Raw genomic sequence first — 288,358 nt, forward strand, 5'->3', positions numbered from 1 at the left:
ATGTTTATCTGCTTTCTGGGTACGGCTTTTGTTTTTTTGTCTTATAATGTCAAAGTCATTAGCCTCTGAAAGATTCATCATCCATGCTGCGAATCTTGTTTAAGGGAACCATTGTCTGGACAGACCCTGTGACTCCACTAGAGGGATAACCTTATCAAGATGCAAATAATGTTGATTTTCCCCCTCAATAGTCCCCTTTTTAAATGAACCTGGACAGTCCCGGAGAGTGTGTTAACACCTCTACAGGGATAATGAGTTTCGATCTCTACAAGCCCCCTAGTTTCATGTGAAATGTTGCAGCCATCTTTTCATTCAGCAAAAGTCAATTTTAAAAGAGCAAAATAAAATAAAGTTTGGTGTAAAGTTTAATTTGTGTCCTTGGCATGTCATTTTAAATAAAACAATGCATAATATTCTTTTTAAAAAAACGTCAATTCACCCTTTCTTCCAATGTTAACAGATCCTTTAAAACATTTTAGGATCCCAATCTGGATCCATATCTTTACCAAAAACTAATAAGTTTTTCCTTACCCCACATCAGATCTGTGTACCAGGTTTCACGGAAATCTGTCCATTCGGTTTTCAGATAGATTGTTTACAAGCTAACAAACAGGGGCAGAAACATTACCTCCACCTTAGAATAGATAAAGTTTGAGATTCAAGAAGCTTACTAATTGAACAAAGCTACAAGATTCCATGGGTTTGGAACAAACAAAATAAATATAAAACAATTTATAGTATCTAGCGTATACTGTTGGTTTAGCTCAGTTGGCTAGACAGCTGGTTAGTGATGCAGAGCGACGCCAGCATCGTGGGTTCAAATCAGACTGAGGTTATTCATGAAGGCTCACCTTCCCAACCTTGCCCCTTGCCTGAGGTGTGGTGATCCTCAGGTTAAATTGCCACCACCTATGGTCATCTGGGACTTTGGTGTCTTTACTTTACTCTAACATTTAGAATAAGTATGAGGTACATGTGAATTAACAGGTAAATTGTGGTTGAACACACCACACTACGGAATAAAGGACAGATTTGTCCAAACCCAATTCAATGGATTTTTATCCAGACCGTTATCACATTGTGAGCCAACCAATTTCACTTTACCTTTCTCACGAGTTACCAATCTCCACCTTTGAAGATCTCACCTTGGAATTCTCTCTGAAGGTTGCTCTCACTCAGAAAACTTTCACCATGACCCACTTAAGGGCCTTAATTGGAGCAAAGTGGGCATCTTGTTCAAGACCTTGCCAGCCCCAGTATTAAATTTCTGCGAGTTTGCTGCAGGTGGGAAACTAGAGGGAATCCTGTTCCTTCAATTTCATGCTCCCCACCCCATCACCACAAAAACCTGGGGAGGAGCATGGTGCTGAAATTTAGGCCCTAGGCTCAGGCATCTTCATGCACTTCCTCTTGGGTGGCATGGTAGCACAGTGGTTAGCACTGCTGCCTCACAGCGCCAGGGACCTAGGTTCGATTCCTGGTTTGGGTCACTGTCTGTGTGGAGTTTGCACGTTCTCCCCGTGTCTGCATGGGTTTCCTCCGGGTGCTCCGGTTTCCTCCCACAGTCTGAAAAACATGCTGGTTAGGTGCATTAACCTGAACAGGTGTCAGAGCGTGGCGACGAGGAGAGTTTCACAGTAACATCATTGCAATATTAATGTAAGTCTTACTTGTGACTAATAAATAAACTTAAAATTCTTTTGTCCGTTACTGTAGGGATTGGTGAGCTAGAGAATTACTGCCCAATGAGATTTTGGGGCAGAATTCCCGCCTGAAGCTAATTGACGCGCATTCGGATGGTGGGAAGGCAGAACCCGCTATCTGAAAAATTCAGTCCCAGGAAGTATAAGCCCAGTTCGCTCATTATCGGCTAACTCTCTTTTCCAGAACCTTCTCCGTATTTTCGCCAAAGCAATTATATCCATCCTTGGATCTGAAGACCAAACAGCACACAATGAAGTAGGATGATGGAGTAGGATGAGTGACTGGATAATATTAATGCTGTAACATCTCCAGTACGGAAAGCTTAGGACCCAGTCATTTCTGGATTTTAGAATTTTCTGGATTTTAAAATGATGTAAAAATGTCGAACCACAAGTCTATGAACTGGAAATGACATAGATATAAATATTAACCTGAAACTAAAACAGTGATATAATATTTTAAAGCAGGAATTAAACTTGTTTTACTGATCTAAATCCTGTATCTACTATGTTACTTCTCCCAAAGTACTGGGTTAAAATGATGACATCAAGGGAAGCATTAAAGTATTAAAACCAAGGATAGTTAATAAGTTGCTTGAAGACACAAAGACCAATACTAACTGGGAACGGAAAAAGGGAGGAGAAGGGGAGGAGGTCACAAAGTGAGCAGCAATCTCTCCTCTACTGACCTTAGGTGTGTAAGGGCTGGATGATTATAACTATTGAGCTTTGTCAGCATCTTGAAATGGTTGTGAAGTGGCAGCTTGCCAACAGACATTTATTTAGTGGTAAAGTGGAAACAACCCTTCCCTTCTCAGGATTAAGAGCAGTTGGAGCCCATTTATCCTGATCTATATATTTGAAGAACTTGATTCAGATAGGTTAACATTGGAAACATTTGTGGGTATGTCAGATGGACAATTTTAACCCATTTTCATTTGGGATAATAAAGTTAAAGATCATATCTGCTATTTTTGTGGGGTAATAAAAAAATTCTGGGACACTGAGTTTACGCCTTCTTGATTTAGTTGCAGCATCCGAACAGTTGAGTGGCGAGTCCATGGGTTGCTTGGGTCGACTCAAATTCCAGCCAACTGGTATTTCCAAATTGGAGAGGTTACTATATATCATATTCTGCTTTTGAGAGAGATGTGTTCACTAAATCTCTGATCTATGCTAACATAGAACAATAAAATGCAAATACTGAAAATATAAATTAAAAACAGAAAATACTGAAAGTACACAACAGAGTATCAGTATTTATAAAGAGAAAAGACAAATTTGACCTTTAGTTGTGTCCCTTTATCAGCATGGAACTGGAGTATACGTCACGTCACATAAACCCATTGCTTCCAATTTCCCAAGGGTTGCATAAAACATTGAAAGGCTTATTCCAGTTGATGAAAGAAATTCAAGTTGTGGTTGGCCTAAGTCACATGGTGCTCTGAAATGACTTATAAAGGCACAATCTGTTCGGAGCATTCCACTTGGAAGCAAAATCCAGTCTAATTCTTTCTGACCACTCTGCAGGCATCTGATATACAGCACAACAACCTATAGGGTATTACCAAGAATCATTGGCAGTTTTTAGGTTCACTGGAATTCCCTTCTTGTGGTTGCAACAAAACATTCAAATTTCAGAATTCTGTTCTCCAGCCTTAGAAGAGATGGCTTTGAGAGAAATCAATGGTTTCTGGAACTATTGTCAAAGACCATTAACATTTCACCCTACCCATTTGAGCCTCCATCAAAAGCTGCCAATTAGGTAAATATATCATTGCCCTGACTGTAGAATTTACATTAACCTGGCCTGTGTATGTTTATCCATTCCATCTTCATATCATTGCTTGATACATTGTACATTGCATTGTTTCTCTTGTACAATTTCCATGAACAATTTCTGTAGTATATATCGGAATGTTCGAAATATGTAGATCCTACTGGATGTCATTTCACTAGGAGCCTAAATGTAACTACATGTGTGACTTGGTGTTGTGAACAAGAGGGGGAACCGCTGCCACTGTTATTGCTGTTACAGCAGCGATCCTATTGGAGAGAAAAAGCTGCAGTTAATGACCAAAGCCAATGTTTAGACTTCTGACATTTTAGTACCAGACAAATAGCTCAATAATTTTATTCAGATCTGTTACCATCTCAGTTTGGTTTCTTTTTTGCTGCTGCTTGTTCCATTTCCATTTCCATTTCCGCACTATTTCCATTCCACAGAGCTTCCCAATGTCAATAAAGATACCCAAAGCTATCAATTATCTCCTGATCACACTAACCGCTCATTGACCTCAACACCAACATCACAACACTCCAACCATACCAGCACCTTCTCTCAACTTAGGCTGAGAGACAGAGATAGATCAGGATCAATTAGGATAGATCAGGTTTTATATACCATCAACAAATGGTACATAAAAGGCCAACCACCAATACAGCTTTTGAAATGAAATATTGCAATTTGAAATAAATAAAACATACTTACAGGTATGAGTTGCTGTTATAGAAAAAAAAGCCATTTGCAATGTGATCAGCACATCTCAGCTACCTAGCATGGTCAGTTATTTTCCATAATTTCTTAGAATATGAGAATATAAAAAAGGAGGGAATGTGTATATGATCTCTCATGCTTGCTCTGCCATTCAATAAGGTCAAGGCTGATCTTCTATCTCAACTTCACCATCCTATGCTATCTCCATATCCCTCGATTCTTTTCCTCTCCATGTGCACATTTTAATTCTCATATTTCAGCTACATATTCTAATGTTAACCTTCATCGCAAAGGAAGACAAATGGGAAGATATTCTAACTCAGTTGTACAGAGCCTCTAGTCAGAGGGAAAGATGCTCTGTTAGAGAGTTGGTGCAGACTTGATGGGCCAAGTAGCCTCCTTCTACACTGTAGGGATTCTATAATAGGACAGGGACAGAGAAATAATTTCCTCTGGTGGTGAAATCCAGAACAAGGAGGCACAATCTTAAAATTAAAGCTAGACCTATTCACATAAAGGATAGTAGAAATCTAAAATGCTCTTGCCAAAATGCTATGGATACTGGGTCAATTGAAATTTTCAAGATTGAGATCAACAGAAATCAAGACAGCATTTGACCCACTGTGACACCAAGGAGCCCCAGCAAGATTAAATGAATGGGAATCAGGTGGAAAACTCCACTGGTTGGAGTCATGCCTAGCATAAAGGAAGATGGTTGCGGTTGTTGAAGGCAACCAAGCCTCTGGAGTTTGGTAGGATAGTGTCCTAAGCCTAACCATCTTCGGTTGCTTCATCAATAATCTTTCCTCCATCTTATGTTCAAAGTGGAAATTTCTTATCAGTGTAAGTTGCTTATGCATTTTCAGTACCATATGAAACTCCTGAGCTACTGAAGGTATCTTGCATGCAGCAAGACATGGACAACATTCATGCTTATGTGGATAAATGGCAAGTAACATTCATGTCACACAAGTACCAGGCAATGAACATTTCCAGCAAGTGAGAATCTCAATCTACCCATTCCCCTTGATTTTCAACGGCATTACCATGGCTGAATTCCCCACCATCAATATCAGGAGAGTTACTATTAACCAGAAACCTAACTGGACCAGGCATTTAAAAATTATGGCTACAAGAGTAGGTCAGAGGCTGGAAATTTTGAAGTGGGTAACTCACCTCCTGATTCCCCAGATGCTGTCTCCCATCTACATGTTATAAATCAGGAGACGATGGAATACTTTCCATTTTCATTATTGTCTGCGGCTCCAACAACACTCAAGAAGCTCAACATGATCCAGAACAAAACAGCCTGCTTGATCAGCACCCAAACCACAATCTTAAACGTTCATTCCCCCCAACTAGTGCATTTTAACTGCATTGTGCACCACCCACAAGATATACTTCAGCAACTTGCCAAGTGCACTTCAACAGAATCTTCCAAACCCATGACCTTTGCCATCTGGAAGGACAAGGGCAGCAAATGCAAGGAAACGTCATGACCTGCAATTTCCCCTCCAAGCCACACACTATTCTGATTTAGTTATATTGCCGTTCCTTCACTGTTGCTTGGTTAGAAACCTGGATCTCTCTTTCTAACAACAGTGTGGCTGTTTGTACACCATATTGACTGCTGCAGTTTAAAAAGATAGCTTACTACCACCTTCTCAAAGGCAATTAAAGGTGGCCAGGAAATGCTGGCCTTGTTAGTGACGTTCTCATCCTAATACAAATAAACAAATAAAACAAGCAGATTTTTGTTAGGGTAAGGGTATCATGTGGTAGAGGGTAGGTAAATAGTGTTCAGGTATAGATTAGCCATGATCTAATTGAATGGCAGAACAGGCTTGAGTTGTTAAATGATCCTGCTCCTCTATTTGTATATTGCATGAATATTTAGGAGGTTATAATAATGTAGAACCACAGTATCCCTACAGTGCAGAAGGGGGCTATCCGGCCATTGATTCTGCACAGACTCTCCAAAAGAGAATCTTACCCAGGCCTACCCTCCATCCTATCCCCATAACCCTGCGCATTTATCAGGGCTAAACCCCCTAACATACACATCATGGGACAATGAGGGGCAATTTAGCATGGCCAATCCACCTAACCTACATGTCTTTGGAGTGTGGGAGGAAATCAGAGCACCTGGGGGAAACCCATGCAGACACAGGGAGAACCTACAAAATCTGTACAGTCATCCAAGACTAGAATCGAATCCAGGTCCCTGGCATCGAGGCAATAGTGTTAATTACTATGCCTCCCCACAGAGACTCCACAATTTAAGTTGTTTCCTGCCTGGGTTGTAGAAATTGATTGGCATTGCAGGAATGTAAATCCCCTCAATTGAAAGGTACTCAATGTTTAATGTACAATTAATGTGCAAATGTAGGAATTTCTTGAAACTCTCAGAGGGGTTGAGGGTGAACTGCCTTTTTGCAAGGCTAATGGCAAAGTGGCTGGCACCAAAAATGCTGATTCACAATTTGTTGTGCATCTCTTCCTTACCACAAGTTGCTGGATGATTTGCATTTATTTAATGATGTGCACATTAAACTCCCTATTATTTTGGCAGCAAAATCTCGGCCAATGGTTGTGTAGTTGAGTTTGTAAAGATGTAAAGAATGTTTGTAAAGATGTAAAAGAATTGTAAAAACTGCCAGAGGAAATAAAAATGTGTGGTCCCTTTAAAAACTGGTTTTATGTTCAGTGCTTGGAAGTTAACAATGGAGGTGCTTACGGGGTACACAGATTGCAACATTTGTAAACCAGGACCAAACATCAGGGTTGCTTTGGTAACAGGCTTTGCATGCTTTTGCTTTTTAACAGCCTATCAGTTTAAAGAAGACACTCTGCCATTAGGAACTTATCAAATTTGAATTTACTGTTGTTGACAACATCAGACCAATCCTGGTATAGAAAATGGATAGGTCATCAGAGATATAAAAATAGGAACTCAACTGCCTAGTTCAGTTCAGTTCAGTTCAGCTGAGTTGAACTGAAAAGCTGCCACCTCTCAACACGTGAAGAGGGCAAGAGCGGCTCACTGCCAGCTAAAGAAAAAAATTCTCCATCTATCTACCAGAATTGTACCAAATCAGAAAGAGTTTACTGACAGTGACATCGACAGAAGAACTCCAAAGTTTTTTTCCAAAGCCACAAAACTTGTTTATATATATTTTTTGAGAGTGACTAAGTTAGTATTATTGTTTTTTGGTAATGAATGGTCCTTGTATTTATTTGAACAGCGTTCCAGACGAACTTTACTTTAATCCATATGTTACCTGTTCCTGATTGGTTCAATAAATCACTTGTTAATTATTCACTTAAAGTGAATCAAGCCTTTATTTTAATAAACCTCTAAATGTTAATGTAGAACAATTAACACCTTCCCAAACACTTTAACAGATTATAAAGTGAGGTAAAGGGGATTAACCTCTGCATCATAACACCAATATAATAATATTTCTAAGTTGCAATAACTAAACATGCCCACATAGAATGTGAAAATTAACAACACTAACTAGCATTGAGTCTACAGGCTATTTCAATTGATTATATTTTATTATGAGATTTGTTTTTAAATGTTTGTACTGCAGAAATTCTGATGCTTAACTCCTGAGTTGTCAATGTCTGAAAATATGGTGTGATGTTTATGATTAGAAGTCACATTAATTATAAATCAATATGTATATAGACATATTTATTTTGAAAAGATAACATATAACAAAAAATAGCTTGAGTTTGTAATCATTGAGTTGTAGTCAGTAAGTTTGCACTCAATGATGTAAGATGGTTAGACCTTAGTGAGAGGATTTTATTCAATTCTTTGTGCCATACTTCAGATAGAATGTCAAGGCCTTGGAGGTGAATAAAGAGATTTCCCAGAATGGTACCAGGGATGAGGAAATTCAATTATGAGAATCATAGAATCCTACAGTGCAGAAAGAGGCCATTCGGCCCATCGAGTCTGCACCAACCACAATCCCACCCAGGCCCTATCCACATATCTACCCACCAACCCCTCTAACTTATGTATCCCGGGACACTAAGGGGCAATTTAGAATGGCCAATCAACCTAGCCTGCACATCTTTGGACTGTGGGAGGAAACCGGAGCACCTGGAGGAAACCCACGCAGACACAGGGAGAATGTGCAAACTCCACACAGACAGCGACCCGAGCCGGGATACGAACCCAGGTCCCTGGAGCTGTGAAGCAGCAGCGCTAACCACTGTGCTACCGTGCCACCCAAGAATTGGGGATTGTTTTCCTTCCAGCAAGGAAGGTTAAGGGAAGATTTAATAGAGGTGTTCAAAATTATGAAGGGGTTTGAAAGAATAGTTAGGGAGAAACTGTTCCCATAGCAGAAGGGTTAGTTACCAGAAATTTAAGATCGTCAAAAAGCCAGGGGCAGGTGATTAGCAATATTTTTACTCAGTGAGTTGTGAATATCTGAAAAGGAAATGGAAACAGATTCAACAATAACTTTGAAAAGGGATGTGTTGTAGGGAAAAATCCCTTGTACCAGTGCATTCAAGGAGGTCGAGTCACAAGGCAAGGTTCAAAGCGTTTTTCTTTATTGTACAATTACTGGGATCCCAGGGAGACCCCCGTAGCCAGCTTAGAAACAGTGGCTTGGCCACGTTGATCTCAGCAGTTACACATTTGCTCTGGATATTTATAGGAATCCAAATTCGAGCGGGAACATTTGCTCATACATTTTTACAATATGTAAAAAGTGTCCTATCTGGTCAGGAAGTTCCCTGGGAGACTTTGTCAATTTGCATCGGTATGGTGTGTGTCCGTGTTAATGGAACTGTCTGTTCTTGCCCCGGTGTTTTAATGTGTTTCCCATTATCCTCTCGATGTGTCCCCTTATCTAAATCGACCTCTGATGTTTTGTGTCTGTATTCTATGCTTGCGAGATTAGGTGTTAATGCCATTTTGTCCTGCTGTGTGTAGGGGGATTTAATTTAATCTTTTATTCTTTTTATCCCAGTTTATTAAGTTTCTTTGCCTGCCTTGGCCATTTTATTCCCATAATATTTTATTTAGAGTACAGTTATGCCATATATCCCACTGCCAGGTCTTGACTCGCAGATATCCCGATCTTCTGGCCAAGGGCCGTGTTAAAATGCAACTTCGTGCTGTTTCTGGGCAGAATAAGGATCTTCCATCAAACTTGAATTAAAGGTTTCTCAGCTGTGCAGAGGGGGATTTAAACGAATGTCCATTCGGGTGTTCCCCTCTGCATTGTGGGCACGTTATGAATGGTGCCAATCAGTCCAATAAATGAATATGTTTAATGAGGTGAATATTGGTGAGATAATAAAAATATGGCTTTGGAAAATGGCCTACTTCAGATGTGTACAAATATTTAAATTCATGAGTTTACAGAGAAAGAGCACGGGAGATTGAGAAAATTGACTAATTAGATATCTCTTTCAAAGAGCTGCCAGACCCGGTTAAATGGTCTCCTGTGTTGAACAATTCAATGATCCTACAATATCAATGTGGGAAAGTCTGGGAGTAATACGAGGTGAATTTCTCCTGTGGCACTCTCAATTGTACACCATAATTTCCGCAGAAGATTCATGGGAACGCCATATAAATGACAAGAATATCTTGTCAGTTTATTCAGGGTAACTTAGTGGAAGAGTTGTGCACACATTTTCTCAAGTTTTCGAAGCTATTCTGCCTAGGTTATGGTAGACAAACATCAGAATTCCCATGAAAACCCATCAGTATCCACAATTTTTTCTACCAATGATCAAGAGAAGCTCGAGGAAGTTCAATCCGTCTAATGGAGTTTTGCCAACTTGAAGACTGACATGTCAACAGATATTAGACTAAAAGGAGTGCCATAACAATTATAGTAGCAAATTATACATGTAGTTGATTCAAACCTTTCTGACACTGACAAATTATCGACGCAAGCACACTTTTAGAGGGGGATTCTTTTCATGAAACTAGCAGGGTTGGGTTGCAGTTAGAATCTGTGATTTAATGGAAATTGCGATGTGTCTCACTAGTTATTTTATCTTGTATACAACTTGACTTTTAATATAGAGATATCGTGCTGGTTCCTTGCATAAGTGTTTCACTAACACATAGTTGCCGCAATTGATTGCAAAGTATAACTATGTCTAATTTGTCTTTTTAGTAGATTATAATCAATGTGCGGGTGGGATGGAGCAGGGAACTGGCATTGGTGTGTGGTGCTGGGGAGGCAGTGAGTTGGCTGTGTGGTGCTGGGGAGGCAGCGAGTTGGCTGTGTGGTGCTGGGGAGGCAGCGAGTTGGCTGTGTGGTGCTGGGGAGGCATCGAGTTGGCTGTGTGGTGCTGGGGAGGCAGTGAGTTGGCTGTGTGGTGCTGGGGAGGCAGTGAGTTGGCTGTGTGGTGCTGGGGAGGCAGTGAGTTGGCTGTGTGGTGCTGGGGAGGCAGTGAGTTGGCTGTGTGGTGCTGGGGAGGCAGTGTGTTGGCTGTGTGGTGCTGGGGAGCTGTCTTTATATGCCCTGTTTGTGAACAGAATTCCCACTCATCTGAAGAAGGGGCTTGGGGCTCCAAAAGCTTGTGTGGCTTTTGCTACCAAATAAACCTGTTGGACTTTAACCTGGTGTTGTTAAACTTCTTACTGGTGCTGGGGAGGCAGTGAGTTGGCAGTGTGGTGCTGGAGAGGCAGTGTGGTGGTTGTGTGGTGCTGGGGAGGCTGTGTTGCTGGGGAGGCTGTGTGGTGCTGGGGAGGCAGTGTGTTGGCTGTGTGGTGCTGGGGAGGCAGTGTGTTGGTTGTGTGGTGCTGGGGAGGCAGTGTGTTGGCTGTGTGGTGCTGGGGAGGCAGTGTGTTGTTGCTGCCTGTAGCCTCTAGGTGTCTCTGGCTGTGTGCTTCCCCTCCCCCCTCTGCAGAGCCGCTGCGATTGTCCGCTCCGGAGCCGCTCTCTGCGCCTGACGCCATATTGCCTTCCTCCTGCACCGTGCTGAGATGCGAGTGAAGCGCGGCCGTTGCCGCCGCTCGTGACTCCTCGCCGAGCCTCAGCTGCGCTGCCTTGACTCCCGCCAGCGCTGACGATCCTTCCCATCCGAAAGAGGAGTGAAGGCGCGGAGCCATGGAGGCCGTCAAAGCCTTTAATAACGAGGTCTGTGTGAGCCGCGGCTGTTTTTTTTTGGGGGGGGTGGATTTCTGAGCGACGCAGGCGGTTGGTAGCGGGGCCTCCGGAGACTAACGGGCGGGGAGAGGGAGGCTCGGGCACTAACAGGCCTCTCGAGCGTCTCACCACCGGATTAAAATTAGAAATTAAAACATGCCCGGAAACCGGGGCCTGCAGTCAGGGTCAATGCGGCCGCCCCGGCGGCGATCCCGAGTAACCGCCCCCAGGAGGAGTTACTCAACCTGGAGGTGAAATGTGCGTGTTTGAGGGGATAAGAGCCTCTCTGCCCACCCCCGGGTAACGGAAATTCCGCCAAGCCCTGGGCCTGCTCAGTAAATAAACGGCAGCCGGTCCCCGGAGTGGGGTGGGAGGATGAGTATTATCCGGCTGCCGGCTCTGGGTGACCTCTCCCGGAGGCGCTGCTGCTGCCGCCTCCTCCACAGGGCCTCCTCTGCGCATTTGTGCTGAGTGCGGCCCTGGGCCCCGCTCTCTAATTTGACGCCTGTCCAGGGGGACTGGAGCCTGCCCGGAGAATGCGTTTCCTGCGCCGTTGAAGCGACATTAATGCTGCAGAGAGCCATGGAGCCAAGTTTTCGACTTGTCTTCAGAACGCATTTTCGTTTCTTTGCCATCTTTATTCGAAGCCGGTGTTTTATATCAATAAAAAAACCAAATCAATTAGTTTTAATCCAAGAGACAATATTGGACACATCACCAATGCTACTCATGAGTTTCATAAACTGAAGAAGATAAAAATGGGTCTGAAACAGTTCTCTGTTAACTGTAAATATAAATTTACTTTAAAGGGAAGATCCTATAATATACTGTACATTTGCCAATGTATTAGTCAAATTAAACATACATTTGCGGCAACATTTAGAAGTATTTTGTATGCACTTCGAGTCAGGGATAAAATAACTACTATGTTGAAGATATTTCAAAATTTCGTAACAGGAAATCTAACCTTATCTAACATTTTCCTCCCTAAATCAAGGAAATTGCTTCTCTCACAAGCCATATCGATTATGATCAACTAGGACCAAGCTTGCCCATGTGGGCATCCTCATGGTCTGGAAGGACATTTGAGTTGCTATCTCGTGGAGTTTGGAAAAAGAAAAACTGGTGGAGTGTGCTGCATGAATAGACAACCTTAGTGAGCCACTTTAAAGGGAGGAAGTGAATTTTGCACTGCTACCTAGCTTGTAGGGTAGCAGGCATGAACATATTTAGGAATCGCTAAATGTTATTCTAGGCAAGGATGGGAGGCTTGTAAAGATTTTGGTGATCTGTGCCAAAAACTATTGAATTAACTTGGAATTGCCTTTCTGAGGATGGTGAACACGATTCTGTTTCATTCTCCTTGCATGCTCTCAGTTTTGATTTGTATCTATAGACAAGAGAATTCTAGTGAGCACGCAGTTTGAGAAAACTAATTGATAGTGACTCTTAAATTGGTAACTTTGGGGCTTGCAGAAAATCAGGAAGGGGCAAGCTGGATTCTGCTCTCCTCATCAGTGTGCAGGAATTGTGGCTTTTTCAAAATTGCAGATTATCTGTGTTCAATTTTCATATAGGTTTTGGGCCTAGTGCTTACTGTTAGTCACATAGAAGTTGAAAACTGTGGAATTTATCTGTAATATAAGGCCATAAGATGTAGGAGCCGAGGTAGGCCATTTGGCCCATTCAGTCTGCTTCCTTCAAGAGATCTGATATCCTCAGATCCACTTTTCCACCTTATCCTCATAACCTTTGATTTCCTTGCCGATTAAAAATCTTATCTCAGCCTTTAATATACTTGAAGACCCAGCATCCACATCTCTCTGCGGTTAAAGAATTCCACATTCACTATCCTCAGAGAGAACAAATTCCTCCTCTTCTGTCTTAAATGGGTAACTCCTTACTCTGAGATCATGCCCTCTGGTCCCAGATTCTCCCACAAGAGGAAACATCCTCTCGGCATCTGTCCTGTCAAGCCCCCTGAGAATCCTATATGTCTCAATAAGGTCACACCTCATTCTTCTAAACTCCAACCTACCTAACTTCTCAGGAGAAAATCCCTCCATACCCAGGACCAAGCTAGAGAAGCTTCTCTGGACTGACTCCAATGCCAGTACATCTTTCCTTCGATAAGGGAACCAAAATTGTTCAGAGTATTCCAAATATGGTCTAAGTGGTGCCTAGTTTGGTTTTAGCAAGATGTCCCTATTTTTATATATCATTTCCTTTGAAAGAAAGGCCAGCATTGCATTTGCTGTCCCAATTACCTGCTGAACTTGTATTCTAGTTTTTGTGAACTATGCAGGAGGACCCCCAAATTCTTCAGTTCTGCAGTTTTCTCCAATATTTCTCCATTTAAATAATATTCAACTCCTTTATTCTTCCTACCAAAGTCCGTAACTTCACATTTTCCGACATTATATTCCATCTGTCACACAGCTAACCTGTCTGTATCCCTTGTAGACTCTGTATCATCCTCACCACTTGCCTTCCCACCTATTTTGTGTCACCTGCAAACTTTGGCAATAGTACGTTCACTTCCCTCATCCAAGTCTGCACGGATCCCTGTGGCATGTCACAAGTTGCAGGTTGCCATCCTGAAAATGCACATCTTATTTCAGCTCTGTCTTCTGTTAACCAACCAATTCTCTATCCATGCTAACAAACCTCCTCCAAAAACTTGGACTCTTTTAAGTAGCAATTTGTGTGGTACCTTATTAAACATTTTTTTGAAATCCAAGTATATTAATACATTTACTGGCTCCCCTTTATCAATCCTCTTGTAAGATGAGGCCATTGAATCTGTAGAATTCTGTCAGGCATGATTTTTCTTCATGAAGCCATTATGACTCAGCTTGATTATATTATGCATTTCTAAATGCTCTGCTATAACATCCTTTATAAGTACTCTTAACATTTTCCCACTGACATAAGTTAAGCTAACTGGTCTATAGTTACTTGATTTTTGTCTCCCTCCTTTTTTGAATAAAGGTGGTACATTGGAAGTTTTACAATGTTGTTGGAATTTCCAGAATTAAGAATTCTTGGAAGATTACTACCAGTATCCATTATGCATCCATTATCTCTAGCTACTTCCTTTTAATATTCTAGGATTCAACCCATCAAGCCCAGGATAATTATTGGCCTTCCTTTTTATATATTTAAAGAAGGTATATGGTGTAACCGCAAAGATGTTGAAGGGATGGATAAAACATTTGATAGCATCATTTAATCCATCGATAAAGCAAAATATTGCGAATGCTGGAGTTTGAAACAAAAACACAAAATGCTGGAAAATCTCAGAATTCCGACTTGAAACGTTGGCTCTATTCTCTCTCCACAGATGCTGTCAGACCTGCTGAGATTTTCCAGCATTTTTTGTTTTTGTTTCATTTAATCCATCACTCTACATAAGATACAAGGCAGTGGTATTCACTATCACCTATTCCATGTGATTTTGTCATTGACAGTGGGCATAAAATTGGGCAGTGCACCTGTAAAAATATGAGGCTTTGCCAGTGGCATTAGGCTTCAAAGTTCCACCAGAATGTCTGTACAGACATTTCTGAAAGCATTGCCAGACTTTTGGCAGATACTATACTGCCGCAGATGTGTGGTTTGTCGCATTCTACATGCAACCTTGACTATTGGGCTAACTGGTAGGATATGAAAGACTTGCATTCCATCATCTTTAACAACCATAGCTCCCCCAAAATGATTTACAGCCAAAGAAACGTTGTTAATGTGTAGGCACTGTTGTAATGTAGGAAACACTGCAGCTAATTTACTTTCAGCAAGCTCCCACAAATAGCAATGTGATAACCAGATAATCAATCACTTTTTGTGATGTTTTTGAGGGAGAAACATTGACCAGAACATTGAAGATATAGCTTACCTATCTTTGAAATAGTGCCATGGGATATTTTGCACCTACCTAAGCAGGCAGGTGGAGCCTCAGTGTAACCTTTTGTCCAAAAGCTGAGACCTCTGATAGTGCAGCACTACACGGGAGTAATTTTTGTGCTCAAGCCCAGGAGTGAACAAAAATGCTATCAGCTGAAATGGTGGGGCTTTTTCTTTTGTGATGTTTTCTGGATGCTGTAGGAGGGGACTGATTGGTGGATTCTGAGTACATCTTTTCCAACTGTTGATTGGAAGCCTGATGGATGCCAATTAGTTCTTAGGGACAGCACTGAGATGGGCACTTTTTTGCTTTTCTTATCTTTCCAATATGCTGGTATAGTCGCAATGTAGGTTTCATTTTGAGGCATATACTAATTGTCCAAACATTTCTTTATGATGTAGAAATCTTTGGAGAACCTTTTGTATCTTAGTCCCTTCCAGAATTGTTTTAAATAGTTGCCAATGTGTAAGCATGCTATGTGGCATTTAAACTAATGTCTGGATTGTCAAACACTGACAATATAAGCTGATCTTTATAGATCCGGTACAATGAAGGAACGAAAATGTCATAGAATCCCTCCAGTGCAGAACGAGGCCGTTCGGCCCATCGAGTCTACACCGACCACAATCCCACACATTTACCCTGCTAACCCCCCTGATACTAGAGGCAATTTAGCATGGCTAATTCACCTAACCTGCACATCTTTAGACTGTGGGAGGAAACCGGAGCACCTGGAGGAAACCCACGCAGACACTGGGAGAATGTGCAAACTCCACACAGACAGTGACCGAAGGCCAGAATTGAACCCAGATCTCTGGCGCTGTGAGGCAGCAGTGCTAACCACTGTGCCACCTTGCTGCCATGTCCATGTATAACTGATGAGGAAATGCTACTTGGAATGCCATCTGCTGGAAGTTATTGCCTGGCCAAGTCTGAGGACACCGGCCAATGCATCCAGATCTCAATGTCTGACATGATCGGTTTGCAGAATAGCAAGCGACCTCTGCTGAAGCTGTGATGGAAATTTTGTTTAAGAGGGTGCAATGTGTTCCCATGTGACCAGACAAAACGTATAAATGTATTTTAATGTTTCATGGTTATCTGAGTTGCTCAAAAGTGATACTCCAAACTCCAGCTATTTGCTGTTCACCGAATTATTATGTACTTATTTGTCTATCAAAGCTAATAACAATCCTCTTTGGGGCTAAGGTGGATCCAAAATGATACATGTGGCAATGGGATCTCTGTGGCGAGCTTTGTTATCTCAACACCTGAACCAGGCAGATCTAGCAGACCTCAGGGCACTGTTAACTGTTACTAGGGTCAGCTGACTAATAAAACATGGAGAAGTACACCCTCCACTGGGGCAGGGACTCCTCCAACCCTCTAGCATCTGTCCTTTTGAGGAGAAGGTCTCTCCTGCTTTGCACAAAATGCACTTTCACTCCTGCCTCTGTCAGGCATCTGACTTGATAAAAGTTCTTTACAGACAGTTGTGGGCTGAAGAAAGCACTTACTATGTGTGCAACTACAACACCAGTTTATGGTGTAATGACATAGCCAGTTATTTAATTTGGGATGCAAATTTTGTAGTAGTACATCGCATCTGCCCCTTTGGCATTACAGCTAATGGAATCCGCAATCTTTAATGCAGAGGTGAGAGTCATCAACTGTACCACAGCTGACAAGTGGTCTAAAAGATTAATATGAAACTTGTGTCTATTTCTACAGGAAAGGAAATCTAAGTGTTTGTTGCTTATGTTTGTCTGACTGTTTAATTTCACTTACCACAAGAAGTGAAACTGGATGGCATTTCAAATAAACTGATCACGTTCTGTACAAATCGTGCTCTCGGGTATTACATGAAATCTGCCATGTGGTGTGGTATGAACAGGATAAGAATCATTGCAAATTTTATATTTTAACGATTGGTAAAACATGTTTAAAATGAACACAATAGAATGTAGAAGAAACCAGAAATATTAATCAGAAACATAATAATAGTGATGAGTGGAAATTTCCTGTGATCTCCAGTGCCAAGTTTCACTGAGAACATTGAATCATGAAATGTTACAGCATTCTGTAATAGGTCATTTGGATGTTTTTCTTAATATTTTCAGTTTAGATAATTATTTGGAAAACTAGGTCCATACAGCATCTACAATTACCCTTAAGGGCAGTTAGGGATAGGCAGTGAATGCTGGCTTAGACAGTGCAGCCTACAACTTTTGAATGAATGGGAGAATGGGAAAATTGAACATGTTGTGTGCCTTGCCTTGATCAAGGTGGTTACATTGCTCATATATTGGTCCATACTAACTCTTGGAACCGGTATGAGACTGATTTGGGTTAACTTTGATTTTTCCCTTTCTTAGGAAGTGACTTCAAGTATTGCCTGTTTTGACGTTGGGAACATAGGTTGAATGACCTGTCACTATTCCTTTCAAGCCTGCCCTATCACTTAATTAGGTCACAGCTGAGTTGCATATCTGCTATGATACTCTTGCATAACAAAAATCTAATCAATCTCAGTTTTGAAAATTTCAGTTGACCTAGCCTCAACAAGTAAGGGGGGATGCGTGTGTGCGTGGCTATTCCAGAATTTCACTTCTACTGATAAGTGGTTTCTGATATCATCCTGAACAACCTGGCACTAATCATAAGGTTATATTTTTCCAAATTCAAAATTGTTCCCCTATCTATTCCTTTGATCATAAGCATCTCAATTAGATCAGCCCTTAATTTGCTATATTCCAAGCAATCCAGGTTTATGCAACCTCCTAATACTACGATTCTATGCTGTACTCCTCCAAGGCTGACATATCCTGTTTGGGGTGTGGTGCCCATTGCTGAATGTGGTGCTCCAAATGGTGTCTAACCTGAGCTGGGGGTCGGTTTAACTCAGTTGGCTGGACAATGGTTAGTGATGCCAACAGATGGGTTTAAATCCCGTACTAGCCGAGGTTATTCATGAAGGCCCACCTTCTCAACACTGTCCTTAGCCTCAGATGTGGTCATCCCCAGGTTAAATCACCATCAGTCAGTTCTCCCCCTCAAAAGGGAGAGCAACCTATGGTCCTCTGGGACTATGGCGACTTTACCTTTAATCTGAGCTCCATACAGCTATAACTAAGCTTCTCCTTTCAATTTGAGACCTCTTGAGATGAGGCCAACATTCCATGATCTTTTCAATTATTTGTTCCAGTCCAACTTTTACCTGTACTTGTATATGCCTGAATCTCTTTGCTCAACCCAGCTTCTTGCCACTCAGAAAATATTCCGATTTATCTTTCTTGGGTCCAGAGTGGGTGACCTCACATTTTCCTATGTTGGGCAAAATGTTGGTGGATAGAATTCACTAATCTATCAATAAGCTATCCCGTTGCATTTTTCTATGCTATTTATAGTGCCACCTGGCTTATTGCTGCCAGAAAAATTAGATATATTCCTCCTTCCAAGTCATTAAATATAGAGAAAAGCTGAGGCCCCAGAACAGATTCTTTGGGGGAACCAGTAGTCACATCCTACTAATTTGAATACCTACCCATTATTCCTACTCTCTGCCTTCTATCCCTTAACCAATTCCTGATCCAAGCCAGTAGGATGGCTTCTTTTCCAAATGCTCCCATGTTTATTATCAGTCTCTTGAATATAACCATACCCCATGCTTTCTGGAAATCCATATAAATAAAATCCACAGACCCTGCCTATCGTGTTTGTGACCTTGACTAGGTTTGTTAGATGTGAATTAACCGTTACAAATTCATGTTGCTCCTTTCTGATGAGTTTATACTTGTTCAGTCACACTGTCTCTAATATAGTAACTTCTCCACATCTGACTAACAGGCCTCTTATTTCTTAGTTTATTTATTCTATCTTCCTTAACCAATAGAGTGAATTTTGTGAATTCAAGGGGGAAATTTTTGAATTGAGAAAGAATTTTCTCACCTTCCTCATTTAAAAACTGAGGTGGAAACCTTCAGGCCCAGGAAATTTGCTTTACCTTTAAATCTCATTAGTTTCTCCACTACCTTGTTTTTTTTCTCCTTGTATTTAATTGAATTAGTTCCTCCCTTTAATTTGCGTCTAGTTTGCCTTCTATCTCTGATAGTTTATCCTCGTCTTCTATTGTGGAGACTGATACAAAGTTACTGTTTTTATTAAGTCTGCCATTTCCTTATTTTCAATTACAATATTACCTGCACCTCCCATTAATGGGGCCACATCATCCTTAACTATTCGCTATCTTTCAGTACGTTTATAAAAACCTTTAGTGTTGTCCTTGATATACTTTGCAAGCTTTTATTCTTATTCCTTTTTTGCATCCCTTGCCATTCGTTTAGTATTCCTTTGCTGCCTTTACTTCTCCCAATCCATGGGATCTCTATTCTTTGCTTTTGTGTAAGCTCTTTCTTTTATTTTTATACTTTTAATTGTATACTATCTCTCACTTCCCTCATTGAGCAAGATTGTTTTACGTAGAAACTCGAAGCAGGAGTAGGCCATTCCTCCCTTCGGGCCTGCTCCACCATTCATTTTGATCGTGGTTGATCATTGTATTCAATATCCTGATTTCCCCCCTCCCCCTGTCCTTCACCCCCCCCATAGGCATAAGAAGTCTTGCTCATTTGGGATATGTGCGTTGAGGTACATTAGGTATGCAACCTAGTGATTATGCATCTTCCACTGAAATGCATCTTTGCTAGTTGCCCCTTGCTCATTGCCTTAACTACCCCTTGGTAACAGATTCCACATTTTTTTACCATTTTTTTGTGTAAATAAGTTTCTCCTGCATTCCCAATTGGTATTGTTGGTAACTATCTTAAATTGTGGTTTTTAGTTTTTAAACTCCTCACAAGTAAAATCTTTTCTCTATCAAATAATTTCATGGTCTTTAAGATCTCTATCAGGTCATGTCCCCTTCGCTTTTTTCTAGAGAAAAGAGACCAAGCCTCTTCAACCTTTCCTGTAAGTATGCAGTCTTAGTTCTGCTCTCATCCATCTGAATCTTATGTGTATCTTCTCTTCTCCAATGTGTATCCTTTTATAAATGGAGACCAGATCTGTGCATGCGTGGTCTAACAAAGATTCAATATAAGTTTAACCTCACTTCTCTATTTATCCATTCATAGAAGCATAGAATCCTTAGAGAGCAGAAGGAGGCTATTTGGTCCATCGAACCTGCACTGACAACAATCTCACCAATGCCCCGTCCCTGTAACCCCATGTACTTACCCCGCTAATCCCCTGACACTTAAGGGGCAATTAAGCATGGCTAATCAGCCTAACCCGCACATCTTTAGAGTGTGGGAGGAAACCAGAACACTAGGTGGAAACCCACGCAGACACAGGGAGAATGCAAACTCCACACAACCCAAAGCCAGAATTGAACCTGGGTCCCTGGGACTGAGGCAGCAGTGCTAACCACTGTGCTGCCCATTCTATCCTTCTAGACGTGAACCTCAGTGCTTGATTTACTTTTCTAAACTGCCTGAAAGCAGGTGTGAATGCATACCCCTTTGCTCTTATACCCCATTTAGAAACTATGTGGCCTGTTAATTCTTCAGAACAAAGTATATCACCTCTCGTATTGAAATTCATTTGGCAATCCTATGTCCGTTCTTGAAATTTATTAACGTCATCTTATATTTTGTTGCACTCTTAGTCTGTTAACTGCAAGCCCAGATTGGTGTCCAGTTCCTCAGTCCACACCATTTGATGTAAATTCTGAGCAATAGTGGTTCTAGTACTGATCTCTTTAGAACACCACTTGATACCTTTTGCCAGTCTGCATAGCTATATTTAACCCCTTACTCTTGTTTTCTGTTTTTGTAGCCTGGTTGGAATCCATTCTGCAACTGCCCCTTAACTCCAAGTATTCTGACCTTAGTCATGAGTCTGCTAAAGATCTACTATTATCTTATCGAAGGCCATTTGAAAATCTAAATATGTCGCAGCTACTATGTTATCTTTGTCTAATGTTTCTTGAAAAAAATTCAATAAGGTCGATGGCCTTTTCTTTTGAAAGCGTGTTGCCTACTCCCTTCTGTTTTCAGTTTCTAGATGTTTTTCAGTGACATTTGAGGAAAGGTTCTATTATCTTTTTTGCCTTCAGTGTTAAGCTATAGACTTGTAGTTTCATTAACTTAATCTATTTCCCTTTTAACTATAGGGATCACATTATCTGTCCACCAGTCTACTGAAAAAATTATTTTCTAATTAAATTTTTAATATATATGTGTGTGTATATATATATATATATATATTATAATATATATAGTTCCTCTGATTCCCTAACTTTTAATATGCATGGACATGTTCTTGTATTCTACCACAACACAAAAGCAAAATACTGCTGATGCTGAAAATCTGAATAAAATAGAAATTACTGTGGGCATCTGTGGAGAGAGAAATCGAGGTAACATTTCAGGTTGATGACCTTTCATTCTACCAAATAACTCCTGGTGATTTGTAGCTTTAGTAGTTGATACTGGTGCTACTGAGTCTATTGTGTTGAATTCCTTCCTCATCCCTTCATAATCCACTGTATTTAAATCTTGTTTTGTGACCCACCTTTCTCGCTCAGAAACCTAATAAGAAATTCTATTATATGGTCACTTAGCTACTTAACTAACTGTTTCCTTATTTCTCGATTATCAACTAATTTGGCCTGTTTTGTTTGTTCTAGAACATATTATTCTCAAACTTTCCAAAATACAATCATGCAATTCACTGTTTTGGGGACTTGAGCTGTTTTAATTCCTCCAATCTATGTGAAAGTTAGTTTAGTTATCATGGGAGTGTTCTTGGAGCAAACCTTTATGATCTCCAAACTTGTGCATCCCATTATTTTATCATTAACTGCTGGTCTGGGAATGACCCCCTTGCAAAATTCTGCAGTCTTTTCTATCCCTGTATTCTATCCAGAGTTTCATAGAATCATAGAAACCCTACAGTGCAGAAAGAGGCCATTTGGCCCATCGAGTCTGCACCGACCACAATCCCACCCAGGCCCGAACCCCATATCCCTATATCTTTACCCGCTAATCCCTCTAACCTACGCATCTCAGGACACTAAGGGGCAATTTTAGCACGGCCAATCAACCTAACCCGCACATCTTTGGACTGTGGGAGAAAACCGGAGCACCCGGAGGAAACATTCTCACTCTTGTTGACAATTCTCCCTTTCTAATCTTGCATAACTGTCCCATGTCAATATTGTTACTACTACAGTTGTAGTTTCCCTGACCTTTTTAAGGAAGTTATGCAGTCTGAGGTGTAACATTCAGAGATAGGGATTAGAACTTGGGAGTAGGAGAAGGCCATTCGGCCCTTTGAGCTTCCTTCGCCATTTGATAAGACCATGGCTGATATGATTGTGATAGAACCTAAATGTGTTGCAGGTTGCTTTTTCAGTCATTCCAGATTAATGATCAATGTAGAAATTAACTGCTCAATGCTTGACAAACGCTTGCAGTTAGAGAGGAAGTCTTCAGTCCTATTCAATGTATAATCTGAAATTACATGTTTGAATGTAGCAGTGTAAATGAGAATTCATTGAAGTGTAACCATTATTGTATTTCAAAGTAGGTAATGTTAAGAAAGGAAAAGACTTGTATTTCTATATCACTGAAACATATTGACATACTTTGAAATATTGTGACTGTTTATGTAGGCAAGTGTGACAATTGTTTTATGTTCAGTTAATTTGTCTTTAGTTGTGGTTGATGAGAAAGGAATTCTAGCCAGGGCACAAACTGTTCTGAGTCGGACCATAGGGTGTCTCTAAATGACCACAGGACAGGTGATTCCTTGATTTCCTGTCTAATTTGAAAGATGACCCTTTCATCAATGCAGCTTTCCCTCATCTCGACACTGGAATGTCGACCCAGGTTATGTATTTGTGGTTGGAGTGTTGGTTTAGATTATGCATTCAAATCCTCCATAAAGCTACAAGTTTCTGATTCAAGTCAGGTTGTGACCAACAGAGTCTTGAATTGAACTAGACTGAATATGCTGGGACAGAGAATAGGAAGAAAGCCATTTAGCCCAGTCCCTCAAGCTTGTTTTGTCATTCGTTAAAATCAAAGCTGATCTGCAATATAACTGTATATCCAAATTTGCCCATAACTTTTCACATCTTTGGTTAACAAAAATTGATCAATTTTGGACTTGGTGTTGCATCAGTTGTGGTTTGTGGAGGAGAGTCTCAAACTTCTAACATCAGGTATTAGGAATATTACTTCTAAGTTGAAAATATCCATTGGAATACATGGAGAAATCTTAGCTAAGTATGCTATGAAATCTGTTCAAGTAGATAAATTGTATTTAATTCAAACTAGGATTGGGGTTGAGGTGGCCATGTCCTTTTTCGACAGATGCAATTCGCATGCTCATGCAGACTGGGGAGAAACAATTACTAGTGGTTAGAATGAGTAAGGAAATGCAGACTTTAGATGTTTTTTTGGAAACAAACCTTCAACTACTTAATTTTTCCTAACTCAGGCATGCACACGTCAGATTGTGCTTGTATGTCAAGGAGCCATTGTGCCAAAGATTGAGGCTACTTGGCCCATCGGGTCTGTGCTGACTCTAGAGCAATCCAGTCAGTTCCATTCCATTTCTCTAAACCTGTAGCCATGAACATTTATTCCTTCAAGTGCCCATCCAATTTCCTTTTAAATTCATTGATCATCTCCACATCTGCCATCATTGTAAAGATTGAATTTCAGATCATTACCACTTACTGTGTTAAGTTTTCCCTCACAACCTCTTTGCATCTCTTGCTGAAAACCGTAAATCTGTCTCTCCTGGTGCTTGTACAATTAGCTAATGGGAGCAGTTTTTATGTGCCTGTCCTTTCTAAACCTGTCATAATCTTGTACACCTCTGTCAAATCTCCTTTGCTCCAAGGAGAACAATCCCAGCCTCCAACCTAATCTTGTAGCTAAAATCCCTCACCCTGGAATAAGTCTGTTAAATCTCCTATGTCTCTTTCAAGGACTGTCACATCCTTCCTAAAGTATGGTAACCTGAATTGGACACGATACTCTAGCTGTGACTTAACCTGAGCTTTGAAAATGTTCAGCATAGCTTCCCTGATTTTGTACTCTGGGTCTAAAACCAAAATTCCTTTGTTCTTGCATGTGCTGCACAATTTTGCCATTTAATCTGTATTGCCCCTCTGTCTTACTTTTGCCAAAATTCAGCACCTCTCACTTCTCTGTATCAGATCCATCTGCTACTTGTTTGCCTACTATCTTAGCCAGTCAGTGTTCTCTGGCAGTTGATTGGTGTCATCATTGGTGTTTGCCACTTCTCCAAGTTTGGTATCATGGGAAATTTTGAAATTTTACTGTGTCTTCCAATATCCTAGTCATTTATCCATATCAAAGAATCACTGATCTTTGTTGAACATCACTGTCTTCCATCCTTGAGTTTGGAAAAATAACCATTTACCACAACTCATTTTCTATCCTAAAGCCGCCTTTTAATCCAAGCTGACATTGACCCTCCTATTTTCCTCCTATTTCATTGCACGTCCGTTTTCTTATGGGGGCAGGGTGGGGGGCACATGTGATTTGCAGCTAAGTCTGGTGTAGAGACTGGTAATCATAGAATCATACAGTGCCGAAGAGGCCCTTCGAGTCTACACCAACACATTAGAAACACCTGCACTCCCACTTAATCCCATCTGCCAGCACTTGGCCAATAGCCCTGAATGTGCCAAGTGCTCATCCAGGTACTTTTTGAAGGATGAGCCAACCTGCCTCCACCACCCTCCCAGGCAGCACATTCCAGACCGTCACCACCCTCAGGGTAAAAACGTTTTTACTCACATCCCTCCTAAACCTCAGGCCCCTTACCTTCAACCTATGTCCCCTCGTGACTGACCCTTCAACTAAGGGGAACAGCTGCTCGTTTCCTCACTGCCAATGTCCCTCATAATCTTGTACGTCTCAATCAGGTCGTCCTTCAGTCTTTTCTCTCCAACAAAAACAATCCAAGCCTACTTGCTATCAGGACATAACTCCTTTAACAATGGTTTAATAAAGAATAAAGAAAATTACAGCACAGGAACAGGCCCTTCGGCCCTCCAAGCCTTCAGCGACCATGCTGCCCGACTTGACTAAAACCCCCTACCCTTCCGGGGACCATATCCCTCTATTCCCATCCTATTCATGTACTTATCAAGACGCCCCTTAAAAGTCACTACTGTATCCGATTCCACTACCACCCCCGGCAACGTGTTTGAGGCACCCACTACTCTCTGTGTAAAAAATCTGCCTCGTACATCTCAACAGTAAGGGGGTCGGACAGGCGTTTTTGCGGAGGCAGACGGGAGTCTCGGATGGTGGTCTGCCTCCCTGGTGCCGGGATCCGGGATGTCTCTGGTCGCGTCCCAGAAATCCTGAGGGGGGAGGGAGAGGAGCCAGAGGTCGTGGTACGTATTGGTACTGCTGACATAGGGAGGAAGAGGGAAGGGGTCATGAAAAGTGAATGTAGGGAGTTAAGTAGACAGTTGAGAAGGGGGAATGCAAAGGGTCGTAATCCCGGGATTGCTGCCTGTGCCACAGGAAAGTGAGAGAAGGAATGGAGTGAGGTGGAGGATGAAGGCGTGGCTGAGGGACTGGAGCGGGGGGCAGGGATTCAGGTTCCTGGATCATTGGGACCTCTTTAGGGACAGGTGTGACCTGTACAAAAAAGATGGGTGGCACTTGAATCCCAGGGGGACCAATATCCTGGCAGGAAGGTTGGCTAAGGCTACTGGGGAGACTTTAAACTAGAGAGGTTGGGGGGAGGGAATCGAAATGAGGTGATTGAGAGCGAGGAGGGTGGCCCGCAAATAGAGAAGGATTGTAGACAGGGTAAGAGGGAAATTAGATGGGTGATGGAGAAGGGGAGAGCTCAGACCAAAGGTTTGAGATGTGTCTATTTTAACGCCAGGAGTGTAGTGAATCAAGTGGATGAGCTTAGAGTGTGGATCGATGCTTGGAAGTGTGATGTGGTGGCCATTACGGAGACTTGGGGACAGGGACAGGATTGGATACTTCAGTTGTCGGGCTTCAGATGTTTCAGAAAGGACAGAGAGGGAGGCAAAAGACGGGGGGGGAGTGGCACTGCTGATCAGGGATAGTGTCACAGCTGTAGAGGAAGTGGACACTGTGGAGGGATTGTCTACGGAGTCTCTGTGGGTGGAAGTTCGGAGCGGGAAGGGGTCGATAACTTTGCTAGGTGTTTTCTATAGGCCGCCCAACAGTAACAGGGATGTTGAGGAGCAGATAGGGAAACAGATCCTGGAGAGATGTAGTAATAACAGGGTTGTCGTAATGGGAGACTTTAATTTCCCAAACATTGATTGGAATATCCCTAGGGTAAGGGGGTTGGATGGGGAGGAGTTTGTTAGTTGTGTTCAGGAAGGTTTCCTGACACAGCATGTGGATAAGCCTACAAGAGGAGAGGCTGTACTCGATCTGGTACTGACTAATGAGCCTGGACAGGTGTCGGATCTCTCAGTGGGAGAGCATCTTGGGGATAGTGATCATAACTCTATCTCCTTTACGCTAGCATTGGAAAGAGATAGGATCAGGCAAGCTAGGAAAGTGTTTATCTGGAGTAAGGGGAAATATGAAGCCATCAGGCGGGAGATTAGAGGCGTTGATTGGAAGGAGGTATTCTCGAGGAAAAGTACCGAAGTAAGGTGGCAGATTTTCAAGGAATGTTTGTCTAGAGTTCTGAATGACAACGTTCCGATGAGACAGGAAGGTTTTGGTAGGTTACGGGAACCGTGGTGCACGAAAGCTGTGCTGAACCTAGTCAAAAAGAAAAGGAAAGCATACAAAAGGTTCAGAGAGCTAGGCGATGGTAGGGATCTAGATGAGTATGCGGTTTGTAGGAAGGGACTTGAGAAGGAAATTAGGAGAGCCAGAAGGGGTCACGAGAAGGACTTGGCAGGTAAGATTAAGGAGAACCCTAAGGTGTTCTATAAATATGTAAAGAGTAAAAGGATGAGATGTGAAGGTATAGGACCTATAAAATGTGACGGTGAGAAAGTCTGTACAGAACCGGAAGAAATAGCAGAGGTGCTGAACAAATACTTTACCTCGGTCTTCACGGTGGAAAAAGACCTACAGGATTGCGGCGGACTGAAAAGATTGAGTTTGTGGACATTAAGAAAGAGGATGTGTTGGAAATTTTGAATAGCATCAGGATAGATAAGTCGCCGGGACCAGATGGGATGTATCCCAGGTTACTGTGGGAGGCGAGGGAAGAGATTGCAGAGCCTCTGGCGATGATCTTTGCGTCGTCGATGGAGACGGGAGAGGTTCCAGAGGATTGCGGATGTGGTTCCTATATTCAAGAAAGGGAATAGGGATAGCCCAGGAAACTACCGACCGGTGAGTCTAACCTCTTGTTGGTAAGTTGATGGAGAAGATCCTGAGGGACAGGATTTATGAACATTTAGAGAGGTTTAATATGCTCAAAAGTAGTCAGCACGGCTTTGTCAAAGGCAAATCGTGCCTTGCGAGCCTGGTGGAGTTCTTTGAAAATGTGACTAAACACATTGACGAAGGAAAAGCGGTAGATGTGGTTTACATGGACTTCAGCAAGGCGTTCGATAAGGTCCCCCATGCAAGGCTTCTCAAGAAAGTGAGAGGACATGGGATCCAAGGGGCTGTTGCCTTGTGGATCCAGAACTGGCTTGCCTGCAGAAGGCAGAGAGTGGTAGTAGATGGGTCTTTTTCTGAATGGAGGTTGGTCACCAGTGGAGTGCCCCAGGGATCTGTTCTGGGACCCTTGCTGTTTGTCATTTTCATAAATGACCTGGATGTGGAAGTGGAGGGATGGGTTGGCAAGTTTGCCGGCGACATGAAGGTTAATGGTGTTGTGGAAAGTTTGGAGGGATGTCAGAAGCTGCAGAGTGACATAGATAGGATGCAAGACTGGGCGGAGAAGTGGCAGATGGACTTCAACCCGGATAAATGTGTAGTGGTCCATTTTGGCAGGTCAAATGGGATGAAGGAGTATAATATCAGGGGTAAGACTCTCAGCAGTGTAGAGGATCAGAAGGACCTTGGGGTCCGGGTCCATAGGACTCTTGAATCGGCCTCGCAGGTGGAGGAGGTGGCTAAGAAGGCGTATGGTGTGCTGGCCTTCATCAATCGAGGGATTAAGTTTAGGAGTCGAGGGATAATGATGCAGCTTTATAAGACCCTTGTCAGACCACACCTGGAGTACTGTGCCCAGTTCTGGCCGCCTCATTACAGAAAGGATGTGAAAGCCATAGAAAGGGTGCAGAGGAGATTTACAAGGATGTTGCCTGGATTGGGTGGCATGCCTTGTGAGGATAGGTTGGGGGAGCTCGGTCTTTTCTCCTTGGAGAGACGAAGGATGAGAGGTGACCTGATAGAGGTTTACAAGATGTTGAGAGGTATAGATCGGGTGGATTCTCAGAGGCTTTTTCCCAGGGCTGAAATGGTTGCTACGAGAGGACACAGGTTTAAGGTGCTGGGGAATAGGTAGAGGAGATGTCAGGGGTAAGTTTTTCACTCCGAGGGTGGTGGGTGAGTGGAATCGGCTGCCGTCAGTGGTGATGGAGGCAAACTCGATAGGGTCTTTTAAGAGACTTCTGGATGAGTACATGGGACTTAATAGGATTGAGGGTTATAGGTAAGTCTATTTATAAGCCCGAGGTAGGTAGGGACATGACTGGCGCAACTTGTGGGCCGAATGGCTTGTTTGTGCTGTAGTTTTTCTATGTTCTATCTCCTTTAAACCTTGCCCCTCACACCTTAAACCTATGCTCCCTACTAATTGATTCTTCCACGCTGGGAAAAAGCTTCTGACTATCCACTCTGTCCATACCTCTCATAATCTTGTAGACTTCTATCAGGTCTCTCCTCAACCTCCGTCGCTCCAGTGAGAACAAACCAAGTTTCTCCAACCTCTCCTCATTGCTAATGCCCTCCATACCAGGCAACACCCTGGTAAATCTTTTCTGTACCCTCTCCAAAGCCTCCACATCCTTCTGGCAGTGTGGCGACCAGAATTGACCACTATATTCCAAGTGCGGCCTAACTAAGGTTCTATAAAGCTGCAACATGACTTGCCAATTTTTAAACTCAATACTCCGGGCGATGAAGGCAAGCATGCCATATGCCTTCTTGACTACCTTCTCCACCTGCATTGCCACTTTCAGTGACCTGTGTACCTGTACACCCAGATCCCTTTGCCTATCAATACTCCTAAGGGTTCTGCCATTTACTGTATATTTCCTATCTGTATTAGACTTTCCAAAATGCATTACCTCACATTTGTCCGGATTAAACTCCATCTGCCATCTCTCCGCCCAAGTCTCCAACGGATCTATATCCTGCTGTATCCTCTGATGGTCCTCATCGCTATCTGCGATAAAGAGTTGCTTTGATTTGGAACAGTGTTTCTTGAAATGTTTAGCTGGCAATTAAAGAACTTGTAAGGATGGTTATTTCAAGAAAAACCTACATGATAAGCCTTCTGTCCCTTGTGTAATTAGAAGACAATTTATATTGTCTGCTCATGCACTCTGCTAAAGAGGCAACCTTAAGTAAACTTCTACATCTTAAATATAGCTCCAGGTTTATTTTAAACAGGCATTTGATACATCTTGCGGTTTAAATGTTTGTTATATCAGAAAATGTAGACTAGCTCAGCTAAACCATTTCTAGTATGCAAATAATATAGATTTAATGCTGTTCACTTTAGTTAGTAAGAAGTTTAACAACACCAGGTTAAAGTCCAACAGGTTTATTTGGTAGCAAAAGCCACGCAAACTTTCGGAGCCTTAAGCCCCTTCTTCAGGTGAGTAGGAATTCTGTTCACAAACAGGGCATATAGACACAAACTCAATTTACATGAATATTCATGTAAATTGAGTTTGTGTCTTTATATGCCCTGTTTGTGAACAGAATTCCCACTCACCTGAAGAAGGGGCTTAAGGCTCCGAAAGTTTGCGTGGCTTTTGCTACCAAATAAACCTGTTGGACTTTAACCTGGTGTTGTTAAACTTCTTACTGTGTTTACCCCAGTCCAACGCCGGCATCTCCACATCACTTTAATTAGATCAGATTTGTCATATTTGATTTGAATAGCTTCAACCTGTACACAGCAATATCTGGACACCAATCAGGTTTGTGCCAATAATGGCAAGTAATGTTTGTTCATGACTGCATTTATGTGACTCATTTATAACGAGAGAAAGTTTAACTACCTCCTCACAATTTCCAATGGCATTACCATTGCTGACACTCTCAACATCCTAATTTTTTGCCATTAACCAAAAATGCAATTGGACCAGCTGCACAAATGCAGTAGCTTGAGTCTTTGGTATTTTGCTAATCTTATTGGGGTGGTGGGGGAAGGTGGGGTCCAGTATAAGTATCATTATATTTAAGAGTGGAGTTCAGAAATGAGAGGAATAAGACCAGGGAAATGCAAGGCAGATTAGGATGTGTTTGGAGTGCATGTGTGTAAATGCAGAGTATAGTAAATATGGTTAGTAAGCTGCAGGCTTAAATTATCACAAGTGTTTATGATATAATGGAATCCTGGCACAGCCAAAGGGAAAATTGGAACATAATATTTGTAGCTATAAAGATTTCAAGAAATATATGGAAGTGAAAAATGAGGGAATGGTAGTATTGATTAGATGTACTGTTACCGTATGGAAGAAGAGGGGGGTGGTCGAGGGGTGTTTTTCTGACTGGAAGACTGTGTCCAGTGGGGCCCTGTGGGGATCAGTGTTGGGGTCCTTGCTGTTTGTGATTTATATGAATGATTTAGACTTGAATATAGGAGGGTTGATCAATAAGTTCGCAAAAATTGGGGGGTGGTAAATAGCCTTAGATTACAGGAGCATATAGATGGGCTGATCAGTGGCAAATAGAATTCAATCTGGATAAATGTGGGATGATGTGCGGGCAGGACAAATAAGGCAAAGGAATACACGATGAATGGCAGGATCCTGGGAAGCACTGAGGATCAGAGAGACTTTAGTGTGCATGTACACTGGTCCCTTAAGGTAGCAGGACAGTTGGATAAAGTGGTTAAGAAGACATAGGGTATAATTGCCTTCGCAGACGCATTGTGTTTAAGAGCTGGAGTCAGCACAGAGAGAGTACTGCGTGCAATGCTGAAATTCACATTGTAGGAGGGATGTGATAGTATTGGAAAGGGTGCAGAGGAGATTTACCAGGATGTTGCCTGGGCTGGAGAGTTTTAATTATGAAGAGAGATTTGATAGACTGGGATTGTTTTTCTTGGAGCAGAGGCGAATGAGTGAGGGTGTGGGGCATGATTGAGATGTGTAAGAAATGAAAGTCAAATATAGAGTAGACTGGAAGAAACCTTTCCCCTTGGAGGGATCAATGACTCGGGAGCATAGATTTAGGGTAAGGGGCAGGAGGTTTAGAGGGGATGTGAGGAAAAACTTTTTCATCCAAAGGGTGGTGGGAGTCTGGAACTCACTGCCTGAAAGAATTGTTGTAAGCCAGATCAGAGACTCCAAGATGTTTTATGGAGTCAGCCGAGATCATACGTTTTGCATTTTGAATTTGGCATGGGTAAGCATAAGATATTTCACTCCAGGTATGATTCAGGTGACACACCAGGGAGATTTTATCAAACAGTGTTTATTTAAGAATACAGTTAATGTATAAATACAATTAACAATAATTTTTACCAATTACAAACAAGAAAAAAATCATGATATTGTATAAACTTTAACAGCTAAGTATAATATACCAACCGAACATCCCTACAACCATACACACCGTTCTAGGCTTAGAAAGCAAGTATGCCACATGATGCTGGATTTTGCAGATTTTCAACCCCTGCTTTGAATCAGTCCTTTGGATAGAGAATTGAAACTCTGACTTCCCAGTCCAAACAGCTAACAAACTAAAACTAGCCCTTGCATTTTCCCCGTGGAAACAAAATTGTTCCAGGATACCACTTGCCCTGTCAATCATTATTCCCCAACAATTCAAAAGAGGGTCATTAAACTCCAGGGCACTGCATTAGGCCCAGATTAAAAATAAACAAGATGTCCATTATATTACTTCAACATGAATAAAAAATGCTGCTTCACAGTTCGGTACGAAACATAATTAAAATACATTTCTTAAAGGCACAGTATCGTCACAGATTGGTGGAGGCAAAGATCCTCATAAATTGAAGAAGTATTTAGATGTGCACTTGGAATGCCAAGGCATGCAGGGCTATGGGCCAAGTGCAGGATAATGGGATGAGAATAGTTTGGTGGTTTGTCTTTGACTGGCGCAGATGTGATGGGCTGAAGGGCCCTTTTCTGTGCTGTATACCTATATGATTCTATTACCTGAAATATTAATTTTGTTTCTCTCTCCATTGATGGTGCCTAATTTGCTAAGTATTTGCAGCATTTACTGTTATTTCAGATTGTCCTGAGGCTCTTAAAATTCATAGAATCTGTACAGTCCAGAAGGAGGCCATTCAGCCCATTGAGTCTGCATCGATCACAATCCCACCCAGGCCCTATTCCTATAACCCCTGCTAGTCTCCTGACACTAGGGTCAATTTAGCATGGCCAATCAACCTAATGCGCACATCTTTGGACCGTGGGAGGAAACCGGAGTACCCGAAGAAAATCCACGCAGGTTGGGAAGAATGTACAAACTCCACACAGACAGTGACCCGAGGCCGGAATTGAACCTGGGTCCCTGACGCTGAGAGGCAGCAGTGCTAACCACTGTGCCAATGTGTCGCCCCACAAAATTGCACAGCTTTAATTTAGCAACAAAATACTTTAATACATTATCATGCTGTATAGTAATCCTGTCCTTGCAAAAGAATGAAGTAGATAGTCCTAGGAAAATAATGGCTTAATAATTATACTGCTATTAATGCGTAAATCACTCGGGATGAAGACGTATCTTGGGACTTGCAAATCAACGGTGCTTCCCAAATAATTGACATTATTTTGCCATTTACATGGGCAAACAATGTCTTGACCTTACCCTTAATTATTATTTTTAAGAATTTTTTGGATTTTCACATTAATTGACCAAAAAATGTGCTACTGAAACCCAGAAAACACACAGGAATATGGCAAATGCAGAAGTGAAATTTAAAAGGAAATTAGCAAGGCCAAGAGGCCATGACAAATTATTGGAAAGTGGGCAGGGTTCTCGATGAATGTTTTATCTGTGTCCACAAAATAGGGGTATGAAGTAGATATTGTAGTTGAATGTGAAGTATCAAGTGGAATAAACAGTGAGAAGAAATATTATGGTGTTTAGCATGTTTGACATAAATCATCAAGCCCAGAGGCAATGTATTCCAAACTTTTAAGGAAAGTAAAGGAAAAGAAATAGAAAAAGCTCTGAGCATAATTTTCCAATCTTCTTTGGGTACAGACATGGGACTTGAGGACTGCTCACTTGTTTAAAAAGGACTGGAAGGGATAGTCTAAATAGTTGCAGGCTTGTCAGCCTAACTTTGGTGATGGGTAAATTATTGAGAAGAAATTGAGATAAATTGTTGTTTAGACAGATTCAGGACATCAGTTAATGAGGATGACATGTCTGAGTCATGATTAAACTTTTTGAAGAAGGTAACAGGGAGGGTTGATGAGGGGAATGTGTATGATGTAGTCTGCATGGATTTTATCAAGGCTTTTGACAAGGTCCCACAGGTCACAATGGTCAGAAAATTAAATGTGCGTGGGCATATATCAGTGAATTAGACTTGAATGCAAGGGGCAAAATTAAGAAATTTTCAGATGATCCAAAAAATAGTCTTATGGTTGATAGTGAGGAAGAAAGCTGTAGACTACAGGAAGAGCTTTGTGGATAGCTTGTTTCTAGCATTGGATATCCCACAGCTTAAAAATATTCATGCAGAGAGGGAATGGCTGACTGCCAGAAGGATAAGCAGGGCCAGGCAGGCCAGGTGGAGATCCCGTGAGTGCATCTTGTTCTTCAACCATTATTGAGAGTTTCTATAGGGTGCACAGGCAGAGTCAAGTCCATGGTACCATGAGTGGCTCAGTTGCACAGGGTAGGAAGGAAGAAGAGTGGATTGCACTGGTGGTAGGGGATTCGATAGTGGGAGGGGCAGGTGCTTTTGCAGCTGCTGATGTGACTCCAGGGTGGTATGTTGCCGCCTTGGTGGCAGGGATGTCATTCAGCAGTTGCAGGATCTTCTGAAGGAGGAGAATGAATGGTCAGGAGTCATATTGGCACCAATGATATAGGCTGAAATAAGGATGAGGCCCTGAAGGCAATGTTTAGATAACTAGGAGAGAAATTGAAAAGATGGACCTCAAATATAGTATTTTATTTTCAGTGCCCTGTGCTTGTAAGTACATCAGTAGGAAGATAGAATGATGATATGTGGCTATAGGGAGGGCTTTAGATGTCTGAAATAATGCGACCTGTACAAGCTGGATGTGTTGTACCTCAATAGGGTTGGGATTAAAATCCTTGCAGGGGTTTTGCTCGTGCAAAGAAAAGAGATGGGAGCCTGGGAGTAGATTCAGAAGAGAAAGGAGAAGCATTGGAAATGGAAGAGAATTAGCAGGTCTAGAAAAAGACAAGAAGGGATTTTGGCAATAGTAAATAGTATATACTTGAGTGCACAAAGTCTGAAGAATAAGACAGATGAGCCGAGAGCACAGTAAGAAGATGATGTAATTATTGCTGAAACATGGCTGAAGGAAGGAATTGAATGACAGCTCAACTTTCCTGGCTAGAGTTTTCAGAGAGATGGATAAAATATAAGGGTCACAATTTTGATTAAAGAAACAATTAAAACTCTGAGGAAGGATGAGATATTAGAAAGATTATCAAATTAGGCCATATGGGTTGAATTACAATAGGTAATCACACTACTGAGAATGTACTATACAGCTCCAAATATAGGGAGATAGAAGAGCAAATATTAGACAAATTTCTGAAGTACTGAAATTTTGAAAGAACCTATAAGAGTACGTGTGGTTAAGTTAAAAATTAAAGTAGGAAAGCAAAGAGAGGGCATGATAAAATCCAAGATTTTTTGATAAATACGTAGTGGACCTATGGAGGAACATAAAGGTAACTGCAGGGAGATAGAGAATGTTGGTATGATTCTTATTGAAAATGCATCTCTCAAACGATACAGGTATCAGGATAAAATGTATCCTAAGCTGTTGAGGGAAGAAAGAGAAGAAATACCAGCAGCTCTGACACTTGAGGTCCCTGGCAAAATGGCAAATTGAATCCAATACTGGTTTTGAGGGAAGAAACAGAAGGTTGATGGGTCTTTTTGTGGCTGGAAAGCTGTCTCCATTGGGGTTGGGGTAAATCCATTGGGGTTCCACAGGTCTCAGTGCTTAGAATCATAGAATCCCTACAATACAGAAGGAGGCCATTCGGTCCATTGAGCTTACACTGACAACAATACCATGCAGGCCCTATCCCCATAACCCCATGTACTTACCCTGCAAATCCCCCTGACACTAAGGGGCAATTTAGCCAAGCCGATCAAGATAACCCACTCATCTTTGGACTGTGGGCAGAAACTGGAACACCCAGAGGAAACCCACGCAGACATGGGGAGAATGTATGAACTCCGCACAGACAGTGACCCGAGGCCGGAATTGAACTTGTGTTCCTGGTGCTGTGCGTCAGCAGTGCTAACCACTGTGGTTTTTTGTGTATATATTAATTATTTGGACTTGAATATCGGGGGGCATGATTAAGAGCTGGAACGTTATGCTGGGATTGTATAAAAACTTAAAAGCAAAATACTATGGATGTTGGAAATCTGAAATAAAAGCAAAATGCTGGATATGTTCAGCAGGTCTGGCAGCATCTGTGGCATGTGAAAGAGGTAATGTATTAAATGCATAAGATTCTTTAGAGCTCAAATAAGGGAGAAATGTGATGGATTTTATACTTTTTAAAAGGGGGTAGAGCAGGTGTAGCAAAATAACTGTCACAAAAGTGTTTTACAAACTTCGCTTCCAGATTATCAGGGCGGCACGGTGGCACAGTGGTTAGCACTGCTGCCTCACAGTGCTAGGGACCCAGGTTCAATTCCGGCCTCAGGCCACTGTCTATGTGGAGTTTGCACGTTCTCCCCGTGTCTGTGTGGGTTTCCTCCGAGTGATCCGGTTTCCTCCCACAGTCCAAAGATGTGTGGGTTAGGTTAATTGGCCATGCTAAACTGACCGTAGTGTCAGGGGGATTAGCAGGGTAACTATGAGGGGTAGTGGGAGTAGGGCCTTGGTGGAATTGTGGTCAGTGCAGACTCGATGGGCCAAATGGCCTCCTTCTGTGCTGTGGGGATTCTGTGATGACCTTTGCCAATTTGATTTGTCCAGTCCTTTTGAAGATTAAAGTCCCCAATGATTGTTACATTGCTTTTGTTGCAAGCTTTATTATTTCTTGCTTAATGCTCTGTCCAATGCTATCATTTATGATGTGGCTTATAAATTACTCCGACCAGTGTTTTCTGACCCCTGTTACTCCCAAAGGCCAGCCATGCAAATTTTACTCTCGATTTTCTGAGTCAAATATTTTGCTACCTAATCTTGGCTAATTGGTGCTTTGTTAGATTGAAGTGGTGTATTTAAAATATTTGGTAGGAGCATGATGGGTTTTCAAATTCACTTCTTGAAAGGGAGATGAGGCAGGAACCCTCGGAGCATTTTAAAAACCACATGGATAGTCACTTGAGGTACAATGACCTACAGGGAGGGTGACTTTGCAAGTGCTAGAAAGTAGAATTGAGAGTAGACTGGATAGCTATTATTAAGCTTGCATGGATAAGATGGGCTGAATGGCTGCCTTCTGTGCTGTAAATGTTTCTTTGTTCCAATTATTTAATTGCATAAATACCTTCCAACAATATAACAATTATTGCATTGCTAATCAGTCTTTGGCCCAGAAATAGAGCAATTTGGACGGTTGAGTCTCATTCCAGTATTCATGGATTTAAAAAATGTCCTTCACTTTTTTCTCTTGATCTATTCTTGCGTTCCCTCTATTAATTTGTCTTTCTGTGCCATACCTGAATGGTACGGCACCTTCCCTTGTCCTTGTTTTTTTTAATCGATCACTAAATCTCATTGTCCTGTTGTTCACTCATGGCACACAACTCTTGTTGCCAGCTCATACTTCAAGAAAGCTACAATGTTAATGTTTCAAGCCAAAGAAAAGGTTTTTAACAAAATTGCAAACATTGTGAGATGCTCCACTCCAGCAAAATTTTGCCCATGTATTTTTTCCCCATCTTTATATTCCATCTATCTTCACATGTGCCATTGAACAGATATACTAATAGATAACCATACAGTTGCTTATGCTTGTTCTATCAAACCCCTTTATAATCTTAAATACCATTGTCAGCTCACTCCTCAGTTTTATTTTCTAGAGAAAAAGAGTTCCAGCCTGTTTAATGTTCCTAATAGGGCATAATGTTGCAGTTCTTATGAATCTAGGTATAAACTCTTAATTTTGACACCATCCTTGTGAATCCTTTTTTTGTACCTTTGCCAGAGCTCTCGATAACCTTTTCCTAATTTAGAGACAAGGACTATGCACACTATTCGAAGTGTGTTGTAACCAATATTCTCTACAAGTTTCATAAACTTGTCAGCTTTACAATTCTATCATTCTAGGAATAAACCACAGTGTTGTCTTTTTGTGATCTTCTACTCCCCATTATTTTTATTTTCTAAGGAGCATGTGGTTTCCTTATTTGTACTACCAGCACTTCACACTTGTTTTGTTGCAATCTTGCTCCTTATTGACCATTCTCCTATATGATATCTGCAAATTTTGATGTAGGATTTTCAATTCAAATTATCTCTGTGAATCATGACCAGTGATATCGGTACCTATTATCGTGGAACAACATTTCTTCTTCTGTTGCCAGGCACTATCTCCTGCTCTTGCTTTTCTACTCTGTGAAAGGGGCAAGTGCCTTTGACAGCAATTCCCAAACTCATGATTTATACCACCTAAAATACAGGGGCAAGGAGCAAAATGGAACTCCCTCACTTCTCTATGTTGTGTTTGAATTGCATACAATTCAGGACGGTATGTATGTCATTCCTTCATTATCACTGCCTCAAAATCCTGGAAGTCCACTGTGGGAGTACCTTCCAACACATGATTGCAATGAGGTTCAGTACCATCTTCTCCAGGACAACTAATGGCGGGCAATAAATGTTGGCATTGCCAGCAACAGCTAAAACTGAGTGAGAATTCCTGTTTTCAATTGGTTACTTGAATCTCATTCCACAAAACATAATCTACCAGAAAATTCAATCATCTCTGAATTTTTTGATTCACTAAGCAGATTTTGCAAAAAAGGAGACACTGCCACAATATTTCCTGCCTAACTAAACTGAAGCTATTTGTTTCAACAAAAAAGGTTTCACAATAGCATCTTGGATCCAAGCTTAATGTTCTCTCACATCAAGTTCGTGGGCATACTAGAACAGATGTAAAACTGACTCAAAGTCAATGAGCAACAGCATGGGATATTTATAAACAAATTAATACAACAGATCCTGGTCAGCTTACTCGCTGTAAGTGGTAATGTTAATTATTTGTGTGTTGGATAACCATACTTTCCAACGTTGGAAAATTTTGGCTTCACAGCCCAAACATAGACCCACTATTGAACATTTTCATAATATTACAGCCTCATTACTCCTGGTGGTACTGTCCACCTGTCTGCTTATCAAGTAAAGTCATTGCCTCGTCTGGGAAACTAGAAATATTTCATAGCACCAATTACAAAATGTGATATGGAATTCAGGTATTGTGGTTAAATCCGGTTGACTGATTTCCAGGGTAAGGACTAAATTTATTTTAATTGTTCTGCGTAGCACTGAAAGTTATTAGATGCAATAGTTTGAATTACAGGCAGTTGAATCAAGTATTGTGACTTCTCAAGGAATATCAGCTAATTGTTTAATAAATTGTTAATTTAATAAGTGTCTCAGTTTGCACTTATGGAAGTTCAATACTACCTAACAAAGCCAGTTGGTATTAGCATTTTCTGATAATGCATTAATGTTTGATCTTAATTCTTGGAATTTAGAGGTTTGTTTGCTACTATTGGGATCAGTACACATCCTTGAAAGAAATGGATAAGGATCTCACTTTACTCATCATGGAGGTGTTCCTAATTTAAGAGCCTTCTCCTAAATATTGTACTGTGGTTATCAGAATGTCACAAATACAAAATTGATAAATTTCAAACTGAAGAAATCTGTAGGATTTTAGGAAATGCATTTTCAAAAGAGCTTGAAGTACTTGATAAAGGAACAAATGTTAAAATCTTCCATCATCTGAGACAAAAATGGCCCCTTTCATAAGAAATATAAACAATGGAAACACTCCAAGCCAATTTAAGACCCAGCTTTTCAATTGTAGCACATTCTGAAATTTTACGATGACAACTTAACCTTAAAGCTAACCATTTAAATTGCAATCATTTAATTCCTAAAATAGAAATGTCAGTTGCCACTTTTTTTATCTAAGTAAATAATTAAGAGACAAATCAGATGAAGGGAAAAGTTACTCTCGTGGCTGGTGTAGTTCAATCCATTTGTTTCCTTTAATTTTGTAAATTATACTGTAGGTAAATGAGTAGAAGATTTCCTTTGGCATTATGTACAAATGCACTGTGTGGGATTGTATCAAACCACATTGTCCAGGAAGGCAGTAGTTTCAACTCTCAAACTGAGCTGAACCAGGTGGTTTAGCCAAGTTAGCAGCTGTCATGTTTCTATTTGCCTTAATGCATCCGGTCCAAAAAGGAGAAAAATCAGTCTGTATTCTCTTTCGTGCTTGCCAAAAGTGATACCTGCTGGAGAGTATGCATGTGTGAGCAGATTGAGTTCAACTGTCATGCACCTTCAAATAGCTTGTCTCTACTGTTTATGTCCATGTATAAAAGATGACTGCTTGAAGTGAAGTGATGATTGGGTTCAAGCAGCTATGGAATCATAGCTGAATTTTTGGGAGATGAAGAAAGATAAATGGATGGAAATAACATTTAATGAATTATTATGTATTTTGAATGTAGCCATGATCTTGTTCCAGTATGCATTTAGTAATCTGGCTTTCTTTTTGCCTTTCCTGTATTATCTATTTCCTTGCTCAAGATAAGATTATTCTAAAAAGTTCACTTCAATGAAATGTTGCCATCTAGCTATCCAAACTTTGTTTTTAACATTTCTGTGGGGAATGTCAGCTTTTGACCAAGCAGAGAATTGGGATTTGGAGCTGACTTGGACTGTCTTTATTATATGGAGCATTGTATTGGAACTACCACAGGAAAGGTGACCAAACCATAGCTTAAAGGGAAATTAGAGATAGTATTAGATCCAGGAAGAGGCAGGCAAATTGGCCAGAAAAAAACAGCAGGCCTGAGGATTAGGAGCTTTATAGACTTCAGTAAAGGAGAACAAAGGAATTGATTAAGAGGGGGAAAATAGAGTATGAGAGTAAGCTTGTGGAGAACATGAAAACTGACTATAAAAGCTTTTGTGGATGTGAAGAGAAAAAGATTTTTTGAGAGTCAGAAACAGGGTAATTTATAATGGTGAACAAAGAAAGGCTGACCAACTAAATACATACTTTGGTTCTGTCTTCACAAAGCAGGACACAAATAACATAGCAGAAATGTTGGGGAACATGATTTAGTGAAAGGGAGGAGCTGAAGGAAATCACTATTAGTAGGGAAATGGTGTTGGGGAAATTGGGATTGAAGCTGAAAAATTCCAAGCTTGATTGATAATCCACATCCCAGAACACTTAATGAAGTGGCCCTAGAAACAGTGAATGCATTGGTGGTCATCTTTCAAGATTCTATGGACTCTGGAACAGCTCCTATGGATTGGAGGGCAGCTAATGTAACCCCACTATTTAAAAAGGGAGGTAGAGAGAAAACAGAGAATTAGAGACCAGTCACACTCACGTCGTTAGAGGGGGAACATTATAAAATATTTAATTATAAAATATTTAATAACACAGCACTTGGAAAACAGTGGCAGGATTGAATGAGGCAGCATAGATTTACAAAAGGAAAATTGTGCTTGACAAATTTATGGGAATTCTTCGAGGATGTAACTAGTAGAGTTGATGAGGGGGAGCCAGTTAATGTGGTTTATTTGGACTTTCAGAAAACTTGCAACAAAGCTCCACGTAAGAGATTAGTGTGTAAAATTAAAGCGCGTGGGATAGGAGATAGTGTACTGAGATGGATTAAAAACGGGTTGGCAGACAAACAAAGTAGGAGTAAATGGATCTTTTTCCAAATGGCAGGCAGTGGTGACTAGTGGGGTATTGCAGAGATCAATACTGGGATCCTAGCTATTCACAGTATAAATGATATAGATGAGGGAACAAAATGTAATATCTCCAAATTTGCAGATGAGACAAAGCTGGGTGGATGGTTGAACTGAAGAGGATGCAAAGATGCTTCAGTGTGATTTGGACACGTTAAGAGTGGGCAAATGCATGGCAGATTTGGTATAATGTGAATAAATGTGAGGTTATTTACTCTGGTAGCAAAAACAGGAAGGCAGATTATTATCTGAATGACTCCAACAAAACTTGAATGACCTTTCACCAATTGTGAAAAGCAAGCATGCAGGTGCAGTAGGCGGTGAAGGAGGCAAATGGTATCTTGGCCTCCTTAATGTGAGAATTGGAGTACAGGAGTAGGAACCTCTTGTTGCAGATATACAGGGTCTTGGTGAGACCAGACCTGGAATACTGTGTGCAGTTTTGGTCTCCTTATCTGAGGAAGGATCATCTTATTATCGAGGGAGTGCAACAAAGCATTACCAGACTAATTACTGCGATGGCGGGATTGATGTTTTGAGATAATTTGAGTCAGTTAGGGATTATATTTGCTGGAGTTGAGAAGAATGAGGGGGAATCTCATAGAAACCCATAGCTGCAGGAAGGATGTTCCTGATGGTGGGGGAGTCCAGAACCAGGGGTCACAGTCCGAGGATACAGGGTAGACCATTTAGAAGCCATAGAATCCCTACAGTACAGAAGGAGGCCATTTTGCTCATCAAGTCTGTGCCGAATCTCAGAAAGAGGGTCTTACTCAGGCCAAGCCCTGCTGCAACCCCATGCGTTTACTATGGCTAATTCTGCTAACCTGTGTACCTTTGGACTGTGGGAAGAAACCGGAGCACCTGGAGGGAACTCGCGTAGATGGGGAGAATGTGCAAACTCCACACACAATCACTCCAGGCTATAATTGAACCTGGGTCCCTGATGCTGAGAGGCAGCAAAGCTAACTACTGTGTAACTGAGATGAGAAGAAATTTCTTCATCCAGAGAGTAGTGAGCCTGTGGAATTCTCTACCAGAGAAAGCAGTAGAGGCCAAAACATTGTTTTCAAGAAGGAATTAGATATAGTTCTTGGGGCTAAAGGGATCAAAGTATATGGAGGGAAAGTAGGAACAGGTTACTGAGTTGATAAGTCACATTCACAATGAATGGCGAAGCAGGCTCAAAGAGCCAAATGGCTTATTCCTGCTATTTTCTATGTTTCTATGTAAGTTGTGCAATCCGCTGCTCTGATCGGATCTATAAAATTTTGCAACAACTAATTTCAGTACAATTAAACTTTTAAAGTTCTGTATATCACTACTCCTGCGGATGGATTTTGATTAACTTGCCTTTCCATTATTTAGTTATATCTTTAAAGGTAAAGCTGTGACAAAGGGTCACTTAGACTCAATGTTAGCGCTATTCTCTCCACAGATACTGTCAGATCTGTTGAGATTTCCCAGCATTTTCTGTTTTTGTTTCAAATTGCAGCATCTGCAGTAGTTTGTTTTTATCTTGAAAGGTGGAATCTCCTGTCCTTTGACTATGAGCATGAATCAGATGTAGGCAACTACTGAGCTTGGCCCTCAATAGGGCATCCATCTGCTGTCAGGAAGATCCCTGTGCACTGCTATAGTAGACCCAGCTAGATTTCTTCCCAGCATGCATGTTCCTTACTACAGTGGTTCAAGAAGACAGCTTCCCAGCACCTCCTGGAGGGCAATAGATTCTGGCCTAGCCAATGACACCCACATTCTGTGAAAGAATAAAAGCATATATTCAGGAGAAATACTGAAGTAGGAATTATTTTCTTGAAAATAATGAATATTCCTGAAGCTGTACTGCCATTTCAAAGGGGAACGGTATAGAAAAGAGAGAGGCACACAATGAGAAGAGGAAGCATAAGGTGTTGAGAGCATGAGAGACCAGATGAATTAGGAGCAAGTGTAGGCCAATCAGCCTTATGGGTCTGCTGTGCCAATTATGGTTGGAAAGATGGGATGAGAGGGAGTGCTTTAAATTTCTCGGTAGTTGAGAATGGTATTGAGTAAGATGAGACTTGTATAATGAAAGCTGCATAAGTTGCACCTCAACAGGTTCAGGGCCAACCTTCTTGTGGGTTGGTTTGTTCGTGATATTGGGGAGGATTTAGACTACCATGGTAGGGGTTTGGGACCAGGATGTAGTATTTGAAAGAAAAAACAAGGTGGACAAAAGATTATAGCTGATTCGATTGTAGCTTCAACTCCATATTCTGCCTACTCTGATAACCTTGGGCAAAGGTTTGATAGAGAATGTAGAACGAAAGAACAAGGAGAACAAACAAAAAACTGGGCTTTGGAGGAGGGATGAATGGAATGCCATGGTCTTTGCTGTTTTATAAATCTGGGTTTGTATTATTATATTATAATTATATGATTGCAATGCAGTCAACATATTTATTTTTCACATGTACACAAACCCCTCCCTGCCCCCCCCTTTCCAAAGGTTGGACATTCATTCCTCCCCTTAAGTACTGTGTCATCTGTTACCTTTACTGTTAACATGTCATTTGTTGATTGCATTCTTGTGTCAATTATTTTGTCTCTTCCATTGCCAGCAAGCAGTCCTCAATTTTTGTAATTGGATCTTAAGAAATGCAAGCTTTGCAACGAATTCAGGTAACTATCTGGATTTCTGAGCTGCAATGAGGGAAAGTACTCCTTCCTAACAGTCTAGGGAAAGAAATTAGGCTCAGAAGAATACAAACACTTGGATTCCAACATTTAAACAGAATAAATGTTACTAATATTTCACATTTAAGAGGCACATAGAATGAATGCTAAGTGCAAAAACTGAAATTTGGACAAGTACATCTTTGCTTTTACAGTATGGGACAGATTTAACTCTAAAAGTTCTTTTAAATAGGAAGATAGCTCATATAGTTTAGCTTTTCATTCTAATATCCACCATAGAGAAGATGCTTGCAGAAATCCTAAGAGGTGTATTTTATGATCACAGTAAATAAACCAGGCCACTGGAAATGCACATCTTTCTATAGAAATAGAAAGAACTCCACAACAAACTTGATTGAGGCTTTGAAGAAGTTACTAGGTTAGTGGATGAAGGTAATCTGGCCGACATTGCTTTTCTGAAAATTCATGTAAAGAGTGATAAGATACCTCTCACTAGATTAATTCACAAGATGGAACCTACTGGTGGGAATGTGAGTGGGAATTGACTCCAATTCCACATACAAAAAGATGTAGTCAACGATTGTGGATCAGTTGCGAAGCACATTACTAGTGATGTTGCCCAGGAATCGGGTTAAGCCTAGTGCTGTTCACTATCTCGGTATTCTGGACAGTGATGCCTTGGATATACTTAGTAAGTTTGCAGATGACACAAAAATGTGTGCAAGGGTTAAGAAAGTAGAGTATCATCTTTTGCAAAAGGAATTGGATATGTTATGCAATACGCAGAAATGCTTTGTCATGTATGTAGGTAAGTAGGACCAACACAATACATTTGTCATTTATGGAAAATGATACTATAATCCGGTGAGAAGGAAAATGATCCTGATGATATTTTGTACAAATCGATGAAAGTTCACAACCATCGATATGTGCTTTAGCCAAAACAAACTGTGTATTAAATTGTGTTAATAGAACGTTTCAGTACAAATCAAATATAATCATTTTGTTGTTAAGTCGCATTTGTGGTACTCTGACTAGCTTTGGTCCCTTTACATGGCATAATGTCCTTGAAAAACCCTCAGATGAGAGTTATGAAAATTATTCCTGGCTTTGTTCCTCATGCAGGCTTAAAGATCCGGATGTATTTACTTTAGAACAGCATAGACTTAATGAGTGACCTGATAGAGGCATCTGAAATAATGAAACCACTGGCAAAATTTTAGGGAACTAAGAAACAACTAGCAAGCAAGACCACCAAGATCATAAACTGTGAATTACTCCCAGTGCCACACAGCAGCCTATAGAATTAGGATAGTGCGGGTGATTACATAGTTGAAACGATGAGGCGAGAGGGAGTACTTTAAATTTCTGAGACGTTGGGAATGGTATTGAGCAGGGTGGGACTTGTATAATAAAAGCTGCATAGGTTACACCTCAACGGGGGTCAGGACCAACCTCCCTGTGGTATTGGGGAGGGTTTAAGTCACTGTGGCAGGAGGTTGGGACCAAGATGTAACATTCGAAAAAGAAAACAAGGTGGAAAAAAGATTGGGAGAGTGCTCGTGTTAGAAATAGTAAGGCATTATGTGGTGTCAGAGTAATAAGGAATGCAATGAGGTCAAAATTAGCTTTACAGAGCTTAGTAAATGAGGTTGGTTTGCTGCAGGGCACAGATGTCAGTACAACAGAAGAGTTACAGACAAAAGGAATGAAGATGAAGGCAGTTTTAGCAGATCTGGCAGATAACTAGATTGTAGCAGTAATAATAGATAAACCCAGGAATGCCCTGGGAACTGAAGATTTAGTATATCCTAAAAGAGAGGGTCATAAAGAATGGAAAGGTCCTAGTAAGGTGTGGTGGAAAGACAGTAGTTCTCCAGTATGGTAACCAGACTATTAAGGTCCTTTTGTCACATTTAATTGGGATTGATTACAAACATTCAATGTGAGGAAGTAATAGAAGATAATGAGGCATCCAGCTGTCATATGTTAACAGTTATGAGGAATAGAATACAGTACATAAGGGACTGGTTAACGATGGGTGGAATGCTAACGACACATAGAACACGGCTGTCGTATCCAAAGGACAACTTGCTAGAGTCTGTACTTGGGTAATGTACATACCAGAAGGTCGAATGAATGGACAGATGCTATGATTCTAGTGAGGGCAGGGAAAGTTATTGGCAAGTTCAAACATTGGCTAAATCTCAAAGATAATGGACAAGAGGTAACTATTATGGACTGGGAAAATCAGGTGAAATAGCAGAAGACAAAAAGCAGTGTGAGTCCTTAGAGTGGATCTCTTCCACTTTCCCACCCGCTCCTCAGATCCACTGATTCCTGAGACCCCAAAAATCTGTCTATCCCAGCCTCAAATGGTGGAGCATCCATAATCCACTGGGGTAAACCTATTAAAAGATCAACAGTTGGAGCATTTCACATGTAGAAAAATGTTATGTAATACATTTTTGGCAATAATAAACAAGGAAATAAACCCTATGATAAAGTTTTGATCATTAAAAATATTGATGTAAACAGATGTATCAAAAAATTACAAACAAAATATTTTGTTCCACATTGAGTGACAAGTGTATTCAAAAGCTAGGAAGAAATGTTGAATTTCTTGGTTAGCCCACAGCTGTGTGCAGCTTTTCTCAGCCCCATGTAGGAGGGATATAAAAGTTAAGTTTAGATTCACTGCTAATATGTTGCACAATCTGTTAATAAACTTAGCTGAATCTCATTTGGGATTGAACTTTCACTCAACAGAGTGCATCAGTTATTAAGATAAATCTTATTTTTAAAGAAAACTTTACTTTGCTGCTAGAAATGTCAAAATGAAGTCAAACATTGTAATATTTGAACTTTTTAAAAGCAGTTGTTTACCATGCATTTCTGAAGAACTTCACGGAATAGTACTTGTGAAGTACAATAAATATCAGTTTCCAATTCCCTTCATTACATGTTTAAATTTATTTTATTTACCATCATACCTACTGATTAAACAAATACAGCCTTCCCCTGCTTTTATTTCTTTGTTTCACCTTCCATTTGTAAATTTGGCAGTCAACATTGGTACATAAAGATTTTCTAAGACTTTGTGCTACTTAATCACTTGCCCAGTGCACATGTTGAATATAGAGTCAGTCTAAAGGAGATTGGTAGAAATACTAAAGTTTGATGCAAGTCTTGCTTTGAAAATTATATCAGGAAAATGGGAGTTGTTTCCAAAGTTGATGCATGTTACTCCTGCAACTCTCTTTTATGTGCTCTAATGAAACTTTTCCTTCCAAGATTTGTAAGATTTGAAAATTTTCAACAAATACGGTTTTGAATCAGAATTATGAGTAGTAAATGGAAGTGAAATAAAATTAAACTTCTGTTAAATAGATTATCAACATTTAAATATAATTACATGTAATATACTTTAAAATCTAATTTCATTGACTTCTGTAAAGAAATTCAGAGGCAAAAAATGGAATGTAACTTCCACCTCACATGAAAAGTAGTATTGTTTGTTTTGCATATTACATTTTTTTTGCTTGAAGTTAACTTGTAAAATGCTTCACACGGGAGTGGTGGAATGTTGGCTCATAGCCTAGTCCTGTCATTGCAAGGGAACTTCATCCGGTAGCATCCTTGCATATATCTGCAGCTGGTGACACTGGGATTGGCAGTGGCCTGAGACTAGATGTTATGTTGTTATTATTTGTAAAGAGCTAGGAATTAATTGTTATATATCCTGCACTACAGTCATGGACTGAATAACAATGCATCAATCTTATCAGTCGGCAGCCACTTGGAGAGCAGCAAGAAGTACATTTTTGAAACTCCCGTGCCTACGGTGTGATTATTTCTAACTTGTGGAAACCAAAAGACATAGCACTAGGCCACTTGCATATGCAAAGTGGACATTTTTAATGAGTGAAGAATATTTTAAAAAATATATTGTTTGGTGGTGTTGGAAGGGGATATGCAGCAAAAAGTTAATAGTGATGTTAGAATTTATTCTGAAGAAATTATACAATTAATTTATGGAGTGTTTTCGCTGTAATTTGCATTGAACATACTTAAATGTGAGGAAATACAAAAATAATATTTGATAACCATATAGTTCAATAGCACAGAAATTCATTGGTTGCACTTGCTTTATTACGAAATACTTCATCAGACTTCGGTAACAGGCTCCATGCATTGGCAGGGCAGCACGGTAGCACAGTGGTTAGCACTGCTGCTTCACAGCTCCAGGGTCCCGGGTTCGATTCCCAGCTCGGGTCACTGTCTGTGTGGAGTTTGCACATTCTCCTCGTGTCTGCGTGGGTTTCCTCCGGGTGCTCCGGTTTCCTCCCACAGTCCAAAGATGTGCGGGTTAGGTTGATTGGCCAGGTTTAAAAAATTGCCCCATAGAGTCCTGGGATGCGTAGGTTAGAGGGATTAGTGGGTAAAATATGTGGGGGTAGGGCCTGGGTGGGATTGTGGTCGGTGCAGACTCGATGGGCCGAATGGCCTCCTTCTGCACTGTAGGGTTTCTATGATTCTTCTATGATTCACTAGGCTTGGTTATATCACAAATCCTGTTTATTCAGTTCCATGTGATCTACCGCGTCTTCAGTTTACAATCGCTATAACCTAATATGGGGCACTACAGCATCTGTCATAATTTTTTGTCGTTTCTAACTTTTTTTTATAGTACAACAGTTTTTATTTATAATGTGCCTTTAACATAATGAAACAATCTAAGGTGCTTACAAAACAACGTATGACACCAAGTCACAGGATATTAAATCAAATGATCAAATGCTTGTTTAAAGCAGTTGGTTTTAAGGGGTGTCTTAAAGGAGGAAGGTGAGGTAGAGAAGTGTAGGGAGGGTATTCCAGAGTTTGTCAACTGAAGGCATGTCCACCAATGGTGGAGTAAAAAAAATTGAGGATACATAAGAGGCTAAGCGCAGATATCTTGAAGGGCTGTGGGACTAGAGGAGATTATAGAGGGCATGGAGGGTTCTGAAAGCAAGAATTTAAAATTAAGACATTGCTTGACTGGGAGCCAGTATAGTTTAGGGATGATAGGAGAATGAGACTTGCTGCGAGTTAAGATGTGGGCAGCAAAGGTTTGGATGACCTCCAGTTTGCGGAGGGTAGAATATAGGAGACCAGTCAGAGTGCATTGCAATAGTCAACTCTCGAGCTAACAAAGGTATGAATGACAGTTTCAGCAACAGATGAATTGAGACGGGTGAAGTTGAGCAATTTTATAGAAATGGAAATAGACACAAATATGGAGTCAGAATTTCCTTTCAGGATCAAATTTGACAGCTGGATTTTGAACAGACTGGCTTAATCTCAGACTTAAATAATAAAAGCAAAGTACTGTAGATACTGTAAACCTGAAACAAAAACAAAGTGCTGGAAAAACCCAGTAGGTCTGGCAGCATCTGTGGACAGGGAAACAAAGTTAACGTTTCGAGTCCTGATGACTCTTCAGAGCCTTGAGCTCTGATAAAGAGCAGCATAAAGATGAGATATAGAAGGATAGATTCCTGGGGGATACCAGAGGCAATGATGCAGGAGCAGGAAGTGAAGCCATTGCAAATGATTCTCTGGCTATGATGGATAAAAAAAGGAATCAGATTAGAGCAGTTGGAATACAGTGGAGAGGCATTCAAGGAGGACAGTGTGGTCAAAGGCTTAGATGGATCGAGAAGGATGAGGGGGAAAAGTCTTTATAACAGTCATACAGAATGCCATTGTGACTTTTATGAATACTGTGGTAGAGATTCAAACATTGAATCTCAGAAAAGATGGGAATAGATTTGGAAGACAGCAGCTTGTTCAACATCTTTGGAGAGGAAGGGAATTTGGAGAAGGGATGGTAGTTTCAAGGACAGTGGATTATAGGTTGGTTTTGTGGGGAGAGAGGTATGATAACAGACCGACAACACCTGAAGAGAGTACAGTTCATAATGGCTAATGTGGGCTATGCAGGGAAGTTGCTAGGTCAATGGGTTATTTACACACCATTCGAGGATCCTCAAATGTATTGGTTTCAAATGTATGCGGACCGTGAAGTAAATTGTAAAAGACGGGAATAACAGTGTATTTAAGTTTATGTGGTGAAGAATGTACGTGTTTCTCAATTCTCACAATCTGTTGTCATTTTCTTTTAGTTGTACTCATTAAATGAGTATAAACCACCTATCTCCAGGGCTAAAATGAACCAGGTGACAAAGGCGGCTATCAAGTCTATTAAGGTAAATTTTAAAAATGATTTTTGCTTTAAAACATATGTAATCTTTGATGGAAATGTTACTGAATTCTATATCGCAACATAATTTGATCACATCTTCTGTTTAGTTAATGGTTAACTATAGTCGTGGCTTTAACTGCCACAATAAATGTAAAGTTTTCTGACTTCACGAAGTCACCAGTAGCGACTTGCATTCCAGCATATTCAACTTTCCAGTGTCTAAATTTGTCCTTCTGGACTTGTGTTTCTTCAGACCTGTGAAGTCCAGAATGATTTTGTGGGCTGCATATGTTCTGAGAGTTCATGAATTGGACTTGTGAAGTCAAGGAAGCCTGGTCATATTTATAGTTTAATTTCTTCTTTACTGTTTTGTCCTTTTTGCATTCTGTGTACCTGGAGGTTTGGAAAGAATTGTACTTACTTTGGGTCTGGAGATTTGGAAAGAATAACTTATTGTGCTCTGCTTTTTCAGTATAGGATTTATCTATTAGTAATCCCAGCCTAAGATGTGCAAATTAATGGAAATTGTGATTTAGACTTTATATTTGGCTCACAAGGCTTATGAAATACATCTATGGGACTGATCATGGCAGAAAACCTTGTTGCTATGGTTTTAGACAGTCTGTTGCCAAATTTCAAATATGCATGATGCATTCTAAACAGCTGATATCTGCAGACAATGTTCTGACAACCCAGAAATTCTAATCCTGCAGAGCCATTGGTGTACTTGTAAAAAGATACTTTCAGATTGTCAGGTTTGAACCTATTATAATTCTGATATAATTTGTTTTGGAGCCTTAATTCTAATATATTGATGGGGAATTGTTTTGGTTCCAAGTTTTAGATCTGACAGTAAAATGTATTAGACAGCTTTACAGTGATGCAATAGTGGTTGTCAATTTTCTTTCTTCTTTGAGGACTGATGGGGCTACATGGTCATTTTTTTAAGCTTATATAGCCCCCACTTAAACCACATGAGAACTAACACTTCTGTATTGCTCTGGTATTGCATTAATTGTTTGGGTGGCTAAAACATCAGGATCAATGCATTCATAAGAACATAAGAAATAGGAGCAGGAGTAGGCCACCTAGCCCCTCGAGCCTGCCCCGCCATTCAGTAAGATCATGGCTGATCTGAAGTGGATCAGTTCCACTTACGCGCCTGATCCCTATAACCCCTAATTCCCTTACCGATCAGGAATCCATCTATCCGTGATTTAAACATATTCAACGAGGTAGCCTCCACCACTTCAGTGGGCAGAGAATTCCAGAGATTCACCACCCTCTGAGAGAAGAAGTTCCTCCTCAACTCTGTCCTAAACTGACCCCCCTTTATTTTGAGGCTGTGCCCTCTAGTTCTAGTTTCCTTTCTAAGTGGAAAGAATCTCTCCACCTCTACCCTATCCAGCCCCTTCATTATCTTATAGGTCTCTATAAGAAGCCTTCTAAATTCCAACCAGTACAAACCCAATCTGCTCAGTCTCTCCTCATAATCAACACCCCTCATCTCTGGTATCAACCCGGTGAACCTTCTCTGCACGCCCTCCAAGGCCAATATATCCTTCCGCAAATAAGGGGACCAATACTGCACACAGTATTCCAGCTGCGGCCTCACCAATGCCCTGTACAGATGCAGCAAGACATCTCTGCTTTTATATTCTATCCCCCTTGCGATATAGGCCAACATCCCATTCTCCTTCACAAAGAGCATTGCATTCTAAAAAGTTCCAACGATATTTGAAATATTCTTCCCATTGTACATTTCTCTTCACCTCTGTGCTCTAGTGATAACTTGGATAGGGAATTATTTCTTTTCAAATGTGTTATTTTATATTGGAAAATTAGGAAGGAAGTTAATGGAGCGACATACTCATTTTGTTTCACAACGAATTTTAGTGGAAGGTTTTTTGAGACAGTTGGAGAGTGATTTTATCAAAGAACTTTTGACCCTTAAAGATTGCACTCTGAGTAAAGAGAATAGAAACATTGGGGTTCAACTAGTTTAAAATTCCAGGAAGTTTCTTGAAGACCTTGAATTTCTCAATTTTCTAAAGGAAAAATGTTAAAACTTGTAATATAACCACAGTATTCAGCAGTACAATCAAGATAATGATTGTAAACTTCAAGATGTATTCAGATGGTTAAGTAATTCAGAAAAAATACATTTCTCAGTAATTATATTGTTATATTATACAGTAATTATATTAATGTAAGTCTTTTAATTTTTTCCTCTTAAATTTGGTTAGGTATGATGTAAAGTTTGAGTGTTAAAGCCATTGTGTAGATGAAGCTTGTGGGTCAAAATGATGCTTAGTTTGTAGTAAAGCATTTGTGCAAAAGGGCTGATCTAATTATTCCATGAGGGTCCAGCGCATTTTCTTGGCCTGGGCTTCCATGGTGGGCCACATTTGTGGAGGCCTGCAGCCCTCACTTCTAAATGTACTGATAGTGGTGTTATGTCCGGTCCTTCTCAGTTGTGGGCAGGAATGCCTAGTTTCGGGTCCCTGACTCTTCCTGTTTTGCATCATTGACTTTGTTAAGTGGGTATACTGAGGTTTCAGCCCTTGCAAGGTTGACCAGAAAATGCAAGGAACTACTGCCATAACTGGGTTATTTATGGTCAGCATGTAGCAGAAGAATGGAGAGAATTTGCAATGAAACTTATCCTATCTGATATTGTCTTATTGGATAGGCACATGGAGCACACCAGGATGATAGGGAGTGGGATAGCTTGATCTTGGTTTCAGATAAAGCTCGGCACAACATCGTGGGCCGAAGGGCCTGTTCTGTGCTGTACTGTTCTATGTTCTATGATAATTTATTTGTTAGATTAAGTGTTTCACTTAATTGTAATTGAGAAAAAAAACACCAGAATTGCAAGAAGAGGGAAAAGTAAAACAAAAATTACTGGAGACATTTAATCAGATCTGGGTCTGAGTTTCGTTATGACGTGTGAATAAAATCTGCTTTTATTTAAAAGCAAAAAAAAATGATGTAAAGTAGCAGCTGAAGTTATCGATACAGTTATTGCTTCTTTAAATTCAAATGTTATACATGTTATAACTATTGGCTATAATCTTGCAACAGCATTGATTGCAATTACTGAAGATAAACATTTGGTAAACTTTGGGCAAGAGGAAATGAGAGAAAGGAAACCGTAATCATGGTGTTTGGATGACATTCATAAGCACTATTTCTTTATCAGTTCTTTTATCAATTTTGCTCTTGGGACATGATCAAGTAAGATCATGTAAACATTACTGCTACTTATCATGAACCTGCCACCCCTGCTGCAAAGTATTCATGGTGACATGCCTTATGAAAATGTCAAGCTATGTCTAACTTTCAATCCAGTAACTATATTGTGTTTCAGCAACTTCAGGATAGGATGGTGTATACCTTAGTGCAATAATGAAACAGCTAACGTCTAAATATTATTATAGCAATTTGCTGCTCATCTGAGAAGCATTATTGTTACACAATCCTTGAGGAAAAATTGAATAATTCCTTATGTTGGGGCTTTGTGTTTGGAAAAGGGACAGCTTGGAGATGACCAGGTAGAGGTCTTTAAAATCTTGAATGAATTAAGAACATAAGAAACAGGAGCAGGAGTAGGCCATCTAGCCCCTCGAGCCCCTTCATTATCTTATAGGTCTCTATAAGATTCCCCCCTCAGCCTTCTAAATTCCAACGAATACAAACCCAATCTGCTCAGTCTCTCCTCATAATCAACACCCATCATCTCTTGTATCAACCTGGTGAACCTTCTCTGCACTCCCTCCAAGGCCAATATATCCTTCCGCAAATAAGGGGACCAATACTGCACACAGTATTCCAGCTGCGGCCTCACCAATGCCCTGTACAGATGCAGCAAGACATCTCTGCTTTTATATTCTATCCCCCTTGCGATATAGGCCAACATCCCATTTGCCTTCTTGATCACCTGTTGCACCTTCAGACTGGGTTTTTGCGTCTCATGCACAAGGACCCCCAGGTCCCTCTGCACAGCAGCATATTGTAATTTCTTTCCATTTAGATAATCCAATTATTGCACATGATCGATGTGGACAGAATGTTTCCATTTGTCCAATAGTGTCCTTATCTGAGGAAGGATGTCCTTGCTATTGAGAGAGTGCAGTGAACGTTTACCAGGCAGATTCCTGGGATGGCAGGTGTGTCATATGAGGAATGACTTAAGATTATCTTCACTGGAGTTTAGAAGCGTGAGAAGAGATTTCAGAGAAATTTATAAAATTCTAACAGGGTTGGATGGGGTAGATTCAGAAAGCATGTTCCCAATGGTGTGCGAGTCCAGAATAAGGGGTCATAGTTTGAGGATAAGGGATAAACCTTTTAGAACTGAGCTGAGGAGAAATCCCTTCATCCAAAGGGTGGTGAATGTGTGGAATTCATTACCACAGAATATTTAGTTGAAGCCAAAATATTGTCTGATTTCAAGAAATTAGACACAGCTCTTGGGGCTAAAGAGACCAAGGGATATGGGGGAAGGGGGATCAGGATATTGAATTTGATGATCAGCCATGATCAAAATGAATGACGGAGCAGGCTGGATGGGCTGAATGACCTACTCCTAGTTTTTAATCCAAAACGAGGAACCATGTTGCTCAGTAATAAATTGTTATAAAGGGGAGGTTAATCCCCTCTCTGCGAACTAATACTTAACCACTCAAAGAGGAGTACCTTGCTTTATAATCTGTTTAAAAATGTGAGAAATAGTACGATCTGCTCTTCAACTTTTAGTGGTTAAATCAAAGTAACTATCTAAGACTCTGTAGAATCAACAAGTAACACTTTATTTGTCAAACTAACAGTGAACAGGTTAACTAAACTATTAACACACCGAATAAAATACCACTCTAATAGAATGCTATTTAGGTCAATACAATTCCCACTTATTAACAAAAAATAGAATTTTTTTAGTCACTCTCAAAATACAACCATGTTTTATCTTCGGGAATCTTCTGTCTTCACTATTGAGATGAGGTTTTCTTTTAAGACATAAATGTGGCTGTTAGGCTGGTAGATGGCAGCTACTGTGTCAGAGAGCAGTTGCTGGCTGTATTCTCTCATGCTGAGAGCAGTCTCTTATACCCCTGATGACATACCAACATCTCCACATTAGGATTGATTCTCAGGTTACCAAAATATCAAATTCAAATCTGATAGGCTGCTGTCATTCAAATGTCTAATTTAAATTGATTGGTTAAAATTCAAAAACAGCCTGTTGCCTTGTGTCTGGCCTCTCGATACAATTTTCACTCTATGCTCTCTGTGTACTTACATTTGCACCTGCATCTCTTTTTTTTAAAACTCGTAAGGGCAAAAAAAATCCCACCTTTTTAACAGACAATTTTACAAACGCCAACTTCGCAACAAAATCTAATAGTGAAATAAGGAGAAATTTGTTTTGTCAGAGCGGTTTAAAAGTGGAACTTGCTACCAACACTTGCTAATTTTTTAAATAGCATGCAGAGGCAGTTTTGTTTAAGGTGCATGGCCCCTTTTAATTTCTTTTACACAACCATGCACATGTGGTAATTTTAAGGGGCTTGTGCGCAGCCTGTGCGGGAATGTTCGAATTTCTGTGGGACCATGCAGCATAGAGGGAACATTGCATACTACCACAGGAAGTAGTTGAGGCAAAAACATGGATGCTTTCAGAAGAAAATTAGATAACTACATGAGGGAAGGGAATAAAAAGATAAGGTGAGATGAGGCATCTGTAATGGAAGGAAACCTATTTGGATTATAAACTCCAGCACAAATTATTTGGGCCAAGTGGCATGTTTCTTGCTGTAGGTTCTATGTAATTCTAAAGCCACAAAAATGACCAGTAGTGTTTAGGATTTAAAACAAAAAGTAGATATCATATTGTAAGAATAAGGAAGTCATGATAAATTTGTACCGGGCAGTGGTTAATACCACAGTTGTAAGTACTGTGTGAAACTTTGGGTATCCCATTATAGAAAACAGCATACAGCATAAATTCACCAAAAAGATAGCAAGGATAGGAAACTGTAGTTATGGAGAGAGATTTGAGATGCTCGGACTATTTGAAGGAACAGAGGTTTAGTTCATTTTTAAAATTAAGAAATGTTTAACTTGAGTGAATAAAGAAAGACCATCGCCTTTGATAGGGGAAAGGTTAGGATGAATTTATTTTCCCAGAAGATTGATGAAGTGTGAGTTGATTTGTAATAGGGGGTGGTTGAGGCAAGCCATTGTAAATTTTAAAGGAAATTTGATAGCTACTTAAACCAGAGATGCATGTAAGTCTCAGAAGATGGATTTTTTTTGGATTGGTCTAGCAAAGAGCTGAAATGATGCATTGAGCGACTCCTTATGTACTATCCATTTGAGATCTTTGTGTTCCAATTTATTTTAAAAATGGTTAGCCTAGAGCAACATAATTCATAGGGGCTGCTGATGCTCTATATAAGAATCCAAATTACAGTTGTATCCATTTATTTACAACTTGTTTGATTGTCTCCTGAAGGCTAAAGCTGGTAGGTTCCCCCTCCTGCTGCTAAGTATTTACAAAAAAGGGCTGTGTGAAAAAGCTGGACAACAGTAAAAAGAAATGGAATGTTTGAATTCTGTGCACTGGAAAGGGACGTATGGAGTTGATTTCTGATCACTACCAAGTATTCATTTCAGTGCTTCACACTTCCTCAGTTCTTTTGTGCTGTAAATATATTTTTACTTTTTAAAATGACATTCTGTATTCACCTTATTATGTACAAAATGTCAGCACATCTGGGTTATTATGCACCAGAACAGGTTAAAATTACTTCTTCCCCTTCTATATAAAATAAACAAGATTGTTCCAAGTGGTTGGAGTTGAGTTTGTCAGTAGTAATCTTTGAAGTGCAAAGAATTTGCGGTTTAACACTTTTTGTCTGGTATTGTGCATTGTATAGTGAACCCGCCTATACCAGTCTCAGGCAGCGCATTGTGGAACTTGTGAAAAAGCTTTTTCTCCTATGGCTTTTGTTTCTTTTGCCAATTACTTCATATCTGTGCCCTCTTGTTCTTTATCTTTTCATGAGTAAGAACAATTTATCCCTATCTGCTCTGCCCAGGCCCCTCATGATTTTGAATTTCTTGGTCAAATCTCCTCTCAACCTTCTTTCTCCAAAGAAAATGTATAGTGTGTTTCCAAGCTGTTGGTTGGGTGACTAACCTTGATATTGGCGCAAAGCACAATTGAACAAATTTTTCAACATGGTGAGTAAGGTATTGTCAAAAATCTTTATTGGTTCAAGGTCTGTTCCAGCTTTCTGAATTGAGAATTTTATAAGAAGAAAAATCATATTAAAAAATATATTCATCATGGAGAAATTTGACTTTCCAGAAATATAAAATAAACTTTTCAGAACCAGTGAAGAACTTCAGTTATGAAGCTAGATTGGAGAAGTTTTCTTTGAAGAAAAGAAGGTTGAGAGGAGATTTGACCAAGAAATTCAAAGTCATGAGGGGCCTGGACAGAGCAGATAGGGATAAATTGTTCTTACTCATGAAAAGATCAAGAAGAGGGCACAGATATGAAGTAATTGGCAAAAGAAACAAAAGCCATAGGAGAAAAAACTTTTTCACAAGTTCCACAATGCGCTGCCTGAGACTGGTATAGGCGGGTTCAATCGAAGCATTCAAAAGGGAATTAAAATGTTATTTGAAAAGGAAGAATGCCCAGGGTTACCGAGCGAATGATACTTGGAATTGCTCATTCGGAGAGCTTGTGCAGACATGGTGGACTGAATGGCTACCTCCCGCACTGTAACAATTTTGAGAGTATTTAGCAGTAATTATGAAGTTTATAATCCGATTCAACAAAGTGCAACATTTCAAAAGAATTTTTACAGTGAGACTAATAGTGTATAAGTGGAAGATCTTGAAAATTCAACTGATTTCTGGAGGTTGTATTTTTGCACGGGGGGGGGGTGGCATGGGGGAATGGGTGTTGCTGCCCCAAATATGCACCCTTGCATGAAGCATAAAATCACTGATAGCAACTTCTGTGTGCTGTTAGTTTCACTAGACTTTTTACAGCAAATGCTGGCAGCTTTACAGTCATTACAAAATCCGAACCAATAAAGTTAAAAATGATCAGAACTGCAGAAATTAGTTGCACAGAAAAATCTAAGTCACTAAAGAGTAGTAGAAACTGTAAGTTAATAGTCAAATATATGGTAGACACTTCCTGTTAACAAACCCTTACATCCTACGCCATTATCTTACTATATAAAGCACGTTAAGATGTCAACTTGCCTATAACACCACTAGGTGGCATTCTAATAAGTGTTGCTGCTAAATATTAACTGACGTTTTAATTCATTCTCTGGGCGTTAACGTTACTGTCATGGCTGGCATTTACTGCATTTGATTGAGAATGTAGTGATGGGCCACCTTCCTGAAGTTGATGTGAAGGTGACCCAGTAATAATAAATAGATGGTGAAATGTAGTTGTAATTACCTTTCAAATGCTACTACTGTACAGTCTTGTCATCCCCAACAAAATCATCAAAAATCCTTCTTTCATTCACCTGTTCCAAGATATGGATTTGAACAATATAAATTTAAATAATGACAAATTATTACCAATTTCATGATTGGGTTATTAAACTGTCTTTCAATTTTCCATTAAAGTTTTTATTTAAAATCCTTAGATACAACAGTATCATGTAGAAAATATAATTGAGAATCAAGAAGAATAAATAAGCCTGGGGGGTAGTGGTGTTGAAAGATTCATTGGAGAAGTGAAGAGGGATTATGTGAGAGACTGGCAATATAAGGGGGAATCCCAAAGTCATCTTCTATAGGCATATAAGTAGTAAAAGGGTGGCAAAAGGAGGAGTAGGACCGATTCGGGACCTAAAAGGGAATTTATGCATGGAGGCAGGTGGCATACCTGAGGTTTTAAATTAATACTTTGCATCCCTCTTTACCCAGGAGATAGATGCTACCCAGGACATGGTGACAGGCGAGGAAATTCTATCCCTAGAAGGGTTCAAAATTGATAAGGAGGGATTACTGAATAGATGGCACTGAAAGTTGGCACTGGGATTGGATGAGATGCTTCCAAGGATATCAACGGAAGTGGAATGGAATTTGCAGGATTGGTGCCATAATCTTCCAGTCTTCTCTCAACTCATGAGGTGCCAGAGAACTGGAGAATTGCAAATGTTACTCCCTTGTTCAAAAATAGTTGTAAGGATAGCCACAGCAATTACAGGCTAGTCAATTTGACATCAGTAATGGGCAAACTTCTAGAAACATTTATTCAAAAACAAGGTGGGTTGATTAGGAAGTGCCAGCACTGCTTTCTAAAGGGGAAATTGTGTTTAACGAAATTGCTGGCATTTTCTGAGGAGGTAACAGAAAGGATCAATGCGGGTAATTCAGTTGATGTTATGTATATGGACTTTCAGAAGGCATTTGACACAGTGCCACACAACAAACTTGAGAAAAATTATAGCTCATGGAATAAAAGGGACAGTAGCAATGTGGATACAAAATTGGCTGAATAATAGGAAGCAGACAATAATGGTCAGTAGGTATTTTTTGGGCTGGAGGAAGGTTTGTAGTGGTGTTCTGCAGGTATTGGGACCCTTGCTTTTCCAGATAAATGTTAATGATCGAGATCTTGGTGTGCAAGAGACAATTTCAAAGTTTGCAGATAATCCACAACTTGTAAACTGTGAAGAGCCATGTAGAAATTCAAATGGGTATGGACAAGTTGGTGGAGATGACATGTAGGTGGCAGATGTAGGTGAAGTTCAATGCAGAGAAGTAAGAGGTGATACATTTGGTAGGAAGAACATGGAGAAGCAATATAAAATAAGGGGTATAATTCTTACAGGCGTGTAGGAACAGAGAGACCTGGGTGTATATGTGCACAGATCATTAAAGGTGATAGGACAGGTGGAGAGAGCAATTAATAAAGCATATAGTATTGCAGGCTTTTTAATTGGGGCATAGAGTACCAGAGCAAAAAGGTAATGCTGAACTTATATAAGACACTAGTTAGACTTCAGCTGGAATTTTGTGTGCAGTTTTGGATATAACACTATGGGAAGGATGTGAATGTATTGGGAAGAGTGCAGAAGAAGTTTACAAGAGTGGTTCCAGGAATGAGAAACTTGAATTATACGGATTGATTGGAGAGGTTGGGACTGTTTTCCTTGGAGAAAAGAAGGCTAAGGGAGATTTGATAGAGATGTTCAAAATCAGGAGGGGGCTGGACTGAGTAGATGTAGATAGAGTAGCAATTATTCCCATTCATAAATGGATTTGAGGATATAGGCTTAAAGTGAATTACAGAAGAAACAAAAGCTGTGCGGGACCTAGTCGCGAAGAAAAGGAAAGCGTACAAAAGGTTCAGAGAGCTTGGCGAAGATAGGGATCTTGATGAGTATACGGTTTGTAGGAAGGAGCTAAAGAAGGAAATTAGGAGAGCCAGAAGGGGTCACGAGAAGGCCTTGGCAGGTAGGATTAAGGAGAACCCTAAGGCGTTTTATAAATATGTGAAAAGTAAAAGGATGAGACGTGAAGGAATAGGGCCTATAAAAGGTGAAGGCAGGAAAGTCTGTACGGAACCAGTAGAAATGGCAGAGGTGCTCAATGAGTATTTTGCCTTGGTTTTCACAGAGGAAAAGGACCTGGGTGGATGTGCTGCGGGCTTGCGGTGGACTGACAAGATTGAGTATGTGGACTTTAATAAAGAAGTTGTGCTGGAATCTTTGAATGGCATCAAGATAGATAAGTCGCCGGGTCCGGATGGGATGTACCCCAGGTTACTGTGGGAGGCGAGGGAAGAGATTGCAGAGCCTCTGGCAATGATCTTTGCGTTGTCGATGGAGACGGGAGAGGTGCTGGAGGATTGCGGATGTGGTTCGTATTTTCAAGAAGGGGAATAGGGATAGCCCAGGAAATTACCAACCGGTGAGTCTAATCTCAGTGGTTGCTAAACTGATGGAGAAAATCCTGAGGGACAGGATTTATGAGCATTTAGAGAGGTTTAGTATGCTCAAGAATACTCAGCACGGCTTTGTCAAAGGCAGATCGTGCCTTACGAGCCTGGTGGAGTTCTTCGAAAATGTGACTAAACACATTGACGAAGAGAAAGTGGTAGATGTGGTTTATATGGATTTTAGCAAGGCATTCGATAAGGGACCCCATGCAAGGCTTCTAGAAAAAGTGAGAGGGCATGGGATCCAAGGTGCTGCTGCCCTGTGGATCCAGAACTGGCTTGCCCAAAGGAGGCAGAGAGTGGGTATAGATGGGTCTTTTTCTAAATGGAGGTCGGTCCCCAGTGGTGTGCCCCAGGGATCTGTTCTGGGACCCTTGCTGTTTGTCATTTTCATAAATGACCTGGATGAGGAAGTGGAGGGATGGGTTGGTAGGTTTGCCGACGACACAAAGGTTGGTGGGGTTGTGGATAGTCTGGAGGGATGTCAGAGGTTACAGAGGGACATAGGATGCAAGACTGGGCGGAGAAGTGGCAGATGGACTTCAACCCAGATAAATGCGTAGTGGTCCATTTTGGCAGGTCAAATGGGATGAAGGAGTACAATATAAAGGGAAAGACTCTTAGTACTGTGGAGGATCAGAAGGACCTTGGGGTCCGGGTCCATAGGAGTCTAAAATCGGCCCGCAGGTGGAGGAGGTGGTTAAGAAGGCGTATGGTGTGCTGGCCTTTACCAATCGAGGGATTGAGTTTACGAGTCCGGGGATAATGGTGCAGCTATGTAAGACCCTCGTCAGACCCCACTTGGAGTACTGTGTTCAGTTCTGGTCGCCTCATTACAGGAAGGATGTGGAAAAGATTGAAAGGGTGCAGAGGAGATTTACAAGGATGTTGCCTGGATTGAGTGGCATGAGGGAGCTCGGTCTTTTCTCCTTGGAGAGACGTAGGATGAGAGGAGACCTAATAGAGGTATATAAGATGTTGAGAGGCATAGATCGGGTGGACTCTCAGAGGCTTTGTCCCAGGGTGGAAATGGCTGCTATGAGAGAACACAGGTTTAAGGTGCTGGGGGGTAGGTACAGGGGAAATGTTAGGGGGAAGTTTTTCACACAGAGGGTGGTGGGCGAGTGGATGCGGCTGCAGTCAGTGGTGGTGGAGGCCAACTCAATAGGGTCTTTTAAGAGACTCCTGGATGAGTACATGGGACTTAATAGGATGGAGGGTTATAGGTAGGCCTAGAAGGTAGGGATATGTTCGGCACAACTTGTGGGGCCGAAGGGCCTGTTTGTGCTGTAGTTTTTCTATGTTTCTATGATGTGAGAAAAATCTTTTTCACACAACGAGTGGTTTGGGTCTGGAATACACTGCCTGGAAATGTGGTGGAGGCAGGTTCAATCAAGGCATTCAAAAGGGCATGGATAGAAACAATGCAGCGATGTGTGCATCTTTGGACTGTGGGAGGAGCACCCTAGTTACACTAAAGACACAGAGCACTATAGGGGTGGTTAGCTCACCAACCATATCCCTAATGCCATGTTTTTTTGGAGTGGACATTGAAAGTCTCTGTACACAAAATAGAAACAGAGGTATGCTGTCCATCCAAAATATCTTTAATACATATCCCCAGCCTGACAGACCAGATGAAGCTATAATCCTGTTATTAAACTTGGATTTTAACAACAAAAGATTCCCTGTGTGTTACATGTTTTTTTTTCATTTTTTGTTTCTCAGGATGTGGTCATTGTTGGCTAGGCCATTATATGTTGTCCATCCCTAATCCCTGAGCCACTGCCTTGAACTGATTTGGTCCCATGTGGTGTAGTTACACCCATGGCGCTGTTAGGGAGGGAGTTCCAAGATTTTGACCCAGCGACAGTGACGAAATGGCCATATAGTTCCAAGTCAGGATGGTGTATAGCTCGGAGAGGAACTTGCAGATAGTGGTGTTTCCATGCAGCTGCTCCCCTTGACCTTCCAGGTGGTAGAGGTCATGAGGTGTTATTGAAGGAGCCTTGGTGATTTACTGCAGTGCAATTTGTAGATGGTACTGCTGCCACTGTTCATTGGGATTGAAGATGGTGAATGTTTCAGATGGTCGATGGGGTGCCAATCAAGTGGACTGTTTTGTCCTGGTTAGTATTGACCTTCTTGAATGTTAGAGCTGCAATCATCCAGACAAGTGGAAAATATTCCATCACACTCCTGCCTTGTACATTACAAACATATGAGCATACGAATTAGGAACTTGAGTAGACCACTTGGCCCTTTGAGGCTTCTCTATCATTCAGTAAGATCATGGCTGATCAGATTGTAAACTCAACTCCACATTTCCACCTATCCTGATAACTTTTCACCCTCTTAGTTATCAAGAACCTATCCTCCTTCAAACTATTCAAAGACTCTGCTTTAAAAATATTCAAAGCCTTTTCTTTCACTACCTTTTGAGGAAGAGTGTCCCAAAGATACTCAACCCTCTAGAAAAAAAATCCTCCTTGTCTCTATCCTGAACGGAAAGCCCCTTTTTTTTTTTAAACAGTGGCCCCGAGTACTTGATTCTTCTACAAGAGGAAACAATCCTATCCACAATCACCTTATTAAGACCTCTCAGCATCTTATACTTCGATCAAGTCGCCTTTTACTACTCTAAACTCCAGCGCATTTGCATCCTTTCTTACATAAGAAGACCAATACTGTACACTACTCCAGATGTGGTCTCACCAATGCCCTGTATAACTGAAGCATAACCTCCCTACTTTTGTATTCAATTCCCCTCACAATAAATGATATTCTATTAGCTTTCCTAATTACTTACTGTATCTGCATACTAGACTTTTATGATTCATGCAGTAGGATACCCAGATCCCCCTGCATTTTAGAGCTCTGCTATCTCACCTTTTAGTTAGCTTTTTATTTTCCTGACAAAATAGTCAGTTTCACACTTTGCCATGTTCTAGTCCATTTGCCGAGTCTTTAGCTACTCAACCTATCTATTCTTATCTATATCTTACTGATCTACCTATCTTTGCATTGTTAGCAAATTTAGCAACCATACCTTTGGTTCCTTAGTCTCAGTCATTTATATAAATTGCAAAATGTTGAGGCCCCAGCACTCATCCCTATGGTACACTATTTGTTGTGTCTTGCCAACCAGAAAAGGCCCATTTATGCCTACCCTATGTTTCCTGTTAGCTAGACAATCTTGTAACCATGCATCGTGAGCTTTATTTGGTAGATGGTGGACAGGCTTTGAGGAGTCAGGGGGTGAATTACTCGCTGCATAATTTCCACACTCTGACTTGCTCTTACAGTCACAGTACTTAAATGACTGGTCCAGTTAAGTTAAATGATCTATGTGCTATTCAGACTCTCAGAGAAACAAAATTAGAAGAATTCCTCAATAATTGTCCCTCCATTAAAGTTAGAACCACAACACAAAGCTTTAATTTCCTAGACAGCACAGTATTTAAATTGGCACAAAAAAACAACAGGGATAAGAATAACAGACACATGTTTGAAAATCATCACCCAAAACACACTTCTGCGGAAGTTGCAGATTTTTAGTTTTTATTTGATGTGTACAGCTGGAAGATTTTAACCAGGCAGTCATACTTTTTACTGCAGCAGGGCAGATGAGACGTAAAAACATTTTTGAGAGAGCTAATCAACTCACCATTGCAAAGTAGGTTAACACTAAGACCACTATAAATTACAACATATTGTGCAATGACCCAACAAATAAATAGTGATTAAGAATCATTTTGAAAAGTTATATGGGGATGTCAGTTCACAGCCAACATGACATTTTTTAAAATGTGTTTATTGAAAATGTTCTTATATTTTACATAGCAAACAAACACAGATATAGATCCACACAGTGCTCGTGTACACATTCCAACGCGACTGGGCTCAGGGGTTCCCCGTGGCCAATATGACATTTTTAAAAGAGATTTTTAAAGCTTTTAAGTTGTAAAACCCTAAAAGATTTATTAAGAGCACAGTGAAGACACAAGCTACTCCACTCACTCAGCAGCCTCATTTGCCGACCCCCAAATACTCTCTCCTGCCCATTTTGTTGAGCGCCACCAGCTCTCCCTCCGGTGCTCAGGCTTGTGGGCCCTACTCACTTTCCCACTGCATTTGTTGGTTGTAGGCTTACAAGTGAACCCAAGAGCAACAAAACAGGGGAAAGAAACAGCCTGTAATTGGAAGAGTAGCTCCTCACATTTCCTGTCACTTATACATTGGGGGCAATAATTATTTTACTTGTCACTTGCGTTATTGATTTTTTTGCAGGTTTTATCAATCTTTTTGAGGGTGATTTCCCCACCCTTTCCCCTAATGTATTTTGTAGCCTGCATCAGAAGTAGCTTTAGATTCTATAAATGTTGGGATGTCAATGGAGAGAAAAAATATTTGTTTTCTGAATAGACCAAGAGCAAATGAAGGTGAAGTATGAGAGGTTACAAATAAATGAGCAGGGTCCTCATAATGTAATTTCTTTCAAAATAAGAAACTAAGTTGAAAGTTATCTGAAAAATTCAAATTAACGTGAATATTTTGTTGCTATTCTTGCAAGATAGGCAGATAGAGAAGATGAGAGAGAGAGTGATATATAAAGGTTCCCAAACAAGAACCCACAAAACATGACATCAAACAGAATAGGACTGCCAGTTGTGGATTCTCCACACCGGGTTTGTTTCATGTCCCCCGCTTCCTTTCACTATTGATGAACAGTACAAATTTACCAGTGAGGTAAAGCTAATTTTCCATCATTAATTGGTTCAATTTTCACTGCTTTAGCTCTGCTAAATCCTACATTTTGAATCCACAGTGATGCTAGAAAAAAGTAACCATTTTCCCAGGACCAGAACCTTTCATTACACCAAAAAAGCTCAGGAATGGTCCCAAATACATCTGAATTGCACCCTACCTCTGCTGTACTGCTAAATATCAGATATCCTCCTTTATCTGGTGCATCCTGATTGCCACCTTGCTGTTTAAGAAGGGAGGGAGGCAGCAGATGGGAAATTATGGGCTGGTTCGGTCATTGACAAGATTTTCGGGTCCATTATTAAAGATGAGATCATGGAGTACTTGGAAGTGCATGATAAAATAGTCTTTGTCAAGGGGAGGTCATGTCTGACAAATCTGTTAGAGTTCTTTGAGGAGATAACAAGGAAGTTAGATAAAGGAGAACCAGTGGACGTAATTTATTTAGATTTCCAGAAGGCCTTTGACAAAGTGCTGTATAGGAGATTGTTAAATAAGTTAAGAGCCCATGGTGTTACGGGTAAGATCCTGGCATGGATAGAGGATTGGCTGACTGGCAGAAAACAGAGAGTGGGGATAAAGGGGTCTTTTTCAGAATGGCAGCCGGTGACTAGTGGTGTGCCTCAGGGGTTGGTGCTGGAACCACAACTTTTCACAATATACATTAACGATTTGGAAGAAGGAACTGAAGGCACTGTTGGTAAGTTTGCAGATGATACAAAGATATGTAGAGGGACAGGTAGTATTGAGGAAGCAGGGGGGCTGCAGAAGGACTTGGACAGGCTTGGAGAGTGGGCAAAGAAATGGCAGATGGAATACAATGTGGAAAAGTGTGAGATTATGCACTTTGGAAGGAGGAATGGAGGCATAGACTATTTTCTAAATGGGGAAATGCTTTGGAAAAAAGCACAAAGGGACTTGGGAGTCCTTGTTCAAGATTCTCTTAAGGTTAATGTGCAGGTTAGTCGGCAATGAGGAAGGCAAATGCAGTGTTAGCATTCATGTCGAGAGGGCTAGAATACAAGAGCAAGGATGTACTTTTGAGGTTGTATAAGACTCTGGTCAGAGTATTATGAGCAGTTTTGGGTCCCGTATCTAAGGAAGGATGTGCTAGCCTTTGAAAGGGTCCAGAGGAGGTTCACAAGAATGATCCCTGGAATGAAGAGCTTGTCGTATGAGGAACGGTTGAGGACTCTGGGTCTGTACTCATTGGAGTTTAGAAGGATGAGGGGGGATCTTATTGAAACTTACAGGATACTGCGAGGCCTGGATAGAGTGGATGTAGAGAGGATGTTTCCACTATTAAGAAAAACTAGAACCAGAGGGCACAACCTCAGGCTAAAGGGACAGCTTAAAGAGATGAGGAGGAATTTCTTCAGCCAGAGAGTGGTGAATCTGTGGAACTCTTTGCCACAGAAGGCTGTAGAGGCCGGTCATTGAGTGTCTTTAGGACAGAGATAGATAGGTTCTTGATTATTAAGGGGATCAGGGGTTATGGAGAAAAGGCAGGAGAATGGGGATGAGAAAAATATCAGCCATGATTGAATGGCAGAGCAGACTCGATGGGCCAAGTGGCCAAATTCTGCTCCAGTGTCTTATGGTCTCATGGCTTATTACCAGCCTTAAAATTTTAAGGAATAATAACTAAGTATTGATGTGTGTGTAAATTAATGGCCTAGATCCGCAGTCTCGGATGGTCATATCCAGGAGAAAGCCTAGAAGATGCATTGAAGGACCCCTCAGAAGGCCTCATGTGCTGTCTACACAGGAATGGCTTCAGATGTTCCAATTTCCGTTAAGCAATTCCCCTGTATGCGGAACCCTTGAAACCCCTGATTTAATGTTAGAAACTTTTGGATGGTTCTGACTCACTCAGTAGAATAATTGCCCAGGAAAACTTAGAAGGATTAAAACCAGGCCTACCTCCTGGGTATTGCTTCCTGTACTTTCAAGAAGTGGGTCGGCACAGTGGTTGGCACTGCTGCCTCACAGCGCCAGAGACCCGGGTTCAATTACGGCCTTGGGTCACTGTCTATGTGGAACCCCACTGTCTGTGTGGGGTTCCTCCCACAGTCCAAAGATGTGTGGGTTAGATTGATTGGCAATGCTAAATTGACCCTAGTGTCAAGGGGATTAGAAGGGTAAATATGTGGGGTTACAGGATCAGGGACTGGGTGGGATTGTGGTTGGTGCAGACTTGATGGGCCGAATGGCCTCCTTCTACAGTAAAGGGATTCTACGATTTTAAGTCTCATGGTATATCATGCCTGATTCCGAAATTATAGCTTATTTTTACCTTGCAGCTTCTAGCTTCACCAAGGTAGATAGCACATTGGTTATAGCATCATCTGTGTCACCATAGTATTTTAGCTTGACTGGACCCAAAGAACAGTAGAGCACAGGAACCAGGCCCTTTGGCCCTCCAAGCCTGCGCTGATCACGTTGTCCTATCTAGACCAACCGCTTATATCCCTCTATTCCTCATTTGTTCATATGTCTATCAAGATAAGTTTTAAATGTGGCTAACGTAACTGCCTCAAGCACCTCACATGGCAGTGCATTCCAGGCCCCTACCACCCTCTGTGTTAAAAAAAAAACTCCCCCTCTGCTATCGCCAGCCTAGTTGCAACATATGTTGTTTGAGGTCTTGTTGACGGTCTTTGGACCTGCCAACTAATTGTTGACCTGCTTTGTTGCCTAGATAACTCTGAAACCTGAACCCAAATGTCTGGTCAGAGGCATACACACACCCCACCAAAATGGGAAAAAACATGCACGCGCACACACACTGTTCCCTTTAATATCATGAAAACTTTGATCAAATTACCCCATAACTATCTAAATTCGAGGGAATACACCACTGGCTTGTGTAATCTCTTAAAATTTAACCCTTGGAGTCTAAGTATTATGGTTGTTAATCTACATTGCACTTCCCCCAAAGTTGATGTATCCTTCTGAATGTGTGGAGCCAAGAACGCTTCCAGTGTGGTTTACCCAGGGCTTTGCATAGCTGCAGGATGATTTCTACCCATTATATTCTAGCCCTCTAGTTGTAAAGACTGGTATTCTGTTAGCCTTTTTGATTTTCTTTTTGTACTTGTCCGTGACATTTTAGTGATCTGTGTACCTACCCCTCCTTTCGCCACTCTGTCTCTTTGGAACTCCACTGTTTATAGCTCTTTTTCTGTTAGAAAATAGCTTGTTCTACCTTTTTTAGGTCCACAGTGAATGAACTCACTTTGCCTACCTCAAAATCCATTTCTCACAGTTTTGCCCCATTAATCTATCAATATCTGTTTAAAATTTTATGCCGTGAGTTACACTTATCTTTTCGTTATCGATAAGTTTGTGTATCTGGCTTTCTGTCTTCTTCTATGGCGCCTTGAACAGAATGAAATATTTCTAAAGCACTTTACAGGAGCATTACAAAACAAATTTGATACTGAGCCATATAGGGAGATACTTGGTCAGATGACCAAAAAATGGTTAAAGGGGTAGGTTTTAAGGAGGACCTTAAAGGAAGAAAGCGTTGTGGAGAAAGTATTCCAAAACTTGGGGCCTAGGTAGTTGAAGGCACAGCGATACTGACAAAAAAATTATAATTGGGGATGTACAAGAAGCCTGAATTAAAGGAGTGCAGATATCTTAGAGGATTGGAGAAGATTACAGAGATGGAGTGGGGTAAAATCATGGAGGTATATGAAAACAAAGATGCAGATTTTAAAATCAAGATGATGCCTCTTGATAGGAAGCACAGGGTAATATGGGAGTGGGACTTATTAAGTAATGGAGGGAAATGTGGGAATGCAACCATGAGTGCATTGGAATAGTCCAGTCTAGAGGTGATGAAGGCATGGCTGAGGCTTTCAGCAGCAGGTGAACTGAGACAGAAGTGAAGGTGAGCAATCTTCACAGAGTTGGAAATAAGTAGTTTCCATGATGATGCTCATATCTTGGAAGTTTATCTCTAGATCAAATATGGTGTCAAGGTTGTGAACAGTCACAAAAGGGAGAGGGATGGAGTCTGTAGCCAAGAAAAGGAGTTTGTATTGGGGACCAAAAGCAATGGCGCAAGTCTTCCCAATATTTGGTTTGTTCTTCCAGTACTAATTATGTTAGATAATTTATCTTGGCTCTTAATAAATTTGATGATTTGTTAAGGTCCCAACATTGATCTTTGCAAGACACTACAATCCACATCTTGCCAATTCAATTACTTGCCCATTTCCCCTACTCCATTTGCTGCTGCTGTACCAATTTCCTAACCAGATGAATAAATTGATTCTTTAGGATTTAACTATCAGCCACTTATGAGGGACTTTTCTGGAAGATTATACAAGTAAAATTCATAGGCCTTTTCCACTATTTTAATTACCTCTTCAAAAAAATCAGTTTTGTTCGTCAGCCATGAGATGTATCCAGTTATCCTATCCTTAATTAGACTTCTCCATCATTGGATTTCTTAACAGTAGGCAGACCAAGTTTACCACTGCACATCACAACTATGCTCTATCTCTGAACAATGCCTTGGGGGAGCTGAAGTTTCAAAAACATCTTATCTTCTGATCTACATATGTTCCTGAGTGACAGTTTAACTGATAAAATGCTGGAATGTTAGTGATTTCAGTTGTATGGTCAGAAATGTTGAGTAGCTGTGAACCAGTGACTTAATGTTGTTCATAAGTTCATTTTTAATTTGTGTTAAATTACAAATTCAGTTGTGTGTGTCCATTACAGAAAACGTATTAAAACTATGAAAGGGAGGCATGAAAAATCTACTTGAAAATCCGCCAGCGTTGTAAGAGATTATAGCTCTGAAAATGGGCTTATGAAATTGGGACTCTAGATACAAGGTTTGGGGGATCTATTGATGGTGGCGTAGTGGGAATGTCATTGGACTAATGGTGGATATGAAATTCAGTTAATGAATCTGGAATTGAAGACCAGTTTCAGTAATTGTAACCATGAAATTCATTGATTGTCATAAAACCCATTTGGTTCGCTAGTGTACTTTAGGTAAGGAAAACTGCATGTGACTCCAGACCTGAAATGGCCTAGCAAGCCACTCGGTTTAAGTGCAATTAGGGATGGATAACAAATCCACCCACATCGCATGAAAGAATAAAACAAATAAAGATCTACAAAATTTTGGAGATTTGGAAAGATTGTTTCCACTTGTTGGCAAACCATTAACAAACTTGTCTAAACTCAGGCTTATGACTAGATGAACAAAGATGATAAAAATGTATCCATACATTTGAACAAAGATTACACGCACGTATATATTGTATTTGAAAGGGAATTAGATAATTATTTGAAGACAAAAAGGATACTGGGAAAGGGCAGGCAAATTAGATTAGATAACTCCATCCCGAGTGCAACTCCCAAGCAGCATACGAGGTAAAAGGTTGCTTTTGTCATTGTCATTCAGTTAATTCCTTGAGGACAGAGAAGATCATCTCACAAGGCGAATGTCCATTTTGCATTCCTAATACATTCCAGCATTAGGTAATCTATTGTGGCGCCATGTATAAATGTTCTGCAGGTGCATTTTCTAAGTTCTTGTATATCTCACCTCATGACCTAGCTTGACTTCTAATAGTGACATAATTTCAATGTGTAACTTCAGATTTTTGTTCCATTATTACTTGTTTTGAAGTTATTTTCAAGTTTTTCAAAATTTCTTTGCTGAAGCTAGTTAGTTATATGGTTGATGTTTACTTCAGTCACTGTCTTCTCAGTTGGGATTACCTGATGTCTTGAAAAATGTAATTCTAGATTGTCACTTGATGCTATTTGTTACTGAACATCTTCAGTATTAACCCCTAGCCATATCTTAAGACTTTTAAACAATCTTATGCAATGAAGTCTGTGAGAAATCCCTGGGCTTTAGTTAACAATGACATATCTGATATATGTAAAAATGGTACATATCATGGGGGATTTTAATCTACATGTCGATTGGTCAAACCAGGTTGGTCAAGGCACCCTTGAAGAGGAGTTCATAGTATGTATCCGCAATAGTTTCTTCAAACAATATGTAATGGAACCTATGAGGGAGCAAGCTATCCTAGATTTGAATCATAGAATCATAGAACCCTACGGCACGGTAGCACAGTGGTTAGCACTGCTGCTTCACAGCTCCAGGGTCCCGGGTTCGATTCCCGGCTCGGGTCACTGTCTGTGTGGAGTTTGCACATTCTCCTCGTGTCTGCGTGGGTTTCCTCCGGGTGCTCCGGTTTCCTCCCACAGTCCAAAGATGTGCGGGTTAGGTTGATTGGCCAGGTTAAAAAATTGCCCCTTAGAGTCCTGGGATGTGTAGGTTAGAGGGATTAGCGGGTAAAATATGTGGGGGTGGGGCCTGGGTGGGATTGTGGTCGGTGCAGACTCGATGGGCCGAATGGCCTCCTTCTGCACTGTAGGGTTTCTATGATTTCTATGATTTCTACAGTGCAGAAAGAGGCCATTCGGCCCATCAAGTCTGCACCGGCCACAATCCCACCCAAGCCCTACCCCAATAGCCCTACATATTTTACCCACTAATCCCTCTAACCTACGCATCTCAGGACACTAAGGGGCAATTTTAGCATGGCCAATCAACCTAACCCGCCCATCTTTGGACTGGGAGGAAACCGGAGCACCCGGAGGAAACCCACGCAGACACGGGGAGAATGTGCAAACTCCACACAGACAGTGACCCGAGCCGGGAATCGAACCCAGGTCCTTGGAGCTGTGAAGCAGCAGTGCTAACCACTGTGTTACCGTGCCACCTGTTTAATGAGACAGGAATAATTAATGATCTCACAGTTAGGGATCCTCTAGGAAGGAGTGATCACAGTATAGTTGAATTTAAAATACAGGTGGAGGGCGAGAAGATAAAATTCAATACCAGTGTCTTGTGTTTGAACAAAGGAGACTACAATCGGATGAGGGAGGAGTTGGCTAAGGTAGACTGGGAGCAAAACCTTTTATAGTGGGGCAATTGAGGAACAGTGGAGGACTTTCAAAGCGATTTATCACAGTGCTCAGCGAAAGTATATACCAGTGATAAGGAAGGACTGTAGAAAAAGGGATAATCAGCCATGGATATCTAAGGAAATAAAGGAGGCTATCAAATTGAAAGAAAATGCATACAAAGTGGCAAAGATTAGTGGGAAACTGGATTGGGAAATCTTTTAAAGATCAACAGAAAGCCATGAAAAAAGGAAGAAAGAAAATTAAGATAGATCGTGAGAGTAAACAAGTTCAGAATATAAACTCAGCAAAAGTTTCTACAAATATATAAAACGAAAGAGTGGTTAAGGTAAACATTGGTCCTTTAGAGGATGAGAAGAGGGATTTAATAACAGGAAATGAGGAAATGGCAGACGCATTGAACAGCTATTTTGTGTCGGTCTTCACAGTGGAAGACACAAATAACATGCCAAACATTGATGACAAGAAGGCTATGGCAGATGAGGACCGAGAAATGATCATTATCACTAAATAAGTAGGTTTCGCAAGCTAATGGGGCTAAAAGTGGCCCTGATGTAATGCATCCCAGGGTACTGAAAGAGATGGCCTTCCTAATTACCTGCTGCACCTGCAAACCAACTTTTTGCAATTCATGCACAAAGACACCCAGGTCCCTCAGCAGAGCAGCATTTAATTTTTTACTATTTAAATAATAGTCCATTTTGCTGTTATTCCTACCAAAATGATGTGGAGATGCCGGTGGTGGACTGGGATGGGCACAGTAAGAAGTCTCACACCACCAGATTAAAGTCCCAACAGGTTTATTTGGAATCTTGAACTTTTGGAGCGCTGCTGCTTTATCACCTTACCCTACCAAAATGGATGACCTCACATTTACCAACATTGTACTCCATCTGCCAGACTCTTGCCCACTCAAACTATCTATATTCTTTTGTGTCCTCTGCACACTTTGCTCTACCACTCATCTTAGTGTCATCTGTGAACTTTGGCACACTACACTTGGCCCCCAACTTCAAATTATCTATATAAATTGTAAACAATTGTGGTCCCAACACTGATTCTTGAGGCACTCCACTAGCCACATTGTTTCGGCCTCATGATATACAGGAATTTGAATCTAATCCACATTCTGAAAGTCAGCATAGAGTAAGAAGTTAAGCTCTTGTGCACTGCAAAATAAGTATTGTAGTATAAACTAAACCCTAAGCACTGGAACATCTTCCTTGAACCTCTTTGCCTCTCTGCCAATCCTCCTTCAAGACACTTCTTAAAACCAGCAGTTTTGAGCAAGCTTTTGATCATTTAAGCATCTTATGTGGCTCAGATTCTGTCTGATTACAATCATGTGAAGTACCTTGGGATGTTTTACTTTGTAAAAGGCATTTTATAAATACAAGTTTTTAATAAATGCCATTGATATTTATTTCATTACGTGCACGGTGGCACAGTAGTTAGCACTGCTGCCTCACAGCGCCAGGTCCCAGGTTCAATTCCGTACTTGGGTCACTGTCTGTGCAGAGTTTGCACATTCTCCCTGTGTCTCCGTGGGTTTCCTCCGGGTGCTCCGGTTTCCTCCCACAGTCCAAAGATGTGCTGGTTAGGTTGATTGGCCATGTTAAATTGACCCTAGTGTCAGGGGGGTTAGCAGAGTAAATGCATAACGGGAATAGGGCTTGGGTGAGGTTGTGGTCGGTACAGACTCAATGGGCCGAAGTGCCTCCTTCTGTATTGTAGGGATTCTATTACTTCTGACATTGATTCAGGAATTAATGTGTGTTGGTTTGCATGTTTGTAAAGGGATTTAGGAAAAAATAATTTGCCAAGTTTGGGAGCATGATAGACTTGTAATTATTTGGAAATAAAATAGGTGGTAGCCATTTTGTTTAAAAGCAGTTATATCTGATTATTTTTGACTTTAAATTATATTTTTAAAACAGTGTTGGAATTGATGAAATAGTTGTGTTGACCATGCCCAGCTCTTCAGTTGCTTCAGCTTCAAAATCGCTGGCTGAGCCAGCTGGTTCCCAAGGGAGTATCGTCAGCAGCTGCCAGGAATTTCCTTACGACAGATGTCTGAGAGACTGCGATTTTCTATCTTACTGAATTTGATTTGTCGATCTGTTTCTATCCTTCTTTATAGAATAGAACAGCACAGTTCGACCCATTGAGCCTGCTTAGCTCAAACAATCAAGTTAATCCCACTCTCTAGGTCATTCCCAATATCCCTGTAATTTTTTCCCTAATTTCAGCACTTAATTCACCTTTGCTAGTTGTTAGTTTAGTTTAATTATTAGTGTCACAGGTAGTAGGCTTACATTAACACTGCAATGAAGTTACTGTGAAAATCCTCTAGTTGCCACACTCCGGCACCTGTTCGGGTACACTGAGGGAGAAATTTAGCATGGCCAATGCACCTAACCAGCACGTCTTTCGGACTGTGGGAAGAAACCGGAGCACCCAGAGGAAACCCACGCAGACACAGGGAGAATGTGCAGACTCCGCACAGACAGTGACCCAAGCCGGGAATCGAACCCAGGTCCCTGGACCTGCGAAGCAACAGTGCTAACCACTGTGCTATGTTATTGAATATGTTTCCACTGTTCTTTGTTTCAGCCCTAATCAGGTTCCCTTACTACTTTTTCCAGTATGTTGATTAGTGGTTTCTGCTATCGCCCTAAACTGTAAAATTCAATCAACTTTATTTGCAATTTCCACCCTTACCTTAATGGGAGTAATCTTTAGCTCTCACCTTCCCTCCTTGTTATTTGTCTCCATTTCTATTATCAACTAACATCCAGTATTAAGATATTGACCCCCATGGCTACCTTCGTTAGACTTCCTTTCATCCCAGTTCCTGTAAGGAATCTTCGAATCTCCCAATACCTCTGTCTCTATTGTATTTGTTCTGATAGTGCCACCTTTTATGTTAGTGATTTTGATCTGTCCTTTTCCTAAACTGAGGATTCCCAACAACCCCTTCCTCCCCACCAAAACTGTGTTTAACATTGCTCTCTACTATGACCGTTCCAGTTCATGTACTTCTGCTTTCACCTCTTCACAACCTCCCAGAGCCACAGTAGGGTTCCCCCTTGTCCTCACCTCTCACCCCACCAGCCTCCCTATTCATCAGATCACCCTTTGCCATTTCCATCTCATACTGTGATGCTACCACCAAATGCACCTTTTCCTTCCCCTCCCTTTTGGCATTCTGAAGGGACTGTTCCCTCTACTCGCTCTAACATCCTGTCCTCTCCACAGAACCTTCCTTTGTCGGAGCATGAAAAGCAATATCTGCTGTTTTCCCTTCTCTCTTCCCACAACCAAAGGCCCCAGACATACTCTTCAGGTGAAACAATGATTCACTTTTACCTCTGTCACTTTAGTATACTGTATTTGTTGCTTATGATTGGGCCTCCTCTATATTGGGGAGATCAAATGCAGATTTGGTGATGCACTACCAGTTGGTAAGTGTGATTGAACTTCCAGTCATTTGCAATTTTAATTTTCCATACCACTTCCACTCTGACCTCACTGTCCTCATCATTTTGCACAGTTCCAATGAAACTCATCATAAACTCGAGGAAAACACCTTATCTTTTGATTACCCACTTTTACAGCCTTTTCAATTTCAGATTGTAACCTTTACCACTATTTTTTGATTTTATTATTTGTTGATTGACATTGGTGATGTTTCTGTCTTTTCTATTTACAATTCTATACCCGCCTTTTATGTCTTCACTTGTCTCAATGCCATCTCACTTTGCCTTGTACTATCATGCCTCATGTCACTTGTTCTCTCTTTCCTTTGATCTATTATAGACCTCCCCTTTAGCTTTTTTTCCCTTCTGTCTCTGTATTTAAAGCCTGCTACATCTCTAATTTTTTCCCTGTCCTGATGAAGTTAATCAGCCTGAAGGATTAACTGTTTATCTTTCCACAGATGTCATATCACAGACCTGCTGAGTATTTCCAGCATAATTTCCAGGTCTTTGTTCTCTGTCTTTATAAAAAGTCCAGGATCTCTCATAATTTATTAACTTGTTTGTTAACTTGTCTTGCTGCCTTCATAAATATAATAATTTCTCTTTTACATTGCAGTTTTACAAGCACGTGGTACAGAGTGTGGAAAAGTTTATTCAAAGGGTAAGAACTTGTATTAAGTTCATGATTGATGTATAAAACCTCAGTGCTTAATTGGATGCTTGGGTATATATCTGTATATGTAACTCATTTTATAATAGGTGAAACTCTGATACTATAATATATCTTGATTGGTTGTTGAGGCAATGTACTGACTGACTTAAGAGTTCTTGGATCCACTTTCCGTCTTTTTTTGTCCTGCTTGTTCAGTAATATCCTTTTTTAAACCATATCACCTATCAGTGTTCCGAGCCCCTCATTGAAGTGGGTGGGCTCTTTCGCACATTTCAGACATTTGTTATTTCAGATTGCTGAGTATATTCAGTTTTGGACATTATGCAGAAATCTCACAAGGCTCACATTTGGTGTACCAACTGTATCAGCATGATGTACCTGGACTTGACTCTTGCTTCATCTGGTTTATATCATTTAATCAATAAAGCTTGGGGGGCCCAGAGAATTTACTTCTTTTTTTGGAGCTTGGGATTATAATTCGCAAAAACAGTTTGATTAATATTTGCTCTCTTTTAGATAAAATGGATATCATGTTAGCAAATATGATATATCAAAGTAAAGTGGAGGCTATATGTGGAAAATAATCTACATATTGCACCACTTAACCTGATCAAAACATGAATTTATCCTGTTATTGTTTGATATGCTTAGTTTCTTTTCTCTCAAAACTTCTTTCCCTTCTGACTTTGAATTCTCATCAGCTGATTATTTTGTCTCTAAGCTCCCACAACAGCTTTGTATTCCTTCCCCTCAGTATATTTCTCATTACCAGATGCCCATTTATCTCACTCCCCGTGTTAATTTTTTCTCTGTGGTCCAAATGCTTGTTCTTCTCTTGAACCTATTGGTGATTAGGTCTCAGATGCCAGGCACAGGGTGTGTGTAGTGCTCCTGCTGCAATGGACTGGTTTATGGACCTTGGTTAAGAACACTGAGAGATCATACACTAGGTTCAAGCATCACTGCTGTTTGGCCGTGTCATTTGTGAATATATGAAATTGATAGGTAGGGAAAGACCATTGGTCCATCAAGCTTGCCCTGCATTCATGATTGCTGTATCACCATGACTAATGAAGTCCTGTGCTCTCCTGGAGAGGCAAAAAAAAAGACCAATGAGGGAAATATTCACCAGAAATTTGAGCAATCTGAACCGTTTGAAGGCTGAGCTGTAGACACTGCGTCAGCAAAGGAGAAAAGTTATCTGGGCACTTGGTTCCAGGAGGCAGTGAACATTGCTTAGGTTATGGCCCTCTGATTTGATCTCTGGTAAGGAACAGGAAGATGTGACACTGAATCAGGTAGTGATCAAGAAAGTAAAATTGGAGGGACCTCGCCCTTTGCAATTGTCCAGTAGGTTTGGTTTGAGGTTTTTGCAGCTTGTGGAACAAAAGTGGATAAGTGAACAAAAGTGGGGGTTGCAAGGTGGATAAACAAACTTACCATGGTACAGGAAGCCATTCAAGTGGAGTGAGTTAATAGAAATACAGTGGTGTTAGGGGGATTGGCACAGATGTTACACTGTTTCAAATCTGAATAAGTCTATGAAAACAGAGTTGGCTAAAGAGAACTGGGAAACTAGGTTAAAAGGTAGAACAGTAGAGCTGCAGTGGCAAACCTTTAAGGAGACATTTAATAACAACACACGTTTGTCACAGCAAGAAAGGAAGACTCTGAGATGGTTGCATCATCTGTGGCTGAAAAGAGAGTTGAGGATTGTATTTTTTTTCATTCATTCGTGGGACATGGGTGTTACTGGCCAGCATTAATTGACCATCCCTAGTTGCCCGAGGGCAGTTGAGAGTCAACCACATTGTTGAGGCAGTGGAGTCGCATGTAGGCCAGACCAGGTAAGGACGGCAGATTTCCTCCCCTAAAGGACATTAGTGAACCAGATAGGTTTTTACAACAATTGGCAAAGGTCATCAGTAGATTCAAAATCAGTAGATTCTTAATTCCAGAATTTTTTATTGAATTCAAATTCAGATTGTAACCTTTACCACTATTTATCCTGCTGTGGCGGGATTCGAACCCAGGATCCTAAAACATTAGCTGAGTTTCTAGATTAATAGTCTAGCGATAATTCTACTAGGCCACTGCCCCCTCATCCGTTGAAATCAACACTAAACAAAACTGCAAAGGTTAGTGGTGGGTCAGAAGATTGATCAGATTTTAAGAATCAGCAAAGAATGACTAAAGATGTAATTAAGAGGCAGAAAGCTAGCTAATACTGGAAAACAGATAAGAATTTCTACAAGTAATTAAATAGAGGAATAGTAACTAAAATTCATGTTAGTCCTCTAGAGAGAGTGTCATGGGGAATTAATAATGGAAAAACAGGAAATGGCAGAGGCATTGTACAGGTATTTTGTGTCTATCCTCACTATAGAGGCTTGGAAAACTGGAAAAATCGAAAGGTGAATTGGAGGGAAGAACTTAAAACATTATCACCATCATTAAGGAAAGGGTGTTGGGAAAACAATTAGACTAAAAGGCTGACAAGTCTTGTAGACCAGTGAGTTTTACCTCGGTAGTGGGGAAAATTCTCGAATCCATTATCAAGGACTTTATAGCGGAGCATTTAGAAAGCAATGGCAGGATCAGACAGACGTGGAGATGCCGGCGTTGGACTGGGGTGAACACAGTAAGAGTTTTAACAACACCAGGTTAAAGTCCAACAGGTTTATTTGGTAGCAAATACCATTAGCTTTCGGAGCGCTGCTCCTTCGTCAGATGGAGTGGAAATCTGCTCTCTGTTTGAGAGCAGATTTCCACTCCATCTGACGAAGGAGCAGCGCTCCGAAAGCTAATGGTATTTGCTACCAAATAAACCTGTTGGACTTTAACCTGGTGTTGTTAAAACTCTTACTGGATCAGACAGAGTCAGCATGGATTTATGAAGAGGAAATCATGCTTGACAAAACTGTTGGAATTCTTTGAAGATGTAACTAGTAGAGTTGACGAGGGGGAGCTAGTCGATGTGATATATTTGGACTTTCAGAAAGCGTTTAACAAAGTCCTGCATAAAGAGATTATCATTCAAGATTAAAGCGCATGGGATTGGGGAAGTCTATTGAGATGGATAGAAAACTGGTTGGCAGAGAGGAAACAAAGAGTAGGAATTAATGGGTGCTTTTCAAATTGGCAGGCAGTAACTAGTGGGGTGCCACAGGGATCAGTGCTGGACCCCAACTATTCACAATATATATTAGTGATTTGGATGAGGGAACTAAATGTAACATCTCAAAGTTGGCAGATGAAACCAAGTTCAGTGGGAGGGTGAATTGTGATGAGGGTGCAGAGATCCTTCAGAATGATCTGGACAGGTTGGTTGAGTGGGCAAATCAATGGCAGATGCAGTATAATTTGGATAAATGTGAGGTTATTCACTTGGGAAGCAAAAAAGAGAAGGCAGATTACTACCTGAATGACTGTAAATTGGTAGAGGGGAGTGTGCAGCGGGACTTGGTGTCCTTATGCACCAGTCACTGAAGGTAAGTATGCAGGTGCAGCAGGCGGTAAAGAAAGCAAATGGCATATTGGCCTTCATTGCGAGAGGTTTTGAGTACAGGAGCAGGGGTGTGTTGCTGCAATTATACAGAGCCTTGGTGAAGCCACACCGAGAGTATTGTGTGCAGATTTGGTCTCCTTTTCTGAGGAAGAATGTTCTTGCTTTCGAGGGAGCACAGGCTGATTCCGGGGATAGCGGGACTTGTGTATGAAGAGCGATTGACTAGGTTAGGATTGTTTTCGCTGATGAATGAGGGGGGGGATCTCATAGAGACTTATAAAATTATAACAGGACTAGGTAGATGCAGGGAGGATATTCCCAATGGTGGTGGAGTCCAAAACCAGGGATCACAGTCTAAGGATTCAGGGTAGACCATTTAGGACAGAGGTGAGGAGACATTTCTTCACCCAACGAGTGGTAAGCCTGTGGAATTCATTACCACAGGAAGTAGTTGATGCCAAAACATTGAGTGTATTCGAGAGGCGGCTGGATATAGCACTTGGGGTGAATGGGATCAAAGGTTATGGGGAGAAATCAGGATTAGGCTATTGAGTTGGATGATCAGCCATAATTGTAATGAATGACGGAGCAGGCTCGAAGGGCTAAATGGTCTCCTCCTGCTCCTATCTTCTATGTTTCTATGCAAGTCCCCAGGTGCTTACATCCTTGATCTTTTTTTTAGAAAGTTGCTGTGATAGTCGATGCATTAGTTGTAATCTTCCAAAATTCCTTAGATTCTGGAAGGGTCCCAGTGGATTGTAAAATAACTAATGCAATGCTGTTATTCAAGAAAGAAGGGAGATGGACACAGGGAAATTAGGCCAGTTAGTCAGAGGGAAATTGCTAGAATCCATGATTGAAATGAGAAAAATTCTTGGTATAATCAAGATTTCACCTTGGTCTTGACCACTTACACCTTGGTATATGCTTGGGCTATTTTCGGCTATTGATGCGATAGATGTCAACATATAAGTCTATCTTTAAGCCTCAAAAAATACCCACAAAAGGACTTGTATGCCATCTCTAAACGTGGAACACTGGTGTGGATGGCCACCATTTTGAAATGTCATCAGCATCCAACAGAGTAGTTGTGCCTTAAACTCCCATGGACCTTCGCAACATACCCCATATCACCTGCATGATCTCTTGCACCCAGTTATACAGTACCAGTAAGCAAAACATGCATTTGTGGGATGAAAAATTGAGGCTGGTTACCCATGTGTATGGCATATTGTGGCTACAAAGCAGGGGTCGAATTTTGTGCCAAGTATATGCAAAAACATGGTTTTTGGAGCAAGAAAAATGGAGTTGTCTTGTACGTCAGGTCGATTTATACATTGAGATTTATGGTAAATCTATGGTCCATGCAATCCAATGAAAAAACCCAGATTTTGCTGTGAAAGTAATTGCAAGTTTAATGCACACGCCACAAGTTACTGGATGGTTTGCGCTATCCCATTCAAGAAATGGTTGTATCCACATTTAATTGCCAACTATAAACCCACTGCTGAAAGTTTGAGTGAGTATGGAACAACACTGGAAGGATCTTTTAATGACTCTGTTTCTGGTCCTGTAATATCACTTAACCTCTTGGGGCCCAAAAAAGGAACACTTGAAATAGTAGACACTCATTTCCATTTCCCCCTCGATCGTTTCTCTTTTCTCAATCTTCAAATCTCATTGGTTCAAGAATAGGTGTGGGCAATTTAGACCCTCAGACTTGTTCTGCTATTCAACGAGATTATGGCTGAACTGCAACAAGCCTGCTGCATATTATATTTTGCTAACAATTATTGAACTCAGTTTTAAAATGTACAGCTTATCTAACATTAATAGCCGTTTGCATAACAATGTTCCAATCCTCTCCCACCCTTTGCTTGAGAGCGTTTCCTAATTACAATCCTGAAATGTCTGGCTCTAATTTTCCCATTGCATTTCAGTTCTAAACTCCCCAATTAGCAGAAATAGTCTCTGCCAATCAATCCTATTTGTTTCTGTTAATGTCTTGAAAGTTTCTGTCAAATAACTGCCTACATTTCCAAATTCCAGGGAAAACAGCCTAATTTGTGTAATCCCTCCTAATTTATCATTTGAATTCAAGTTTTCATAGAAATCATAGAAACCGTACAGTGCAGAAAGAGGCCATTCGGCCCATCGAGTCTGCACCGACCACAATCCCACCCAGGCCCTACCCCCATATCCCTACATATTTTACCCACTAATCCTTCTAACCGACGCATCTCAGGACACTAAGGGGCAATTTTTTAGCATGGCCAATCAACCTAACCCGCACATCTTTGGACTGTGGGAGGAAACCGGAGCACCCGGAGGAAACCCACGCAGACACGGGGAGAATGTGCAAACTCCACACAGTTCTGGTTTATTCTGGTTAATCTACTAATCCTTCCAACACCATGATATGCTTCTGAAATTGTGGTGCCCAGAATTGCTCACAGTCCTTAAGGTGTGGTTTGTAAAGATCAGCATTCCATTAGCCTTTCTAATTATTTTCTGAACCTGTTCAAGTCATTTTAATGATTTTATACTTGGTTCCGAGTCACTTTGGATCTCCATTGTTTCTAGCTTTCACCATTTAGAAATTACCCTGTTTTATCCTGTTTAGGTCTGAAGTGGATGACCTCACAGACGCCTACTTTGAAATCTTATTTGTGCAGTTTTGCCCATTCATTTACTCTGCCCCTGCAGTTTTATACTTCCATCTACATTGCAAACAATGCTGAATTTTTGCGTCATGTGCAAACTTGAACATGTGGCTTTCTGTCATTAATAGAGTAAATGGTTGAAACCCTGATACTGATTGTTGTGGAACAGTGAGCCACATCCTGTCAATTAGAGTACTGTAAATCATGGTGCTTGACCTGAGTGTAAGCCCAATTTTCAATAACAACACGCATGTTTAGCTCAATACTTTATAATTCAACACCCTTGTTTTTCATAAATGCATAGGAACATAAGAATTAGGAGCAAAAGTAGGCAAATTCAGCCCTTCGAGCCTGCTCCGCCATTCAATCAGATCATGGCTGATCTCTCCCTGGTCTCAAATCCACCTCCCCACCTGTTCCCCATATCCCTCTTTCCTGTTTTTTATTACAAATTTACTATCGCCCTCTTGAAACTATTCAATGCTTCAGACTCCACCATGCTATGTGGCAGTGAGTTCCATGAATTCACCACCCTCTGCGAGAAGCAGTACCTCCTCATCTCAGTTTTAAATCTACCGCCTTGCAGTCTCTTCCTGTGACCTTTTGTTCTAATAGAATCATAGGATCCGTACAGTGCAGAAAGAGGCCATTTGGCTCATCGAGCCTGCACCGAAAGCATTTGCTCCCAGGCCTTATCGCTGTAACCCCATGTATTTACCCTGCTAATCTCCCTGACATTAAGGGGCAATTGAGTAGGGCCAATCAACCTAACCCATATATCTTTGGCCTGTGGGAGGAAACCAAAGCACCCAGAGGAAACCCCCACAGACACAGGGCGAGCGTGCAAACTCTACAGTGATCTGAGGCTGGAATTGAACCCAAGTCCCTGACACTGAGGGGAAGCAATGCTGCCTACTGTGCCACCATGCTGCCCATGTTCAGGGCTATTTTTAGGTCACAAATAAGTTTATAGGGTTCTGGATGCCCAATAAGTGTGCACATCAATTGAAGCAGGTGTTGCCAAGAAGGCGCACGGGAGTTTAAGACATGCCCACAAAGATCAGACTGCGCATGATGATAAACAAACAGAAATGGGCCCTCCTGCAAAAAGAGTGACTTGCCAAGTTGGTTTCAAGCTAAAAGTCATAACATCTGGCTAACTCATCAAATAACTATGCTGGCGCAAGAGAATTTGATGTCGGTGGAAAAACTGGTACATGAAAGGAAGAAGTAATACACCCTGAAGAAGATGCCCAAGATCAAATACACCATGAGAGTAGGGACCAACCATTGGTCTGATCTTCAGAAATAGGTATCTGGGTGGGTCCTTGAATTGTCAGAATGGTTCCATTGTCCCCAGGAATGCAATTCATATATATTGCAATTAAGTAGCGCAAATAGAATCCCGAGTCCAACAAAGATTTCAACACAGCAGCTCGTTCGTGTAGCAGCTTTATGGAAGAAAAGTGGCCAGTGGTTGCAGCTGAAGACCAAGATCGCTCGGAGACTACCAAAAAACCTTGGTGCCAAAATGACCAGCTTCCAGCAATCGGACAGTGGCAAAAGCACAAGTACTTATGTCAACCTGGTAGCATGGATGAAATGCCATCAATTTTGATATGTCCAGCATCAGCACAGTGGTGTGGAAAAGGTTCAGAATCAGTTATTTCAAGAGAAGACAAGATTCACGGTCATACCAGCTTGCATGGCTGACCGGACAAAATTAAATTTTCAAATGCAAAACTAGGCTCATAATGAAGTTCCTTGCAGGGTTTTTGTGCATGTCCATTACACAGTTGGGTGGATGAGGATGGAGTGAAGTTGTGGATCAATAATGTGTGGAACCAATGTCCTAGTGGCCTGCGCCTGCAACTTATTAATGTAGAACATGTTCAGATCCCATATAACTGATGAGATCAAGAGGCGTCTGCAAAGAAGTAACACCAAAATGTAGTTATACCAGGGTGTCGTAACATCCTTAGTTCAACTTTTGGATGTGGGCAAGCCACTTGAAGATGATGTTTGTGCCAACTGAAATGGGTGAGAGATTGATGGAGAGAAATCCTTCAGAAAGAATGGAAATGTGTATGCTGCCCTGCTTGATGTTTCATGTGATTTCTTATCAAATTGTGGGATGTTTTTAATGCACAAACTGTTATCAGATTATTCAAAAAATGTGAAATATCAAATTCAATGACTGGAAATTGAAGAGAATTCATTGCGGAGGAATGATTATGAAATTAAAATACCACATCTGACCCAGAGTGGTATCCTTACAATGATGCCATATACCCAAAATGACTTGGGATGAATTTGACAAACTGTGTGTGGGATGCTAAAGACAATGAATTATATATGGTTTTCAAAATGCTATGATTGTGGTTCAAACTATTCTTATAGAATTATTCTATTAAATGAAAAGTGATACATGATTTAATTTAAATTACTGGTTTTATGTTTTTATCCCATATTTCAAAATATCGAGACTAGCGACATAACACCTTGCAGTTCTGTTTTTGGAATGAGTTTTAGAAGTTGATTTGTGTGCTGTGATTTGTGTTATCTACCCATTAGCTCTGTCCTCCCACTCGATCAATTTCCGAACATGTCAATAATTTATATTTTGTTTTTACTTTAATTGTTTGCAACTCTGTAATGAATTATGGTTATTTGTTTGATTTTATATTGTCATTGCAATTTGGTTCTTGGTGCCATGATGATTTCTCAAGAACCAAACAAACCAATTTATCTTCAATTCCATATGCCTCACCTTCGCTAACAGTCTTTTCAGAGACACTTTATTAAATGCATTCTGGAAGTTCATTTAAATTACACCCTTGTCCACTACTTTAGTCATCTCTTTCAAAAATTTGATCGGATTCGTCAGGCATGACCTTTCCTTTATTAATTTGTGTTGGGTCACTTTGATTAACTGAAAATTTTCAAGGTGTTTAGTTCCACAACACCTAATTTGGAGATGCTAGCAATTTCCTGATGACAGAAGTTAGGCGAACTGATCTATAAATTCTCTGGCCTCCCTCTCTCACCTTAAGCAGCTGAATGGAATACACAGTCCAATTTAAAGAAATGATTCCCTTTTCGGATGCCATAACTATAACCTTCCAATGTAAAAACAGAAAACGCTGGGAAAACTCAACAGGTCAGGCATCATCCATGAAGAGAGAAACTGAGCCAATGCCCCAAACCCATCTAACTTTTATAATCTTCCAATGTTCTCATCTACTTTAGAAACTTTGGGTTGGAAATCACCCCATCCATGGGATTTGTTGCTCTTTGGTGCCATTAATTTTGCTTACTTATATTAATTTTATTGAGTCGCTGTTTCTGATTCAGGTAGTGAACTGTTTCTCCTCTGAGAATATGGATGAAAAGTGATGATTCAGCATTTTCACCCTTTCCTAATTTTCATTGGCAACATCCCTGTTATTAGTTTTCAAGGGGACCAAATAGCTTCTGATAACCCTCTTTCTTTCCTCATAACTGTCAAAGCTTTTGGTGTTGATTTGATCTCGTGCAATGTTTTTATTCTTCCATGAGTTTGTGCATGTCAATTGTTGCCTGTCCTAATTGCCCTTGAGAAGGTGCTAGTGAGCTGCTTTCTGAAGTCCATGTAGGTGCAAGTACACCCACAATGCTGTTAGGAAGGGAGTTCCAACATTTTGATCTAGTGACAATGAAGAAACAGTCTGAAGTTAGGATGGTATGTGGCTTGGAGGGGAACTTGCAGTTGGTGTTCCCGTGCATCTTCTGCCCTTGGTCTGCCAGGTGATAGAAATCGGATGTTTTAAGGTGCTGTCGAAGGAGGCTTGCAGGTTACTACATTGCATCTTTTCGATGGTTCATGATACTGCTGGTGTGCGTTAGTGGTGGGGTGAATATTTTCTAAGGTGATGGATGGGGTTGTGATACAGTGGGCTACTTTGTTCTGGGCGGTGTTGAACTTCATATCCAATCAAGTTGGGAGTATTCCATCATGTTCCTAATTTGTGCCTTGTAGATGGTGGACAGGCTTTGGGGAGGCAGGAGGTGAGTTCCTCACCAAGAATTCCTAGCCTCTTACCTTCTCTTGTAGCCCCAGTAATTCAGAATCCATTTTTTAATGTTTCTTATCTGTTTTGTCATCTTTTGCCACTGTTTGTACCTTTCTCAGTTGCCAGGATCTGTGCTTTTTTTTCATTTTTGTATGCTTTCTCTTAGTTTTACTTTGCCTATTACCTCTTTAGTTATCCATAGCTGCCTTTTTTAGCAGGTAGAACTCTTGCCCTTTTGTGGTCTAAACTGGTTCTGTATCACATTATTTGTTTGAACATTTTCCACTGATTATCTGTTATTTCACCCATGAATAGATCATTCCGGTTTACTATCTCGGTCTTATCCCTTTGAAGTCCACCTTGACTAAATCTAGAACGTTGGTTCCTGCTTTCTCTCTTTCCAGCAGTACATTGAAGTCTTTTCATTTTATGCTCATTATTAGATAAATGTTTGCGCACAATTCTGCTGTTGGCTAAATCTGGCTCATTGCTAAGTCTAATATGGTATGTCCCCTTTTGGTTCTAAGCATAGTGTTGCAAAAAATTATTCTAGGTGCACAAATTGACTGTCTTTCTGATATTTGCGAGTCTGCATATCCCAATCTAAATAAAAGTGAAAATGCCCAATTAAAACCATGCTGCCTGTGCCATGTTGCAAGGTGTAGCCGTGCCCTTATGGATTGCACTTTTTGCAACTTGCACATCAAACACACTTCTCTGCATGTATGTACGTGTTAGGGTGTATTCATGCAAGTGAGCATGAATTTTAAAAATGCATCTGTCTACGAAACTATACATGCTTGCATCTATGAGCATCGTGTTTGTTTAAATACAAATTTATTGGACGCAAACTCTTCTATCCAGTACATATTGTGGGTATGCATTTGTGATATGTGTTTATCTTATGAATTTTGAAGTACTTTAAAGTATCTGTATGTGTTGTTTTACAGTAGAATCTAACGATAGTGCTGCAAGCCTTTGCTGAATAGGATATCTGAACATTTTTATTTTAATTTTCTAATTAGTATGATGTTCTGTTTAATACTGTGGCAATTTGTCATATTTTCTTGATTGTTGTGTGATCACAAGTAATCAGTTTCTGAATGAAGCAACATAAAATGCACAATACGCAATGATTTTGTGAATCTGACCATTGCATTTCTTTATACTCATATCTGGGCAGGAATTCTCTAGCCGTTCACGCAAACGGGATTCTCCGATCCCACCAGCAGTGCACCACCTTCCACGGGTTTTGGGGCAGCATGGGGTGACATCATTGGGAAATCCCATTGACAGCGGCAGGGCCACAGAATCCCGATGCTAGTGAACAGCATGTCGCCTCCCACCGCCGGGAAATACACGGCTGGGAGGCTGGAGAATGTCGCCTCATATTTCTGAATTAGCAACAAATTAGACCAATGTAGGCAGAACATATGTTCAATCAGCAAGTAGCAAAAATAAATGAAAATCAGCCATCATGAAGTCAGAAGAGCTATGACAAATGCAAATTGGTCTTGCAAGAGGAGACAAACCGAGGAGAAGGTCAATATACCAAATGAGAGAGGTTTGAGCAGTGCGTGCTAGCGACCTATGCCCGTAAAGTGTTAATTCAGTTAAGTTCTTTTAAACATACTTTTTGGGTGGTGGCATACATAGTGTAGGCTAAAAGAGAGGGGTTTTACAAATGCAAAGAATGGTTTTGAACACATTTGATTGGAAGATGAACAGGAAATACTTACAGAAAGAGTAGTGAGAGCTGCAAAAAAAAATCAAAACTGCTGTGAGAAATGTCAATAACACTAAAGTGTGTCACAATATGTTAAAGGAAAGAGGGTTGCTAAAATAAGGTGTGCACTTTAAAGTCAGACATTGGAGATACTGTCATTCAATTTCAGTTCCTGCATAGGCTGGTGGAATGTGCAAATATGTGGCACATGAAATGTAATGCAGCAAAGTGTAAAATGATACATTTTGTGAAGGTGGGCAATATAAATTAATGGATGTAATTCTAAAGGCAGTTCACATTATTGAAGGTGACGGGCAGGTTGAGAAAGCAAATGAAAAGGTTTATGGGATCCTGCACTTTATAATAGAGGCATTGCGTATATAAGCAAGGAAGTTATGGTGAACCTTGATAAAGCACTTATTTAGCCTCAAATGGAGTATTCATCCCAAGTCTGGGCACCACGCTTTAGGAAGGATGTGAAGATGTTCGGGCAGATGCAGTGAAGATTTAGAAGAATGGTTCTGGGGATGGGAGATTTCACTTAGATTGGAGAAGTTAGTGCTGTTCTCCTTAGAGAAGAGAAGGTTGAGGGGGATATTGAGGTGTTTAAGATCAAGGGGTGTGGACAGTGTAGAGAGGTAGAAACTGTTCCCCATTGGCAGAAGGGTCACAAATCAAAGGGCATCAGTTTAAGGAGAGAACCAATGGCAACATGAGGAAACATTTTTACACAGCAAGAGGTAATATCTGTATTGAACTGCCTGAGTGTGTGATAGAGACAAATCAACTGTGGCTTTCAAAAATGTATTTGATAATTAGCTAAACAGAAAAAGGCTACAGGGAAAAGATGGAGTAGGACTAGCTGAGTTTCCCTTGCTGGCTCAGCCATTTTGGGCTGAATGGCTGCTGCCAGTGCTGTAACATTTATTGTTGAATGGCAAACTTGCTTTAACACTTGCATTTTATCAGCCTTCATTGAAGCAGGTGAGGATAAAGTATCTGAAATATGATTAAAATTAATAAATCAAGGGGAGGTGTTTACTAGAGTTGAATGCAATGCTTGAATATATTTAAACATAACACTAGTAGACCTTTGACTGAGGGGTTACGCCTTCCCCATCACTTTCCTCATCATATTTCTCAACTTTTCCTTTCCACCATTTTAAATTGATCTCTTTGCAGTTCCAGATTCTGAAGTTCAAATGTTCTCTCTTTCTTTTTCCTCTGCCATTACGAGTCTCTCCTTTTGTTCTACCATTGCCACTCTCTCTCTTTCCTTTCCTTCTAATTCAAGCTGTCTCATTTCTATGTCCTGTTGCAACTTTTTCATTTGTAATTGAATTTTAGCCAATTCCAATGACTGTGACTGTGTCACTGGCAAATTTAACAGTTGCACTACTGCTGAAATTATCTTGTTCTTCCTTGCCCTTTCAGGTAAAGGCAACTGCAGTTTTGTTTTAAGCACCCATTGTAAACCAATCCGAGTGACCTCTTCCACACCCAGGAAATTTTTAGCCACTGAAAGAGCCACTTTCATAAGGCACTCCCTATTTAAGCTAACCGAATGCAACACCTGAAAGAAAGCATCAGTTCCTCACACCCACTGTTTTTAATTTCAAGAATTCCAAGCCAAACAAGGAATTATACTTATTAATTCTGGCAGGTTTGGGTCCCGGACCAGAATCCCAAGTTACATCAGGAAGCCAGACGAGACCCCAATAATTTTTTCTTAAATGTGAGGGTAAGATATTTCCAAGAATGATTAAATTTTATTTAATGACATAGTTTAAATATAACTCCAACAAATGAAACAGCTGAACTATTAACAGTTAAACAATATTTAAAAATGGAAGGAAGCAACTTTACTTTCTAGCTTAATGCTATTCCAGTTCCATATAAGCCCCACTCATGCATAGATCAAAACCACTTTCAAAAAAAGTTAGCAAACTCGGGCATACTTGCTTTAAATTGTGTTAACAGTCTTGAAGCTTTCAGAAAGAGATTTTGTGGAGAGTGAGTGAATCCTCAGGGACAGCCTGCACATGCCTGTTACTTTAGCAGACCTGCAACTCCTTAGTTTTTGTCCTGCTACAGACCTAGCTCCTCCCATCACCACCATGCCAGCACTTGATGACTCTTTCAGACAACCTAATCAAAAACCCCAGGGGAAATCTCCATCTATGAACAAAATTCCATTAGCTCTCCGAAGTAAACTACATGGCTAAGATAGTTATCTTCTCTCCCAGCATTTGAGCTGCATTCCTTGCAGGCATATTGACTGCCTGTAGAATAAAGCTGATTTTTAAAAACGTTCTCCTTAAACATAAAACAATTCTTCATGAATTGCGCTACTATCATCACAATGATAGTAGCTTGTATATCCTTGACAATGCAATGTTATGGACTGATCTGATTCAATTGTTTAAGATGAAGGAATTGGTGGAATGGTGAAAACTATCGCCTCTGGTTGGAGAGGGCAGGCAGGCACCTTACAATTAGAATTGGTGCTTTCAGGATTGATGTCAGGAAGCACTTCACACACAATGTGGTTGGTGGAACTCTAAGTTGATTGAAATTGTTAAATAGAAATTGATAAAGTTCTGTTAGGGTATTATGGGTTAAAAATAGGAGCAGGAGTAGGCATAGTTTCTTAAGCCAGCTCTGCCATTCTGTAGGATTGTAGCTAACTTTCCACCTCAGCTGAATTTTCTCACCCAGTCCTCGAATTTTTTGGTTTCCTTAGATTGTAAGAATCTGTCAATCTCAGTCTTCAATATATTCAACAACTCAGCTTCTACAGCCCTTTGCAATGAAGTATTCCAAAGATTCACAGTCCTTAGCAAAGGAATTTCTCCTCATCCCATTCCTAAATGGCTGACCTCTTATCCTAAAACTGTGCCCCAAGTTCTAGACTGTAGCCAGAGAAAGAAGTTTCTCAGCATTTATCCAATTGAGATGTCCTACAATGTTGTGTTTCAATGAGATTATACCTCTATCTTTCAAATGCCAGAGAATATAGTCCCCTTTTTAGGACAACCTTCCCATCCCAGGAATCACTCTTCATTGCACCACCTAAGGAAAGTGTGTCCTTCATTGGGTACTCGAATCAAAACTTTACTCGAGGTGTGGCCTCATTAGACCTCTGTGCAATTGCAACCAGCCTTCCTCCATATTCCAACTTCATTACAGTATAGGCCAACATAGTATTTACCTTCCTCATTATTTCCTGTGCTTGCATGTTAACATGAGTTTTGTGTACATGAACATAAATTTTTCTGATCACCAAGAATTAATAGTTTCTCACCATTTAAAATATATTTTGCATTTATGTTCTTCCTAACGATAAGCATAGAATCTACAGTGCAGATGGAGGCCATTTGGCCCATTGAGCCTGCACTGACAACAATCCCACCCAAGTCCTGTTCTATCCCCGTAATCCCACATATTTACCCTCCTAATCCCCCTGCCATTAAGGGACAATTTATCATGGCCATATATTTGAACTGTGGGAGGAAACCGGAGCACCCAGAGGAAACCCACGCAGACACGGAGATAATGTGCAAAGTCCACACACACACTCACCCGAGACCAGCATTGAACCCAGGTCCCTAGTGTGTGAGGCAGCAGTGCTAACCAGTGTGCCACCGTGCCGCAACCTCAAATTTCCCCTGTGTTATACTCCATATGCCTCCATATATCCCTTCGTAGACTTCTTGTCTTCGCCTCCCTCACAATTTACTTTCCTACCTAACTTTGCATTATCAGGAAACTTGGGTACCATTGCACTTGATCACTTCATATACTTTTTTTAAATGTAAATATCTGAGGTCTCTGTAGTGCTGTTTGTGGCTGTTAACCTGAAAGTAATTATTTATTTGCACTGTTTTCTGTCTTTTAACCAATCCTCCATTCATGCTAATGTATTACCCCAACCCCATGAGTCCTAATCTTGTCCATTAATATTTCCTATGACACCTTTTGTAAATCTAAATATACTGCACCCACAGGTTCCCCTTTATCTATCTTACTAGTTACATGTTCAAAAAAACTAACAAATTTGTCTAATCATGTTCTTTTCTAAGTTCCCTGTTACCACCTCAATGGATTCTAGACAACATTTTTCCAAAGACTTTCTGAGCACGCCAACCATAATATTGAGCATAAAAACAGAAAGCGTTTGAAAAACTCAGCAGGCCTGGCAGTATCTATCGAGAGAGAAACAGAATTAACACTGAGTTCAATGACTCATCTTTGGAACAATATTGAACACTTTGAAGCCCATTTTATTCATGTACCCTCACCTCCGGTGACAAGTGAAAGGAACCCACGAGCTCCTTTGTCACAAGTGAGACTGTTCACTCATCTGCTACTGCCTTACCTTTCACTAGCCCACCAGAAACAACTTTCTCTAAAGTACCCCCTTACTCAAGCCTTGAACTTGTGATTTTCCCTAGATTCTCTCCAGTGTCCCCATAAACCTTCTCCAAGGTCATCTTGTCTAAGAGACCCATTTCCTGCTCCTTCAACTCTATTCGCATTGAACCGCTGACCACCCAACTTCCCTTCCTGGTCCGCATATTACATAGAAACAGGAGCAGCAATAGACCACGTGGCCCCTCGAGTCTGCTCCACCATTCAATAAGACCATGGCTGATTTGTTTGAGTTTTAAGTTTTATAGTCCTATCTATCCCCAATAACCTTTTATTCCCTTGCCTAACAAGAATCTATCCTTTTGTTCCCTTGCCTAACAAGAATCTATCTACTTCTGCCGTAGATACTCAATGTCCTTTCCTCCATCACCTTCTGAGGCAGAGTTCCAAAGTCTCACAATCCTCAGAAAAAAGTTTCTTCTCTCTGAGCTAAAAGGATGGCCCTTAAGTTTAAAACAGTGCCCCCTCGTTCTGAACTCACCCTCAAGAGGAAGCATCCTTTCTACATCCACCTTGTCAAGACCATTCAGGATCTTCTGTTAGCTGATAATGTTTTTCTTAATTCTTGGGTACTATGTCTCTACTTTTAAATTTGCAGTCATCATTGCTCACCTCAAAAAAAATAATTGGTACCACCATCCGTGCAAATTAGCCCACCATCTCCAGTGTCCCTTTGATGCAGTTAATCATACTGTCATCTTCCAATGCCACGCCACTTGTCCAGCTGAAAAGGACTACATGCATCTGATTCCATTCTTATCTAACATTTTCTTCCTGCTCCTGTAGTTTACATTGTGACATGAACTAAAAACAGTGTTAGTTCTCACATGTACACTGATGACTCCCAAGTCTACCATCTCCCCTTTCAGCTTTTCCACTAAATTGTCAGTTTACTTTTCTGACATTCAATACTGGATGAGTAGGCATTGGGAAAACTAAAACCATTGTCTTCAGTCCCCAGCAGTTTTCTGACTGCTGATTTCAACCCCCTCCCTGGCTATTGTCTGGAGCAGAACCAATCCTGCCACAATCTTGTTTGCAATTCTGATGTCATATTTGATCCCAAAATGAGATTACAACACACTGAATCATCACTACCGACTACCTGTTTTCACCTCCATAATATCATCCAAATCGGTCTCTGCCTCAGGTCATCTTCCGTCGAAACTCTCATGCATGTCTTTATCACTTCCATGCATTCCTAGTTAACCTTCTAAATTCTACCCTCTGTAAACCTGAAGTCACCCAAAGCTCTACTGCCCAGTGCCCTTGGTTGCACCAAATACCATTCACTCATCGTCCCAGTGTGCACCAGTCTATATTGGCTCCCTATCAGTCGATGCCTCAATTTTTTCAAACTCCTCCATGGTGTGTCTCTCTCTCTCTCTCTAATCTCCTTGAAACTCGCACCCCTCCAAAATATAAACCCTCATTTAGCTCCAAACTCTGAGCATCCCATTTTAATTGCTCCATGTTGGTGGCCATACATTTAGCTGCCTAGGCCCTAAACCATGGAATTCCCTCCCTAAACCTCTTCATCTCGCTCCTCCTTTCAGATGGTAAATAAAACCTGCAGTCAAGCTTTTGACCGCCTGACCTTCGTGCTATGCTTCACAGCATGCCTCTGAAGACCTCTGGGACTTTTAATGTTTAAGGCACTTTAAAAATGCATGTTTTTTGTTGAAAAGTGAGACCGATGAATTGAATTGACAGCCAGCAATAACAAAAAATGTATGCCAATCAAATTCTACCCCCCTCTCAAAAAAATCATCCTTTAGGCTATCAACAGGGACCATATACTAACTCTTGCGAATAAAGTTTATAATGCTGAAAAGTTACAAGCAAATTATTAGTTTTTGTTTAAGTTTAAGGTTTTCTGTTTTAGAAATTTAAAAATGTCCTTGTTTCAATCTGAGCCTCCAAATTTTTACAGGTGTTAAGCTGTATCTGTTTATCTGAAGCAACCCCAGCTGGCAGACTGTAGTTCACAATCTGTTGCATTGCATACAGTTTTAGATATTTTAATGATTCACAGCAAGTTTAGAGCATTTCATTATTGCCTTTGCTGCCCCATCAAATAGAAAATTACAGAGTACAGAAGTTTTCTGTCAAACAATGCAAAGACAACTTTTTCTTGTGGATCTATCAGGAAGCATTGTAAAAGCACCATGCACATACACAGCTATAGAAAAATTTGAAGTCGGGAATCATGTGGACAGGTTTTTTAATATTTGTATTTGTCGATCTCCCAAGGTGTGCCAGGTGGGGGAGTCAAGACCTCGAGCAGCATTTAGTAGATGAATTGATTGGAGGTTGAGGGATAATTAGATCAGAGCATGCTAATTAAACTCTTGTCTTCTGTTTAGTCATAATTTGCATTTTTAATTTTGACAGTAAAAAGATGCAGAATAGGAGTTTCTCTGCAATACAACTGAGGAAATGGGAGAGAAAAGGCGGAAGTACTACAATGTTTGGGTTAAAGTTATACTTAAAAGATGCATGGATATGTGCAATTTTCATTTGAATATTCATACAAGAATTTACAGTGGTGTGATTGGCAGAAGTATATGCAGAAGTAAGATTTGTAATACTGTAAAGATATGGTATTGTATGTACTGTAAATTGTTACAGAAGTTGCATCTTTTTGTTATGTTGATCTGAATGATAGTTTGAATTCTGGACATAGTCGGTAGTACCTGGAAGTCCTGAATGATCAAATGTGGAGTAATATGGTTACATTTAAAATGTTCCTCACTGAATACTACTGCAACATTGTTTAAGAAGGGAAAGGGATGAATAAAAATAGATGTGGGCTTTGCGCACTGGAACCTTTAGCCAGAAACTGCTCCTCTGTTAGTTGTTAGTGCAAATACATACCTTTCAGGAAGCAATCGAAAATGGAGAGACCTCTTTCAATGTTGAGGTGCATTTTGTCCTCTTGAAACAGTGTATTTTGCAACACCCTGTGAGCTGAAGAACACTGTACATTACGTATACTTGAAGAAAGTTGAATCAGAAAAGTATAGCTTTTTTCTATTTTCAATGTTTGAAAATGACTGTCGCAGGCAGAAATAAGTCAAATGTCACATTTTTAAGCTTGAATATGCAATTTAGTCCTAACAATTTGTTAAAATAGATCTCAGCAAAAACCCCTGAGAAAGGGCTGAAATGGAAAGTACAATTTTCACCAGTCAGATTGCTCATTGTTTTGACTGTCTTATTAGTAGTCTGGAGGAGTAATATGGAAAGCATTAACTCTGTTTCTCTCCCCACAGATGCTGCCAGACCTGCTGAGTTTTTCCAGTATTTTTTGTTTTTATTTCAGATTTCAGCATTTTGCTTTGGTTTAGCCCTATAAATAATTTATTTATATTTATTGAAAGAATCACAGCAATATTTTAAAGAGAATAATTCTTCCCAGCGCTCCTAGCTATTATTAGTCCCTGCAACGACGAAGTCATATTTTCTTAATCTGCTACTTCTGATCATTTTAACACAGATTATTTGGTTAATATTGTGTTCCTGTTTGTGAGAGTTTGCTATCCACAAATTGGTTGCCACATTTCTGATATTACAATAGTGACTGCCCTTCAAAAGTGCATCATTGTAAAATGTTTTGGGATATTCTGAGATCATGGAAGATTGTTACATATAAAATCTCTTTTTTAGCAAACCTAAAAAATGTAAGATTTTCCCTAAAATTATTAGATAATTGTTCCACATTCTTATTGCTTCTGCAGACCATTGTGTCTTGAAGGCCTGTCATTCACATTGTTTTCGAGCTTGCAACTTTATTTTTCTTTACGTCTAAACATTGATGAGCAGCCATGGCGTTTAAAGCTATGCAGAATCTTAATGACTTTGATACACTGTGTCTCTATTTTTCACACTTAGTCGTAGTTCACTTAGTTAGCCACAGCTCATCTGCTGCTGAAATTCTGGTTCATGTCTTTGGTACCTCTTGCTTGAATATTCCAATGTATTCCTGGCTGGTCTCCCATATCCTACCCTCCGTAAACTTGAGATTATCCAAAACTCTGCAACCCATTTTTAAACTCTCAGCAGGCCTCGTTCACCGTCATCCGTGTGTGCACTGACCAACAGTGGCCTCCGGCCAAGCAACACCTTGATTTTAAAATGATCGTTCTTGTTTCCAAATCCCTCCATGCATGGTGCCCCTACCTCAATCTCTGAAATCTCCTCCAGACTCATAACCCTCCAAGATAAAAGCATTCAAGAGGCGAATGGATTGTTATCTGGAAAGGAAGAATTTAAAGGGCTACAAGGAGAAAGCAAGGGAGTGAGACAATGGATATCTGGCACAGGCAATGCTGTAACAATTCTATGATTCTCCCTGATTCTGACTTCTTGAGCTCCCCTACGTTTAGTCGCTCTACCGTTGTGGTTGCGCCTTCAGTTGCCTCAGCATAAACTTTCAAGTAAACACTCTACATCTCTCTGCCTCTACCCCATATTTGTCCCTCAAGGCGCTCCATAAAACCCACTAACCTAATAGCTCCTTGTGTGATTTGGTGTGTATATTTCATATTTTAATGCTCCTGTTAAAATGCGCCTTCTGTTTTTATGTTAAAGGTGCTATATAGTGCAAGTTGTTATAGCTTGGCCTCTGTTATCCCAAGTCTGTTTCATTTTCAGTTTAAATTTGAGCTCTATCAATTATTATTGTATAAAATGTAAATGCAAGAAATAAATGCAAACATGAATTGTGAGGACCGGGCTTCAAAAGGAGATGAAAAGAAAAATAAAGGGGGGAAGCAAGAGAAAATCAATTAATAGATGCTGAGCATTATAACTGAAAATGTGTACTGCATATTTTTGGGAAAAAAACTTATAATGATAAACCCTGGACTGTCACATGAGCAGTGCCATGGAAAATCTATATATGTAGGATAAATTAATTCAATGCAGTCATTACAGTCAAATTTAAAAATGGTTCTATACTTTACAAACAAGGAAACATTTACCAAATCTGTTTTTCCTTTGTTCAGATGCCCAAAATTTAACATTTTTATCCACATTAAGCACACTGAGATGTCACTGTTTTACTGCACTAGCTTTTCTGTTATGCTGCAATCTACTGTTATTTGACTATCACTGAGATGCAAATTGGTGTACGGCAATGGTAATTCTTTCAACAAATCTTCCAATCACTGTTGATTTTTTTGAGATGGGAGTGTAGCATTTTTTAAAAACAGTTACTACTGCAGGAGCTTTGTAGACACTAAAAATAAATTGTTACCTGGAAATAATACCAAATCAGTACGGTATAACTTTATTGCGGGGAAAAATTCCATACAAAAGAATAAAATAACGTGATTAGCAGCAGTATGTGGCATATTTTTGGCCTTCAATGCAGAAAACTGAAACACTTTTTAAAAAAAAATATTTTCCAATTTATTTACATTTCTATTCATTTGCTATTAATGTGTTAGTATTTTTTAAATAATAGTCTTTGGTTAGTAATACCTTTTCCTCTTTTTAAAAAATTTCCAGCCAAGAGGACAGAGAGGTGGTTTGCTCTGAAGGGTCTTCAACTTTTAAGCTGCTTCTGGGAATCTATGCTGTAATTTACTTTGATTTTTTCCCCTCCGTGTAGGAAGGTACTAGACTTCAGTTAGCACCTAATTTAGGTGGCACAAACAAAATTGATAGCACCCCATGTGGGGAGGTGGCTTAATCGCACGTCATTCCATTCCTGACATTTTCCTGGTGTACAGATCAGTGTTGCAGATAACTATAAAATTCCAAAGTAAATTGGACATCACCTTATTAAAGTGCTTCATTTGTATTTAAATATATATTTGCAGTGTAAACCAGAATACAAAGTCCCAGGGCTGTATGTTATCGACTCAATTGTGCGTCAGTCTCGCCATCAGTTTGGTCCAGAAAAGGATGTGTTTGCGCCCAGATTTTGCAAGAACATCAATACAACTTTCCAAAACTTGTACAAATGTCCTGCTGATGATAAGGTATGTGATTTTCTTTCAGTCTGTATAATGTATGCTGATTTAGTACACAGTAATAAAATAATTTTATTCTTTTTAAGTGTTTGAGTTTAATGAATCCAGCCCAGCTTGTACTATTTTTGTAATTAAACCACACCGACTGATCCATTTATTTATCAAATATAGCCCAGCTAAAGCTAGGATAATTTAGAATTTGAATCTTAAGTTAATCAATCTTTAATTTGCTTAGCAAATTTTAATTTAAAATTTACTAGTCTTCAAGTGGGCTTCTGCTTAGACAGTACCAACGTGGGGAAAAGTAAATTCCAAAAAGAGGAGAACTAGCAGTGACAAATACTGGACCTCAGACCCAATGATCATAGCATGGTATTGATAATGGTGCTGGTGTCTGTAGGAAAATTTGCAACAATTTAAAAGTGGAACTACCTCTTTTTAAAAACAATCAGAGAAAATAACATTTTATTGCAATGAACATAAAACGTATAACTACACATGGGTGTTTTTTCATTTGGCTCAATGATCCACTGAAAGAGAGTTCCGAGAATTGCATTAAACAGAACAACTCAATAATTGATGGTGCATGTGGTCTAAAATCCATTACAATTTGCATCACTGCATGCATAGTAATTTAGTTAAAATATGACACATTTCCTTTAGGATAGAGGCTAATATTTACACATTTTAATTTAGAAAAAATAGCACTACACAGCAATGTTTGCGTAAAGCACGTACCTTTGCTTTATGTGCATGTTACTTTAATAACAGTAGGAAACACAACTATATGGATGGAAACCAATGGAATCTGGCAGCAGTCAACAAAATGACTTGCACTTGGAACCCTGATTGGCCTCATGGGGCCTCTGGGCAGCAAGTTGCCCACCACTGCTATAAATAATCTTGAGACTGATTCCTCAGTCTTTGCATAAACGCATCCCCAAAATCACATGAAATCTGAAGGATCACAGGACTTGAACACAAATTGTCCATCCAGCTATAGTGCCAATTGGAGAATAACATGTTGGCTGGATGTAAGAGTGTGTAGAGGAGCTGACATAATCAGTGATCACTGTAGGGTAATAGCAAAGTTCAAGATCAAGCTGAAGAGGCAGAATTAATCAATGACATTGAGGAGATTTGATTTCAGCAATCTGGATGACAGAATTACTTTCAGAAACACGTTTGATATACTGGCTGACTGCATGCCTGGAACAGTAGATTGGTGGGAGAAACTGAAGGAGCAATGAAAGCAGCAGGGGAAGCGCTACTAGGATACAGAAAGTCTTTGAAGGAAGTTTGGAGACACATGCAATCTTAAAGCAGAAAGGAAGGTACTTATCAGAAAAGACAGAAAAGTGAAACAGGAAACACTGTCTTCCTTGAAGGCTATGTAAATAAAAACAGGTGAAGAGGATCAACAAACAAATACAAGAGGCAGAAGATGCTGCTGCCTGCAGTAACATCTTTACTTTGGAAAACTTATAACTGCCATTTTCTGGTAGTCCAAAACACTGCAGTTGTGAATAACATTTGACAATATGGAAGCACAAGCATGAACTTGCATCTTGACATTTTATAACTGGATGCAACATGCTGCCAAAATGACGATGTCTTATATTGTGTAAACATGTATGCAATTATGTTAGATATTTAGTAAAAAATAGTTTCTTCGATATTGGATAAACCTAATATTTGTATTTTTTAGAATCAAATCTAGGCTCTTCCTAATCTGTGATTTTATTACTGCATTTTATCCATGTAACCATTGGATAAATCAATTTCCCAGGACCACCTTTAGTATTATTTCCAATAGTGACTCTGGGAATAAGGAACACAGTTAGTTTACTAACCACAAAATGATTAATTTTCTCTTAAGCCTCTTCTGCTTTTCTCCTCTAAAACAAAACAAAATATTGCAGAAATTGGAATGAAACCAAAAAATGCTGGAAATACTCAGCAGATCAGGCAACGTCTGTGAAGAATGAAATATTTGACGTTTCCAGTTGATGACCTTTCATTTCTTTTATTGAGATCTGATGAAAAGTAATTGACCTAAAATGTTAACTCTGCCTCTTTCTCTACAGATGCTGTCTTTCTACTCTAATCCCATCTACATGTTCGCTCTATCATTTTATATGGTTTATTTTTAAATACATTTTCAATTCCATTTTAAATGTCCTCAATAACCACTTGTGGTGAAATTCCATGTTCTAATAATCCTTCGGAGAAAAGTTCTAACTTTCCTCCATGTTGTTCTTGTGATAATTCTCCATCTATATCCGTTGTTCCTGATTGAACAGCAGTTAAAACAAATCTTTCATTGCCCCGACGAAGCTTTGCATAATTTTGAAATTGCTATTAGATTTTTCCCTTTAACCTCTGTTCCCATAAAAGAACTCTGCAGTTTTCAAAAGTGCAATCATAGCAAATTAGTGCTTTCATCAGTAAATGAGGGCTGACAACAGGTGGAGTAGAAGATTGCAGAGTGCTTCTTGTAGGTTATTTAAGTTTGCAGTCTGAAGCCCACTGTAAGCACCTGCAGTTTGAATCCTCAGCCATGGGTCCTTTGGCTCAGGATTTTTGTATGCAGGATATATTCCTGAGCAAAGTCTTGAGGCTCCCAAATAAGTTCATCTTTTGAGTCAAATCTAATGTCAGTTCTTTTCCTTTCCTGATTTCAGCCACTCTATTGGAGCATGAAAACTTGAACAGATATCCCAAATGAGGGAGACAAACAAAGATATATGAAGTAAATAAACTATTTAAATAAAATTCTTGAACCGGGCCTGATCAAGCTAATATGCACACTTCCACTGACAAGTTATAATACCTAGTTACTCAAGACTAGTTAATGCTCATAATTTTCTTTATCATACTTTATCCTTTTCACAAATTGTGCAAGAAGGGAGTACAGTCTTCTAGTCTGCTCCTTTAAACATTGAAAATGGAATCTTGAGAGCAATGTTTCGGATTTTTGCATTTCCTCTTACTCATGCCAAGCATGCCCTTCTGTGCAATGCCTGCATTACTTCCATGCTGGGAATCTAGAGTCCATAGAATCAAAGAGTAACACCTTGGATGTTGAGGGAGTGTGTTAAAATTTGGAACTTGGGTGTCCGATCCAGTAGCCTGGCACTTTGCATAGATCACATTCAGCCAAAGTTAGCTGGGCACATTGTGGTAAAAATTAATATACATTTTGTTCATTTTTCTTAGTGTACAACAGTTGCAGTGAATACCAATTTCTAGGTGTGAGGTCCTAAACTCTCGAATGTCGTGTCAATTTTGTCAAAAACATAGATCTTCATTCTACTTGGGTCTACCTGCCGACAGCCTGAAATCTACATTGAATCAAAGACCAGATCAGCCCTATGCCTCTTTCTGGGCCATTTCATAACATATGTGAAAAGTTTTGTCTGCTAGTTCCAGTTAGTTTTTTCAGTCATAAGCAGTATCTAAAAGGGTGGCTTGAGGCCATTTAAAATGTGTTAGGGAAAGATTTACCACTTCCCCTTCTGTGGAGCTTGGAGGAGCAAGAGGGTTCATAACATAAGAAATAGGAGCAGGAGTAGGCCATCTCGCCCCTCGAGCCTGCCCCGCCATACAATAAGATCATGGCTGATCTGATAGTGGTTTAGTTCCACTTACCCGCCCGCTCCCCATAACCCTTAATTCCCTTATTGATCAGAAATCTATCTACCTGTGACTTAAACATATTTGATGAGGTAGCCTCCACTGCTTCAATGGGCAGAGAATTCCAGAGATTCACTACCCTCTGAGAGAAGAAGTTCCTCCTCAACTCTGTTCGAAACTGACTCCCCCTTATGTTGAGGCTGTGTCCTCTAGTTCTTGTTTCCTTTCTAAGTGGAAAGAATCTCTCTGCCTCTACCCTGTCTAGCCCCTTCATTATCTTGTATGTCTCTATAAGATCTCCCCTCAGCCTTCTAAACTCCAACGAGTACAGGCCCAATCTACTCAATCTCTCCTCATAAGCTAACCCCCTCATCTCCGGTATCAACCTGGTGAACCTTCTCTGTACTCCCTCCAAGGCCAATACATCCTTTCGCAAATAAGGGGACCAAAATTGCACACACTACTCTCGTTGCGGCCTCACCAGTACCTTGTACAATTGCAGCAAGAACTCCCTGCTTTTATACTCCATCCCCTTCGCGATAAAGGCCAACATTCCATTTGCCTTTTTGATTACCTGCTGCACCTGCAAACTGAGTTTTTGCAATTCATGCACAAGGACCCCCAGGTCCCTCTGCACAGTAGCATATTGTAATTTTTCACCATTTAAATAATAGTCCATTTTACTATTATTCCTTCCAAAGTGGATAACCTCACACTTGTCAACGTTATACTCCATCTGCCAGATCCTCACCCACTCACTTAGCCTATCCAAATCTCTCTGCAGACTTTCCGCATCCTCCACGCAATTCGCTTTCCCACTCATCTTTGTGTCATCCGCAAACTTTGTTACCCTACACTCAGTCCCCTCCTCCAGATCGTCTATGTATATGGTAAAGAGGCCCCAGCACCGATCCCTGTGGCACGCCACTAGTCACCAACTGCCAACCAGAAAAGCAGTTCCATTGCACTACTGGGGGCCACTGTCCGCCTGTACTCGGTCCTCGTCTATCTCACTCCTTCATGTATTGGAGCTTGTGATGTAAAGTAAGGACATGCTTTTCTGCTGCTGCAGCAGCATATTTTCAGGATACTGTTATCCTGGGCTGTTTCAGATTGAGATGCCAGTCTAGAATGGCAGGACACTGGGTATGTATGGTCCTGACCATACAGCCCACAAAGAGAGAATTATAGACTCACTGCATGGAAGAGGCCAAAGTGTCCATGATGCTGCTCTGAAAGAGTAATTTAGCTATTTCCACCCCTGTCCCTTCCCTGTGGTCCTACAAATATTTCCTTCTGTTTTCTTTCTGCTTTGGAAGCTACAACTAAATCTCTCTCCATCACAGGCTTGGGCAATGCATTCTAGATCCCAACCACTCACTACGTTAAAAAAAAGCTATTCTTCATGTCACCTTTGGTACTTTTACCAATACCATTACCAAATTAATGTCCTATGATTCTTGAACTTTCAGCTAATGGGAACAGTTTCTTTCTATATACTCTGTCTGTCTGGCTGGGGGATATCTAGAACCACGGGATCCTGTCTCAGAATAAGAGGTAGGCCATTTGGGACTAAGATGAGGAGGAATTACTTCGCTGAGGGTGGTAAATCTTTGGAACTATACTTTGGCGGGCTGTGGAAGCTCAATTTAAGTATGTACAAGATAGAGATTGATAGATTTCTGGATATTAAAAATATCAAGGGATATAGGGATAGTGTGAAGAAATGACATTGTGGTAGATCAACCATGATCTAGTTAAATGGCGGAGCAGGCTTGAGAAGCCGAATACCCTCCTCCTACTCTTATTTCCTTTGTTCCTATGTTTTTAGCCTGAAATGGAACTATATCATTATATCACCCTCATCAACCGTTTCTGCTTCCTCATCAAAAAATTCAATTAAATGCGAGTTGTCGGGGGGTCATATGATGCAAGCGCGAAAATAGCTATTTCCATGATCTCTGATGCTACTCATCCTTTCATTTATTGAGCACACGCAGCCCATACTTACCTAATCCTTGAGTGAGAACTCCATATATCCTTGAAGATTTCTGGCGAAACATTGATGACCAAATTCCAAGGAATATTAAGAGAATCATCGATAAAAGAGAGTAGTCATATGTAACTGCGGTGGAGCCGACTCCTCAATATGGCGATTTAATCTGCAAACAGACTCTCGTTTCGGCACTCGAAGGCATTACAACTGATGACTGTTAATATTATTAGTCATTGATGAGAAACTTGGCTCATTAGTGCAGAATATCAGTGCTCATGCTATGGAATTACAGAAAGGCTTGATGAAGCAAAGGAGAAAATTCTTACTGCCGAAAATGCAACTTCCTTGGTAGAGGCCTGCTTACAATCCTTGGAAAAGTGGCTACATGGTATGTCACAATTTTTGAATGATCTGGAGAACTGAAGCCGGAGGAAAAATGTCTGGGTTTTGGTTTACCAGAAAGATCTGAGGATAAGCTCCCAGTTAAATTCTTTGAGGGCCGGCTACCACGTTTTCTTAATCTGGATACGAAAGCTGAGCATATTAAGTTGGAAAGGGCACATCGTGCATATTCTGTTTCTGAGGCCTCGGGGCAGTCAGTGATCCTGGCCCATAATAATGCGTTTTCGTAACTTCAGAGATCGCCAAAGAGTATTGAAGGCAGATGTAACGGGGCCTTGCTCTATAATGGAGTGAGGGTCTCTTCCTTCCAAAATTTCTCGGCAGTGATTCAACAGAGGCACAAGTGGTGTTTCAATGAAGTTAGAAAATACTGAAGGCTATCAAAGTGAAATATGCCCTATTGCAACTTGCTACATTGAGGGTGGTATTCGACAAGTCTAGAAAGACTTTTGACAATCCTGCTAAGGCCGTGCCTTTGTGAACTCCATGGAAGGCATTAATTTGTCGTAATAATCTGTAGTTTACTGTAACTTCTGGATTCCCCTTGTCATTATAATTCCCTCCTGATTCTTTGTTCATTATATTGACGGGTGATCTAACAATTGGAACACTATAATGAGTTGTTTTTATCCTTAAGAATACCAGGAACTTCCACTTGTCTATAATGGAAAACAACTCTCAGCGCGCTCTTTCTAGTTAAGGAGTGCGCTGTGCAGGTTGCATGGCACTATGGCTGTGAGATAATTATACATCTTTTCTTTTTCTTGTTTGTACATTTATAAATGTGGCTAGTCTCCTTTGATCTAATCATAAATACTTGATTTGATTTCATTGTCACATGTACTGGGATACAGTGAAAAGTATTTTTTCTTACGCTATACAGGCAAAACGTAGTACATAAAGGGAAAAGGATAGGGTGCAGAATATAGTGCTGCAGCTACAGGTGAGGTGAAGAGAAAGATCAGCATAATGTATGATAGGACCGTTAGGGACAGCAGGGAAGAAGCTGTTCTTGAGTCTGTTGGTATGTATTTTCAGACTTTTGTACCTTTTTCCCAAGGGAAGAAGGTGGAAGGGAGTCGGTCCGGGCTGCATGGAATCCTTTATTATCCTAGCTGCTGTCCCGAGGCAGCAGGTAATGTAGACTGAGCTAATGGATGGGAGGCTGGTTTGTGTAATGGACTGGGCTATGTTCATAACCCTTTGTAGCTTTTTGCAGTCTTGGCCAGAGCAAACTGATGCAACCGGACAGGATGCTTTCTAAAGTGCATCTGTAAAAATTGGCAAGTGTCATAGTGGACTCCCTGAATTTCTTTAACCTTCTGAGAAAGTAGAGGCGTTGGTGAGCTTTCTTAACAATAGTATTGACGTGAAGGGTCCAGGACAGATTGTTAGTGAGCTGAACTCCGAGGAACTTGAAGCTGTCATCTTTATCACCGTTTATGTAGATGGGCGTGTCCTCCACTACGTTTCCTGAAGTCAATGACCAGCTCCTTCATTTTACTGACATTAAGGGAGAGATTATTGTTGTTGCACCAGTTCCAGATTCTCTACCTCTTTTCCTGTACTCCATCTCATCGTTGTTTGAGATTTGGCCCACTATAGTGGTGTCAGCAGCAAACTTGAAAATGGAGTTGGAGTGGAATTTGGCCACACAGTCATAAGTGTATAAAGAGTATCGTAAGGGACTGGACTGAGGAACAGCCTAGTGGGGTTCCGCTATTGAGGATAATTGTGGAGGAGGTGTCATTGCCTATCCTTACTTCTGCACCCTATCCTTTTCCTTTTCCCCTATGTACTTCATGAGCAGTATGTTTTGCCTGTATAGTGTGCAAGAAACAATACTTTCCACTGTATCCCAGTACATATGACAAAATAGAATCAAACATTGCAGCCTATGGGTTAGGAAGTTGAGGATCCAGTTTCAGAGGGAGGAGAAGAGCCCCAGGCCACGGAGTTTAGAGATGGGTTGTGTTAGAATTATATGAGTAGTGCCACTGCTGGGAGGTGTGTGAGTGGCTTAAGTCTTAATGGGAGAAATTAGAATGCAGGTAGGGCATTCAGCACATGTCCTTCTTGTGGTATATCATGCTTCCTCTTTTGAGGGGGAAATTCCTTGATATAATGATGGAAAGTTTGTAGGTATAGCCCTACAGGTCCTTATATTTAGTGAGGAGTACCCCTTAGAAATGATGACTTAACATTTCTTTATTTTGGGGTTAAAGAATCATTGGTTCCTGCAAAGGTACAGACAAGTCTTCTGTCCAAGAAAAAGTCTTTATAATGCAATGGCACCTCGGATATAGTTGGAGACGGGGAGGTATGTTTTAGTGCATGCCCGAGCAGGGTGTGCAAATCTCTGGCAGGTAATTTTTATTTTTGCTTTGTGTTCATATCCTATATTCTCTTTGGCTGAATAAGAAATGGCAGTAGCTACTTTGGAATGTGCAGGGAATACACCATCCTATTGACCAAAGATTTTGCCTTTCCTTAAAAAGGAAAAAGTTGACGTGGCTTAATTGCAGGAAACTCATTTAGATGATGGGGAGCACCTAAAACTGTGTGCTTCCTTGTTATCTTTTGAGCAACTATGTCAACAATTTGATATGAGATTTGATATCCCAGGATACTCATTTTTCAGATATCTACAACTCGAGACTTTATCTTTAAGAAGACATCTCTGCACCTTGATGCAGGTGGGAAAAGTCCTGATAGCCACGGAACTTGAGCAATTAATCTGCAAGTTTTAAGACACTTTATGTCCTAGATCCTCTGCGAGTATACTCGAGACTCTGCCGTCTTGGGGGGAAAGACGTCACAGTGAATATTAATGAGGAAACTTGGGACACTATAAGGGAAAGCGTCAATAGAATCTCGGTCTGTAATAGAACTAAGCGGCTTAATATATTACGCTGTCTGCCTATTATACCAAGCATAAGACACCAGATTGACCTTACCATATACTTGCTGTGCTGAAAGTGCAAAATAGTCAGGGGAGACTACACTCAGTGTTTGGTCCTGTATCAAGATTAAATCCTACTGGCCTGGTATACTTGAAGAGCTTGAGAAGAAATTTGATACGGCCTTAGAATTTGCTCCTTTGTTTTCAATTCTGAGGCTTCCAGTTAGAAAGATAATTGATGGTAATGAAAAAAGGCTGCATAATATCCTTCATTTGCAGCACAGAAGAATATCTTCTACTCCTGGATGAGTGATAAATATTCTTCAGTTCAGAATTGGCATAAAATTATCAGAGAATATATCCCAATACAATCCCAAACCTTTACACTCCAATCCAAATTGGATGCGTTTCGAAAAGTATACGATCCCTAATATATAGGTTCCGTGATGTCTGACTTGCTTTTACAAGGTTTTCCATTAGCTATGTGGCACTGTCTTTATCATCCTGTGCGTGAGGATATGCACTATTTTGCCATGTTTCCATGTCTTTATTCTCTTTCTTCCTCCCATCTCACTTGTCCTTTAAATCTTTTTGTATAAATGGAAGTGCCAGCTATAATGAACAAGCTGAACCAACTATGTTGGCGCCCTCTGTCGTTTTCTGTATTCATATTTGGAGAACATGATGTGGAGATGCTGGTGTTAGACTGGGGTGGACAAGATGAGAGGTCACACGACATCAGGTTATAGTCCAAAAGGTTTATTTGAAATCACAAGCTTTGGGAGTGCTGCTCCTTTATCAGGTGAAGCAGTGCTCTGGAAGCTTGTGATTTCAAATAAACCTGTTGGAATATAACCTGGTGTTGAGTGACCTCATATATGGAGAAATTATGCTGTACGGTACCAGTTTTGAGGGTATGTTGTGTTACTTGTAAAACTGGAAAAAAATCTTAAAATGTTTTTTAAAAACATGATTTGTCTTTTGGGGTATTTACTTGAATGCATATAGAACATTCTGGATATAGCAATGTGTAGAGACCTTATCTTGTGACAAGTTCTCACATTTGTCTAGAATGGTTTAAATGCTATTGCAAAACATTCTTGATCTGACAGGTCAGAGAAAATCTTAATAGGAAAAAGGTAAACCTTGGTAAGAACAGAGATTACCAGGTTCCGTTCAGATTTCAGTTCATTTTTTTAAGGACTTTTGTTCATATTTAAGTACTGACTAATGGCAGATTTGTGTGTTTTACAGAGCAAAGTGGTACGGGTACTGAACTTGTGGCAGAAGAATGGAGTGTTCAAAAGTGAGATCATACAGCCACTTCTAGACTTGGCAGCAGGGATTCCACCACCTTCTGTCACCCCTGCTGTTGCCAGTACTGCAGCAACTGTGAGCAGTAACACACCAGGTAATTGTCTTGCAACTGTAGTTTAACAGAATATGTACAAAAATAATTTTGTTTGAATTGTATATGCATCAGAATACGCTTGCTATAACTTTTTTCATTGATCTGTGACTATGCAAACTTGTCAGGATGACTGAAAAGTGTATGTATTTGTGGTATAATCGATCCCTTGCAATTTCCTGTGCCTTCAAGAGATAAAGCGATCATACAGAACAGACAATAAGAAAACATGGTTCACAGTGATACCTCTGGGAAAAATGTGACTGGAAAAATTCCCTCTTTGGTTTGTTGTAAACGCTACTGCCTGGCAACCATATCAGCAATAACATGGAGTAGTCACAACCAACCTTTCGCATTTAAAAAAAAAAATCCCGCAAGAAATTGGGGCAGGAGGAGACCATATGGCCTGTTAAGTCTGTTCCACCATTCAGTGCAATCATGGCTGACCTTGGGCTTCAGTTGTACAATCCTGCCTGATCCTTTGAATCCCTGAGAGACTGAAACTCTGTCTATTTGAGCCTGGAGCATCCACAACTCTTGAGATGTAGAAAGTTTCAAAGGTTCACCATTCTTTGAGTGGAGCAATTATTCCTCATCTCTGTCCTAAATGATTGGCCCCTTTTCCTGAGACTGTGCCCCATGTCATTGGTTCCTCGGCATCTACCACTATTAAGCCCCCCCTCAAACTTTTGTAGGTTTCAATGATATCACCTTCGTTCTTTCGAAACTCGGGAAATATAAGCCCAGCTTATTCACAAACTCCCATCATAGGATAACCCCCTCATACCCTTTTAATGAATCTTTGCTGCACTGCTTCCAGTGCAAGTATACATTTTCTTCAATGTGGAGATCAAAATTGCATGCAATATTGCCGATGTGATCTCACCAAAACCTTATGTAATTGTAGCAAGACTTTGTTATTCCTGTACTCCATGGTTAGTAAGTTTGTAGATGACACCAAGATTGGTGGCACAGTGGACAGTGAAGAAGGTTATCTAGGATTGCAATGGGATCTTGATCAATTGGGCCAGTGGGCTGACGAATGGCAGATGGAATGTAATTTAGGTAAATGCAAGGTGATGCACTTTGGTCCTTCGAACCAGGGCAGGACTTACTCAGTTAATGGTAGGGCATTGGGGAGAGTTATAGAACAAAGAGATCTAGGGGTACAGGATCATAGCCCCTTGAAAGTGGAGTCACAGGTGGACAGAGTGGCGAAGAAGGCATTCGGCATGCTTGGTTTCATTGGTCAGAACATTGAATACAGGAGTTGGGACGTCTTGTTGAAGTTGTACAAGACATTGGTAAGGCCACACTTGGAATACTGTGTACAGTTCTGGTCACTATTATAGAAAGGATATTATTAAACTAGAAAGAGTGCAGAAAGATTTACTAGGATGCTACCGAGACTTGGTGGTTTGAGTTATAAGGAGAGGCTGGATAGACTGGCTTGTTTTTCGCTGGAGCGTAGGAGGCTGAGGGGTGATCTTATAGAGGTGAGGAAAATAATGAGGGGCATAGATCAGCTAGACAATCAATATCTTTTCCCAAAGGCAGGGGAATCTAAAACTAGAGGGCATAGGTTTAGGGTGAGAGGGGAGAGATACAAAAGGGTCCAGAGAGGCAATCTTTTCACACAGAAGGTGGTGAGTGTCCGGAACAAGCTGCCAGAGGTGGGTACAATTTTGTCTTTTAAAAAGTTTAGACAGTTACATGGGTAAGATGGGTATAGAGGGATATGGGCCAAATGCGGGCAATTGAGACTAGCTTCGGGGCTTAAAAAAAGGGGTGGCATGGACAAGTTGCTGTAAACCTCTATGACTCCAATCCCCTTGCAATAAAGATCAACATTTGCCAATCAATATCTTGCTGTACCGGCATGCTAATTTCTGTGTTCCTTGTAAAAGCACATCCAAGACTCTGAACATCAACACTAACTTATTTCTATTCTTATGACTGAGGTGGACTTCATACCTCCCCACACTATGTGCAAGATTCTCCATCTTGTCCGTGGTCATGCAGCTGCCAACGAGAATGGAGAATTTGACATTCAGTCAAAACTCCATTCACTGCAGCGGCAGCGGAAAATCCCAGCTATGGACAAGTAGGAGGTTTTCAGCATATATCTATCCATCATCTTATTGCCCTCTAACCTAACATGTTTATTTCGCTTTTCAACCTTTGTGTCCTCTCCACGGGCCACCTTTCACCTAGTTTGGTTTCATCAGCAAACTTTGATAACATAAGGTGTAGGATGAAAAGTAGACCATTTGGCCTATTAAGTCTGCTCCGCCATTCAGTGAGATCATGATCCTCAACTCCACTTTCTGCCACCGTATCCCCATAACCCTTGATTTCCTTACTGATCTAAAAAAATCTTTCTATCTCAGCCTTGAACGTGTTTAACAACCCAGCCTCGTCAGCCTTCTGTGGTTTTAAAAAAAAATTCCACCAATTCACTGCCCTCTGAGAGAAGCAATTTCTCCTCATCTCTGTCTTAGATGGGTGACCCCTTACTTGGAGATTAAGCCCTCTGGTCCTGGACTCTCCCAGAAGGGGAAACAACTTCTCAGCATCTACCTTGTCAAGCCCCCTGAGAATCCTGTATGTCACAATAAGGTCACCTTTCAATCTTCTAAACTCCAGTGAATACAGGCTGAACCTCAACCTCTCCTCATTAGAAAATCCCTTCATAACCAGGATCAACTTAGTGAACCTTCTTTCAATCGACTCCAATGCCAGTATATCTTTCCTTAGATAAAGGGACCAAAACTGTTCACAGTATTCCAGGTGTGGTCATGTATAGTTTTATACTTAATTGAAATAAAGGTCAACATTCCATTTGCCTTCCCCATTACCTGTTGAACTTGCATGATAGCTTTTTGTGATTTATACATGAGGACAACCCCCCGCGCTCCCCCCCCCCAATCTCTCTGCTGCAGTTTTCTCCATTTTTAAATAACATTCAGTTCCCTTATTCTTCCAACCAAAGTGCATCACTTCTCATTTTCCTACATTATATTCCATCTGCCAAGTTTTTGGTATGTACTTATCCTGTTTATATTCTTCTGTCAACCGTGTCATCCTCACTGCTTGCCTTCCCACCTTTTTTGTGTCATATGCAAACTTGGCCACTGTATATTCACTTCCCTCGTCCAAGTCATTAACATACATTGTAAATAATTGTAGCCCTGGAACTGATCCCTGTGGCATACCACTAGTTACAGGTTGTCATCCTGAAAATGCCCTCTTATCCCAACTCTCTTGTCTTCTATTAATTAGCCAATCCTGTATCCAGGCTAATAAAGTACACGCAACACTCTTAGCTTATTAAGTAACCTTTTGTGCAGTGTCTTATCACATGCTTTTTGGAAATACCAAGTTTGTTGCCTCTACTGGTTTCCCTTTATCTATCCTGCTCATTACCATCTCGAAGAATTTAATTTGTCAGGCATGATTTTCCCTTTGTGAAGCTATGCTGACTCTGCTCCATTACATTATATAGTTCTAAATGCTCTGCTATTGCATCCTTTATAATGATCTCTACCATTTTCCCAGTGACCGATGTTAAACTAACTGGCCTATGGTTAGTTAACTTTTTTTTGTTTACCTCCTTTTTTGAATAAAGGCATTGGCAATTTTCCATTCCTCTGGGACTTTTCTAGAATTTACTACAGTGCATCCGCATTCTCTCTGGCTACTTTCTTTAATATCCTAGCATGCAACCCATCAGGTCTTCCCATTAGTTTCCTAGTACTTAGTGATAGTTATTGTATTTATTCCCCCACCCTTGTCCATTGATTATTTAGTATGCTTTCTACTGTTTTCTACCGTGAAGACAGATGCAAAGCATTTATTAATTCCTCTATCATTTCCTATTTCCTCATTATTACTAGTCTTATTCTCTAAAGGACCTATGTGCACTTTGGTCTATCCCTTCCTTTTTTAAATTTAAAGAAGCTCTTAATATCTGTTTTAATATTGCTTACTAATTTATCCTCATGGTTTATCTTCTCCCTCTTTATTTTTTTGTTATCTTTTGTTGCTTTTTAAAACTTTCCCAATCCTCCAGCTTACCGCTGATCTTTGCCGCATTGAATGTTTTTCCTTTCAGTTTTATCACTATCCTAACTTCCTTCGTTTAACATGGTTGATTTATTCCTTTCCTAGAATCCTTCTTCCTCACTGGGATATATCTCTGTTGTGAGTCATGTACTATTTTCATCAACGTCTGCCATTACTGATCAACTTCATTTCTGCTAAACTCTTTTCCCAGTCCACTCCAGCCAACTCTGCCCTCATTTCTTTGTAATTACCCTTATTAAAGCTTAACACAGTTGTTTCTGACCCATGTTTCTCACTCTCACACTGAATACTAAATTCTACCATGCCAAGGTCACTGTTTCCTTGGGGATCTTTTACTCTGGAATTGGTTATTAAACCTGCCTTATCACATAATGCCTGATCCGAAATACTCTAATCCCTGATTGAATCCACAACATATTGTTCCAGGAAACTATCCCAAATACACTATGAACTTTTCCTCATGGCTCCCTCTGCCAATGAGGAATTTAAAGTCAGTAAGAAGGCTCACAACACCAGGTTAAAGTCCAACAGGTTTATTTGGTAGCAAAAGCCACTAGTTTTCGGAGCGCTCGCTGCTCCTTTGTCAGGTCCACAATTTAAAGTCACCCATGATTAATGTACTGCCTTTTTTACATGCCTTCATTATTTCCTGATTTATTCTCCGTCCTACCATATAGCTACTGTTAAAGAGTCTATACACTACTCCAATAAGCGCCGCCTTCCCCTTATTATTTTTAGCTCCACCCATATGGATTCCACATCTTCTGATCAAGGATCATTTCTTGCTATTGTACTTATTCCATCTCGTATTAACAAAGCTACCCCACCGCCCTCTCCTTCCTGCCCGTCCTTATGAAAAGTTACCCCCGAATATTTAGTTCTTGGCTTTGATCTCCTTGTGTCCACATCTTCATAATGGTGATGAGATCATACCCATTAACCTTGATTTGTGCCATTAATTCATTTATTTTGTGCCGAATCCTATGTGCATTTAAGTAAAGAGCTATTAATTTTACCTTTTTGCCACTTTTTTCCCCCTTTGACCCTATTTGCTGATTTAAAAAAAAAATGTTGTACACTCTGTCCCTTCCTGTCACACTCTGGGTATCATTACCTAAAGAGCTACTTTGCAATGCTGCCATATCCTTCTGCTTTGTAAGCCTACGTATCCCCTCCTCAGAACCACCACTGCCCCTCACCCCCCTCATTTAGTTTAAAGCCCTTTCATCTTTCCTAGTTATTGGGTTTGCAAGAACATTCTCTCTCCAAATCATTAATATAGATTGTAAATAACTGAGGCACAAGCACTGGGACATTCCACTATTCATTGCTTACTTATATAAAAAGTCCTGTTAATGCCTATTCTCTGCTTTTTATCCATTAATTGACCCATGCTAATATAATGCCTCCAACTCCATGAGTCCTTACCTCTCTTATTAACCTTTTCAACTCCTTCCAGGATAAACTTTTTCTTGTGAAGAAAGGTTGAACAGTTGGCATCTATTACCACCATTTGAGCTTAGAAGAATGAGAGGTGATCTCATTAAAGTATATAAAATCCTAAAGGAATTTGATGGGGCAAATACTAGGAGGATAGTAGAGATTAGAACTAGAGGAATCAGTTGAAGAATAAGAGGTCTTCCATTTGAAATGGGAAGAATTATTTTTCTCTCAAAGGGCCATGAATTACCTTCACCTGTAAGTAACGGAGACTGGGTCATTGAATTTATTCAAGATAGAGTTAGACAGATTTTTGACAGACAAGGGAGCATCCGTTTATAAGGGCCAACGGGAAAAGGAAGTTAGAACATAGAACAGTACAGCACAGAACAGGCCCTTCGGCCCACGATGTTGTGCCGAGCTTTATCTGAAACCAAGATCAAGCTATCCCACTCCCTATCATCCTGGTGTGCTCCATGTGCCTATCCAATAACCGCTTAAATGTTTCTAAAGTGTCTGACTCCACTATCACTGCAGGCAGTCCATTCCACACCCCAACCACTCTCTGCGTAAAGAACCTACCTCTGATATCCGTCCTGTATCTCCCACCACGAACCCTATAGTTATGCCCCCTTGTAATAGCTCCATCCACCCGAGGAAATAGTCTTTGAACGTTCACTCTATCTATCCCCTTCATCATTTTATACACCTCTATCAAGTCTCCCCTCAGCCGCCTCCGCTCCAGAGAGAATAGCCCTAGCTCCCTCAACCTTTCCTCATATGACCTACCCTCCAAACCAGGCAGCATCCTGGTAAATCTCCTCTGCACTCCTTCCAGCGCTTCCACATCCTTCCTATAGTGAGGTGACCAGAACTGCACACAATATTCCAAATGTGGTCTCACCAAGGTCCTGTACAGTTGCAGCATAACCCCACGGCTCTTAAACTCCAACCCCCTGTTAATAAAGGCTAACACACTACAGGCCTTCTTCACAGCTCTATCCACTTGAGTGGCAACCTTTAGAGATCTGTGGATATGGACCCCAAGATCTCTCTGTTCCTCCACAGTCTTCAGAACCCTACCTTTGACCCTGTAATCCACATTTAAATTTGTCCTACCAAAATGAATCACCTCACATTTATACCAAAATGAATCACCTCACATTTATACCAAAATGAATCACCTCACACAAGTTGAGAGCAAAACCAGATCAGCCATGATCTTAAATGGCAGAGCAGCCTTGAAAAGCTGAATGACCTGCTCCTAAGTCTTATGTTCCTATGTGTGGCACTTTATCAAATACCTTTTGGCAATCCAGCTATACAACATCTACTAATTCCCCTTTATCCACCCAACTAGTTACATCCTCAAAGAAATCTGTTTAATTAGGATTTCCATTTAATAGTAAATCATACCATGTTTTTCTAAGTGTGTTGTTAAGACTTCCTTAATAATAGATTTGAACATTTTCCCAACAACTGATGTTAGGCTATCCGGCCTGCAGTTCTCTGTTTTCTCTCTCCCTCCTTTTTTGAAAGTGCTGTAACATTTGCCAATTTCCAATCTGCTGGAACTGTTCTGAGTCTAAAGAATTTTTGAAAATCCTAGGTAGTGCATCCGTTGTCTCTGCGGCTAGGTCTTTTGGAATTCTAGGATGTCAGCTATCAGGTCCTAGGGTAACATAATTTTCTCCAATTTTTTTTCTGCTGTTAATCATTTCCTTCATTTTCATACTATTTGACCAAAAGAGAGTTTGCTCTCTCTTTCTTGTATAAAACGTGTGTTTTCTACTGTGAAGATAGACAAAACATTTATTCAATGTCTCTACATTTCGTCATTCCCCATAATTTTTCCTGCCCCTGCTTCTAAGAGACCAATGTTTACTTTAGCTACACCTTTTTATATATTTGCTAAAGCTCTTACAATCTGTTTTTATATTCTTGGCTAGTTTACTGGGATTCTGTTTGTTCCTTTTCAGTCAGCGTTTTGGTGGCTCAGTTATTATGTTACTTTTGTTACAAGCTCCAATAATTCCTTGTTCAATAATCTGCCCATTTGTACAACTATTATTATGGGGCCTTTAAAATACCCCCACAACTCTCCCCATAGTCTGGTTTAACTGGAGCCTATCCAATAGAATAATTTTCTGTTTCCTGGCTATTTATGCCAGTGTCCCATGAATAAAAACCCCTCCTTCCCAAACTACTCTTGGAGCCACTCATTTAATTCTCTAATCTGTATGACCCTCTGCCAGTTGTCATGTGTCTCAGGTAACAATCCAGCGATGATTACCATCAATGTTCTATGTTTTAAATTTGACCCTAACTCTTCAAATTTTCTTGGATGGAAATAGGAGTGGTGTTCTGCTGCTATGTTGTTGGTTCTCATGTGGCTTGTAACAACTGAATCCTTTCTTCTCCTACACCCAAGTTCCTTTCCAGCCGCAAGGAGATGCCCTTGACACTGGCACCTGGCAGGTGAAACAGTGTTTGGAGCTCCCGGTCACAGCTGCAGAGAGCAGTACCTAAACTCCATTTTACATTGTCTCCGATCACTACTACATTCCTGTTCGCACTTCCCACTTAAATGACAGCCTTCACCATGGTCAGTCTGCTCATCCAGCTTGTAGTCCTTGTAAGCACTTTGTACTTGCTGGACAAAGTCAGGGGCTGAGGTTCCTCCATCACTACATTCTGATTCTCTATACAAGCCTGACTCTCAAACAGACCCACCTGTTTCTGACCATTGACATTAACCTAAGGGATATTTACTGCCTCCTGGAACAAAATAGCTGGGTGATTTTTCCCCTCCCTGATGTCCACAACTCAGACTCTAGCTCTGCAACTCCAGGCTAAAATTGTACAAGTTGCAGACACTTATTGTACTTGTGGTTTAGTTGTCCAGGATTGCAGTGCATTCCAAATATTCCCACGTGTTGCAGTCATGACATACCATCAGCCCTGCCATTTCCGCCCAACCTTTATTTATTTAATTAGTCGATTAGTTAAAATCTACAAGAGCTAAAGTAATAGAAAGTTGCACTCTCCTAGCTAGGAGTTAAAGGAAGAAAATTCACAAACTGCTGGAGGCTGAGCAAAAAGTAGAAAAAGGTGCACCTCTAACCCCCTTGCATCGAATTCCCAACTATACACTCTGACTCCATCTCACTCCAGAATATGCATCTCTATGCATCATCATACTCCTTACTCCCCTCAAAGATGTGTTTAGATCATGATTAGAATACCAGTTATTTGATCATGGCTGCATTGACCCGCAGCCAGATTTTACAAGCATTTCCTGGTTGGTAATTTACTCACCAAGCAGAAATTAAAACTATGACCTCTGGCTCTGTTTATTTAAGAGTAGTTAATTGCCTGGTAGTACAGAACTTGGAATATTGTTGAAAAGAGAAACATGTAGCCAAAGCTTTTTGTCTTGCACTCATCAGAACAATGATAATTAATGCTATTGGACAAAAGGGTGCTGATTGGTTGGCAAGTCAACTATGATTGGCCAAGGCGCTGCCATGGAGAAAGCAACAGGGAACCACAGGCTCTCCAATTTGCTGGATAATTCAGTGCAAAGCTTGAAGATGTTCCTTTTGTTTGCAGAGACTGGGTACCTGCATACCAATATATGTCACTTTCTAGCAAATGTAAATGAGGAATAGTAGACGTCAAAATAGATGTAGGGTTCCATGTACACAGGTCAATAAAATGTTGTTGTCAAGTACAAAAATAATTATGAAGGCAGTTGGAATGTTAGCTTTTGTAACTAAATGCCTAGCGTACAAACCAGGAGGAGGTTTTGCTGCAGCGTTACACAGCCTTTTTTAGACTATAATTGGAGTACTGAATTTAGTTCTGCGCACTACATTTTAGGAAGGTACCTTGGCCTGGGAAGAAGTGCTACACAGATTCACCAAGTGTTATCAAACTCCAAGAGTTAGATGATTAAAGATATTACATAAACTCACCTTGTATGCCTGGAATATAGAAGGCTTGAGGGGTAATTGATTTAGGTTTTTTAGAATTTTGAAAGGAATTGATCAGGTAAATAGAAACTTTTTCTGCTGAATCTGGAGTCTAGGACAACATCACATAACCATAAAATCAGAGCCAGGGCATTCAGGAGAGAAGTTATGAAATGTCTTCATGCAAAGGACAGGAATGAGAAATTTGCACCAATTTGCAGAACTCCGACTTTTCAAGTATGGAATTTTACCTTGGAAATGATTTCCCAATCTCTGTCTTTCCATAATTGTTGGTGAGCTCGACCTCAATCTCGTGTTTTCAACCAGGTTTCAACCAGGTTGTCTCTTGGACACAATCCGTGAACTCTTGTCTGGGGAGCCCTGTTGCAGTTTGCGTCCAGAAATGAACCCCAGCCGATGTCAGTAAACTTTGTGCAGACTGTTTTTGGTTGCCGTCACTTATCCCATCGGCAAGAAATGCTCTACTGCTGGCTGCTTGATGGACTGTAGGTTTCATAGGCGGTTGGGGTGAGGGAACAGCAGAATTCCGTCTCTGCAGGATTCAACGGGCCTGAGGTGGGGAGTGGTGTGATGAGGGAGCAGCACGGCCCAAGCCTAATGCAGAGGTCATTTATTTTATCTGGAAAATTTGCAAGCTAGCTGCAGGGGATGAACATGATGATGTCAAAATTGGAAATGCCCAAAGCTGGTGAGGTGCTGTGCATTATTTAATAATTTATTAAGTCATAAGTGAGATATTTAAACTTGCGCATTGGGAGGGGACATGTGAAGGTTGATGGCTTCAGACCTCCAGCAAAATGAATTACAGAATTATTTGCTGCATTAAAAAAGCTAACAGTTTTTAAAATGTGGAGATGCCGGCATGACTCACCTGATGAAGGAGCAGTGCTCCGAAAGCTCGTGATTCCAACTAAACCTGTTGGACTTTAACCTGGTGTTGGAATATTTTTAAGGCAAAGATAGATAGATTTTTGAACAGTAAGGGAATTAAGAGTTATGGTGAGCGGGTGGGTAAGTGGAGTTGAGTCCACAAAGAGATCAGCCATGATCTTATTGAATGGCGAGTAGGCTCGAGGGGCCAGATGGCCTACTCCTGCTCCTAATTCTTATGAAATCTATGCACTGGCTTAATATCGGGCCTCCTCCAGATCCCTCACCTTCTCTGTTCCGCCATTGGCGGGTGTGCCTTCACCTGCCTCAGGCTCTGGAACATTCCCTCCCTCAACTCTCTGTGCGTCGCCGCCCCCCCCCCAAAATCCCCGTATCCTTCAAGGCACAGGTTTTATAAACTTGTGTCTTTGACCAAGCCTCTAATCTGCTGGTCTATTATGTCTCCAAACGGATGATTGTCAGATAATGTTTGATAATGCAGCTCTGAAATACATTGGGATGATTGACTCGAAGGCTAAAAAGATATCTGTTGCTCGCCTGAGGCAATCAAGCAGGCTGATGTTGTTATTAAACGTAGCAACTAGATTCGAGCCTGCTCCGCCATTATCATGGAACCCGGGTTCGATTCCCAGTTTGGATCACTGTCTCTGTGGAGTCTGCACATTCTCCCCATGTCTGCGTGGGTTTCCTCCGGGTGCTCCAGTTTTCTCCCACACTCCAAAGATGTGTGGGTTAGGTGGATTTGCCATGCTAAATTGCCCCTTACTGTCCCAGGATTTATAGGTTAGAGGGATTAGCGGGGTAATTATGTGGGGTTATGGGGATAGGGCCTGGAGTGGGATTGTTGTTGGTGCAGACTCGATGGGCCGATTGGCCTCTTTCTGCACTGTAGGGATTCTAAGATAGTTTTTTTTTATTTAATGAGATGTCCTATTATAATTAGTTTTAAGATGCATAATGTTTCCACACTTAACCATTACAAAGACAAAAAATTCTCAACACAGCCCTGTTTAAATTAATTAGTATTCTAAAAATAAGTTGACAACTTTTCCTTGCTGCTAAGTCAGATTTTTTTTGTTTGTAATATGAATTCTTCTTTGAATCAAGTGCGACTGAGTTCTTGCAAAGTAAGATAAAGCTGTACAACATACTACCCTAGAGGCATAAGGGGACTTGAGTGTCAGCTGATTATGGTGACTCGGTGCTGGTTTTCAATCACGGTGGTCTGGCCATAAATGGGCTGTGGGGCTCCAGAGTGGCTCAGTGTTCCTGTATGGTCATTGGAAGGGCCAAGCTGATGAGTGCGTTGGGGGAGGGGATTGGGAAGAGGGGCATTTGGGAGGAGCGGGGGGCTGGAAATTGGGTTGAGAAACCATTGAGTGATTGGGAAGGGGGTGAAGTTTTGGGAAGAGTGATGTGTGTCTGTTTAAGGGGAGTGGGAAAGGACGAGGAGCTGATTATCATGTGTGTATGATGGATGGAGCAGAGAGAGAGGCTTCATTGAGTATTCTGTCATCAAGGAATATGGCCGAAGCTACATAATTATGTAAAGTTTTTACAAAATAATAGTTGGCACAGTAGTTAGCACTGCTGCCTCACGGCGCCAGGGACCCAGGTTTGATTCTCGGCTTAGGTTACTTTCTGTGTGGAGTCTGCACGTTCTCCCCATGTCTGCGTCAGTTTCCTCTGGATGCTCCGATTTCCTCCCACAGTCCGAAAGACGTGCTGGTCTAACGCCTGTCTAACTGCCAAGTCCCCTATTACTACTGCTTGCTTGCTCTACAGCAGAACCAGGTATGGTGCCACAGGTCTGGTGCATTGGCCATGCTAAATTCTCCCTCAGAGTACCTGAAAGCACCAGAGTGTGGCGACTAGGGGATTTTCACGGTAACTTAATTGCTGTGTTAATGTAAGCCTCCTTGTGACACTAATAAATAAAATTAAACTTAATATATCATGTATGAAAATCTGTGGTCATTTGTAATACAGTAAGAGTTTTAACAACACCAGGTTAAAGTCCAACAGGTTTATTTGGTAGCAAATGGCATTAGCTTTCGGAGCGCTGCTCCTTCGTCAGATGGAGTGGAAATCTGCTCTCAAACAGGACACAGAGACACAAAATCAAGTTACAGAATACTGATTAGAATGCGAATCTCTACAGCCAACCAGGTCTTAAAGATACAGACAATGTGAGTGGAGGGAGCATTAAGCACAGGTTAAAGAGCACAGGTATTGTCTCCAGACAGGACAGCCAGTGAGATTCTGCAAGTCCAGGAGGCAAGCTGTGGGGGTTACTGATAGTGTGACATAAAGCCAACATCCCGGTTTAGGCCGTCCTCATGTGTGCGGAACTTGGCTATCAGTTTCTGCTCAGCGACTCTGCGCTGTTGTGTGTCGTGAAAGCCGCCTTGGAGAACGCTTGCCCGAAGATCAGAGGCTGAAAGCCCGTGACCGCTGAAGTCCTCCCCCACAGGAAGAGAACAGTCTTGCCTGGTGATTGTCGAGCGGTGTTCATTCGTCCATTGTCGTAGCGTCTGCATGGTTTCCCCAATGTACCATGCCTCGGGACAACCGCACAACCTCAAACAGACCATTGTCCGCAGCAAACCACCCAGCCTTCAGGAGAACAGTGACCACTACACCACACAACCCTGCCACAGCAACCTCTGCAAGACATGCCGGATCATCGACACGGATGCCATCATCTCACGTGAGAATACCATCTACCAGGTACACGGTACCTACTCTTGCAACTCGTCCAACGTTATCTACCTGATACGCTGTAGGAAAGGATGTCCCGAGGCATGGTACATTGGGGAAACCATGCAGACGCTACGACAACGGATGAATGAACACCGCTCGACAATCACCAGGCAAGACTGTTCTCTTCCTGTGGGGGAACACTTCAGCGGTCACGGGCATTCAGCCTCTGATCTTCGGGTAAGTGTTCTCCAAGGCGGACTTCATGACACGACAGCGCAGAGTTGCTGAGCAGAAACTGATAGCCAAGTTCCGCATACATGAGGACAGCCTAAACCGGGATGTTGGCTTTATGTCATCCTATCAGTAACCCCCACAGCTTGCCTCCTGGACTTGCAGAATCTCACTGGCTGTCCTGCCTGGAGACAATACCTGTGCTCTTTAACCTGTGCTTAATGCTCCCTCCACTCACATTGTCTGTATCTTTAAGACCTGGTTGGCTGTAGAGATTCGCATTCTAATTAGTATTCTGTAACTTGATTTTGTGTCTCTGTGTCCTGTTTGAGAGCAGATTTCCACTCCATCTGACGAAGGAGCAGTGCTCTGAAAGCTAATGGCATTTGCTACCAAATAAACCTGTTGGACTTTAACCTGGTGTTGTTAAAACTCTTACTGTGTTTACCTCAGTCCAACGCTGGCATCTCCACATCATTTGTAATATGCAGACTTTATTAATTTAGTTAACATTACTATGCTGCTTTATTGCTGATTTGTTTTTGCTGGCGATGAGGGTCACATTTTCAAAAGTTTTACTATGCATTCATTGCCATCAATGGCATGGCCAGCATTTGTTGCCCATTCTTAATTGCCCTGAAGAAGATGGTGGTGAGTTAAAATGGGGTCACATTATGAAAATAATTTACAAAGCACTGCTATAATGCATTGCTTTGCATGTACGTAATGTTCTGTTCTGTTCTGGGTTGTGTTCTGTTGTTAGTATGAACTTCATCTTATATTACATAATACTAACTGCATTAAATTCTGGAATGCTGAGGTCACCGAAATGTTGTGATACAAATATGTTGGTCCACAGTCTTGGCGGTAATAGAAGGTTATCAAAGAGAAGACGAATGTCTATTAATTCCACTTCTTTGAAGCCAACCAGAAGCATTTGCATTCATTACAGGTCATAAAATATGCTACAATTGCTTGAATCCACATCTCAAACCATTTTCAGACCTTTGTCTTCAGCCTTTAATTTTTAGGCCATTTTGTTTTCGACTACTCTGATCTCTGAAGTGGTAATAGAACTTTATCCCACAAAAAGTAATAGATGGTAGTTTAATTAGTAATTTTAAATCTGAGTACGATAGATATCATGCTAACTAATGACATTAAGGATATGGAGCCAAGGCAGGTATATGGTGTTAGAACACAGATTAGCCATGATCTAATCAATTAGCAGAATAAGCTCAAGAGAATAAATATCTTTCTCCCATTCCTATGACTCTACACTTCATGAAGTATGTACTTGGGGGCAATATGCTTGAGGTGTATAAGATAATGACGGAGTAGGTTGTGTTTATGTTGATACTTTGTTCCAAATACTTAGCATAGGGACCAGGAGTCACAATTTTAACTTATCTAAGGCCAGATCTATTTCAGGAAGTAATCCTTTTACCAGAAAATCATGGCCCGTAGAGCTAGCTACTGGCTTGTGTGCTGGGCAACTATTTGCTTAATTCCTTCAAGTGCAAGCTGGAACTGTTTCTGATTGGGGTAGAGATCCCTTCAAAATATAGTTACATCATAGAATCAATGGGGCTAGAGTAATTTCCTGGACTAGTTTCAAGTTATGGGATGGTGGGGGAGCGGGGGCAAAGAGAGAAATGTCCCAGACTTTTCACCCCTCAATTGTCCTGATTTTTGAATTAGCCTTTCCCTGCATATCACGTGGTTTTAGCTGGGGTGGAGAGTGTGCATCTCATGATGGTATCACCATTGAGTGGAATAGGCTAGATCAACCAGGGAATCCTTTCCTGTAAATTAATGCTCAGATGTTGGTAAACAGTTCACTTGTTTTCCCATTTGCTGAATTCCCAAATGGCAAATCTGTGGAACAGGCACTAGAAAGATAGTCAAAGCAGCAAGTGTTGCTTCATTCATATCAAAATTAGATAGTTATTTTGGAAAATAACATTTTAGAATGCAGTTTATTAGTAACCTGAGACATGACCAATGATGAGCTTAGAATGTTTGAAAAAAACAGGTGACTTTTGAGCCTATAATTCTCAAAGCTTTTCACAATTGGTGTATGTTCCTCTTGCTACATCTGGAGCCTTTGTGTACACTAATTAACAGAGATCATTTGCCATGATTAGTCCTCAGCAGCATCATTGTTGTAGTATTTGGCTACCAGAATGGCATCGGACTAAGGTTAACGTTAGACCTTACATTGTCCAGCAATTCCTGTGTTCCTTTAAGTTGAGCAGGATGAAAGTCTGAGTGTATACTCTCATGACATACCTATAACAAAAATAACTTAATTTCACCACCTAAACTATTAGCGCTAGTGGCGTATAGCTATGATCATTGCAGTATTGCAGACATAAAACAACTTTTCTCGTGATTATTCACAGAATTTTATATTTTTACTATGCTTTTGGTCATCCTTCTGTATTTTTATCCACTGCTTGCCATCTGCTTCACCTTTGTAAAGCACCTCAGAAGTTGTATATGTAAAAGACACATAATTAAACATGTTGATATGTATTTAAAACATTACAAAGTAGCCTTGGGGCCAGTGCTGAGTGAACAGGTAGCATTGGGCTGGATTCAATGCAGCACTGAGGGCTCTGCAGCCCCCAGCTAAAACATATGTGGGAGAGCCTCCCCCATTGTGAATGTCTGTCTTGCAGGCATTAAACAACCAATTTGCCATTCATTAAGTGATTTGAAGAGGAACTTGCAATCCTCAGCAACAGGAAGTCATGTGCAGAGAGCTGCTAGCACCCCCACTCGAGCTGCCTCCAACTCTTGCAGGGAGAGCTGCTGGATGGGATATTTGGCATGCAACTTAGCAGCGGTGATATGAATCACTTCAGTGGCCACCAATTATTAATCATTTAAGGATCTCAATCTGCCCACCTGACATGCCCCTCTCTCTGCTGGTAAAACTATGGTTGGGGACTGGTGAGTAGGCAACACCCACTGGATTTTACATGAACTGCCCTTCCGTTTAAACCTGCTGGTGGGGGCAATTATAACTGGGAATGCACAAGAGGCCAGAATTAAAGGTGCACAGATTTCTTAGAATGGGAGGAGATTAAAGAAATACCGAGGAGCAAGGCATTTGAAAACTGAGATGAGAATTTTAAAATCAAGACATTAACTTGACAGGGGACCACCGTAGATCATCCAAAAAAGGGATGGCAGGAGAGTTGGAGTCGGTGCAAGTTAAGACATTGGCAGCAGAGTGTTGGATGACCACAGGTTTATGGAGGATATAAGATAGGAGACATCCATGGAGTATGTTGGAATAGTTGAGTTGATAGATGACAAAGGCGTGGCTGAAGGTTTCAGCAGAACTTGAGCTGAGACCGGGGCACTGAATTTTACAGCATTGAAGTAGGTAACTGGGGCTTTGTTTCTGTGCCTGTTCTCTAAAAGAGTAATCTTTTCCCCCTGTCAATTTCCCATTTTTCCTTCAAAATAATTTATCCATTTCTCTTTAAGCTTTTATTTTCTATTGTTATTGCATCTTATTCTACTAAAGAATATTTTGTTTAACTCCTTCCACCGTTCTTCATTGATGATTTTGCTAAACTCTTTTGGATGAGAAATTAAGCAGAGACCTGGATTGCCTGTTTTGGTGGAAGTGAAAGATCACATGGCTCTACTCCGCTTACTGAACAAAGAACAGGAGAGGTCTTCTAGTGCTGTGACCAACATTTATCCATCGGCCAACGTCACCAAAAACAAGTTAACAGATCATTTGTTTCATTGCTGTTTATGGGGTGTTGTTGCATGCAAATTGGTTCCCTCATTTGTGTGCAAAACAGTAGTGACTATATTTCAAAAGTAATAAGTTGGTTGTGAAGTGTTTTTGGATATCTTTTTATTGACTTGTTGGATACAAAGTTCTTTGGTCACGATCTGCTTCATTCTCGAGTTAAAGAATTATATATAAATTTTGACATTTTAAAAAAACGACCTGTTGTTATAAAGCCATGCTTTGTGGCAAAAATTACTTTCTGTACTTGCTGGAAACCACTGAGTTTTCAAAAACTGAAAAAGCATTCCAATAACTTGGAAATGGCAGTTTCCAATAGGGCTGAACGTTTGCGTAGCTGTACCTCACAAATTTGAAAGTATTAAAATGGAATCAAACTGCCTAGAAAATTGCCTTGGAGTGTGAATGGGGCATCTCCTAACCTTTGATAGGCAACCCAGGAAGTGAATGGGCCATATCACAAGATTGAAATTGGGTTTGTTTATCAACCATAACCCATGAATAAGATTAAATACATTTAGTACACGGCAAAAATTTCATAACTTTTAAAAATGCTTAATCATTTATATATTAGTAGAACTATCATCAACTTCAAATGGTAAAAACAAAATAAATATTTATGTTTTGGACGTACAGGGAGCACGCAGTTCTCACCATCAATGTTGTGTGCAATCATCATTTCACTTGTCCTTGCTTCACATGCATATCACTTCAGTTATATCAGTAGGAATAAACATATGCGGATAGAAATCAGTGGAATGTGGTAGCCCTCTGCATGGGCAACGGTCAACAAAATGTCTTGTGGGTTGCGCGCACAACCCTGAAGGAATGCATGTGGCCCCTGGGCAGTTTGCCTACTATTACCCTAACCCATTCACAAAGCATCCAGATAATCACCTGAGTACTCAACTTGGTGGGGACCAAACATTAGATGTAATCACCTCAGACAGTGAGCTCTGGCTGAGAAAGGAATTTATCCAGCTACAACCTAATCGTGTAAACCATTGACCTGGAATCCAGTAACCATGGCCATTTCGATAACTGATCAGTTTGTGAGAGAGGAACATGTGGCAAGCCAACTGACCACTTTTTGTGTTTAAGAAACTGCTTTTCACTAGGACGCAGAACAGAAGCAATAGAAATGCTGAAGAAGCAGGTCCCCTGAGTAGACCTCACTTGCTTTTGTGCTTTCCACCCAGACTCCATGTTTTTACACTTCTTGCTATTCAGTCTTCCACATGCTGCAGGCAGTACTTTAAGAACCAACCCAGCAGCTGTTGACTCCATAAGGAACGGTTATAAGTTATCCGTCAACATATTTAAATTGTTTCAATGACAAAACTGGAGAGATCATCAAGCTCAACCTGAAACCATCAGTCTACAAGACCAATAGTTTTTAAACTCTTTTTAGACTCCTAAAAGTTCTGCTTATTCTGTCCCCTCATTCTGTAAATTGGTGAAGACAGGATTAAATACAACATAATACTATTTTCTTTTTTTTAAAACTTTAATGTAGAATTGCTGATTATAGGCAAGCAATAGGTATACTCCCTTCCTTAACATGACACCTTGAATGTGGACTAGTGCTCACAATTCCCTGTACTAATTTTTGACATAATTGAAAGAAACCTGTATCTCTCTCTCTTATGATCACCGTACACAATTAAACACTGACTTAATTGGCAAGCATATCCCTTTTTAAAAAAAATCTATTGCAGTCAAATAGAGTGGGAAAAGCTAGAAGCCATTTTACTCCTCCTGACCTGATTGTAATGCCTGTAGAGTAAATGTTATAGAGTCATAGAGGTTTACAGCATGGAAACAGGCCCTTCGGCCCAACTTGTCCATGCCGCACTTTTTTTTTTAAACCCCGAAGCTAGTCCCAATTGCCCGCATTTGGCCCATATTCCCTCTATATCCATTTTACCCATGTAACTGTCTAAATGCTTCTTAAAAGACAAACATGTACCCACCTCTGGCAGCTTGTTCCAGACACTCACCACCCTCTGTGTGAAAAAATTGTCCCTCTAGACCCTTTTGTATCTCCCCCCTCTCACTATAAACCTATGCCCTCTAGTTTTAGACTCCCCTATCTTTGGGAAAAGATATTGACTATCTAGCTGATCCGTGCCCCTCACTATTTTCTAGACCTCTATAAGATCACCCCTAAGTCTTTTGCGCTCTAGAGGAAAAAAAGTCCAGGTCTATCCAGCCTCTTCTTATAACTCAATCCATCAAGTCCCGGTAGCATCCTAGTAAATCTTTTTTGCACTCTTTCTAGTTTAATAGTATCCTTTCTATAATAGGGTGACCAGAACTCTACACAATATTCCAAGTGTGGCCGTACCAATGTATTGTACAACTTCAACAAGACGTCCCAACCCCTGTAATCAATGTCCTGACCAATGAAACCAAGCATACTGAATGCCTTCTTCACCACTGTTCACCTGTGACTCCACTTTCAAGGAGCTATGAACATGTACCCTAGACCTCTTTGTTCTGTAACTCTCCCCAATGCCCCACCATTAACTGAGTAAGTCTTGCCCTGGTTCGATGGACCAAAATGTATCACCTCGCATTTATCTAAATTAAACTCCATCTGCCATTCGTCACAGTGCTGAAATGCATATTTCGCTTCTGAAATGCATATTTCTCTTCTGAAATGGAAGATATGGCATTTGGTGCACAGTGGAAGGATCTTTATTTTGCATTTGTTCCCTTAGCTGATACTTGGTGCTGCAAGTAATGGAAATATTCTATGCCCTAGTACCAAGTATAATTCTCACCTTAAGCACAATTTAAAAATAACAGTTTAGAACTAATTTCTGTTATATGGTGACTAATGTGTGTAATAATGTTCTGGGTTTGAGACCAAAGAGTGAATCTTTCAAAATTCAGTTGTTTTTTAGTCAGACAAAAGATCTTAACACTTTTTAAATGTGGCACTGGTTTTCAAAGGCTCTCTTTATATAGTAGTTCAATGAATTAAAAAACTGTATTTATCTATAAAGCTAAAGACATTAATTTTCTATAAAGCGCTTTGTTGTATCCTGAGAAGGCGCTATGTTTTTCACTTTCCATGATGTATGTAAATAAGTGAGGGTTTTTTTTGCTCTTGTCTGTGTTACAGGTTAGCACTGCTGCCTCACAGCGCCAGGGACCTGGGTTCAATTCCAGCCTGGGGTGACTGTGTGGAGTTTGCACGTTTTCCCCACGCCTGCATGGGTTTCCAAAGATGTGCAAGTTAGGTTGATTGACCATGCTAAATTGCCCCTTAGTGTCAGGGTAACAATACGTGGGGTATGGGGATAGGACCTGGGCGGGATTGTTGCTGGTGCAGGCTCAATGGGCCAAATGGCCTCCTCCTGCACTGTAGGGATTCTATGATTAATATCATTAATAACTCTAAGTATACATGTAGAATTTCTCTCATTAATAACATATTTGAGAAAATCAGCTTGAACTGAAAAGGTGATTATTTGAACTAGACTTGCGGGATAATATACTACTACTCTGCTTTCTGTGTCTCAGATAATTTTGTATTTGTGCTGCTAAACCTATTTTGTCTCATGGGCTAACAAGTCTGTTTTATGTGGTACTTTGTCAAATGGCTTTTTATGGTCAATACATGCAACATTTAATCTGGCCCATCCTTTTACTACCCATTTATTATTTGTATATTTATAAAGCACTTTTTAAAAATCTTATCTTACCAACTAATCTATTCTCGTGCATTCTTTTATTTTCTTCTTATCCTCCCTATTTTCATTTTCAGTCCTACAATATACTTTACTATGCATGTTTCCAATTATATCAAGTATAGAATTATGCGTGGTAAATCAATGTTAGTGCACTGTGTATTGCTTTTCCTTGCGTCCTCTAAGCAAAACCCCCAATTTTTCCCAAATATGGCTGATTCAGTGGATTCTGATGGTTTGCACATTTATCGTCTTCAACCCACTAAATGTGAATTTACTTGAACAAGTACAAATTGGTTGACCACAGCTCTCGGAGAATGAATTAAGGGATTCTTTGGCATCTGAGTGGAGATGGGGCTGCCTTGTCTCCGGGGGGTGCTGGTGACTGGTAGCAAGTTGCCGAGAGGAAAGCTCAGTGTACATGCTGAGGTACGTATTGCACATGCGCAAAATTTGGTGATCGAGAATACAGGACAAGCATCTCAAACACTGGACAGTCACAGGACATCTGGGATAGTTGGCCACCTTAAAGTAATGTAAAAAGTACAAAAAGAATAAATAGATATTTTTACAATGGAAACAATGGTGGCACAGCAGTTAGCACTGCTGTCTCACAGTGCCAGGGACCCGGGTTCAATTCCGGCCTCGGGTGACTCTCTGTGGAGTTTGCACGTTCTCCCTGTGTCTCCGTGGGTTTCCTCTGGATGCTCCGGTTTTCTCCCAAGATGTGCACGTTAGGCAGATCGACCATGCTAAATTGCCCCTTAGTGTCCCAAGATGTGTGGGTTAGGGGGATTAGCAGGGTAAATACGTGGGGTTGCAGGGATGGGACCTGGGTGGGATTGTTGACGGTGCAGACTTGATGGGGCAAATGGCCTCCTTCTGCACTGTATGATTCTATTCTATGAAAAAGGGGGCAGGTCAGACATGTTGATAGGAAATCACTAAAGCCAGAGTGAGACACAAATGACTTTGCATGCATGTGTAAGACATGTGCAGATAAGAGGGAGAAAGAAAGCATGGAAGACAAGGCTAGGAGACGATTGAATTTGTCCTGTCTTGGACAATTTATTTGCTCTCTTACTGCCCATAATCAGTTTTGTTTATATGAAAAGAGATATGTCTTCTTACTCTTGGAGTGTGTATCCCAAATAAGTAATTCAGCAGCAGCTTTTGTTAGTTTTAAACAAAGAAGGTTATTCCTATATATTCCAAATTAATGCAAGGGCATACGTTGATTTCATACAAAGCATACCGTTCATAGAGAAGGAAATGAGAGAGTGCAGAATGTAGTATTACAGTCATAGCTAGGGTGTAGAGAAAGATCAACTTAATGCAAGGTAGGTCCATTCAAAAGCCTGATGGCAGCAGGGAAGAAGCTGTTCTTGAGTCGGTTGGTACGTGACATTAGACTTTTGTATCTTTTTCCCGGCGGAAGAAGGTGGAAGAGAGAATGTCCGGGTGCATGGGGTCCTCAATTATGATGGCTGCTTTGCCGAGGCAGTGGGAAGTGTAGACAGAGTCAATGGATGGGAAGTTGGTTTCTGTGATGGATTGGGCTACATTCATGACTTTTTGTCATTTCTTGTGATCTTGGGCAGAGCAGGAGCCACACAGGCCGTGATAGAACCAGAAAGAATGCTTTCTGTGGTGCATCTGTAAAGGTTGGTGAGAGTCGTAGCTGACATGCCAAATTTCCTTAGTCTTCTGAGAAGGTAGAGGCGTTGGTGGGCTTTCTTAACTATAGTGTTGGCATGGGGGGATCAGGACAGGTTGTTGGTGATCTGGACATCTAAAAACTTGAAGCTCTCAACTCTTTCTACTTCATCCCCGTTGATGCAGACAGGGGCATGTTCTCCTCTGTTTCCTGAAGATGACAATCTCCTTCATTTTGTTGACATTGAGGGAGAGATTATTGTTGCTGCACCAGTTCACCAGATTCTCTATCTCATTCCTGTACTCTGTCTCGTCATTGTTTGAGATCTGTCCCACTACGGTGGTGTCATCATCAAACTTGAAAATCGAATTGGAGGGGAATTTGGCCACACAGTCATAGGTGTATAAGGAGTATAGTAGGGGGCTGAGAACACAGCCTTGTGGGGCACTGGTGTTGAGGATGATTGTGGAGGAGGTGTTGTTGCCTATCCTTACTGATTGTGGTCTGAGAGTTAGGAAGTTCCGGTTCCAGTCGCAAAGGGAGGAGCCGAGGCTCAGGCCATGGAGTTTGGAAATGTATTTCGTGGGAATAATGCTGTTGAAGGCTGAGCTGTAGTCAATAAATAGGAGTCTGACATAGGTGTCTTTGTTATCTAGGTGTTCCAGGGTTAAGTGCAGGGCCAGGGAGATGGCGTCTGCTGTGGACCTGTTGTGGCGGTAGGCAAACTGTATTGGATCCAGGTAGTCCAGGAGGCTGGAATTGATTCATGCCTTTCGAAGCACTTCATGATGATGGATGTCAGAGCCACCGGACGATAGTCATTGAGGCACGCTGCTTTAGTTTTTCTTAGGTACCAGGATGAAGGTGGTTGTCTTAAAGCAGATAGGGACCTCAGATTGTTGTAAAGAGAGGTTGAAGATTTCTGCGATTACCCCCGCCAGCTAATCCACGCAGGACCTGAGTGCTCACCCTGGTATCCTATCTGGGTCGTCGCTTTCCATGGGTTGACCTTCAAGAAAGCTGCTCTGACATCTGCAATGGTGACCCCAGATACTGGTTCATCCAGGGTGGAGGGCATGCTCTCGCTGACCTCTTGCTCAAAACGGGCATAGAATGCATTGAGCTCATCAGGGAGGGGTGCATTGGAGCCAGCGATTTTACATGCCTCCATCTTGTAGCCTGTTATAGAAGAATGAAGTCATAGAGTCATAGAATAGAGTCATAGAGTCAAGTTATGTCTTGCAGACCTTGCCATAGTCGGCGGGGGTCTGTGTGGCTAGCCTGGAACTCTAGCTTGGTCCGGTACTGTCTTTTGGCATCTTTGATGGATCTCCTTAGACCGTATTTGGCTTTCTTATAAAGGTCAGGGTCGCCTGACTTGAACGCCTCAGACCTGCACTTCAGCAAGCAGTGGACCTCCCTGTTCATCCATGGTTTCCGGTTGGGGAATATGTGGATTTGCTTCTTTGGCTCGCAATCTTCTACACACTTACTAATGAAGTCAGTTACTGTAGTGGCGTACTCGTTCAGGCTGGTCGCAAAGTTTTCGTGTACCTACAAGTCCACTGACTCAAAGCAGTCCCATAGGGGATTATCCGATTCCTCAGACCAACATTGCATGACTTTCCTTGATGGATTGTTCCACTTCAGTTTTTGCTTGTAAGCCGGGAGCAGGAATACAGCCTTATGGTCTGATTTGCTAAAGTGTGAGCGGGCGATAGTGCGGTAGGCATGTTTGATATTTGTGTAGCAGTGGTCTAGGATGTTTGGGCCTCTGGTGGAACAGGAGACGTGTTGATGGTAACTTGGCAGTACACTCTTGAGCGTGGCCTGATTGAAGTCCCCGGCCACGATGAACAAGGCCTCGGGATGTTTCGTCTCAAGGCTATTCGTAGTTGTGTATATTTCATCCAGTGCCACTGATAGGCACCAGACACGAGAAACCTTTTGGTGTTTTTCAATAATTTCCTTAGTTCAGGCATATTGACACCAAACTATATTAATCACCAACTATCTGTCTGAAATTGGCTTAGTCAGCAAAGACCCAAAATGTTTGAGTGTCATAACAGCGTCCGAATGGGAGTCCTCCACGCCGGTCTTTTCAGTGAACTTGGCAGTGCAATCTTCTGACGCTCTGTCAATTTCTTTGACATCTCAGAGCTTTGTGCCAGTAAGGGGCAGGGGAAGCTTAAGTACGTTGGTGAAGCTGGCCTCAGCGTTCAGGCATCATTGCGCAGGATGTCCCTATCTCCTTGCGAACCGGAAGACTTCCTCCAACCCAAGATGGCACTGCCCGGCCTTCCCCCAACCACCCATGCATTTCAGTGGCCTTTGTTTTCCCTCTGCCCCCAGCCTGGCTCCCACCATTGCAGAGCAGAGAGCAGTAGTGATTCTCACTAGCGTGACCTCTCACTGGTGAGCGGGGAAGCGGCCATGCTGAACCTTGTAAGTGGATGTTAATGTAGTCAATTTCAAAGGGCACAAAAGGGGCTGGGAGGATAGCAATCCATTTGGCCCCTCAAGCTATCTTTCCAGCTCACTACGCTGATCGACCAGTGCGGTAAGATCACGTCCAGTATCTTTCTAATTTGAATGTCTGTATATTGCAACACATGGTGAATTTGCCTGAACCCTTAGTTTTCAAAAGAAAAATTGGCTGTATTGATATTCTTGGCAAAGTATGCTGAGATGTTCCCTTGTGAAATTATAAATCTGAACATACTAAATGTCCAAGATCAAATTCACAATTCTTACTCAGTTGTTTTGAAATAACTGCTACTTTGCAATAGATACCTACTCAGTGTAACCCCAGAGTAAACATAGAAAAGATGTTTCCACATGACAGGAAATCCAAAACTATAAGTGACTATAACTATAAGATAGTCACAAATCCAATATGAAATTCAGGAGAAACTTTAGTCATAGAATGATGAGAATGTGGAATTCAGTACTGCATGAAGTGGAGGTAAGTAGCATAATTGCAGTTATCAGGAAGTTAGATAGCTGGAAAGGAATATAAGATCCAGTACAGAAATCACTAAAAGCTAGTAAACAGGTACATTTTTTTATAAAAGCTAAGGAAATGTTGGCCTTTATCTCAGGACTGAAATACAAAGAAGTGAAGTTATGTTACAATTACATAATGTTTTGGTTACGCCTCATTTAGAATACGGTGTTCCGTTCTGGGCACCACACCCAACAAATATGTATCGGCCTTGGAGAGTGTGCAGCACATATTGATCAGAATGAATGCAGCACTTTCATATTATGAGGATTATATACAGTACAGTGTCCCATAGCATTATTTAAAGAATAGCAGGGAAATTTGCTCAGTGCCGAGTCCAACATCTATGCCTCAACCAACTACTAATGATGGTGATCTAGTCTTTATTGTAGTTGGTGGCACCTTGCATGTTGACTTTAGCATTCAGCAAACATTCTTTGATGCAAAAGAAATACAGTTTCTTTCTTGCTCGTTTGCATTAATGTTTTATGAAGTATCCAAATTCGGTTTGGATTAATGATCAGTGTGACCATTAAGCGGTATGCTTATCAAGCCTGCAGAAGTCAGCAATATTTAAAGTTTGATTGGGTTTACTCTAAGTCACACATAAAGTTTCTATTTTGAGTTCTTGTAAAATCCTATCCAGTTTAATTTGGTAAAATATTAGATAATCATTGATATAGTTCCATTGTCAGGAAAGGAAAATTTGACTTGAGCAATGTATACACAGCACTGTGGATGTTCCTACAAAACATGGATTGTGGCAATTCAAGAATGCAGCACAGCACCACCACCTTGAGGGCAATTAGGGATGGGTAATAAATGCTGGCCTAGCCAGTAATGCCCACATCTCATGAGCGAATCTAAGATACAGAAGATAGCGTGAGAGGCCAAACGGATTGCTATCCTTTGTTGGTAGCCTAATACACAAGGTAGGTGTGTGTTAACTGGCACCTAACCTGGTTAATGTGTGATTTCTCTGTCATCCTATGCTTTATTAGGTCCTTTGCCTGTATAATAGGATGTTTTGAAATTGTCAATACAAATGTTTCTACCTTTTCACAAATTTGCCTCCTACTTTGAAACGGTTTGAGGGTATATTACTTCCATAAAATCTAAATCAATTAAGTTAAGAAATGCCATCCCCTACTTCAAAATCAGAATTCTAGCCTTCTGGAACTCAAACGGCACCTTCAGTATATTTCAGGCAAAACTATATTGCCAAAGTATGCTGATTATACATTTTTGAGTTAGCAGATGGTTCATTGAATGCAGGGAATCAGTTTCTGCAATTCATGAAAAGATAAGGATTTTTAAATTTGATCAGAAATAGTAAGTATTCTATCTACAATAACAATTTATATAGTTGTAAATGTTTTATTTTCCAGGGACTCCAGCCACGCCTGCAACACCAGCTAATGTAATGCAAAATTTACCTGATGCATGGGCCTCCATCTCTCAGCTGTCAAATACAGACACAATTGCTGCTGTTGCACAGCTCCTCCAGAGTCCCCAGGGTCAGCAGGTATGATAGTATTTTTCAATTTTGCATTTACCTGAATTGATGATTGTTGATAAGAATTGCAAATCTTTTGATATGTTTCATTTACTTATATTTGGAGTCTGCTTCTTTCAGTGATTCACTTTACTTCTATGTCCCTAATGCTTGTACTAGTACAAATGTCTGTGGGTATTTAGGTGGGTGGGGGCTAAGTCACGGAGGTGTTACGACTGCACCTATTTATACTCCCAATACTGAAACTACTGGGTATGTTTGGAAATTTGGCCAGGCGGAAGGATCCAAGCAACATATTATACTGAATTTGCTGTTATTAATTGTAGTCTATTTCGATAAACAGTTTATGCTGTTACTGCTTGGAGAGAAGATTTTAATGCGTATTTTATTAAGATGGCTAAAATTCAAATAAAGTAAATGTTTAAATTATTACACTTTTGAATCTAACCTTGATTAACTGTTTGAAAATGAAAAACAGGTTACTGCAGGCATTAGAAATCTTTGATTTGATTTATTATTGTCACATATATTGGGATACAGTGAAAAGTATTGTTTCTTGCGTGCTACATAGACAAAACACACCGTTCATAAAGTACATAGGGGAGAAGAAAAGGAGAGGGTGCAGAATATAGTGTAAGTGTCATAGCTAGGGTGTAGAGAAAGATCAGCTTAATATATGGTAGGTCCATTCAGAAGCCTGACAGCAGCAGAGGAGAAGCTGTACTGGAGTCGGCTGGTACATGATCTCAGACTTTTGTTACTTTTTCCCGATGGAAGAAGGTGGAAGAGAGAATGTCCGGGGTGCGTGGGTTCTTGATTATGCTGGCTGCTTTTCCGAGGCAGTGGGAAGTGTAGACAGAGTCAGTGGATGGGAGGCTGGTTTGTGTGATGGACTGGGCATCGTTCTCAGCCCTTTGTAATTTCTTGCAGTCTTGGTCAGAACAGGAGCCATACCAAGCTGTGATACATCCAGAAAGGATGCTTTCTATAGTGCATCTGTAAAAATCGGTGAGAGTCATAGTGAATGTGCTGAATTTCCTTAGCCTCCTGAGAAAGGAGGCATTGGTGGGCTTTCTTAACTATAGCGTCAGCGTGGAAGGACCAGGACAGGTTGTTGGTGATTTGGATACCTAGTAACCTGAAGCTCTCGACTATTTCCACTTCTTCACCATTGATGTAGACAGGGGCATGTCCCCCACTTTGCTTCCTGCAGCAAAAGCTGAAAATGCAGATATCTGGCACTATCTGTGTAAGCCAACACATTGTGTGCATATTCTTCTTCAAAATACCGTGTCTCGGAATTTTTTTAAATTTTCACCCTTTCAATGCACTGAAAAAACAAAATATTGTGACTATTACCACATTTGCTATTTTTTTGTTTGCTGAGGGCTCATTGGGTGTGATTATTGTGTAGTTGGAAAATTGTGTTTATACTCCGTATATTGTAAAAATGCAAAGTCTAATCATTGCAAATAAAAATTATGAAGGGTCCAAAATTATGGTTTTTCAAAGCTTTCTGCAATGTGGTGTGTTAACATAATAGGACTTGATTATTTATTTTCCATACACATTGTCCCTTACTTGAGACATATACAGATGTCCTGCTCCCAGATCTCTCCAATGTTGCTTAATAAGGAGTTGTTAGTGCGCAAAATTAGTGACTTTTCCTTCAATAATACAGCTCTTGCTCTAGGAAGAATATCTACACATTAACCAACTAAGATACAGGAATTCACAGTATGGAAAGCACTTGCTTGTGTTTGACTAATCTATTTAATAGCGTATTAGTTCAAATAGGCGCTACTGTCTTATCCTATTCATTTAGTTTAAATCTATGCCATGAAACTGAAATTTTAATATGTCCCACATTTGATGGATTTTATGGCAAAAACTTGCCCTCAATTTATTTGACTTTATTCCCACTATCATATACATATGTGCAGATGTTACAGAAGATAAATTATTTGTAGTGTGAATTCTATCCTATATGCAAGCAATTGCATTGTCATTTCTGCTTTGTCTCTAGCTCCAGCAGTTGGTTCAGAGTCTTCAGATGCAGCAGCAAAAACCTCAGCCTTCTCTGCTTCAGGCTCTTGATGCTGGGCTTGTGGTCCAACTACAGGCCCTGACAGCTCAGCTGACAGCAGCTGCAACAGCGAATACTCTCAATCCACTGGACCAGCGACTCAATTTTAATAAGGTACTCTGATGGATGCAATCATATTGGAAAGATAATGTAATAGAGTGCAAGATACAATGACTCTGTGATCATTGGACTACTGAAATAACGCTACATTTAAAAATGTCCAGTAAGTGAATTAAGTATAAACTGAAGCACTGTGATATTTCAGTGTTACCATAATAGTGGGTTTAATGCTATTGTTACTTTGGCCATCATCTACACTGCTTGCTGACCTACGTAATCACTCCAGCATTCAATTCTAAATCTTTCCCCATTTCACCAATCAATGTCCTGCTGAAGCAGGAGCAAAATGATCTACGATATAGATATGCAAAGCACTAGAAGTAGCAATGAAAGTTAATAAAACAATTGCAAATCACTGGGGTTAATTCCTTGAGGGAAGTAATTAAAGAGCAAGAGATGTTATGTAAAACTTGAACAGAATCTAGGTTGGACCACACTTGGATACTGTGAGTAGTTCTCATCTCTATGTTATATGAAGATTATTTACATTGCTTGGTGAGATTCCTGGCATTTTTCTTGAATTGGCCCTGCAGTCAAGAACATGTTTCTGGATAGGCGAAAACTGTACTGCTACTCTGGAAAGGAGTTCTTCAGCTACTGAGAGGAGGCAACTGAGGAAGATGCTTGCAGTGATATTTCCAATGGCAGACAGCAGAGAGACATCTCTGTTATTTCAATGATTGGACTTGTCTCCTTTGTTGAATAGAGTTCCATCACAGCATTCCTAAGATTCTCCCCACCTTTTATTTGTCCTCCCAGATGAGGGATATAAGGTTGTGCATCTCCGCAATGGTTCACAATTTGAGCAGAGATTCCATCTGCTCCAACAGCCTTGTTACTTTTGAGCTGATGAATGGATTTTTCAGCTTAGCTCCAGACTGGGTTAATGCCAAGATTGAAACAAGTGGGACGTTGAAGAATGGAGTTGAGGATGACAGAGTCTTAGTTGAAGATATTCTTCAAATTAAACCACATATGTCATTGGTGTCTGCGAGTTATTGGGTCTCCCTCTTCCTTTCTGTCCACCATTTGTTCTTTGTGGGTTTTATATTGTATCATTGCCTTCAGATATCTGTGGAATGTTGTATTTCTCTTGTGGTGTGAAGAAGTTTCCAGTCTGCAAAAGGTTTGCACCTACCCACAAATTCCTGTATCTATTGGTTATTTTCAGCAAATTATTCACAATGTTTTTAGTTGGAGACCGAAAGATCTCTTTGCAAGTGGTTATTATGGTGGGCTTGGGTCAACCAGGCACTATGGGAACACACCTGATGGCTGGAGGTTGAGGTTGGCAGAAAGGCGCTGACTGAAAAGGGCTGCCTTGGTGGGAACTTTGAGGTTCTTGGTGTTCATTTATTTGAGGCAATACTTCTTGTTGCCTCCACTGTTTGGGGACCCGGCTGATAGAGATGGTAGATCAGATAAGGTATTGATTGGTCCAGCAGTTGTAGGTACCTGCCATGGTGCAGGTGATGTGGATATTTCTGTGGTTCCTTGTTCAACCAATGATGTACATGAGTAAATGCCTGTGTTTGGACTGTGGATGTTCCCATGTGGCCTTGTGCTTGTCACTGGCAGAATAGGGTGTTGTTTATGACAAAGCCAACATGCCCAGCTAATCATTCAAAATGAGCTCCACTGGGCAAGGAGTGTCGCTTGTACGCCTGACATCGGACTCCTAAAGCAGCTGTTCTACTCAGACTCCCAGGAGAATAGTGGAAAAGCTTTGGGGATGTCCTCAAAACATCCTGAAGAGATCAAACATCCCTGCCAACTCGTGGGAGTCCAGGGCTTGTGATGGATCAAAATGGTGATGATTTACTTGGGAAGGCACTGAACATATTGAAGGATTATATCGGGAACACGAAGGCAAAGTTGAGGTTTTCAGAGTGCATGCAAATCTCCAAACACCTCATCTGCCTGATTATTCAAGCACCGGGAGGAAGTGTTAGGTTTTTTAGGGAATATAAAGACTGACAAATCCCCAGGACCTGATGGAATCTATCCAAGGCTGCTCAGGGAGACGAGAGATGAAATCGCTGGGCCTCTGATGCAAATCTTTGTCTCGTCACTGGACACAGGTGAGGTCTCAGAGGATTGGAGGATAGCTAATGTGGTCCCGTTATTTAAGAAGGGTAGGAAGGATAACCCAGGAAATTATAGGCCGGTGAGCTTGACGTCCGTGGTCGGGAAGTTGTTGGAGAGGATTCTTAGAGATAGGATGTATGCGCATTTAGAAAGGAATAAACTCATTAACGATAGTCAGCATGGTTTTGTGAGAGGGAGGTCCTGCCTCACAAACTGGTGGAGTTTTTTGAAGAAGTGACTAGAATGGTTGACGAGGGAAGGGCCGTGGATGTCGTCTATATGGACTTTAGTAAAGCGTTTGACAAAGTCCCTCATGGAAGGTTGGTGCAAAAGGTTGGATCTCATGGGATAAAGGGGGAGGTGGCTAGATGGGTGGAGAACTGGCTTGGTCACAGAAGACAGAGGGTGGCAGTGGAAGGGTCTTTTTCCGGCTGGATGCCTGTGACTAGTGGTGTTCCGCAGGGCTCTGTATTGGGACCTCTGCTGTTTGTGATTTATATAAACGATCTGGAAGAAGGTGTAACTGGGGTGATCAGTAAGTTTGCGGACGACACGAAAATGGCTGGACTTGCAGATAGTGAGGAACATTGTCAGAGGCTACAGAAGAATATAGATGGGCTGGAAATTTGGGCAAAGAAATGGCAGATGGAGTTCAATCCAGATAAATGCGAAGTGATGCATTTTGGTAGAACTAACGTCGGGGGGAGCTATACGATAAATGGCAGAACCATAAAGGGTGTAGATACACAGAGGGACCTGGGTGTGCAAGTCCACAGATCCTTGAAGGTGACGTCACAGGTGGAGAAGGTAGTGAATAAGGCATATGGCATGCTTGCCTTTATAGGACGGGGCATAGAGTATAAAAGTTGGGGTCTGATGTTGCAGTTGTATAGAACGTTGGTTCGGCCGCATTTGGAATACTGCGCCCAGTTCTGGTCGCCACACTACCGGAAGGACGTGGAGGCTTTAGAGAGAGTGCAGAGGAGGTTTACCAGGATGTTGCCTGGTATGGAAGGGCTTAGTTATGAGGAGAGATTGGGTAAACTGGGGTTGTTCTCACTGGAAAGACGGAGGATGAGGGGTGACCTAATAGAGGTGTATAAAATTATGAAAGGCATAGATAGGGTGAACGGTGGGAAGCTTTTTCCCAGGTCGGTGGTGACGTTCACGAGGGGTCATAGGTTCAAGGTGAGGGGGGGGGTGGTGCGGGGGGAGGTTTAACACGGATATCAGAAGGACGTATTTTACACAGAGGGTGGTGGGGGCCTGGAATGCGCTGCCGGGCAAGGTGGTGGAGGCAGACACACTGGGAACGTTTAAGACTTATCTAGATAGCCACATAAACGGAGTAGGAATGGAGGGATACAAAAGAATGGTCTAGTTGGGACCAGGGAGCGGCGCGGGCCTGCTCCTGTGCTGTTTTGTTCTTTGTTCACCACCTGCCTCACATTTGGCAGAGTCTGCAAATTGCACAGTAGACTTATCAACCATCAAAATCCATCAAACTGGAATGGAAGCAAATTGTTCTCCATCCGAAGAGACTGCCTAAGAAGAAGAAAAAGATTGTATAATTTGCTGGGGAAGGTGCAAAACAAAATACACAAGAATGGTATCAGAACAGTGAGTTTACACCTATTAGGAAAGCTTGGACAAGTAAAGGGTCCTTTTCTAGAAAAGAGAAGTGAGGAATAACTTGATAGATGTCTTCAAGATAATGAAATGGTATGATAGGGTCGAAGTGGAAAATATGTCTGTGGGTGAAACAAAACCTAGGGACGTAAATATACAAGATAGTGACTCATGGATCAACTGAATTTAGAACAAAGAAAAAAGAAAATTACAGCACAGGAACAGGCCCTTCGGCCCTCCAAGCCTGCACCGACCATGCTGCCCGACTCAACTAAAACCCCCTACCCTTCCGGGGACCATATCCCTCTATTCCCATCCTATCCATGTATTTGTCAAGACGCCCCTTAAAAGTCACTATCGTATCTGCTTCCATTACCTCCTCCGATAGTGAGTTCCAGGCACCTACCACCCTCTGTTTTAAAAAAGACTTGCCTCGTATATCTCCTTTAAATCTTGCCCCTCGCACCTTAAACCTATGCCCCCTAGGAATTGACTCTTCCACCCTGGAAAAAAGCTTCTGATTACCCACTCTGTCCATGCCCCTCATAATCTTGTAGACTACTGTCAGGTTGCCCCTCAACCTCCGTCGTTCCAGTGAAAACAAACCAGGTTTCTCCAACTTCTCATAGTTAATGCCCTCCATACCAGGAAACATCTGGTAAATTTTTCTGTACCCTCTCCGAAGCTTCCACATCCTTCTGGTAATGTGGTGACCAGAATTGAACACTATATTCCATATGCGGCCCAACTAAGGTTTTATAAAGCTGCAACATGATTTGCCAATTTTTAAACAGTGCCCCAGCCGATGAAGGCAAGCATGCCGTATGCCTTCTTGACTACCTTTTCCACCCGCGTTGACACTTTCAGTGATGTGTACCTGTACACCCAGATCCCTCTGCCTATCAATACTCTTAAGTGTTCTGCCATTTACTGTATATTTCCCATTTGTATTAAATCTTTCAAAATGCATGACCTCTCATTTGTCCGGATTAAACTCCATCTGCCATCTCTCCGCCCAAGTCTCCAACTGATCTATATCCTGCTGTATCCTCTGATGGTCTTCAGCACTATCCACAATTCCACCAACCTTTGTGTCGTCCGCAAACTTACTAATCAATCCAGTTACATTTTCCTCCAAATCATTTGTATATATTACAAACAGCAAAGGTCCCAGCACTGATTCCTGAGCAATGCCACTTGCCCCGTTCCTCCATTCAGGAACAAACCCTTCCACTGATACCCTCTGTCTTCTATGACCTGGCCAGTTCTGTATCCGTCTTGCCAGCTCACCTCTGATCCCGTGCAACTTCAGCCTCTGTACCAGTCTGCCATGAGGGACCTTGTCAAAGGCCCTGTAGACAACATCCACTGCCCTACCCTCATTAATCATGTTCATTCCTTCCTCAAAATTCGATCAAGTCAGTGAGACACGACCTCCCCTTCACAAAACCATGTTGCCTCTCGCTAATACGTCCACTTATTTCCAAGTCGGAGTAAATCCTGTCTCGAAGAATCCTCTCTGATAATTTTCCTACCACTGACGTAAGGCTCACTGCCCTGTAATTACCTGGATTATCCTTGCTACCTTGTTAAACAGAGGAACAACATTGGCTATTCTCCAATCTTCTGGGACCTCCCTGTAGCCAGTGAGGATACAAAGATTTCTCTCAAGGCCCCAGCAATTTCCTCCCTTGCCTCTCTCAGTATTCTGGGGTATATCCCATCAGGCCCTGGGGACTTGTCTACTTTAATGTTTCTCAAGAACCCCAATACCGCCTCCTTTTTGATCTCAACATGACCCAAACTCACTACACACCCTTGTCCAGACTCATCATCCACAAGTCCTTCTGTGTGGTGAATACTGATGCAAAGTACTCATTTAGTACCTCGCCCATTTCCTCTGGCTCCACACATCGATTCCCGCCCCTGTCCTTGAGTGGGCCAACCTTCTCCCTGGCTACCCCCTTGCTCTTTATATATGTATAAAAAGCCTTGGGATTTTCCTTAATCCTGCTGGCCAGTGACTTTTCGTGACCCCTTTTAACTCTCCTTAACTCCTTGCTTAAGTCTCTTTCTACTTTCCTTGTGTGTTCCCAGCCTCCTAGCCTTGACAGATGCTTCCTTTTTCTCTTTGACTTGGCTCACAATATCTCTCGTTATCCAAGATTCCTGAAACTTGCCATACTTATCCTTCATCCTTACAGGAATGTGCCGGTCCTGAATTCCTATCAACTTGCACTTGAAAAGCCTCCCATGCCAGATGTTGGATTGCCCTCAAACATCTGTCCCCAATCTACATTCTTCAGTTCCTGCCTAATATTGTTGTAATTAGCCTTCCCCCAATTTAGCATCTTCACTTGAGGGCTACACTTATCTTTATCCATCAGTACCTTAAAGCTTACTGAATTGTGGTCACTGTTCCCGAACTGCTCCCCTACTGAAACATCGCCCACCTGGCCAGGCTTATTCCCCAATACCAGGTCCAGTACGGCCCCTTCCGTGATTGGACTATCTCTATATATATATATATATAATTGTTTCAAGAAGCCCTTCTGGATGCTCCTTACAAACTCTGCCCCATCCATGCCCCTAGCACTAAGTGAGTCCCTGTTAATATAGGGGAAGTTAAAACCTTCCACTACAACAACCCTGTTACTTTTGCACCTTGCCAAAATCTGCCTACATATTTGTTCTTCTATCTCCCACTGGCTATTGGGAGGCCTATAGTAAACCCACAACATTGTGGCTACACCCTTCCTATTCCTGAGCTCTACCCATAGTTCCGTGCTGTATGAGCCCTCTGATGTGTCCTCCCGCAATACAGCGGTGATATTCTCCTTAACCAGTAGTGCAACTCCCCCACCCCTTTTACATCTCCCTCTATCTCTCCTGAAACATCTGCATCCTGGAATGTTAAGCTACCAATCCTGTCTTTCCCTTAACCAAGTTCCTGTAATGGCAACAACATCATAGTTGGAGACTTCTTCACACACAGTGGTTTGAATGCAGAGCTCACTCGTAAGAAGTAGCTGAGATAACCAGCATAGATGCAAATGAAAGGAAGCTAGATAAATGCATACGGAAGAGTGAAATAAAAGAGTACATTGATAGAGTTGGATGAAGAAAAGTGGAAGAAAGCTTAAGTTATCATAAAGACCTCCATGGACCTGTTGTGACTCTAACAATGGTAAACTTCTCTTTTTCCTCCTTGACCTGTCTACAGCCTTTGACACAGTTCTCCACTACCATCTAATTGTATCCAGAATATAATTTGCAATGGTTTCTCTCTCTGCACCTACACTGTTACTCTGGTGTCCCACAAGGATCTGTCATTGGCCTCCTCCTATTTCTCATCTCCATGAGAAATGTCGTTCGTGACATCATCTGAAAGTATAGTGTTAGTTGGCACATATAAGCTGAAGGCACCAGCTCTAGTTCACCACTGCCTTTTCTCAGCTTCTCCTCTGTTGCTCAATTTTCTGACATTCGGTACTGGCTGAGGAGAAATTTCTTCCTATTCAGGAAGAATGTTGGCATTGTTTTTGGTCCCTGCTGCAAATGTCTAGCTTTGTTCCCCAGCTATCAACTCAATCTTCCTCTCTCCCTGGGAAGAGGTGTGCATCCAAGAGATCTCAGGGTTGCTGTGAGCATGGCTATATTCAAGAAGGGTGACCAGTCCTATTGCGGTAATTTTAGAATTTCTATTTCAGATTGCCAGCATCCACAATATGTCGCTTTTGCATTAGTAACATTTAAGTGCTCAATTTCTACTAGTGGAAAGTGCTGTGGTGAAAAGACACCATCACGATATTGTCTGCCACAGGAAAGATCATTGCAAGGATTCTCTTCAGTTGCCTCCTCCCATTAACCAAGGAACTCTTTTCCAAAGTGTGATTTTCACCCATCCGGAGGCACCACAGATATGATCTTCAACATGCGATAAATCCAATAAAAATGCAAAGAACAGCTTGGACCACCATGCCTTCAATATAATTTGAAATGAACAAGTTAAAGTTTATTTATTAGTCACAAGTAGGCTTACATTAACACTGCAATGAAGTTACTGTGAAAATCCTCGCGGTTGATGAGCAGAAATGACCCCTTTTTAGTTCATGTCAATGGGTCAGGTTGCTTTTCCTGTCTTTGTCAGCCACTTAGGTTTGTTTTGTGGAAGCTTAACTGCTACGTGTAAAGTTTCAACCCACATTCCCAATAATTAACTCAGCTCAAGTTACTGGTGCTAACCAACCTATCCACCAGTATTGAAAATCTGTCTTTTCAAATCTCCAAACCCACAAAGTTCCAGGAAGGAAATTAACAATAATCACAAATAAGGCTTATTGGCTTGCTCCTGCTGAAAAACAATTAATTAAATGTGCAAGTCATCTGAAAGCTACACATTGTTCAGCCCACCATTGTATTATTATTGAGGCAGACAATATTGTCATGGTAATAAAATAAAAGCAAAATATTTGGATGTTAGAAATCTGAAAAACAGGAAATGCCGGATAAACTCAGCAGGTCTGATAGACAAACTCAGTTAACATTTCAAATCCTATGATCATGCTGCAGAAATGAAGATGAATAGAAATGTGATGAATTATATAGTTGGAGAGGGGAATGGTACTTTCCTCCACGATACCCCTGTCAGGAATTGAACACTGTATTCACTGGCAGGAATTGAGCATTGCGAATCTGAAATAAAAACAGAAAATGCTCAGTGGATCTGTGGAGAGGGGAAGTAAGTTAGGCCCAGATTTTCGCCATGAAAGACAGGGTCGTCTTCGTGGCAGAAGTCTTGGCATTGACTGAATTCTCTAAGTCTCACCCCCAAACCCAGCATTTCCCATCTTCACAGGTGTGGGACTAGAGTTGGGCCAGGGTTCATGTCTGCAGGAATCGTGGAGCCAGCTGGCCACTTAAATCACCAGCTGCGTCCGCTGACTTGCTATTTTTCAACCCGAGCTGCATGAATCCTAGACTAATCATAATGCAGACATAACCAGGGAATAGGAAGTCTGAATTAGGTTCATTCCTTGAATAGCCAAAGTACCCATTTGGAGAGGTAAGGTACCCTTTTCAGTAGGGTCCGATGACACCTTTGGGAGAGGCACAACACCCTTTTGGATTGTTAGAATTAAACATGATCATGCACTTTTTAACGCACAAACTCATTGTCAAGGACCTGTTGAAGTGGCCCAGCCGCTATCAAAGGATATTAGATGAATTGGCATTGATGGCGTTATGGACAAATGATGTAGTGTGGGAGGTATGGGTTGGCATGGTATGTAGGTAGTAGTCATGATGTGGAGATGCCGGCGTTGGACTGGGGTAAACACAGTAAGAAGTTTAACAACACCAGGTTAAAGTCCAACAGGTTTATTTGGTAGCAAAAGCCACACAAGCTTTCGGAGCTCTAAGCCCCTTCTTCAGGTGAGTGGGGTCACCTGAAGGAAGGGGCTTAGAGCTCCGAAAGCTTGTGTGGCTTTTGCTACCAAATAAACCTGTTGGACTTTAACCTGGTGTTGTTAAACTTCTTACTATGTAGGTAGTAGGGCATGGTTGGCTTTGGAGGCAAGGTATGAGATGCCATGGGGGATGGATGGGGGCCTAGGTTGGCGTAGATGAGACACGAGTGTGTGTGGGTAATGATGGAGAGGGTTGGAGGAGTGTTTTTTTTAGTTATTTAAACACACTGCTAGGGCACAGAGGCAGGCCTGGCATCCAGCCCATCTCTGCACCGAGCAGTCTCTGCATTTATTCCATGGTTGCACATCAAGACTCAGCCTGCCCTTCCCGACCAAAACTTCCAACAGTTGGTGGAAATATTTTAATGAGCTTTTCATAATATCGACTAATGTGGTGACTGGAGAGGAAGCTAGACTGTCAACGTAGTGGTAAAAGGGTCAAGGGTGCAGGAGGTGGGTCTCGTGGACAAATATGAGCTCAGAAAGGGCATGAGGGGAGCTTGGAGAGAAACCAGAGAAAGATACAAGTTCAGGATGAGGGCAGGAGAAGCTTGCGGAAGTTTGGCACAGTAGAATGGAGGACAGGGCAGAGGCAACTGATCACATGGTCTTGATTTTAATGAAATCAATCAGCACCTCATTTGTTGGAGGTGAGGGCAGAGGGGATCAGGTAAAGGGATATTTGCAGTAGAGAAAAGAAGCTGGACGTTATCTTTCCAGGCTGATCTTAAATATGAATAGTTTTGGTAAGTGGGAGCTGGACCTATTGTGGTTTATGTGGTCCAGTCAGGCCTGGCAATGGATAGCTAAACCAAACCAATTGTCAGCCGTATCCTTTCAAGTCTGTGCCCCTTGGACCTGAGGGGGAAGAGATGAGGGCTGTACAGATTGGGCTGGTTAGGGTGAAAAAGTAAAGGTTTTATTGAGGACTAAGGCATCATAGGTAGAGGTGAGAGTGCAGTTCAGCACATTAGTGAATGTTGAAATACTGTGGTGAATGAGGATCACAGACTAGACAGTTAAAATTTTGAAAGTGAAATTGTAACTGAATTAGGTCATAGTTTTTTTTCCAAGGGTGGATACAGAAGGAAGTGTTGGAGGATGGAAGGGAGATCTGGTTGTGATACAAGGAAGCAATCCGAGGTGGCCTTCTTTGTGATTGATATGATGGAACTAGCAAGACCACGCAAGGTGAAGCAGGTGTGGTTAGCACTGATCCTTCACAGGGACCTGGGTTCAATTCCGGCCTTGGGTCACTGTCTTGTACAGAGTTTGCACATTCTCCCCATGTCTGTGTGAGTGTCCTCTGGGTGCTCTGGTCTCCTCCCACAGTCCAAAGATGTACAGGTTAGGTGGATCGGCCATGCTAAATTGCCTCTTAGTATCCTAAACTGTGTAAATTAGATGGATTAGCCATGGTAAATGTGTGGGGTTATAGGGATAGAGGGAGAGGAGTCTGGGTAAGAGAGTGGGTGTAGGCTGGGTCAAAAGGCCTCTGCTGCACTGTAGGGATTTGATGAATATGGCTTAGAGAGTTTACATGGAGTGAAAAAATGTAGGGAATTTTTTTTTAGCACATCCTCACACATGCACACACTTCTTTCCCTTTGGGGAATAGTGGGAAGGTAGTGGTGAACTCAGAAGAGAACATGATGAGTTGAGAGAGTTAAAATCACTGATGATGGGAATTTGCTTGGTTCAGAGACAAGAGGAAAGCCATAAAGAAATCTTGGTGAGGACATTTTTATCATACTTAAGAGGGTAGTAGAGAATTATGATTTTGAATGAACTGAAAAGGGTGGAACGGGTTATGATGTTCAAAGGAGGAGAAAGTGCTAGAGGATGTGCGGGTTAGGTTGATTGGCCATGCTAAAATTGCCCCTTAGTGTCCTGGGATGCGTAGATTAGAGGGATTAGTGGGTAAAATATGTAGGAATATGGGGGTAGGGCCTGGGTGGGATTGTGGTCGGTGCAGACTCGATGGGCCGAATGGCCTCTTTCTGCACTGTAGGGTTTCTATGATTTCTATGAGTGCGAATCATGCCAATATGAGAGGTTTGCTGAAAAATATCGCACTGCCATTGTGACAGTCTTGAGGGACTGGTGGAAGATCCATCCAGCTGGGAAAGCTTCATTAAGGGAAAAAGTATCATCACCCCTCAGTCAGGTTTCTGTGAAGGACATGATGTCAGCACATTTATCCACAAGAAGTTCATACATGGCAGAGGTCTTGTTCAGAAATAAATGGATATTCTGGAGAAAGAGATGCTAAGAGGGATGGACCGAGTAGACTCCATTGGGCCAGCAGAGGGTGAAGTGAGCTGGTCAGGAAGGAAATTCACAAGATTAACTCGGGCTGGTGCATTGGATGGGAAAGTTGATGAGAGCACGAGATGAACAGTGCCAAGTGTCTCAATTAGCACTTCAGAGGATGCTGAGACAGGCACGGAGTCTCTTAATTAAGACAAACCTTGGAAAACAGCAAACTGGAAAGTCTGGGAGTACTGAAGGGTTGGGGATTGGGAGAGCAGAGTTCCTGAAAATGGAAAAGTAAAAGAAGGATGATGATAGAAGAGTGCTCATGGAGAACTAAAGAGAAAAGTTACTTAAAAATGGAAGTATCGGCTTGTGTTTTTGTACTATGCTGACAACAACAAAGCAGATGAAAGCAACATATTCTTGGTAGTTAGTGTCCACTTTTTTTGTGTCCCTTTCATATTGCAGAATATTCCTCGAGAAAAAATGGTCCTCCAAAAGTCCAGCTGAGTCGAATCCATTTTATGATTCCACAGCACAAGTACAATTGCAGTTGCTTAAAAGTTCCAGTTTAACTAGAAATCAGTAACCTGCATTTTAGAACCATAGAAAAGTTAGTGTAGGAAGAAGCCATTCAGCCCATCATGTCTGCACCAGCCAAAAAAGAAACCAGCTGCTCATTTTAATCCCAATTTCCAGCATCTGTTCCAAAGTCTTGCAGGTTACAGCACTTCACGTGCAGATCCTTTTAAAGGAGTTAAATGTTTTGACCTCCGCCACCAGTTCAGGCAATCAATTCCGGGTGCCCACTCCCTCTGTGGTGAAAAAGCTTTTCCTTGTGTCCCCTCTAACCCTTCTACCAATCGCCTTAAATCTTTGACCCCCTCAGCTAGGGGAAATGGATCTTTCCTGACTACCCTATCTAGGCCCCTCATAATTTTGTACACTTCATTTAGATCATCCCTCAGCTCCTCTGTTCTGAGGAAAACGCCCCAACCGATGCAATCTTTCCTCATAGCTGCAGTTTCAAGCTCTGGCAACATTCTTGTAAATCTCCTCTTTCCTCCAGAGAAATTATACCCTTCCTGTAATGTAACCAGAACTGTAAACAAAGTTTCAGCTGTGGCCTAACTGGTGTTTTACACGGTTCCAGCATTTCATCCCTGCTTTTATATTCAGTACCACGCAAATAAAGGAAAGCATTCCAAATGTTTCCCTTACCACTTTCAGGGATCTATGAACGTGCACTCCAAGGTTTGACTTCCTCAACCGCTCTCAATATCCTTTCATTTATTGAGTATTCCCTTCATTTACTCTCCCCCAAATGCATTAACTCACATTTTTCCTGATTGAATACCATTTGCCACACCCCTGCCTACTCAACTAAGCAATTGACATAATTCTGGAGACAATAGCTATCCTCTTCACTATCACATGCATGGCCAGTTTTTGTCATCTTCATATTTCCTGATCATGATTCCCACATTTAAGTCCAAATCATTAATATATACAATAAACAGCAAGAGCTCCAACACTGAGCCCTATAGAATGCCATTGGAAGCTGTTTTCCATTCATATAAACATCTACCAGACATTACCTTTTTTTTTCTGATCACTGAGCCAATTTTGGATTCAACTTTTCATCTTGCCCTGCATCCTTTTGGTCCCTCACTTTTTTGACTAGTCTGCCATGTGGGACCTTGTCAGATGCCTTACTAAAATCCATGTAGACAACGTGCACTGCATCACCCTCACCAATCCTCCACTTCCTCAAAAGATTTCAAGTTAGTAAGACTCTATCTTCCATTAACAAAGACTATCCCTGATCAGTGGTTGACTTTTTAAGAGACAGTTTAACATGTCTCTTGGAATTGATTCAAATAATTTGCCCACCATCGAAGTCAGGCTGATTGGCCTATAATTTTGTGGCTGGCACCTTTTAAAAATAATAATACAACATGTTCAAATCTCCTATCCTCATGTACCTTGCCTGTGTAGATTGGAAAATAATCCTCAGAGCAGTCACTATTTCCTCCCTGATTCCTGGGATTCAATCCATCTGGTGATTTATCCAACTTCAAGGATGCCAGTGCCTCCAGTACTTTTCTCTCATTATACTTATTGTAACTAATATTTCACACTTCTCCTCTTCAATTAGAATGTCTGCAATATCCCCCTCCCTCGTGAAGAAAGAGAAAAAGTACTAATTGAGAACCCTGTCCACATCTCCTTCAATGCATAAGTTGCCATGTACATCCCTGATATGCCCTTTCCTTAGTTATTGTCTTGCTTTTAATGTACTGGTAAAATATTTATGGGGTTTTTTTTCAATTTGCATGCCAATATTTTTTTCATATCTCTTTACTTAGTTTTTTTTTTAACTACTTCACCCCTGAATTTCTGTTCTCTAGGCTTTCTACAGTATTAAGTTTTAACTGCCATAAGTTTCTCTTTCTGTTTTAACTTATCCTGTATGCTTCTGGATAATATGTCTATACTGCCTGCAGATTTTTGCTTTTGAATCCCTCCACTGATCTGACACTGTTTTTCCTTCCGGTCCACGCTCACCAATAAAACTCAGCCTTGTAAAACTTGTCTTCCTAAAATTTAGAACTTTTACTCCTTTTCTATCTTTGTCCTTTTCCGCAATGATGCTGAATCTAATTGTATTATGGGTACTATCTCAAATAGTCCTTGACTGCTACTTGCCTAGCTTCATTTTCTAAGACTCGATCGAAAATTACACCCCTCTCTTGTTGGGAATATGTGCTGGCTAAGAAAGTTCTCTTGAATGCAGTTAAAATGTTTTGTCCTTGTGCCCTTCACACTGTTTGTATCCCAATTGATGTTAGGGTAGTTGAAGTCTCCAACTATTACTGTCCTATTCTTTTGTATTCTAAAATTTACCTACATGTTCACACTTCTAACTCTCTTCCATTATTTTGGGTCTTTAGTACGCTCCGAGCAATGTGGCTGCCCCTTTTATATTTCTGAGCTCAGCCCATATGATCTCATTTGATGCTTCATTTAGTATAACATCCTTCCTCATAGCTGTAATTGATTATTTAACCAGTAATGCCTGCCTTTTTTATTCCCTTCTCTGTCCTGCCGGAAAACACTATATCCAGGAATGTTGAGCTGCCATTTTTGTCCCTCTTTAAACCGAATTTCCGTTATAGCAATGATATCATGCTGCCGTATGTCTCTGTGCCCTCAGCTGATCAACTGAATTTGGTGTACTCTTTGCATTTACATATATACCTGTTAACGCTGCCAAATTCCTGTGCTGTACAGTTTTTAACCCTGTACTAAGAACAAAGAAAATTACAGCACAGGAACAGGCCCTTCGGCCCTCCAAGCCTGCACCGACCATGCTGCCCAACTTAACTGAAACCCCCTACGCTTCCAGGGACCATATCCCTCTATTCCCATCTCATTCATGTACTTGTCAAGATGCCCCTTAAAAGTCACTACCGTATCCGCTTGCACTAGCTCCCCCAGCAATGAGTTCCAGGCACCCACCACTCTCTGTGTAAAAAATCTGCCTCGTACATCTCTTTTAAAACTTGCCCCTCGCACCTTAAACCTATGTCCCCGAGTAATTGACTCTTCCACCCTGGGAAAAAGCTTCTGACTATCCACTCTGTCCATGCCTCTCATAATCTTGTAGACTTCTATCAGGTCTCCTCTCAACCTCCGTCGCTCCAGTGAGAACAAACCAAGTCTCTCCAACCTCTCCTCACAGCTAATGCCCTCCATACCAGGCAACATCCTGGTAAATCTTTTCTGTACCCTCTCCAAAGCCTCCACATCCTTCTGGTAGTGTGGCGACCAGAATTGAACACTATATTCCAAGTGTGGCCTCAGTAAGGTTCTATAAAGCTGCAACATGACTTGCCAATTTTTAAACTCAATACCCCGGCCGATGAAGGCAAGCATGCCGTATGCCTCCTTGACTATCTTCTCCACCTGCATTGCCACTTTCAGTGACCTGTATACCTGTACACCCAGATCTCTTTGCCTATCAATACTCCTAAGAGTTCTGCCATTTACTGGATATTTTCTATCTGTATTAGACCTTCCAAAATGCATTACCTCACATTTGTCTGGATTAAACTCCATCTGCCATCTCTCCGCCCAAGTCTCCAACTGATCTATATCCTGCTGTATCCTCTGATGGTCCTCATCGCTATCCGCAAATCCACCAACCTTTGTGTCGTCCGCAAACTTACTAATCAATCCAGTTACATTTTCCTCCAAATCATTTATATATATTACAAACAGCAAAGGTCCCAGCGCTGATCCCTGAGGAACACCACTTGTCTCAGCCCTCCATTCAGAAATGCACCCTTCCACTGCTACCCTCTGTCTTCTTTGACAGAGTCAATTTTGTATCCACCTTGCCAGCTCACCTCTGATCCCATGCGACTTCACCTTCTGCACCAGTCTGCCATGAGGCACCTTGTCAAAGGCCTTACTGAAGTCCATGTAGACAACATCCACTGCCCTACCCTCATCAATCATCTTCGTCACTTCCTTGAAAAGCTCGATCAAGTTCGTGAGACACTACTTCTATCTTTCAGAGTCGCTCACTAATTTCCATCTCATTCCCTGCTCTGAATTTGCCCTTGGGTTTCCATCCCCCTACCAATCCAGTTTAAATTCCTCTCAACAGCACTAGCAAATATCCCTATGAGGATATTTGTTACAGTCCTGTTCTGGTATAGACCATCCAACTTGTCCAGATCCCACCTTCCCCAGAACCAGTCCCAATGCCTCAGATATCTGATGCCCCCCTCCTACACCAGCTTTGCATTCATGTATTTACTCACTCGATTTTCTTATTTCTATACTCACTTGCACATTGGACTAGGAGTAATCCTCTTATCACTGCTTTAGAGGCCCTACTTTTTAATCTCCTCCCTATCTCTCTAAAATCTGCTTTCTGTGCCTCATCCCTTTTTCTATCTAAGTCATTGGTACCAATGTGGACCACAGCCTCTGAGGGCTGAACACCCCCAGAAGAATGACCTGCAGCCACTCTGTGACATCCTTGATGCTGGAACCAGGAAGGCAACATACCATCTTACGACCACTGAAACATAGTCTGTTCCCCTAATTAACTATTGCTCTTCCAGAGCGGAAAACTGATTGATAAATGGGACGTCGGGACTCCTACACTATCTGCCTAGTTCTCTTGGGCTACCTGTCAGTCACCTATTCTCTTTCTGCCTCCATACTCCTAGGCTGCAGTGTGACCACTTCTCTGAATCTGCTATCCACGTAACTCTCAGCCTTGTGGATGTACCTCAGTGACTCTAGCTGTCACTCAGCTCAGGTTTCTGCTCCTGGTGACACGTCCTACACATGGTCATCTAAGACACTGGTAATGTCCACAACTTCTCACATTTTACAGGACATGTATTCCGCACGACTGAGCTGTGCTACCATGCCTTCAATTTACTTCCCTTGTGTGAACTTTAGTATAAGTAATCCAAAGTACAATACTTTATTTTACCTGGGTAGGACTTAATGTACTTCCCTATTGCTTGTGTTTGTGTTTCTTAAATCTAAGTGGCTACTTTTAAAATGAATGCATCTTTCTAACTTTCATCTACTTAAAGACCCTCTCTAACAGCAGAATCTCGCAAACCAATTAATTTATATTTCTCCTGTGATGTCCCTCTTGGATTTTTTATATACTCAGCCCTCCCATTCAGATTTTCAACTCCTGATATCTTGGGGGCAAACTCTCATTAATTCCACTTTGTACAAGCTGCATTCTGTCATCTTGTCTAAGATGTATATATATATATATAAGTTCCTATAGTATTTATATTTACAATAGGCAGAACAGGGTGGTATTGGTGTTTCCAGAGGTGAAAACTACTATTTTAGATCTGAGGATCATTTGAAACAGCAATTTTGATTAATTATAGCCTCCAGAGTGAGATTATTGTCAGCAAACTTTCAGGAGGCTCCACAAGAAACTAAATGTATTTCTGCTTTTGAAGAAATCTCTGATTTTGAATGAAGAAGCCATGGCAAATTAAAACCAGATGTACACAGGGCTAGGTTGGTTAACACTGTTATTGAATCAACTGGCTATAAAATACTGAATTGGGTTTCTATGTTTTGCTGCAGAAACTCCTTGACAGATTTGAGTATGATGAAGAACATGATCGTTCAGACGAAACTAAGAAAGAAACGTCTGCATCCCAGCTGTAAGAAATTATTTATGCATCTTTTCCCCACTCCCAGTTGCACAAGTGCTATCTTGCTTCTGTAGTCTTTAAACAAAATATACCTTTATTTTAGTTGTAATATTGTTATGAAGCAGGGGTGGATCCCCCCTTTGAGAACTAACACCTAACCACTCAAAGAGGAGTACCTCGTCTCATAATCTGTAAAAGTGAATGTGAAGTGGTACGATCTGCTCTTCGGCAACTTTTAGTAGTTAAATCAAAATAACTCCCTGACACACTCGCTAAAGTCAACAAGAAACAATTTATTTATCAAACTGACAGTGAACAAGTTAACTAAACTATTAACAAATGGAATAAAACATGATTCTAATAGAATGCTGTTCAGATAAGTACAATTTCCACTTATTAACAAAAAAACAGAATTTTAGTCCCTCTCTAAATTGCAACCAGGTTTTGTCTCTTCTGGAATATTCTGGGCCTTCTCTGTTGATTCTTCTTTCTTCTTTGATACCTTCGCTATCGAGATGATGCTTTCTGTTAAGACATAAATGAAGCTAAGAGCTGTTACTTTGGCAGTTGCTCTCTGCTTTTGTCCCACTGCCTCCCTTCTTTTATACCTGTGATGACATATCAATATCGCCCACAACAGAATTGGTCCTAGGTTGCCAAAACATCGGATTTAAATTTAATAGGTTCTTGGTATCTAAGTGCCTAATTCAAATTGATAGGTTGCATTCCAATAATTCAAATGCCTGAAAGCCTGTTGCCTTGGTAACCCTGCTGCTTGGCCTTCTGATACAAATGTTTCATTTTGAGCACTCTATATGTACTTGCATTTTCTTTAACTTTGTAAGCACAGAAAACGCACCACCTTTTAAAGGGACCCTGCAATGCTTTTCCCCTAGCATTTCACAAACATCGATCTACAATTACTCTACTCAATTTCGCAACAATATCATAAGAGTTGTTATGGTACAGAAGGAGGCCACTCAACCTATCGAGTCCAGGTCATTTTTCTGTTGAGCAATCTGATCAGTCCCATTCCCTCGCTCTATCCTCTTAGGCAACAACTTCCTGTCCATTACTAATTGCTATGTAAAGATACAAGTTCCTCCTCGCCTTCCCCCTGCATCTTTTGCCCAAAACCTTTAAGTGTCCCCTAGTCATTGTACTATAAGCTAATGGGAACAACTTTTTGTCTACCTTATCTAAACTGATAATTTTGTACACAGCTATCAAATCTCCCCTCAATTTCCTTTGCTCCAAGGAGAAGAGCCTCATTTTTCCAACCTACCCTTTTAGTTAAAATTCCCCATCCCTGGAACCACTCTGATAAATCTCCTCTGTATCTTCTTAAGGACAATTTTATCCTTCCTGAAGTGTGGTGACCAGAACTGGATGCAATACTGTAGTTGTAGCCTAACCAGAGCTTTATAAACACTTAGCATAACATTTCTGCTTTTGCACTTGATGTCTCCATTTTTAAGCCAAAGGTCCTATGTCCTTTGCTAAATACTCTGTCCCTGTCACGCTCAAAAATCCATGCATATGTAACTCCAGGTCCCTCTGTCCCCACACACACTTTAGAACTGTTGTTTTGTCTATATTGCATCTCTGTATTATTCCAAAATTCATCACCTCTCACTTCTATTAAATTCTGTGCCCATTCTACTCTTCTATCTATGCTCTGTTGCAGTTAACCATATGAACACTAATTTGTTATCCTCCAATCTGCAGAGTAATCTTTTACCATGACTTGCAGTTTTCTGTTTTAAAGCCAATATTTTATCCAAGCTGATACTAACACTCCTATCCAATGAGTTTCAATTTTGTTAACTAGCCTTCTTCATGGTAAATAGAAATAAATATGCTGGAGATAATATTCATAATGTGCACTACACAGTCATTGGAAAAATGTAACATTTCCAACAATATAATTGGAAATTAAAGTTCTTGTCCATTGCATTTTCCACCACCTGATTCCCATAGGTTCCTGGATATCATTCTCTGTAATTTCATTTCTTTGCAATTCCATTATCATTAGGGAGGTTTGCTGGGTGTAAACAAGGAGATGGGTAAGGATTATGGCTATATCTTAGAACCTTGAGAGCAACCCTTAATATATTAATAAATTTTGATTAAAATGAAAGTTTTCTTACTTCATTTGGATGTTTAATAATTCTGTCACTTGAGAATGTGACACTGATTTGTATAAGAAATTGTTATTTGAAACAAAGATGAAGTGCAATTTTTGTCGATATAAGCTGCAAGGCAAGCGTGTATTTTGCGAACTATGTTTTGGAAAGTTTTGATTGCACAATTAAAGATTTAAAGTTTAACTCAGTAAAACGATCTTTGGGATCTTGTTTGTCTCTCTTGTGGGGATCATGAATTAGATTCAATTTGAATTGGTTTTTGGAGCAAGCAAGACGATCAAGGGCTTGCCCTGTCCGCTCTACGCATTGGCTTTGCGACTTTAAGAATGGAGTAAAAATAAACAGTCTTCACCAAAGTTTTTGTCTTCAAAACCAGGCTTGGAAATTCCACTGATAACAGACTAGTAGTGCTTTATTGATAGTGAGTGCTCCGGTGCTGTTTGAGCATCAGGTGAGCATCATTATGGTTAATCTGATGTAAGCACCCATACTTAATAGCAGAGAACACTGAGTAGTGGCATGGTTGATTGTTTCTCCCTTTCACCAATTGTAATGAACTTACACCCCAGTTTGATATCAGCACAGAGCTGGATTTTATTGGTTTGTATTACTTGATTTGACACAATGTATTACATTTACGGAGCAGCCAGAGGAATGTTGCAAGCTATGAACGTGATCCCCAGTTCAGCATTATCTTTTCAGCCTCTTATAGAAGTGCTGTTCTTTGCACGAGTGGTAAATGGTTACCTCTTTGATTTACAGACCTCTTGTAACTGAGACCATGAACACATCACTTTTTCAGCAGCTGGCCGAGCAATTCCAGCAGCAAAACTTTGAGCAACTTCGCCAGCAGCTAATGGAGCAACAGCAGGTACAGCCAGAAGTATGAAAGATAATTGTTAATATAATTGGCACAAATTATAGTAGTAACGCAGTTCACACCCAAAACTGAGAGGAAAAGACATGCATTTGCAGTGATGGCAATGCAGATCTCTGTGAAGATATGCCTTGAAACAATTTATCTCTATACCTGTATTTTCATTTAGTATGAGGACTTAAAAGTTGTTTATATTTAATCTTGGCAACACAAAATATATTGATCAAATTAAGTATTTTACAATGGCTACATTTGTTTCAACACTTTGCAAATCATCATTCCTGCAAACCATCATTCATTCTTCACTGTCAAATGATTTCTCATAATTTGTGAAGCAGCAATACACACCTCTCTTCATTTCTGTTATCAGCACATAGTTTTTTGGCCTGTTTCCAATACTTGTACTTTGGAATTTATTTTGAGACAGATTTGCAGCAATTTAGCTACAAAGATTGTAATAAAAAGTATATGAACTTTGTAACACACTTGTTCAGAATATGTAGCTGTAGAAGTAATTCAAGATTCAGTATTTTATATTCTTTGCAATGTATCAAGCTAGATTTATCTTACAGCCCATAAATGATATATTTCTAAGTTGCAACATTCATAGTAATTTGCTATAAATTGCAGTTTTCATGGTTAATGATTTGCACTTTTAACAATATGCATTTCAATATTTCAATATATTCAATATCATCAAATTCATTGTTTTGCAGTTAACTCACCATAACTTGCATGCAAAAAGTAGGGACGGGACATTCTTTTTTATACTATTAATCCATGAATTATGGGATGAATTGTAATTATGTATGTTGGGCCTTAATTTTTTGGAACCCATGTACCATAGTTTCATACATGGCATAAATCCATGTTTATACTGGTGTCAAAAAAAAAATCATTTGTTGTGGAAATTGTTATGGTTAAATTCTTTGTTTCTAGTAAAAGAAAATCTGTACATGTTGTATTTTGATAACCAAAAGGGTATTTCGGAACACGTGGGCTATAGAGACTGAACCTTGGTGTACAGATTTGTATTTATGAAATACTTTATTTTGCAGACTACAACTTTGGACAATCAGGAAGTAACTTTTGGATCTGAGCAGTCAGTGACCCCTTCCCAGAGCAGCACTCACCATCAGCAACAGGAGCAGGAGATCAGAGTGGAGGATCCTCTTGAGCAACAGCAACAGGTAGAGACAATTTTGTGAAATTACAAAATACATTGAATATGATAGTCAGCCTCCGGTTTGGCATGCACATTAATGAAAAAATATTTGACTTTTTTGTTGAATCTGTGATATTAAAACTGGCGCTGCTTTTGTTCTGTTAAAAGGACGCCTCTATTAACATCACTCCATGGAGTGGTTTTCATCACATTTGCTAATTATTCAGGATCTCCTGGGATCAACTGGATAGGACATCTTGACTTCGACAATTATCTTGCTAAGTGTGGAATAAGAGAACTGGAAATTAAATATAATTGCCTCAACATTATATATGTTATTTAAAAATTGCCATACATACAATTGAGTTCGGAACATTAATTTTATCTCTGCTAGAGTTTACCCTGCTGAAGGAGGCTGTTTGCCCTGTCATCAATGTCAAGTCTTAGCTAGAACAATCAAAACCTAATCTATTCTTCTCTCCAATTATTTTACTGCCTTTTGCTATTCTGTACCATTTTAAAGAGAGGAAATGGTGTAGAGCAGGGTTTTCCAACCATGGAATCCCTCATGACCTCTCAAGAGCTTCAGGGAACCCCTCATGTCAACAACACGTTTTAGCCCACTCACATGATTCCCCTCCCAGAGTTCTTTTTACCCCTTGCCCCCAGAATCCCTTCCCAAAGCACCCCATGAATCCCCTTGGCCTTTTATCATTCTCTGCTTCAAATGTTTCTAAGCACATTCCTCAAAAAATGCATTAATCTTTTTTGTCAAAAGGAGTCGTTGAAACACATTCCATTCTCCAAAGGAAATTTGCATAAAGGAGTTGGTTTGAATCAAGGCATTTCATTGAACTATCGAATGGTCACAGCATAGAAGGAGGTCATTCAGCCTGTCATGTCCCTAAATGCAATACCCTCTCTGTTACAGTGGAAATAGTCCTACGATCTCAAGTACATTTGACAGTATTTGGACAATATCACCTGAATGTCTCATTAATTTATTGCCTGGTAATTAATGTTGGTATTGAGTAAAATTTATTTTTACTACCGTTTACCATCCTCTACCATTTTGGAGAGAGGAAATAGCGTAGAGCAGCATTTCCCAAACCTTTCTAGCCACGGAAACCATTGTGACCTCCCTAGAACATTAGGGAACCCCCAAACTTGCTCATCATGTCACTGACAAGTTTTAGCACTCTCACATGATTCCCCTCCCAAACCCCCCAGTGAATGCCCTCCCAAAGCCCCCCTTACATAGCATTATGTTTATTTTCCAGTATTTACATTTTTGTGTTGTCAGGATGTGGTTGACACTACCAAGGTAACAATTTCTCTTACTGAGTAAGAGTACTTGCCTTCACCGCACAGGCTGCTGCTCTGCTCGCTCAGCTGCTTTTCTGCCCAGCAATAGAAAAACAAATCAAATTGGCCAGAACCCTGCCTCTCCGAGCATTGGCTACTGATAAGCTGATTCGTGAGCCTATCAGAAGCCAATGCTCTGAGAGGATGGTCTCTGATTGGTTAATTTGATCTTTGTTCTTTGATTTGTAATTTTCATTCGTGCACTTTTTAAAAAAAGCCTACCTTTTTGTCACTAACTGCCAGAACTATGGATCCCTGGAGGCCTCTCGTGGAACAGTGGAGTTCCACGGACCCCAGTTTGGGAACCCATGGTATAGAGAAAGGTCTTGCAGATTCATTAAGTAAATATTATTGTGAGGCAGCATTTAATGGGAGCAATTATTTTTGCATTAATCCTTGGAAAATGTGGGTAGTGATATAGGTATCCATTCATACACTGCATGCCAGAAAATTTATGCAGCATTTGGAACTAGAAAATGCAGTTGTACCTGGCACACACTCCCTATATTTGATGCCCTTCAGTGTAATTTTTAAAGCAGTTGATATTCAATACTTGGCCCAGCATTAGAAACATTTTAACAGGTCTGCACTTCGTTGACCCTTGAATTAATTGCTACCTTTGTTTTTAATGATACCTTGGGTTATTAAGGATATGGATATTGATGCACCTGATGGTCAGGACCTTATTGAAGAGGAAATCTTTCAGCATGAAGAAAAGAAACCTTTAGTACGTTCAAGATCTCTGACACACTCAAGATCTCGTTCAAGGTGCAGTATTTATGACTCGTGTTTGAGGCAGTTTATTTAGAGTATTAATTAAAATATTTTTGTAGATAATCTGCAAATTATAAGGTATTAAATGTAATATCTAAAACCTTTGTTAATTCTTATGAAATTTTTGATTAGGTCACCACGTAAGAAAAGGTCCAGGTCCCGATCAGGATCTCGGAAACGCAAGCATCGTAAACGTTCTCGCTCAAGGTCAAAAGAGAGAAAAAGGAAATCATCTCGATCTTACTCTAGCGAAAGACGCGCAAGGGAACGTGAAAAGGAACGCCAGAAAAAGGGTTTACCACCAATCCGTTCAAAAACACTTAGCGGTATGTAATTATGAAAGGATTGCTGTTTAACAAAGGTTTGCTTTTTTTATTCAATACAGGACAGAAAATGCTTATAATACAACTGGCTGCACATGTAGCATGTTGTTGTTGTGTTCTGCACAAGAGTTTTTTGGAGATACTGAAATGAATTGTGTTTCCCCATTTATGTTTGTAGTTCACTGCACTTCCAGTCTTTCCCAATTCCATAAATCAGCCTACCGCAATAGTTCACATGATGCAATAGACAATTGTTTGTATCAGATATCGTTGCATCAGTTAGTCCATTATTTTAACAAACCTGTGCCTTACAATAAAATATAGCATTGCAGCCTCACAGTGTCAGGAACCTGGGTTCGATTCCAGCTTTGGCTGGCTATCTGTGTCGAGTTTGCACGTTCTCCCCATGTCTATGTGGGTTTCCTCTGGTTGCTGTGGTTTCTTCCCACAGTCTAAAGATGTGCAGATTAGGTGGCTAGGCCATGCTATATGACTCGTGTTTGAGGCAGTTTATTTATCCGTCTCTCTCTCTCTCCCTCTCTCCGTCGCTGGAGGGAAGTGGGCAAAACGTAGACAAATGGGACAGGTTCAGTCTGGGAAAGGGGTTGGCATGGAGGAGTTGGGCTGAAGGGCCTGTTTCTGTGCTGTATATCTCTATATTGCCCCATGGTGTACAAAGATGTGTAGGTTTGGTGGATTAGCCATGGTAAATGTGTGGGGTTATGGGGAGTAGGACGGAGCAGTGGGCTTTTTCAGCGTCAGTGCACACTCGATGGGCCAAGTGGCCTCTTGCACTGCAGGGATTTTTTAAAAAGTTATTTTAAAAAACCACTTGCATTTTTACAGAGTTAAAAAGAGGTAGGAATGCAAAGATGTAAATATGATCGTTCTTTGTAGTTTATTAAAACTATGAAAATTGACAACTATTGATTAAAACATCCTAACTACCATAAATTGATGAACCAGTATATTGTATGAGAGAGATTCAGGATTCAAAATTGAAAGCTTTCCTGGTCTTAGCTTGCCACCTAAGGACAGTCAACTGTGATATGGCACTTGTATACCAAATGTAGTTCAACATCTGATCAGTTAAATACTTGGCTAATTGCGAATCAAAATATGTTTAATTGCATTTCTAATTAGTATATAAATTAAGTAATTGAAATTGTCATTGGGCATGCAATCACAGTACTTAGAATTTGAATGGCATTTGCACATCTATTTTTATTCATTTGTTGCTAAAATGGTGAGGTAGAAAGTAAGGGCAAGTGTTTTTTGATCATTATGACTGTTTTACTTTCTTGATTACTGAATGATAGTAGATGTTAAGTAAATATGAGTGAAGCATGTTTACCTGTATAGTTCTAGTGTAACCATAGAAACCCTACAGTGCAGAAAGAGGCCATTCGGCCCATCGAGTCTGCACTGACAACAATCCCACCCAGGCCCTATCCCCGTATCCCTACATATTTACCCGCTAATCCCTATAACCCTCATATTTACCCGCTAATCCCTCTAATCTACGCATCCCGGGACACTAAGGGGCAATTGAGTTTGGTCAATCAACCTAACCCGCACATCTTTGGACTGTGGGAGGAAACCGGAGCACCCTGAGGAAACCCACGTAGACACGGGGAGAATGTGCAAACTCCGCACAGACAGTGACCCGAGCCGGGAATCAAACGCAGGTCCCTGGAGCTGTGCAGCAGCAGTGCTAACCACTATGCTACCGTGCCGTCCCATAGTTCTAGTGTATGTTGGATATTTTCTACAAAAATGTATGTGATTGAAATGTTGTTGCCTTAGCCAAAACACTGACTAGTCTGCAAATTGTACTGGTCAATACTGCGTACCTTTTTAGTAGACTAGGTGAAGAAAAGTCAGTGACTTAGAATAAGGAATGATGTATTTTGTCGGGTGGATGTTAGATGAAAATAAATTTATTCCATATTTTATATCAATTCTTTATACCATTAAAGGTGGTTAATTACAATTTTGCAGTTATGTAGAACAGATTTAAAACCTAAATGGACTGTTCAAATTCAGGATTTTAACCAATACTTGCTATTGCATTGACTGGGCAGTAATTTCCTGAAGCAGAATCAGTTCTGAATGAAAGACTGAAATTCATCTAGTGCCATTTACAGCCACAGCAAGTTCTAAAATGTTTTCCAGCCAACTAAGTATTTTGGAAGTGTAATCACTGTCATTGTTGTAATATTGGAAACTGAACAATCACTTTGCTCGTAGCAAACTCTCTCAAAAACGAACAGAAGTTTGTGATCTTGACTGAAGGAAAATATTGACCAGTGCACTGGAGAGAACTCTCCTCCTCTTCAAGTTAGTGCCATGGGATCTTTTAGGTCCACCTGAGAGAGCAGATGGGCTTCTGTTTAAAATCTCATCTGCCAGGTGACAGCTCTCATAATGCAAAGTTCTCTCATTACTACACTGAAGTGTCAGCCTTGATTTTTGTGGTCTAGTCCTGAAGCAGACTTGAACACACAACTTTCTGACTTGGAGAAGAGACTGAAACATGTCTGATACAGAATTGACCATGAATCAAAATATGCTTTTTTTTCATTGCCCTATATGAATTAAGATGGCTTAAGGGATTAGTTTCTCACCATGGTAAAATGCCTACTGGATCATATGTGAGGTGCTCTCAAATGTGCACCAGAGATGAAAAAATAAAACACTACCTGAAATGTGGACAGGCTTAAGCTACTTGGTCAAGTTTATTTACAGTTGAAAGATAATGTAAAAACAGGCACTCTAATATCAATTGGATAGAAGAGGTGGGAAATGGGAATGGAGTTCCTACAATTTGTACAGGACTGCTTTCTAACCCGGTACATAAAAAGTCCAACAGGGGAAGATTCACTATTGGAATCAGTAATACATAGTAGCACATCGATAGCAGAGGAACATATAGTAAGAGGGAATATGAGGAGAGAAGTCAAAAGAACAATTTGGAAGGCAAAGAGAAGCTATGAAACTAAATTATCAAGGAGCACAAAATAAATATTTTATAGGCATAAAAAATAAACAAAAGAATGCTGTGATAGAGGTTAATATCACAGGTAACAATAGAGAGCTGGCAGAAAGATTAAATAATTATTTGCCTTCGATATTTGCCAGGGAAGTAGAACAGGTGGACATGGCATTCAATTATGAGATGAGTTTTAAGATAATGTGTGGGGTGAGGAGGTAATATATTGAATAAACAAACTCAGAAGATAAAGCCCTTGTCCAGGTAGATTGTATCCTCACGTTTTTTTAAAAATCTAGGCAAGAAATAGTAGAGGCATTACTGCATGTATTTAAGTTGTTAGACTAAAGGTCTCGTACTAGAAGACTGGCAAAAGTTAACATAATACCTATATATGGGGACAAAACATGCCCTGGGGATTATAGGAAGTAGGTATAATTTATCTGGATTTTCAAAAGGTTCACGATACATTGCCCCCAAAGCAGATTAATAAGGTGAAACCATATGGAATTAGGGAACAAAGCAGAATGGATTGCGAGCTGGTTTCAAGACAGAAAGCCAAGTGTGGGAGTAGTTATTCAGAATGGCAGAAGCTAGAAAGTGGTGTTCTACAAGTATCAATACAGGGACCATTGCTATTCACAATTTACATAAACAATTTGTACTTCAGAATCAAAAACACAACTTCTAAATTTGTGGCTGACACCAAGTCGGGGAGGAGAGTCAATACTAGGAAGGAATGCGACAAATTACAAAACATTATGTTATGAAGAATAGGATAGTCACTTATTTGGAATTTGTAAGTCTGAGTGAGATAAAGGGACAAAGAGATCTGAGTGAAATTGCTCTAATCACCAAAGGTTGTGCCACAGACCATTTTTTTTTAAAAGCAAGTACTAGGCTTTATTACTAAAGGGCTAGAATTGAGAAGTTGGGAAGTTATGCTAAACCTGTTTTGAACTTTGTAGTTCTGGGTGGAAAAATATCAAAAGAATATAGAGGCACTGAAAAGTGGTGAGAATGTAAGGCTTGCTATCATAGGCCTACTGAGATTTTCCAACATTGTTTGTTTCAGATTCCAGCATCCACAGTATTTTGCTTTAGTATTATTTTGCTACTACAGGAATTGGTTGAAGTTAATAGTACATTTGCATTTAAGGAAAAGTTAGACAAGAGAAGGAGAAGGAAATTGAGAGTTACAATGATAATTTGCATATGGAAAGATGGGAGGAAGATGAAGTAGAACATAAATGCCAACAAGGATGGTTGGGCTGATAGCCTGTTTCTGTGCCATATATCCTATGTAAAATGACAGCAAGATACTAAAATACCACTAGAACTAGGATTCAAGCACAATGTTTAGCATTTCCTTTTCAGAGTTGCTTTGTAGTCTGGACATCAACAGTTTCAACTAACAAATATGTAGACTAGACCTTTTAAGTTTAGATTATTTGCGGCACGGTGGCACAGTGGTTAGCTCCACTGCCTCACAGCGCCAGGGATCCAGGTTCGATTCCTGACTTAGGTGACTGTGCAGACTCTGCACATTCTTCCTGTGTCTGTGTGGATTTCCTCTGGGTGCTCTGGTTTCCTCCCACAATCCGAAAGACATGCTGGTTAGGTGCATTGGCCATGCTAAATTCTCCCTCGGTGTACTCAAACAGGCGCCGGAGTGCGGCGACTAGGGGATTTTCACAGTAACTTCATTGCCTTTTTGTGTAAAGAAAGTAAATTTAAAAATAAATAATGTATGTGGACATAAGTCTTCCCATAATTTGCTTCTGTTACACTAGAACTGTAAACTAGCAACCGGAACTCTGATACTGTGCCATAGGGCCTCTTTTGTGAGATATCTGTTACATTTAAAGCATGAAAACATAACCTACCAAACCACTTAATAATCTTCATCTTCTGGGACTGGTCTTCACACATGATTATAATTAGAAATTATAACTCCATCTGCCAGTCCACATATTTAAAATAAACTGTTTTAGCCATCAAAGCAACTGCAACTTCAAACTGAAAGTGACTACCTCAGGGGGTCACTACTGGGTACATAGTAACTCTGCTACCTGTCTCCTAATTTGCACCAAGTCCTGTTCACCTATCCCTTCTGTACTGTGCTACAATCAGGTGAGATAGGGTTGAATGGCACCCCTATTTTTCCCCTATTTGTTTGACAACAGCAGATTTTTTTAAAAAACAATATAACTTCCAATTTCGTGAGTGTTTAACTGTTTACTGCTGAGACCATAAAAGACACAATTCGTTATTGAAAATTAAAGAGGATAGTTTTAGTTGTACTTAACCCAGTGTCAGTTAAATAGTAAAAAGATGCTTTGATCTACACACATGGATGCACAAATTCACAGAGTCCAGTAAAATTGAAGGAGAATACCTGGAAGGTTGGTGACTTGGTAGCTTCAGGCTGAACTTGGTGTTCCTGCTGCTTTTTCTTTGTGGTCTTGCTGCTTTTGGCAAAGGCGGTTTAAAGCTGTAGACAAACAATTTTTCTTCTGAAGACAGTGCCATGGTAAGTTCTTTTTAAAATATCTGCAATACCTGGATAAATAAAATCAGCGGACAGGATTCAAAACTTACACATTAGCTAGAGAAAGGGGAAGAGACCCATTCAGTTTTGTTGCTTCAGGGTCTCAATTCTGTTCTGCAAGAAAAGCAGGTGCATAAACACACACAAAGGGGGTTGGCTTGTCACCTGACCTCTTCCCAATTGCCCAGTATGGTCATGACTTGTGTATTCCAGTTACCTTGTTTAGTTCATGGCTGGGAATTCTTCTCTCAGTAAAAGTCACATTGTCCAAGTGATTATGTCAAATATTTTGTCTCCACCCGATTAACTACCCAGCTGGTAGCTGATTGAAGGAAATTGTTTACTGGCAAAGTGACATGGTATTCGCTTTTTTTTACATAATTTGATGTGTTTGTTTTTTTCTCTTTTGTGATCTCCTCTAACTGTATACTCTGCATTTAACTTCCACTTATTTGACACCAATATTTTCCTTTTGCTCCATCGCCACTCATTCAACTTTTTTTGACATATCAGTACCCCCATCCACTGACAAGAGTTTTTCTGGGACCACTTCCTGTTTTCCCCCAATGTTCTCTCTAAACCCCCGGGTAAGACTGTATGGCCTTATAATCCCAATCCAGACATTGAAAGTTTTGATTTCAGCTTAAGGAGAATCCATTACCTGCATCCTGAAAGATGAGAGAAATGTGATGATAATATAATCCATTACCTATGCTTCCAGCATCACATTGTCATCATTGGTGTTTGTGGGCACAATGTCACCTGTAAATATCTCATGAGATCTGACTGCTAAATCTTGCTCCTCAAAAGATATTGAACCTTACTGAATATTCATAGCAGGCAGCCGCTCCTTTGCCGCCATCGGTCCGGTCTGCCCCTCCCTTGCAGCTGACGCCCGCCTGCCCCTTCTGGTCCAGCCACCCGCCCCTTCGCCCGTGTGCACTCTCACTCTGCTATTTTTTTCACCGCTCCAGTCCTCAGATCTCAGCTGAGCACGGTGACCTCTTCCCACTGCTTGTTGCTCCTCCAGTCAAAGACTATTTCTCTTCCATGTTTGCTGCTGATAGACTCACTATTGCATCTGTCACTTCCACTTGTACTTGTGTGTTCATATGTTTTGAACATTGGTTGGCAGAACAGATGGAAACATTTGATGGACTGGACTCTGGTCCACAGACCAAATATTTTTCAACCTTGTTCTAAAACAAATCAGTGAAAAATGCATGACATTGGATGGGGCATAATGATGCCAAATGCATTTTATTTTTGAATAAACAACATTATTTACCTAGTCTCTCACTTTCAGGGAATTAAAACCAGACATTTAAAAATTAAAGTTATTAGGCCAAGGCAAGAGTATTATGCAGCTTTGGGCACTGTGTTTTGAAAGGATGTTAAAATCATTGCAAGCCTATAGCATAGATTTCCTAGGTGAATGCAAGTGAAAGCTTTCAAGTGCCAGTATTGGCTCATTAGTACTTCTCTTCGGTTCAAATCCCACTCCAGAGACTTGCATACACTCCAGTGCAGTACTGCTGTATTGTTGGAAGTGCTGTCTTTCAGATGAGACATTAAATTGAAGCCCTAAAGGCCTCAAGTGATTGTAAAAGATCCCATTGCATTGTTTTGAATAAAAACAGGGAAGTTTTTTTCCTTCAACATTTCCAACATTACTAAAACAGATGATCTGGTCATTATCAGATTGCTGTTTGTAGAATCTTCACTGCCACATTTTCTACACTATAACCATGACTACATTTTGTACGCACGTATTAGCTGTTAAGGCTTTATGGCTTCTTAGGGTCACTGAAAGTGTAATACAAGTTTGTATTTTTATCAGGTCATGTTCCAGCTTATTGCATAGAAATTTGTATTTCAATTTCATGTCTTGTTCCTATTATGGCAAAAAGTGAATGCTGTGGGTCAACAGTAGCTTTTTATGTACATTTGTCTTTTTTGACTTTTCTCTCTTTATTTCACACTTGCACTTCAGTATGCAGCACCACACTATGGGTTGGTCAGGTTGACAAGAAGGCAACACAGCAAGATATAACAAACCTCTTTGAGGAATTCGGCCAGATTGAATCAATAAATGTGAGTATTGATTTATTTATTTGTGGCAGTATATAAATAACATTTGATATTTTTGTGAGAAAAAAACAGCATTTTTTTAACAGATTTCTCTTGAATGGCAGTGTAGGAACAATAAGATCATTATGTAGTCCATGCAATAAGTGTTCCATAGCACAGTGGTAATACTTTGGTATTACAGAGTCAGAAGATTTTGGGTTCAGTCCAGGACTCCACAGCACATAATCCAAGGTGACATTCCCAGACAGTATTGAGGGACTGCTGCAATGACTAACCAGGAATTTGTGCCAACCAGTGTAAACATAAGTTCTGATTGTGATTGACGCTGGATGACTGACGCTTAATGCCTGTTATAAAAATCAGTTTCTCATTCAGTAATTTTTCACACACATTTTCCCTGCTGCTCCTTGCACTGGCCAGAATTTGAAGGTGAGATATTTATAAATAATTTACACATGCTAGAATGTATAATGTAGAATTGGTTTCACATTTAATGATTCTTGGCATCTGGTTTGCACATCTTCGACAGGATGATATTTATGAAAAGTTCTCACTACCAGGCCTCCTGGCAAGTCCCTTCTGTAGATTTCAGTAATTGCAGTTGTCCCAAAAAAGTAGGAATTTTATCAAATTGAGTTTCCTTGATCTTTCTGCTGCTTGGCTGAAAATGCAATTTCAAATCAATTTCAAGTTGATCTGGAAATGAAATGCAAGTGTTATGGACCTGATTTTATTAATGACTGATAGAGCAATGAGTCAGTAGGAACTGAGTAAACTTGATTAATGAAGATAGAATAAACAATGACCGAACCAAAATAATAGAGTTTTAGGAATGTGTGCATGCATGCTTTTTTTAAAAAGCTCCTTGATCTCTGGGTTGTTACTGTATTATGCAAAATAATATATGTCCCGGAGGTAAGAAATATTCTGGAGATGCATGTATTCTTGAGTCCAAGCACTGGACACAAGTCAGTCAAGGTAAAGTAGGAAAATCCATTCCTTGGGCAACATTCAGAAGCCTGTATTGCTCTGTGTAAACGCATAGAATGGTACCACATGGAAGCCCATAGTGGCTTAATCCCTAAAAGTCCTATCCCAATTAGTCCCACACTGCTATATTTCCCCAAACACCTGCAAGTTATTCAATTTCAAATATTTATCCAACTCCCTTTTGAAATTTGTTGAATCTGTTTCCACCAGCCTTACGGACAATGCATTCCAGTCATCACAGCTCCTATTTAAAGGGAAAAAACCATATCTCATCTCTGGTTCTTTTGCCAATTACCTTAAATCTGAGTACACTGGTTACTGACTTTGCCACTGGAAACAGTTTCTCCTTATTTACTTTGTTAAAACACCTCTATTAAATCTCCAGTTTTCTGTACTCACAAGAACATCAACCCCAGCTTCTCTAAATATTCCATGTAATCCTGGTACCATTCTAGCAAACTTCTGTGTCCATCCTAAGGTCTAGACATCCTTCCAAAAATATTGCACCTAAAATTGGACACTTCTAAGCAGTGATTTGTAAATACTTATAACTTCCTTTCTTTGTACTCTATGGCTCCCTTTATAAAAATAAAAGTTGCCATATGCTTTTCTAATAGCTTTCTCAACTTGTCCTTCCACTTTAAGAATTTGAGTACATACACCCCCAGATCCCACTGTTCCTGTATCCCCTTCAGAGTTGTAGCATTAATTTAAATTGCCTGACTTCCTTTTCCTTACTGTATTAAAATACATTACTTCCTACTTCTGTGCATTAAATTTCATTTGCCATTTTTCTGCCCCTTTCATAGAATCCCTGCAGTGCAGAAGGAGGCCATTTAGCCCATCGAGTATGCACCGACCACAATCCCACCCAGGCCTTATCCCGTAACTCCACGTAATTATCCTGCTAGTCCCCTGACAATATGAGGCAAATTTACCATGGCCAATCCACTTAACCTGCACACCTTTGGATTCTATGTCCACCTTAAATCTGTGACTATTCTGCTCATTGTTTATTATATTCCTGAGTTTCTTGTCAACTATAAAATTTGAAATTATTCCTTGTACACCCTATACCGAGTTGCAATATATATATCATAATCGGCACTTCATATTCCTTTTAGATGATACCCCCTCGAGGATGTGCATATGTTTGCATGGTTCATCGACAAGATGCTTTCCGTGCTCTTCAGAAACTAAGCACTGGATCCTTTAAAATGGGGTCCAAAATTATTAAGGTAAGTTTGAATTCTGAATGAACTAAAGCTAGTTCCATAAATTGAAAGTGACAAAAAGGAAAGACTTTGTTTTTTGATAAGAGCAATTTACTTGTATAAAAAGTATTTTACTGAATCCCATATTTGAGACATTTTTCTGTTTTAATTTCTTTTTAAAATATGTTTTCTCCTAATCATCAGTTCTGCTGAAGGGTTACACCTGAAATATCATGATATGTTTTACTCCCTGAACAGATATTGACTGATCTGTGTACTTCAAAAAAGGTCATTTGGTTTCTAGCACACAGCCCAATTTGCAGGTCATTCAGAATTTTGTGGCACTGGATAAGGGTCCAGTTGTGGGCAGTTTTTTGCATTTTTGATTTGGATTGTCTGTACATTCAAGTAAGGGAAAATCACAGAGCAAAGCTTCACGGAACACTGAGGCAGGTACATGATTAAGAACAGCAGTGCTGTGTCAGCTGAGCTTCGGTGTAGATCTGTTGCACATGATTTTATTTCAGAACAAAATTGTGTTTTCTTGCCTAGATCTAGGGTCACTATTGGGGAGGAGATTTTATTTGTTTGAAGGACAGAGTTTATTTTGAGAGGGGAGGCTCTGCTAGAATGGATTCCCAGGATGCACTCACCTGGCAAGACCCTTCTTCACAGCAGCATATGTTTGTTTTGTTCTCGGTCAACAGATTCTGAATAATTGCATATTGTTCATTAACCTTATTAATCTCATTAAATAATGTTTTGTTTTGGAAATTTGGGAGAGAATTTGTGTTTTTGTATTTCATGGCATGCCAGCATATCTGGCAGGCCTGTACTTGTTGCTCATCACCACTTGCACTTGGCAAGGTGGTGGTGAGCTGTCTTCTTGAACCACTATAGTTCATCTGGTGTAGATCCACCCATAGTGCTATTAGGGTGGAAATTCCAGGATATTGACCCAGCGACAGTAAAGGAATGGCGATATAGATTGTAACATAAACATTGAACTAGTGCTTCAGAAGTTTGACATTTTCTGGTCAAATATCTCCAAAACATCCAGGCACCATAACTAAGCCAACCCTTGAATCACATTATCTGCATAATTCTTAAAAGGAAATAGCATAAGATCAATTGTTTGATTTGATTTATTATTGTCACATGTAATAGCATACAGTGAAAAGTATTGTTTCTTGCGCTATACAGACAGAGCATACCGTTCATAGAGAAGGAAATGAGAGGGTGCTGAATGTAGTATTATAGTCATAGCTAGGGTGTAGAGAAAGATCAACTTAATGCAAGGTAGGTCCATTCAATAGTCTGATGGCAGCAGGAAAGAAGCTGTTCTTGAATTGCCCCTTAGTGTCCTGAGATGCGTAGGTTAGAGGGATTAACGGGTAAATGTGTAAGGATATGGGGGTAGGGCCTGGGTGGGATTGTGGTCGGTGCAGACTCGATGGGCCAGATGGCCTCTTTCTGCACTGTCGGGTTTCTATGAGTCGGTTGGTACATGACCTCAGACATTTGTATCTTTTTCCCGACGAAGAAGGTGAAAGAGAGAATGTCCGGGGTGCTGGCTGCTTTGCCGAGGCAGCGGGAAGTGTAGACAGAGTTAGTGGATGGGAGACTGGTTTGCGTGATAGATTGGGCTACATTCACAACCTTTTGTAGTTGCTTGCAGTCGTCAAAGAAGAAATAAATCAGTGTTTATGATCCTGACCGAATATTTTATGTAGTCCAGAAATATTTTGTAAAATAGTATTAAATGTACAAATTTAACATAATTAAGGAAAGAAAGAAAGAGTACCAAAATGCAGAGGTGAACTTTGTACCTTACACTCTCCACTTGAATGTCTTGGCATTATTGTTTAATCTGGTTTATCTTCTCTTTTCCTTAGATTGCTTGGGCTTTAAACAAAGGCGTGAAACCGGAATATAAGCAGTTCTGGGACGTGGACCTTGGAGTCACATATATTCCTTGGGAAAAATTGAAATTAGATGATTTGGAAGGCTTTTCAGAGGGAGGCATGATCGACCAGGAAACTGTTAATAGTGGTATGGGGTCATCATTGTACCTTAATGGGTTATCAAAGGTCTCTGATGCATGTTTTATTTTTCCTGCATTTTTTCATTTCAGAAGATTGTCTGTTCCTTGGGTTTTCAGTTGTACCTAGAATCTTGTGTATAATCACTGTTGGTGGTTTCTTTTTCTGTTAAGTCAAGCCTGTTGAACTTGTGTATGGTGAATTTATAGACAACTTCCAAGGCAAGTTTTGTCTCCAATCTAGGTAACTGTTTGGCCCATGCTTTACAACACCAACCTCCTAACTTTAGCTTTTAGATGTGACCTGTTTTTGATACCAACCTGCTGCCGAGGCTGGGTCAATTCCACCACCTGCAGCTCACCAGTTGAAAACTGGTTTGTGGCCATGACCAATATCTCACCTGTGAACTACTGCCCCAAAACTGGCTGCCTACCCCAATCCAAGAAAAATGAGCAGAAGTAATCTAAACTTGGCAATGAGAAACAGAAGATACAAACATAGACAAAAAATATTAATGCAGATGAAGAACAAATAAAACAAAATAACTTGAGAGAAAATAGGGAAGAATCACACGATTTTATAAAATGAAAGTAGCAGGCAGACAAATCCCTCCAACTCGTCTTCAACAGTTCCCTGGAAGATCTCATATATAAAATAAATATTACAATCTTCATTATAAGTTATAGTACAAAATGCAAAAATTGTTTTTTTATATATTCTATATACATTCACACATCAGCATTTATATTTAAAATCACATTCAAATAGTTTCTCCTATTTGAATCCTCTTCTATAAGAATAGGTTGGAAGATTTTGTTATCCTGCCAATCCAAACGTTGGAACTAAATTTTTATCTAACTACAGTGTCTTCAGCATTTGAGATGGAGAATTCAGTGTGTTTAAAATTTTGTCAAAAGTAAAGCGGCACTGGGAATTGCTCAACTGCATAGTTCAAAGTGCATGACCATTAGGAGAAACATCCCAGATCTTTAATAGCTTCATTGTCAGAAACAGGTTGTTAACGGAGTTAGACAATTCAAGTTGATTCCAGGGATGAAGGGGTTGACGATTGAGGAGAGATTATACAGTTAGGGCTTGTACTCGCTGGAGTTTAGAAGGATGAGAGGGGATCTGATCGAGGTATATAAAATTTTAAAAGGGATTGATAAAATAAATGTAGACAAAATGTTTCCTCTTATGGGCAATCTAGAACAATAAGTCTCAGGTACAGGTTGCAAGGCAGTAGATTTAAAACTGAGATGAGGAGAAACTACTTCTCGAGAGGGTGGTGAATTTGTGTGTCTTGCTGCCCTATATAGCGCTGTGGAGTCTGAATCGTTGACCGGTTTCAAGAGGGAGATAGATGGACATATTTCTAATAAAAAAGGGAAAGAGGGATATGGGGAACAGGAGGGGAGGTGGATTTGAGACCAGGAAGAGATCAGCCATGATCTGATTGAATGGCGGAGCAGGCTCGAAGGGTTGAACTTGCCTTCTTCTGCTCCTAATTCCTATGTTCCTAAATGTACTTAATAGCAGGATCCGTTGATCAAGTTAAGGGGACAATACTGTCACTTGCACCATTGTGCACAGTAAAGACATTAATAGGACGAGTGTAGGCCATTTGGCCCTTCAAGCCTGATTTGCAATTCAGCTAGATCATGGCTCTACTCCATCTTCCTACACTGTCCTCATATCCCTGAATGACCTTAGTACTTAATAAACTATCAACCTCTGTCCTGAATTTACTCCCACCTGAGCATGCAGAGTTTTCTGGATTCAAGAATTCTGGAGATTCACAGCCTTTGAATAAATAAATTTCTCCTTACCTCAGCCTTAAATACTTGACCCATTGTTCTGAGATTGGATCCTTGTGTTCTAGGTTCCTTAGCCAAGAGAAACGTTTTCTCAACATCTGTTGAGTCCCTTCAGAATTTGACTTGGATCATCCCATTTTAAAAAGCCCAAGGAAATGTAGGCCTAGTCCACTCTTATCTGTCATCGAAGACATTCCTCTCATTGTCGGTACCAATCTAGTGAACCTTTGTTGCAATCTCTCTAGTGGGGGAAAAGTATGTCCCCTCAGGAGTAAGGGGACCAAAATTGCATGCTACCACAGGTTTGTCTTCACCAATGCCCTTTAAAATTGTAGCAAGATTTCTTTACTCCAATCTCTTTGTAATAAAAGCTAACATACCTAAAATAATCTTGCTAATTGTTTGCTGTATCTGCATGTAAACGTTCTATGATTCATGTACAAGAACACGCTAGCCCCTCTGAATGTAAACATTTTCCAGTCTTTTCACCATTCAAAAAATGTTCTGCTTTTTTTTATTCTTACTAAAGTGGATAATTTCACACTTGCTGTGTTCTATTCCACCTGCCATGTTCTTGCCCGTTTGTCCAACCTGTCCATATTCCTCAACAGCTTCTTGGCATCCCACCTAATTCTGTATTGTCAATGAAATTGGATATATTACACAGTGCTCTCATCTAACTCATTAATGTAGATTGTAAATAGTTATGGGCCAAGATCTAGCTACAGTCTGCCAACCTTGAAGGTTTTTTGTTCTCTGATTTCTGTCCATATGTTATCCCCAGGACTCCTAATTTTGTGTAGTAGTTTCCTCTGTGGCATTTAATGAGTTGCTTTCTGAAAATCCAAATGCACTGCATCCTACCTGTTATCATTCTCAAAAAGCTCTCAGGGAACGATCAATAATTGCCTGCTGATGGGCAAGGCAAGCCAGTAAGATCGCAAAAGCACCAAGAAATTAGGCTCGTGCCCGATTTGTTACCTCTTGCGATCTTATCAGCATGGATATCCGGCACGATCAGCTACGCGCCCATTTCTGGCTCAAGGCTAAATAAATTATTTAAATCGAATTTGTGTGTAATTTAAATAGAATTCGTGAGCCTGGGACTCTATCGTCCAGGCTCACTTACCTCTGTGGTCTCACCAGGGGAGGTTCTCTACGGCAAGAATCACAGCTGGTTCCCACCAACGGGGCCCAGACATGATGGCCTCGCTGGTAGAACCAGAAGCCATTGAGGCCCTCGGGGAGGTCGGGAGCAAGGGGGAGTTCCCCTTTGGAAGTGCCAGCCTGGCAATACCAAGAGGATGGGGCCAGACCGGGGGTGGGGCAATCGGTGGTGGGAGGGGAACGCTGCGCACTCTGCAATGCGATCGTTGGGGGACGGAGGGAGTCCGCGGCCACTCTGCAACACGATCGGTGGTGGGAGGGGGAAAAGGGGGGGTGGTAATCGCCGTAGCTAGAGAGGAAAGGCCTGCTTTAGGCCACAGAGACTGGCTGAGAGCAGCAGAGGCTGAGTGAGCAGAGAGATCTTTGCTTGCACAATGGCATTCTCTGCTGCTTCTCAGTCAGCTTTCTGTTGATTTAAGTCCCTCCCCCAAGAGGCAAGAAACCGGTTTTGAGGGGGCTTTTTTTGCTCTCAGTGCATAAGATCGTAGATTTGACTCATCCAACAAACAGATCACAAGCTTTCCTGTTTTCAAACTCGTTCTGGACTTCGAATTTTTTTCATAAGATCGTCCCCTAAATTTTTTGAACATCTTTTCAGAAATCCATGTTGACTCTGCTTAGTCATGTTATGATTTTCTCAGTATGCTGTTACCACCTCCTTAAAAATAGATTCTAATACTTTGTCTACTACTGACATTAGACTAACTAGTCTAAAGTTCACCATTTCCTCTCTTCCTTTCTTAAATAGTGGGGTTATGTTTTCTACCTTGTAATCCTTGGGAATTGTTCTGTAATATAAGGAATTTTGAAACTTCAAATCAATGTATCTTTTATCTCTGCAACTACCTCTTTATGTAGATTGTTAGGTCCAGGGAATTTATAATATAAAATTTATACCATAAGTCAGGAAAACCTCATAATTTACTGAAATGTATTTAAACTTCTAAAATATTTTTCTCGATTTTATTCATCTTTTAGCTGATCCCAGCTTCCACTTTGACAACTTATAAAAGAAAATTTGGTTTGCAACCAGCAACAAAAAATTTCAGTCTCAAGTGCCGTAGTTGTGTGCTATCTGTGACCAGGCTAAGCTTTGCTGAGTAGAAATATATCAGTCATATAAATTGCCAAATCGGTATAACATCAATAGTTCTTGCAAACAATGCACAAACATGTGAACCTCAACTGTAACACTGTAAAGTTAATCTTTTTCCTTTGAGCTATTTACTCCTAAGCTTTTATTGCTGTGACCACAATTCCTAGAATGTAATCAGACAATGCCACTTCATCTGTTCCTGTTCTACTGCATCTTCTTCAGGAAGAATCTAGTCTCCAATATCTCCTTTACCTCAGTCCCCGATAACCTAGTTAAGATACATAGTACATAAGATGGAGATAGGTAGCTCATATTTATTTTGAATTGCTTTTTGTCTACTTATTGAAATATCTTCATAGTCACCCGTTGCAATTTTTGATATGTGTGAGTACTATTAATTTCTACATTTCTATTGTTCATCACATTACTTATAACTTGTTTGAAAGTGTGTTTTCTTTTTAATTTCTTGACATAACAAATGTTAAGCAGCAACAAAATATTTTAAACAGAAAAAGTGGAAATTAAAAGAGATGTAAACCTGTTTTTTTTTGTAATTTGTGCACTTTAAATTGCAGTGAGACTGTTCTGTAATCTTTCTGTAATTTCTGTAATCTGTTGCCAAAAGGAACATTCTAACATTATATTTCAGAGTGGGAGTCGAGGAACTCGGAGGCTGTAAAGGAGACTGTGATCCAACCTGTAACTACTGAAAGCACTCAACCAACATCACAAGCAGAGACATTCACTCAAGCTGTCACTATGCTTCCTGTCCAGGTACCAGTGTTATTTAATATTCAGAAAGTACACTTCCACAGTTTTTTTTATCGTTCACTTTGTAAAATGTGCTATTTTGGTTGCACAGCAAATAGAGAATGTAAGTTTCTTCCATGAGTAAGAAAAACCTCATAACTTTGATTCATTAAACTTGGGAACTAAATTCTACTGTTTGTGACATTGATGATGGAGGTGTATGTAAAGTGGATTGCCTTGACTGTAAAGTGCAACTGTCATTTATAAGTATAATTTCTTTTCCCCAGAAGTATTATTGATAGTATCCATTTTACCTCATGCAAATCTGTCACTTCAAGTTTCCTCTTGTACCTGGGAGCAGCAAACTGCTGAAAATGATAGTGCAAATCTGAAAGGGATATGTGCTGAGAAAACCTATTACATGCTAAATATGGACAGTAAATACCTCATCTTGGGCACAATAAAATAACATTCGAGCTGTCCAAACAATTAACCTCTTGGTTTGCTTACAAAGACACATGCATAATTCTTTGAGGAGGAAAGAAAGAGTTCCTTGTATATGGCACCTTTCACAATCTTGGGGCGATCCAGAAAGCTTTACACACACTGATGCCGAAACAAAGCAACTAAGGTCCCATAAACAGCATTGTGATCATAAGCAGGTGGCCTTTTTTAGTGATGAAGGTTGAGCGATAAATATTGCTCAGGACACTGGGGGGGAACATCCTTACTGTTGTTCAAAATGGTGTCATGGGATGTTTGACATCCACAGGGCCTGTACTTTGATATATTTTGTGTTTCTGCAGAATGTTTAAAATTTAGATTTTCAACAGGCAGTCAGTTTATGTGGCAGGAATACAGCTCAGATGCTGGAAAAGCAGGATATTTACTCATTTTAGCCATGTAATCTTTACTTAGGAGGGGGCTAATGGACTCTTATTTACAAAAGATTTCCCCTGGATTTTAATTAAAGGAATCAAAGGTAGGTTTAGGTATACAGGGTCTTGTGCTAATGTGGTTAATAGTGGGGATGTAGCAGAGAGAAACTGCATTCTGTTCAGTTTTGTGGCTGGGATTGTTTAAAGACAGAAGTCTCCAAACTGGTCTCTCTCAAAGTCTCTCTGACAGCTTCAAGACTTTCTACATCAATTTATAGAAAGTATACCTGGGTTTGCTAGCTGTATTTAAAATGGCATTTGAATCTAAGAGGACTGTAAATAGTGCTAAATTAGATGTTTGCTTTCTTTTTTCCACCGTTGTTCAATTGTTAAAAGTTAAGATGCTTCGCTTTGTTGGAATTATATTTAAACTGTTATGAATAAAGCTTGTTTTGACATTAAAAAATCCCTAATTTGTCAATAGAATTACTCTTGGAGCAAAACATCCTATCCTTACAGTTATGCCAAAATTTTGAAAAAATGTTGGGGTCAGGTCTGACTTCATAATGTACCTTGGGATTTGATCCATGACCCTAACAACTGGTATGCAACATTCCCTCAGTAGTGTACTGGAGTATCAATTTAAATTATGTACTAAAGTTACTGGAGTGGGACCTGAAAACAAAAATAAGAGTGCTGTCGCTGAAATACAGCTGAAAGTTATTGAATAATTCTGTATAAATGGTGGTTTGAAATGCTAGCACTGCATGGAAGCCAAAAATGAGACACTTGATGGGTAGGAAGCAGCTACATGGAGGGAGTTTTGAAATTATGTAAACGTGAAGTACTTTGGACAGCATATTATTTTTCAGTTTTATCGTTTTAATATGATGAGTAGTGACCTTTTAGTTCATACCTTGTGCTTCGGAATACTATGTACATCCGTAGTTCCAGCACGACCAACATCTTGCTCCTGGAGTACATTCTGAGCTGTCAAACTAAACTGCAAGCTAAATGTTGGGACATAATTTCAATTGGTTTGCCTCCTTATGTAATACATAAGTCAAAGTACAATTTACCTGAGTGTACATTGTGTAAATTCAAGAATTCTTAACTTATCCCACAGTGACCTCATAAAGTTGGAATCCTATTATTTAATTTGTGAGAACTTGTGTTTGTCACAGTAAAAGTTTAAATACATCAGGTTGTAAAAAATTTGATACAGTAACTATAAATGGTGAAGGCACTTAAAGGAAAAATATATTCTGAGGTTAACGTGTGCCTAGCAATTTTCAAAATCCAAGTTTCAGTAATCTTTAAATTTGTGAATCTCAAGTTTTTCTTCAAATTAGTTACACAATATTACATCAGAACATTCATTCTTTGCACAATTAATCATAATTTGTTTTCAGATCCCAGTGACTCCACCTGTTTCAGCAATTGGTATGGTGCAGCCACCAGCCTTTCCTGTATCAATGTCGATACCTCCTCCAGGCTTCAACCCGGCCATTCCGCCACCTCCATTCTTACGGCATAGCTTTAATCCTTCACAGCCGCCTCCAGGTACAGAATGGTTTGTTTTTAGCTGTTTTGTGTGCAGTACTGGTCCTCCATATTAAACTTGTACAAATTAAGTTGTAATCTAGTTGGGTTTGGTTTCCCACCATTTTAATTGTTTTAGCTGCATTAACAAAATATCAATAATCAACATGCACCACTGTAGCAACATGGTTGAAACTGATAATTCAGCATTTGGAAGTAAACTGCCACCCTTCACTGCTTGTATTTGGTGTTCGAAGTCCAAATTTCCATGCCACTTTACTAACAGATTTTAAGAATGATTTTTTTGTAATAATCTTTGAGGTTCCTTTTTCCATCGATAGGCCCAATACAGCAATTGCTGGTGTTATATTTGATAATATTTGATAATACTTGATAATGTATATAAACCAAAAATTTTGCAACAGTATTTGATTACCAGATTGATGTTGTGGCCCTTACAAATGTTAGAATTTCCTTAATTTTGATGCCAACAAATTGGCAATTTAGACAGTGGGTTATAACAGTGCTTCCTAAACTTGTTTGTAGTGTGACCCCATTTTAATGCCTCATACTTGTGAAGCCGGGGTGAAACTTTGAACAATACAAGAGTTGTCGCGTGACTTGGTGGGATGGGGAGAGAGTTGAGTGTGCTCCACCTCCCCCTCCTTCAACTCCTGTGCCCATCCCCTCACCCCACCAATCCCAAAGTGTTCATTCATTCATATTACTTGGTGATTATTGCAAAAAGTTGTATCTTATGCGTTAAAGTAAATGAAATTATTTGTCAAGCTAGAGAACGGAATGATCCCACAGACACTGGAAATTGAAAGAAACGTAGAAAATATCAAAATGTGCAATTTGTTGGTCAGCACCTCTATAAACAAAAGACTCATTACACATTTTGGGTGTGTAGGCTTTTTTTAGAATGGAAAACTAAATGGAAGGGTGTGCGGAAATAAGTGGATGTGCCAATCCAGAAATGAAGTTTATTAACCTGCAGACTGCCTTGTGGAAAATTATTAGCTGACATAAAGTATTATCGTGAAGTAAAGATAATGGGTAAAAGGGAAAAGTAATGCAAATATTTGCAGAAGAAAATACACAGGAAAGTCCCAAACAGAAAGACGTGGAAATGGGGAAGAATAGAGTGTGAAGATGAGCTGTAAATGCAACAGATCAGAAATTAAAATAGAAAATAATAGGAACACAGTTGATCAGCCAGCACTGAGAAGAGAAAGCCATTAACATTTAGGCCTCAGCCGTCGTAGGGTCAAAGTTTATGTTGTTGACCTTTTTATTTGTTCAAGGGATTGCACTCGAAAGGTCATGACCATAACTGATTCTGAGTACAGGTAGTGACTGCCCTGCAATATTTTCTGTTCCATTTTAGTTGTCTATTGTCCTCCATCTCCCAAGTTGTCATAGTAAAATTTAGGTGATTAATTTATCATAGTAGGTGCAATCAGACTTGAAGAATCATGGATTATAAATTGATTGTAAAAATCTGTTTTCTTATTTGTCAATGCTGTTGTAGAAAATGTATATAGTGCAGATCATTCCAGAAACTCTTCAGTTTTATTGCATGATTCAAATCATAGTACATCACTTTAAGTTGAATAACTTTCAAATGAGGGAAAGAGAGTTAAAGACTGGTTCCTTTTGTGCGTAGAAATATTTATTTTAGTACAATTTTAATAGCTGATAAGGTAGATTATATAACTAGAAATGGGTGGCGCAGTGGTTAGCCGCTGCCTCAACTCAAAAAATTATGCAGTACTTAATAATTGGAAAGTGCAACAAATGTTATGTAATTTGTTTATGCCTACCTTGACTTTGTTTTTTTTTTGTAAATTTTGTACTATTCAATAAAAATATGAAATGATTTATTACAGTCAGTTGCATAGATTGAGCCCTTTACTATACAATATTGGTTTGAACTGAGTTATTATGAATATTGGTTGAGTTGAACTAATGCAAGATATCTTCTGATTTAGGTAAAACAAAATAAACATAATTTGCAAAACTGAAGGGCTACTTTTAATCTCAAATGCAGGTTACTTACCACCACCCCCAGTTGTTCCACCTCCAGTTGTTGGACCTTCGATTCCTCCAGTACAAACCTGTGAGTATCATTAAATTCTTTGAGGGTGCTTTATATACATGTCCCTTTTTAATGGGTATTGTTGTGTAAGGTTATATAAAGTTGATTAAAGGTAAACTTGAAAGACCAGGTAGTTTTCAATTCTGTTGCATTAACATTTTATTTGCTGAGAAGAAAATGCACCAGGGATTGAGAATTTTTTGTCATTTGGCGGAATTCTGACTTTTGAATAACAGAATTCCATCCTTTTAATTATTTTTGAGTTCTACCTCCCACGCAGCCAAAGCTGGGAGGAGAGAGTCTCAAAGTCTGGAATAGCTCTGCTAGCAGCAAGGCCAGGAGCAGGCTTAGGGGAGCCACAAGGAGGGTGCAATCTGTTGCTGGCTGTTTGTTGGAGCCATGGGATTTGCCAGGAGAAGGGAGCACAGCCCAAGTCTTGGTGGGGTTCAGCATGCTGGTGAGTGGTGGGAGGGGAGAGCAGAGGCCTTGAGTCTTAGTGGAGTTTGGTAGGCCAAGGGCTGGTGGGGTGCAGCAGAGCCTGAGTCTCAGCAGAGTTCAGCAAGCCGGAAGAGTTGGGATAGGAGGATGATGAATGAGTGGGGAGAGAAGGATTGGAGAGTTCAGCTGCTGAATGAGTGGAGGGAGAGGGTTGGGGAAAGGAGTTTCTGCGTGGTGGGGTAATGGGGTTGATTTACACTGTGTATGTTTAGTGGTGGAGGGCAGATTAGGATGTCAATGAGTCTTCTCTCACCAGGGAATTGGAAAGCTTGCTTGAAACCTACACGTTATGAAAAATAATGATGTAAAGTACTTTAAAAACAGCTTTCATTTTTCTACGATATGTTGGATCTATAAAATGGGCACTTTAATTATATGCTGAATGTTAAAATGCTGCTTTATTGCTGTTTTGTTTTGCTGGCATCTAAGATCATGTTAATTTTCAATAGTTTTTTAAAAATATATATTCTTTCATGGGATGTTGAGATTGCTGGCAAGGACAGCATTTGTTGCCCAACCTAATTGCCCTTGAGAAAGTGGTAACAATAGGGCCACGTTGAAGAATACTATGTGAAGGCACTGCTGTAGTCATTTGCTTCGCTTCACATGTACATGATCCAGCAAGATCTTGTTCTGTTGTCAGTATAGACTTCATTCTGTATTACCCCACGAACTGTATTGAATGCGGAGGTTTCTGGTGATTTGATACAAATTCATTGGTCCACATTCTTAATGATAATAGAAGGTAAACAAAGTAAAACTAACATTCCTATACTATTGAAGTCTAATAATTTTATCTATTTGAAGTGTCCTGGAAGTATTTGCATTCATGACAGATCATAAAAATTGTTGTAATTATATGATTCCTTGTCACAGAAATTTAGATTTTTTTCGGCTGCTATTTTTCAGACCTTGTGTCTTCGTCTGCTGTCATCCCTGAATGCATACTTTCTGGACTGTAGATATGAAATAGATTGTTCTGGATTTTGGTTGAACATTATTCTTAAGTTTGTTGTTTAAAATTAACAATAGTGCAAAAAAATTATTTTGCAGCTCTAGTTTGCCCGCCTCTTTCCAACACCCAAGACAGTACAAAGGATTCCCCGTTTGGGAACCTACTTTCACATATAGGCTCTGGGCACAGCAGTCTCCCAACTCCTAGTATTCCACCAGGGGGTATGTTTAATCCAATTGGCACACAGCCTCTCTCAACTGGTCCAGTTGGATCAAATGATTTGGGGGCATCACGCACAGGCAATCAAACGTCGTCATCAGAAACAACATCTACATCTGGGCCAGGTATGTACATTCAGTTCACATTATTATGCACTATTTTAATAACAGTAGCAAGTTTATCTCCAGTTACATTTAATATTTTCAGCATTTTCCTTATCTGCAATGATAATTGTTATTTTAGAGAAGTTTGCATGCTGTGGTGGTTAGATATACAAATAAACTATAAAACTGACTCGGATTGAAGGAAACTATTCTTGTTTTGCAAATGCAAACTTTATTTTTTTCATCTTGAAATGGGAAATGTCTGTTTTCCTTGCATGTAGCATTGGATACCTTTTTCCATCATAATTGCATGCAGTTGCTGACCCTTTATGCATAATGTGTGGCCCTAATTATGGTATTAGTGTATAGGAGTTGGTAATTTATGACAAAATATATAATCTATTAACTTTACATTTGGTTGAAATAATGAGACATTGATTTTTTTTGGCTTTTCGTATTTTAATGAACTGTCATTTTGTGGGTAATTTGCAAATGTGCCGATCTGAAGTATTGTGTTAAACTACTTGGGACAAAGCTTAAAAGATTTTTTAACTCGCCTGTGTAATAGGAGGAGTCCGCAGCTTAATATTCTCAGTATTGCACATCCAAAGCTACAAATTTTATACAAGAATACTGTAGTCTCTTGTAGTTCTTCATTTCATCTGGGGTTAATTAGAACATCTCACATATGTTTCAACAGTGTGCAGGATTAGTAATTGATTTATGTATAAACAGTCTCTCGAGAATATTTGATTCTCAGTTGATCCTACTTCAGTGACAGAGTTACAACTGTTACTAGCTATATAATACATTGATTTTGTGATTTTAAAATGTGGATGGCAAATGATGTGTCATTTGTTCATCAGTGTATCATATCATAGCATGATACGATACTAGCTCTTCAGTCAGCAAGTTAACCAGTCTCAAGTAATCCTAAAATAGCAACTAGAGCTCTGCATGTTGAAGAGAAATTTGAAGACTGTGTCCGCATGCACTGCTGCCAAGAGGCTTACTGCAAAGTGACACTAATGATGTTTGAACACAGGTTATTTGTCTCAACAAGTGAATGATGAATGATGAGAGGGAAGTTGAATAGAAACCTCCCCACTCTCAACCATGGAAACAGAATTTGTGAAAGTAGATTATAATTTCTTGACTCGTTAATATTTCTGCAGCTAAACTGAAGTAGTCTTGATAGATTTCTCTGTGGAATATTTATTCATTTTAAACATGGACAGTACAAAATATGTGGGCTACCAATTTAATACTTTATAATTTAACACCCATGTAATGGGTTTTCATATACTCTATCATGGGGACGGTGATATGATTGTGTAAACCTGGCTAATAAGCATAAAATTTATTGTGAATTCTTGCTGTTGCAGGAACTCCAAGTGCAGTATCCAGTGGGACTGTTCTGGGGATGCAACCATCAACACCTGCACCCGGATTGCCAAATTTGCCTCCACCAAGTATGGTTGGGCCAAGGATGCCTGGAGTCCTTCCACTGGACGTGCGTCCTGGAATGATGCCTCCCTCACCAGGCCAACGGTTCCCATTGCTGATGCCACCTCAGCCAAACATGCCCCCTTCGTTATCAATTGATGGACCTCTTCACCCGGGGTCCAGAGCTCCCTTTCCACCAGGAGGTTCTTTCAATAGGCTTGAAGGAGCATTTACAAGATCTGCAGTCCCCAGTGCTGACAGCAGTACTAATGCAAGCCAAGCTACAGGAGATGAAAGAAGATCTGCTGGAAATGATAATTCCTTTCAGCGAGACAACATGCAACAAGAAGGTGACCGAGATTATCGTTTCCCGCCAGTGGATAACAATGACAATCTTGGAAGACGGGATCAATTTGGATTTGGTTCAGACCAAAGATGGGGCTCAAGAGATTTTGATGAACGTGAGCGTCGTGCTGTGCCCTTTGGCGGTCCTAAAAGTTTTCATGAGGATCATGAAAGATTTGGTGGAAGAAATTTCAGGTTTGATGGTAGAAGTGGTCCGATGTGGAACCGAGGTTTTGACCAGGAAGCACATAGGGATCTTGATGATCGCAGCAGGCCTTGGGAACGTCAGAGAGATCGTGATGACCGAGATTTTGGCTTTCGCCGAGATGTAAATGGCAGCCGTTTTGGAAGAGACAGAGAGCAAGATCACTGGGTTCCTCCTCGGCATAGGTTTGACTATTTTCAAGGGACCACTGATCACCAGAAACCGGACAATAGGCCTCGGGTAAATGGTGATTTCTCAGAAACAAACAGCCAGCCGCCAAACAAGGAGCTTGCAAACAATGACCCAGAAGTGTCTGTTAGCCTTGCATCTCCATCAGATGAAAGCGTGGAGAAGGATGACTTAGAAAATCAACCTGTAACCGAAAACACAGATACCGAGGGGACATAATCGTCAAACAGTATGACGGTATTTTGTATAGGTGGTCATCTGCAGTGGACAAAATGGTTGACTGGAACTTGAGAAAAGTCACTGTTGTCTGCGAGACAATTTAATCCGATGTACATCTTTCACTCTAATAACTGAAGTTAATGTGTACAACTGACCTGTACAGACTGTTGTTCTTTAGTTGAACACGGTAGGTAACGACATTTTTTTTTCATGCTTAGAGGCCAGAACTCCCACATTTCTTTTAATTTGAGGAAGATTATAATAGCTTGCCAAAAAAAAATTTTAATTGACCTTCCTATGGAAGAAAGGTAAACGTGTAGCTGTTACGGCTGGGATGGAATAAAAGTGGTTACAGTAATACTTGAAAAAAGGGCATAATCTGAATTTCTCCATCCCCTGAAGCTGCTACAGTATTTAAATTTAATGCTTTGATGAAAATGAGTTATTGTTTTATGTTTTATCCTGTTGACAGCAATCGCCTAGCCCATTCACAGTGAGCAGTGCAGTACTGAGGTGTAGGAAAAAAATTGTAATACTTTTCTGTTTTGTAAAAAAAAAAGACATTTTAAATCCTCTTATAGTCTGGTCTCTGTTAATCCCCAGAATAAATGTTTGTGATTTGTCCCTCGTACTGCAGTGAGTAACGGCTGAAAAAAAATCATTTGAATGTTGGGTGCATTCTGTTTTTAGATGCTAATAAAACGTTTGTTTGATAATGTTGTGATCTTCAGTTCATCTGGTTTTTTTTTTGCAAAGGAAAGTTGCCATAAAAAGAGGTTTAATTTGGCATCAGGAAATACATATAGAAAGTGCCCAAGTAGGAATGAGGGGAGGTGGATTCAGAGTAATTAAATATTGTAGGAGCTAAGATTTTTCTCTTGAGAATTGCCTTTTATCTAGCTATCCCTTGTTTTCTGCTTTGCAACTTCCAGTAAGAGTATGGGACAAGCTGGGTCCAGACAATGCCATTTGCTCTATTCCACTCTGTGGTGATTCAGCAAGAAGGCAGAGGTAAATGTTCAGGTTTTCTTTTCATTAAGGTGAGACTTTTGCTTCCAAAAAGAACTCCACCTGGTGATCCAATTGGTGCAAAATGAGTTTGAATGAAAGGGATTTGAACTTGCAGTTCAACCTTTTAGTTGGGAGAAACGTGCTGACCTAACCTGCACAACTATGACTTGTTAAAGTGAAAATCCCCATAATCATTTTGTCCTTTAAATATGATTGGTAAAGAACAAAAAAGGGTGAATTGTCTGTTAGGACTGATGTTTTTCAATTGAATGCAAAAAGTAAATTGTGTTCTGGACAAAGTAACCACATGCCAGTGCGACAGCATTTTTAGCATTCTGTGAAATTTGGTCAAGCCTGTTTCACATCTGCTTTAACTATCATAATTTTGTAGCATGTTAGTCAGCAGTGGTTAATGCAGTGCCCTAAAAGTTTGTTTGCTCTTGTTAAGAGGTAGATGTGTGTGACTTAACCAGGATAAACAGCAAAATTGTACAGGATTTCATAAAAATTAAATGGCCAATCCATCAGTGTATATTGATAACACTACTCACAGAGCCAGATGTTATACTAGTTTCACCCTAAAAATGTAATCCTTATCAGGTTATTTGTGCTTACAGCATTGTGGGAACCAGGGCCTTCTGACTTACTGCTTTGAATATTGGATATATAAGTACAGGTCAATGTTCTATCGATCAGTTCTCTTTGTAACTTTTACATGATTGTATTTTCCAATAAATAGAGTGTGCTTGAGATTTTCATTGTACAGCTAGTCAGTGTATTGACAGTTAGTGTAGTGCTTTTCCAGTAAGTAAGCACTACTGAGAGTTCAAGTATTTCTTTTAAAAGGTGGATCTGAACATGTAGCTGATTTGCCTAATCTGTACTTCATAAAAACATATCAAGAATTGTTAGCATGTGCCCAACCTGCAATTCTAACACAAATTTACAAACATGTGGAAATCAGTGCTGTAGTCGAAACTTCGGTTCAAATGTAAATTGAGGATTGTTAATATGACTTTACAAAAAAAAAATAAGACAAGACTTGCAATCAAAGCAGGTTTGGGGTTTTCACACTTTAGGAGAAATTTGCTAAGGAGAAATATTGAAGAATGAAGAGCTTGGGGTAGTGTATTGAAGTACCTGGAATAAAAGGGCACACTCAGGTGCCTGCATGCCAGGAAGAAAGTAAGTTGTATTTTTCCAGCAGCTGGGTAAAGAGCAATGGTGTTGGAACCTTGAAGCAGGGCATCCACTCAGAGACACCAGTAAAATACAGTAGTTTGCTCACCATCCTTGGAACAGAAAATATCTAATTCCATAATATATTTAGTGGCTCGCTGATGTTGTTAATTATTTACAGCATGAAGATTTATAAATCTATGTATCTACTTATTGTGGACATTAGAAACCTAATACACATAAAAGGATAAAAATGATTGTGATTCGTGGATGAAGAAATAAAAACCTACAAATGCTAAAGCAGAAAACGCTAAAAAATGCACAGCAGATCTACAAGCACCTGAAGAAAAATTATATAATTTTGCTACCATTTGTATTTCCTTTTTTTAAATCTGTACATGATCATTACACCCATTATCCATTTCAGCATTTTCTGATTCTGATGTAGGACCTAAGTTATGGAACTTCAAAACTGATATTGGAATTTGGGTAACAATTTTGGATGTGATCAAAATTGCGATCGAATTTTGGAAACTAAAGGAATGAAGTGATATCAGAATAGAACAGGAAAGTGCAGTTAATGCAGAAATTCAGCCATGATCTTATTGGAGAGGAGAGCAGGTTTGCGAAGCCATACAGCCTTCTGTTCCTTATGTTCTCGGGAGATTGCTAGAAAAAGGACTATACTGTTGAACAATGGTACCAGTAAGCAACAAAATTCGCCAAAAATACCCATGCACAAAGTCAAATTGTGTACCATACAGTGCTTATGCCATTGGTGACATTTTGCAGGGAGTGCCATGAGCAAGATGTCACTTTTTCTATATCATTGCTTCTATTTAAGGTGGTAGACTTCTTGGTAGAATCGCATTATTTCAAACCCCTTGTTCAGTCAGTGATATCCAAAGTTTTGTATAAATTGACATGGACCACAGAATTGGACTCCTTAGTTTGTGCTGTGGATGCCATTTTGATAGCAAAATGACATCTGTGTTGCTTGCGTACATTTCTACTGTGGCTTGTGCCAAACACCATCTTGGTGTGGGCATTAGGAGCACCAGATGTAGACAAGAGTAAACAGATTGTGACATCTGTAATGCAGATTTGACACTAGCGCTGCCATTTTCAAATTCATTACTCAGCTAATGTCATCTTTTAAACATAGCTGAACATGGATTCAGCAGGAACACAAACACCCAACCAGTACTTTTAAAGTAATCATCAATTTGTCAGTTAGTTGCTGATTAATCTCTGCTGACTGTTTGAGTTTATGGAAGTTCTTAGTGGTTGGAAGAATTGGTGAAGTCGACATGGAGTTGCGCTGCACATTTTAAAGACCCTGGTTGTGCCTTAAAAGGTTTTGGCCAGGCCATTTGCTCTTGGCCATGAGTACTAGAGTTGAAATTTCCTTTGAAATACAGCATTAGATGGAGCAGAGGCAGCAAAGATGAGAATGTGCTGTTTCAGAGGGAGGGGGAAGAGGCAGTCACCCAAGTCAAGTCCAGTGTCTACGTCATCTGCACTTTACAAACAGCACATTCATAGAACTCTGTCACCTCTTACAACTGTACCAGGGCAGGGAAAGAACAGTGCTACGATTGGCTGCGAAGGTCAATGTGGCCCAGCATTTCTTAGCATTTCGGTCCTCAGAATGGAACTGGCAACATATATACAATTTCCTAGGTTGCTGTCCACTGCTGCATCAGAGAGGTGACAGATGCTCTTTATGCCAGGAAAGGGGAGTTCATTTTGCTCTCTCTGTTTAGAGAGAGCACAGAGTGTGCATGTGGCTTTTCCAGGATAGTGAGCTTCCTCATGATTCAGGATGTCATCAACTGTACACACTTGGCTTTGCAGGCACCACATCTCTCTGCTGTAATGTAGCTCACCTGCAAAGATTGTCACACATTGTGCAGTTGGCGTGTGACCATGATAAACATCATGCTGGTGAATGCCCGCTATCCTGGTAGCGGTCATGATGCTTTCGTTCTGCGCCAGTATGCTGTTCCCTCAGTCTTTCGACCACTCATCAAATCAGAGGGTAGCTGCTAGTGACTTGTGCAACAAGGAAGATGAGAGCATTTCCGTTGGATGCTGCATTGCATCATGGTTGAGTCCACTGGTGTTCTCATGGATTTGGCCACCACTTCCATGCTGAAAAGAGATGGGGTTCCAAGCTCTGTGCCAGGTTGGAGCCCGACTCCTTGCTTTTTGACAGCGACAGCAGACTTTCTGGCATGTCGGTTGGTCCATCAGTGAAGATGCTCATCAGCATTTTTCTCTTTGCAGCCTGAATCCTCTGGAGCAGAAGCCATGTGCATCCTCTCCCTTCACGGAACTGGTACCCGGAGCTAGCAGTTGCAAGTGTGAATTTGAGTTACGTGTTTCCTTCTTTCTTTTGTTGTTCTTGGAATTCAGATTCAGCATCAGTTCTTGATTATCTAGCAGTTCTTGAGCATCTGAAAAGATGAAAGTTTCATGGGTAGGATTTGGGTGAGGGAAGGTGGGGGAAAGCAAGGGCTGAATGCTTGCACACTCTGCAGCTTGTAAATCAGATGCAATGATGGAATGACAGAGGTGGAATATAAGGTGTATTAAGTAGGAACATACTGCTATCCTTTGACTTAGCTCCACCTCTGGCCATGGCCTTGGTTGTGGCTGCAAAATTGACTGCCACGTGTGTCCTCCATGGATGTGAGGGCTTGAGCTTGTCCCCTGACGATTAGGTGCTACCGCTTCCAGTTATGGACAACCTAATCCTGCAAGCAGAGGAAGTGTGCCATTGGTAGTGTGTGCAAAGTGGGATGTGAATGAGGCTTATCGCAACAGTACTAAGTGTATGAGGGAAATATGAGGCTATGAATGCTTGGTGAGTCATTGTTGATTGAAATTATTGGTAGGTGACTGAAGTGATTGAAATTCTTACAGCACTGCATCCAGGTTTTCAGAGTTTATACTGCTAGCATTGATGGCTGGTCATCCACCTCCATTCACCAGAAATACCCATGGGCAAAGTCAGATTGTGTACCCTACAGTATTTATGCCACTGGTGTCACCTTGCAACGGGTGCCATAAGCATGACTAAGCTGCCCAGTATTGGCTTCAAACACACTAAATTTAGAGCAGTTAGATGCTGCTTTATTGAATAAGTGTGACACTTTACTATTTCACAGTCTATCATCCTCTAGTGTACATTTGAACCTAGTCCCGAGGTGAAAGGGTCAATATCTAAATTCAATTTTCCATTATTACATTTTCAGTTTTTAACTCTTGACTATTGGAAATGTAGGACAGTGCAGGCCTGATTTGTATGAATTGTCTCTCTCAGCCTGGTAAGTCATCTCACAATGCCAGGTTAAAGTCCAACAGGTTTATTTGATATCGCAAACTTTCGGAGCGCTGCTCCTTCACAAAGCCTGAAAGGGGCTTCACATCACTTGAGTTTGCAATGTTTTTTAGTTCCCAACTTCAAGATCTTATTTATTTCCTGAATTATTGATGAAAGTCTAGCTTAGAAATAGAACAAGCGGCTTTCAGGCACAGCCTTTTCTTTTATGTAAACACTTTATTTCAAGAAACTAATTATATCAAGCAGAGTGCAAATTTGAGCCGGAAAAGTGGCCAACGTTTTGCATTTGGCAACCAAGATGGGCGGCACAGTGGTTAGGAGTTTTGAGTTAATGATAGTTATATGATAGGGAGGAACAAAACTTTGTGAGATGTAATACTGCTCTGCTTAGTTAAGGATGGGAAGAAGATTCGAAAGATCATAGAATCCCTTCGGCCCATCGGGCCTGTGCTGACAACAATCCCGCCTAGTTCCCCTTGTACTAAGGGGCAATGTAGCATGACCAGTCCATCTAACCTGCACATCCTTGGACTGTGGGAGGAAACCGGAGTACCCGGAGGAAACCCTTGCATACACGGGGACAATGTGTAAACTCCACACAGACAGTGATCCAAGGCCAGAATTGAACCCAGACCCCTGGTACTGTGGGGCAACAATGCTAACCACTGTGCCTCCGTGCTGCCCTTCAAGATGAAGTATTTGGTTTACTGGTATTAAAAATGTTAATGTAAAATGGTTAATACTGACTACAGTACTTCATTCCCATATCTGTATTTTGATCAATGACACAGGTGGCACAAATTGGGATTATGCCACCAACCAACTGTAGGATTGGTTGGGTCATTCCGGAAGGTACAAGGATTATTTTCCTTGCATAATATCTGCAGACGTAACAGAGCAATTCACATACAGTCAAAGGAAGCAGCTTTTCACACTTCCACATAGTGATGATGAAGAGGTCTTCAATTACAGCTGCTGAGAATTTGATAGGAGTGATCAATTTTTGATCCTTTGTAAAAGAGCCCCTCTCTCGTATCTGCTAAAGATATCATAAAGATAGAATAAGGTTTTAAAATTTCTTCTGGACATGAAGGATAGCGGGGCTGGCTGGAGCAGCTGAGATCCAACTTGGATTTTCTGCAGAATCTTTGGGCTCCATGAATCATAGAGTATTGAATGGGAAGGGGTTGTCCAGTGACACAGACTGGTGAGAAATGGCATTTTGAGTGCAAGAAGTGAACACACATGTTGCTAATTGGAAAGCGATGGAGAGATAAAACAAACATAATGAACAACAGAAAAAAATCTTGAGTTATGAGGTGAGAAAATGGTTCAAAGAACAGAAGTGTTATAATTCAAATGATGACAATTCACTAACCCAGACAGGTAAATTAGTATAAAATAACAAGGAATCCTAAAGAAATGGTGCTAATAAAAGACCGTAGCAACTGTCCAGAACATCTGCCCCTATTCTCTGATCTCAGACAGATTGGTACAGGACCTGGAGTCCACTTTTATATATACACCATATATATACTGATATAGAATGAGGTGGGGCAGACAGTGAGAGAGCGTTACTTGCATTAGCTTTAGTCCATTGCAAATCCAGGCATGCTAGCCTCTCAGTGCCACAACGAGGATAGGAGTACATAGTGATCAGTCAAAGGTTTCACATGTCCTGTAACTTTTTATTAATGCTTCCTCAAAATTTAATGTTGGCAGAAGCATACCCATTTTCAGATTCCCCTAACATCAACGTGCTTTCTGGTCTTAAATCCCAAATTCCACCTTAGGCGCTCAATGATGCACAAACTTGTACTGTTTGACCCTGAGCTGACGTTCCTCCTCAGTTGTTAAAACTTTTATCCAATCTCCACAACTTGGCTCAACTTAGATTCTGTCTCCCATATATTGCTGCTGAAACACTAATCTACCCCCTTACCACCTTGAAGCTCTCCACTTTAATCCTCCACCAATTAGCTCACCAGACATGCCAGGGTCTGTGCCCTCACCAATGAAACCTAGCACCACCATCCTCTAAGCTTTCCTGTGCTCCAGTAATTGACTTAAAGATCTGGATCTTTAACTTACTCCATAGACTCATTCTAAACTGTCAATGATCTCCAGATACAGATTTTCTCCATTTGCCCACCCCCCTCCCCCATAAAAACACCTCATGCATCAAATTTGCATCTTGTCCTTCACTCTCGCTGTCACTGCAACCTCCCAAGATTTCTCTGACTTGCCACCTTGCTTCTTTTTCGCTGCCCTTTTGTTTCCTCCCCATCGACCTCCAGTATCTAATTTAAAAATACTTACATCCATGTTCACTTGCCCTGTTTAGAGTCATAGAGGTTTACAGCATAGAAACAGGCCCTTCGGCCCAGCTTGTCCATGCCACCCAGTTTTTACTATCAAGTTAGTCCCAATTGCCTGCAATAGACAACTTTGACAACTTATCTGTTGACCTAGATAAGTTGTCAAAGTTGGAAAGAGGCAGCTGCCTGGTATGGAGTGAAAGAAGCAATGATCTTTGGTGGTTTTTGTATTTTTGATCTATTCCACTGGATGAAAACTTCCATCCCGTCGAGTGGATTCAAATATTTTATTATATAAATGAGATGCAACCTTTTAAGAGGCTTTTAATTCATCCTTAGATTAATTCCCCTCCAAAACAGACAAAAGGAAACTAATACAGTGGTACATTAAATTTTCCCCCAGTAACTAAAATATCCTGGGATACTTTCTCTAGACCAGTCAGCTGACTTTGCTGGAGTCACTACTTCAGATTTCCTTTTCATTAAAAGGGACTCTTGGAATAACTATACACGAACAACGCAATAATCTTACACTGGATTTCTGTCAGTAATGTCCTTCCCAGGTAATGGAGTGCTTTTGAAAATGAACGTGCGGTTTGCTGCCCCCCACCCGAAGCACTGAACATCCAGTGGAATTTATATACTACGAAAGATGTAGCTACCGCCCTTCAGTTTAATGAGTGCTTTTGAAAATAGACACAGCTTTATCCCTACATTTGCTGATTGCCATAAATATTCCCTGAAGAAGAGCTAACACACAATAAAAATACTTTCATTGGATTTTCTTAGTAAATAGATGCTTAATATTCCTGCAGTCAGGCTGTTGGTTTTATAGTGAACTGCTCATGATTAGTCAAACCTAAAACTACTAAATGTCCAATGAACTCTCACTCAATTTGTTCAGTGACAATGATTTAAAATCCTCAGCAGGAAATGCTGAATATCATGCCAGCCGCACCGCCCACCCCCCCCCGCCCCGCCCCCGGAAAAAAGGCTGCCCTGCAGCAATAACACATTCCGGGTTGTCTTAATTTGAGAATTGGACTTTTTTCCATCAGTGGAACAACGTCCTGCCCTTGATAGCTGCCAACCAGTCTGACTGGGACTGCAAGTGGTCTCATGAAGATAGAAGGTGGATACCAGACCCAGGTAGGTCCTGGGCTTTTTGCGTGGTAAGGATTTGAAGGTCAGGCATGGAAGCACAAACAGGGAGGGAGTATGATCTTTGGGATGGGTTTGAAGGGCACACACCCCCCCCCCCCCCCCCCCGCCGAATGATGTACTTCCCCTTCTGGCCTTTTCACCAACTTCAGTTAAAAAGCAGTCTCACCCTTCCACTACCCAATGTATTATGAGATGGAAATGGATTTGGGACTTGAAGTGGGCAATAATAGGCTACAAGGGTCTCAATAGGCCTAAAGACGGGCAGGCTAGGGGGTGCCTCATCCACGCCCTGTATAATGGCCATGGCTGGGCAGACTGGCAGTGGGACACCCACCCGTCATATTTTTTGATGTTTCTCCACCCACCAAAAATAAGCCTGGATAGGGGCCATAAAATCCAATCTCGTATGTACATCAACACAGGGACAGGAAAAGCCATTCATCTCCAGAACTGGTTCTGCCATTCAAGCTCTTTATCCAGAGCCCCTGACACCCTTATCGAAAAATCTAATTCCAGACTATTTTGATTTGGCACCCATAACCCTTTGCAGGTGAGACATTAATATTTCTGTCTGAAAAACTGCTTCCTGACTTCATTACTAACTGGCTGAGGTATAAGATTATAACTCCAACTCCACCTACCTTATGTTCTGGACTCCCTCATAAAAGGATGTAGTATTTGTTGCCCCATTGCAGTCCTTATTTTAAAAACCTCAATTAGAACACCTTCCAACCTCGAGAATTTATGCAACCTGCCATAATCATTTATCCATTTAAACCGTGGGTATCATTTTGGTGAATCTGTCCTGTAAGTCCTTCAAACATATTTCTTGAAGTTTGTTGCCCAAGACTGACTGCAGGATTCCATTCAGGGTCTAACCAATCCCCTTTAGATGAAGGCCTGCATGCCAGTCACCTCCTGATTTTTTTTTTAAAGAGCAAGAGCACTTTAATTTTTAATAATTTATGTACCTGGAGACCCAAATTCCATGACTCTTACTTCGCTCTTAGTCTCTCAACATTCAGATGTCTTTTTCCCATCTAAAATGGGTGTCCTCGTTTCAACACTAACTTGCATTTGCACTGCATTTATACAAAGGGAAGCATCCCACAGGAGCATGACCAGACAGGAATTGGCACTTTAGGAAAGGTGAACAAAACCTTAGTGTCTCAGTCAGATTTGAGGAGAGAGAGAGAGATGGAAGTGAAGAGAATTAGAGCTTAATACTTAAAACAGATGAAAGCATAAGAGGTCAGACTTAGAGAATCAGAGTTCTGGGAGGACAGTAGGGCTGGTGGAGATTACAAAAGTAAACCATGGATGGATTTACACTTGACAATAAGAATTTTTAAATGGAGAGGTTGGGTCACTGTGAACCAGTGTAGATACGCATGCATGGGTAATAGGTAAACTGAACTTGTTGCAAGTTAGGATACAGGCAGCATTGTTTTGGATGAGAATAATAAGAAGGGTGGAAAATGTGGCTGTCCAAGAAAGCATTGGAATAGTTGAGTGTGGAGATAACAAAAGCATGAATAAGTGCTTCAGCAGCAGATAGGTTGGGGAAAGGGAAGAGTAGGGTGAGGTTATGGAGGAAGAAGTAGGTAATATGAGGTTAAAAGCTCAACTCAACATCCTAAAGGACGCAGAAATTGTGAGCAGTCTAATTCAGTCTGACTGGCCAAAGCAAGGAGGAATCATTGGCTCTGGGATAGATTCTATGGCAGGAGCTGCAAACAATGAGATTTGATCTTCCCACTGTTAATTAGCAAAGAATTCTACTCATTCGGGACTGGATTTAGGACAGGCACTTTGAGAACACAGCCTTTCAAGCTATGTAAAGGCACATGAGGCCTGGCCAGCAAATCTGTTGTATTTTCAGATGATTTCTCTGAGGGGCATATATATGAGAAAGAAGAAAGAATCAAGGATAGATTGGGGATTCCAGGTAACAGTGCAGGGGTAGGTGGCTCAGTGGCACAGTGGCTAGCACTGCTGCTTCACAGCGCCAGGGACCCGGGTTCGATTCCCAGCTTGGGTCACTGTCTGTGTGGAGTTTGCATGTTCTCGCCGTGTCTGCATGGGTTTCCTGAGTGCTCCGGTTTCCTCCCACATTCTGAAAGACATGCTGGTTAGGTGCATTGACCCAAACAGGCGCCGGACTGTGGCGACTCGGGGAATTTCACAGTAACTTCATTGCATCATTAATATAAACCTTACTTGTGACTAATAAATAAACTTTAAGAGAAGCTATTGCAAGAGATTGTCCAGTTGCCTAGATAGGCAAGTGGAACCGGGAGAGGAAAATCTCATTGACCAACAAAGCAGAAGAGGCATTAGAAGAGGCTTCAGACGGGTTGAAAGGGTAAAATACCATGGTTACAGTCATAGACTGCCAGTTGAACTCCATCTTAGTTATTCCCACACACTTAGTCTATGTACATATTTTCAACTCCTTCCCTAATTTTTCACCGAGTTCTTATTTTGAGTTCCATTAAATATTCCGTACTTTTTATATCCCTTGTATATTTTGGAAATATTTCTAGAAACATAGAAAAACTACAGCACAAAAACAGGCCCTTCGGCCCCACAAGTTGTGCCGAACATATCCCTACCTTTTAGGCCTACCTATAACCCTCCATCCTATTAAGTCCCATGTACTCATCCAGGAGTCTCTTAAAAGACCCTATTGAGTTTGCCTCCACCACCACTGACAGCAGCCGATTCCACTCGCCCACCACCCTCTGTGTGAAAAACTTCCCCTGTACCTACCCCCCAGCACCTTAAACCTCTCGTAGCAGCCATTTCCACCCTGGGGAAAAAGCCTCTGAGAGTCCACCCGATCTATGCCTCTCAACATCTTATATACCTTTATTAGGTCTCCTCTCATCCTACGTCTCTCCTCATAAGGCATGCCACTCAATCCAGGCAACATCCTTGTAAATCTCCTTCAATCTTTTCCACATCCTTCCTGTAATGAGGCGACCAGAACTGAGCACAGTACTCTAAGTGGGGTCTGACGAGGGTCTTATATAGCTGCATCATTATCCCCGGACTCCTAAACTCAATCCCTCGATTGATAAAGGCCAGCACCACCTCCACCTGGGGGGCTGATTTTAGAGTCCTATGGACCCGGACCCCAAGGTCTTTCTAATCCTCTACAGTACTAAGAGTCTTTCCCTTTATATTGTACTCCTTCATCCCATTTGACCTGCCAAAATCAAAATCAATTCTATAAGCCACTAGTGCAGTAAAAATGTTTAACATTATAAATGAGGGCGGGGGGGTGGTGATTGTGAGAACAGATGTGTTATACCACACCTCAGGCAGTCTAATGTTAGCTGAAAGTTCTGTTAATTCACTGAGCTTATATTAACAATATGAAGTGACCTGATGTACTTGTAGTATTGATTTTCTGTCATGGCATGGTGCCACTGTGCTTTCTACAGTTTATGCAGTACACAGTGCCCCCATGTGACACAAGATTTATACTGCAACAGACCAAATAAACATCGTAATGCTTTTTAAATGACAAGAAGGATTTACCATATACTTGGACAAGATTAGGTTTTGAGCAATAAAATCAAGATTATAGTCTACAGATTAGATTTCCCTTACCCATTTCACTGAACAGTCAGCATAGCTTTGTGAGTGGAAAATCATGTCTCACAAATTTAATTGAGTTTTTTGAAGGGGTAACCAAGAAGGTAGATGAGGGCAGTGCAGTTGATGTTGTCTACATGGACTTTAGCAAGGCCTTTGACAAGGTACCGCGTGGTAGGTTGTTGCATAAAGTTATATCTCACGGGATCCAGGGTGAGGTATCTAAATGGATACAAAATTGGCCTCTTGACAGAAGCCAGAGGGTGGTTGTAGAGTTATTTTTCAAACTGACAAATAACAGTGGGCCCAGCAGTGTGCCTCAGGGATCAGTGCTGGGCCCACTGTTATTTGTCATTTATATTAATGATTTGGTTGAGAATATAGGGGGCATGGTTAGTAAGTTTGCAGATGACACCAAGATTGGTGGCATAGTGGGCAGTGAAGAAAGTTATCTCCAATTGCAACAGGATCTTGATCAATTGGGCCAGTGGGCTGACGAATGGCAGATGGAGTTTAATTTAGACAAATGCGAGGTGATGCATTTTGGTAGATTGAACCAGGGCAGGACTTACTCAGTGGTAGGGCGTTGGGGAGAGTTACAGAACAAAGAGATCTAGGGGTACATGTTCATAGCTCCTTGAAAGTGGAGTCACAGGTGGACAGAGTGGTGAAGAAGGCATTCAGCATGCTTGGTTTCATCGGTCAGAACATTGAATACGGGAGTTGGGTCGTTTTGTTGAAGTTGTACAAGACATTGGTAAGGCCACACTTGGAATACTGTGTGCATTTCTGGTCACCCTATTGTAGAAAGGGTATTATTAAACTAGAAAGAGTGCAGAAAAGATTTACTAGGATGCTACCGGGACTTGATGGATTGAGTTATAAGGAGAGGCTGGATAGACTGGGACTTTTTTCTCTGGAGCGTAGGAGGCTGAGGAATGACCTTATAGAGGTTTATAAAATAATGAGGGGCATAGATAAGGTAGATAGTCAATATCTTTTCCCAAAGGTAGGGGAGTCTAAAACTAGAGGGCAGAGGTTTAAGGTGAGAGGGGAGAGATAGAAAAGTGTCCAGAGGGGCAATGTTTTCACACAGAGGGTGGTGAGTGTCTGGAACAAGCTGCCAGAGGTAGTAGTAGAGGTGGGTACAATTTTATCTTTTAAAAAGCATTTAGATAGTTACATGGGTACGATGGGTATAGAGGGATATGGGCCAAATGCGGACAATTGGGATTAGCTTAGGGTTTTTTTTAAAAAAGGGCTGGAGTATAGGGATTCAGATGTCATGCTGCAGTTGTACAAAACCCTAGTTAGATCCCACTTAGAGTACTGTGAGCAGGTATGGGCACCACACCTTAGGAAGGATGTTTTGGCCCTGGAGAGAGTTCAATGCAGGTTAACAAGAATGATACCTGGATTTCAGGGGTTAAATTACAAGGAGAGATTAGACAAAGTAGGCCTTTATTCCTTTGAATTCAGAAGGTCGAGGGGTGATCTGATCAAAGTCTACAAGATATTTACAGGGCAGGACAGGGTGGATTAGTTGAAGGCTCTAGAACCTAGGGCCATAATCTAAAGATTAGGACCGAGCCATTCAGGAAAGATGTTAGAAAACACTTCTACATGCAGAGAGTGGTGAATGTTTGGAACTCTCTTCCTCAAACGGCAGTGGATGCTGGTTCAATTGTTAGGTTTAAGTCCGCGGTAGACAAATTTTTTTATTGAGTAGGGATATCAAGAGATATTGGCCTAGGGCAGGTACATGGAGTTAGGCCACAGATCAGCCATAATCTTATTAAATGGCGGAGCGGGCTCGAGGGGCTAAAAGGCTTACTGCTGTTCTTGTATTCAACATGGGAAAGCATTAAAAGGTCGTCTTTTCTGTGCATGAAGTCCAAAAATTGAATTTTTTAAACAACGATGAAATCTTATCTCTTGCAGTGAAGATGGTAATATCCTTGCCTTGGAGTGACAGGTTCATTTCATTTAGCCTTGTAAAATACCTGCAAGATATGCCACTCTCATACTGGTCAGCAACTCTGAAAATTGACATTTCTAACGCACACAAAACGCCAGGATTTCATGACAAAGTTCAAAAAGTCTTACTAGCACTTTGCCTCTTGACACCACCTCACCTCTATGTAGGGGCAGTGCTGTGTGCTCATTGCCCATTTCATCACAGAATTTTAAACTGTCTTGATTTCAGTGGAAGAGCTTTAATGCTACTGATAATTTGAACTGTTCCATCCAGTACATTTTTTGAAGGTGGAGGCAGCTTCCTGTCAGCAAGTGCATGTTTGTGGAGAACACAGAGAACACTCATGCAGCAAGGTGCTACATCTTCGATACATGCTAGAACAATTGCGGTCTTCCCAAACATTGCCCTGGCACCATCGGTGCACACATCAACACACTAATCCCATGTCTTTGCATGAAGTGGTTTGACGCAGTTGAATATTTAGTTCACCAGTGATGTTGCCATGCAGAGGGTCACATAACAGCAAGTCCTCCTCAATAACGTCACCGAAGGCATAGCATACAAATACAAGCAACACTGCAAGCCCTGACACATCAGTGGACTCATCTAGCTGCAATGAATATACTTCGCAACATTTAAGGAGAGACTAACTGACTCTCGATGTCATCAGCAAGATTATGAATCTGACGGGCGACAGTTGTTGGAGAGCTGCAGCTCCTCAATCTTTCTACTTGCTGCCTTGTCTAACATGCACATTATAATGTCTTTGCCACAAGGCTTTATTAAGTTTTTGCCAATCATGTGGGCTTATCCTGTAAGTGCAATGCAGCAACTTACTCTGTAGGATGTCTCAGTTGCATTCTTGTCATCAGCCTTGACAACCTACCATCATGGATTTACTGCTCGTCAGTGTTTTCTGAAGAAACTATGCCCTTGTTCTTATAATTAGGATGATTTGTTTCCAAATGTCTTTAGAGTTTAGCTGGTACCATTGAACTGTTGGATGATATTTTGAAGCACACAACACTGCTTCAGATATATCTTAGTCTCCTGCGCGAATGAATCCCAGAGAGAGATCACTCTTATTGAACCTGTCCTCATTTCTTGCTGCCGTTCAGTTAATGTGGGCAGTGAGCGGGACACCCATGATTGTTCACCAGTGATTACTGGAAGTGGTCCATCTTCATCATTTGCTTTCTGCTTCTTAAAGCCGACTTTCTTTGGCCACTGATCCATTGCTGAGTAACACACCTAGATTAGATGTGCTCTGAAATTAGGAAGAGGCACACCATCTCAAATACATTTGCCAGCTGCATCGACCCTTACATTAACCGCCCTAGCCAAGCCCCCTAACAGTAACCCCCTCTGCTCTGAAATAGTACTCAACTATGCCACTCCTCCACTGCTGATGTCACCAGTCCTCTGGTTCTCGCCTTGCTGCCACCTCCTCCTCACTGCTTCACCTCACTGCCCGAAGGCCTCGCCAGCACCCGAGGTCCTCGCCACTGCCTCTCCTCACTGCTGCTGCCACACCTTCACCTCTCTTCCACTTCTCACAGCCTCTTCTCTGCTTCTTGATAGCTTTAAATCATCCATGCTTCACGAGGTGCTGAGAACATTGGCCTTAAAAGTGATCTGCTTGGTCCTAGGGGTCAGCTTGACCTTATTCCATACACGTTTTTTGTGAATCAACCAAAGGTGGAAGCTGCCTTCCTTATGCGTGCATCAAGTTCTGCAAAGGTCAGATTTAATAAATAAGTCAATTTGCCATGGGAGCTCACTTAAGTTGGAAGAATTAGAACTGAGAAGGCCAAAATGAAACTACAACATCTAATAATTCAAATTGGTGTTGATAATGAGTTGCTCCAGTTAATGCAAGTACGCAAATCAATTGAATAAAAGATTAAGTAGAACCATTTAACTCATCGTAGAATCCCTACAGTGCAGAAGAGGCCATTTGGCCCATTGAATCTGCATTGACTCTGACAGAATATTTTACCCAGGCCCTCTCCCTCACCCGCTCCCTGCAACCCCACACATTTGTCATGGCTAATCCATCTAATCTACACATTTAGGGACACTAAGGGGCAATTTAGCATAGCCAATCCACCTAACCTGTACATCTTTAGACTGTGGGAGGAAACCAGGGCACCCAGAGGAAACCCACGCAGGGGAAAATGTTATATTAACATAGTTATGGTATCTGTGAACATGGTGTTAAGTTAGAAACTGAAAAAGCATGAATAAAAATATTTTTAAAAATAATTAATTATAAAATGTAGTTTAAATGAGACATTTAACAACATTCCACTATTTTTGCAGGGTCAGGTCAAATTCAGGAGTAATTATTATTTAAATCGTAATTAAATGCTCAATTTTACTTAATTTTTAATAAAGTTTCTAATAATGAAAGTAAGGTTAAAAAAGGGTAATTCATGCCAAATCAATTGATCTCAATGATTGTTGTCAGAGGGAGAGTGAAGGTGAATCCAAAGCCTGTAGTGGAGCGCTGTTTGACAGACTGCAAATTCAAGATCACCATGTTAATCTGCTTGTCCTGAAGTTGTGCTCATATTCAGAGGTGTCATCATGGAAAATGCTGACCAGTCACGATCAAAAACCTCTGCTAATTCTGCTTCATTGTTTTCTAAGTACTGTCTTGCTCTAGATGTTGTACTCAAGCCAGTATAGCACCTACACCAGTTCTATTAGAGGACACACAACTGAATAGGAGTTCCCTTTAGCTGCTCCATAATTTACATTGGTACTGATGTAAATATAACATGATGGTACTGACATGACAAGATCTTATAAGGAATAAATACTTAAGTTTTGTTTAATCCCAAAATAAGGATGGTGAACTGTTATATTTTTACTCCATGAGCAGATTTTGTACTTAAACACAGCTGCTCATTTAAGTTAACACGGTCAATTGCTTGAATATTAAATATGTTTTATAGATTTCAGAACTCCCTTAATTTCTTCAACTTGTCACCACTCTCTGGCTTTAATCGTCTCCAGAAACCTTTCCTGCAACAGTTCTCTGCCTCCCCATCTCATTCACTTCTCCTCATCCTAGTCAAGGTCCACTGTTCACTCTGAGATGGTCCTTTCCATGTGAGGAAAGCTATAGCAATCGAAGTTATTGATAACAATCGTAAAAATAAATGGAATTTTAAAATATATTTAGTTGCATTTCACAGTTCCTGTAATATTGAGCATATCAGTTTTAAACAGTGACAGGTTGGCCCAGAAGCATTCATTGCTTTGTTTCATATATTATTGTTATAAAACTAGGTTGATTGGCCATGCTAAATTGATCCTAGTGTCAGGGGATTAGCAGGGTAAATGTGTGGGGTTGTGGGAGTAGGGCCTGGGTGGGATGGTGGGATTGTGGTCGGTGCAGACTCAAAGGACCGAATGGCCTCCTTCTGCACTGTAATGATTCTATGAAAACGGATACACACCTGTGTTCTTTCCAAGTTAGTTAAGAGATGGTTCAACATCACAATTTAATTACTGATGAAGATTAATCATTTTAATTAATTCATTCATAAAATCTCTACAATCCCACATCCCAAATGTTCCATCTAATTGTTAACTGAATGTCCTTGAGCATAAATCACTAAAAAAACTAATGGACAGCTATAAAAACAATCAAAAGGTTGTGGAATATTATTCTTTATCTGAAAGTGGCTGAAATAGAAAGGGGTGGAAGTTATGCTACAGTTTTTTTTAAAGCCTTGGTCAGACCCATCAAGAGTATTGCATTCATTCCCAGGCACTGGATATATTTGCTTTTGAGGGGATGCAGTGCATATTCACCAGAACAATACGAAGGGTAAAAGATTTTAATTATGAGAACCAGTTTCATAGGCTAGACTTGCATTCCCTTGAGAGTAGAAGATTGGGGGATGATAACATTGAGGTGTTTAATGATTAATGGATTTGATAGAGCAGCTAGAAACTACTGGCGGAGGAGTCTGGAAAATGGGAGCATAAATTTAAAATTAAGAGCTAGGCTGTTCAGAGATAATATCATTCAGCATTTCCTCAAACAAAAGAGTAGTAGAAATTTGGAACCCAGACCACTCCTTTCGAAGTATCTCTCCAATCTTTCATCACAACTCAAACGCCTGACAAGTGGAATGTTCTCCTGCTTGTCATAAGAACCAGGAGCAGGAGTAGGCAATTCAGACTCTTGAGCCTGCTACACCATTCAATATAATCATGGCTGATCTCATCTTGGCCTCATCTCTACCTTCCTACCCGCTCCTTTTATCCCACTACTAATAAAAAACATATCTTTCTCCTCCTTAGATTTGTTTAGTGTTCCTGCGCCAATTCACTCTGGGGTAGGGAATTCCATAGATTTGCAACCCTTTGAGTGAAGTAATTCCTTCTCATTTCTGTTTTAAATGTGCCACTCCTTAGCCTAAAACTATGACCTCTTGTCCTACAATGTCCAACAAGAGAAACATTCACTCTTCGTCTACCCTGTCAATCCCCGTTAGCAACTTATATACCTCATTTAGATCGCCTCTCGTTCTTCTAAACTCCAGCGAATATAGGTGTGAACTGCTCAGTCTCTTGATAAATGCTCAATCCCTTCATAAGACAAGTTCATCATCTCTGGAATCAATCTAGTGAACCTTCTCTGAACTGACTCCAATGCCTTTATGTCCCTTTTCAAGTAAGGGGACCAAAACTGCGTAGTATTCCAGATGCGGTCTTACCAATGCAACAGCACTTCCGTACTTTTATACTCTCTTGCATTAGCAATGAATGACAAAATTGCCTTCCTTAATACCTGCTGCACCTGCATACTACCTTTCTGCAATTCATGCACAAGGACACCCAGGTCCCTCTGCACCAAAGCATTTTGAAGTTTCTCTCCACCTAGATAATAAGTTGCCTTTTTATTCCTCTGACCAAAATGGATAACCTCACAATTATCCACATTAAATTCCATCTGCCAAATTTTGGCTCACTCACCTCACCTATCCATATCCATTTGTAAATTTCTAGATTTCTTATTTCCTCATTGCAACTTGTTTTTCCACCTATTTTAGTGTCAGCTGTAAATTTGGCTATAGTATCTTCTATCTCTGAATCCAAGTCATCATTATAGCTTGTAAATAATTTTGACCTGAGAACCAAACCCTGTGGCACACCACTAGGTTAAAGTCCAACAGGTTTATTTGGTAGCAAAAGCCACACAAGCTTTCGGAGCTCCAAGCCCCTTCTTCAGGTGAGTGGGAATGTGAACAGAATTCCCACTCACCTGAAGAAGGGGCTTGGAGCTCCAAAAGCTTGTGTGGCTTTTGCTACCAAATAAACCTGTTGGACTTTAACCTGGTGTTGTTAAACTTCTTACTATGTTTACCCCAGTCCAACACCGGCATCTCCACATCATGCACACCACTAGTTACAGTTTGTCAACCAGACTGCATCGCCACTCTGCTTTCTATTGGTTAGCCAATCCGCTCTACAAACTAATTTATTATCCCCAGTCCCTTGGGCTCTTACTTTGTGTATTAACCTTCTGTGTGGCACCTTCTCAAATGCCTTCTGGAAACACTACATCTGCAGGACCCCCATTATTCCCTTTGCTCGTTGCATCTTTGAAGAACTCTCAGAAGTTAGTCAAAAATGATTTACCCTTCATAAAACCATGCTGGCTCTGATGGATTGGGTTTTGACTTTCCAAATGCTCTGTTACTACTTCCTTATTAATGGATTCCAACAGTTTCCCAACAACGGACATTAAACTAACTGGTCTATGGTATCCTACTTTTGAACACGGGCATTATATTAGCCTTTTTCCAATCCACTGGAATCTTTCCAGAATCCAGGGAACTTTGGAATATTATATCCAATATAATGCTGGTGTTTTGATGGATGAGCAACTGAACCTCTGCAGAATTCACCCCTTATCAATCAGCCTGTTGAATCCTACTGGCACTGCCTGCAGTATTTGAGTGTCTCTCCTATTTCCTGGTGGCCAGAACTGGACACACAACTCAAGTACTGCTTAATCAAAACCGGGCACAATACTCAAGGTGCCATCAGACTAGAGCATTGTACAGTTTGATTACAACTGCTTTGACTTGTAGTGCGTCCTTTTGATATAAAATTCAGCAATCTGTTTGTATTGTTACGTTCTACATTGATTGGGCCTATTTAGGATCATGATGACTAAGGCCCGTTGGTCACTTTCAAAATCATTCTTGGGTGCTTCATGGAGTATATGCCACCTTAATTTTCTGTGTAGCACTTTGCGCTATCCTACATTATATCGGTTCTTCAGAAATCAGCATCACTCCTATCCCTCAGTTATATTTTGCAAGTGAAAATGCTCCACACAGATCCAACTACTCACCACTGGATGATTAACATTCTAATTAGGTACTCTTAGAAAAGGTGTAAAGAAGTGAAGTCACACAGTGATATTAGTAAATCGACAGATCTACATGACATTGCTCTGCCCATTAGTTTAGCAAAAGTATTACTCAGTTTAAAATACAAATGCTTGGTGATAGGGAAGGTGGATACAGATTTGCAGCTTCAGCACAAGTAGGGATGGTAGTGGTTTGGAAATAGAGCTAGAAAATGAATTTTCAGCATTATTCTATGTTGCCACAAAGAGATATGAGGTGACCTTCAGCAGTTGCAGTGAAATAGTGACTGCTATACAAGTAAATGCTGGTTTCAGGGCAGGCAGAAAACAGAAGGGTGTCCTTATTGTCTATATATTTTGCCCATCTTTGATTCTCAGGATCCAATATTGGGCATCTGAAAATTAAACATGGTCAGAAGATGAAAACCAGAATCAGAAAAATAGAATTCAATGTTTGTAAATTAACATTCACAGAGTTATCACAGGGTCTATTTAGCATATTGCTGTCAACACAATTTAGGAAAAATCCCACTTGTTCAATTAGCTTTTATGTTACACTACAGTATGTTATAAATTGACCATCTCAAGTTACTTTTGTCTCCACCAGTCACAAGTGTGTGACGAGGAGTACTTGGCACTGGCGATGTACAGTTCAAAATGCTCTTCCCAAGACGTAATCCAAGTTTGTACAATGAAATTGACAATTATACTGCTGGACATTTTTCACCATACAAATGGACAAAATAATGCAAAGTCACATTACTTTATTACAATTTACTGAAATCCTAATCACGGCACTGCAATATTATATAAGCATATGTATTTAATTTTTCATTAATTAGAAATAATATTGTTAATGCTGATTTTTGTTCACAATATCTGCAGGAGTGTTCCATTCTCTGTAAAGCAAAGTGTATTACTATATTGGAGTATGTTAATAAAAGACTGCTTCATTCTATTTATTGTTTGCAGACACTTTTCTAATCCTGATCTAGCAACTTAAAAACAATTCATATTTGTCACTCCAAATTTGGGCACCATGACAACAGAAAATATAGGCCCTGATAGTGAAACAGTGGAGATTAAACAGAGCATCTGAGGTGGAGAAACTAAAAAATTAAAAATGAACATAGTTTGGCATTAAACAATCAGTTGAGATTAGACTTCAATTTTATGATACAGCCAGCGTGCGTGACAGTGGAGTTTAGCCTGATACAGTCACCGTGCGTGACAGTGGAGTTTAGTCTGATACAGTCACCGTGCGTGACAGTGGAGTTTAGTCTGATACAGTCACCGTGTGTGACAGTGGAGTTTAGCCTGATACAGCCAGCGTGCGTGACAGTGGAGTTTAGTCTGATACAGTCACCGTGCGTGACAGTGGAGTTTAGCCTGATACAGTCAGTGTGTGTGACAGTGGAGTTTAGTCTGATACAGTCACCGTGCGTGACAGTGGAGTTTAGCCTGATACAGTCAGTGTGCGTGACAGTGGAGTTTAGTCAGATACAGCCAGCATGCGTGACAGTGGAGTTTAGTCTGATACAGTCACCGTGCGTGACAGTGGAGTTTAGTCAGATACAGCCAGCGTGCGTGACAGTGGAGTTTAGCCTCATACAGTCACCGTGCGTGACAGTGGAGTTTAGCCTCATACAGTCACCGTGCGTGACAGTGGAGTTTAGTCAGATACAGCCAGCGTGCGTGACAGTGGAATTTAGCCTCATACAGCTAGCGTGCATGACAGTGGAGTTTAGCCTGATACAGCCAGCGTGCGTGACAGTGGAATTTAGCCTCATACAGCTAGCGTGCATGACAGTGGAGTTTAGCCTGATACAGCCAGCGTGCGTGACAGTGGAATTTAGCCTCATACAGTCACCGTGCGTGACAGTGGAGTTTAGTCTGATACAGCCAGCATGCGTGACGGAGTTTAGCCTCATACAGCTAGCGTGCATGACAGTGGAGTTTAGCCAGATACAGTCGGTGTGCGTGACGGTAGATTTTAGCCAGATACAGTCGGTGTGCGTGACGGTGGAGTTTAGCCAGATACAGTCGACGTGCGTGACGGTGGAGTTTAGCCAGATACAGTCGGCGTGCGTGACAGTGGAGTTTAGCCAGATACAGCCAGCGTGGGTGACGGTAGATTTTAGCCAGATACAGTCGGTGTGTGTGACGGTGGAGTTTAGTGTGATACAGTCAGCGTGCGTGACGGTGGAGTTTAGCCTGATATGGTCAGCATACGTGACAGTGGAGTTTAGTCAGATACAGCCAGCGTGCGTGACAGTGGAGTTTAGCGTGATACAGTCAGTGTGCGTGACAGTGGAGTTTAGCGTGATACAGTCAGCGTGTGTGACAGTGGAGTTTAGCGTGATACAGTCAGTGTGCGTGACAGTGGAATTTAGCGTGATACAGTCAGTGTGCGTGACAGTGGAGTTTAGTGATACAGTCAGTGTGTGTGACAGTGGAGTTTAGCGTGATACAGTCAGTGTGCGTGACAGTGGAGTTTAGCGTGATACAGTCAGTGTGCGTGACAGTGGAGTTTAGTGATACAGTCAGTGTGTGTGACAGTGGAGTTTAGCGTGATACAGTCAGTGTGCGTGACAGTGGAGTTTAGTCGGCCCAGTGCTGCCACAATGTCTCTGGTCAGGGCTCTGGAGCACTACCGATATTGTTCCTGGCCTCTGATTGTCCGGCATGATTCCGCCCCCCAGGGCCTTAAATCCTGGGGAATGTCTGACACTGATTGGCTAAGTCCCTGACAGGCATTTAGTTCAGTAAGGGTTCCCCTTCAGAAGTGAAAAGTTTCCTACCAGCTTTCCATCGGTGGTCTCAAGCCACGCCATTTACAGTAAATTCCACATACACAATCAGTATTTGTGACTGTGGAGGTGGTCAGGATGTGTTACTCTGGAATTTAGTTTTATGCAGTCACTACATGTGACAGTTTAGTTTTAGACTCAGGATGTGTGACCTACAAATTATTCTTTAATTATTTCGTACTGGTGGACTTGAGCTTTATCCAGTCAGTCTATTAACAATGAGTTTTGTTATACGCAAGGACACCCAGGTTGCTGTACATTGCAGCATTCTGCAGCCTCTCTCCATTTAAATAACATTCCACTTCTATTCTTCCTGTCAGTGTGCAACCTCACATTTTTTCCACATTCTACCCCATCTGCCAAATTTCTGTCCACTCAATTAACCTATCTATATCCCTTTTCAGATTCTTTGTATCACAACTTGCTTTCATACAATCCCTACAGTGCAGATGGAGGTCATTCGGTCCAGCGAGCCTATACCAACAACAATCTCACCCAGGCCCCATCCCCACAACCCCATGTATTTACCCTGCTAATCCCCCCTGACACTAAGAGGCAATTTAGCATGGACAATCATCCTAATCTGCATTATCTATAGACTGTGGGAGGAAATCGGAGCACCCAGAGAAACTCACACAGACACGGAGAATGTGCAAACTCCACACAGAGTCTCCCAAGGTTGGAATTGAACCTGTGACACTGGCACTGTGAGGCAGCAGCATTAACCACTGTGCCACCGTGCTGCTCTACCTTCGTAGCATCAGCAAATGTGACCACAGTACAGTCAGCCTTTTCATCCAAATCATTAGTATGAATCATAAATAATTGAGGTTCCAGTACTGATCCCTGTGCACTCCATTGCTCCAGTTTGCAAAGCTGCAAATGATCAATTTATCCCCACACTCTAGTTTCTATTTTGTTAGCCAATTGTCTATCCACATACATTACCCCCAACCTAATGAACTCTTATTTATGTGGTAGCTTATTGAATATCTATTGAAAATCCAAATACACTACTTCTACTGGTTCCCCTTTATCCACCCTGATTGTTAATTCCTCAATAAACTCTAATAAATGTGTCATTATTTCTCATTCACAAAACCATATTCACTCTACCAATTGTACTATGATTTTCTAAATGCCCTGCTACTATACATCCTTAATAATAAATTCTAGTATATTTCTAATGACAGATTTTAGGCTAACTAGTCTATATCCTGCTTTCCATCCCCCTCCTTTCTTGAATAGGAATATTACATTTGTGGTTTTCTAATTTGCTGGCGCCTTTCCAGAATCTAGGGAACTTTGAAATGTTACAACCAATGTATCCACGATGTCTCTGCAGTTACATCTTTTAAGACCTTAGGATGTAGGCCATCAGGCCCAGGAGACTTGTTAGCCTTCAGTCCAGTGCTTCCCAAACCTGTTTCTGCTGTGATCATATTTAAATGCTACACTTGGTGGGCAAACGTTGTTGTGCAGGGTGGGGGTTCAAACCGCAGGGATACTGGCACAACAAACACACCATTTTGCCGTTTTTTTGGTGTCTGCCACCAAGCCTCTGAATTCACTGAATTAGTTTTCCCAATGCTGGCTGCACAATCTTAAATTGAGATGGGTATAACCACTCATATTCAAATAACTCATATTGATCTCTGTAATGGGTTATTAACTCAAAGTCCCAAGATTTGTGATATTCCCAGGTTGCCCAAGGAATAATCCCATAGTTTAAATGAATTCAAAACCAAAATCAGGACTCAAGTACCTCAAAAATATCACAGACTACAAATACATAGGGGGGAATTTTACCATTTTGAGTCTAAGTGCCGGATCTGGGTGTCAAATAGATCTGCGCCTGGAATCCTCTTTCCAGCGCGCCCATATGCGTATTGCCGGCTCCAGCCCGATCCGCGCTGTGGGTGGGGCTTAGCGCTGGCGGACCTATCAGAGCTCTGAACTGCGCATGCGCAGTTTGAAAAAAATCTGACAGCGCGCCTAGGCGTGAAAAAAAAAGCAGACAGCGGAGAGAGCGGCTCTCTGACGGTCATCCTCTGGTCGGGGTGGCGGGGGAAGGGGAGGGGGTGTGACCGATCATTCCCTGGGGTGGGGGGGGAGGGGGTGTGACGTCTCATCCTCTGGGGGGGGGAGAGGGGGTGTGACGTCTCATCCTCTGGGGGGGGGGGGGGGGGGGAGAGGGGGTGTGACGTCTCATCCTCTGGGGGGGGGGGGGGGGAGAGGGGGTGTGACGTCTCATCCTCTGGGGGGGGGGGGGAGAGGGGGTGTGACGTCTCATCCTCTGGTCAGGGGGGTTCCGCTGCGTGTCTGCGGCCAATCCCTCCTGGCACCATCACTGGTACACTACTAGCCACAGCCATCTCTTTCGCACCTGCAGGGAAGAGTAATCTGTGGCTGGTAGTGTACCAGTGATGGTGCCAGGAGGGATCGGCTGCAGACAGGCAGCGGAACCCCCCTGACCAGAGGATGAGACGTCACATCCCTGATCGGGCCAGAAGACAGTAAAGTGTGATTTGGCGGTAGAGTTGGGCGCGCGGTTCATTATGTCGATTTAAATGCATGCAAATACATTTAAATCGTCGGGCCGCCCGATTCGGGTGTTGGTAAAGCCGCGATCTGCTCGGAATCGGGTGCAGATCGTGGTATAGGCCCGACGCCCAACTTTACCGCGATTTCGCGCCCGAAAACGGGCACGAGGTTTTGGTAAAATCAGGCCCATAGAGAAAATTAATAAAATTAAATCAGGCCATGTCCTTCCACATCCAATGTAGGACCACAAAGGGTTAAATAACTTCTAGATTTGTGCACAGTCTCAAAGAGACTGAAATCTTGTAAAAGAAAGAAATCCCAACAAAGCCAATAACAGAAAGAAAACTAATGGACAAGATTTCACCTTTTAAAACTTTAACTGTAACAAACCAACATGATTCAAAAATAATTAACAGGTGAAGAATATTTCAATTAAAATGATAAATTTAACTTTAAATAGTCAATGCAACAAAAATACCCTTTGCTTGGTTACTTCCTGTGCAATTGTGGAACCAGGTGCAATTTCTCGTCCTCTCCAACTTGGCTTCACCATGTGGGATCTCTCATTTCTACCCAAGTGTCATTCACCAGCAGCCATATTCCATCCAACAGCCCCGTACAAGGTTACCACTAATAAGGCGCAAATCTACAAATCCCTTCTCACTAGGGCCACGACAATCCTGATGGTGCAGAGTCCCCAATAATTCCCTCTTCCGATCCCTTTAAACAATGGTGAGCTCTGGTAACACTGAAACAATAGCAATGGGTCTTGTCCAATCCACATTCCTTTGCCCTTCCTGTTTTCAGTCCTCTGCTCTTTTCAATTGTACAACACACAATAGCATTGTCTCCAATTTATACTCAAGAGCTGCTTCAAATCAAGATCTGTTGAAGACTGCCAAACAGAAACCTGTTCCATTTGGGGAGAATATTGCTTGTTTCTTCTCTACATGAAGTCTCATTGTATTTTGAACTGCCAAACAGATAAAAACTGATTCAAACCCACTGCAATTAGCTTTCTATTTACCCATTGCTTCTTAGTTGTTCATTCCCATGGTAATCTCAGATCACATGGCTATTTCTTGGAACTTAGTTATGTCAAGTTGAGGAAACCGATTAACCTTCTTTCAGGATACTCCCCAGGGCACTTGGATCTTAAGGAGACACCGCATTAAGGAAATAAACACTCTTAGCACATGACATCAGAACATAATAGAGGTGGTGTTGACAATCAAAACAATCACAGATTTTCAAACAAATGAAATGCTGTAACGTTTTATAAATTCAGAAACCTCCACAACTTCAGTCATTTTCATGCATACTGAAATTTCAAATTCTTTAAGGCTCCTTTCATTCAGTAATTCTCATGTTTAATTTTACTCAGTGTAGGCGATGACACCGTTAACAGTTTCAACTTGTAAGTTTATTTTCTTTCATCTTTTGAACTGTTACCTGAGCAGCTCATTTTGGTTCTCTGGCTCCCTGTTCCTTTCCTTCTTTCCTGCCTGGAGTTGGGTTAGCATAAAGCTTCAATCACTATGCCTGATTTCCAGTTGCTGGTGTTCTTTCCCTCTCTCTATTTCATCTCTCTTATAGTTCTTTATCTTTAGATCGCCATATTGTATGGGCAACACAGTGTAACAGCTGCCTCCCTTTATAAATCTTCTCACTACACCCTCAATAAGGTTACTTCATTTTTTTTTCTATTTTATTACTTCTTTCTATTTTATTTTTATTATAATGTACTTCATTTGGTCACTTTCCCCCCTGCATATAGCCCCTAGTTATCCGGCCACTTTGGATTTGGCTCACATTGGAGGTGATCAGTCTTCCTTATACATTTTTCCTACAACAAACCCCGTTTTCCATTATGATTCTTAGGATTGAGATCTGTACAATGCCTTCAGGTCTTAATTTTAACATTCTCGTCCTTTTTTTTTACAAATCCCTCCGTTGTCTTGCCGCTCGCTGTATCCGTAATCCACTCCAACCCCATAACCGTCTGAGATATCTGTGTTCCTCTAAACCTAGTGTCTTGTGCTTTCCCAATCATATTGCTCCAACATTGGTTGCTGTTGCCTTCAGTTGCACAAGCTCTGGAAATCCCTCTCTCCATCTCTCTACCTCATTTTGCACCTTTAAGACACTTCCTAAAACCTACCCGATTTCAAACATGCATTGGTGGAGCATAAGATTCATCCATAATCTTCCCATACTAAGTTCAGAACATTGTCACTTAGCGTAATTATGTAGGAGTGCTGGATTCTGAGTCCCTCACTTTCAGAGTTGGACACTGACCTGAAATAAATGATTAAAACAATAGTGTCTTCCCACATGACAACTTTTTGTTATATTTGTTAGCTCATGAACAACCAGCATAATAGCACATATTTTTCTAATAAATTGTTATTTCAGAATAGTGTTCAATTTAGCACAAAAATCAGAAAGTGTGATTGTGATATCCAGCACTCCTAAATTTTCCTGCATTTTTAAAATTATTTAGTGCATCCGGGTTAGGAAGAGGAAATTAAGGCACGTGTGAAAAGGTCATGTTGTATTAAAATCTAATGGCCCAGAACATCCGATCTCAGGGGTGGCTGAACCCTGGAAGTCCCAATGCAAGGACTGCATGGCAATTGTCTAGGAAGTTTAAACTGCCCTCCACTGGGAATCATCCAAAACTCTGATTTAAATCAGACGTTCAGATGGTTCTGACTCTGTTAGCCAAATGGTTACTCAGAAAAAGTTAGAAGGATTGAAACCACTTTTAACACCTGGGTAACTATACTACTGACCACTGCCCCTGGCCAGCACACAGTCCCCCATCTCCCCAACTATCCTCCCAAATCCACCCCCATCTAGCCTCCCACACAATAAAAATAGAAAATGCTGGAAAATCTCAACAGGTCTGACAGCATCTGTGGGGAGAGAATAGAGCCAACGTTTTGAGTCTGGATGACCCTTTGTCAGAGCTAAGAACAATGAAAATCAGAAGAGATTTATACTATGGGGGGGCTGTAAATGAGGATGAATAAGGCTGAGAAAGGTCTCCCACCCTTTTGATTACCGCTCCAACATCCCAACCCTTCCACTCCCCCAGCTCCCTCCTGACCCCCCAACTATATATCTGACCCCACCCCATGACCACCTGATACTGACTATTCCTCCCCAACCACTCTACCCCTCACCCACTTAACTTACACAATTAACTTCTCCCTGGCTTCTCTCAAAGTGGCTGGGACTTTTGAACATACCCACTTTACAGCAGCTAATACTATAAAAAGGGGGGAGTTGTTTTACTTTCCCTGAACTGGAAGGAGTCTGGAGCAGCTGCACTGTGCATTTCTCACCAGCTCTGGAACAGATGTCTGGGTGAGAAATGTGCAGCAAGCAACCTGGGACAATCTGACTGTGACTACCACTCCACAGAAGTTATATCCCAATGTATAGAGAATTCTTCACCATGATGAGTTAAAAATCCACCAAATAACCAATTTTATGATGTAATTCACAGCTGGTTGACCAAGCATAGATTGCAAAATTACAGCATCTGAAGCATTTTGCTTCCCTATTGCAAAATTTGTTCTTGAACTGAGAAACAAAGAACAGGAAAGTGACTCTAACCTTACAATCCTTCATCAACTCTCTACTCCAATTCTAGCATCTTGCACATCCTCGATTCAAGACAATTAGCATTAATTATGGAGGCTATTAAGGCCCAATTCCCAAAACAAATGTGGTGGGCCCATGTGGGAGTGGTGCAAAATGAATCATGGATGGGACTCCCCATCTGGAAATACCCATCAGGCTACAGCTGCTGTGCATCCCCTGCAGACAGCTGGCCTTTTGAAAACTGAAAATACATTTACCTGGCCTTCGCCCTCTCCCTCTCTGTCTTCAGGTCAGTAGCTCTGACCTCAGCCTGTGGGGCTGATGATCTTTAAGTGCTGGAGGGCCTCACGTTAGCCCTCCAGAGGTAGGAGCCTGCCCACGACCCCTGTTTGGATGGTGAGCCCCTTGCCGGCCATTAATTGGCTTATCTCTTTACATTTCTGATGGGTGTATCTGGAACACCTACATGGAGTAGCAACTAGGAACTGAATCAATGGCACACACAATCGAAAAGCCTGGCAGGTATTCCAGTGCACCAATAATGCTGGTATGATGTGTTTTGGGATGCTTTACTACATTAGAGACACTTTCTATATACATAATGTTGTTCCTATTCCATTTGTGTCCTTAATTGAAAGAAAACCCACTCCAAATGCTTTTTGAGACCACATCAACATCTTAACCCGTGAGTTAGCTTGACAACATTTTACAAGAACAATGAAATTTTATACTGATATATAAAAAACGATAGCAAAAGTTTCTACAAATATATAAAACGAAAAAGAGTGGCTAAAGTAAACATTGGTCCTTTAGAGGATGAGAAGGGGGATGTAATAACTGGAAATGAGAAAATGGCTGAGGCATTGAACAGGTATTTTGTGTCGGTCTTCACAGTGAAAGACATAAATAACATACCAAAAATTGATGACAGGAAGGCTATGGCAGGTGAGGACCTAAAAACTATAATTATCACGAAAGAGGTGTTAGGCAAGTTAATGGGGCTAAAGGTAGGCAAGTCTCCTGGTCCTGATGGAATGCATCCCAGGGTACTAAAAGAGAAGGCGGGGGAAATAGCAAATGCACTAGTGGTAATTTACCAAAATTCGCTGGACTCTGGGGTGGCTCCCGCAGATTGGAAAACAGCAAATGTGACGCCACTGTTTAAAAAAGGAGGTAGACAAAAGGCGGGTAACTAAAGGCAGGTTAGCTTAACTTCTGTAGTAGGGAAAATGCTTGAATCTATCATCAAGGAAGAAATAGCGAGACATCTGGATATAAATTGTCCCATTGGTAAGACGCAGCATGGGTTCATGAAGGGCAGGTCATGTTTGACTAATTTGGTGGAATTCTTTGAGAACATTACATGTGCAGTGGACAATGGGAAACCTGTGTTTGTGGTGTATCTGGATTTCCAGAAGGCATTTGACAAGGTGCCGCACCAAAGACTGCTGCATAAGATAAAGATGCACGGTGTTACGGGTAATGCATTAGCATGGATAGAGCATTGGTTAACTAACAGAAAGCAAAGAGTGGAGGTAAATGGGTGTTTTTCTGGTTGGCGATCAGTGACTAGTGGTGTGCCTCAGGGATCAGTGTTGAGACCACAATTGTTTATGATTTACATAGATGATTTGGAGTTGGGGACCAAGTGTAGTGTGTCAAAATTCGCAGATGACACTAAGATGAGTGGCAGAGCAAAGTGTGCAGAGGACGCTGAAAGTCTGCAAAAGGATATAGACAGTCGAAGTGAGTGGGCAAGGGTCTGCCAGATGGAGTCCAATGTTGGTAGATATGAGGTCATCCATTTTGGTAGTAATAACAGCAAAATTGTCTATTATTTAAATAGTAAAAAATTGCAGCATGCTGCTGTGCACATGGAGCTGGGTGTCCTTGTGCAAGAATCACAAGGAGTTGGTTTGCAGGTGCAGCAGGTAATTAAGAAGGCAAATGGAATTTTGTCCTGCATTGCTAGAGGGATGGAGTTTAAAAACAGTGAGGTTATGTTGCAGCTGTAGGGTGCTGGTGAGGCCACACCTGGAGTACTGTGTACAGTTTTGGTCTCCTTACTTGAGAAAGGATATATTGGCACTGGAGGGGATGCAGAGGAGATTCACTAGGTTAATTCCAGAGTTGAGAGGGTTGGCTTATGAGGAGAGACTGAGTAGACTGGGGCTATACTCATTAGAATTCAGAAGAATGAGGGGAGATCTTATAGAAACATATAAGATTATGAAGGGAATAGATAAGGTAGAAGCAGGTGAAACTAGAACTAGGGGGGCATGGCCTCAAAATAAGGGGGAGCAGATTTAGGACTGAGTTGAGGAGGAACTTCTTCACACAAGGGATTGTGAATCTATGGAATTCCCTGCCCAGTGAAGCAGTTGAGGCTACCTCATTGAATGTTTTTAAGGCAAGGATAGATAAATTTTTGAACAGTAAAGGAATGAAGGGTTATGGTGAGTGGGCAGGTAAGTGGAGCTGAGTCCACGAAAAGATCAGCCATGACCTTATTGAATGATGGAGCAGACTCAAGGGGCCAGATGGCCTACTCCTGCTCCTAGTTCTTACGTTCTTATTAGAGGATGTCAGTACCGACAAATCCAGTTTGTTGGATGATGGGGCAGAGGGCACAAGCTTACCTGCCGCTCATGCCACGCTCCTGCTGCAGCGAGGTCAGAGAAATTGCCGGCCTGCCAAATCACCGTCACTACAGTGGAATGGGAGAATGCCACCGGCGTGAACGGTGATAAGATTCCGGCCTGAGACTGTTAGAAACAATCAACTTTACCCAGTCCTATAATTAGCTGTGTATAAATCACATGCAAAAGTATTTTCAAATGAGCTGTTAGTTTCGGAGAGTTAAATTTGGTAATGTGACATTGAAAGGACCGATTTTAACTCTGTTTAAATGAATGATTTTTAAAATCTTACCCCTAGGTTGTGGAGACTCTGCAACTTATTCAAAATGGCACCAGGACCCCAGATCCAGAGGTCTTGCCCTTCTTTCTGACAGATCCTATTTTTACCAGTAGGGGAACAAGGGCCAGATGTGACTGATGTAGGGCAAAGCTGAACTGAGCAGAGCCATTTTAACTAGGGCTGATTTCAAACATACCCCATTTTCACTAGAGCAAGGGCCTGATCTCACAGTGTGTAACTTATGACTTTTTTAGAGAAGACGTAAATGTTCATAAAAGGAAGATGAGGTTTGTGGAACTGTCAAATTATCAAGTTACTTAAATCCCCAGTTCCTTAAATTTTGAAAAATGCCTGCCTGTATCCTTACAATCAGTGCTTACAATTTCAATAACAGTTTGTTGACATAACCCTAAGGGCTATCATTATATCATTATTGCTGCTTGACTGCTTCCACAATCTATCATCACTATAGGAAGGGCTGTGTGTTCATTGTTTTATGAACAAGAGATTAAAGACCCCTGTCTTTGGTGTGGGGCTATGAGTACAAATGTTTAGAATAAAAGAATAAGGTACTTGAGGGAATTTAAATATATTGAATGGGCTTTCAGCAGTGAGATTGCTTTTTATGTAGTGTAATCTGGAATAGATATTGAGAACCCTATTTCATCTCAGCATGGCTCCTGAGGTCTACCCATAGTGTATGCTGAGTAAATTGACATGGAGGGTATAAGGGCAAACAGAGGTGAATGGGTGGGCATTGGGGCTATAAAGTTCCATGGGATTGAGTGGAAAGTCACGAATTGGCACTAAGTTGGTACAGGAGTTATAAGTGGGCTTGGAGGTGGGTGAAAGGTCATGGGTTGGCATCAAGGGTATGAAGGGCCATTGCGAGTGGGTGATAGGGTATGGGTTGGTATGGATGGAGCATGTGAAAGCTAAAGGGCCCAATATTGAAAAACACAATGGGATGAAATCCCAGAAAACTGGGGTGGTTCTTTTAACCAGCTCACCTCTGCACTCCACACCCTGTTAAAATGTTTTCATCTTCCTCAACGGAACATTCTGTAGCCTGTCCAACATAATCTTACATGAAGATTTATTTTCTGCATGACTTATACTTGAGATAGTCAGGCAAGGAATGATAGAAGTGGAACCCTTTATATATTTACAAACTTTTATTTCTTGAGGTACACATTTCAACCATTCACCTCAGATCTAACCCGCACAGTTTGTCTACTATATATAGGAGCTCAAGTGAATCACAAGTTAGTGCCCACCATCTGAATATAATTAAACAGCCAATTAATACAGTGAGCGTGACCAGTTGTAAATGTTTTTTTGAGATAAAAGGTTTGATTCTACTGTAAATATATTCATTTTCTTTGAGTATCTCTTCTCTACAATGGCAGAATTTATTTATTATTCTTGAAATTTAAGCATTGATAGCAAAGTCAGTTGATACCTAGTTGCTCTTGAGAAGGTGGTGCAGTGAGCCCGCACTATCCATGTTCGAGGGATTAACATTCACGTGAAAGTGTGATGAAAATACTCATCATCGATCAGTTTATAACAAGTTGTCAACTCCAGATTAAAGGCAGTCAATCAGGCAAGCAGAACCCTATTTCTGCAAAGCATGATTTTGAGCATGTTTGTTTTATTTAGTGCAAAGATATGTACCCGCATACAAGGAAATTTAACCCTTTTGACAGACAAAAGAGAAATATAGTCAGAAACTGCTGTCTGATAATAGCAGAAAATACTTCAAAATTCAAATGATTTTGCTGCTATTTTAATGGAAGGCATTACTCATCTATTTTAACTAGGTTAAGTGAACAGAAAGAGCAATGTCAGACAAGCACGCTCGGTATTCATATATTATCATCATGAACATTAGCTTCTAGGTTCCTGTGTTTGAAAATGTTGGAAATGCACAGCATATTAATCTGTGTCTAACTGAGGAGACAACTGGTTCATGTTTGGTTTTGACACATTGTCAGGACTAACTTTCAGTTATAATAACTTGTCCTTATCTTTCGAAGGTACTCAAAATATAAATTATTTATTAAAAATAGTTAAATCTACATTTGCTCAGTTCAATACCCCTTTGGCCTGAGCTATTAACTCAACAGCAGGTGGGCCTATCACCCACGGGAAGCACCACATGTGGCTGGATTTTATGCTCCCCCCGTCAATAGCTTTGAAGGTGGGGGGCTCATAAAACCCAGCAAGTGGAATTTCCACTGCCTCCCCACCAATCTGTGATTTTTACAGGGGTGCTGTATGGAATTTTACAGGGGTGCCTTTGGGCTAATTAATAGCCACTACAAGGCCTCAATGCACCCTGCTGGTACTTTACCCACAGCAGAGAGAGGCACATGCCACGGAGGAAACCAGCAGCTTTGGCTGTGAGACTGGTGTTGGGCAATGGGGGTGAAGGGGACTCCTTTGGTGGTCATCTAGACCATCGGAGGCAATGCCCCTCCTCTCCATACGGTCATGCTTCCCACTTTATCCTTCTTGGGGCTCTGAGACCAGGCCTTTTACCCCACTTGCTAGGTCCTGACTGCCTGTAGTCCCAGCTCTAGGCCATCTGATTTTCCGGCACTTACTCCCAGGATAGAGGCAGAAGTTTTGTCTTAAAACAATTAACAATGCTCCAAATGTTAAATTGATGTGGGGAAACTGTCAGGATTATGAGCGGGCTTGCCGCTGATTCCATACTGGGGTACTTTCAAAGGTACTCAGTGCCTGTTGATGGGATCCAGCATTGTAAAGTGTTACGAACTCAAAGAAATACAGTGCTCCTAGTGCAATGTCTTAATGAACTGAATGTAAAATGGCTCTCCTCAGCCCTGTATCTCATGGCAGAGGGCACATGACTATGGCAAACCAGATAGGACCTTTCTTACATGATTGCATTTCAAAACCTAAACATTCTGCCTTCCATAACGAAGAAGACAAACTTGCATGCACTATCATGTGTAACAATGAATTACCCAAGTTACTGTCTGTACCAAAACTATTCTCAAACAGACTTGTTTGTTATTTGAGTCAGTTACTGCACTTGCATTGCATGCACAGTCGTTAAATCATGCAGGTCTCTTAATGGTACGTGTGCACACTGTCAGTGGTTGTTCATCTGGACGATGTTTTCTCTGGGGAGTGTCATTCCTGTGATAATTGTTGGTGTTATTCCATTTCCGTTGTTGGTGACTAGTGGGCCACTGGGAATGATGGTGGTTCTGCACTCTACGCAACACAGATCTCATTTTTCTGATCGGCCTCCTGCAGTTGTTCGTATATACCAGCGGTTGCACCAGTTATTTAGTCGTATGATTTAGGTGATACCTGCTCCACACATGTCCGAAATTGCCATGTGGGCTGATTCCTGTTGAGAGCTCTGACTGACTCTCCAATGCTCAACTCTGGCAATGGTTTGGCAGTCTTGTCAAACTGAAATTTAGCTGTCATTTCACCTTGATCTTTTCGCTCACATCTGTTACTATTAGTGAAGCAGTTTAGGTGTGGCATGACATTAATCTTTGGACTGCACTACTTTCCATGCCTTCAGTTGGTTTGTTTCTCCATTCAAGAATTGCCTTGTATACATCCAGGCGAGGATCTTTTGCTGTCAGTATGTGACCTATGTACTTCAGCCATTTTCAGTTGCATTTTTTTCTTGTTCAGCTTCAGGTTCATTTGGCACTCTCTCTCGCGGTCGCACTAGATTCTGATCATGATTAGCTATTGCTTCTTCCATTGTGTCTCCACATCCCATAGACTAACAGATGTGGATGTTGTGTGTGCATACGTGTATAGTGAAGGATATCAGTATTCAAACTGATGTGAAAGCTATGGTTTTCCAATTATAATGCCAGTGACAAAACATTCATTGTAAAGGAATAGTGACCAAACTTACAATTAAAATATCTGTGTTATTTCACAATGAAGACCATAGGACTAGTTTTCTTTTAAGATTTAAAATATCTGCTGCGCTTGCAATCAAAATGATGTTTGCCTTCAAAGGCTGAATTGTAGTCGCAGAGTTTTAAGCAGAATTAACAGAGTGTAAAAAGTTAAAATTTTCTGGGTGTCCTCAAGTCCACATGAACATAAATCTCGTGCCTTCAGTGCTCATGTCTCTCTCAGTAATTAATAAATGCACCAATGCTGCAAATTGAATGAGAATACAGTTTACATATTCCCACTTTGGAATCAAAGCAAATGAACATTGGGCTGACAGTGGCTTAGGAGTAATGGTCCAAAGTTAATGCTTTGGGAGCAAGGGTTCAAAAACAATTTTAAATTCAATTAATAATCTGGAATTGAAAAGTTAGTTTCAATGATGGTAACCATGAAACCATTATTGATTGTTGTAAAAACCCAGCTGGTTCACTAATGTCCTTTAGGGAAGGAAATCTGCCATCCTTACCCGGTCTGGGCTACATGTAACTCCAGATCCACAGCAATGTGGTTGCGGAAAACCACTCGGTTTAGGGTCAATTAGGGATGGACAGCAAATGCTGGCCTCATCCAATGAAAGAATAAATAACCCATATCCCATGACTTCCATCATAGTTCCAGTTTAACTTCTCGGCTTCACGTGTCAAAAGTTCCATTTGTCTGTTTTTGAATAGTCAGATTTTCTGGGGCTTTGTTAGGTTTTTTTGACATTTTTAACATATCTTTAACTTAACAGATATGCCAATAACATAAAGTGTGCTGTTTTGTAATTATAGATACATTTTTGTTCAGCTTGTGACGAACTCATAATGCAGGACTAAATATTTTTGCCACAAAGTTATTGGGCCAAATTTTGCAGTTCACAGCACTCATCATTTTTTAATGCAAAACTTGGCTACCAACCTCCAGAGAAACTAGCAGAGAAGTGCAATTAAATGTGAAAATCTGGAAGTTGCTGTCTAAGATGCGCTGCTCCCCTGCAAGCTATATGAAAAAGTCATCTCACCACGTGATTCTTGTTTAAATACATTGAACGGCGTGAAGTTCCCTCTGTGATATCATCGGTGGGGACTCGACTCACCAAAATGTTAGGACATAACTGTAGTAAAGAACAGGTCCTCAAGGATTATAGTCTCTGGATTACTGGTCAGGTCCTAAAGGATATAACTGCTAGACTGGGTCTGCAGCAGGTAGTGAAGGAATCAACAAGAGGAAATAACATACTTGACCTCATCCTTACGAACCTGCCGGCTGCAGGTGTATCTGTCCATGACAGTATCGGTAAGAGTGACCATCGCACAGTCCTTGTGGAGACGAAGTCCCGCCTTCACATTGAGAATAACCTCCATCGTGTTGTGTGGCACTATCACCGCGCTAAATGGGACAGACTTCGAACTGATCTAGCAACTCAAGACTGGGCATCTATGAGGCGCTGTGGGCCATCAACAACAGCAGAATTATACTCCAGCACAACCTGCACTCTCATGGCCCGGCATATCCCCCACTCAACCATTACCATCAAGCCAGGGGATCGACACTGGTTCAATGGAGAGTGCAGGAGGGCACGCCAGGAGCAGCACCAGGCATACCTAAAAATGGGGTGTCAACCTGTGAAGCTACCAAACAGATCTACTTGCATGCCAAATGGCAAAAACAGCAAGTGTTAGACATCACTAAGCGATCCCACATCCAGTCGTGAGTGGTGGTGGACAATTAAACAACTCACTGGAGGAGGAGGCTCCACAAATATCCCCATCCTCAATGATGGAGGATCCCAGCACACCAGTCAAAAGATAAGGCTGAAGTATTCACAGCAATCTTCAACCAGAAATGGATGATCCATCTCGGCCTCCTCCAGTAGTCCCCAGCATATCAGATGCCAGTCTCCTGCCAATTCGATTCACTCCATGTGATATCAAGAAACGGTTGGAGGCACTGGATGATGCAAAGGCAATGGGCGTTGATAACATTCCAGCAACAGTACTGAAGACTTGTGCTCCAGAACTTGCCACTCCCCTAGCCACACTCTTCCAGTACAGTTACAACACTGGCATCTACCCAACAATGTGGAAAATTGCCCATGTATATCCTGTACTACAAAGAACAATACAGCACAGGAACAGGCCCTTCAGCCCTCCAAGCCCGCGCCGCTCCCTGGTCCAAACTAGACCATTCTTTTGTATCCCTCCATTCCGACTCCGTTCATATGGCTGTCTAGATAAGTCTTAAACGTTCCCAGTGTGTCCGCCTCCACCACCTTGCCTGGCAGCGCATTCCAGGCCCCCACCACCCTCTGTGTAAAATATGTCCGTCTGATATCTGTGTTAAATCTCCTCCCCTTCACCTTGAACCTATGACCCCTCGTGAACGTCACCACCGACCTGGGGAAAAGCTTCCCACCATTCACCCTATCTATGCCTTTCATAATTTTATACACCTCTATTAAGTCTCCCCTCATCCTCCGTCTTTCCAGGGAGAACAACCCCAGTTTACCCAATCTCTCCTCATAACTAAGCCCCTCCATACCAGGTAACATCCTGGTAAACCTCCTCTGTACTCTCTCCAAAGCCTCCACGTCCTTCTGGTAGTGTGGCGACCAGAACTGGACGCAGTATTTCAGATGCGGCCGAACCAACGTTCTATACATCTGCAACATCAGACCCCAACTTTTATACTCTATGCCCCGTCCTATAAAGGCAAGCATGCCATATGCCTTCTTCACCACCTTCTCCACCTGTGACGTCACTTTCAAGGATCTGTGGACTTGCACACCCAGGTCCCTCTGCGTATCTACACCCTTTATGGTTCTGCCATTTATCATACAGCTCCTCCCTACATTATTTCTACCAAAATGCATCACTTCGCATTTATCAGGATTGAACTCCATCTGCCATTTCTTTGCCCAAATTTCCAGCCTATCTATATCCTTCTGTAGCTTCTGACAATGTTCCTCACTATCTGCAAGTCCTGCCAATTTTGTGTCGTCCGCAAACTTACTGATCACCCCAGTTACACCTTCTTCCAGATAATTTATATAAATCACAAACAGCAGAGGTCCCAATACAGAGCCCTGCGGAACACCACTAGTCACAGGCCTCCAGCCGGAAAAAGACCCTTCCACTACCACCCTCTGTCTTCTGTGACCAAGCCAGTTCTCCACCCATCTAGCCACCTCCCCCTTTATCCCATGAGATCCAACCTTTTTCACCAGCCTACCATGAGGGACTTTGTCAAACGCTTTACTAAAGTCTGTACTGCAAAAAGCAGGACAGATCCAACCCGGCTAATTACCGCCCAATCAGTCTACTCTCGATCATCAGTAAAGTGATGGAAGGGGTCATCAACGGTGCTATCAAGCAGCACCTGCTCAGCAATAACCTGACGCCCAGTGACGCCCAGTTTGGGTTTCGCCAGGGTCACTCAGCTCCTGACCTCATTACAGCCTTAGTTCAAACATGGACAAAAGAGCTGAATTCCAGAGGTGAGGTGAGAGTGACAGCCCTTGACATCATGGCTGCATTTGACCAAGTGTGGCATCAAGGAGCCTTAGCGAAACTGGAATCAATGGGTATTTGGGGGCAAACTCTCTGCTAGTTGGAATCATACCTGGTACATAGGAAGATGGTTGTCGTTGTGGATGGTCAGTCATCTCAGCTCCAGGACATCTCTGCAGGAGTCCCTCAGGGTAGTGTCCTAAACCCAACAATGTTCAGCTGCTTCATCAATGACTTTCTCTCCATCATAAGGTCAGAAGTGGGGATGTTTGCCGATGATTGCACCATTTGCGACTCCTCCAGATACTGAAGCAGTCCATATTCAAATGCAACAAGATCTGGACAAGATCCGGGCTTGGGCTGACAAGTGGCAAGCAACATTCACGCCACACAAATGCCAAGCAACGACCATCACCAATAAGAGACATTCTAACCACCGCCCCTTGACATTCAAGGTGTAACCATCACTGAATCCCCCTCTGTCAACATCCTTGGGATTGCCATTGACCAGAAACTCAACTGGACTCATCACATAAACATGGTGGCTACAAGAGCAGGTCAGAGGCTAGGAATACTGTGGCGAGTAACTCACCTCCTGATTCTCCAAAGCCTACCCACCATCTACAAGACACAAGTCAGGAGTGCGATGGAATACTCCCCACTTGCTTGGATGGGTGCAGCTCCAACAACACTCAAGACGCTTGACACCATCCAGCACAAAGCAGCCTGCTTGATTGACGCTACATCTACAAACATTTAATCCCTCCGCCACCGACACTCAGTAGCAGCAGTGTGTACTATCTACAAGATGCAGTGCAGCAATTCACCAAAGATCCTGAGACAGCACCTCCCAAACCCACGACCACTTCCATCTAGAAGGACAAGGGCAGCAGATAAATGGGAACACCACCACCTGCAAGTTCTCCTCCAAGCCACTCACCATCCTGACTTGGAAATATATAGCCGTTCCTTCACAGTCGCTGGGTCAAAATCCTGGAATTCCCACCCTAATGGCATTGTGGGTCAACCCACAGCTCATGCAGCGATTCAAGAAGGCAGCTCACCACCACCTTCTCAAGGGCAACTAGGGATGGGCAATAAATGCTGGCCAGCCAGCAACGCCCATGTCGCACGAATGAATGAAAAAAACTACTCAAGCCACATGCGAATTGGCATAGGGATGAGAAAATTAGGGAAGTAAACACATGGCTAAAGGAGTGGTGCGGGAAACAGGGGTTCTATTTCATGGGGCACTGGCATCAGTATTGGAGCAGAAGGGATCTATACTGTTGGGATGGTCTTCACCTGAACCGATCTGCGATCAGTGTTCTAGCGGAAAGAATAAATACAGTGGTCACGAGGACTTTAAACAAGCAAATGGGGGAAGGGAAGGGTAAAATTACGGGAAGTTTAATGGTTAATGGGAAGCAAACCAGCAGGTTAGCATGTGGGGAGGAGGGTTCAACTACATGAAAAATTATGAAAAAAGTTCAAAGGAAGGAGAACTCAGGAGATGTTATTAATGGAGGCATTAGGATTCAAAAAGATATAAAAACTAGCATAATGCTCTTAGCATTCAAAACAAGGTAAATGAGTTGACGGCACAAATCATCACGAATGAGTATGATTTAGTAGCCATTACAGAGAAATGGTTGCAGGATGGTCACGACCGAGAGTTAAATATCTGGGGGTATCAGACTATTCGGAAGGAAATTCAGGAAAGTATGGGAGGTAGTGTAGCTCTGATATTTAAGGATGACATCAGGGTGGTAGTGAGAGTTGATAGCGGTTCTATGGAGAAAAAGATTGAATCCATTTGGGAGGAAATTAGAAATAGTAAGGGAAAAAAGTCACTGATAGGCGGAGTCTATGGGCCATCAAATAATAACATCATGATGAGGCGGGCAATAAACAAAGAAATAACTGATGCATGTAAAAATGGTATAGCAATTATCATGTGGGATTTTAATCTACATATCAATTAGTCAAACCTGGTCGGTCAAGGCAGCCTTGAGAAGGAGTTCGTAGAATGTATCTGCGATAGTTTCCTTGAACAGTATATAATGGAACCTAATGCAAGCTATCCTAGATCTGGTCCTGAGTAATGATACAGGAATAATTAATGATATCATAGTTAGGGATCTTCTCAGAAGGAGCGATCACAGTATGGTTGAATTTAAAATACAGATGGAGAAGATAAAATCCAATACCAGTGTCTTGTCCTCATGCAAAAAAGACTACAATGGGATAAGGGAGGAGTTGGCTAGAGTAGACTGGGAGCAAAAACTTTATGGTGGGACAATTGAGGAACAGTGCTCAGCAAAAGTATATACCAGTGAAAAGGAAGGACTGTAGAAAAAGGATATCAGCCATGGATATCTAAGGAAATAAAGGAGGATATCAAATTGAAAGAAAATGCATACAAAGTGGCAAAGATTAGTGGGAAACTGGAGGATTGGGAAATCTTTAAAGGTCAACAGAAAGCCATGAAAAAGGCTATAAAGAAAAGTAAGATAGGTTATGAGAGTAAACTAGCTCAGAATATAAAAAGGATAGCAAATGTTTCTATAAATATATAAAACAGAAAAGGATGGTCAAGATAAACATTGGTCCTTTAGAGATGAGAAGGGGGATTTAATAATGGGAAATTAGGAAATAGCCAAGGCATTGAACAGCTATTTTATGTTGATCTTCACAGTGGAAGACACAAATAACATGCCAAAAATTGATGGCAAGGAGGCTATGGCAGGTGAGGACCTAAAAACAATAATTATCACTAAAGGCATAGTCTTGGGCAAGCTAATGGAGCTAAAGGTAGACAACTCTCCGGCCCTGATGGAATGCAACCCAGGATACTGAAAGAGATGGCAGGGAAAATAGCAAATGCACTAGTGGTAATTTAATAAAATTCGCTGGACTCTGGGGCACTTCTGAGAGATTGGAAAACAGCAAATATCACGCCACTGTTTAGAAAAGGAGGTAGACAAAAGGTGGGTAACTATAGGCCAGTTAGCTTAACTTCTGTAGTCAGGAAAATGCTTGAATCCAATATAAAGGAAGAAATAGACATCTGGATATAAATTGTCCCATTGGGAAGACGCAGCATGGGTTCATGAAAGACAGGTCATGTTTAACTAACTTACTGGAATTCTTTGAGGACATTGCAAGCGCAGTGGACAATGGGGAACTGGTGGATGTGGTGTATCTGGATTTCTAGGAAGCATCGACAAGGTGCTGCACAAAAGGCTGCTGTATGAGATAAAGGTGCATGGTGTTATGGGTAATGTATTAGTATGGATAGAGAATTAGTTAACTAATGGAAACAAAGAGTGGGGATAAATGGGTGTTTTTCTGGTCGGCGATCAGGTTTGGGACTGCAATTGTTTGCAATTTACATAGATGATTTAGAGTTTGACACACTACACTTGGTCCCTAAGTTCACAGATGAAACTAAGATGAGTAAGAAGCCTCACAACACCAGGTTAAAATCCAACAGGTTTATTTGGTAGCACGAGCTTTCGGAACGCTGCTCGTTCATCAGGTGAATGACTCCAAATAAACCTGTTGGACTTTAACCTGGTGCTGTGAGACTTCTTACTGTGCCCATCCCAGTCCAACGCCAGCATCTCCACATCATGACTGAGATGAGTGGTAAAGCAAAGTGTGCAGAGGACGCTGAAAGTCTGCAGAGGGATATAGATAGTTTAAGTGAGTGGGCAAAGGTCTGGCAGATGGAGTACAATGCTGGTAAATGTGAGATCATCCATCTTTGTAGGAATAACAGCAAAACGGACTATTATTCAAATGGTTAAAAAAATTGCAGCATTCTGCTGTGCAGAGGGATCTGGGTGCCCTTGTGCATGAATAGCAAAAAGTTGGTTTGCAGGTGCAGCAGGTAATTAAGGCGGCAAATGGAATTTTGTCCTTCATTGCTAGAGGGATGGAGTTTAAAAACAGCGAGGTTATGTTGCAGCTGTATAAGGTGCTGGTAAGGCCACACCTGGAGTACTGTGTTTTGGTCTCCTTACTTGAGAAAGGATATTCTGGCACTGGAGAGGGTGCAGAGGAGATTCACTAGGTTGATTCTGGAGTTGAGAGGGTTGGCTTATGAGGACAGACTGAGTAGACTGGGACTGTACTCACTGGAATTCAGAAAGATTAAAGGGGGATGTTATAGAAACATATAAAATTATGAAGGGAATAGATAAGATAGAAGCAGGGAGGTTGTTTCCACTGGCGGGTGAAACTAGAACTAGGGAGATAGCCTCAAAATAAGGGGGAGCAGATTTAGGACTGAGTTGAGGAGGAACTTCTTCACCCAAAAGGTTGTTAATCTGTGGAACTTCCTGTTCAGTGAAGCAATTGAGGCTACTCATTGAATGATTTTAAGGCAAAGATTGATAAATTTTTGAACAGTAAAGGAATTAAGGGTTATGGTGAGCAGGTGGGTAAGTGGAGCTGAGTCCACAAAAAGATCAGCCATGATCTTATTGTACGGCGGAGCAGGCTCGAGGGGCCAGATGGCCTACTTCTGCTCCTAGTTCTTATGTTCTTACATCTATTCCAGTCGAAGTATTTTGTTAATGGCATAGTAAATCTTAATTACCATCAAACATTACCGTCTCTGGAAATTAACTTTTAAAAATGTGCAGCCTCAATACCTCAGATCTTTAATTTTTTTTAAAATGTAAATGCCTTAATTTTACATTTTGCTTTGTCCTTAGTTTTCTCTTACGCCAAACTTCCTTCCCCTCTCTTTATCTTGCATTTTGTTCCTGATTTGACACTGAATTCTCCATTCTAATTGATACTTCCTGATAATTACTAACAGTTCTTTAATATGATTGGTTGAGGGAACACATTGTTGCTCATCATGTTCACATAGATTCCAGATGCCCTGTAGAGGGCACTGTGCTATATTTGGTTGTCAGCAACTTGCTGTACCAAAGCCCATAGGAAGGCTTTGGGAAAACTGCGAGTCTAACTTTCTCTATGTGCAAAATTATATTAGTCATCACATTCCAATATACACAGCAACAGTCAGTGAAACTGGTCCTTAACTTACTGCGGAAAATTAGAAATTCTGGGCTTTAAAGTTTGTTGAGGGGTTAAGAGTTGTTGAGGGGTTAAGAGGTGAACTTTCGCAAAATGTATAATATATATTTAAATTTTAAATGTTATTATCAAATGTTACGGATAAATTATTCACAGATTATCTCTTCAAAGTGAAGCTGAAGGACATTAATTGAGGTGAATAGAAAAGAAAATTCAATCCAATGATCTGATAAAAATGTTTGCTCAAAGTGACAAACATTTGCATCAGTCTGCTATGCAGAATAACAGAAGCAAAAATGTTTGGATGTTCAAAGTATAGTTCAGTGATATAATGGTTGGGTATGTGAGGATTAAACTTCAGCAATGAACCTTTTTTTTTCCTGATAATCTTTATTCCACTTAAAAAGATCCAGAGGAGCAGCAGAGATGGAAGTCTTTAGCGTGAGGCATTCAAAATTGACCTTTCGATAACTAGACGACTGTGATTAAAGTGAACAAAGAACAGCAAAGGACGAAGTATGAATGTTCATGTTGGTCTGTCAGTCTGGTCTGTTGCTCACAGGCTTGTTGTCACCTCAAGTTCAGGCTGGAAATATTTATACCACGACAGAGGTTTTCCAATATCTAAGTGAAGGTAGAATGTTAGATAACATCAGTGTAAACAGAAAGTTTGTATTTCAGAAAATACTAAACTGGTTTAGTCAACTGAATCTTTAGAACTTTGTTTGTATATTTGCTATAGGCAGCGCATGACTGGGATAAATCTGCAGAGTTTTTATTTTAACTCACACCCATATAGTTTAAGATAACAGCGGAAACACTTCATACTGTGGACTAAAATTGAGTTTTATGCTACATTTCTTCAGCATAAACTATTAGTTTGATCAGTAGCAGCATGAGTGCTTCAGCATGCAGTGTTTTTCTTCTGTAGTGACTACATGGATGGAAACTTTAAATAAACTTTAAATAACTCGGACGTTCAATCATAGCATTCAATTTCCTAAAACTGTTGAATTTTGTTGGAATTATTTTGCACTGAGTCTGTTTAAATGACACTGATACACAAGTGCACTATGGCGCTAAATAGATCTTGTAATGCACAATGCTACTTCGAGATAGATCAAGAGTTTTAAATTATCTTATGTTTCTTCTCAAGTAAACATTGGCCTGGATTTTGAGACAATCTAGGTTATCTTTATTTCATATTTAAAAGTTGCACACTTGCTCATGTTAGCTAATATTTGGCCAAAGGGCCATTTCCCACTCAGTCTTGATATTTGGTTGGCAGGCAGAAGACAGCTCAGGTGGGGAAACCTGGAAATAAAGAAAGGTCAACCTCCTGAGGGAATTGGGGAGAGCAGGGAGGGAGCACTTCTATCAGAAGCTCCTTCTGCCCTCCCCTTAAGGCTCAGTGACCTCCAGATCTCCCTCACCCCCTGACCTACCCCGAGTCCCTGATGCCCATAGGTCTTCCCTACCCTCACTGCCCTGGGGGCCTGACACTTAACTGGGCCTCCCGGGACTTTGGCTCTGGCAGCTTTGTGCAGTCCCTCTTCCAATATCGAAGTGAAGGTAGAATGTTAGATAATGTCAGTGTAAACAGAAAGTTTGTATTTCAGAAAATACTAAACTGGTTTAGTCAACTGAATCTTTAGAACTTTATTTGTATATTTGCTATAGGCAGCGCTGTTGCTGGAAGGGCTGGAGAGCTGCCAGCCAATCAGACTTGTCCTGCCTTGTGCCAATCAATGCTCATTAGAGCATAAAATGGCACTGGGGCTCTCAGAGTTAACGGGTTTATGTTTCCTGCCATCCTAAAATTTTAGGCCTTTATGCTTACAGACCCACATTTCTCCAAACAATCTAGGCAAAACCACTTTAGTTTCCCTTTGCCCAAATGTAGAAATTGAACATTTCTCCTCTTCGATTGGACTTTGTATGGTAAAAATTATTTGCATGGGAATAATCTCACTGATGTAAAGTCTTCCAAGTAGACAGAAAATTAAGATTTTCCAATTTCCTGATCCTTTTGTGTCATTTTGCAGCTTTGCTTCTACTTTCAGCAAAGTTTCTTGCATATATCTCCCTGCATTCTCTGGGCATTACTGATAACTTCTGGCATTTACTGTTCATCCTTGTTTGTCCTGAGAGGGTAGTGGGTCTTTCTGTTATGGCACAATAGGAGACCATCATGGACCAGCTCTCCAAATGAGCAATTCCCTTAGTGCTATTCTCCCACTAACCCTGAACATTGTTCCTTTTCAGAGAACAGTCTAATTCCCAATGAATGCTTCAATTGAAACTGCCTCCACCACGTTCCCTGTGATTTTGAGAAAAAATTAGATGTAGCTCTTGGGGCTAAAGGAATCAAGGGATATGGGGGAAGGGGGATCAAGATATTGAATTTGCAGATCAACCATGATCATAATGAATTAAGGCTCGAAGGGCCAAATGGTCTACTCCTGCTCCTATTTTCTATATTTCTATGAATACTATTTCCCCGATTTTAAAATAAACATGATTCTCAAATGTGTTAATTGTCTGAAAGGTTTCAGAGCTCTATACAACATCAATTTAATCCAACTCCACAGAATCACAGATTCTTTGCAGTGCAGAAGGAGGCCATCATGCACTGGCTCTTTGAAGGAGCATTCTACTTAATTCCATTCACCTGCCTTAGACCTTGTACATTCTTTCTTTTCAGAATGGTTAATATTTCAAAATAATAAACTGTTATGAGAATCTTCTATCTCCAGTGGGTGAGTGTACTCTTGGTTTCTGGTATTCTACAATTGATACGGCAACTGGACAATCAGCTATAAATTGGGATTTTATGGAAATGTCATTTCGACTTCCATCCAGAATTAGTTCCAATCTTTGCTGTGGCAGTGTGGTCATTCTTGACATTCACTTCTATTTTAGAATCATTCAAGCGCCACATAAACCTAGATTCCATAGATTGTGAAATGTTCAATCAGTGGACTAGAAGTGCATGATACTGTGTTCTTGGTAGGCTATTCTCAGGTTTGAGACAAGGCTGAAACATTTGTAACAATTTTCAGCCAAAGTGCAGAATGGATGATTCTGCTTAGCATCCTCCTGAGGTCCCCAACATCACTAGTGCCAGTGTCCATCCACTTTGATTCACACCTCATGGCTCCAGGAGTGACTCAGTGCACTGGTCTTGACAACGTCCAGCTGTAATGCTTAAGACCAGTACTCCAGAACCAGTCACAACTTTAGCCAAGCTGTTCCAGTATAACTATAATGCTAGCATCTACTCAGTATTTCCCAGGTGTGGCCTATCTACAAAAAAAATGACAAATCCAACAACTACTGTCCAATTTGCCCAAACACAATCATCAGTGAAGTGATTGGATGAATAGATAACCTGCTGTCAAACAGTTAATTATCAATATTGTGCTCACCAATAATCAGTTTGGACTACTCGAATTCAGGCTTCACTACAGCCTTGGTCCAGACATGAACAAAAGAACTGAATCAAGGCAGCCTTCAAAAGTGTATGGCATTGAGAAGCATTAATAAAACGGAAGTCACTGAAGATTGAGGGAAAGTTTTCCATTGGTTGGGCTCATATCTCGCACAAAAGTTGTTGATTTAAATTGTTGTGCTGGCGGCCAATCATCTCAGCCCAAGGCCATTGTTGTTGGAGTTCTTCAGAACAGCATCCTAGACGAGGCTCTCTTCACTTGCTTCATCAATAACTTTCCTTCTATCTTAAGGTTGAAAATAGGGATGTTCACTTACTGCACAGACCTTGATGTCCTATGCCAACCATTAATGAAATTCTGTCTTAACTAGCCAAGACAAAGATCTTTATTACCCTAGATGCTGAGGATAGATACTGGCAAGTGAAGTTAGATGAAAGCAGAAATTTTCTGACTACATTCTGGACACTATTTGGGAGTTACAGATCATTTTGCTTGCTGTTTGGCATTTCTACTGCTCCAGACATTATGAGATTATCAATGATTTATCAGCAGTGGAAGTGATTAGGAGTGATCTGCTAGTCTATGGATGCAGAAATATCATTGTAGATGAGACACTTGAGTGGCCACATAAGGAACTCAATTGGCAGTGGGGTGGGAAAGCTCATGGCCAGTCTTCCTGCCTCCAGCTTAGTTGAGGTTGAGGCAGGAAGGTGGTTGTGTCCCTACCCGTCACCATCCCACTCAATTAAATGCTCCTCTGTCACCAAATTCACCATGAGGAGGAAATTAATTTCTGCCCTCTGTGTGCAATGCTGGTGCCGGGACAGACAAAATTCGAACAGATGAACAAGAGCAATTTTTTGTTTGTGCATGATCATTTTCCATGTATATGGAGTAACTTCTGAATGATAGCGCTTGCAGCTTTTTTCTGTTTTTTTTCATGGATATTGGTTTAAATATCTGTGTACATTGTGACTTACCTTGTGACCTTTGATATAATAATATACAAAAGAAAGGTTTTAGGGCAGTGGCCATTTTACACGCTACATGGAACACCCAGTAGGGTAGTGGTACCTCTCTTGTTTCTTAACTCTCGCCAGACCAGTTTGGTTCATAATCCCTTTAGGATTTCCTCCCTCTACAGCACTACAATATTCTCATTAATCAATATCACTTCCCCTCATCTTTTTTCTACTTCCCTGTCTTCCCTGAACACTTTATAATCAGGGACATTTAGTACCCACTCCCACTTTTTGAACCAGGCCTTCATTATCGACATGTTATCTGTGCTTGCAGCTCACTCACACTGTTTACCATGCTTTGTGCATTTACACACATGCACTATAAACCTAATTTAGACCGTATGGCATTCCCTCTAACTCTAACTCCGATGCTGTCTCTGCCAATCCTTTGCATACTTTGTTGTCTTTTCTAATGCTATGTCCTGATTCCCATCCCCCAGAATTTGGTTTAAATCTTTCCCAAAAGCACAAGCAAACCACCCTATGAGAACAATAGTCCCGACTCTGTTGAGGAGCGACTTATTGGCCTGTATAGGTCCCACTTCCTCCAGAGCAGGACGTAGTCCCACAAATCTAAAGTCCTCATTCCTTCACCATGCAGTCATCTGCTAAACATTTCCTTTTCGAGTATATAACTGTACTGGCTGTTTAACTTGAAATTCAGGGTTAATATTTTTGAGAACATAATGTCAAAACAAATATCAAGATAATATGTTTACTGTTCAAAAACTGATTTGAACAATGTCTCTATTATGGGTTAGATAAGGTCAATGCACATATATGTCTGTACTAGAGATCAGAACTGTGGGTCTGTGCATGTACCACTACTGAGAAGAATCTATTGAAATGTTTTAATGGGAACTGATTTTGGAGAACAGTATATGCCGTTTTCCTTTGTTAATGGCTGTTGTCAGACTTCCACTTTTTATATCGGGGCCAATTATTACTATTGAGGAACAAAAGGCTTCCTGGGATTGACACAAAGCCATGAGGCAACCTTTTCTGCTCTCAGCTGAACTGTTCAATGTTTGACTTTTCTTCAGTTGAAGCTGTGCTTCTAACTTTGTCGCATTAATGTGATTAATTTTGCCTGTTCTTAGCTGGTATGTTAAATAGAACTGAAAGACAAAGAAGAGGGTTAGGGTTAGGTTTAACTATCTGCACACCTCCTACTCATCAGCTATATTAACAATGCTGGTCACAAGTTCACAGCCCACATTCTCCCACCATCCTATTGAGGCAAACACCTGAGTGAAAAGTGAAAAATGTGTATTTTGTAGATTGTCCATGCTTGTGAAATGGAATGATTGGTTGCCATGTTATGCTCACAGTAAGAAGTTTAACAACACCAGGTTAAAGTCCAACAGGTTTATTTGGTAGCAAAAGCCAACAGGGATAGCAATTGAGAACTGGTAAAACTGTTAGATAAGGTGAGACTTCAAAATACTGTTTTGGTAAAACAACCTCCATCATTAGCTGCTGGATTCCAACACCACTTAACTCGTTACAAAGAAGCTAAATGATTGGGTAAGAGCAGGATTGAAAGCCCCACTTTTTCCTCATACTCTCCACTTTTCTCACATTGCCAGAGGACATTGTGAAACTACAAAAATAGCAAGACCAAAAGTAATTCTAGTTAGTTTTTTAAATCAATGATTTATAACACTTTGAAGATTCAGCATAATATTTTAACTGTTGCTTCAGCTAGATTTTGGCACGAATGGTACTACTTTTGTTAACACTTTTTGTCAATGGGACTCCTGTGATGATGTTTACAATAGACATACTTGTGTCTGTACAGGCTGCTTGGAGCAACTCCAACAGGATCCCACAAACAACAAAATAATTCAAAGGACACCATTATAAAAAATATACTTTTCCTGCAGTAACTTTTTCCTTTCTATCTTCATTTTGTAGGTCCCCGTCACCACACTATCTTTCATCTGCTGGGAGGGGAAAATATGATTTTGATTGCACAGGCATCATTACAATTGTCCAACATGTTGTAGTATTGGATTGTTGTCAGTTTTCAGTTATTGGGGGGAAGGGGGGGATGCATCTGCCAGCTCAGCTGTGTGTTGTCAGAACTTAACCCATGGGACGGGACTTTACGGCCTCGCTCGTCCCGAAACCATAAAATCTCGCTCGAGGTCAGCAGACCTTTCCATGATCTGCCCCTCGCCTGCTCTGATTGGCAGGCAGGCCGGTAAAATTCCAGCCATGCAGTTTAGATAATGCTGATTATCCAGTCATTCTCAAACTCTCAGGTTTGGACTGCAAGATACTGCCACAAGAGTAATTAGCCCACTCACCCATTCAGAGATTTATTTATTACTGTGGCTTTTTTGTTAAATTGTCACCATCATCATTTAAAAAGATGACGAGAATTTCACTAACTTAATAGTAACCTTGACTACAATGTACCTCCCTCTCTGCTCCTATCCCAAAGTACCTTGTACAATGGCACAAATAAGGGTAAGTTCCTCTGATCCACATTTATCTATTTTCCCAGAAGGTGCAAATAATAACAATTTATACTAATATAACAATCTTACTGTAATAAAATGCCCCAAAATTTTTTTAAATTCCATTTTTTGGGGGCCTTTGCATACCCATCGGGGATTCTAGCAAGCAATCTAACTGAACATGCATTTGTTTTCGGAACCCAGCCACCAGCCACCAAATGTTCAAATACAATCAATGTTTTCTATGCACCAGAATGAGGTTGCCAATAACCCATGAGTTGGCATGCTTGCAATTGTGGTCTTGAAACACTCATGAAAGGAAACCTCCAATTCAACTCACCATTTTGTCACAACCACAACCAGTAACAGTCTAACAATCACAGTAACAGGGATTATGCATCAACCAAAATGGTTGAAACTGTATGAACATAAAAACTCATCATTGGCATGTTCTGCCAAAAGTAATCAATAAAAGAACCCAGTTGAAAATGGTCCAACTGCTTACACATCTAACAGCATCATCACAAACTAGAACTAAAGTTAAAGTAAAGTTTATTTATTAGTCACAAGTAGGCTTACATTAACACTGCAATGAAGTTACTGTGAAAATCACCTGGTCGCCACACTCCCGTGCCTATTTGAGTCCACTGAGGGAGAATTTAGCATGGCCAATGCACCTAACCAGCACGTCTTTTGGACTGTGGGAGGAAACCGGAGTACCCGGAGGAAACCCACGCAGGCACAGGCAGAACGTGCAGACTCCGCACAGACAGTGATCCAAGCTGGGAATCGAACCTGGTCCCTGGCGCTGTGAGCACCAGTGCTAACCACTGTGACACCGTGCCTAAGTTTTACTAACTGCATCCCTCAGCCATTGAAGGAAGTGATGACTGCACCATGACAACACATATCACCTAATAACTGCATAGAAAAGGACAAGAGTGTTATAGCTCCTGTGTGCAGAGCACACGTATGTGTGTGTGTGTGGGTAGTAGTTGTGAGTGAGAAACGCGTTATGAGAGTTGTAGTTTTTAAGTTCTTCTTCTTGAATGACACACTCAATGTGTAGTGACTTAAGCAGAAAGTTTACAAATAATAACTGAGCTGCAATCATTTCAGGATTTTATAGCTTTATTGATTCTATAGTGTTGCTTGAGTTAAAGTTTTTTTAAGTCTAATGAATAACAAAATTTAATCTCGGGACTAGAGGAAGATATTTACGGGAGGTTTTGATGCTGACCTTGGATACAGTTGACAGAGTTCATCAGTCAACCAGGCCTGGTTAATGGTGAATGACAAGCTGTTCGAGTGGAAACAATTTCCCTCGGCAGTACCATCCTGAAGAGACTTTCAACACAATCTAAAATTCACTGAGAGGGGAGAAAAAATGTATTTTATTATCATACAAATGACTGAAAAAAATGATTTAAAGGAGGGGCAGAGAGAGAAACAAAGCAAAATCGTGACAATTTTCAGACAATGCATAGCACTAACATTGCAGATTTCAGAGGATGTTCGGGAGTTCAGGTTGTAAAGGGTGAGGCCAGTGAAGGGGTTTCAACATGAGGATGAGAATTACAAAATCAAAGTGTTGATGCACCATGAGCCAACCAAAAAAAATGCGTCAAGAAGTACAGAGAAAGAATTAATATGTAATATCGGGGAATAAGAGGGAATAGCAAATGTATTTGCACCTTTATAAACTGATAGGTAAATGGGATTGCAAACATTCTATGAGGGCTGTATCCTTCAGGATACAGCCTCATTGTGTTATATTTGATCAGTGTCAGTTATGATATATTGTGTAAATAATGCTGCAATGAGTAAGCTGAATAGGATCAGCAAATCTGATTTAATTATCTAATTAAGCTTTGATTGATAACACCTCATATTGCCAACAGCCCATTCTTAGCAAAGTGAGAATCTTACCCAGTAGTGTGAATATTGGAAAATCATAGACTACTTACAATTACCATCCATTCAACTTACCGTGAAGAATCTTAGGCATTGCAGCTGCCATTTCCCAATATTCTTTACAATAACAGCCTGCCCTCAGAAAATTGCCCCCAATAAGGGTACAAAGTATTTTGTTTCCTGAACATGATTTTGCATTACGATACCTGAATAAAAATAAATTCCACCAGATTTTGGGATTCTGATAACAAAGATTCTTTGGTGCTATTAAATATTTCAGAATTCTTATAAAAATCAGGAACCTGAAATTATGCTGAAGGATTACAAACGTGACTGTTTATTGTAAAGAGTAAAATACTGCATATATTGAAATTCTAAGAATTGGAAAAGTTAAGTCAAGCAAATTATATTTTAATAACGTGCATCCAGGTGGGACCATCACAAATACAAAGAACAAAGAACAATACAGCACAGGAACAGGCCCTTCAGCCCTCCAAGCCTGCGCCGCTCCCTGGTCCAAACTAGACCATTCTTTTGTATCCCTCCATTCCCACTCCGTTCATGTGGCTATCTAGATAAGTCTTAAACGTTCCCAGTGTGTCTGCCTCCACCACCTTGCCTGGCAGCGCATTCCAGGCCCCCACCACCCTCTGTGTAAAATACGTCCTTCTGATATCCGTGTTAAACCTCCCCCCCCTCACCTTGAACCTATGACCCCTCGTGAACATCACCACCAATCTGGGAAAAAGCTTCCCACCGTTCACCCTATCTATGCCTTTCATAATTTTATACACCTCTATTAGGTCACCCCTCATCCTCCGTCTTTCCAATGAGAACAACCCCAGTTTACCCAATCTCTCCTCATAACTAAGCCCTTCCATACCAGGCAACATCCTGGTAAACCTCCTCTGCACTCTCTCTAAAGCCTCCACGTCCTTCTGGTGGCGTGGTGACCAGAACCCTTTATGGTTCTGCCATTTATCGTATAGCTCCCCCCGACGTTAGTTCTACCAAAATGCATTACTTCGCATTTATCTGGATTGAGCTCCATCTGCCATTTCTTTGCCCAAATTTCCAGCCTATCTATATCCTTCTGTAGCCTCTGACAATGTTCCTCACTATCTGCAAGTCCAGCCATTTTCGTGTCGTCCGCAAACTTACTGATCACCCCAGTTACACCTTCTTCCAGATCGTTTATATAAATCACGAACAGCAGAGGTCCCAATACAGAGCCCTGCGGAACACCACTAGTCACAGGCATCCAGCCGGAAAAAGACCCTTCCACTACTACCCACTGTCTTCTGTGACCAAGCCAGTTCTCCACCCATCTAGCCACCTCCCCCTTTATCCCATGAGATCCAACCTTTTGCACCAACCTACCATGAGGGACTTTGTCAAACGCATTACTAAAGTCCATATAGACGACATCCACGGCCCTTCCCTCGTCAACCATTCTAGTCACTTCTTCAAAAAACTCCACCAGGTTAGTGAGGCATGACCTCCCTCTCACAAAACCATGCTGACTATCGTTAATGAGTTTATTCCTTTCTAAATGCGCATGAATTCCTTTCTAAATACATATTAATTCTCTGGATGCAGGCAAGGTCAACATATATTGCCCATCCATACTTGTCCTTGAGAAGGTGTTGGTGAGCTGCCTTTTTGAAACTCTGCAGTCTTTGTGGTGAAGGTGCTGCCATTGTGACGTTAGAGATGGGGAGTTCTGAGACGAGTAACTCACCTCTAGTCTTCCGAAAGCCTGTCCACCATCAGCAAGACACTAGTCAAGAGTGTGATGCAGTACTCTTCCACTTGACGTGATGGGTGCAGCTCCAACGTACACGAAGTTCGCCACCAAAGCAAGCGTTTGACATCCTGTCTTTAACTTAGCCATTCTCTCCCTCCATCCCTGATACACAATGGCAACAACGTGTACCATCCACTGCAGCAACACACCAAGGCTTCTTCAACAGTACCTTCTAAACCTCTACCACCTAGAAGGACAAGGGCAGCAGATACATGAGAACACCATCACCTGTAAGTTCCACTCAAAGCCACACACCATCCTGATTTGGAATTATAATGCCGGTCCTTATTGCTTGGTTAAAATCCTGGAGCTCCCCTTCTAACAGCACAGAGGGTGTACCTACACCAACTGAACCACAGCAGTTCAAGAATGCGGCTTACCAAGACCTTCTCAAGGAAAATTTATGATGGGCAATTAATACTGGCCTAACCAGCAATGCCCACATTCTGTGAAAGAATTACATTTCTTAAAAAAAAGCAGGGAGATGCTGCATTTGACCCAGCAACGTTGAAGGAACAATACATGCCCAGGTTTGAGAGGTGCTGTCAAAGAAACTTTGAGTTGCTGCACTGCAGCTTGTAGTTTGTACACACTTGATTTGATTTATTGTCACATGTATTAGTATACAGTGAAAAATATTGTTTCTTGCGTGCTATACAGACAAAACATACTGTTCATCGAGAAGGAAAGGAGAGAGTGCAGAAAGTAGTGTTACAGTCATAGCTAGGGTGTAGAGAAAGATCAACTTAATGCAAGGTAAGTCCATTTAAAAGTCTGATGGCAGCAGGGAAGAAGCTGTTCTTGAGTCGGTTGGTACATGTCCTCAAACCTTTGTATCTTTTTCCCGATGGAAGAAGATGGAAGAGAGTATGTCTGGGGTGCATGGGATCCTTAATTACACTGCAGCCACTGTGCACTCATGGTGGAGGGAGTGAATTTTAATGTATTATATGAGGTACTAATCAAGCAGTTGTTCCCAGCACAGTGGCTGGGATATATGGGAAGGTGATGGCCTAGTGGTATTATCACTAGACTATTAATCCAGAAACTCAGCTCATGTTCTGAGGACCTGGTTCAAATCCCACCAGGGCAGATAGATGGTGGAATTTGAATTAAATTTTTAAAATATCTGGAATTAAGAATCCATTGATAACCATGAAACCATTGTCGATTGTCGGGAAAAACCCATCATCTTGGATGGTGTCGAACCTCTTGAGTATTGTTGGAGCTATACTCATCTAAGCAACTGGAGAGTATTCCATCACAATCTCAACTTCTGCCTTGTGAATGGTGGAAAGGCTTTGAGAAACTGAGTCATGGCTGCAAAATACCCAGCTTCTGACCTACTCTTGTATGCACAGTATTTATGTGCTTCTCCAACCAAGTTCCTGATCAATAGTGATATTCAGGATGTAATGGTGAGGGAGTTGATGATGGTAATGCCATTGAATCTCAAGGAGAAGTGCCTAGATTTGCCCCTGTTGGAGATGGTCATTGTTTGTTAGTTGTGTGATGTGGATATTACTTGCCATTTATCAGCCTCAGACTGGATGTTGTCCAGGTCCTGTTTCATGCTTTTTCATTTTAATGCCCAGTACGTTAAACTTTTTACAGAGCCATGAAAAGGAGACAACTTGTGAGCAGCCTGGACTGTGCTTTCCATGTAGCTGCATGGCCACACATGGACAATGCTTACTGCAAAATTGGACTGGACATAACAGAGTAATTTTTCACTTTGTCAGGAAAATACAAGTTCTGTTCTGGAACGTTCCTGAACACAGTTCTTCAGCACAATGGCTGGGATATATGGGAAGGTGATGGCCTAGTGGTATTATCACTAGACTATTAATCCAGAAACTCAGATCATGTTCTGGGGACAGATAGATGGTGGAATTTGAATTTTAAAAATATCTGGAATTAAGAATCCACTGATAACCATGAAACCATTGTCGATTGTCGGGAAAAACTCACCTTTAGGGAAGGAAATCTGCCGTCTTTACCTGGTCTGGCCTACATGTGACTCCAGAGCCACAGCAACATGGTTAACTCTCAACTGCTCTCGGGCAACTAGTGATGGGCAATAAATGCTGGCCAGCCAGTGACGCCCATGTCCCACAAATGAATAAAAGAAATATTGTCAGGGCCAGTAGCGTTTGCTTCATCTAGTGCATCAGCTGTTTCTTGATCGTGTGTGGAGTGAATTGAATTGGCTGAAGATTGACATCTGTGATGGGCCTGAGAAGGAGGTCAAGATGGATCATCTACTCGGCATTTCTGGCCAAAGATGGTTGTGAATGCCTTCTGAGCTTATGTGTTTGGTTTCCCCATTGCGGAGGATGGTGATGTTCATGTTGCTGCTCGAGGAATTTCAGCTCAGAGCTCATGAGCAGAGTCTGAGCTTCAGACATTGGGACACATCAGGGAGGGGGAGGAGTACCTGTGTTTCAGGAGGCACAGTAAGAAGTCTCACAACACCAGGTTAAAGTCCAACAGGTTTATTTGGTAGCAAAAGCCACTCGCTTTCGGAGCGCTGCTCCTTCATCAGGTAAGTGGTTAAAAGTGGTCAGGGATGGAGGGAGAGAAAGCTAGTGGCTTTTGCTACCAAATAAACCTGCTGGACTTTAACCTGGTGTTGTGAGACTTCTTACTGTGTTTACCCCAGTCCAACGCCGGCATCTCCACATCATTTCAGGAGGCAGCCACACCCCTTAAGATTACTTTAAATTGTCAGTGGTCAGGAACAGGAGGATGTGATTGAGAGTGAGGCAGATAGAGGGATCCAACAGATAACACTCCAGAGCCTTGCCCCCGTCTAGCAGGTTTGAGATTCTTTCTCCCTGTGTGGATGAAAGCAGGGACTGTAGGAAGGATGAGCAAATTGACCACGGCACCTTAATTCAGAAACTTTGTTGAAGTCAGGGGAGAAAAGATAAATGGGATAATATAGTCAGGGGAATAGACACTGTTCTCTGTAGCCAGAATCGAGAATATATCCATCGAGAGGTTGTGTTACTTACCCATTGTCAAGGTTCAGGACATCTGCGCTGGGCTGGAGAGAAACTTGCAGAGGGAGGGGGAGGATCCTGTGGTCGCCGTCCATGTAGGCACCAATAACATTGATAGAATGAGGAAGGAGGTTCTGTGTAGGCAGTTTGAGGAGTTAGGCACTAAATTAGACAACAGAACCTCCAAGGTTATAATCTCTGGATTACTACCTGAGCCACATGCAAATTGGCAAAGGGTATGTAAAATTAGAGTGATGAATATGTGGCTCAAAGACTGGTGTGGGAGAAGTCGGTATCAGTTCATGGGATATTGGCATCAGTACTGGGGAAAGTGGGTACTGTACTGTTGGGATGGCCTACGTCTGAAATATGCTGGGACCAGTGTTCTTGCAGACCATATAACTAGGGAAGTAGAGAGGATTTTAAACTAAATAGTGGGGGTGAGGGTTCAGTTGCTTGGAAAACTAGGAAATCAAAATTAAAGAAGGTAGGAGTACAGGTTAGTGATGAGTCTGAGTATCAACAGAAAGCAAAGGTAGTGACAGGTCATGTGAAAGTCATATTGCACCAAGGACCTGTACAAGAGGAGGGAAATTGGATAATAAAACAAACTTAAAGGCTTTGTATCTGAATACACAAAGCATTCAGAATAAAATTAAAGAATGCAAATAGAGACAAATGGGAATGATTTAGTGGCAATTACTGAGGCACGGGTTACAGGGAAACCAGGTTTGGGAATTGAATGTTCTAGGGTACTCAGTATTTTGGAGGGATAGGCAGGAAGGAAAATGATATGGTGTAGCTTTGGCATGCTGGGAGCTTGAGAAGCTTTTAAACATCAATAACGGGTTACTAGAAAAGAGGAAAGGTAAATTATGAGAGAAAACTGGTGCAAAATATAAAATGGACAACTAAAGCAGGATAAGTATATAAAGAGGTAGAGAGTAGCTAAAGTGAGTGTTGGTCCCTTGGAAGATGAGGTTCGGGAGTTAATGGTAGGGAACACAAAAATGGCTGAGACACTAAATCAATATTTTACCTCAGTTTTCACGGTGGAGGACATGAGTACCATCCCAATAGGAACAGAAAATGCAGAGGTTATAGAAATGGAGGAACTTAGAACTATCATCATCACTAGAGAAAAAGTACTGGGCAAACTATTGGGATTATATATTAACGATCTAGATGACGGGACTGGGGGCATTCTGGCCAAGTTTGCCGATGATACAAAGATAGGTGGAGGGGCAGGTAGTATTGAGGAGGTGGGGAGGCTTCAGAAAGATTTAGACAGTTTAGGAGAGTGGTCCAAGAAGTGGCTGATGAAATTCAACGTGGGCAAGTGCGAGGTCTTGCACTTTGGAAAAAAGAATAGAGGCATGGACTATTTTCTAAACGGTGACAAAATTCATAATGCTAAAGTGCAAAGGGACTTGGGAGTCCTAGTCCAGGATTCTCTAAAGGTAAACTTGCAGGTTGAGTCCGTAATTAAGAAAGCAAATGTAATGTTGTCATTTATCTCAAGAGGCTTGGAATACAAAAGCAGGGATGTACTTCTGAGGCTTTATAAAGCACTGGTTAGGCCCCATTTGGAGTACTGTGAGCAATTTTGGGCCCCACACCTCAGGAAGGACATACTGGCACTGGAGCGGGTCCAGCGGAGATTCATACGGATGATCCCAGGAATGGTAGGCCTGACATACGATGAACGTCTGAGGATCGTGGGATTATATTCATTGGAGTTTAGGAGGTTGAGGGGAGATCTAATAGAAACTTACAAGATAATGAACGGCTTAGATAGGATGGACGTAGGGAAGTTGTTTCCATTAGCAGGGGAGACTAGGACGCGGGGGCACAGCCTTAGAATAAAAGGGAGTCACTTTAGAACAGAGATGAGGAGAAATTTCTTCAGCCAGAGAGTGGTAGGTCTGTGGAATTCATTGCCACAGAGGGCTGTGGAGGCCGAGACCTTGAGCGTCTTCAAGACAGAAATTGATAAATTCTTGATTTCTCGAGGAATTAAGGGCTATGGGGAGAGAGCGGGTAAATGGAGTTGAAATCAACCATGATTGAATGGTGGAGTGGACTCGATGGGCCGAATGGCCTTACTTCCGCTCTTATGTCTTATGGTCTTATGGATTGAAGGCAAACAAGTTCCCAGGGCCTTGTGGCCTACATCCTAGAGTCTTAAAGGAAATTACATTGGAGATAGATTGGTTGCAATATTCCACAATTCCCAAGATGGGGGTAAAGGTTCCGGGGGATTGGAAAAATTCTAATATAATGCCCTTATTCAAAAAGGGAGGGAGGCAAAATATAGGAAACTATAGGCCAATTAGTTTAACATCTGTCACTGGGAAATTGTTAGAATCCATTATTGAGGAAGTAATAACAGAACATTTTAAAAGTCAAAATGCAATCCATCAGTGTCAGCATGGTTTTATGAAGGGTAAATCATGTTTGACTAATTTGCTTGAATTCCTTGACGATGTAACAAGCAAAATGGATAATGGGGTTCCTGTAAATGTAGTATATCTGGACTTCCAGATGGCATTTGATAAGATGGTACACGAGGTTAGTTCACATGGGATTAGGGGTAATTTATTAGCTTAGATAGAGGATTGGCTAACCAGCAGAAAGCAAGAGGTGAAATAAATGGGTCTGGCTGGGATGCTGTTTCAGAAAGTTGGTGCAAACTCAATGGGTCGAATGGCCTCCTTCTGTGATGTAGAGATTCTATGGTTCACATCCACTCTGTCAATTCCCCTTTCAATGTTTTAATTAAGTCGCATCTTCCTCTCCTAAGGTCCAAACGATACAATCTAACATGTCCAGCCTTTCCTCATAAGATAACGCTCCCATTGCAGGTATTAATCTAGCATATCTTCTCTGAAGTGCTTTAAATGCAGTTACATCTTTCCTTAAATAAGGAAACCAATACTGTACACAATGCACCAGATTTGCGGGGAGATGTATAGTAATGGGTTAACATCAGAAACATATATGATGCTGATGCAATACTGATGTCAAGTCACATGACTGAGAAGTTAGCGAGATCTGGAAAAAGGAGAAGCTCGAACATGGTGTAAGAGGTCCAAATGTGAACATATTTACTGTAAATAAAGAGTAATGGTTTTCAGAAAATACAGACTCAAGCAGTATACTTTGGGAGAATGGAGAACCCCCAAAATTCAGTGAAACAATCTGCACATTCCTTGGGTTTGAAGGGTGGGGGGATGTGGCAGTTGCATGTGGTAGTTTCTGAATGAATGCTCCAGATACATGAGTTCAAATCTCACCATGGCAACTGGAGGTGTTTCAATTCAATTAATGAATACATTTGGAATAAAAAATGCTATTCTCATTATTAATGACTACAAAACTACCTGCTTGTCATAAAAACCCACTAGTTCACGAATGTCTTTCAGGGGAGAATATCTGCCTCCTTAACTCAGTTTGGTCTACGCACCCAGGAATGTCAAACTGTTTCAGAAAAGTTGAATAAAAAATAGAATGGACCACCCTTTATCAACCTAGGAACAAAAATGAGGTACATTCTGCCCAGTTTACCTTGCAAAATTCTTCTCAGTTGCTAACATCCGGCAACTTGTGCCAAAATTTAGAGAGCTGTCCCACACACTAGTAAAGCAACAATTTGATATATTTATCCTTACTGGATCATTCCTATTGTCAATCTCCCAGGCTCTTCCATCACCATTTCTGTGTATGTCCTGATCCAACAACAGGACAGACCCACCAGAGGTGTTGACACAATGGTATACAGTTGAGAGGGAGTATCCCAGGAGTCTTCAATATTGATTCTGGACCCCGTAAAATCCCATGGGTTCAGGTCAACACAGGAAGGGAAACACCCTGAGATCTCTCAGCCAATGTCTGTACTCCTCCATGTTGAACATCAGCTGAAAAAGTCAGTGAGGGTGACAAGAGTATAGAATGTACTCTGGTGGGGACTTCACAGGCCATGACCAACAGTAACTTGGTAGCACCAGTGGTGACTGAGCTGGCCAAGTCCTGAAGGACATATCAGGGAGACCAGGCCTGTCTCAGACGATGAATGAATCAACAAGAGGAAAATCTACTTGACCTTGTCCTCACCAATTTACCTGTCACCATTGCATCTTTCCATGGCAGTATTGGTAGAAATGACCACCACAGTCCTTGAAGAGACAAAGTCCCACCTTCACAGTGACAACACCCTCCATTGTGTTGTGCAGCACCACCACCATGTTAAATTAGTTAGACCAAGAACAAATCTAGCAGTTCAAAATGGGCTTCCACGAGGCACCATAGGAAGATCTGCAGCAAGATCTCGAGAACATTCAAGTTTGGGCAGTTAAGAGACATGTAAGTGCCAGGCAATGACCATCTCCAACAAGAGAGAATCTAACAATCTCTCTTTGACATTGAGTGACAATAATAATGGCATTGCTGAAATAAATACAGTGGCTACAAGAGTTGGTCAGAGGCTGGGAATTCTGTGGCAACTAACTCTGTTCCTGACACCACCTCCATCCCCCCCCCCCCCCCCCCCCCGCCGAAAAAAAGCTTGTTTACAAGGAACAAGTCAGGCGTGTGATGGAATGTCCTCCCCTTGCCTGGATGAGTGCAGCTCCAACAACACTCAAGAAGCTCAACATCAACAGGGACAAAGCAGCCCATTTGATTGCATCTACAACCTTTGCTCCCTCCACCGCTGATATGCAACATTAAGATGCACTGCAGCAACCAACCAACTTCAACCTCATCTTCCAAGTCTGCAACCTCTACCACTTGGAAGGACATGGGCAGCAGGTGCATGGGAACACCATTACACGCAAGTTCCCTTTCAAGCCATCCTGACTTGGAACTACATGACCATTTCTTCACTGTAAAAATCCTCGGACTCTCTCCCTACCAGCACTGTAGTTGCAGCTGCACCAGGTGGACCACAGTAGTTCAGGTAGGTGGCCCACCACCACTTTTTCAAGTGCAATTTGAAATGGACAATAAAGGCTGACCTTAGCAGTGATGCTTGCTTACTGCAATTTTTAAAAAATTCTACAATGCAGCGTGGGAACAGCTTATGCAGCTCAACCTCCCATAAGGAACAAGACAAGCAGCATTAGCAAGAACAGCAGAAACCTTCTCCAAAGTCCCCTGATGCTCCACAGGACAGAGGGGCTGAACACAGACCTCCAGCTCACAGGAGGCCCCCAAGCACAAGCATTCAAATCTGGAAGATTACCACCATCCAAGTGGACCAGGTGGGCATGCATTGCCATTGGAACAGAGGATTCAGGAGCAGGAGTAGGCCATTCAGCCCTTCGAGTCTATCCACCATTCAATAAAATCATGTCTGATCTGATTGTGGTTTTCAGCTCGACTTTCCTGTCTCCCTGACCCCATAATCCTTACCTCACCCGCCTAATAAAAATTAGCCTTGAACAAATTTAATGACCCAGCCTCCATTACCTTCAGGGGAAGAGAATTCCACAGACTAATGACCCTCTGAGAGGAAAAACGGGGTTTCACAGTCTGTTGCTCACAAGTGCATTTCCTAGGTGTCGGATGCCATGCTTCTTGGGTCACCATTTATGTCCACTTCACTACTGATGAGGTCAGTCAGAACAAGATGGCTCTCAGATTCGCTGCACTAGTTACATTCCCAGGTACAGGGGCAATGTGGCAATCAAGGACCTTCAATCAACTGGGATTATTCATCAATTGAAAGAGATTTCAATCTATTAATTTTCAACTAGTATACAACAACTGAAAAAATATCATGCACGTATGTGCAAGTTGCCCAGGAGTTGTCGTGACACCTTCATTCATAGAATCATAGAATCTACAATGCAGATGGAGGCCATTTGGCCCATTGAGCAACAAAAATCCCACCCAGGTCCTATCCCCCATAACCCCACAAATTTACCGTCCTAGTCCCCCTGACACTAAGGGGCAATTTATCATGACCAATCAACCTAATCCACTCATGTTTAGACTGTGGGAGGAAACTGGAGCACATGGAGGAAACCCACACAGACACGGGGAGAACATGCAAACTCCACACAGTGACCTGAGGCCGGAATCGAACCTGGGTCCCTGGCACTGTGAGGCAGCAGTGCTACCTGCTTTGCCACTGTGCTGCCCAATATCATTCAAGTAATTGCACTTCCAAGCAATGTCAGTGGATGAGTCCTTGCACATAAGGGCTATTCTCCATGGATCCGATACCTGTGAGGCACTTTATAACTGATGCCCAGACAAGATATAACCAAAGCCACATGAGCATGGGTGGTTATTGAGCAAGCCGTTGGGATACTGAATATATGATTCAGATGTATGAACAGATCTGGAAGCAGCTTTCAGTACAGAGCAGAATAGGATGTATAGAATGACAGTGGTATTCTGCATCTGAACACACGGCAGCCGAGGGGAGCTGAGCTGTAGGTGGATGAAGGTGAGGATCATTGTATTTTTAGAAGAGGAGCAGCAACAGGAGGAGCAGGTGGAGGATGAGCTTAATGTGGTTAAGGTAAATGCAGATACTCATTTAACTGTGAGAGATGCCCGGATTGACTCATTCATGCCACTTTAGCTAATCTGAGGCAGTGCTGCCATCTGGCACACTGGTGCTGAACCCAGTATGCCCAACGCACACCCAGCCCCAGCACAAAGTAATCGCACAGACGCCCTGTGTCTTCGAGCAAGCCACAAGCAGCAACGGGCAGAATGGGATAATGCAGCTTTGAAACAAAATTTAAGGTTCATAAACATTGGAGATGAAAGTGACAAATGAACAGTTATAAACAGCCAAGTGATTATACCATTGAAACAACAAAAGCTTTCATTTCCTTTTTCTATTCCTCCTACGGGAGCTACCCCTGTGGTTTCAATAAAGCTGGAGGCTCATGCCCCTGCTCCGACTGCTCACCTGTACCTGGGCAGCAGCAGACTTGGCAATGAGGCAGCATATTGGGCTTTAATTGGGATGGAGAAAAGGAATGCTTTGAGCAGAGTCCCAATTTCCCGTCCCCCTTCTCCATCTGCCTCTCAAGGTCCATTTGATAGTCACTGCTAGCTAAGAGCTGGAAAGTACCTTGCATTTTTAAAGTTTATTTATTATTGTCGTAAGTAGGCTTACATTAACACCAAAATGAAGTTACTGTAAAAATCCTCTGGTCGCCACATTCCAGCTCCTGTTTGGGTACACTGAGGGAGAATTTAGCGTGGCTAACGCACCTAACCAGCTCGCCTTTCAGACTGTGGGAGGAAACCAGAGCGCCCGGAGGAAACGCATGCAGACACGGGGAGAATGTGTAGAGTCCGCAAAGATAGTGACCCAAGCCAGGAAGTGAACCTGGGTCCCTGGCGCTGTGAGGCAGCAGTGCTAACAACTGTGCCATCGTGATGCCCAAAAGGTGATGGAGTTCTCAGCTATCAGAGTAGCACCTCTTGTTCTCTCTCACTCCCTGATGTTCCATGCTCTCTTCTCAAGAAAAAGAAGGAAAATTCGAGTGTTGTGATTGTGAGGAATGCAAGGTATTGAGAGGATGGAAGGACAGTATTTGTGAAGTCATTTTAAGGGATGGGTACGACATGGCAATACAATGAGAGGGAGTGTCAGTGGTGCCAGACCAGGGGGGAGGAGGAATGAAAGAAGCTGCTATGTGTGTCACTCTGGGTGCTGTGCAGCAGATAGTTGGCAAAGTCACACAGAGGGGATTGGCACTTGAATGTGAGACATTACTCACCTTTCAGGTCCCGATAAGGTCATTGCAGCTTTTTGAAGCACTGTATCCATCGTCTGCTACTTCCACTCATATCTACTTGGCCTCCAAGGCAGGATTCCCCCTCCCTGCAAGTCCCTAGAGCCCACAGCATAATGTCCAGGCATAATGAGAACCATCGTGCAGTCTGCCTGCCCTGCCCTGCCCACTCTCCCTGACACTCCATCTGTTGAGGCACCAACTCACTCCATTTTGACCATTAAATAGTGAAGTTTGATATCAGGTGAGGATCATCATCACAACCGCCCGTTCCATTTGGTCAGGAAGCTAGGAACTGGAAAACCCCGTGCTGTGGATCAATTAAAAAGCCACTAACAAACCCATTGCTCAAACACCAGGTTCTCAGCCAGTAGTCAGACTCGTCCACTGTGAGCATGTCACAAGGTTAACCCCCTCTGAGTGAGATCTTCAGGTACTGATGGAACATTGTTATTATTAGGTTGGTTGAGTAAAAAGTGTGGAGATGTGAGGTTGTGGGGTAGGGTGTGTCAGCTTTTAGATAGTGAAGTGAATAGTGATGGTGTCAATACTTGCAGATGATGTCCAGTGTTACCAATTACTATGCATCCAGTCTTTCCAAGAAATCAACTCACTGCCATTCATGGCTAAGAATCCAGGCCTGCAGTCGAGGACAGGAGTGCAGCTGTAAAGCAAGTGGGGAGAAGAATCTATCCAAGTCAAACAGAGGGGAGAAAATGGGATCCGTCTTCTCATCTGGATTTTGTTCTGTCTCATCCGCCACCTTTAGATTTGGATCACATTCTCCCTGCCCGTGCTCCTGTCACCCTCCCTTATCCCTTATCAGCTATTCCACTGTCTGATTTCTTACTCCCAATCTCTGGTAACACCCTCTTTGATATCCTGCCCCCCCCCCCCCCCCCCCACCCCCCCCGCACTCCCAACCCCCTCTGATCTCTTGAATCACAACTCTAGCCTTTGGTTCTCTCCTCCAATTTCCTTTCGCTGCTGATCCCCTGTGTCACCCTCTGATTCTCTCTCCTCCCTCCAATCTTTAATTTCCTGCACTCCTCTGATCTCCTGTAACACTCCAATCCCCTGTTTCCCCTTTGATCTCCTGTACTCCCTAAAACCTACTGTCCTCCCACCCCCCAATTACCCGTCAATCCCTGACAAATCTTTTGTTTCCTCATCCCCACCACCTCCAGTCACTTGATTCTATCACACCAATCCTCTCATCTCCATAGTCTTGGCCCTGGTGATCTTTGTATCCCTGCTTCTCCCCTATACTCTCCGAGTACCTGGCCCACCCCAACTTCTATATATCCCCTGGTCCTCTTCCTCCTCTGAACTCCAGTCTCACAACTCCAATCTTCAGTAATCCCTCTGATCTCCAATCTCTTTCCAGGTCTTTGCCCTTTTCTATCTATTCTTTCCTGCCTCCTCTCCGATCTTTTGCCCTCTCTCTGTTCTGAACTCCAGGCTCTCTCCCATTTTCTGCCCTCCTGCTGTTTTCTTGACTTCCTCCAATCAATCATGGTTGCAACAGAAAGACAATGTACATCAGGCTGCAGGCTCTAACTGGACACATTCATGGTCACAATGTCAGGTCCACATGTGTGGTTCTAGTGGGCAGGGAAGAGCGGGACAATATTTAAGCTCAGGCTCCAGAAGTCATGCCAATGTTCATATCAGATGTGTCATGACCTCAAGACATCCCACAATGGTTTATAGTCATGGAAACGGCAGTACTGTAAAAAGCACAGAAGCCCATTTGCACCCAACAACTCCCACAGATAGCAATGTGGTAATGACCAGATAACGTGCTTTTATTGATGTTTGCGGGATAAACCTTGGCAAGGATTATGAGGAAAGTTCTTCTACTAAATAGTGTTCTTATAGATGGGACCTTGATTTAATGTCTCATCCAAAAGCTAACACCTACAACAGTCCAGCATTTCCTTAGTACTGAACTGAGCTGTTGACCTAGATTGCTACACTAAAGTATATTGATAGACGTTAAACAATATAAACTTCAAAATACATTCACCTTCTACCATATTATTTATTTACCTATTCCTATTGCCACATGTTCCAACCTGTCATTGTTCTGAATATATTTAATGTAATGTGAATGCAATGGAATGATTAAATTACTCAATATCCTCTTTGGGTCTAAACCCATTGACCTACTGTTTACTCAGGAGACACTTGTGAATGTTCACTTTTTAAATATTTATTGATTTCTAGGCTTAGTAAACAGTTCTGAGAGCAATTACTTCAAATTTTCTGTGTATGAAGCTCAGGCCTAAATCAATATCAGAACTGACACACAAATCCCTTTTTTGAGTTTACTGAGATCTGAAAATATGAGGATAAATGGAAACAAAAAGAATCCACAAAGTATTGTGCAACACCAGTAGAGGGCAGCAGTAGTCCATTTAAGGGGTGACATTTTCTTTAAAAATCAGGATATCATTGCTTCTTTTCCTTCTCACGTAATAATCTGCTCAGAAAACCACACTCCTCAGCATCACGACTTTAAAACCAATGCATTTTATAATTTCATCAGTTTGTCATTGAAAAGAAAAGTAACCATTCTCTTTTTTGGTTGCTCTCTACTGTAATCACACAAATTACAACAAGCCTAATGTGTTCACAAGAAACGGTGTACTAAATTAAAATGTATCAAATGAAGATAATTCGGCCAGAAAAAGTTGCTATAAGGCTGGTTTATGTTCGTGCCCTAAGGAACATAGGGGCAGCATGGTGGTGCAATGGTTAGCACTGCTGCCTCACTGCACCAAGGACCTGGGTTCGATTCCGGCCTCAGATGACTGTCTATGTGGAGTTTGCACATTCTCCCTGTGTCTGCATGGGTTTCCTTTGAGTGCTCCAGTTTCCTCCCACAGTCCAAAGATGAGCAGGTGAGGTGGATTGGCCAAGCTAAATTACCCCTTAGTGTCCCAAGATGTGTAACTTAGGGGATTAGAGGGGTAAATACATGAGGTTATGGGGATAGGGTCTGGGAAAGATGATCTGTAGAAGAGTTGGTGCAGACTTGATGGTCCGTATGGCCTCCTCCTGCACTGTAGGGATTCAATGGTTAAACAGGAGCTTTTCCTTACTGCTCATTGCAATCTCATTATCTGGAAAATACCTGAACCAACACAGCACAAAGAAAGCTGTCAGAAACCTTTCTTATAACGACTGGAACAGGAGTTCCAAAGGAGAGTCATATTGAACTCGAAATGTTAACTCTGTTTCTCTCTCCACAGATGCAGCCAGACCTGCTGAGTATTTCCAGCACTTTCTGTTTTTATAACATTCTTACAGGACCGAGAGTGGTTCTGACAGCTGCACATAATGGTTCAGGAGTGTTCCTCTGAGTCAGGGAACATGGCTACAATCTGGCTGTTAGAAGCTCGCACCGAGACATGGTGATGGACACCAGCCTGGGCCGGACCAACCTCCCCAAGTACCTCCACCAGGCCAGCCTGACCGACACCCTGCCCTGGCCACTCCTCACTGTCACTATCTAAAGTGTGATTATTTCTAACTTATGGGAACTAGAAAACATAACACAATGTTGTGGCTGGTGGTACTATTCACGAATGTTCTCTTTTTAAAACCACTTTAAAGTGAAAACATGTAATTAGAACATGCTCTAGGTAGAGTCACCATAGTCCCAGATGGCCATAGGTTGACTCATGGTGATTTAACCTGAGGATCACCACACCTCAGAACAGGAGCAAGGTTGAAGGTCAGACCTTCATGAATAACTGTAGCTGGTACGAGAATTGAAGTAAGAAGTCTCACAACATCAGGTTAAAGTCCAACAGGTTTATTTGGTAGCACAAGCTTTCGGAGCGATCAGGTGAGTGGGAGTTCTGTTCACAAACAGGGCATATAAAGACACAAACTCAATTTACAAAATAATGGTTGGAAATTTTGTATATTTTGTAAATTGAGTTTGTGTCTTTATATGCCCTGTTTGTGAACAAAATTCCCACTCACCTGATGAAGGGGCAGCGCTCCGAAAGCTTGTGGCTTGTGCTACCAAATAAACCTGTTGGACTTTAGCCTGGTGTTGTGAGACTTCTTACTGTGCCCACCCCAGTCCAACGCCGGCATCTCCATATCACGAGAATTGAACCGACGCTGTTGGCATTGCTCTGTATCACAAACCAGCCATCCAGACAACTGAGCTAACCAACCCCCACCTCCCCCCCCCCCCCCACACACCCCCGCACCCTCCCCCTCCCCCCCCCCCCCCCCCGCCGCCGCCCTTCCTTCCCAAGGTGCAAACATCCTCTTGTGTTCCCCCATCCCAACCCCACATTGGGGCATATCAGTCTGACCCCAGAGAAAGCCCATACATCCTTGTTCCAAAGCTGAATGCCTTCCGCTTGGCATTGCTGCAGTCCCAGCAGTGGCTACCACTTATGGAACATGTGAGATGCTGCCCCCAATTGGCCATCAGTTCACTGAGATGGGGCTTCCTCTTGGTGAGGAATTGGTGACTCTCCCAAAGCCAGTTAAAAGACTGTCAGCTGTTTAATGGCTTCAGACAAGCCAATCAAGTGTAGGCAGTCTTCCTCCTGATTTTAGACAGTAAAGTAAAACCACTGCCTCCAGAATAAAATTCAGCCCAAAGAATGTGCAGGGAAAATTATGATGAAATTTTCTAAAACATTGGATCAGTCTCAAGTGGATTATTGTGTCCAATTCTGGGCACTGCACTTTTAGAAGGATGTTAAGGCCTTACGGAAAATACAGAAAAGATTTACTAGCATGGCTTAAGGTCTGAGGGAGCTCAATTATGAAAATCAATTGAAGAAACTGGAATTCTTTTTATGGCTGAGGCGTTTGAAAGGAAATCTGATGGCGGAGTTCAAAATCATGAGGGGTATAGACAGACATTGCAGTTTAGAAGAATGAGAGACGACCTTATTGAAACTTAAAATTCTGAGGGGGCTTGACAAGGTGGATGATGAGAGGATGTTTCTTCTTCTTGGGGAATCTAGAACAAGGGGGCACAGTTTGAAATAAGGGATCTCCCAATTAAGACAGAGATGAGGAGGAATTTCTTCTCTCAGAGGGTCATTTGTGTTTGGAATTCTCTGGGTCATTGAACATAATGTGGAGATGCCGGCGTTGGACTGGGGTAAACACAGTAAGAAGTTTAACAACACCAGGTTAAAGTCCAACAGGTTTATTTGGTAGCTTTGGTGGCTTTTGCTACCAAATAAACCTGTTGGACTTTAACCTGGTGTTGTTAAACTTCTTACCTCATTGAACATATTCAAGGTTGATGTAATAAACCCGCTGAGGCCAGTATTCTGTTACCAACACCCTTTATTGACACAGTGAATAAAGCACTGCTTCAGCCGCTATGGCACACAGGTCAAAACCCCAAGACCTACAGGACCTGGTCCGAGCAGGGACAGCTGGCTATAAACTCCCGCGGCTCATTTCCTATTGGGCGCACCCAGCACATTCGTCGCAGGAAGGTCCTTTCCGCTGCTTGGCGATTGGTCTGCGGTTGGTTGAAGCTGGGACTGGATCTGTTGGTGGGAACTGATTGGAGACTTACGTTTCTGGAGAGAGCATCATAAAGCCACTGACACAGGTTCTTCCTGAGGCTCTGCTTCAATTGGGGCACCAGCTCCTTCTGTTTCTCTCTCAGAATCCGTGTCTTCATCACTCAGAGGGACAGGCATCAGGTCGGCCTCAAGTCATGGCCTGATAATGATAGTGGCTGTCGCCATGGTTGGTAATGAGGCCTGCAATGGCACAGGCTACCTACTCCTGAGGTGGTCCAGGTGCTTCCTCACAATTTTGCCCTGCACTTTTACTTTATAAGACTCAGGCCCTGTTTCTCCATTATGATCCCAGAGACCCACCTGAGACCATCCCCAAAGTTCCTCACCTGAACTGGGTCACTGGTTTTGAATGCTCTTTCCATACTTGCAGAATCATCATTTTTATTCTGACTCGCTTGTTGGGACTCCACCCCCCCCCCCCCCCCCCCCGCCCCGCAGGTTTGGGAACAGTAGGCTTAATCTTGTCCAAATACTTTGTCCCATTAACAATTCTGCTGGGGCTATTCCTGCCATTATGTGAGGGGTAGTCCTATAGTCAAATAAAGATCACACCAGTTTGATCTCTGGATGCTGCAGGTTGCTTCTTCATGCCGAGCTTAAGAGTCTGCACCATTATTTCAGCCAACCCAATCGATGACAGGTGGTAGGGTTCTGTCCTAATGTGTTTTATTCCATTGGAAAACATAATGGCCTGAAACTTGGTGCTGGTAACGGCAGAGCCATTGTCAGAAACCAGGACCTCAGATATCCCGTGCATGCAGAAACTTTGTCGTAGATCCTCAATCGTAGCTTGGGAGGTGGTGGAACTCATGCAATTTATCTCCAACCATTTGGAGTATGTATCCACCATGATTGAAAATATGGCCTGGCAAAGTCCACATGCACCCAGGGCCTACCAGGCCACTCCCATGGACGTAGAGAGGCTGGGAGGGAGGTTTTGACTCTCTTGGTACAACACACACTGTCTGACCAAGTTTATAATGTCTGCATCAAGGCCGGGTCACCATACATGGCTTCTGGCTCGCATTTTCATCTTTGAAATCCCATAGTGGCTATGGTGTAAGTCCATGAGAATTGGATGCCATCCTGGGCAAGGGACAACTACCACGGGACCAACAGAGGATGATGCCATCCTGAACACTGAGCTTGTCTTTCTTTGTCAGATAGGGTTTCCTTACATCTGAGGACAGTTCTCTGAATCCACCACTTAGAATCATGTATTTTAATGTAGATAGGACTGGGTCCTTCTGCATCCAGGCCTTGATTTGCCTCGCAGACACCACAGGGTCTCCAAAAAATCTAGGGTCATCATGACCTCTTCTAGTGATGGTAACGAAGCTGGGCTTGTGATCATGATGGCTCAGTGCATTGGCATTGGTTATTTGAGTTCCAGGGCGGTATTCTAGGAGGCCAAACGCTGTATGCAGGCAGAGGCAATAGGGGATATTTGCCTTGTCGTCTTTAAAAAGTCCCAGCAATGGTTTATGACCATTTACTATTATAAAGCATCTACCGTAGACGTATTGATGGAACTTAACACCAAATAAAACCGCCAAGCCCTCTTTCCCAATTTAGGAATACCTCTGCTCTGTGTCCAAAAGGGTTCTGGATGTGTATGCAATCAGCTTTTCTGTTCCATCTTTCCAGTGGTGTGCCAGTACTGCCCCAACCCGGAAGGCGAAGCATCACATGTCGGGACAAGGTCCTTTTTGGGGTCAAAATGGGCCAATAAGTTAGATGACTGAAACTGTTGCTTAACAGTATTGAAAGCCTCTACCTGTGGAGCCTCTCAAGACCATCTTTGGTGTTTCCATAGTAGAGTATGTAAGGGGGCCAGTAAGAAGCCAAATTTGGAATACATTTCCCATAATAATTTACTAACCCCAGGAAGGTTTTCAACTCCATGGTGTTCCTTGGAGTTGGTGCTTCCTTAGGCCCTTACCTTGTCCTCCAGCGAATGAAGGCCCTTGCCATTTACTCGATAACCCAAATAGGTCAGAGATGATGGCATTTGCTTGGAAGGCACATTTTTCCCTTTTCAGGCATACCTCAACTTCTGAGAGTCTCCGCAAAACCTCTTCTAAGTTTACCATTTCTCGGTCTGAAGTCCCCATGACCAAGATATCGTCCAGGTACACTGCCACTTGGGGTAATCCTTGGAGTATGTTCTCCATGTCCCATTGGAAAATGGTAACTGTGGACCAGAACCCATGAGGCAGGCGAGTATACTCGCATAGGCCTTTATGCATATTAATTGTCACATAGTTTTGGGAAGGCTCATCTAATTCAAGTTAGAGATATACATACCCATGTCCAACTTAGAGAATGCTTGGCCACCTGCTAACCTAGCCCTATAGGTCTTCAATTCGGGGCATGGGCGTTATCCATCAAGTTTATAAACCCAATTGTCTGTGAACTTATAGTCTCCACAAAGTCGGACTGACTTATCCAACTTAAGAACAGGGACAACAGGCCTTGTCCCTCGTAGTCTTAAGACTGTCACTGCCTTTCCTTGACTGCCTGGTGATAAGGCCTGGGTTCCAATGTTATAATGGATTCTCTGATACTTTACTCACACAAAAGCTCTCAGTGGAGGAATGAACGTTGCATGAACGTCCCACTAATTGGAGGACACTGCTGTCTGATGCCCCCTGTAGTTCCTGAGCTCCGTTCTCTGCATTCTCTAGTGACAGAGCTATCCCAATGGCCTTCTTTAGATTCAGGTTGGGTTCTGCCAATAGGATTGCTATCTGCTTTTCATCTCCCTCAATATTATTAGCCCAGAAGAAATAACGCATGAGCTCTGTGGGCCCAGTCTTCTAAGTTTAAGTTTATTTATTAGTGTCACAAGTAAACTTACATTAACACTTCAATGAAGTTACTATGAGAATCCCTTAGTTGACACACTCCGGTGCCTGTTCAGGTACACCGAGGGAGAATTTAGCATGGCCAATGCACCTAACCAGCACGTCTTTCAGACTGTAGAAGGAAACCAGAGCACCCGGAGGAAACCCACACAGACATGGGGAGAATGTGCAGACTCTGCACAGACAGTGACCCAAGCTGGGAATCAAACCCAGGTCCCTGGCATTGTGAGGCAACAATGCTAACCGTTGTGCCACCATGCCGCTTGTATCAAAGGCTTCAAGCTTACCGAAGAGGGGCATTTTTCTTACCGCAGGATCATTACTTGCCTTGACGATGAAGGTTGTCCAGAGAGAAGGAAAAAGTTGTTTTACTCCTTGTCACCAATGTAATAATCTCATTGAGGCCAGTCTTCCATCACCATTATCCTTTATTTACATGGTGAATAAAGCACCACTTCTGCAGCTAGAGGCCCCGAGACCCACAGTGCCTTGTCTGGGTAGAGAGAGCTGGTTTTAAACTCCTGCTGCTCCTTTTCCATTGGACAAACCTCCATTCGCTCTATAGAGGAATTCATGCTGCACAAGGCCCACAGAGAGATCTATCATCAATCCCCCATAACCTTTGTGCCCATCATAACAGCTGAGTTAGACAGAATTTTGATTGATAAAGGAGTCAAGGGTTATAGGACATCAAAGTGAAGTTAAGGCCACAATCAGACCAACCATGATCTTATTAACTAGCAGAGCAGGCTCGAGGGGCCGAATGGGCTACTCCTGCTCCTATTTGTTTCTGTTCTGATGTTTTTACAGAGTAGTTCGAGAGAAGCTGTTCCCTTTAGCAGAAGGGTGAGAAACAGTGGACACAGATTTAAGGTGATTGGCAAAAGACCCAAAGTCATTGGTATCTTTCCGTCTATATCTGATGGACATGCAGCAAATCAAATTCATTAGGGTAGCTTCATAAATGCACTGTTGCTGATTGCAGAAGAGATGAAGTGGCCAGTCATTCTGGGCTGTTGTTGTGGTGTCTGTTGTCAAGCAGTGTGTCATTGCTGATCATTATGCGGTGCCTGGCAACCCAATGGTAATGACACCATTTCCCTCTATCATTGGCTTATATCTCTTCAGTGTGAAAATCAATGTCTAGTGCCTTCATGTAAGCAGCACTAGGGATGTCCTGCTGGTCTCCTGGCTCCAGCTATCTTGCCAGATAGAAAATCCTTGGGTACACATCCGTCTTCTGTCATTCAAACATGTCCGAGCCAAAAGGCAACATGTGAAAACATTCTTTCATGCAGTGAATGGTTAGGAATGCATTGCCTGAGAGTATGGTGGTGGTAGGTTCAACTGTGGCTTTCAACAAGGAATTGGATAAGAACCTGAAGATAAAAAAAATTGCAGGGCCGTGAGGCAGGGACCTGGGACTGGCTGGATTGGTCTTGCAGAGAGCTAGTGGGCTGAATGGTCTCCTTCTGTGCTGTAACCATTCCATGTAAATGAATGTATGGGCAACCAAATAATTTGTTCCTGGTGTTGGCTGGAACACTAGGAGAATTTCCAGCCCTTCAGATAGTGACTCCTGAGTCAGTCACAGTCTTATTTTACACTATCATCTAAAAGAAGTAACGTTGCTTGTGCAATCTTTTCAGCAACCAACAATTAAAACATCAACTCACTCAAGAATATTTTTGCTGACTTCCTGATAACTCAGTGGATGTTTGCAATAGGTGGTGTGCTGCATCATTCAGGGCAGCAACGTCTCAGGTTTGATCTCTGATTTGTGCCAAATTAATCACCTGAAATGAGACAAGTCTGAGCCTGACAACTGGACCCAGTGACTATGCTTTCAACCCCTCCCCCAGAATCTCTTAACATCCATTGTTCAAACTGACACAAGAATATCAATCACTTGGATAAAGTACCTGTGATCAGAAAGGATTTGGGTTTAGAAACAATTGCCAATTGAACTATAGGGGTAATTAGATAGGGCCACAACACTGGCCTGATTCTTCCTCCTTATACTTCCTGCAAGTCTGGCTCTCTGGAATAAATCCTGCTTTCAGAGGTGGAGATGGGAACAAAGGAATGGGGGGAATTAAGTAAAAATATTCCACAAAATTTTTAAAAACACAAATATTTTATTGGCAGGGCCTATTTTCTAATTTTTGCCTCACTGGTGATAGTGATTCAGGACCAGAAAAAAAAAAGAAACCTTTTATACCATTGAGCATTCCAGCGATAATACCTCAGCAATAGCTATCTCTTAATTCCTTGCCTGTTTCTGACCTGCTATAGTAATGGAGGTAAGCAACATTGCAATAAGACATTAAACCTCATACTGTTAGGCACTGGATCCCAAGATCATTGGAGGTAATCTTTTAGAATCATAGAATCCCTACAGTGCAGAAGGGGGCCATTTGGCCCATTGTGTCTGCACCGACCACAATCCCACCCAGGCCCTTTTCCCATAACCCCACTTACTTACCCTGCTAAACACCCTGACATCCCCCTTTGGATTAAACCGAAGGACCCTACTAATTAGGTGGCTCCTTCCTGTAAAATTCATTGGAACCTACAGAGCCAAGAGAAGCTAATTGTGACATTTTTACTGTTGCTCAAATGAGGTGCGAACATTTTTGTCATTAATTAAAAGGAGAATTCTTCGCATTATCAGGCAGAATATCCAAGGATTTTCATTGTAAGATCTTCATCCAGAAGTACTTGAATTGTGCATGAAGTAAGTAGTCCAAAGATGTGCGGGTTAGGTTGATTGGCCATGCTAAAATTGCCCCTTAGTGTCCTGAGATGCATAGATTAGAGGGGTTAGCGGGTATTTGTGTAGGGATAAGGGGGTAGGGCCTGGGTGGGATTGTGGTCGGTGCAGACTCGATGGGCCAGATGGCCTCTTTCTGCACTGTAGGGTTTCTATGATTCTATAAACTAATGCACCTAATTTTGACTCTAAGTGAATGCGCTGTGATGAAGTTAAATTCGGGTCCAAATGTCTGACTTTTATGAAGGTAAGGCATTATTTTTAAAATGTCTGATGTTAATGAGTATTTACGACATGCAAATATATTACAAGTACGAACCCTGACAGACATTAGGTCCAACATGCCGCTGACTTAATCTCTGCATCTCAACCTGCCATTGGAAAATCCGGCTTAGTTCAGTCATCCTGCACGTCACATTTACTAGGCTTGCGGGCTCCGTAAAATCCCTTCCTCCCATGAGTGTATTCAGGACAATTTACTGCAACAAAATATTCCTGAATCTAGAGGACATGCCATGCTAGAGTTAGTGTTTATAATGAACCAGAATTAGTCATTAATCTAATGGGAAGGGAACACTGAGCTAACATGCCTCAGAGCAAGATTGAATTTGATATGTTGATGGTGGAGAAGAATGAGTTACGAAACAAGATTTAAAATTTTAGGAAGACAGATTTTGAAGGAATGAGATAGAAATTGACCACAGCAAATTGAAAAGGACTGTTAACAAGTAAAACTGCAGATGAATGATGGGAGAGACATTCAAAGGAGAATTTGACAAGCGTAGGAGCAAACATGAGATCAGGCGTAAAGCCTGTTCTTCTCTGCTTGGATTTAGTGGGCAAAATCTTACCAGAAAATGGCAGTGTTGGTTCCAGTGAGAAAAACAGCGTGTCTCTTTCCAGATCCCATGACACTCTATCAAAAAAAAGTGGTTTCATGCCAGGGTGAGGCCTAAACAAGCCAGCAAAGCTCGGCTGCATTGATCAGACTAAGAAATAACCTCTCCCCCACCCCACCACGGAGATCTCACGAGCTCCCTCCTCCTCACAATCCACGCTGGCATTTCTCGACCCCCCCTTCCAAATGATTAATACTGGCATCCCTCCTCCCTTCTCACGTTCAGCATCCCCCCCTCCCCACCCGATCAATGCCAGCATCCCCCCCTCCCCACGATCAACACCAGCATCCCCCCCACTAACTGTCATCATCAGCATCTCTCCCCCCTCCCTCCCCACCCCCACCATCCTCCCCACTACACAAACATGTTCCCCTTCTCCCATGAGGCTCCCACCCCTGGCACTGCCCTCGGCACAGGTTGGAGCTGCCAGGTTCGCACTACCAGGTGACATGGTGCCAACTTGGCAGTGCAACCTGTGCTGGGGACATTGTCAGAGCACAGGATGGCCACGTCCCTCTCCCCTGGGGGCTATAGTCACCTTTACGCTCCCAAGTGAATCCCATGACAGGCTCATATCTGGGTGAACCTGTGGTGAACACGTCGGCGAGGTTTGAAAATACGCCTCGGGTTCAATAGATGGCAAGGGGAGTGGTTAATAATATGTTAATGCATTTAAATGTATTAAAATCTGTGAACCTGGTTACGTTGTTGGCGAGGGGCAGTGAAAATCGGAAATCACAATCTCACGGTGAGATTCGCAACTTCCATGTTTCGCCGGATCTTGAGCCCCTGCCGCCATTCCCTTGGACAGCGAGCTCAGGCTTAAAATCACTCCATCGTGCCTGTTTTATGGGGACCATGACTTGGATTCAATTTGAATTGGGTTTTGGAGCAAGCAAGGAGATAGATTAAGGGCTTGCCCCATCCATTCTGCACTTTGGCTTTGCAACTCTGAGAAAGGAATAAAAATGTTTTAAAATTCAAAGGAGAATTTGGCACAATATAAGATCTATATTGCAGGACAAAAGATGTGTATATACATATATGTAATTCTACACCCTTGGTCAACAAACAATAGCAGAAGACTAAAGAAAGGGGTGATATAAAAGCAAAGAATAGTAACTGATCCTGCAGACTATAAGAGATATAAAGTACAACAACAACGGATACAAACAAAAGTAGTAAGAATGGCAAAAAAAATATGAGGAAAAACTCTTGAGGGATGTCAAAGGCAAATGTGCAGATTTTTTCAAGTTGATTAAGAGAAGCACAGCAGCTAAAAGTAATGTAGATACCAGAGATAATGGGATAAATCTTCCGGTCTCCAGATCATCGGCAACCAGACATATAACGAAGATGTGTGACGGAACCATGCAGTCGTCCTGACATGCGGACCTATGTGGAAATTGCCTGGGAAATTTCAACTTCTGTGTGAAATTTTCTTGCTCCCTGGGACCCTCCACTCTAAGTTAGAGTCAGAGACTTTGGGTTAGGGGAGGATGAGGCATCCATGGCTAACGAGGGAAGTCAAGGACAGCATAAAAGCAAAAGAAAAAGCATTCAAAGTGACAAGGATTAGTGGGAAGCCAGAGGATTGGGAAGCCTTTAAAAACGAGCAGAGGACAATTAAAAAAGCAATAAGGGGGGAGAAGATGAAATATGAGTGTAAGCTAGCTAGTAATATAAAAGAAGATAAGAGTTTTTTCAATATATAAAAGGTAAGAGAGAGGCAAAAATAGCCATTGTACCACTGGAAAATGAGGCTGGAGAAGTAATAATAGGAAGCAAAGCAATGGCAGAGAAACTGAATAGTTACTTTGCATCAGTCTTCACGGTGGAAGACACCAGTGGGATGCCAGAGCTCCAGGAGAGTCAGGGGGCACAAGTGAGTGTAGTGGCCATCACTAAGGAGAAAGTTCTGGGGAAACTGAAAGGTCTGAAGGTGGATAAATCACCTGGATCGGATGGACTACACTCCAGGGTTCTAAAAGAGATAGCTGAGGAAATTGTGGAGGCATTGGTGGTGATCTTTCAGGAATCACTGGAGACAGGGAGGATACCAGAGGACTGGAAAATAGCTAATGTAACACCGCTGTTTAAGAAGGGAGGGAGGCAGCAGATGGGAAATTATAGGCCGGTTAGCCTGACTTCAGTCATTGGCAAGATTTTAGAGTCCATTATTAAAGATGAGATCGCAGAGTACTTGGAAATGCATGATAAAGTAGGACTGAGTCAGCACAGCTTTGTCAAGGGGAGGTTATGTCTGACAAATCTGTTAGAGTTCTTTGAGGAGGTAACAAGGAAGTTAGATAAAGGAGAGCCAGTGGACGTGATTTATTTAGATTTCCAGAAGGCCTTTGGCAAGGTGCCGCATAGGAGACTGTTAAATACATTAAGTGCCCATGGTGTTAAGGATAAGATCCTGGCATGGATAGAGGATTGGCTGACTGGCAGAAGGTATAGAGTGGGGATAAAGGGGTCTTTCTCAGGATGGCAGCCGGTGACTAGTGGTGTGCCTCAGGGGTCAGTGCTGGGACCACAACTTTTCACAATATACATTAATGATTTGGAGGAAGGAACTGAAGGCACTGTTGCTAAGTTTGCAGATGATACAAAGATATGTAGAGGGATAGGTAATATTGAGGAAGCAGGGGGGCTGCAGAAGGACTTGGACAGATTAGAAGAGTGGGCAAAAAAGTGGCAGATGGAATACAATGTGGAAAAGTGTGAGGTTATGCACTTTGGAAGGAGGAATGGAGGCATAGATTATTTTCTAAATGGCAAAATGCTTAGAAAATCAGAAACACAAAGGGACTTGGAAGTCATTGTTCAAGATTCTCTTAAGGCTAACGTGCAGGTTGTCGGCAGTTAGGAAGGCAAATACAATGTTAGCATTCATGTCGAGAGGGCTAGAATACAAGAGCAGGGATGTACTTCTGAGGCTGTATAAGGCTCTGGTCAGACCCCATTTGGAGTATTTTGAGCAGTTTTGGGCCCCATATCTAAGGAAGGATGTGCTGGCCTTGGAAAGGGTCCAGAGAAGGTTTACAAGAATGATTCCTGGAATGAAGAGCTTGTCATATGAGGAACGGTTGAAGACTCTGGGTCTGTACTCGTTGGATTTGAGAAGGATGAGGGGGGATCTTATTTAAACTTACAGGATACTGCGAGGCCTGGATAGAGTGGACATGGAGAGGATGTTTCCACTAGTAAGAAAAACTAGAACCAGAGGGCACAACCTCAGGCTGAAGGGACGATCTTTTAAAACAGAGATAAGGAGAAATTTCTTCAGCCAGAGTATGGTGAATCTGTGGAACTCTTTGCCACAGAAGGCTGTAGAGGCGAGGTCACTGAGTGTCTTTAAGACAGAGATAGGTTCTTGATTAATAAGGGGATCAGGGGTTATGGGGAAAAGGCAGGAGAATGGGGATGAGAAAAATATCAGCTATGGTTGAATGGCAGAGCATACTTGATGGGCCAAGTGGCCTAATTCTGCTCCTATGTCTGATGGTCTTATGGTTATGTGGTACTTACCTCGATAGTAACCCAGGAAATGTTCGACAGATTCAAACCTTGAATGACACCTGGGCAACTACACAATTTAACTCCCACATTCACCCAACTAGCCCCAGTACCCCAACCACTCCCCAACCTGACTACCTCATGACCTAACCTGTCTACCATCCTGACCACCCCACACCCACATTTGATTTATTATTGTCACATGTATTAGCATACAGTGAAAAGTATTGTTTCTTGCGCGCTATACAAAGCATAGCATTCATAGAGAAGGAAACGAGAAAGTGCAGAATGTAGTGTTATAGTCATAGCTAGGGTGTAGAAAAAGATCAACTTAGTGTGAGGCAGGTCCATTCAAAAGTCTGATGGCAGCACGGAAGAAGCTGTTCTTGAGTCGGTTGGTACGTGACCTCAGGCTTTTGTATCTTTTTCCCGATACAAAAATCTGAGGTCGAGGACCAACCGACTCACGATCTTCAGCCCAACTATCCTCCTGACCACTGCCCAAATCACACATCTGCTGTCACCCACAATCATCCAACTGAATACCCAACTACCCACCTGACCTGACCCAAATACCTGACCACTGCCTGACCCAAATACCCTCCTGACCATCCAACTATCCTTCATAGAATCATAGAATCCCTACAGTGCAAAAGAAAGCCTTGGCCCATCGAGCTTGCATTGACAACAATCCCACCCTGGCCCTATCCCTGTAATCCCACATATTTACCCCACTAATCCCCCGACCTACACATCTTTGAACACTAAGGGACAACATAGCCTGGCCAATCCATCTAACCTGCACATCTTTGGAGTGTGGGAGGAAACTGGGGCACCTGAAGGAAACCGGAGCACCTGAAGGAAACCCACGCAGACACGGGAAGAACATGCAAACTCCACACAGACAGTCACCTAAGGCCGGAATTGAACCTGGGTCCCTGAAGCTGTGAGGCAGCAGTGCTAACCACTGTGCCACGGTGCCGCTTCAGACCTGACTTGACAACCCTCTCAATCCCTGATTGCTCCTCAATTGCACTGCCCATTCCAACCCAATCCAACTACTAGAGACATAGATAGGATGAAAAGCTGGGCTGAAAAATGGCAAATGGAGTTTAACCCTGATAAATGTGAGGTGATTCATTTTGGCAGGACTAATTTAAATGTGGATTACAGGGTCAAAGGTAAGGTTCTGAAGACTGTGGAGGAACAGAGAGATCTTGGGGTCCATATCCACAGATCTCTAAAGGTTGCCACTCAAGTGGATCGGGCAGTGAAGAAGGCCTATAGTGTGTTAGCTTTTATTAACAGGGGGTTGGAGTTTAAGAGCCGTGGGGTTATGCTGCAACTGTACAGGACCTTGGTGAGACCACATTTGGAATAGTGTGTGCAGTTCTGGTCACCTCACTATAAGAAGGATGTGGAAGCGCTGGAAAGAGTGCAGAGGAGATTTACCAGGATGCTGCCTGGTTTGGAGGGTAGGTGTTATGAGGAAAGGTTGAGGGAGCTAGGGCTGTTCTCTCTGGAGCGGAGGAGGCTGAGGGGAGACTTAATAGAGGTTTATAAAATGATGAAGGGGATAGATAGAGTGAACGTTCAAAGACTATTTCCTCGGGTGGATGGAGCTATTACAAGGGGGTATAACTATAGGGTTCATGGTGGGAGATATAGGAAGGATTTCAGAGGTAGGTTCTTTACGCAGAGAGTGGTTGGGGTGTGGAATGGACTGCCTGCAGTGATAGTGGAGTCAGTCACTTTAGGAACATTTAAGCGGTTATTGGATAGGCACGTGGAGCACACCAGGATGATCGGGAGTGGGATAGCTTGATCTTGGTTTCAGATAAAGCTCGGCACAACATCGTGGGCCGAAGGGCCTGTTCTGTGCTGTACTGTTCTATGTTCTATGTACTCTCCTGGTCATCTGACTACACCCGTCTACCCACCTCACCTGACCCCATTACCTTCCCGACCAGCCGAATACCCTGGCTACCACTCTTGACCTGACATAACTACATTCTGAACCACCTGACCACGGTTCCAAGCTGACCCAATTACCGACATGACTACCTTCCCGACCTAACCCAGCTACTCCTGACCTGATGACCCACTTCACCCACCTATCCGCATCACCTGCCTAGCCACCTGCCCACTTACCCCTACTAACCCCCTACACATTTAACCACATCCTCCTCACCCATTTATCCACCGACCCACCTGACGCACCAACCACTCCATCCATTTACCCATGTACCCCCTAACCATTTCCTGAACTTCCTCTACCCACTTACCCACCTACCCATTGCCCCATCTACTCCCATCACATACTTACCCACCTCATCCACTTACCCACCTACTCATTCACCCATTCATTCACATGCCCATTCACTGATGTTTGAACTGGACATTTAATCTTATCATTTAACCTTACGGCTAGTGCCATTAAAAGGAGGAGGGTCCTGTCATTCCCCAACATTTCTCCACTTCTATCGAGCTCCCTGGGGAACACTGCGCTGTGCTTTTTTGCTAAAGTTGGGCACAGACAACCCCGATAACAAAGTAAAGTAAAAAGTTTATTAATTAGTCACAAGTAAGGCTTACATTAACACTGCAATGAAGTTACTGTGAAATTCCCCTAGCACAGCAGCATTGAGTGGGAGAATTAACAAGCGCAGCGACAATCCAGTATAATCACTGGCACAGTGATTAGCACTGTTGCTTCACAGCTCCAGGGACCCGCGTTCAATTCCAGCCTTGGGTCACCGTCTGCGTAGAGTTTGTATATTCTCCCCATGTCTGTGTGGGTTTCCTCCCACAGTCCAAAGATGTGCAAGTTAAATTGATTGGCCTTGTTAAATTGCCCCATAGTGTCAGGGAGATTAACGGGGTAAATACATGGGGTTATGGAGATAGGGCCTGGGTGAGCTTGTTGTCGGAGCAGGCTCAATGGGCCGAATGGCCTCCTTCTGCACTGTAGTGATACTATGATTGTATGATAGGTTTAAAAACTGGAAATATAAATAGTGAGGACCTGATGATTTCCACCCCAGGTTATTAAAAGAAGTAGCTGAGGAAATTGTAGATGCTAGAGTCATGATCTTCGAAAACGTTCTCAATTCAGGAAATGTCCTCTTGGATCGGAAAATTGCTGATGTTTGTATTTTAGTTTTTCACCTGGGCTGAAGGGCCTCTCGCTGTGCTGTAACTTTTTAATGGTTCTATGGGTGGGAGAGATAAACAAGAAAATTATAGAGCATTAGTCTAATGTTCAATGTGGGGAAGTTACTAGAATCTGTTATTAGGAACTGAGTGACTGAGCACTTGGATAAATGTGAACTGAGAGCCAACAAGGATTTGTAAAGGACAAGTTAATCTCATGAACCTGGTTGAATTTTTTGAGGAGATTACTAAAAAAGTATATAAAGTTAAATTTTTTTGAAATGATGCAAATGTTGCTGGAAAGGCCAGTGTTCACAGCCCATCCCTAATTAACCAAGCTCTTGAACCGCTGCAGTCTATGTGGTGTAAGCACCCCCAAACCACAATGCTTTTAGGGAGGGAGTTCCAGAACTTTGACCCAGCAATGATGAGGGAATGGCAATATAGTTTCAAGTCAGGATGCTATGTGACTTGCAGAGGAACTTAGAAGTGGTGGTGTTCACAAATCCCCGCTCTCCTTTTTCCTACAGGTGGTGGCGGTCACAGGTTTGAAAGATGCTTTACTTTCTTTCTTATTTTACTTTTCTTTTTTCTTCTTTACAGCATGGAAACAGACCCTTCGGCCCAATTTGTCCATGCTGCCCCTTTTTTTAACCACAAAGTTAGTCCCAATTTCCCGTGTTTGGCCCATATCCCTTTATACCCATCGTACCCTTGTAACTGTCTAAATGCTTTTTAAAAGACAAAATTGTACCCACCTCTACTACTACTTCTGGCAGCTTGTTCCAAACACTCGTTACTCTCTGTGTAAAAAAGAAATTGCCCCTCTGGACCCTTTTGTATCTCTCCCCTCTCACCTTAAACCCATACCCTCTAGTTTTAGACTCCCCCACCTTTGGGAAAATATATTGACTATCTAGCTTAAAGTTTAAAGTTTTTTTAAAGTTTGAGTTTATTTATTATTGTCACAGGTAAGCTTACATCAACACTGCAATGAAGTTTCCATGAAAATCCCCAAGTCGCCACACTCCAATGCCTGTTCGGGTATGTTGCGGGAGAATTTGTCATGGCCAGTCCACCTAATCTGATCTATCCACCTAATTTGTGCCCCTCGTTATTTTATCGACCTTTATAAGATCACTCCTAAGCCTCCCAGAGAAAAAAGTCCCAGTCTACCCAGCCTCTCTTTATAACTCAAATCATCAAGTCCTGGTAGCATCCTAGTAAATCTTTTCTGCACTCTTTCTAGTTTAATAATATCCTTTCTATAATAGGGTGACCAGAACTGTACACAGTATTCCAAGTGTGGCCTTACCAATGTCTTGTACAATTTCAACAAGACTTCCCAACTCCTGTATTCAATATTCTGACCAATGAAACCAAGCATGCTGAATGCTTTCTTCACCACTCTGTCCACCTGTGACTCCACTTTCAAGGAGCTATGAACCTGTACCCTGAGATCTCTTTGCTCTTTAACTCTCCCCAACGCCCTACCATTAACTGAGTAAGTCCTGCCCTGGTTCGATCTACCAAAATGCATCACCTCGCACTTATCTAAATTAAACTCCATCTGCCATTCATAAATCCACTGGCCCAATTGATCAAGATCCCATTGCAATCCTAGATAACCTTCTTCACTGTCCACTACGCCACCAATCCTGGTGTCATCTTCAATCTTACTAACCATGCCTCCTAAATTCTCATCCAAATCATTAATATAAATGACAAATAACAGTGGACCCAGAACCGATCCCTGAGGCACACCACTGGTCACAGGCCTCCAGTTTGAAAAATAACTCTACAACCACCCTTTGCCTTCTGTCACCAAGCCAATTTTGTATCCATTTGGCTACTTCACTCTGGATCCCGTGAGATTTAACCTTATGCAGCAACCTACCATGCGGTACCTTCTCAAATGCCTTGCTAAAGTCCATGTAGACAACATCAACTGCACTGCCCTCATCTACCTTCTTGGTTACCCCTTCAAAAAACTCAATCAAGTTTATGAGACATGATTTTCCACTCACAAAGCCATGCGGACTGTCCCTAATCAGTCCTTGCCTCTCTAAATGCCTGTAGATCCTGTCCTTTAGAATATCTTCTAACAACTTACCCACTACAGATGTGAGGCTCACTGGCCTGTAGTTCCCAGGTTTTTACCTGCAGCCCTTTTTAAATAAAGGCGCAACATTTGCCACCCTCCAATCTTCAGGCACCTCACCTGTGGCTATCGATGATTCAAATATCTCTGCTCGGGGACCCGCAATTTGCACAGGTTTGAAAGATGCTATCAAAGGAGCCTTAGTGAGATGTTGTAGTGGATCTTGTAGATGATACATATTGCTGCCACTGTACACCAGCTGCAGAGACAGTAACTATTTAATGTGGTGGATAGGGTGCTAATCAAGCAGGCTGCTTTGGCCTGGATGGTTTAAGTTTTTTTGTGTGTTGTTGGAGCTGCACTCATCCAGCCAAGTGGGGGGTGTTTCATCACACCCCTGACATGTTCCTGGTAGATGTTGGGAAGATTTTGGGGAGTCATGAGATAATTTACTTGCCACAGGATTCCCAGCCTCTGACCTGCTCTTGGAAACAAATTATTTATGTGGCTGGACAAGTTAAAAGTTCTGGTCAGTGGTGACACTCAGGATGTTGATAGTGGGGGATTCAGTGACAGTAATGCTGTTGAGTGTCCAGGGAGTATGATTAGAACATAAGAACATAAGAAATAGGAGCAGGAGTAGGCCATCTAGCCCTCGAGCCTGCCCCGCCATTCAATAAGATCATGGCTGATCTGACGTGGATCAGTACCACTTACCCGCCTGATCCCCATAACCCTTAATTCCCTTACCGATCAGGAATCCATCCATCCGCGCTTTAAACATATTCAGCGAGGTAGCCTCCACCACCTCAGTGGGCAGAGAATTCCAGAGATTCACCACCCTCTGGGAGAAGAAGTTCCTCCTCAACTCTGTCCTAAACCGACCCCCCTTTATTTTGAGGCTGTGTCCTCTAGTTTTAACTTCCTTACTAAGTGGAAAGAATCTCTCCGTCTCCACCCTATCCAGCCCCCGCATTATCTTATAAGTCTCCATAAGATCCCCCCTCATCCTTCTAAACTCCAACGAGTACAAACCCAATCTCCTCAGCCTCTCCTCATAATCCAAACCCCTCATCTCCGGTATCAACCTGGTGAACCTTCTCTGCACTCCCTCCAATGCCAATATATCCTTCCTCATATAAGGGGACCAATACTGCACACAGTATTCCAGCTGCGGCCTCACCAATGCCCTGTACAGGTGCATCAAGACATCCCTGCTTTTATATTCTATCCCCCTCGCGATATAGGCCAACATCCCATTTGCCTTCTTGATCACCTGTTGTACCTGCAGACTGGGCTTTTGCGTCTCATGCACAAGGACCCCCAGGTCCCTTTGCACGGTAGCATGTTTTAATTTGTTTCCATTGAGATAGTAATCCCATTTGTTATTATTTCCTCCAAAGTGTATAACCTTGCATTTATCAACGTTATACTCCATTTGCCATATCCTCGCCCACTCACTCAGCCTGTCCAAATCTCTCTGCAGATCTTCTCCGTCCTCCACACGATTCACTTTTCCACTTATCTTTGTGTCGTCTGCAAACCTCGTTACCCTACACTCCGTCCCCTCCTCCAGATCATCTATATAAATGGTAAATAGTTGCGGCCCGAGTACCGATCCCTGCGGCACGCCACTAGTTACCTTCCTCCAACCGGAAAAACACCCATTTATTCCGACTCTTTGCTTCCTGTCGGATAGCCAGTCCCCAATCCACTTTAACACACTACCCCCAACTCCGTGTGCCCTAATCTTCTTCAGCAGCCTTTTATGGGGCACCTTATCAAACGCCTTTTGGAAATCCAAAAACACCGCATCCACCGGTTCTCCTCCATCAACCGCCCTAGTCACATCTTCATAAAAATCCAACATGTTCGTCAAGCACGACTTTCCCCTCATGAATCCATGCTGCGTCTGATTGATCGAACCATTTCTATCCAGATGCCCTGCTATCTCCTCTTTAATAATGGATTCCAGCATTTTCCCTACTACAGACGTTAAGCTGACCGGCCTATAGTTACCCGCCTTTTGTCTCCTTCCTTTTTTAAACAGCGGCGTAACATTAGCCGTTTTCCAATCAACCGGCACTACCCCAGAATGCAACGAGTTTTGATAAATAATCACTAACGCATCCACTATTACCTCTGACATTTCTTTCAATACCCTGGGATGCATTCCATCCGGACCCGGGGACTTGTCCACCTTCAGTCCCATTAGTCTACCCAGCACTGCCTCTCTGGTAACATTAATTGTATTGAGTATTTCTCCTGCTGCCAACCCTCTATCGTTAATATTTGGCAAACTATTTGTGTCCTCCACCGTGAAGACCGACACAAAAAACTTATTTAAAGACTCAGCCATATCCTCATTTCCCACTATTAAATCCCCCCTCTCGTCCTCCAAGGGTCCAACATTCACTCTAGCCACTCTATTCCTTTTTATATATTTATAAAAACTCTTACTATCATTTTTTATATTAATTGCTAGCCTAGCTTCATAGTCTATCCTTCCTTTCTTTATCACTTAGGTTCTCTCTTGTTGGAGATGATCATTGTTTCGCACCTGTGTGGCACATCTCGACCCAAACCTAACTGTTGCCCAGAGTTAGCTGTACTGGACAGAGACTGATTGATTATCTGAGGATTGGGAATGGAACTGAACACTATAGTATGGTCCGCAAACATTCCTATTTCTGACCTATGATGGTGAGGCTGTTGAGGATAGTTGAGCTGAGGACATTGTCCTGATGCAGAGATGATTGGCCTCCCATTGCCATCTTCCTTGAATCATAATAATATCTATGAATATTATTTACGTGGACTTCAAGAAGGGAATTAAATACAACTCAACTCCACGTACACTGATTCGGGAATGATCATTCACCATGCAATAGTATCAGCATGTATACTGGTGATGGCGACTATCATAGCCATACTTGTTACTATCCTCACACTGGTGGCCATTCAAGTGCTTTTTAATGGCAGGAGTTGGTGGTTAGCAGTAGGAGTGAGAACTTTGGCTGATTCCCTCAATATCTCAGTGTTTTCAAGAGTCTGGCTAAGAAAGATTTGTTTTCAGGGGGTTCCGCATAGAGACTTTTAGCAAAAGTGAAAATGCATGGACTTGGATGTATTCTATTGACATGGCTAGGAAAATTGATTAGGCGACAAAGTGTAGGGATAATTGATATGAACTCCATTGACAGGATGTGACTTGTGGTGGCCCCTATGGCTCCATATTGGGGCCTCAGCTTTTCACAATATTTATCAATGGTTTAGATGAAGGAGATAGAGAGCCATAGTTCAAAGTTTGCTGATGACACTAAGGTGTCATCCGCTGGAGGGAACCAGACCCAGTGGTGGGGGAGACGCTAGCTGGCCCGGAGAATTCAGTCCCGGGCCCGCTAGTCAGATGGAAATGTCAATAACCATGACATTTCCATATGATAATACTAAGGTAGATGGCAAATTGATAATGTAGATTGGAGTGGAAAGTAGGAAAAGGACATTGATAGATTAAGTGAATAGGCAAAACTGTAGTAGATGCTGTTCAATATGGATAAATATGAGATCATCCACTTTGGACTGAAGCAAGATAGATCAAATGGTGAGAAGGTAGGGACTGTGGAGAAATAGAGAGATGTAAGGGTGAAGGATTAAAAAATGAATGGACAGATACAAAAATAATTGAAATGCCTTTATCTCACTGGGGTTGGAATAAAAAGTGTGAAAGTTATGCCACAATTGTGTAAACATCTAGTCAAACTGTGTCTGGAGTAATCTGATTAGTTCTTGGCCTCAGGAAGGATATGTTGAGGGCAATTCTCCCAGCTATTCGAGCAGTGCAGCAGGCCGAGAGACATCGGCGGCGGCCGTTTCACGGGCATCCACGCGTCTCCCAGCCTAAGATTTTTGACGTAATCTGCTCCACGCCAGAAATTGGCGTGTAGCTGATTATCATATGGAAATGTCATGGTAATTGACATTTCCATATGACTAGCGGGCCCGGGACTGAATTCTCCGGGCCAGCTAGCGTCTCCCCCACCACTGGGTCTGGTTCCCTCCAGCGGACTTTACTGCTGCTCCCCACTAACGGGGAACAGGCGGCCTGACCCCGCTAGAGGGAAGAGAGACCATTGAGGATCCCCCAGGAGGTTGGGGGTAAGGGGGGGATGCCTCTTGGGCAGTGCCAGCCTGGCACTCTGGCACTGCCCAAGGGGTAAACTGGCAAAGGGGCATCTTAATACTGCCCACCAGGCACTGGGCAGTGCCAAGGGGTGGGGCCTAATGGGGCAGGGCCTATTAGGGAGCAATCGGTGAGGGAGGGAGCAATCAGTGGGGGAAGCACCCGCTGCCACTCTGCAATCGGGATCAGTGGGGAAGGGAGGGAGTGAGGGTGATTGGGGTTGGCCATCCAGGTGGGGGGAGGGTCTGCCTGGTGAGGGGTCAAGGATGGTCATTGGGGGTGGGGGGGGCTTGGCACTGTTGGGGGGGAACATCAAGGCTGATCATCAAGATTGGGGAGGGGGGTTGGGACTGTCAGTGGGGGGGAACGGGATGAGGAGATCGAGACTGGCCGGGGGGAGGGGGGGGAGGAGGAGAGGTCATAGGGGCTGGCGCACGGCGGTCCGGGAGGCCAGCGATCAGTGGGTCGGCGGGCAGCGATGGAGGTTTGCGAAGTTGGCCAGTAATTGGGCTGGCCAGTGATCTGGGAGCTGGCAATAGGGGACCACTGCACATGTGCCATTCTTCGCGCTGACAGATACGGTGTATGCGCAGTGGCCCACTCAGCGCTATGCTGCCGGTCTCTCAGGCGGGAATAGGCCCCGCCCCTGAATTTCAGAGTGAATCACACTGAGGCACGCTGTGATGCAGTGTCGGAGATTCATTCTCGAAATCACGCTAAAAAACACAGCAGAATTTATTCCCTTTTCCCACACGTTGGGAACTTAGAATTTTTTTGGGAGAATCTCGGTCGTTATCTTCAAGAGGAGATTCAACTGAATGATACTGGGGCTGAAAGACATAAGTTATAAAGACAGGTTACATAAACTAGACTTGCATTCCCTTGGGTATAGAAGAACTGAGTGTTTGAGGTGATGAAAAGATTTGACAAAGCAGAAAGGAATTATTTTCTCCTGTAGGAGAGTCCAGAATAAGACAGCCTAACCTTAAAGTTAGGTCATTCAGAGAAGATGTCAAGAAACACTTCTTCAGACAGAATAGTGGAAATATGGAACTCTCTTCACTAAAAACAAACTGTTAAGTCAGGGTAATCGAAATTCAAGGCTGAGATTGATTGCTTTTTGTTGGTTAAGCATATTAAAGGATGTGGATCCCACGATTCAGTCAATTGGAGTTGAGATGCAGAGCAGCTATGATTCAATCAAATAGTGAAAAAGGCTCGAGGGTTGAATGGTCTATTCATTTTCCAGTATCTTTCAACATCACCTCACCACTATTACATTTTCTTATTTACTCTTCCCTGTCTCTAGGCATTGCATTCAATCAAAGGAAATACATCCTAAAAGGCTAACTTCACAGAGTCTTTCACTGTCTTTCACTCTGCTCATGATATCTTCTTCACTGGGGCATATAGATCCAAGTCTTTCAGATCCAGACCTACAGTCAATTATTTGACCCACTAACTGCAGAAATCCTCTTTGCTGTTGCCAAAGTTGTTGGAGAATATGTGATGTTAGAACTCCTGAAGGTCCTGCATTGACCAACAAGTGGATAATACTGCAGCTCCTGATCATTCTTGTTCTTTATATCATTAAGAATCATCTAACAGGAAGTGGAATATTAAATCAAATGGTGAAATCTTGAAATTGCAACTCCATTTTAATTCATCTCTAGTTCTTCCTCAATAGCTGTGTTCTCTGTGCTCTGAGAATATACAAGAAAGTTTGTGCTTTGGGAAGATTGGTTGGTTATTTGAAGCTTTTTTACCCATTGCAGCAGATACATAAGAACATAAGAAATAGGAGCAGGAGTAGGCCATCTAGCCCCTCGAGCCTGCCCCGCCATTCAATAAGATCATGGCTGATCTGACGTGGATCAGTACCACTTACCCGCCTGATCCCCATAACCCTTAATTCCCTTACCGATCAGGAATCCATCCATCCGCGCTTTAAACATATTCAGCGAGGTAGCCTCCACCACCTCAGTGGGCAGAGAATTCCAGAGATTCACCACCCTCTGGGAGAAGAAGTTCCTCCTCAACTCTGTCTTAAACCGACCCCCCTTTATTTTGAGGCTGTGTCCTCTAGTTTTAACTTCCTTACTAAGTGGAAAGAATCTCTCCGTCTCCACCCTATCCAGCCCCCGCATTATCTTATAAGTCTCCATAAGATCCCCCCTCATCCTTCTAAACTCCAACGAGTACAAACCCAATCTCCTCAGCCTCTCCTCGTAATCCAAACCCCTCATCTCCGGTATCAACCTGGTGAACCTTCTCGGCACTCCCTCCAATGCCAATATATCCTTCCTCATATAAGGGGACCAATACTGCACACAGTATTCCAGCTGCGGCCTCACCAATGCCCTGTACAGGTGCATCAAGACATCCCTGCTTTTATATTCTATCCCCCTCGCAATATAGGCCAACATCCCATTTGCCTTCTTGATCACCTGTTGTACCTGCAGACTGGGCTTTTGCGTCTCATGCACAAGGACCCCCAGGTCCCTTTGCACGGTAGCATGTTTTAATTTGTTTCCATTGAGATAGTAATCCCATTTGTTATTATTTCCTCCAAAGTGTATAACCTCGCATTTATGATACGTTCAGCCTGTAGAAAATACTCTTACAACAAGTGATGAATTGTGATACTCCAACAATACTCCCGCTAATTGCAGTCTATGAAATCAAACCCACACACTGAAACTCACCTGTACTCATTGACCCTGCATTGTATTTAGCAAATCGACTTTAAAGCTTCCCCTGGTGTCAAGATTTATGAAAAAACTTACCACATTAGGCCTTTTGTTCAAACTTTCATATTATCATAAGAGCTTCCTCTTGTTCAATGTTTGCTGTCCTTGGGGCTATTTTGTCTCAAGATCTTAAGTTACTCACTGGTAAAACAATCCCATTGTTCAGCTACAGTGCATTGAGCCAGTGTACTTCTATCTGTCACAGTCAATCCTTTGGTACTCAAATCAGACAGAAACATATTGCGTTCAAGACATTTTCTAAAATGTGTGAGGTCCCAAGAGATTTTGATGTCCAAAATGTTGTACCACTGCACTCTGAAGTCACTTGTAATCAGCTAGGATGGTTAAAAAAAAACAACTGGACATCAACAGTCGATCCCATAGAGGTTTTCATTTTCTGAACATACAAATGAAGGCAACTTTTATAAATTCTTTCATGGGGTGTGGGCATCGCTGGCAAGACTAGCATTTTTTGCCCATCCCTCAATGTCCTTGAAAAGATCGTGGTGATCTGTCTTCTTGAACCGCTACAGTCCATCTGGTACAGGTACACCCAGGATGCAGTTAGGAAGGGAGTTCTAGGATTTCGATCCAGTGACAATGAAGGAATGGTGAATCAACTCCAAGTCAGAATGATAACTTGTAGGTGGTGGTGTTACCATACATTTGCTGCATACCCTTGTCCTTCTAGCTGATAGAAGTCATGAGTTTGGAAGGTGCTGCTGATAAAGACTTAGTGAGTTGCTGCAGTTAGTCTTGTAAATGGTATTCACTGCTATTCACTGGTGGTGGAGGGAGTGAATGCTTAAATTGGTGGATGGGATGCCAGTCAAGTGAGCTGCTTTGTCCTGGATGGTGTCCAGGTTGTGAAGTGTTGTTGGAACTGTACCCAGAGGAAAGTGGAGAGTTTTTCATCTCACTTGTGCCTCGTAGATGGTGAACAGGTTTTAGGGCGTTATCTCAGAATTCCCAGTCTCTGACCTGCTCTTGTAGCCACAGCATTTATATGGATGAATCTGTTGGCCAGAATATACAATTCTCAAATGAGCCCTATTCCTGGTACATGCAGAATGGGTCATAGAATTTTTCCCTAGTATGTTTGATTAAATCAAATCCTCTGCAATACATATTAACTCATAAAGAAATAAAACGTTGACCTAGTTAACTAATAGAAATGTTTTATACTTTTAAATTAGTGGAGGACCCAAGGCAGCCTCTAATGACGTATATTTATTTTGATGGGTAAATAGAAATTCTTTCATTTCCAATAAATGTCATTGAATAAAACATGTGAATCATTACAAATCATATTATCAACACCAGAGTGAATAGACAGAATTCCAAAGAAGGGCACTTCTTATCCTGCAATAAAGCCAACACATTAAACTGCTACTTACTCAGCTGTCCATTTCCCACAGCCTCTGTATAGAATCAAAAGCAATGATTTAAGCAGCTAAAGGTTGAGCTACACCCATACAGTCACATCCATTACAAAAGTATTTATCAGCAAAGTGATGAGAGAGAAACAAGGTTTCCCATTAATTTATTAACTAGATAAGAAAGTTGCCATCACACCGTCCACTGGCAGTGTGTTTTTAATGTTGGGAAGGCAATATTTCTCCAAGGCAGGATGGAAAATTGATAGGCAGGTTAACGTAGGTTAACCATTTGCTTTTCCCACCTGATTATACAGCACCATTGACAAAGTTATAGAAATAAATTGGCTCACACCCTCAGAATCGAAGACCGATCTTTGCAAATACATAAAAAGGCCATCTCATTATAGTCAGTATTCAAATCAATATTCTATTCACTAAAAACAATCAATCATCCACTCAACATAAAGACAGATTTTGAATTTAAAGATTACCAAAAAAGAAGCCAAATCAATTTTAACTCTTGTGCCTCACTTAAGCATACCAGGAGATCCCCTGGAACAGTCATCATCAAGATCAGTGGTGGGGCTGAGGTAGTCCAGTGCCAGAGGGAGCCCAAGGATTTATGGTGGGGCCCAGACATGCATTTCAACTCCCAACAAAACCTCAGCCAGCTGATCCTCAATGCTGACATTCTCAGTGAGGCAGGCAGCAGGAGCTGACCTTGCTCTTGCTAACAAGAATATGGTTGGGATCAGTACAGTCAGCAGACCCTTGACCTTTGAACCTCAATGAATCAATGAAGCCCTCACCTATCTGGGGTGAATGCCTTGCACAGTAGCCTAGATGCACCTGGTAAAATGACACAAGTCAGGTGTGCAAACTGGATCTGGTGGGAGAAAGCCTGTCTGTCACTATTCTTAGACCATCATGCCCTGTTCTTGTAGGAGGTGGAAATTGGGATTTATTTTTCAGTAAGTTTGATCAAACATAAGAGAGGCCACTTTGTTCATGTAATCAGGCAGAGCCTGCACCGCCCACACTGGAGCAGCCAATATCCGCAGCAAAATATTGTGAAATAACACTAATACACAAAAGAAGTATTATAAATTGACACCCCCAGAGCTTACAGTCAAATACTTCCAAGACCACAAAATTAATTTCCCTATTTTTGGAAACTAGGGGCAGAATTTTACAGTCCCCAGCCGCCATGTTTGCAGGTGGTGGAGCGTATCCCGTTAAATTCCGCAAATAGCCATGCCAACACCCTCCTGCCCACTTTCAACTGTCTGCAATTTTATGATGGAATGGGTGAGGCCTAGGCCAACCTACACATCCTTGCCCTAATTGAGGCCCTTAAGTGGGTAATTGATGATCACTTAAGGGCTGTTTCCAGCCTGGCCTCAATTTTGAGGTTGGCAGAAAAAGATTAGAGACAATGGCAAAACACAGCAAAATCTCTCTTATGAGTCTTGGGTGTAAAGGAGGAGCTCCACCCTCAATGGCCTCCTTTTCACACCTAGCATTCCCCACAAGGTCTGCCCCCCACCCGTGGGTGCTCCCTCATCCCACCCAACCTGCAGCCTCTCCATCAGGACTGCCACACCTCTCTCCCCATATCCTTGGGTTTGACCTCTCCATACACCATGAGACCACTCAAACTTACCTGGGTCTGGACTCCAGCACCAGGATTTTAGATGGTAGTAGCAGGCATGTGCCCAACCTGAAAGAGCGTAAAACCTCATGAGAAGATATCGGGCACACATTCCGCAATGCTACAGTTAGCCCATCAAGCCAAATGAGTCTTTTTCTGATTGGCAGTCAGTGATTAGTGGGGTTTCATGGGGATCTGTGCTAGGACCCCAACTGTTCACATTATATATTAATGATTTGGAAGAGGGAACTGAATATATTATCTCCAAATTTGCAGATGATACAAAGTTGGGTGGGAGGGTGAGCTGTGAGGAGGATGCAGAGATACTTCAGCATGATTTGGACAGGCTGAGTGTGTGGGCATCTGCATGGCGGATGCAGTATAATGTGGATGAATGTGAGATTATCCACTTTAGTAGCAATAATAGGAAGACAGATTATTAATTGAATGGGTGTAAATTGAGAGAGGTGGATACTCAGCGAGACCTTGGTGTCCTCGTGCATCAGTCGCTGAAAGTAAGCGTACAGGTACTGCAGGCAGTAAAGAAGGCAAATGGTATGTTGGCCTACATAGCGAGAGGATTTGAGTATAGGGATAGGGATGTTTTGCCGCAATTGAGTAGGGCATTGGTAAAGCCACACCTGGAGCATTGTAGAAGGATGTCCTTGCTATAGGGGGAGTTTAACAAAAGTTTACCAGGCTGATTCTTGAGATGGCATGCCTGTCATATGAGGAGAGACTAAGTCAATTCGGATTATACTCACTGGGGTTTAGAAGAGTGAGAGGGGATCTCATAGAAACTTATAAAATTCTAACAGAGCGAGAGAGGGTAGATTCAGAAAGAATATTCCCAATGGTGGGGGAGTCCAGAACTAGGGTCATAGTTTGAGGATAAGGGTAAACCTTTTAGAACTGAGGTGAGGAGAAATTTCTTCACCTAGAGGCTGGTGAATGTGTGGAATTCAGTACCATAGAATGTAGTTGAGGCCAAAAAGATGCCTGATTTCAAGAAGAAATTAGATATAGCTCTAGTGGCTAAAGGGATCAAGGGATATGAGAGGAAGGGAGGATCAGGATATTGAATTCGATGATCAGCCATGATCAAAATGAATGGCAGAGCAGGCTGGAAGGGTCAAATGGCCTACTCCTGCTTCTAGTTTCTATGTTTCAATGAGCCTACGCCGACAACAATCCGACCCAGGCCCTATCACCATAACCATATGTATTTACCCTGCTGACCCCTGTGACACGAAGGGGCAATTTATCATGGTCAATCAACCTAACCCACACATCTTTGAACTGTGGGAGGAAATCAAAGCATCCAGAAGAAACCCACGCAGACACGGGGAGAATGTGCAAACTCCACACAGACAGTCACCCAAGGCCAGAATTGAACTTGGGTTCCTGGTGCTATGAGGCAGCAGTGCTAATCACTGTGCCACCGTGCAGCCCCCTCTGAGCTCTGAGATTTCAGACCTTTTCCTGTTTCTTGTGGAATGTTTGTTTTGTTAGGTTTGTTTTGAGGATTTTTTGTTTTGTCAACTCTGTTGGAGCATTTCTTTCCATTGCAGCCTTCCGTGGAAGGGACAGTGCCATCCACACTTCAGCAGATGGAG

At 41.5% G+C, this 288,358-nt stretch overlaps 1 protein-coding gene across 5 annotated transcripts; it reads left to right on the forward strand.

The window, feature by feature from the left end:
• The first annotated feature begins 11,098 nt into the window (after window positions 1–11,098).
• On the forward strand, window positions 11,099–190,813 carry scaf8 (SR-related CTD-associated factor 8). 5 transcript variants are annotated; one of them, XM_078229954.1, is made up of 20 exons: window positions 11,099–11,330; window positions 50,458–50,541; window positions 77,368–77,412; window positions 99,633–99,794; window positions 109,976–110,132; window positions 137,001–137,137; window positions 139,155–139,328; window positions 156,920–156,999; window positions 159,900–160,020; window positions 161,073–161,204; window positions 163,194–163,312; window positions 163,451–163,644; window positions 171,178–171,278; window positions 173,390–173,503; window positions 175,375–175,531; window positions 180,251–180,375; window positions 182,642–182,792; window positions 184,825–184,893; window positions 186,424–186,669; window positions 188,034–190,813. In XM_078229954.1, the coding sequence occupies exons 1-20, from the start codon at window positions 11,301–11,303 to the stop codon at window positions 189,050–189,052; spliced, it is 3,417 nt and encodes a 1,138-aa protein (XP_078086080.1). In that variant the 5' UTR covers window positions 11,099–11,300; the 3' UTR covers window positions 189,053–190,813. The 5 variants fall into 5 exon arrangements, with proteins under 5 accessions (XP_078086080.1, XP_078086081.1, XP_078086082.1 ...); XM_078229955.1 differs by having other exon boundaries at window positions 159,900–160,008; XM_078229956.1 differs by lacking the exon at window positions 99,633–99,794 and having other exon boundaries at window positions 11,105–11,330.
• The last annotated feature ends 97,545 nt before the right edge of the window (window positions 190,814–288,358 follow it).

This window comes from Mustelus asterias, chromosome 15 (assembly GCF_964213995.1).
Source record: "Mustelus asterias chromosome 15, sMusAst1.hap1.1, whole genome shotgun sequence".
NCBI lineage: Eukaryota > Metazoa > Chordata > Chondrichthyes > Carcharhiniformes > Triakidae > Mustelus > Mustelus asterias.

What these genes read in the sequence shown, in the direction of transcription:
- scaf8 (XM_078229954.1), top strand. Translation starts at nt 11,301, where the DNA reads ATGGAGGCCGTCAAAGCCTTTAATAACGAG. An exon ending in TGTGAGCAGTAACACACCAG is followed by an intron (nt 110,133 to 137,000) that starts GTAATTGTCTTG and finishes TTTATTTTCCAG; the next exon opens with GGACTCCAGCCACGCCTGCA. An exon ending in TCACTATGCTTCCTGTCCAG is followed by an intron (nt 180,376 to 182,641) that starts GTACCAGTGTTA and finishes ATTTGTTTTCAG; the next exon opens with ATCCCAGTGACTCCACCTGT.